The sequence below is a fragment of the Tiliqua scincoides genome, chromosome 1 (genome assembly GCF_035046505.1).
Source record: "Tiliqua scincoides isolate rTilSci1 chromosome 1, rTilSci1.hap2, whole genome shotgun sequence".
NCBI lineage: Eukaryota > Metazoa > Chordata > Lepidosauria > Squamata > Scincidae > Tiliqua > Tiliqua scincoides.
In genome coordinates this window covers 228757089-228972091 of record NC_089821.1, presented here as the reverse complement: position 1 = coordinate 228972091, position 215003 = coordinate 228757089, and the positions used below count along the sequence as shown (strand labels likewise).

General features: G+C 43.8%; 1 protein-coding gene and 2 pseudogenes across 3 annotated transcripts; 2 read left to right on the top strand and 1 right to left on the bottom strand.

Annotated features, from left to right (window-relative positions):
* Positions 1-14959: 14959 nt before the first annotated feature.
* On the bottom strand, positions 14960-183772 carry SLC35F3 (solute carrier family 35 member F3). 3 transcript variants are annotated; one of them, XM_066611447.1, is made up of 9 exons: positions 183720-183772; positions 182722-182951; positions 153541-153545; positions 62672-62988; positions 29937-30156; positions 24420-24545; positions 19136-19325; positions 17919-18008; positions 14960-15611 (listed from the first exon to the last, which is right to left on the bottom strand). In XM_066611447.1, exons 1-9 carry the CDS (start codon positions 183770-183772, stop codon positions 15367-15369), a joined length of 1476 nt encoding a protein of 491 aa, XP_066467544.1. In that variant the 3' UTR covers positions 14960-15366. The 3 variants fall into 3 exon arrangements, with proteins under 3 accessions (XP_066467544.1, XP_066467543.1, XP_066467545.1); XM_066611446.1 differs by lacking the exon at positions 153541-153545 and having other exon boundaries at positions 62672-62996; XM_066611448.1 differs by lacking the exons at positions 153541-153545; positions 182722-182951; positions 183720-183772 and adding an exon at positions 85901-86126 and having other exon boundaries at positions 62672-62996.
* Positions 77429-77548, top strand: LOC136637036 (5S ribosomal RNA; annotated as a pseudogene).
* Positions 183773-186466: 2694 nt separating the features above from the next.
* LOC136637527 (5S ribosomal RNA) lies at positions 186467-186583 on the top strand (annotated as a pseudogene).
* Positions 186584-215003: the final 28420 nt, after the last annotated feature.

Here is a 215003-nt window from a genome sequence, read left to right as displayed (position 1 = left end):
CGCCCAGCTCCAGGTTTGCAGTTGCCTTCATTAAGCTGACCTGTCAATCAGGCCACAGGCCCATCAAGTCCCGCTTCCTGCATCTCACAGTGGCCCACCAGATGCCCCAGGGAGCATCCAAGACCTACATGCTGATGCCCTCCCTTGCCTCTGAGGGAGCCACCTCTAGCATCAGGAGGCTTGGCATCTGTGATGGACTTTTCCTCCAGAAAAGTGTCCAGTCCCCTCTTAAAGGCCTCCAGGTCAGATGCCATCACTACATCCTGTGGCAGGGAGTTCCACAGGCTAATTACATGCCATCACTTCTAGTGATCACATTGGCATCACTTTTGGACATCATCTTTCCAGTTTGTTCTATCAGTTATCCGTATAGATATAAGTACATCGTACATAAAAAATTAAGGAAAAGAACAACCAAATAGCACCGCGGGCATGTAGGCTTTGGATCCTTGTACTGTCAAATATTGAATAGTAATAGTATCTAAATATATTGTTGATCAAACAGAGAGTGCTTAAAATAGTCATGCTAAAATATTTCACCAGTGGCACAATTATGATTTAAATACAAGCCTAGGAGTGGGTGTGTGCGTGCGCGCGTACATTTATACACACACAAATACAAACACACATGGAAAGTGGCTGTACATCAGCACCTGAGTTTTGAGGATATTTCTTATCAGAAAATATCAGACATTTTCAATTGCGTTTTGTAATTGATTATGGTTGAAAACGTTAGCAGCAGACACGTTCCTGTCATGCACTAACATGCACTAATAATTGTACCATCAATGAAATTCACCAGTATTTATCTTCATTTTTTTTTGAAGTATTTGTTTATGCATTCAGTTAATTTTTGGACTGGTCTTGTGAGAAATTAAAGCAGAATGACAAAAATTGACAAGAATTACAGCCATGAACACTTATTTTAAACAGTATCTACAAATATTGAAATAACAGCATTAAAACCAATGAACAGTTACAAAGTCAGGAAGGCTTTACTGAATAAAAGTGTTTTTAGCTTCTTGGGGGAGTTTCAAGGCAATGGGGCTGCTGCTGAGAAGGTCGAGACTGACACTTTGAATTTGGCCCACAGGCAAATTGGTAAGCAATGTAAATAAGGGCACAATCCTAACCCCTTATGTCAGTGCTTTCCAGCACTGACATAAGGGCCATGAAGGTCTGAGGTAAGGGAACAAATGTTCCCTTATGATGAGGAGGCATCTGTGAGTGATACTCAATTGCAGGATGCAGCACATGTCCCTTGGGCACCACTATGCCAGTGCTGGAAAGCACTGACATAAGGGGTTAGGATTGTGCCCTTTTTTTGTATTGGCAACCTTCAGTCTCGAAAGACTATGGTATCACACTCTGAAAGGTGGTTCTGGCACAGCGTCTAGTGTGGCTGAAAAGGCCAATCCGGGAGTGACAATCCTTTCCACACCGGGAGCAAGTGCAGTCTGTCCCTGGTCTGTCTCCCTGGCTATGGGCCTTCCTTCTTTGCCTCTTAGCCTCAGACTGTTGGCAAAGTGTCTCTTCAAACTGGGAAAGGCCATGCTGCACAGCCTGCCTCCAAGCGGGCCGCTCAGAGGCCAGGTTTTCCCACTTGTTGAGGTCCATCCCTAAGGCCTTCAGCTCCCTCTTGCAGATGTCCTTGTATCACAGCTGTGGTCTACCTGTAGGGCGCTTTCCTTGCACGAGTTCTCCATAGAGGAGATCCTTTGGGATCCGGCCATCATCCATTCTCACGACATGACCGAGCCAACGCAGGCGTCTCTGTTTCAGCAGTGAATACATGCTAGGGATTCCAGCACGTTCCAGGACTGTGTTGTTTGGAACTTTGTCCTGCCAGGTGATGCCGAGGATGCGTCGGAGGCAGCGCATGTGGAAAGCGCTCAGTTTCCTCTCCTGTTGTGAGCGAAGAGTCCATGACTCGCGGCAGTACAGAAGTGTACTCAGGACGCAAGCTCTGTAGACCTGGATCTTGGTATGTTCCGACAGCTTCTTGTTGGACCAGACTCTCTTTGTGAGTCTGGAAAACGTGGTAGCTGCTTTACCGATGCGCTTGTTTAGCTCGGTATCGAGAGAAAGAGTGTCGGAGATCGTTGAGCCAAGGTACACAAAGTCATGGACAACCTCCAGTTCATGCTCAGAGATTGTAATGCAGGGAGGTGAGTCCACATCCTGAACCATGACCTGTGTTTTCTTCAGGCCTGTGTTTTGTCAGTCCAAAATCTTGGCAGGGCTTGCTAAAACGATCCATGAGCTGCTGGAGATCTTTGGCAGAGTGGGTAGTGACAGCTGCATCGTCGGCAAAGAGGAAGTCACGCAGACATTTCAGCTGGACTTTGGATTTTGCTCTCAGTCTGGAGAGGTTGAAGAGCTTTCCGTCTGATCTGGTCCGGAGATAGATGCCTTCTGTTGCAGTTCCAAAGGCCTGCTTCAGCAGGACAGCGAAGAAAATCCCAAACAAGGTTGGCGCAAGAACACAGCCCTGCTTCACTCCGCTTCGGATGTCAAAAGGGTCTGATGTGGAGCCATTGAAGACAACAGTGCCCTTCATGTCCTAGGATTGTGCCCTAAATGGTACAAAATGATACAGTTTGGGGTTATGTTTCCATCTACTTGCCCATACTATTAATCTGATTGGGCAGGTGTTCTGGACCAACTGAAGCTTCCAAACTATTTTTAAGGACAATCCCACTTTCAGTGCCAAACCATAGTCTAGCCCAGCCATTTTCATCCACTGTGCCATGGCACACTGGTGTGCATTGAATGGTCTGCTGGTGTGCCTTGGGAGTTTGGGGGAGGGTCATTTATTAATAGGGCCATTGGGGGATGTGAGCCCCCCACCAACAACATGGTGTGCCTTGTCCATTGTCAAAAGACTGATGGTGTGCCTTGACAATTTTAATACCGTCAGAGCCTTGAGACAAAAAAGGTTGAAAATCACTGGTCTAGTCTGTATGTGATAAGTGCAAGGATGACAGTGATAGGTCTAGTTTCTTAATCTTGAGCTATTTTGAATCGTGAGGCTCAAGATTTTATTTAAGCTACGAAACCAATCTGTAAATTTGGAAGAGTGAGACCCAGTTGCCATTTGTTTATCCTTACTGCTGTTATCAGAAACTACTTGTATGGTAGCTGTGGAATGTCTAGTCCCACTGCCGGACCTAGAGCGGGGCAATCCGGGCCGGAGCGCTGACCCTCTGGAAGGTGGCTCCACCAGCCTCACCCCCTCCCCACCCTTTTGTCCTTTTCTTAAAGGAGAAGAGTTCTTAAAGGAGAAGAGTTCATGTTCTCTGCTGGAAAAGCATCGAAATGCTGAATGCTCACAGGCCCTCTAGGCACCCCCTGCACTGTTCTCCTCTCCTTCAGCCTTCACCAATCCCAGGATGCCCAGGGCGAGGGGCATGCTGGGAAATGTAGTCCTTGGGGTGAGGCTGCACATGGAGAGACAGGAGGGAAAGAAGCGCTGGTTGTGTGAGGTGGATGAGGGAGGGAGGCTGTACAGAACAGGGGATTGTTCCACAGGCACTCAAGACTCTCCACTGACTATCAGCCAAGCAGCTGACCTGCTTCTGCAGCCCTACCCCCCTCAGCCAATTCCTGTCTACTCAGAAGTAAGCCCCATTGTGTTCAATGGGTCTTACTCACAGGTAACTACATAGAGCTGAGGTATTCAATCTGTGCGTGGGGCCTCCCTAGGGAGGTGTGGCTAGCTCCCAGAGGTGTCATGAGGCATCTGGGGGAGAGAGGTGGCTGTAGCTACTCAGCTCAGCGGCACATGCTGCCTCTCTACTTGCTGCTTTTCTGTGACTGTGAATGAGGTGGGTGGGGCAGTGGGAGGTGAGGAGGGCGTGGTGGGAGAGAAGGCTGGCTGGGCAGCAGAGGAGGTGCTGCATCTCATCAGCACAGGGCAAGCTCCTGGCAGGCTTCAAACTGGGAGGCAAGCCTGACATAGAGAGAGAGAGAGAGAGAGAGAGAGAGAGAGAGAGAAACCAACCAACCAACCAACCAACCAACCAACCAACCGTGCCCAGCTCAGGGCTTTCCTCAGCTTGGGAAGGAGAGAGCCCAGCCTTCTCTTAGTGTCCAAATGCCCCAACCTGCATTCCTCCATCTTGCCTGGGGGAAACAGGGGTGGCATCTGCATGTTGGGATGTATGTGTGTGAGCAGCCCCCATCTACTTTGGAGGTGAGTTGTAATCTTGCTGGGTGCTGCTGCAGTCCTAGTTGCACTTTCCTGGGAGTAAGCCCCATTGACTCAAATGGGACTTACTTCTGAGTAGACCTACATAGGCTTGGGGGTCTGTGTCAGCTTAACCAAGGATCTTCACCTTTTTCTTTTTCCTTCCCCTTCAAAAAAGAAAAAAAAGCCACTCTTGATGGCTTTGCCTCCAAAAATTGATTAAAAAATAATACCCATTCTTTTTCAGCCATCCCGCTTTTTCCTCCTGCCTCGGGGACGGGGGATGGGAGGGGATGGGACTTCCCATGTTGGCTGCTATTGTAAGACAAAAGGCACAATCCTAGCTAGGTCTATTCAGAAGTAAATAGTATTGTGTTCAATGGGATTTACTCCCAGGAAAGTGAGGTTAGGATTGCAACCAAACAGCCTCTGGGTCTCCGTTTGCAATTAGCAGATACACACAAAACAAAGTCTTCCCCTCCCCCAGCAAATTCATCACATCTCTTCCCCCCTTTCCAAAACCCTTCAGGTGTGCTGCTAACAAACTCAGGGCACAATCCTAACCTGGTCTACTCAGAAGTAAGTCCTATTTTGTTCAGTGGGGCTTACTCTCAGGTAAGTGGTTAGGATTGACTCAGAGTGCTGGCAGCTGTTTTTTTTCCTATTGTATAATTATAACACCTTAATCTCCATTTTGGGGGTAACTGAGGTGTTGTTTCCAAATAAATGTGTTCAGGATTATGATTTATGGGCAACTTCTTACATTGCATTTTAAAGATCCAGAACACTTTAGGATGCAGTTATCTCAGAGAATGCTTTTGATCAGATATTTTCAGAGTTCATAATGCTACTTAAGACAGAACTGTATGTGTGGGAGATGTGCCAAGACTGTAAAATATTCACGATCCTGTGACAACTGTGGGCCCAATCCTATCCAGTTTTCCAATGCCAGTGCAGCTATGCCAGTGGGGCATGCACTACATCCTATGGTGGGAAGGCAGACCCAGAGGCCTCCTCAAGGTATGGGAACATTTGTTCCCTTACCTCGAGGCTGCATTGCAGCTGCACCGGTGGAGAAAAGTTGGATAGGATTGGGCCCTAAGGCTGCAATCCTAGCCTTACTTTCTTGGGAGTAGGACCAATTGAACACAATAGGACTTACTTCTGAGTAGACTTGCTTAGGCTTGTGCCCTAACAAAGTAATGTGGCACAAGTTTTTGTAAGCTAAAGTTATTTCATCTACCATTTTTACGCTATCTTCTATAATACAGTAATAATAATAAATTTAATTAATTAAATCATGGGGGGGGGGGTGTGCCAAAATGTTAGTTTGCCCCGAGTGATAGGTGGGCTAGGTACGCCACTGTCTACTCCAACACTAGTTTGGGTTGTGTTGCATCTTGTCCCTGAAATTAGTTTATCCAATTAAGATAAGAGTTGAGAGTTGTGGGTAGCACAATGTGAATGATGGGAAAGCTCCTGTTACATGAACAGTCTCTTATCCAGGCCTGGGTTAACTAGCCTTCATTTCTCACTGAAGTACTAGGCTCTGCAAGAGCCTGTCTCAGACTTTCTGGATAGTACATCAGGCTTCTCATGGTGTGTGTGAATGAATTAGCTTCCAAATTAACAACTGAGATGCAAAGCAGATAGTTCTTCAAGCTTAAGAGGTTACCTCTCTCTGATCTGTAGAATAATCAGGGATGGGCACTTGAGTCCTGAAGACTTGAGTTGTGAAAACACGTTTCCTGCAACTCATGTCAACTCAAGTTACATGTGTCACTGACTCGGGTCCTGACTCGCAACTCAGACTTGGAAAAGAGTCATAACTTGTATAGATTCAAAAAGCGAAACTTTGCAGTTTTTGCACAAAAACCTTGCAGTTTTTGTGTCCAGGACTTGGTTTTATGTCTCTGTTGCTTACTATTTTTTTTGCTACTTCCATGTCGCCCCAAAAGACCTTGTGGGTGATCAGAAAGCCAGTATTCAGACCACTGTTAGCAGCAGACATGTTGGGAGGAGGGAGGCTTAACGAGACTGGGGGGAGGAGCCAGAAGAAAGTGGGGAAAGCCTGGGGGAGGAGGGCTCTCTTGTCCATGTTGGAAGTAACAGATGATTGGTTGGCCCAATGAATGGTCTGATTTTTTTTCTCTGAATGATAGGAGAGAAGGAGGAGTCCAAAGGATGAGAGAAGGGGTTCTTGCAATAGGAAAAAATGCCTGGATAGCCCAGGGAGGGGGCAAAGGAGGTAGGGAAAGCAGGGGAAGGTGTTTCCTTTCTGTTGAAGAGGAGGAAGGAAGCCCTGTTGACAGCAGTGGGACTTCTGAGTAGAGCTGCAAAGGATTTGGTTTTAAGCCTCTCAGCTGCTGTGAGTTAGCTTCCCTCCAGCCTGCCCCCTCATGCTGTACATCTCCTCCTGCCTTGCCAAACTTGGATGCCTCCCTGTTGGCCCATGGTGTGCTGCTTGGTGCGCCTTCTGAAGGAAGAATTGGGAGTTGTGATGTGAATGGGGGGGGGGTTGTTGCTGGTGTTCATAAGGAACCAATTGCTTTCTGCACTGCTACACTTACATAACAGTAGTGCTTTTGTTTACATCAGTGAAATGAAAATGGTGGTTGAAGTGAAGGATTTCAACACATTGCTAACAGCAGATGTGATGGAAACATCAGGGCAGTGTTACATGAGAACTCCAACAAACATAAACATACACACAAGCACCTCCATTTTTCCTGTGGAGATGCACCTGACTCGCGACTTGACTCACTTCTCAAAAAGACTTGAATTCAAGTCAAGACTAAAAAAAGGTTCAGGGCAAGTTGCAATGACCACCCCATCATGACTTGCAATTGAGTCGAATCAAGGAGGCAGAGACTCATGAGGTGATTTGGCACAGTTACTCTGATACATCGCTGATAAATGTGAGAATTCTTCACAGATCAGACTGAGCATGGTTATGGGGTAGGAGGCAGGAGGAAAGCTTGGTTCATTTGCTAGAATGATCTGCTTGCAGACATCTTGGTGGTATAGTTTTCTCCTACTTTGCTTATAGCATTGTGGATGAGATTATGTGGTTAAAACGTGGCGGAAATGGGGGAATCTATTGATCCTAACCGGAGTCAAAATACCTTCATGTCCTTTTGGCAAGGTTTCAAAACTAATTGACTGATGTCTTGCGTGATCTCAGATTTTGTATTCGTAAGAATGGTAGCAGTTGTTTTATAAAACAGCAAGCTGCAAACTGCAGGCACCTGTTTTCTGCTGGTGCACAAGAAGAACTAACTCTCGTTTCTATGGGAACCAAGGAGCTGCAGTTTTGATTTTGATGGCATTTATTTAAGGTTTGAACTTGTAAAGTACCAAGCTCTTACAGTTCTCTCAGCCCCTCAAGAAATACTTGCAGGTCTGTGGCATGTTTGAACTCCTAAGACAAACTTTTCTGTTATGTGTTTTCACTGGTGGTTGTGTATTTGATTTTGCTAGCTTTCATGGTTTTTGCGTATGTGATTTTTTTGTTTACAGGAAAAGGAAAAAAAATGTTTAACAATTTCTTGTCTGTGGGGCTTAAGCCTGAGGGAACCCTACTGATATATACAAATTGAAAAAAATACATGGTTATAATATGGGAACATCTCCAGCCAGTTCTTATTTTGCAAGAGGACATCTATGAAGGAATTACTTTTCTGATCTCTGCTCACTGTAAGAGGTTTCCAAGGCATCTGCTCACAAATAAGGTATCCAGTCATGGTTTCCTTCTAAGTAAGCATTTCTCAGCGTTTGTCCCCTATTGTACCATGTCACATGGTCCACTTATTGGAAATACTACCAGAAGTAACTGATGATATCATCACCAGTTACTTCCGGATTGGGAGACCAGATGCAATGCGACAAATACCAGTAAAAGGCTCAGGGTGGACAGGAGGGCTTTTTCGAGCACATGAAAAGTGCACTGCATGCTGAGCTGAGCCTCCTACTGCTACTTATCGCATTGCATTGCTGGTCTCGCTTCCAGGTGGTGGGGGTCTGGAGATCCTGTGAGTACCACCGGACACCACCTCAAGTACCACCGGTGGTACAAATACCACTGGTTGAGAAACACTGTTCTAAGTAAAACAGCATATCTCTGTTTCCTTCGCTGTGCTGTATATTCTGATGTAAATCCCACCTAATTGTCAAAATAGGCCCAATGATTGGTCTAGAAGCACTTAAATCTTTTGTCAATGGTATCACTGAGAAGGAATGAACCCCATCAGTTTTTGGCAAGGAGACCACAGGGAGCCCATAACTTGCTCTGAATGTTCTAAAAGAGAGAGACGTGGGAATCTATATATTGATATGATGTTACTTTCAGTTTGTATGCATTCGAGAAGACATCCCTGCATTCAGTTTTTTTATTTCCAGTTTTACCATTTTGCATTATTGTTCACGTGAACCATGAAAAATATATGCAAAGAACAAAGATTTCAAGACAGTGATGGTAGAATTTACCTTGGATAAAGCACCCACCTAATATTTCCTCTTTCATGTAATTGCATGTAAAGTTCCCTAACAATGTGGATAGTGATGACATTAAGGAGTTTGAATACAATGCTAAAAATATAAAATCTTTCTCTCTCCTCCTTCCCTGGCAATTGGTGTTTCTATGGCCATTGTGAGGGAGGAAGAGACGCAATCTAAGCCTAATGAGCTGCCTGCAGATGGAGGGGGCAATGATATTTCTTCATCTTGCTGGCTTCTCTTGCCCCTCCTTCAATTAACTAATCAATCAATTAATATTGTGGTTGTTTTTCTGGAAGGGATCTCGGAGGCCAAGTTGTCTAATATCCTGCTCAGTGCAGGTAACTATTGCATCATCAGATGGGTATTCAGCCTCCGCTTGAAAGCTTCCAACAAGGGAGAGACCACTTCTGCACAAGGCAGACTTTCAGTGCAGGACAGCTGTTACACTTAGGGCTCAATCCTATCCAATTTTCCACTGCTGGTGCACTTGTGCCAGTGGGGTTTGCACTGTATCCTGTGGTGGAGGGGCATTAACTGGGGCCTTCTTAAGGTATGGGAACATGGGTTCCCTGATTACAGGGTTGCATTGTGGCTATACCAGAGCTGGAAAGTTGGATAGGATTGGGCCTTTAGGCAGTTCTTCCTCAATTCTAGCCTATCAACCCAGTCCTAACCTGCCCTGGCCTGCAGTGTATCCAGTGCAGGATTGGAGGTGACTGTGGTGCAACTCGGAGCAAGGGGATATTTTTCCCCTTAGCCCAAGTGCTGCGCCAGCCAGTTCAGTGGGGCTACTCAAATCTGTGCCAGTCACCTACACCAGCGGCCAGCCACCACACCTCCACTGCAGCTTGCTCTGGCATGGGAAGGCAGGCATATGTTCTTGCACTAGTCTCCCTGACTTGAAAGGAGGCACAGATGTGCCTTATGGCATGTTTGTGACACTCCCTGGCTGGCATAAGGGACTTGCGCAGGCCCAGCATGATCTTTCGATTGCGTTCTAAGAGCACAATCCTAACCAATTTTCCAGCACAGGCATAGCTCTTCCAGTGGGGCATGTGCTGCATCCTGCAGTTGGGGGGCAGTCACAGAAGCCTCCTCAAGGTAAGGCAATGTTTGTTCCCTTACCTCAGAGTTGCATTGCCTTTACCTTGGTGCTGGAAAGTTGGCTAGGATTGCACCCTAAGTGTCCTTTCCTGTAGTTTCAAGCCATTGGTTGTAATCCTGTCCTCAGGAGTCACAGAGAGAATGTCTTCCCCTTCTTCTGTGTGGCGGCTCATTAGATACCTGAGGACAGCTGAGAACATTTTGCAAAATGTTGTGGATCTAAGGAAATTCATTCCTGACAGAACAGCATGCAGTCTGAAGCCCCACATTTGGAAAAGGGCATACTAATTTTGAATGCAGCAACTCAAAAAGCCACCTGGAGTGTTGTTTTCAGTCAAAAGGTGGTACATGCATTTTAATTAAAGTAAACAGACTTTTTATCAAACGTTTTAGAGCGTGATTTAGCTTTCAAGGAAAGTGAGCAAACTTCTTTTGACTTTTAATTGATATGTTTTGTTTAGCATTAGAACCTTCCAGCTGAGTGCAGCCTTTTTGTGTCTCTGATGCAGCTCTGAAGCCTATTTTGGGAAGAGAGCCTGTTGAATTGCAGTCTTCATGCTGTGAATGTTCTTCAGAGAATGAACTTCCTTAGACCCCAAATGTCTCATAACATGTTGTTTTACCAAATTCCCGTTGCAAGCCTCGACTATAAAACTTATGTCCACTTTAAGCTAATTAGCTTCCCTTCTTTCCCCAACAACAGCCCTAGTTTTGCGCTGCAGCACTGCTGAACCTCACCACCAGGGTGGCTTGCCTATTCAACCTGCAGAGGTCCTCCTTCCTCCCCTCTCCCGCCAGCAGCTTCTCCGGCCACCACAGCAACACATTGGTTCTCAACAGCTCTTGGGAGTGGCAGCCACACACTAGTCTCCAACATCTCCAGCAGTCTCTGTTCCAACAGTCTCCATTTAGTCTGTCAGTTAGTTCATCAGTCACTTAACCAGTCCGTCCATTGGTCAGTCCTCTTTTCTCCAAGCCCCTTCCTTCTGATACCTCAGTCTCTCTAAGCTCCTTCCTTCTGCCCCCACAAAACTCACCCTCTTCCAGGTACTGCTTTTATCTCTGTCTCATTGAGGGATCTTGCACATTTCCACGACACATGTATTAAGTGTAAAGCCACTTTGGGTCTCCTCAGGGAGAAAGGTGAGATAAAAATAATATAAATAAATAAATAAAAGGGTTTATCCCAGGGCAAGGGGACAAAGATCCCCTTACTTCAGGGAAATCTCCATCAGCCAAAAATCCCTTGTGGGATGCAGCATACCCTGTGCCAGCGCTGCTGCCTTGCCACACGGGGATTTAGGTAGAATTGTGCTGTTAACCTTTCTTTCTTTTTTTTTTAAAAATATTTTATTTATTTATTATAGATACAGGACAGGAAATGGGTTATACTTAGGTCAGGTACAACACAGGTTACACATGAGGGTATTGGCCCTAGATTCCAACATGCATCATTCAGTTAACAAAAAAACAACATAATCATCAGTACAAAGGCTATCATATTTATCAATATAAAAAATTAAATTTAGCGAAACACTCAATATTGTTTAACTACAATTATCTATCTAATCATAAAAAAAACTTCCAATATTTTCTTACTCTATCTAAATCTCTCTTTCATTCTTTCTGTTATAACTTCCATTTCTGCTATTTCAAAAATTTTATCTATTAAATTTTCTCTAGTTGGCACATCTGTAGATTTCCATTTTTGCGCAAATATTCTTGCTGCTGTAACAATATGTACAATAAGGTGTTTCTTACATTGGTCTTTAATTTCTGATGTCACATTTAAGAGGAATATTTCTGGTTTGAATGGTAATACACAATGTAATATCTCTTGTAACAATTTATGTATCATTTTCCAGTATTTCTTTGCTTTTTCACATGTCCACCACATATGATAAAAGGTTCCTTCAACCTCTTTACATTTCCAACACTTATTTGATAACCCAGAATACATTTTTGCTAATTTCTCTGGTGTTAAATACCATCTATAAAACATTTTATATAAATTCTCTTTAAAAGACACTGCTTTAGTTATCTTAATATTTATAATCCAAATTTGGTTCCAGTCGTCCAGCGATATACCGTATTTATCAGCGTATAACACGCACAGGCGTATAACACGCATCTTCATTTTAAGAGGGAAATTTCAGGAAAAAAATAAGGGTAGCTCAGAACTTTTTTTTATTAATATTATTACCACATATAAGGTAAATAATGTAAAAGGACAGTAAAAGCAACTGTTTTAACAAAAGAAACTTGGATATTTTGTTTTTACAAAAGTTTACTCAGAAATCACTATCTGGGAAACCAAGAAACTCTTCATCTTCACTGCTATCTTCAAAATCGCAATGAACACTGCTGCTTTCACTGCTACTATCTTCATAAATCAGCTCATCTTCTTCACCATCCAAAGCATTACTTATGCCACCTCACCTCAATCCCTCCCCCTCCCCTCCCCAAAGAAAGGGTCTCCACTTACCATATTCATCAGCTGCCAGCGGCTGTGATAATATGCGGCGGGCGCAGCGCTGACATCATGTCACGACGCTGCGCCGCCGCTAGGCACTATTGGGAACGGGATCCCTTAAAGAGGATTCCGTTCCCTGGACATCGGCGTATAACACGCATACATCATTTGCCCCCTATTTTCAGGGGGAAAAAGTGCGTGTTATACGCCGATAAATACGGTATTATATCCAAAAATTTTTGCCCAACGCACCATTGCATCTTTAACTGTCTCATCCACCATTCTTATCTCCAGGAGAAAATTGTACATTTTTCTTATATACTTCTCCTCATCAATCAAAAATATTTTATCAAAAGTTATATCTTCTTCATAAAGACCTATTTTTTGGTCCTCTCGTAATCTTGTTCTTATTTGCATTTCATTCCACCAGTCCAGCTTTATTCCTTTCCCTTCTAACTCAGATTTACTTAGGATCTCTCCTTTAATATTCAGCAGCTCGCTGTATGTTTTATTTTGGTCTTTTTTAATCCAGTTCGGATTAGTTGCTATTTCAAGCGGTTTTATCCATCTAGGTAATTTAGAATATATCTTATATTTGATGATAATGATGATGAAAATGATACTTAAAAATATAAAAGACAATGATATAGAGTGATTAAAAGAATTTGGACTATAGATAACAAGCAAAGTAAAATATCTAGGAATTATAATTACCAAAAAGACAAGTACATTAATGGAAGACAATTATATTAAATTAATGAAAGAAATAAAAAAGGATTTGGAGAAATATAATAAACTGCAACTATCTCTAATGGGAAGAATAGCTTTATTGAAAATGAAAATATTACCAAAATTAATGTTTTTGTTCCAGACTATCCCAATTATTTTGAAGATATTTTTTTTTTAAGAAATGAACAAAATTACTACAAAATTTGTCTGGCAAGGTAAAAAACTGGAAAGTTGGTTAGGATTGGTCTGTAAGTTTCTAAATAAATGCATTACTAAAGTTATACATATCTTATGGTTTCTTTTTTTGGTTCTTAGAAGTGCTGAAAAATCTAAATCCAAGTTCACCTTTTTCCCTCTAGTCTAGACCTTTTTGGTGTTGGCACCTGAGCAGCTGCAGTGAAGAACCCTAGAGTGGGATGGGAGGCATTCAGCAGGCAAAATTATATGAGAAACTTCTCACTATAAAGAAAATTTGGGGCAAATTTTACTAACTCGTGAGAAAGTCAATCCTTCTCAGTTCCCCTGACCCTTGATATTTTCCACATCACCATACTGTGTGCCAATCCAAAACATTCCCTCCAGCATCCAGAATTATACATTGGTCTTATGCAAGATCTCGACAGAATCAGTTCATGGATCAAGTATGTGCCAGGATCACAAAGCAAGAGCTTTCTATCTCTCTCATTTTGTCATTGCAGTATAACTAACATGTTTCTAAGTAAAAATACCACTCTTGTTCTTAACAAAAAGTAGGAAGGCAAAAACAAGCCACTGACTCGGTATCATTTTCAATGGTTTTATTAATTAGTTTTGTCAAGCATATAATTGAATCTGAAATTGATTCAATAAAAAGTTGAAAGTGAATGCCACCCCCATTTGACACACAAAAATGCCATGGAAACAGCAGTACCATTGGGTTATGGCAACATTTCAAAATAACATTTTAACTTTTGTATGCAGCAATGTAAACTTCAAAAATAGTAAACTATAACCTTTGTCTATTTCTTTGTACATATCACATGGTCTATCACAGATAGAAATTCAATGGCAAACCTACATTGTTGAAGTAAACAACTTGGTGTTTCCAAGTTTTATAAAAAGTCTTAAATTTTATGTAAATATCTTGCATGTCCTTTTTTAAAAAAACTCACAGCAATGGAATAAAAGTGGCAATTCTCTTAGTCCCTTAGTTCTCTTAGTCTATTCTCAGCATTGTACACATCATAACTTTGTGTTCCTCTGTAAGTGGCTGTTAGCTTCATTGTTAGTTTTGAAGCAAGGTTCCTATGCCCAGGGCTCCCTCATTCACACAAGCACAGGTCAGGTAAATCTGTGTAAACCTGTGTAAGTGGGAAGTGAATTGGGCCACAGTACGAGGCCTTGTAGTCCTCCCTCTCCTGCCACTCTGGTGTTCAACACTCCCATTAATCAGTGGCTTGAAGCAGGCACTCATTGATTTCTTTGGGAGTTTCAAGAGCACTGTGTCTGCAGAACAAACTCTTCAAGTTGTAAAGACCAGCAAAAGCAACTTGCAGCATGACCTACTTCTACACAGATAAAAGACTAGAATTCTGTAGAAGGCACTGTATTTTCCCTTGCATGAGATTGTGTGGATTGCAGTCATGCAGTTAAAGACAATTTGGTGCACAATCCCACGAGAACTTTTTCTGCGTGAGCTCTACTGAAATGAACAGGAGTTGTGCAAGAACATCTTATAGGAGGAAGAGCTCTTGAATCACTACTATTTATTTCAATTGGACTTTCATCAGAGAAAGTCCTGGCTGATGGGGCACTGGTGTACTCTGGACTGCTTTCCTCCTCTTACATTAGTGCAAAACTTAACTATTTATCCCTCTTTTGCTCTGGCACCAAGTGCACATATTTGCAAAGCAATTCCCTCCCCCCCACCCCTTTTCCTACCCCCATGAAAGATTTGCTTTTGGTTTATTTATGTTAAGAGTACAGCTCTGGTAAAAAATAAGCTTATGACATAGCATAGCATCTCTCTTTCTATATATATCTATATATATATTTGTAAATCACAGTGTGCAATGTGTCATTCAGTATTTACTATTCAAAACTTATGCTCTGCTTCTCAAGATGCTTATCATTAAACAATATATGCAAAGATAATTTATACATTACATTCATTTAAAAAGAGTTTTGATTTTGCCTTTTTAAAGAAGTTCTCTCGAGTGAAAGATCTGATGTGAAACAGTGCAAGCAATCTGGACATGCTGAAACTTGATGCCTCGGATTCTATTATTATCAAAACTGTACATCTATGTACACTATAGTGAACGTATGTGCTTTGCAAGAAAAGACCTGTGAATTATAGCAAACAATGTTGATAGCTTCCATAAAAATAGCAGAATTAATGAGAGAATGATGACATGGAAGGACGTGTTCTTCTGCTTTTATTTTGTAACCCTGAAACAATGTCTCCATTTCCTTCTGGAATTTCTTCTTTCTTTCGTTCTTTGAGGCGACTGATGAGTTTTATTAACCATTCATCCCACTCTTCTGGTAAAAGCAGCAGAAGGAAGCCCAAGCCAATGATGACAATGGCAATTACACGGACACTGTTGAAGTCAATGTTACTCGAATAGTGATCAACAACTGCATGAAACATTGAACGTTGTCATTAAAGTGTAGAAGGCATCAAAGAAGCATTATACACACTCTGCAGAATACTGCATGCTTAACAGCAATTCAGGCTCAGAACCTAAAGCTCTACATAAGCAACCAAATACCACTGAATTCCATATATGCTCAGATCATAGACCCAGATCCAAAGAGCAGGTTTAGGCACACCCAATGGTTTGCACAAGCTCACTGGGATTTTTTTACTTGTTTTCTTTGTAGTTATTCCCAACAACATCTCTTTGGAGTAAGTTGGTTGATTGGTTTTTGTTCAAGGTTGCTCTGATTGGTCATATTTGATGGGTCAGGGGGGAATAGGTGATATTGTCATGAGGTGTGCATCCAACTGGATCTGCCACCTGATGCTGTCCCTGACCTGCTGCCCCCCCCCAAACCCCTAGGAAAAAGAGAAAAAAAGAAGATTCCTACTTCGTTCCTTCCTGCGCAACCCATTTTGACAACACAGGAAAATTCCCAGCATGTCCCACAGTTTTTGTTTTATTTAAAAGGAAGGAGTGAGATGATGGGGTAGGGAGGTGGATCATCATTGCCGAGACCTGAAGAAACCCTGTGGGCAGCAGAAATCTGCTTACCTATCCCTGACTTTGCTGCTTCCTTGTAGTCCCTTTTATGTTTAAGGGAACCACGTGAAAGAACAAATCCGAGGTAGGGAAAGAGAAATGGATCGCTGCTGCCTGCATGGTTTTTTGTGGGACACACGCACCCCTACCCATTCCCCATGCTCCTTCCTTGCATGGTCCCTTTAAGCTTAAGTGACTCTGTTTGGGGTGGGCTGGAGGAAGGTAGTGGCAAACTTGGGGTGAAGGGGCAGCCAGAGCCTGCTAACTCCCCCTCCATTCTGTATAAGCCAATTGTTTGTGTCATGGATAGGCTGGCTTTGTATAGCTTGGAACTCTTGTCCCAGTCCTTGGAACATATTTGCTCTCCGAGTACATTGGTATAGTGCTCTTGTCCTTTGTTTGCATATCCCACTGGTATCTACTGCAAAAAGGGTTTATGACAGGGCCTGAGTGCAGATGATTTTGCTTGTGGGCAAAGTGCTGGATTAGATTATTTTTGGGTTGTATAATATCTGTGTTTCTATAAAAGAGAACTGGAATGTTGCTTTATACAATTTAGTCCTGCTAACTAAAGCCTAATTTTGAAGGATTTTTGGATAGAGATTGACCAACATACTAAGGAGCTATGTCTCATCTCACTTACGCAACCTCTAGCAATTTAGCATTATAGTTCATAAGGTGTTAAGTGCAGGAACACTGTACAAACAAGATAGTCATCAGATGCCAAATCTAAGAGTACTCCTGAGTAGGACTTGACAGCCATTAGTCACTGATGCCAGGCATTAAGATGCTTTTCCCTTATAGATTTTTTCTCAGGCAGTTGTGACCATTCTCTTCAGAAGGTAAGAAAACAGGCTGCTACTGTCAAGTGAAATGACTGTCATTTGGCATGCAAAAGCAGAAGAGGCATAATGGGATGTATGTCAATGAAAAGCTTTAAACAAATATTTGTTTGGCATATCGTTTGTGAACATTAACTGCTCGGTAGTGTAGTGTCCTATATAGCTAATGTGATGTTCAGGGCTGGTGCCAGGCCCTTGTAATGAGGGAGGGTCCCTTGTGCGGAGCACATCAGTGCTGCCCACCAAGACAGGAGTTTCAGGGATTAACCATGTGAGTCCTAAGTAGACTCTCAGCCCGTCCTAAGTGAGTCCTAAGTGGACTCTCAGCCAGTGCTGGCCAACCTTTGTCATTGCCCATAGTGATTTGGTGCTGTATAGCTGCTTATGCCTCCCGTTCAAACTACTTAGCTGGTGCACAGTACAGTAAGTAGCTCAGGTCTTTTGCTGAGAATTAGCTGGACCTACATTTTGGATAATCAGCAATAAAGTATTTTAATATTGTAAGTTTAAACCTTCACTTTCACTCCCTGCTTGGTGCCCAATCCACTGAGAACTTCTCTTGTGCAAGCTGCATTAAATAAACATGAAAAAGCCCAGTATTATGTCCGTAGAGAATTAGACACCAGTACTTGAACATTTATTTTGAAACTCAATTTTTTGCTGCAATAGTTTAAAGAGCAATTTGATTAACTACACACAGGTAGAGGAACAGCAATGAATATATTGCTGCAACACACGTCTTTATTATTTGAAATGCAAATATGTTTTCTACAATTAATCTTTGGTGGTGCTTTGCTGATAAATTATGCATTGTTTTGTATGTACATGTAATTTGAATAAAAGATTACAAGAATTCTTACCGGCATTTACAGGTACACTTAGTACGATTCCAAGAGATATCAAGGTAGGATAGGTAATAGCAATCCCAAAATTTAATAATATATTGAATGCTGAAATAAGAAAAAAAACAACTATTTCATTTGAGAGTTAGCATTGTTAGAAAACTAATCTTGTTTTTTCATGCTGTTTTAACCAGTTCACTCTAAATAAGTTCTGTTTAGATCAGTGGGAATATTTGCTAGAATACAGTATTAATATCAGAGCTTTGAAGACATCGAGAGGAGGTTGCCTGTGCCATACATGAAGTGCCATTGATATCCTCTAGATCAGCTATTTTCAACCACTGTACCATGGCACACTGGTGTGCCATGAATAGTCCCCAGGTGTGCCGTGGGAATTTGGGAGAGGGTCATTTATCAATAGGACCATTGGGGGATGTGAGCCCCCATTGACAGCACAGTGTGCCTTGTCAATTGTCAAAAAGCTGATGGTGTGCCTTGACCATTTTAGTGCCTTACCAGTGTGCCACAAGATGAAAAAGGTTGAAAATCACTGCTCTAGATTATGCTCATGTGCCCTTATACAGGGGTTCTTTATGTGCATAGGATTGCCACTCTGCTCACACAACTGTGAGTGCAAGAGGCACCCCATTCACTTCAGTGGAAGGTGGAAATGGAAATACTCTCTTGCAGGCCCAGTGACATTTTTAGAGAAAGCAATACTACACAAGCATCCTGCACCTGAACAGTATAGCTAGTGAGCTGGCCACAGGGGGTGTGAGGGATTTCCCTCTTATTTTTGTATAAATGTTCCCTTACCCTGAGGGGCCCTCTGGAGGTTGAAATTCCCCTACAGGATTCAGCAGGTTCTGTATTGCCACTGCTCCATTGCTATGCAGGGAGTTAATTAGGATTGGACTGTAATCCAACTACAACTATAGGATAAGCTTTGATGGCAGATATAGCATGCAAATGGCAAACATTCTACAATGATCCACTTTCTATTGGACAAGGTTTTTTAAAAAAATAATATCTCTATGTTGGTAAAGGATACATCCTGTTAAGGTTGATGAATATGTTATTAATTTCTTGTATGAACAGAAATTATTTCAGAACTTGTAAAATTAATTGTAATTATTTTTGTTTGTGAAAAAGGTTACCCAACAAAATTGTCTGTAGTAGCCAATAGGAACCTCTTCTATTGCTGAGAGTGTTAGCTGTACAAAGCATGTACTTACTCAATAATAGGACTGAAAAGCCACAAATGCTTCCCCAAGGAATGGCATCAAAACTCCAGTATTCAGCGTTGGTAAAGTAAAGGATGACAGGAATACAGGTAACAAAAAGGATATTGAAGACAGCTAACATGGACAAAAATAAGGCAGCTTCTCCAAATTTAGCACTGCCCAGGAGAAGCTTAAACAAAACCTGTAGCACAAGAAGAGAAACAAATTGAAAAGCAAGTGTTCTTTTTAAATGTGTTAAAAGCCCTTAAAAGCATTCAATTTCCAATTACTTATTTTCCCTACACTACCAGTCCAAAGAAGGTATCTGGCTTATGCCACAGACAAAGATGAACATGTAAGAGTGTGCCTTAATCAGACCTTTCATTCTTTATATTTTTAATAGTCACAATGAACAAAATAATTGAAAGTAGAAAAAGGTGCTGTGATGTCCTTTACCTGCGCATCATTGTAAGAAGAAGTACAGTTGTGCATCCTAATTTTGAATTTCAAAATATCATTTCAATTATTTGTATATCCTTAATCAACCCAGAGTTTATACTATGAATTTTGTCCATCAAAAACCAATGGCTGTTTGACCATCTCACAGTAACTGTTCCATTATAGCCCAACAGTTTATCCAAATACATGGAATGGTAATCAAACTGTTTTAAGACAGTAAATGTTATTTATAATATTTCATACATAGCCTAGCTAATCTGCTATGTGGAATAATGCTAATGGTTTATTTTATTTTTGTTCTGCTTATTACCAAGTTTTTGCAAGAATTTAATTTTCTGATGCAGTTATCAGAGTTTAAATCCATTCTAGCAAGCTCCCTGGGAAGTATGGGATGCATCTTTCAAGCTGCTTAGGCATTGTATTCCCTCTCATGTTATTCCATTTCAGTTACTTATTCAAATGTACAATTCATTAAGGGTGACAATTCAAAGCATCCAAAGACAACCCCAAGCATGACTTCTGATTAAATGTTCTTAAAAAAGGTGCACGAAAGATCAATTGTCTCTACATTCTTCTAAAAAACTTAAAAGTTTTCCCAAGTGCCTTTGTGGATGTGCCTCAACCAAGCATAGCTATGAATTGTGTGCTAGATATGATGTTAATTCTGTTTAATCATGGTGTAGTTCTGTAATGCAACATGCCTCCTGCAGTGGGAAATGGAGCTGAAGAAAGACCTGGCATACTCCACAGATAGCTACTGATGTGGTGGCAACACCTTTGCTCAAGATTACTGAAGTCCATTGCAAATGGTATAATTGTAACTGCCAATTCTCAGCCTCAGGCTTTGTCAGCATTCTGAGTTTAATACTGAGGATGGTTGTGGGAGGTGAGTCACCCACCAATTGATATGCAGCACTGATTCTGAAATCATGGAAATAAATGTTGCTGCTAGTAGAAGATGTACTTTCTGTAGCATGTTGCTCCAAAGAGGAATAAACATGTTATGACTCCAATAGCAATATTGCTGACTTCATTTTCCTCAGTAGGTGATAACAGAACTGATCCTGAGCCCTGCATGCCCGTGTGCACTGTCACAAATGTGCCATAAGGCTCGTTTGTGAGCCCTTAGTGTGGGCCCAGTGCTGGAGTTAGCCCAGTGCAAGCCCGTGGCAGGCCAGCTCTGATGCTGGGCCCTCGTTCCATCCCCTGGCAGTCACCCAGACCACTGGGTGGTGGAGTGGGGGCATGGGGGAGGTGGGGAGAGGGGCAGGGCAGGGAGGAGAGGTGGTGGATAGGGGTGGGAGGGGGCAGGACCAGTGAAGCTCAACTCCACCAGATCCTCAGCCCTGTGTTGGGTCATGTGGCCTGACACAAGACTCTTCAATTCTGTGCCAGCTCCAGAACTGCTGCAGAATTGAGTAGCCCCATTGCAGGGCTACATCCCTTACTTGGGGGAAGGGGATGGCAGTGGCTGCCCAGAGCACACAGTATCCCACAGTAGCCATTTTGGCACCGCAGCAGCCCTGTGCTCCAGGCAGCTAAGTATTGGGCTGCCCAGGTCCAATTCTATCCAACTTTCCAGCACTGATACAGCTATGCTAATAATAACAACAACAACAACAACAACAACTTTATTTTTACCCCGCCTTTCTCCCCGAAGGGACTCAAGGTGGCTTACAACAGGTTAAAACAGATTAAAAACATAATTTAAATGGAGTGTGCATTATGCACTGGAGTGTGCATAATGGAGTGTGCACTGCATCCAGTGGTGGGGGGGGCAGGCTGGAGGCCTCCTCAAGGTAAGAGAACATTTGTTCCTTTACCTTGGGGCTCCACTGTGGCTGCATCATTACTAGAAAGATTGGGCCCTTAGTGCTATAATGCAGCACCTTCAATGGGAATAAAAGATACCTCAGGGATGATATGAAGGTATTTAGCTGCAGACCCTGTTCTGGCTATTCCACCATAATTATCTTTATAGTCCCTGGCTTGCCATCTGAACTAGCAAGGAACAGCACAGGCCTCAGGACAGTTCCTGCATGGGGTGGGAGTGACAGATGTGCTGAATCGGTGTACCCAACACATGAGAAACTTTTCATCAGGAAGCTGCTGAGTTAGGGAACTGCCTGCAACAGTGAACTGCTGGTGCAGTAGTTGTATGGTGCCACCCTGTCCTTAGAATCATATAATATTGGTGTCACAAGTGACCAGTCTGGGAGAGGGGTGGGACCGCCACCAGATCCTATCCTCACTGTTGAGCTGCAAAGCCCAACGTGAAGGTTCTCTCATCTGTGCCTGCAAAATAGCTGTCACCGGCATGAGAAGCCCCATTGCGGGGCCCAGGACTTTCCTTGGGGGTAGGGGACTTTTTTCCCCTTCCCCTAAGGAGACTTCTTCCCAGCACCCAATATTTTGGCACTGCTGTTCCTCCAGGCAGCTCAGGATTGGGCTGTCTGTCAAGTATAATATGTTTCAAAGCAAGAATAAGTGGCAGAAGAAAACACTCTGTATAGTTTTAGTGGGGCATGGCTTTGGGGGAAACCATAATGAATTCCTGAACTTCCAAGATTTACGACTACAACACATACCAGAAATGGCTAGTTGCTCTCAGTGAGGTTGCTGATGGTTCTTGTTCTGTCTGCTGGCTTCTATCATTCTGTTTTGCTAGTTTTCTACATTCAATATCAGCAGTTTCCCCTTCTTGACACTCCACTGCTATTTTATTCTCCTGATAGCATTCTGATTTAACTCAAAGGAATGTCATGGAGTAGTCAGAACAGCAACAGAGGCATTTCTGTACACAGAAGTAGAATTTATACTTTATGTTCATTGTGCTGGCTCTGTTATAGACTAGAAGGTTTTTAATTAATTTGAATTCCAGTTGCTCTTCTCCCAACACCCCCGGGCAACCTGTCTGGTGGTGGTTTCAGTGAAAGAAGGCAGGCAGTAAAAACATGGGCAATGAAAAGAGGACATGCCTGTCAAATGCAGAAAGGGCTACAATAAATGATTTAACCACCAGCTGGTGGCAGACATTTCTTTCCCATTGCACCCAGATGGAAATGCCTGGTGTATGTGCTATATTTATGCCCGTCTTTGATTATAAACACAGTGGGAGACCCACCCTCTTCTGGGCAAACCAGGACTGAGTAGATTTTGAGGAAGTTTATTAATCATTTTGTATACCTTGTACACTCAACTCTGGACAAATAAAGTTAATTAAATTCTCTGAGGTATAAGCAAATGTAGCCTGGTAAATTAGCGTTATCATTACACTGCAGATTTCTTTAATGCTTGTATGTCATGATGGTGTAAAATGGAAGGGGAACCAATTTATTGGCTTCATTCCATTATAAGGCAATTAGGTAGTATCACTGTCATTTTTTATTTCTTCTATTTTCTTTTCAGTTTTTACAAATTAATTTTTACCCCTTATGATTGAGTCATTCCTAAAAAGATGACTGCAGTATGTGTTACAAACACAAAAACCCCAGAAGGTAACTTATAAGAATCCCCAAAACCAACGGTTCCCAAACTTTTTTTTCCTTTTTGAATGGCAGCTCCCTTGACCTACTGGGCCACTGGCCATAGCTCCCCATTAGGGTCACCTATAGGGTGGTGGGTTTTTCACAAGGATTCTGCTGCTCCTCTGGCTAGTTTCAGCTGCTCCCTGGGGAGCCACAGTTCACAGTTTGGGAACCACTGCCCAAAACTAATATTTAGAAATGTTTCTGCATAGTGGATGGACTGATCTTTAAACATCAAGAATGTTCAGTTACCCTAGCTCAGGGGTGTCCAAACGTTTTGGCAGGAGGGCCACATCATTTCTCTGACACTGTGTCGAGGGCCGGGGGGGGGGGGGAATTACATTTCAAATTTGAATAAATTTACATAAATGAATAAATCAGAGATTGAACTTATATGAATGAAAGATGGTCTTGCAATAACTCAAGGCCTATAAAAGGCCTTGCACAAAGCAAGGCCAGTCTTTCCTTTGCTGCCACATCACAGATGTGAAACAGCAAGCAGTGGAAGGAACCCTCATCCCACAGCTCATGTGAGACGTTAGCAGTTGGCCGTTACGCTGAGAGTAGTTGCATCAGGCCAGCGTGGGATCCAGCGAATTTCCGGAGGGCCAGCGGCTCATTGGAGATTGGGGACTCCCTGAGGGCTGGATTGGGAGTTCCTGAGGGCCACAAGTGGCCCCAGGGCTAGGGTTTGGGACCCCTGCCCTTGCTGAATGGAAAGCAGTGACAAAGACCCCTCAGTCATCTTTCATTACCTCGCTCTCCTCCAGCAGAGGAGAAGGAGCAATATGTGATTTTCTGGATTCTAAGCAATAGCTAAGGAAAGTTCCTTCTTTGCTCATTTTTCCTCTTTCCTGTCACCAGAAATGGAGTGCATTTATATACACCCAGTACTGATCATGAGTTGGTGACAAAGAAGTCCTCTCTAACTGCCTTTTACATCTTTCACAGGCAACTGGTAGCAAAAGCTTTTCTAGAACAGCAACCCATACTATTTCACAGCTGGAAGATTAATGCAGAGTCTGGGTCTTCCGGCTGTGGTCACTATGATGTTGGGGTACATGGTGTCTGAACACCCTTACACCAGGGTGTAAGGGAAGGGGTGTCAAGCACAGCTGCACCTGCATGGAAGAGTCATTTTGAGAAAACAAAGTCAGAGCATACAGACTTGAAATTTGTACTGGAGAAACTGATTTGAAGAAGGGGCTTGAACACATGAAAACAGTCCAGTACCTAACAGAAACATGGAAGGAACAATGACGTTAACACATAAGGGTGGCCTGGCCTCGATTGCCTGAGGAGGCAGTTACCTTGTAGAGAGCTGATGTTGAGGCAGATCCCACAACAAGTGCTATTCCAATAACTGAATGACTGTGGAATCCATCAGCGTAAGTCATCATGACTATCCCTGCAATAGCAAGTATAGCAGCCACAATCTGTTGGGATACACAGAAGCAAAGTCTTAGTCTTTGAAACCCAAGAGAAATACTGTACTTCAGGCCGATTTTAACAAAGAACACATTGTTTGTACTTTTGTAAGACTGCAATACGTATTAAGGACTGCTATACAGTAATAACTGGTCTTGGGAAAATGTACAGCCCTACTTTGACAAACAAGACACACATGTCAGTAGAGACCTGTAAGAAAATAACAGAAGCTCTGCAGGATTAGCTCAGCATCCTGTTTATCAGGATGAAGTCCTCAGCTAGATTAGCTCAGAAGTCCCTAAGTAGGATATGTAGGCAAATACAGGGGGTCCTTCTTATCCAAGGGTAACAGAGACCAACAACTCAACTCTATTAGCAACCTGTGCTTAGTGGGGATTCTTTTCCCCTAAGAAATAATTGGATAGGGCAGTCCCTGACAAAGACTGGAAGTCACACAATATGCATATTTCAGAAAAGAAGTGAAAATGTTGAAGATTTGTTGCAAGATTGCAGTAAGTTGAAGTATATTCTCTATGTATAATCTATTCTACAGCATGCTTAACTGGCTAGCTGTGGAAATATTGGCTCCATTAACAAAATCAGCACAGTCAGAATCATAAGAACACATTTCTGCACATGTGTACCATATCCTATTGGGTTTAGAATATTATAGTGTATTTATTTTAACTACACTGTTTGCAGGCAGGCACTGAGAAATACGGCATTTGGGACAGGCAGTGAAAAATGGAAGTTTCCATATTTCTTGTGAAATCTATTTTATTCTTGGGGAAGCATCCTGGAGAACCAAACCTCAGCTGCAGAGCACACGATTTGCATACAGAATGCTCCAGGTTTGGTATACAGGTTTGGTATTCTTGCATGCAGAATGTTCCTGACATGTTCTGTTCTATTAAAAGCACCTTTAAGTAGCAGGCTTGGAATAAACACTCAGCCTGAGTTCCTGGAGACCTAGTGCCAGTCACAATAGAAAATCATGGGGGCAGCAATCCTATACATAGTTACCTGGGAGTAAGTCCAATTGAAATAAATGAGACTTGTTTCTGAGTAAACATGCCAAGGATTGCGCTGGAATATTCTAGACCAGTGCTTCCCAAACTTCTACAAGGAAGTTGGGAGCACCAAAAGTGTGTGCGGGGAGGGGCTACGGCAGCAATGCAATCCCCAGGATTGCGCTGCGCTGCTGCGGGGAGGGGGGGATTTTTAAAAACATACCTAAGGGAGTGCTGGCTTCTGGAGAGTGTGGGGAACCCCACAAGGGCTTTGCAGGGCTCTCCACATCTCCAAAACAGTAAAAAAAAAATGTGATTGAAAACCATTTCTGGTTTTTGATTGTGTTTTTTAATGTTCTGGAAGCTTGTGGAGGCCTGCAGAGGCGTCACACCTTGGAGTTTGTCCCTTATTAAGTTGGAAAAAGAAACCTCCTGCCCTGGCAGCAGCACGATCACACTGCTGCCTCTCCCCCCCCCTCCTCACACCTTAAAGGGGCAGGGGACAAGTGCAGCCCACCAGTTTTGGAACCACTGTTTTAGACCATAGGTCCAACTGAGTTTTATGCAGATTTTATGTTCGTTTGTTGAAGATACAGACACTGTTTTACCAAAATAATGTCAACATGTCATAATTAAACACACTACCCAATCCATGTCCTGCTTGAATTTTGAGCGTGCTTGTGGAATGTGAGAACAAAGTGCTTCTCTCTATACTCACTAAAAATCAGCACAAATTGTACCACTGACTCAGGGAAGGCTGAATCAAAACTGTCTTCAGGAGAATAAAATAAGAGTGCAATCAATTGCTTTTGGGATCATGATTCCTGCTGACATCAATGATAGTTGCTTCCAAGAAATGTGGATCGCAGCTCTAATATCTTTTAAAGAAGTGGCACTTCCTCCAACGCAAGCACTTTGCCAGTGAAGGAAAGGAGAATATGCCTCTCTATTTTCATTCAGCAAAAGAGAGACAGTTCTTCAGGAGACAGCTTGACCCAAGTCTGTGGCTGGTCCTCTCAACGGAGCACAGAGCATCCCCATGAAATGTGACCTTATTTGTCAGACTGCTTCTTTCCTCTGCAGCCACAAGCTGTCAATGGCAGGCAGACAGTGCTTGGCACACATTGATTTTTAAGATATAGTGTTGAGCTGTTTTTCCTTACAAGGGACTATTTGAGAACAGTATTCACCACTTATTTTCTGACAGTTCAGCTTCTGCCTAGTTAACATTAGTAGAAGAAAAGTAATGTACAAACTAAAATGCATGGATACATCCTTGTTACCACTTTCTTACATACTTTTCAACCAGGGCTACTTCACAGTATGGGAACCAGTACTTGACCGTGTAGCTTATTCTGCATCCATGTGAAGTGCCCATTGCCCCACTGCCATGGGGATCATGCAGCACTGCTCTGCCTCCCACTGCAACAGAGGATAACTAGGGCAGCAACATGTTGGCAGTAGCTGTGTAGTGGCTTGAACCCTGCCCATCACAAGAGGGCAGGTTGGGCACAGAGTGGAAGAGAGACCAGAAGGCAACAGTAACTGGAGAGGCCTCTCCCTTACTGTAGCAATGACCGTGTGGTGAGATACCGACTTATAGCACTTTTGGGCTGCTCTCTTGTGCTAAGGTGTATGTATGAAAGATAAAGCTTGTTTCAAAAGTGCTTGTATTTGTTTTTCAAATCAAGTGATGGCCATGAAGGAGAGTAGATTTTATACTATAATCACATTTTCAGCTTGCCTACATTTCTTGTGCTATCGGTGAACAAATACAATTATTTATTTAAATATTTATAGCCTACATTCTATATGAAGCATAAATTATGGTCCAATCCTATCCAGTTTTCCAGTGCCAGTACAGCCATGCCTATGGGGCGTGCACTGCATTCTGTGGTGGGGAGGCAGTCACAGAGGCCTCCTCAAAGTATGGGAACATTTGTTCCCTTACCTCGAGGCTGCATTGCGGCTGCACCGGTGCTGGAAAGTTAGATAGGATTGGGCCCTTAGTGCTCCACTCACTATTTTTTCCATTCCCAACTTTTGGGAATGACTTTTCATATTTTAATCTGTGTAGAAATGTTTCTTTACCCACTATTGATAGGTTTAATAACTGACTCCTTATCAGTAGTGTTACCAGGGGAGGCAAAGCGCTAAGTTTTTCAGGGCACCTCAATGCACCCTGTAGGCTGCCCCACCCATCGGAGCCAGTCCCTGCCATTAGAATAACGTGGAGGAGATGCCCCAGCATTGCTCTCACTGCCAGGTATGTCTCTAATGGCAAGGGGGAGGTGCAGCTTACAGGGCGTATTGAGGTGCCCTGCAAAACTTAGCATTTTCCACCCCCCTCTCACTAGGAAAACTATTGCTCCTTATCTCTAGGCACTAGGGAAACTAACAAGATTGGGAGCTGAGCCTTGTCAGTTGCACCAGTCCCTTTAATTTGAACTTATAGCCTATAAGTCACAGGGCATAAGTGAAACTGGTAAGGCATTCCCCTCACTTTGTCAGTATCACCAGAGAGAAGTTAGAGAAGGAAATAGCAGTGAGACAGGTAGGCAGATAATGCATAAAGGCCAGTACACAGTGTCCTGACTCTCACCAACCATATGCTTATGAAATTGCATTTAGTTGCAGGATAGTATGATCTGGGTTATGCAAGTGGGGAGTATTTTCTCCCATACTACATAGATACATCTAAAGAAGGAAAAGTACAATTTGCGAAAAGATGCATTAGCTGCAGCTGAGAAAGGCCTCCAAATACTGTAATCATAATGAACACCTGAAATAACCTGAATAACCTGAATAACACCTGAAAATGCATGTGTGATTTTGGCCTTAAACAGGAAAGGTGCAAAAATTGATGTTAGTCAAAAATTGAAGGAAATTCTGAGAATTTATAGCCCCAAATCAGTGGGACTAATATTGCAAGGACTGTAACTATCTAAGGGCCCAATTTTATGCCTGTCTACTCAGAAGTAAGTCCCATTATATCAGTGGGGCTTACTCTGAGGTAAGTGTGGCTAGGATTGCAACCTAAATCCATTGATAGCAGTTCTCAAATGACAAGACATTAAAGATCATCATAATGGATCTCATCAAATGTCCTATTCATGCAGGCTCACCTTTCATTACTTTTCCTTTGAGTAGTTCCTTTCCTAGTTTTTGACCCTATAGGGAGGTGTTACATAAAGGTCAACTAGAACTGGGCAGAGAAGTTTGCAGTATTGATCTATTGTTGTTGTTGTAACAATATTATACCATCTTTCATCCATATGACACTGAGGATGATACCGCTGTTCACATTATGTAGGTTCAACTGCACAGACTTAGCATACTTCCAAGCTATGATTTTATTTAATTGTATGAGACCCTTAAATATAATGTTGAATTAATGAATTGTGGAACTATATAAATTGGAAGAGTTAAGGATACTGTGCTGAACACTGAAGATAGGAAGTAATTACTCAATTTTCCAGTTTCTTCCTTGGGTCATTTAATTGTCCTAACCTTACACCTGGCTGCACTTACTGGATTTCCTAACAGAAAAAGCATTAGCTGTCATGCAAATTAAATCAACCTCAGGCTGCAATCCTAACCACACTTTCCTGAGAGTATGCCCCATTGAACAAAATAGGACTTACTTCTGAGTAGACCTGGTTAGGATTGTGCCCTTAGTTCTATACCCACCAATAAGAGAACTGTCCCACTGATTAACCAAAGCTAAAGCCTACTCCTTAAAACCATTAGATTTCACATTCCTCACTGATTTATTTTTTCCAAAAGCAGGAAAGGCATTTTTCCAAAGGCATTATTTGCATAGGCCCTGTGTTGACAGAATTGTAAATAAATGGCTGCCAAGCATGCTGAGGGGTTGGAACTACCTAGGACCCCTGCAGATGTTTATTTGTACCAATGAAAACCACTTGCTCATGGCTTTAGTACAAGCTAGGGTTGAGATACACCTGGCAGGGACTGCAATACTATGGAATCTATTAAAATATGCCTGTAGATAGTGAGGTCTAACAGGCTGAATGCTTAAATTTTGGCTTGTCTAGCAGGTTTCCCTTTATGAAAAATGCCCGTACATTTTCAAACTGGGTATAAAAATAAATACACATAGAGGATATGCATTAGACCTCCTCCATATTCTGCATCTTTTAGGCAGTGATGAATTAACTAGTTTTATAAGGAAGAGCGCCAAGGCAAAGCCAAAAGAATGGTATTCAGCAGTAATTTTGTTTTGGGAAGAGCATTCAAAGTCTTGGAAGAGCTTCTTTGATGCATCAAAAGCAATCTGTTATAGTGACATTTTTCCAATATGGAAACCACTGAAAATATTAAAACAAAAGATGGACTGTGGAGGAAGAATGATCAATTATCACTTACCCTCACTCCCATGAACCTGTCCCTAAGAACGATCCATGAAAGCAAGAACACAAAAGCTTTGTTGCAGCAGAACAACACGGAGACATCCGTAGTGTTTATATTCTTTATTGCATGTAAGTACAGGTAGTTTGTGAGTGTCCAAAGAACACCAAAAGGTGCTGCCTTGGTAAAAAATGCCTTCAAAGTCAAGCCGTTTTCTCCAAAAAATTGACAGCACTCCCTAAAACAAGAAAAAAGAGATTATTAGACTCCACAGCAGACAGATTTTATTAGGAAGATTCCATGTTCATTTAATAGCCCAGATGTTTTTCACTGTCCTTCCAACCTCATGGTTGGGAGATAGCTTAGAAATCACTCTAAGTATTTTAAAAGGGAAATCCCTCAGAGCCTGATAAAGAACACACACCCCACTGGACCGCCAGCTAAGGGGAGGAGTGTGATATAAAGATGTGTGAAGAAACAGCAGGATGGCCATTTGGAACAGAGTAAACCAGAGGCAGGGCAAGAGAGTCAGGAGTTGGTTGTAGGCACCTAGTGGTGCAGGGCCTTTTTAGGGGGATTTAATGTAGGGTAGTGAATGAGCTGCTTGGTAGGAGTTTGTGCTGTTTGCATGTTCTACTTTTCAGTAAAGAAATGTTATAAAAGCACTTTGTCTGGAGCTGGCCTTGAAGAAGGCTTAGAAGTTCAAGGTGGTGCAGAATGCCACTCTTGGTTATTAGCAGAAGTTAAGTTTATGGAGCCTATAATAACCCCAATTTTATGTCAATTTGCTTCTGTGCCCAACTGAAGGTGCTGGTCTTAACCTTTAAAGTACAGCTGAGCACTGCTTTGTGATGCTCCAACCAGCAATGGGCTGCATATGCAATGCCTCCAGGCTGGTCCCTGCACACACACCCCCCCAAGCCTCTGAAGTTGAGGGTAGCTCTGCTCCCCTCGCTTCCAGACGCTTTTCTGAGCCTCGCAGGACGTGCGCTGCCTCTGCGAAGCTCTGAAAAGCCTCCGGAGGCAAGGGGAGCAGAGCTCCCCTCGGCTTCGAAGGCTTTGTATAGCGTCAAGCCTTGCTTGACGACAGGGGTGCTAGTCCCTGTTGCTTAGCAATGCACGCCTGTACTAGCTGGCCTGGGCCCAGGGTATCTGCAGTGTCGTGAATATGTACATGTTAGGCCTTCGTTAGCATGTGGAGCCTGAACCAAACTAAGTCAGTAACGGAGAAGTTGCTAGCAATTCCCAGCTGCAAGAATGTGAGTAAACAAACACAAAGATTGTTGTCTCTCCTTTGCTGGACAGAAAGGACAGACAACAAGAATTACAACTCATTGGAATGTAGCACCTTTGCAGACAGAAGGGCAAAGCCTTATCAAGCTGATGAAGTGCAGCTGTAGATCTCCAGTTGGGAGGGGTAAGAACTAGGAGGACTAGCAACCAGACCCACTTCGAGAAGGTTCTGTCCTCAGAAGTTTCTGATTGGACAGTCTAAATAAGTATGAAGTCACCTCAGTACTATTAGCATAAGAAGTATAATAATGAGTGCCCGGGGTGTGTGTGTGTGTGTGTTGGGAGAGAGTTTTTGGGTGCAACATTCTGCATGCGTGTGAGCTCCATTGTCCAACATGGGCATCTGGCCTCACAGGTAGCCTGGAGCTAAAAGATCTATTTTGACCCAGCTGACCCAGGTGAAAGATAGGGATTAATAGAGATAGCCAGCTAGCTTTGTTATTTTATTGCTGATATGTTTCCTAGATGTTTATGCCTCTAGCATTTGCTGCCTTATGTAACCTTATGTATTTAATAAACTAAAACCTCTTTTACCAAGTTGTTTCATTGTCTGTTGGGGACAAAGTTTCAGAATCCTGCCTAGCCGTTCAGCAAGCTACCAAGTGCTCATTGAGGTCTAGTAACTTGAGGACTGAAGCTTTAATTGGAGAAAGCGCTCAGTGCCTGCAAGGGATAGAATTAAGCCTAGAGGGTCTCAGTGTCCCTGGACTGAGGCACTGACACATACAGGGTGGTGGCAGTACTAATGGACAGGGGGCCTTGAAGGCTTTAGGGTTCGAGAACCAAGAACTCTGAGCACCCCAAACCCCCCCCCCAAGTTTGCGACATGCAGGACTACCTCACACCATATGGCCTACTCAGATTATTTGGAGCTGCCCTGTTTTGGTCACAACATTCTCCCTGAGGGTGGGGCTTTGCACGACTTCTCCAGGCACTGGGAAAGGCTCCAAGCTTTCCATGATATTGGGAGGAGGCATGGCACAGCCTGCATCACACTGCCCTTGAGCAGAACGTCACAACATTCTGCTCAAGGGCAGGGCTTTGTGTGCCTTCTCCCAGCATCAGAAAAGGCTCCTAGCCTTCCCCGAAGTTGGAAGGAGGCACGGCCCAGCCTGCAGCACCCCATCTTTGAGGGGATATGTCAGGCTCCACTCTAGGTACACCTCTGGCCTTGAATGATTATTGTTTCTCAGATCTGAAGAAAACCTGAATTTTTGTTTGTAAGTTTTGCAGAACCTGAACTGGAACTAGGTAATAAAACAGTCATGTTATTGGATTAGACCAGGGGTCTCTAAACCCTGGCCTGGGGGCCAGATGCGGCCCACGGCAAGCCTCTTTCTGGCCTGCAGCCAACCTCTTGTCCCTAAAAACCTCTGGCCCACTCAACAGAACGTGACCAGAACTGTGCTCTGATTGTGTCTGGAGGGTGTTCTGAGGGCCAGAGAGGTTGAATGAATGAGCACATTCATTCATTTATTCAGTCATCTAAGTTCCATCTCTAATTTATTTATTTAAATTTTATATTTAAATTTTTTTTCTGGCCCTCCACACCATGCCAGATATTTGATGCGGCCCTCTGGCCAAAAAGCTTTGAGACCCTTGGATTAGACCAGTAGTTCCCAACCTTTAGGAGCCTGCGGACCACTGAGGCAAAAATTGGAATCATCATGGACTACATGCAACCCACACCCACTTCACACAAAAAATTAAATTTGCAATAATTAGAAATTTATTAAATTTATTATTTATAAAGAAGATTTGTAGGTTACTGCTTTTGTTTCTGGCTGTGGGCAGTCCATTCTTTGTCCTCTCTGATGGTCTGTGGGGGAGTGATTGCTCTGCGAGATGTCTGAAGTGATCCAAGGTGATTATTTTTCTCCTGAGACCTCACACACCACTTCTCAGGTTCTCACAGACCACAGGTGGTCTGGAGACCATGGGTTGGAAACCAATGGATTAGGCAGAGGGTAGGATTTAAGATGACACTCCAAATGCCCACCTCTGCAAATTTCATACTAGAAGCATCAGTAATGCATTAAACAAACTTGGAAGAACTTTAATATTAAGGGATATTAAGCAGCAATTAAAAAAAACACCATGATAAATTCCCAACGATATTCTAAGATGCAACAAATGATTAAACAAACTAAGGACAGTCTTAAATTAATCTGAAAGAGGGTCTCATTGTTCCCCCCACTTCAATTCATCATCTGTAGGTGAATGCAGTCCAATTAGACGTGTGGTTAAGACACCTGAAATAAGCCTCCTTCAAATAAACTGCATTTAATATTGCATGACTGTACAGTGGATTCAAAAGAATGGCAGGAAAACTAATTTTATGACTGAAAAGAACATAAAAAGTCATAGCCTGAATTCTTGCAAGAATCAAAGGTCCCCAGGCTCTAATACTTCAGAATATAGGTCAAATTCTGTTTGAGGTGAAATTCTTAACTGTACGAGTAGATCACCAAAGACATGGGACCCACTTATTCATGCACTTTTAGCATACCATATTTGGTGTGTTCTGTGAAATACAATTTTAGTGTTTTTCTTATACTGAACTGATGCCGAATGACTTTGCAATAGTTTTAGAATATAGTTGAAAAAGAGTACTAGCAAAGTGAACTCAGATGTGAAGTGCTCAGAGGTGAAGTGTATGGTTATAGAGTTGCATAACTGAAGCCAAACACCACCTCTTCTTGCTCAGTAATGAGGGCTTTGCACTGGAATGACTAATGATGTAGGACAAAAGTAATGGAAAGCAGTCTGGTGCCAGCACTGGGGGGGGGGCAGGATTTCTAAACCCAATAGTAAAATAAATAATTGCCCCATGTCTAGAAATGCCAGGAGTGCCTCAGAAGGGCAGCAGGAAAGTTGCCAAAGAGCTCCAAAGAGGAAAAGCAAAGCCTTCCACACTGAGAAGTAGGAGGAATTTACTGCAGTGCAGGCAGGGTGCCAACATCATAGTAATAATATGCAGTAACCAGTCCAGTCATCCAAACAGCAGAATATTCAAGGGAATCTAACCAGCAATCCCCTTTTTAAGAGCGCCATTCCCTAGAGAGTACTTACTAGAGATCTTCCCAGAAGATTTTTTTTAAAACCCAAACCCTAGATTTCCCCCCCCTCCCCCCAGCATGCTTGCCACATCAAATATCAGCACTGGGTATGGGAAAGGTAAGAGACAAAATAACCTTCCTGTGGATATGGCCATAGTTGCTCTTGCTTTTGTTTTTAAATCAAGGGGGAGATGTGCTGAAAGACTGGAGAAGTCAGAGAAAACAGAAACCAAGAGTCGCAGAACGGTGAGCCAAGCACTAAGGCATGGAGAGTCAGTTTGCTTTTAGCCCACTTCACACAATGTTCAATCAATCCCCATCACAACTAATATACTAGCTATGTGTGTTGGGGGGCGGGGTACATTTTCCAAGCAACAGAATACAGTATTATGGTTTGACTGCCACAACTGAAACACTCCCTTTAAAGAAAAAAAAACCTGAGTGACAAGAAAAAATCCTCATTCGTTTCCAAATGTTGTTGCTGTCCAACTAACCCTTTGTTCACTGGGATTTCTACTGCCAGTGTTTATTCCATTCAAGGTGTGTTCTGTTTAGAACAGATAATTGATTTCAAGTCTAGTCTGGCATCTATGCTTTACAATTCCCTCCCACAGGATGCCTTCCTAGCCTTTTTGCTCTTTCGATTCAATTCTATGCTGGACTCCACTAGTGGGGTCAGGCATGCACACTGTTGCAAATGTGTCAAAAGGCATGTTGTGGCAGTGCAGAGGACCCAAGCAGTGGCTGAAAGGCCTGCACTGGCCTGCCAAGGCTAGTCAGAGGCCAGCAACTGCCAGAACAGGTAGATGATCTGCTAGTGGGTGGAGGGGTGGGGAGAGGTGTTAAAAGGGCAGGGGAGGCAGGGAGGGGGCTGATTAGAACCAGGAAGGGGACAGGAACAGTGGGGGAGGCCTCTCCCATGACCTATTCCCCCTCCTGAGCCTTTTCCCCCAACATGGGGCAACTTGGATTTGTGCCAGGGATTTGTGCCACTAGCCCCATAGAGGCTGCCAGGGCTTTACCACAGGTAAGGAGACAAATGTCCCACACTGGCTATAGCAGAGGCTTCACTTGCCCCTCAGCATTGCAAGACTTTCATTAGGATAGGGCTGCCTGTGTTTTGGAAACAAGTGAAGACCACCCTTTTCAAGCGGACCTCTGAGCTGAATTGATTACTGCATAACGGCACTTTTTGATTTTTGCTGCTGTTCTGTGATGCATTTTATTGTTTTAAAGAAAATGGTGTGCCATATGTGGCTTTGACTAAAAAAGGCAAATAAATTTTGCAGCAAAATAAATATAGCTAATTCCAGCACCATCTGCAGATGCATCATCACATCACCGCACAAAGCTATGCTGTATCACAGAAATTGAAGGGTAGAGAGAATGTCAAGAGGACAACTCCGAAAGACCATCCTAAGGGCGTTCTGGCAGTACAGCAGTAAGGATTTGAAACCAGCACGTCACATAGTAGACAGGCCTGACCTAATTACCTTGGGTTGGATGAGTATGCTGACTCACCATACTCTGTTTATCACCAGGGCTTCAATGAGAAAAAGAATACAGTAAACCAAGCAGCAATGCATGCAATGCAATGCATAACTCTTGGGTCAGATAAAAGGTAAGATAGATGGGAATGAAATGCTCCAAGACTTCCTTTCTATAGATCATTAATTCAAAACTATAGCATTTATTGAAACAAATCAGATTTTTAAGATCATACTACACAATATGTGAGAGACCCATGATAGACTTTTCTGAAGTATTAATGCAGTAATTAATACAGTATAGTTAATGAAGTATTAATGCAGTAAGTATTAATGCAAAGACTAAGCCGCAAATTAGGACTTTCTCAGTTTAGATCTCATCCTTGCCATTTGCTCTCAGCAGAAATATGGAGATTATAATATCGAGGGCCCATTCCTGTCCAACTTTCTAGGGCTGATGCAGCTATGCCAATGGGATATACACTGCATCTTGCAGTGGGGGACAGTCACAGAGGCTTCCTCAAGGTAAGGAAACATTTGTTCCCTTACTTTGGGGCTAAAGGCAGCTGCATCTGCAGCTAGAAAGATGGATTGGACCCTGACTTAAGTACAGTGCAATCCTATCTTGCTCTGGAACAGGCAGACCAGGAGGCCTGCACTGTATTCAGCAAATATTGGGACCAGAAGTGGCTCAGCTGGAGGAAAGGGGAAATTCTTCCCCTTATCCCTGGGTAAGCCACCACAGCCCCAATAGGTCTCCTTGAACTTGTGCCACCTCAGGAAGTGGCATAAGTCCAAGGAGAACAGAATAGCTTGCGGTCACTCCGTGCTGCTTGGAATAGGGTTGGGATCTGGCATAACAGCTGGGTCCCAGTCCCACCTCCTGCTCCCTGTCCTCCCGTCCCCGGGGACCACCCTTCCCCCACCCTGAAACACCTCCCTCCCACCTCCTCCCTGCCCTCCCCAGACACCTGCGTCAGCCAAGCTCAGCTGACACAACCCTCCCTTCCCAAGTTGGCGTGGAGACTGGATGCCACCTCCACAGGTCGACACATATCCCTGCACCAGCCCAGCCCACTCCTGAGGCCCTCCTGGGCCAGTGCAAGAGACTTGTGCCAGCCTAGGGCACAGTCAGGATTGCACCCTTAATTGTGTTTGGATCTGGTAAACGCAGACAGCTTACTCCCACTGTCCAAAGTCTCACAGCTTGGCACAGTTCCCAGGGAGTGCGTTCAGCAGCCTTGCTGGAAACTTGCTTCGAGGACAGAAACACAGCACAGACAGCAGGGTCCTTCACCAAACGTGTATTTACATCACGTTCAGCTCAGGCATTCAGCGTTGGTCCCACACAGGGAGCCTGAGCTACTCACTGACACACAGCAACAAAGTACTCCACAAACAACCCCCCCCACCAGTGTCTGCTTTGGCTTTTATACAAAGGCTGGCCAATGGGTGCCTGTTTCAGGGTAGGCTTGGGCCCCACCCATTTCCACCTGTGTCTGTAGTCACTCTGCAGGCAATCAGCTAGCACCTGCTGAGTGACTCAGCACTCCTTGCCTGTAGCAGGCTTTTGCTGCCTCTGCTGGGGCCAAACTTTACACAGGCCTCCTGTGTCAAACCCAGGGGCACCCTCCAGCAACTCCCAGCCAAGGGATTGGGCACAAACCTTGACAAATTGTTGGGGTTACATCAAAGAATTCATGTTAAATGTTTTGCACTGCTCAAAAAGCACTATACAAATGCTAACTTTTACCAGTATCCTTAGGGATGGACCTCAACAAGTGGGAAACCCTGGCCTCTGAGCGGCCCGCTTGGAGGCAGGCTGTGCAGCATGGCCTTTCCCAGTTTGAAGAGACACTTTGCCAACAGTCTGAGGCTAAGAGGCAAAGAAGGAAGGCCCATAGCCAGGGAGACAGACCAGGGACAGACTGCACTTGCTTCCGGTGTGGAAGGGATTGTCACTCCCGGATTGGCCTTTTCAGCCACACTAGACGCTGTGCCAGAACCACCTTTCAGAGCGCGATACCATAGTCTTTCGAGACTGAAGGTTGCCAATACAAATACAAATACCAGTATTTTCACCTTCATAGCTAATAACAACTTCAAGGAGTTCTGGACTGGAGCCACAGCATGGAGTGAAAGGAGTAAACCACCTCCACTGTGCTATGGCCATATTCCAAATCAGATTCTCTTGCAGCTGCTTATAAGAAAACATGTCAGGAGATCCTATCATGCATATCCAGTGTAATATAGACTTTGGCCCTTATATTGGCAAGACAGAGTCAGTGGTGTGCCTATACTATCACTCCACTGATGAATAATTGCTGCTAGGCAAAGGATAAAAGTGTTCCACAAATGCACACCTAATCATGGAGATGATCCAAAAATATGGTCTCCCAAACCCCATCAAAACCTAACCCTTTGCTCCTATGGGCATCATTATAGAATCTTTCCATCTGAACCACAGGAAGAAGCTGCTTTTTCCCCTCTTTCCATTTCTGAAATAGAAATAGTTGATATACATTTCCAGAAAGTTCAACAGACATTTTAGAGCACAGTCCTCGATTCTGTGCCTTACTGACACCCCACAACTGCAAAACAGCACACTGTCTTGCTCTCCAAGAGAAAGGATTCATTTTGTTATGGGAAGGAGTTATAGCTCAATGGTTGAACACACATTTTCATGCAGGTTCAATCCCTGGCATTTCCAGGTAGGGCTGAAGAGATCCCTGCCCAAACCCTGGAGAGGGGTTACCAGTCACTGTAGACAATACTGACTCAGATGGATTGAGAGTCTGACTCAGTACGAAGCACTTTCATATGTTCATATGAATTGCAAGAGCAGCTTTGGTTGTTTTAGTCAGATGACCAAATTTCAAACTATCAAGTGTGCCCTCAGCACCACAGCATTAGCTATTAAGAAGATCAGTGCATATGTATTCAAATGCTTTAAACTACAAGATGATAAGAAGTTCATATCAAGTTCATATCAAGGAAGTTGCTATAAGTAAGTGTAACATCTGTGCTGTAAATATAGATTTGGCCACTTCTATAGACACTGATAGATTTGGACACTTCAATAAGTGATTTTGACCAGAATATTCACAACTATAACATGCATTTGAAAAGCAAAAAATCATTCTGAGAACACATATACAAGATTAAATGACATTAAGTCATAGGAGGAAAACAGATCCCCTTTCTTATTGGGGTAGGGGAGAACGTTACTTCTTGATGGGTAAATGATCTATATTTGGATGACCCATGAGCTGAACCCAACAGAATGCAATAACTTTATTTGGGTCCCAATAGGCAAGATGCTAGAATACATCTGGCTAAGAATGGCTTCTTTTACATTGGCAAAAGGCTATTGGAAATGTCTCTTCTTTTGTGTGCATATATGTGTGATTGCATGTACACACAAAGCATCAAGTTCTTGTCAATTTCTAACCCCAGATTTGTCAAAATAAGAAATCAAAGCTCTCCAACCAGCTCTGCAGCAACTCCTAAGCTAAGTTTCTGAACTGGAGTTTTCTCAAGCAAACCAGTGTAGTTCCAGTAAAAACGTTTTCCAAGTGTCAGTTGTGCTGAAATCCAGAAAGCTGCACTTCAGACGATATTAACTCATGCTGGTTGCTGTAGTTCTGATAGAGTCAGGATAATCAGGAATGACACATTCTAAATCAGGAATTATGGCGCACCCTGCTCCTCCACTGGTCTCCCAGGCTGCTTAGTCATCCCTCCCCCACAGCTCCATCAGCAGTGCTGCATGCTATAGACTAGCGCAGTGGTATTCAAACTGGGGTGTCGTGACGCCCCAGCCTGTGGGTGCAGCCAGGAGACAGGGGGGAAGGCAGCAGCGCGAGGTCACAGGATCGCGCCGCTCAGGGGGGCTACAGGGGCTTGGGTGCACTTGCCCAAGCCTTCTGCAGTCTCCTGGGGGTGTGGGGAGCCCTGCACAACCTTCGGCAGGGCTTCCCAGGTCAGGAAAAGGGAAAGCAGAGCTTTCCCTTCTGACGGGGCTGCAGGGACTGGGATGCACTCACCAGTCCCTGCAGCAGCCGTCCCTGTGTGCGGGGAGCCCTGAGCGAGTGCCCGCAGGGCTCCCCAGGTCAGGGAAAGGGAGAATGGGGCGATTGTGCTCCGCTTCCGCTTTTGCCTTCCCCCTGCTGCCTCCCCCCCCCCCACAAAGACTTACTGCGGGTTTCAAACTCCCAGAGAATTTGAAAACCACAGGACTAGCGGGAAATAGGATTGGGCTGCCCATTTTGTGAAGTAATAATTGCTCTGCTGCACTTTGCTGGTTCATTTTTCTAAACTGTATGCAAAGAACAGGCCATCTCTGAAATTACTGTCTTGGAGATATACTGGCGTTTTATGGATCTATGCATCTTCCAATTTGTACTGGAAGCCAGACTGATCTGAATGTACTGAAATCAATTCTTTGTTCTAACAGAGTACTCCAGAAATGAAAGAAATACTGGCAGTAGAAATCTCAGTGAACAATGCAAAGGGTGAGGTGAACAACGTTTGGCAATAAATGATAATTTGGGGGGTCTTTTATGTCCTTGTCTGGTAATTCCCTCTCCCTTCCAGTTGCTGCTGCCATTTGGAGATGGACACCAACACAGAATACAATCTTCCCTCTTCTCAATGGTCAAAAATGAATTCCAGTAGTCATAAAAAAGCTGATGTACTTGAACACAGAGACAACATCCAGGGGCCTCTTCAATCCCCTTTAATGGATGAAGCTTGAGGCACTGCCACATTTGTCTCTGTTCCTATGACTCACTGCATGACATTTTAACAGGTCAGTCTGCTTCACGTTATGTATAGCTGCCTTGCTCTGATATACATGGATATCAGTGGTTCCCAAACTTTTTTGACTTGCAATTCCCTTGACTTACTAGGCCATTGGCTGTGGCTCTCCATTAGGGCTACAATCCTATACATTGCATAGGATGGTGGGCTTTTCACGACGATTCTGTGGCTCCTCTGGCTGGTTTTCGTGGCTCCCCAGGGAACCGAGGCTCACAGTTTGGGAACCATTGATGCAAATTCCACTAAATTTTGTATGAGAGATAAATATAATCATTTCTCCCCTGTAACTTACCTCCTGTTCTATCTTCTGGTTTCAGTCTCTCACTGCTGTACAGTGAAACATTTTACTGATGTCCTTCTAGTGATCTGTAGGTGAAATCCCATGGCAAAACTGCATAGGGATATAACCAAAAAACCCAAGCAGCTGCAATGTTAACCCTATGTAGATATGCAGCTCTTGTTTATTTTTTATACATTTAGTTCTAGCAGGTATAAGCCAGACATTGGCAAACACTGGGTTTTTCCATGCAATGATATCACTAAGGTTTACAGTCATACGGCTGAGATTCTTTCTGGAGAGGATGAAGATGATACTGACAGACAAAATAAATAGATGGTAAATTGCATGACCTCCCAAAAGGAATTTAAATCAGCAAGCCACCACATGTGGCTGGGCAGGACTTCTTAGGCTGCAGTTCTATCTACCCTTAACTGGGAGTAAGCTCCACTGATTATAATGAGACTTTCTTCTGAGTAGATGTGCACAGGATTGGGTTCTTAGATGAATAAGGGGGCACATCTAGGCAAAAAGGCATTTTTCTAATCAGGTATATTCCAATATATTTGCTGCCTATACAGATCGATCTTGTCCCCTCCATACTGCAGTAGTCTCTTTTTTTAAGTTCAATTTTATACCACCTGCCAATGGACCATTCCAGATTTATTTGGGAGTTTGACCCTAGGCAGTCTTTTAGATAATATTTTAGAAAGGTTTCCTGAAAACTCCCATTTAGCAAAGCATTTGCTGGCTGTGTTAAACATTAGCTTCTGGAAGGCATTTAAAAGTGTGGTTATCAGCAAATCCATTAGTTAATGCTTTAGACCATGGTCTGAATGTACGAATCAGTAGTGTATGAGTGACCTGCTCTAATATCGCTCTAATATGGGCTTGGGTAGACAAATGTTGTGGAGCTCAATCCTATGCATGTCTACTCAGAAGTAAGTCCCATTATAGTCAATGAGGCTTACTCCCAGGTAAGTGTGGCTAGGACTGCAGCCTTGGTCATCTGCTGTTGGCTTAGCTGCTCTATTGTTACGCTGGGCCTAGGGAGCCTTGAGGAAGTAGAACTGGGCAGAGGCTTAATCAAACTGCCCCCTCCCCATGAGTCCCCCTCCCTTAGCATGCTCTCTTCCTTTGGGAGACACATCTCTTGCCTTCTTGCTCTCCAGCTGTTTTCCTTTGGTGCAGAGTGGGAGAGCTGGTGGGTGGGTGGGCGGGTGGATGAGTGAGCAAGCAGGTGGCAGAAATGTTCTTATTGAATCTCTTGCTTTCAGATTGTGAGCCCTTTTGGGACAGGGAGCCATTAGATATTTGATTTTCTCTGTAAACCGCTTTGTGAACTTTTTGTTGAAAAGCGGTATATAAATACTGTCGTTGTCGTTGTCGTTGTTGTTCTTGCTTATTCTCTCAAGAGTCACTGGATGATCAAGGAGTGAGAACAATGGTGAGGAGGAGGAGCAGCACCCATGACCAGCTTGTTCATCTACCCCTTCACTCGGTCAGAGCCAGTGAAAAGGCAGAATGACCCAGTGGCTCTGCACTTTTGCCTCCTCATCCCTATTGCCCTTGCTCGCTTACCTTAGGGGCATGAGCAATTTGATTAACAGGAGGGGAGTGGTTCTTAAGCCACTCTTCCTTCTCCCTAGCTGGGTGGAGGTCTTCACAGCCACTGACTCCAGATGGGCTTTGGTGCCAGGCTTCCCTTGTCAAGGCCTTGGCACCTCAGTCCCCTTCATCATGAGCTGATAGTGCACTTTTAAGCCCTGCCACTCCAGTGCTCATTCCACTGCCCCCACCTCTGCCCATCTCTCTTGAGTGTGCCACTCTAACCACTATTGTTGCCATGGTGATTTCCAGACTACCTGGAAATCACATAGGGAAGACCAGTGTGGCTCCTGCCACTCCATTTGTTGGCACTGGCCAAGCTGCACCCTGTCCTGATGCCAATGTGGTAAGCCTCCATGGGAATGGGAAAGTCTGTCCCCAGACAGCTGTACCCCCTTTTTTCCTTTTATGGACCACCTTTTTTCTTCCCTCTTTTCCATGGCAACTGCTTAGATCTAACTCTGAATTAGCAGTTGGGATGGTTAAGAGGTATTGCCTAGATAAGCATTTCTCAAATTGTAGGTCACAATCCAATTTTTGGTGGGTCGCATGTTTGCTGAGCCGGAGTGCTGCATAGTAAAATGGCAGACGACCTGGAAGTTGCTTCTGGATTGTGCACATGTGTGCACTCCATGCATCAGTGGCTGCATTGCACCGCATTTCCCAAATAATATAGTGGGTTGCCAAGGAGTTTGGGAACCCTTGGCTTAGATGGATAAGGGAGCACTTAAGAGAAGACTAAAGAGACATGCTCAATTATTTATTAAAACTGTGCAAGAAAAACATAGCCTGGACTATCTATTTAGAACAACTTAGTCATCACTGAATCAAAATATGAGACCTACACCCAAATCCTAACCAACTTTCCAGCATAGGCATAGCTGTGCCAGTGGGATGTGTGCTGCATCCTGCAGTTGGGTGGCACTCAAAGAGGTCTCCTCAAAGGAAGGGAACATTTGTTCTCTTGCTTCGGAGCTGCATTGCCCTTATGTTGGTGCTGGAAAGTGAGTTAGGATTGTGCCCACAGTGATAGATTACCAGATGTAAGGAACTGCTATATATAACTGGAGATCCCAGAATGAAAATTCAGGTGATTGAGTAGAAACTTGGTAGTCATTTATGTTCTGAAATGTCTGAATTCTTCAACTAAAATAAAAAAAAAAACCCAAAAGACACATAATTTTTTATTCTTAGAGTTAATGCCTCTAATTTATTCTCACTTTCCCCAGACCTTTGAAAAACAGTCTGTTAAATGTTTACTAAAACATAATTTGAAAAACAGAAACGCTACAAGAGGCTGATATCAGAAGTCTTTGGACTGCTTTTAATTTCACTTGATTCATGTCAAAGTCCATCATTAGCAGTTTTAAGTCTCTCATGTTTATTTAACACAAACCATAACAGCATGCCAAGAGATGACAGCAAAAGATTCCTTATGCTGAAATAAATTGGTTAGTCTTTAAGTTGCTATAAGATTCTTTGCTGTTTTTGCTGTAGCAAACTTGCATAGCTACTCCATTTGGAAGGATTTGAACTGACTCATTTTGTGATACAATATCTGCACTTTATGCTGTTAGTGATATTTGCCATGCTTCTTCTTCTTATTATTATTGCAACATCAATGACATGTTGATTTGCATAGAGTGAATGACAGGTCTCTGTCCTAACAGGCTTACAATCTACTGACAGAGGTGGGAGAGTGAACGGAGGCAAGAGAAAACAAGAAGTATATGCAATTTTTTTCATCTATACTTACCGTACTTACAGCCTCATCCTATCGTGCTTACTGCTTGCGCTCTAGCCTTGCTGCTGGCTCTGGGTGTTATAAAAAGTGCTGTAGGGCACTCCTGCACTGGTGGTAAGGCTGCAGAGCCTGCGCTGACATATCAGGAGAGCGCCAGCCAGTATCACTGCAGCAAGGCTTTTCGGGGCAGGGGGGGGGAGATGGAACTGGGCGGAGGGAGGGCAGACCTGAGGGAAGATCAGGCCCGGGAGGGGGGCAGAGACAATGGCAGAAGCTGCTACTGAATCCTAAACTGCCTCCTGAGCCACAGAGACTGACACAGTAGTAGGCATGGATCCAAGCAGACCCATCAGGGCCTCCATTTCGGCACCACTGCTCCTCCAAGTTCTGGGAAAGGATAGGATTGGGCCTTTAGCTTAGTTACAGTAGGAAATGGAGATTAAGGCATGATGCCAAAGGCTTCACAAAAAAAGATGTGTTTTAAGAAGGGATTTTAAGGGAAGTAAGAAATACTTGATCTTGACTTGGTATTGCTAGAAATGCTTTAAAACTACCTTCTTTATCTACCTCATAAGCATCACAAATAGTGCCCAAAATTTAAGTGAAAACATGCCTCAGAATAAGGAACATACATACTGTTGTTTTTTTTTTAACCAGTAAGCCACATTGATTTCCTTTGGCAGAAGAATCGGGTTAGACATAATTTTAATCTAGTGATAACACTAGCATTTTTTATTGGCCCTGGGTCATAATACGAATTTGATCAGTTTCTAATAGTTGATATTCAAATGGAGCAGCATACCCCCTCCCCTGACATTTTTCTTCAGCTCTGAATGGTAAACAAGGTTCCTTGTGTGGGGTATTGTGCGTGGCCAGCTGTTTTGCAGGTGGATGCATAGATGTTTACTGTTGACCTCTTATGCTCAATGATACTCTTGTTCATTGCTGTGAGACATACTCTGTGAGACATACTCTTGTTCATTGCTGTGAGACATACATAAATTGTTCAAAATGGACATGTAATATTCAGAACAACCCCTTTTGTCCAAATAAATAATAATGCTTTACATTTCCATTTCAAAAATTAAATGTATGAAGCAACATTTGTCATATGACTGTCCTCACACACTTACAACAAATTATATTATCTTCCTAAAACCCTGTGAGTGAAAAAAACTGCAACTCTGAGATCCTGTTTCACGTGCACTACATTTTTCTGCAACTGGACACAGACAGATGGGACTGTCAGGAATTGTGGTTTCTTCACAACCAAGAATCTTTGGATCTACTGGATCTTTGCCAAGCAAGCTGATCATTGCCCTTCTGACTGATGACCCCTGATTAATCAACCATTCAAACATTATTTTCTCTGCAAGTTTATTAAACACCCCCCCCTTCTATTCCCTGTTCCCACTTGTGTGACTGGGGAGGTTTTCCCAAGTTCTCTCTGCTCTGATGCAGCAGATGGTGAGTCTCATGTGATTATTTTGCAAACGTGTGTGGTTGTTACCCATCCTAAACTAAAATTCTGCTCTTTAGTCCTAACTGAGTTTGGGATTCTCCCAAACTACTGGACACCATGGCACATTACAGTGAATTTTTGGTACCTGCTCCTTCTACTTTTGTTATTTTTGTCCCATGTATTCCTACTCCATCTCCTAATCATAGTGTCCCTCTCCTACCTAGTTTGGAGGGGAGGGGATATTTTCCAAGTGGTTGGCCATCATGAGTACTAGGGTGGATTCCCATATGTTCCCCTCTCATCTTTGTGTGCCTTTTGCACCTCATTCCTATCTATTTCATACCCCTTCTGCAGGATATGCATCAGATTTTAGAATAGGGGTGTCCAAAGCTTTTGGCAGGAGGGCCACATCAGCTCTCCGACACTATGTCAGGGGCCGGGGAAAAAAGAATTAATTTACATTTAAAATTTGAATAAATTTACATAAGTTTACATAAGTGAATATATTAAAGATGAACTTATATGAATGAATGAAGGTCTTGCAATAGCTCAAAGCCTATACAAAGCCTTGCACATAGCAAGGCTGGCCTTTTTTTTGCTGCCGCTACTGCATCACAGACATGAAAAAGCAAGCAGTGGAGGGAGCCCTCATCCCACAGCTCACGCGAGAGGTCAAACAGTTGCCCTCACACTGAGAGCAGTTGCGTCGGGCCACTGCGGGCTCCAACAAATCTGCAGAGGCTCATTGGAGACTGGGGTTTCCCTGAGGGACGCATTGAGAGGCCTCAAGGGCCACAAGTAGCCCCAGGGCCGGGGTTTGGGCACTCCTGTTCTAGAAGCATGTAGTATCTTAAAAACCCAGAGATTTGTTGTGACATATAAATGACTTTATGGACTAGACCAGCATTTCTCAACGTTTCTCTCCCACTGTACCACTTTGCATAATTCACCTATTAGAAGTACCACTGGAAGTAACTGGCAGTGATGTAATAGCCAGTTACGTCTGGACTGGTAAGCCAGAACCAAGGTGACAAATACTGGTAAGAGGCTCAAGGTAGATGGAAAGGCTTTTTTGAGAGTGTGAAAAGCGCATCTTGGAGCTCTTCCTGCCAAGATGAATCTGCTACTGTTGCTTGCCTCCCTGCTAAGCAGTGGGGATCTGGGGGTCCCATGCATCCCACTGAACACCACCTCTAGTACCTCTGGTTGAAAAACAGTGGACTAGATTAGAGCTTAGTTCACCAGATATGGCCCATGAGAACATATGCTACAAACCTTCAAGATGCCAGAAGATTCTTTTTTTTTTTAAGTAATAGCATGAATACATTTCCTTCATTCCTCTCCTGCTTTTTGCATAGTTCTCTTCCTATTTGTTATGCAGCACAAGCCAATACTGTCATTCATACCAACTCTCACTCTCTTTCTTAGATGCATTTGTGCTGTTGGTTGCTTAGGCATATCCCGCACAGTTTACACAACCAAAACCAAACCAAGATCTTCTTGGTCTTGGTCTTCAATAACAGCTATATCAGTGGTGACAAACATAAAGCCTGCAAGCCAGATGCAGCCCTGAAAGCTGTTTATCCAGCCCCCACCCGCTAGCTGCCCTTTCAGCAGCGCCACTACTGCCAAGGCTCTGGGAGGGAGAGTCAAAGGCAAGGAAAGCTATGGGATAAGGGAAAGACCAAGAGGGGTGAGAGAGTGAGATGTAGCAAAGGTGCTGGGAAAGCCCAATTATCATACGGGCTGCCCTTTCAGCAGTGCCGCTTCTGCCAAGGTTATCACTTCACATACCACCTTTAAGCTACTGAAGTGCTAAGTGATGGTTCAGCAGAAATGGCATTGCTGAAAGGCCAGCCTGCATGATAATTGGGCTCTCCCAACATGATGATTGGGCTCTCTCATATTTTGAGAAAATGACTGAGATTTGTACATTTTCTCTTCTGTCATTTGCAGCAAATGAGTTCCTAGGTGAGAACAAAGTGTTCATTTCTGGCTGTCATCTGCTTAATGACATCACTACCTGCTTAATGATGTCAGTTCTGGCCCTCAGCAGATCCCATGATTGCTATCCAGACCATTATATCAGGGGTGCCCAAACCCCAGCCCTGGGGCCACATGCAGCCCTCAAGGCATCTCAATGCAGCCCTCAGGAGCCCCCAGTCTCCAATGAGCCTCTAGCCCTCCGGAGATTTGTTGGAGCCTGCACTGGCCCGACACAGCTGCTTTCAGCGTGAGGGCGACTATTTGACCTCTTGTGTAAGCTGTGGAATGAGGGCTTCCTCCACTACTTGCTGTTTCACATCTGTGATGTAGTAGCGGCAGCAAAGGAAAGGCCAGCCTTGCTTTGTGCAAGGCCTTTTATAGCCCCTGAGCTATTGCAAGACCTTCATTCATTCATATAAGTTCCACCTCTAGTATATTAATTTATGTAAACTTCTGTAAATTTATTCAAATTTTAAATGTAAATTAATTCTTTTTTTCCCTGGCCCCTGACACAGTGTGAGAGAGATGATGTGGCCCTCCTGCCAAAAACTTTGGACACCCCTGCATTATATGAAACAAACTTGACAACCCAATCTATAACATACCATCCAAAAAGTTGCAGGAGTCAAATGCGTGCCCTGGTTGCTAAAATTACTTTTAAATTAAAATGCAATTTAAGTGACTGCTTCTCTGGAAAGCATGTTCTGGCAGTAGAGTATGCTTTGTGGCAGTCACAAAATGCAACATGCCATTCTGTGCAGGTACGCCACCACCATAATCAGTGAGCTGCCATACACCAGCAGCCACTGGAGAAACCCTGCCACGAATACGTTGGTGTGTGTGGAAGGGGTTGCTAGATGGGGAGGAGAAAGGGAGGAATGGGGCAGAGACCAGGTAGGGAAGGGGAGTGAGCTGAGGTTGTGAAGATTGGCAGATTGGATATCTGTATTGGCAGCAGCTGCTCTGCAGATATCCTGTCCTCCTTCATGGCCTTGATCTCGCAACCCAAGTCCACTTGGACATGTACCAGCAAAATAGCTGGCACAGAACTGAGCAGACCCATTGTAGCACCAGAGGTTTCCCCTGGAGCAAGGGAACAAATATTTTCTTATCTCTGGGATTTGAAACTTGCCAACAGGGTGCAGCATGTGCCCCACTGGTGCTGCTGCATCAGGGCCAGGGGAGCTTGGTAGAACTGGGTTGCCCTGTGCCTTTGTGATTTTTAAAAAAATATATGTAATATTGTCCTTGCATTTAAACAGGTCATTCAAAAGATGGTCAGAGACAATATTTAATTATAGTGTAACAATTACTTCTCATGTGGTTGTTTCATTCACTGCAGTGTACACGAGAAGAACCATGATAGGCCAGCATAGAGCAGCAAGCTAAGCCGGTTTAGCATCCACTATGTAGCCTATATCTAGATTTCCATACCCTGGACAGGGGAAAAGCCAGGAAGACAGCACAATGCCCATTTCAAGACAAGAACGAAGTACTTTGTTAAAAGTTGTGGATATTTTTAATAGAAAGATTTTAAGTAATACTTCTGAACATTTATAACATACACAAAAAATTGTACGACTTAGAACTTTTAAAGTTACAGCACTCACATTTGCATTAGAAGTGACTTCTATTTAAATATAGCTAATATATCTCTTCTATAACTATATTTATCATCTATACTACTAAGTTTCTATATTAATCTATTACTATTATACCCAATAATTCTACCCTTCTCTGTATTTATCACCTACTTTTTCTATCCTATATTATATGCCATGATTTCCTATGCCTTAGTTATCCCACCAGTATCCAGTAACCCTTAGGATCAGAGTTTTCCTTCTCTCAGATGAGCTGCCTTCCCAGGCTAAAGAAAACGCACTATAGCAAATCAATTTAAAAAACAAAGTTTCTTTGCTCTGGTGATTTAAAAACAGCCTTGATGACCTTTGTAATGCACACAGAGGCAATCATTCTCTCTCCAGGTGCTTAGGCTTCACTAAGAGGCAGCAATCCCTCCCTTCACCAGGAGCACCAGCAAGGGGGAAAGAATGGAGAAGGTGATAATCGCTGCCATTTAGCCTTCTTTCAGGTGCTCAGGGGAAGGGAGGAGTGAAGCCTGCAGAGAGAATGATTGATAGATTGTCAGCTGGCTGCCCTCTCTGGCATTATTACGTACTTTACCCAGGCTTCGCACACTGGAGAGAACACTCTGTTCCAGAACCACCATTCAGAGCGCGATACCATAGTCTTCCGAGACTGAAGGATGCCAACATGGCAATACCCTTAGTCAAAGGTTTCTCCAAAAATTATCACTGTGAGTAGAATGAAAAGTGAGAGAATTCAAATAATAGCACATAAGTTTTAGCCCCTGTTAAGAGTTTATAACGCAAAAAAGCAAATATTGCACAAGGTCAAAATAAAATATAATAAATATTTTATCAAACTCCAATAAAACCGAAAGTAATATATTATATGGTACATAACATACCATATTCCATGACATTACTGAATAGCTAGTTTACAAAAAATTAGAGCCCTTTGTGGCAGGGGCTCTGCAGATTAAAATGCATGCAGTGCTAGACAGGGTTCTGTTTTGGAAACCTAGGCAGTGTTGCTTGCTTTCTCAAGTACTAGAGCTGTTCAGCAGTCATTTTTCCAAATGCAGATTCTTTATAATAACAGGTGGTTCTGCTATGCTGATCATGTGAATCCTGCTAGAGAACACAGCAAGATCCCTGCAGAAACTGCTTGCTTAATTTTACTTTTGTTCTCCCAATTGTGAAGTCCTCTGTTGCAGAGGCACTATAGTTTTTTGAGTACAGAGAGACTGGGGCATGAATATTATGGCGGTAACATTCAGTGTGTACAAATATGCAGGGGATATGTGCAGTATAGATCATGCACCCCGGCAGTTGCAACTCTGCTGACTGCATTAATAATTTGATCTGTCTTTTGCTCCAAGTATGCAAAGTGCTCATCTTTCACTTCTGCATATTTCTCCTGCTGTTTCTTTCTGTATTTGAGGATAGAAAGGTAGCTCAGGATATGCCTTCTGTGTTTAGTCTCCCTCCTCTGTGGTCAGTATTCTGAAACAAAAGAAAATATAAGGTAAATGTAACTTCATCCTCATCCAAATAGGCAGCAAATGGGCAGGAGAAACAAGTTGAATGGTGGCAATCACACCATCAGTTGGATGTACGTTAGCCAGCCCTCTAAAGGTGGGGGAGGAACGGGTATCCTAGGCTGTCCAAGAGAAATGCAGTGGATGACTTAACAAATAAGATGGGGTATAAACACACCAATAAGGAGGAGGAAGGCTGCACCTTATTCTGCTTCAGTTTCCTTTTCTCTTCAGATTTCTGCCTCTCACTCTAGTGGACATGACAGCAGGGAGAACAGCATGTTCTGAAAGGAAAGACAGGGAAAGAAATAAAAAATTCAAGTAGTACCTGGACACCTCAGATTCATGGTATTTGCTTGCTTTAGCACCAGCTGGATGGTAGCCTGATTGCCATAAGGAATGTGGGTGTGGGAGAAAGAATAGAGACCTAGAATTCTATTAATGACTTACCTAGACATAAAGCTTAAGTTTCTCACTTCAGTTACAGCCACAGTTTCTTCAGATTCTTGTGACTGATTATGAAGTGTCAGCAGTGGTCTCTGTGACTTCTGAAAGGAAAGACAAAGGAAGAACCCCAGAACTTTAAGCTACCTGATCAGCTAGCTTAAAATCTACTTTTCTCCTACTCAAAAGTATGGAGTGTCAAAGGGAAAAGGAATGTGTAGGGTGTCCAAACGTTTTGGCAGGAGGGCCACATCATCTCTCTGACACTGTGTCCAGGGGCCGAATTAATTTACATTTCAAATTTGAATAAATTTACATAAATGAATATACTAGAGATGGAACTTATATGAATGAATGAAGGTCTTACAGTTGCTCAAGGCCTATAAAAGGCCTTGCACAAAGCAAGGTCAGCCTTTCCTTCACTGCCACTGCTGCATCACAGATGTGAAACAGCAAGTAGTGGAGGGAGCCCTTGTCCCACAGCTCAGGTGAGAAGTCAAACAGTCGTCCTCTTGCTGACAGCAGTTGCGTTGGGCCAGCACAGGCTCCAAAAAGTCTCTGGAGGGCCAGAGACTCATTGGAGACTGGGGGCTCCCTGAGGGCCTGATTGAGAGCCCCTGAGGGCCACAAGTGGCCCCCGGGCCGGGGTTTGGGCACCCCTGGTGTAGGCTGTTGATGCAAACAGGAGGACTGCTGGGTCGAGTCTTATCAATACCCCCTACCATTGGGGAGCCTGCTTGCTTGCCTGAAGAGGTTAGGGAAGGAGGCAGAGAAAGAGGGTGGTGGTTCTGGGCTTAATGTGAATGGGCAGATGGGTAGCCAACAGGATCAGCCCAGCTAAATCACATCAATCCCTCTGCCAGTAGGAAGTCAGCCTCCTGTCTTAAGGTAAATGTGTGATTGTCTTACAGTATCAAAACTGCAGGGAAAAGATTCAAAACTATAGAAATGGGTATCCCTACGGGACCCAAACCACTAAACATTGTACCAGGGGAGAAAAGGATGAATAAGAAACTGTATCTGACTCACTTAAACTGCAGGAAAAAGGTAGAATTAGGGGTGAAAGAACATAATGCTTTAAGTGGAGTGTGGGGAAATCTAAAGAACTCACCCATTAGGAGTTTTGGCTTCCTTGCCTTTTCTTTTTCCTTCTCTCTTTTGCTTCACCTTGTACAACAGAAGATGATGGGTGCCTATGCACACTGCGCATGTGACAAATAAAATGTGCTAGAAAGTGAAACCCAGCACAAATCTCACAAGGCACCATACACATGTGTGAAGCTCCCCCAACATTATGAACTAGAAGAGACCTTTCAGAAGTAACCAAGGCTTTCTCCAAGAGTTCTCTAAGAAAGCTCAGAAAGAAGCTAGTTATGAACTGAAATGAGGCAAGTCCATGGACCACTAATTTTATGCACTCTCAAAGGGCCAGTTCTCTCTCTTGCAAAGTGAAAACATGAATGTTAAATGTAAACCACCATTCCAATCGGTACATGACCCCATTGAACAAACAACACACTCTATAGCCACAAATACAAGTGCCAAGAACCTGATAAACAGCACCTGTCACACAACTCCGTCCTAGTCATAGCCTTATTGTGTAAACATACACAGTGATCTCAGGTACAGTAAAATGTAAGCATCTTTTCATCTCCTGTTTTTTATGACTTTCTAGGGTAAAGCTTATTTTAAAGTCTTCTAATTTGGTTTTGAGCATTCTATATTATAAATGTACTCATATTTCCAAGATGTCTTCACTATTAAATGTCAAACAACCCAATCCTAACCTAACCTACTTTACAGCACAGATGCAGCTGTGCCAACAGGGCGCATGCTGGGTTCTGTGGTGGGGGGAAGTCACAGAGGTCTCCTCAAGGTAAAGAAACATTTGTTCCCTTACTAATGGGCTGCATTGTGACTGCCTTGGTGCTAGACAGTTGGTTAGGACTGGGTTGCAAGTCAACAACACTTTTAGAATGATGTACAGGTAAGACCTTGGTATCCACTGATTTGACTCACCACTGAGGTCCACCTTTAAATGCCTTGAAACAAGAGAAAAAAGCACCAAAATCCAATTTCCTACCTTCACGCTGTTAAATAACATACTTTCATTCCATAAAATTCCATTATTCACCCCATCTAGTGGCTGAAGGTGGTATAGTGTCTGTACTAGTGACTTTCAACCTTTTTTCATCTGATGGTACACTGACAAGGTGCTAAAATTGTCAAGGCACACCATGTTCTTTTTTGACAATTTTGACAAGGCACACTGCTCTGCTGGTGGGGGGCTCACAAACCTCAATGGCCCTACTAATAAATGACTCTCCCCCAAACTCCCGTGGTACACATGTGGACCATTTGTTGCATACCAATGTGCCGCAGCACTCTGGTTGAAAATAGCTGGACTATACCAATGCATTCTGGAGTGACAGTAGAGGAGCAAAAAACCTTGAAGTGGTCTTGAAAGCTATTTTTCCACTGATTTTGCATCCACTGATTTTATTTTTTTTTAAATCCACTGGGGGTTCCAGAATGAAACCCCTGTGGATAACAAGGCACAACCTATTTGCAATAGCATTTTTCCCCCAAGGCCTTTATTCAATGGACAAAATAATAAATCTCTTATTAGCCCTTCTCAGAACTTTACATCGGCACTTCATACCACTCAACAATAATTTATTAGCATCAATTAATGCAATTCATCACACTGCTGAAAGTCACAGATAATAGGAGGACGTTTATGAATGTTGCTAATGACCTCTGAATCACACTGTTGGGCTTGACGCAATCTTTGTAATTGCTTGATTAGCCCACTCGTTCATTATGCCCTGTTTGGGTACATGGAAAGCTCAGTGACATCGTATCTGATTCCTAAATAAACAGCCGAAACCTATGGGTGCCTTCCACTGACAGAATGAGCATTCTGTCAGTGGAAGGCCGACCCTGCTGATGCTGTGGATGCAGTGACAATGCACACACTGGGGCTACCATAATAAAACACTGATTACAATGCATACATGCAATCAGAGAACCTAGCCACCACCGAAGGAGATAAGTTGGCAGTGGGGGGTGGATCAAGGCTAAGAGAGGGAGGTGGGGATTAGGGCTGCTGGGAGGCATGTCAGGGGAGGTCATAGGGTGGTTATTGTTGCAACAAGCACCACTTGATCACTGATTATTAAATCAGAATACCATAGAAAACTGAAGCTGAAGAAATTAAATTGCACAGCTTTAAACACCAACTTTAAACACTGTAAAACAATAATACAGAAGATAGAACAAGATGTACTCTGGATAAGAAAACTATGATTATTCTAAATCGGTAGCAGAATTGACAGTACAAAACAGGAAGGAAGTTTGCAATAGGACATCTGGAAGCAACAACTGGACAAATTGGCAACAAAAGACTAAACTACTTGATTACTTGCTAATCATATACCGTACTCAGCTCAAGAGGAAACGGTAAGCATTCTATTTTGGACAAATTTCTAAGGCCTGTTAGAAAGAGACATGAAATGGGGACCCAGTTAGATGTATGACAGCAGAGAACGTCTAGTATTTCTGTGCAATTATAGATACAGTCACATTAACACTTACATAAATTCAAATTATTACTCATGTAAATCAGGGCAAATTTGGGTTATCAGTGAAATTGCCAGTAATGATGAAGAAACTGAAAGGAGGCAACATCTCTGTAAAAATAAGCTGCCTTGAGTTTTAGGAAAGGAGGGGTATGTACAAACAAGCAAACAAACAAAAACGTCAATTGATGAATTATTTTGGTAAAGTTGATGAGGAGCAAAAATGCAAGATAATATATGTTTTAAATAACCTTCAGGAACTTTGGAAATAGCCTCCAGTAATCTTCCAGATACAGTGCCTATCTCCAAAACAGTGTCACAGTTTATAAACTGGGATGTTTTTTAAAGGAAAAAACTACAAGTATGAAAGAAAAACTGTTGGAAATCTTTCCTTAAATGTTTTGTGGTTTATTAAATAGTTTGGTTATACTCAGTTCTCTCCCAGCAAAGAGAGACACACAAGCAACGTCAATCAGTGGAATCCCAATGAAAAATGAGGATGGAGAACAGTGATGCCAGCATTTGTAGACTTAGAACATTTAAAATCAATGACAAGAAACTGATCCAAAGCCACATCTTCCCAGTGATGACTTCAACAGATTCCATTGTCTACCATGAATCATGGTCAGCAGACTGATAACAGTAAATGGATCTGAGATAACAGGAAATGGATCTGACAAGTATGAAGAACTGGTGAATCATGTACGAGTACAATAATTCTTCAAACCTAATTCTGAATCTGTAGTCTAATAGGTTCTGGCATAGAGTTGAGGATCGCTGCAGTTTTGATCATTACATCCCATCCATTCTGGTCTTATTACACAAAATAAAAGGGTCAGACAATAGCAGTTGCCTACAAGCTCTATAAACTTAAATCCTCCTTCAAATTTAACCAGCAACCTTTCCAAATTTTGCCTTAATCTCAATTTTTTTAAAAGATTATGTAATTAAAATATATAGTTTAAGATTTATTTAAATTTAAATCAATTATATATTATATATATTTAGATATAATAACTTGATTTTAAAATTATTTAGATTCAAATTAAATATTTAAAAATTCAAAATTTAATATAATTTTAAAATTTTTTGATGTTAGAATTAACAAAATTTTTTAGCAAATACCTTTCAAAGTCAATTTTTTAATTCAGCGTATGTGTGCGCGCGCACCACTTTTTCTATGTAAGTACTGCCCCATCCTTCATTTACATTCTTTCAGCAAGTGCATGTCTTAAAACCTATCTAGTGATATGTGTAGTTCTGCTCTATGCTTGCCTGACTCAACAAGGAAGAGGGTTCCTACATTTTATTTAGGTGAAAGAAAGACAATGTTGATAAGCATAGATTCTCCTATTGTTGTAGTTACTTGCCTAAAATGATTTGTTTTATTCACATATTAAAAATATGTTTAAAAAGATAGTGTTTGGCATTAAATCTGGTGACATAGTTCTGGATCCTTATGAATACAAAATTTTCGGGATATAAAAGAACCAACTGGAAGGGGAATAGGAAAGAGAAGGATGTATAGAAAGTTGGGGACCTTGGTTGCCATTCAGGTTACAGTGGAGGTATAGGAATACAAGCCAGGACTGCACTAAAAGTGAAATGCAGTCTGCAAGGTCACCTCACTAAAGTGGCACCAACTCAAAAGGGGGTGAAGCAGGACTGTATTCTGGCCCCACTTCTTTTTAATTTCTATATTAATTCGATGGTTGACCATCTACAAAATCCTGACTTCCATCCCCCTAAAATAGACACAGTTATTCTTTCTAGAACACCTACTGGCCTTAAAAGAGCCATGAACTCTCTGAATGTGTATTGCAAGGAAAATCAACTGGTGATAAATTATAGTAAAACTAAGATCTTGGCCTTTTCCAGGAAACCAAAAATTCAGTGTTGGAAGATTGATGACCATAAAATAGACAATGTGTCCCACTTTAAATATTTGGGGGTGGTATTCCATACAAATAGTTTAAGGAAAGTGCATGGAGAATATGTAGCGTTAAGCGGCCAGCAAACCTCTTCTGCTATTCTCCAATTTATGCGAAGTAAAGGAGCCCAGTATCTGCCAGCAGCCCTTAAATTGTCTGAGGCAAATGTGATGGCCCAATTATTGTATGGAGAGCAGTGGGGACCTTTTCCCAACATCACGATAATGGAACATGTCCAGTCTAAGTTTATTAGGGCAGCCATTAGTGTATCCAGTACTGTCTTGAACACCTTCTTACGACTGGAATCAGGCCTGATTAGGATAGAGGCCCTTATTTGGACAGCCATTTGCTCCTACTAGATCCCTTTCAGGGAGAAGGGCGGGATACAAATAAAGTTTATTATTAATAAATTTATTATTACTGGTTAAGACTGCACCTATACCCATTAGGGCTTGCCCCCCTAATTCTCCAAGATGAGTATAAATCCAGGTGGATTAAAGGGTTGGAACGAAAAATTTCCTCTCTGGGATTTTCCATGCTACTTTTGTTTGACATGGGACTGGCTCAGACGGGAGTTAAGATCAAGCAACGGATATAGAGCAGGTTTGCCCAAACCCCGGCCCTGGGGCCACTTGCGGCCCTGGAGGCCTCTCAATGCGGTCCTCAGGAAGCCCCCAGTCTCCAATGAGCCTCTGGCCCTCTGGAGATTTGTTGGAGCCCACACTGGCCCAACACAATTGCTCTCAGCGTGAGGGCGACTGTTTGACCTCTCGCATGAGCTGTGGGATGAGGGCTCCCTCCACTGCTTGTTGTTTCATGTCTGTGATGCAGTAGCAGCAGCAAAGGAAAGGCCAGCCTTGCTTTGTGTAAGGCCTTTTATAGGCCTTGAGCTATTGCAAGACCTTCATTCATTCATATAAGTTCATCTTTAATATATTCATTTATGTAAACTTATGTAAATTTATTCAAAGTTAAGATCAAGCAGTGGATCTTTGATATAGAGCGTCAGGAAGACCTTAATAATGTCAGAAAGTTTTGCATCAAGGAGGAGCTCAGATATATAGCTGCCCCAGCTCCCTACCTTTTCCAGTTGGAAATCCCAAGCCACAGAAGGGCGTTTACATTGGGGCGGTGTGATAGTCTGCCCTCAGCTGTAGTGGAAGGACGCATTCAGAAGGTCCCATTTTTAGAGCGACTGTGTCCTTGTGGGGCAAACCAGAAACCACTAGTCATGTTTTGCTGGACTGCATTTTCTATCAGGATATATGGTTATCCCTTATCTCCCCACTGTTAGAAGAGTTCACCAAATGCCCGATTCAAGATTATAGACATTTTCTTCTATCAGACACAAATCCAAAGGTAATAAGGAAGGTGGCTAAATTTTTTAGCCGCTGCAGTTAGCATCAGGAGGAAGAGAGTGGATTGTGATCGGCCAGGCTGTTCATAGAGGAGCATTTATATTCTGAACAAGCTTTTAATTTAATATGGACTAGAAGACTTTCAGAAGTACCTTCTTCAGTAGCTACTGTACTCAGTATTGTTATTTTTTATGCTGTTCGGTGACCGTAATAAAATTAAACTAACTACAAGCCAGGACTCTAAATGCCAGGGATGGGAAAACGCAGTGTGGGTTAACTTGAGTTGAGTCGCTGAGTCATTGTCCCCCAAAACCTGAAAAAAGTCATAATGGGGCACTTTTTGAGTCTCGGAGTCATCCTTTAGTAAGTAATGAATTTGAGTTGAGTTACCCCCCCCCCCCACACACCTTTAAAAAGCCTGTCATGGAAAAAATGGGGCTGCTGCCGGGGAGTGTGTGTGTCAGAGTTCTCTTTACTCACTCCCCTGATGTTCCCGCCCATCAGCAAACAGGGTGGGAGGAACAGCAAGAGAGCAGGGATGGAAGCAGCAAGAGGGAGGAGGTCACACGCAGCAGCTGGGAGGCTTACCCTGATCCTTGGCAGCCCTACTCAGAAGTACCCTCACTGCAGTTGGTCATTAAATGAGGCTCCCACCAACCATGCTGGCTCCTCCTCCTGCCCTCCCTCAGCCTATGGAAATGTGAGAATGCCCATCCTTTGTAAAATGATCATCCTTTCCCTTCTTCCTATCAGAGATAGGAAAAAGAGAGCCCAGTTCTGCCTCCCCACTCCTGCTCACATTAACCCTTTCCTGCCTCCTGGGTGGAACTCTCTGCTGCTTGCCGATCAGAATGCTGGCCCCATAAGGTTTTCATGCCGCAGAAACAGTAACCAAGCACCCCCCCCCGACACATGCACCTCGAGTCAGCACACGTGGAGACAAGTGCCGAGTCAGGGGGCCCTGACGCAAGTCTTTTTCAGAGTCTTCCACGGTCGTGACTCATGAGTTGCAGAGTCACCCAAAATCATACATTTTCGCAACTCAAGTCCAAGTCACTGACTCAAGTTCCCAATACTGCTAAACACTCGCATGAGCCTGTTCTATAGATAAATAAGCAGAGATAAGCCATTCTTAAAGTACTGTCTCTCCCTTTATCAGTGTCACGCCAGTTGTGGTCAAGCCCTACGTCGGATACATATATAGTGAGAGCTTGTATTCAAAATTCTGAACCTGGAAAGCAGGGCTTTCACTGCAGTTACTCCTAAGCTTTGGAACAGCTTACCCATATTTGATTATGGGCGCAATCCTAATCAGGTCTACTCAGAAGTAAGTCCTATTTTGTTCAATGGGGCTTACTCTCAGGATAGTGTGGTTAGGATTGTAGCCTATGTTGCATAAGGATTGAGAGAAATTTGGGAAGGATGAAAAGCATTTAGTTGATTTTGGAGTATATTTGACAATAATGGTTTTATTTTATTATGTTGTTTTTAAATATTTCATGCTGCTATGAATGTTGTAAAAGTCAACAACAATATTTAATTTTTAATTAGCCAGGAGAACCGATGCATACTGAAGTCTGACCAGATGTCAACTAGACATACTACTCCCACCCCCTAAAAAGGGGCATTCCTGGGAATACAAAGATATTTCAAAATCACCATAAAAGCCAAAACACAGCCCAATTCTTTTTCTCCTTGCTGCTGATGCAGCAAAACCAAAATGGCTACCGCTGCATCCTGGGGTGGGTGGGGGGTCAGTTGCAAAGGTCTCCTCTCGTAAGGGAACATTTGTTCCCTTCTCTGGAAGTAAGCCTCTACAGCTTGGAGGGAAGGGGTCTTCTTGGACCTGCACGAGTAAAATTGCATGCACATGTGTGTGTGTGGGCCTGTGCTGTGTGATCAGGTCCAGAAAAGGAGCTAGGATTTGGCAGCTGCCAAACCTACCCCCTTCCCAGACCCGATCTTCCCGCCCCCATTCCTACCTTGTTCCACCCTCCCCCACACCATTTCTCTCTTCCTCCACCCTGTCCAAATTCCTCTGCCATCCTACCTGCCTTGGCAGGTGGCTAGCGATCCTCTGGTGCATGAGGGGAGGGTCTGGTCTTCCTGCCAGCACTCCAGCAGCACTCCAGAGTTTGCACACTGCGGGACATATTTACGACTGCTGTAAGGAAGTCACCACTAGCAGAAAGTATGTTCCACTGGCGGAAGGCCCAATTAGGATTAGGCTGTTAAAGGACTACTATTGTCCTTAAGAATTCACCAATTCTAGGAGAATACCAATTAAAAGGCATTTTCATTTCATTTCATAGTCCATTTGTTTTCCTTACATAGTCCCTATTCCTTAGTGTCTTGAATCCTTAGTCACTGAGCTCACAATACAAAACAGTTGTGATATATTTTTGTAGGGTTTAAAAATACACATAGAATCTTCATAGCAAATCCTGTTAAGCAACTGCAGTGGGACACATTACTTTTAGTAACTCAATGGAGGGCTAGCGCGTCCATGACGCAAATGATGCAGTTCATCAAGCACCAAAGGGAGCATATACCTAACTCTGCCATCACCTACCTCCAGCCTGTTGCAGACTGAGCTGCAGTGACCTGCTTCCCACTCACTAAAAGTGAGCTGGAAATGGATCACTTGCTTCCCTATCCAATCACCCTGCTCCTTTCTCATGTGGTCCCTTTAACTTAAAGAGACTGCACAAGAAAGAGACAAGAGCAGGGTAGCAACTGCTTACCTAGTTCTTTCCTTGCAGTCCTTTTAAATAAAATTGTGGGACATGCTGGAAGTTCCCCGCATGACCTGTACTTTCAGTTTATTCAAAAAGGATAACACAGGGTAGAGCAAGGTAAGTGGCTGCTCTGTTTTATTTCTGGACTTTTTGAGGAGCTGTGGCAGCATCAGGTGGTGGATCCAGATGGGCCATTCCTGCCTCATGGCTTCCATTTTATACAAATGCCAATATGGCACCAACACCCAGATTACCCAAGAGGCAATCACAGAACGTTCTGACACCCCATTCAGAAAAATGAACTCTAATCCAGGTTATAGAGCTCAAATAAGAATTCTATGAAAACGTCATGAAGTAAGTCTGTTACCAAAAGGGCTGTTTTGTTTAGGGGAATTATTACACTGCCCCAAGGCAAAAGGGGATTTTCACGTAACAAGTCATGAAGATCTGATACTGTGAGGAGTGGGGCACATGTGTTCTTATGTTCTTACATGCTGTAGGCCTCAGAGCATGAATCAAATGCAACTCTATCTTGATAGACCAAATAATAGTTTTTGTTATATGCAAAGGAAAGAATAAAAAGTTTCAGTTTGTTGCAAACCATATTATCCACGATCATAAATAAGTAAGTTCTTGTTTCCTGAAAGCTTCACGCATTCCACCTCCCTGACCTTACTTGAGAATAAATCCCCAATCTTTTGAATCTAATATATGTCTCAGGGTATGCCAAATAGGAAAGAACTGCTCTGCAAGGCACCCAAGTATGAGTTACCAAAGCTAGTCCCAGGTTTCTGGATGAAGACTTACATCAACATCAATATGAACACAATCCTCAGGCTGCCAAAGTTACCTCTATATCAACTCGAAATGTTCTTGCTTAAATGCTTCTTGCAAAAATTCTTGTTCTCTATATCATACTTTGTGCATTTAGAGATTTGAAAAATGGAAAGACCCAAATGTTTCATGTTAAACAACATGTTTGAAGAAACTCCTTACAGAGAGATTGCACAGAGACCCCATGCAGGGGGCTTATATCGATTCAGACGATTGGTCCATCTAGCTCAGAGTGACTGACAGTGATTCTCCCAGATTTAAGACAGAAATTTTTCTCTGCCCTACACAGAAATTGAACTTGAGACCTTCTGCATTCAAAGCAGCTTCTCTTCCACTGAGCTACAGCCCTCTCCTACGCGACAATGAGAAAAAAGTGACTTTAAAATAATTTTGATGCAAAATCCTATAAAAGAAAAAAGTATTTACATACTTTTGAAACCAGCATTTATGTAATGAGATTTTTCTTTATTTCAGGACTAATGGGGGGGGGATGAACTACACAACAGAGACCCACTCCCTGAGGACGTATTGTTCAAATGGAAAAAAAGATAATGTTAAGAATATTTCAGTAGCTTATATGCCTTTTAACAGTGGAATCCTCACTTAACTCTGAGAGAAAAAGAAGAGGAAATGCCATTAACACATTTGAAGCAATACAGTCACATTATGTTGAACAGCTCCCAGAAACGCCAAGGGAAGGATCCATACTCTAGTGGTCATGTTTGGTAATATGACTCCTCTCTGCTTGCTGCATGGTACCTTCTAAACTGCAGTAATTCTGAGTGCGCATCACTGTCAGACAAGCCTAATTTTTAAAGCAGAACTATTTCTCTTCTCCCCTACCCCTTTCCTTTCCTTTTTCTCTCCTAAGCACTCCCCTTCCCTTCTCAAGTTTTTGACAGATAATCTCATGGTTCTATTTTGGAAAAACACAAAGGAGAAATCTGATAAAACATCAGTGAAGAAAATGTATGACAACACAATTACAAACATGCATCTCCCTTACCTGTATCTTTGCTGTGGAGTTTGTTTTTCAGCTGACTTAAAAACATGTCCAATGTAATACAAAGGAAAGAATAAAAAGTTCCAGTTTGTTGCAAACCATGTCAAAGTGAAGGGTGCATTAAATTCTTTAAAGGTCAGTTTTGCTAGCTGGGTTGAACCTGACCAGGAGGAGCAGACACCGAGCACCACCACCATGCCCCAGAACATTTTCTTGAGTTGCGTCAGAGAAAAAGTCCAACAACATCGGCTCCCTCTTGCACCAGCTTCCATCCCAGCTTGTGCCTGGGCTTCCACTGGGGCTGGAGAATCATGGGAACGCTCATCCCCTGGAAAAAAGAAAAAAAGAAGTGGACATTAATATTAATGGAAAACTTTCTTTACCATTTTACTTTCCAAGCAATGTGTCCTAGAGCACGTATGGTTGTTTACCTAAGTACAAAATGCTGCATATGAAACAGCTTTAAATTAAAACTATTTCTCAATGTCTAAAGAACTTTATCTCTTAGACAGATGGACAAGCAATAGCAGATTATTGCCATGATACCTTGCAAAAATAAAAACTGATTTGTTTCCATAAGAGCTTCAAAGTTCAAGTACTTTTACTTATAATTACTTACAATTCTGTTAATAACAGAATTAACAGATCACTTTGTGCTAAATCCACGTGTCGCTCTCTTGTTACTACATATCTCAATGCACAATGCTGAGAATTTGGTTCTAACATACATTAAAAAGATGTAAGAATTTTAGGCTGGGATAATAATTGAAAACCAGCAGACACAATTAATACAAAGAACTATGAAAGGATGCATATAACTAGTCAATGCTATATGCTTTGTGCTTTAACAATTCTAACATTGTAATATTCCTGTACAAAATAAAAAGGAGAAAATCCTAAAATGTAAATTTAATCGTGAATATAATTTTTTAGAGAAGAAGAATCCCAGAATGTTTTGCAATAGACCAGGGCTCTTCCGATTCTGGCCCACAGGCTGGATCTGGAGCTCTTGCCTAATCCCTCCCTCATGAATTGCATTTACTGTTCCATGGAGGAGCCTCTTGTTGGCTCCGCAGATTTCCCTAATCTCTGCACTTGCCAGCCACTTCCAGGGTCTTTTGCCCCAGCTGGCTTCACGTCTGGATTTCTGGGCATGCATGGCTAGCTGGCACAAAGGTCCAGGGCAATCTGCAGTGTGAATGGGAGGCCCCTAGGCAGAACAGTAACCTCCATCTGTACTGTGGACGGCTTTACCGGAGTGCAGCAGTCTCCAAAGTGGAGACCACTGCAACAGACAGCAGCAATACACTTTGCTGAGAATTGCCTATAACTCAAATTATAACTAGTTCCCTTGGGTGTAGCTGGGTAATATTTTTATCTTTGAAAAGCACTTATGTACATATTTATGAGTTTATTATGCCCATTTAGAGCCACAAGGAAATACCACTGTTCTTAAAAGTAGCTGCATACCAATCACAAAATGGGGAATTCATACATTTGTTAAATATAACCCTTCCATGCGCTCTCTTAAGCCAAGTGTTAAATACACTAACAAAGGTGTTTGCACTGCAGAAATACTGCGAAACACAATACTGCAAGTATCACCTTACTATGAAAATGATCTCACTTATCATGGGTTGAATTTCAAAGAATGCTCTTCTTATCTCATGCTGTAAGCACATGCCGCACATTTCGATTAGTAGTATGTGACTTCTCCAGAATGCCTTCATTTGAACTGGCTGCCATTAAAGCTGCCCTCTCCACCCTATAGTGTGAACAGCAATTGTTCTCTGTTTCTAATAAAATGCACTGAGATGTGGCATAAACACACTCCTGTTAACTCAAAGATATTCATGGATTTTCAGAATTTGCCATCATACCTATGCATGCCAACTGTCTGGTCCAAGGGTGTCAAACATAAGTTGGTGCCTTCTCAGTAGTGGCACCAACGCTATGGAACTCCCTTCCCCTTGACTTAAGAATGGCTCCCTCTCTTGAGACCTTTCAGCAAGGCCTGAAGACCCTTCTGTTTAAACAGGCCTTCTGAGTTCTCGGCCTTTTAACATCTTTTTAACATCTTTTAATATTTTTTACAGGCCTGATTCTTTTATGACTTGCTGCTGCTCTATGCTCTTTTTATCTATTTTTTTTACTCTGACTGCTGTTTTTTATGATGTGTTAATATGTTTTTATTTGTTTTTAAATTGTTTTTAATATGTTGTAAGCCGCCTTGAGTCCCTTCGGGGAGAAAGGCGGGGTAAAAATAAAGTTATTATTATTATTATTATTATTATTATTATTATTATTATAAAGCCCGTGGGCTGCATGTGGACTCCAGAAGCAATTTTTCTGGACTTTGTTATAATTGGGCTCTTCCAGCTTGATAACTGGGAACTCTCATATCTTGAAAATATGAACAAGATTTGCACAATTTCCCTTCTGTCATTTGTAGTTAATGGTTTATTTGTGAGAACAAAATGTTTATTTCTGGTCATCATCTGCTTAATGATGTCACTTTCATCTTAATGATATTACTTCTGCCCTCAGTAGGCTCCATGAATGCTAACTTTGACCCTCTGTGTGAAATGAGGGTGACATCCCTGGTCTAGCCTAAGGCCTCTGTGACATTAGAGAAACTGAGCCAATGACTGATACATGGCCTGACACATCTGGGACCTCCATCTAAGCAGCTGACTCACTTGCAAGAGTAACTCAGATCAGCCAATAGCATCAAGAGAGGTGAGCAAGTAAAGGCAATAGAGACAAAAGGAAAGAGGGAAGCAGATAACGCAGGACCATGCAGAAGGAAGTTCAACAATATTCATTGCCCATTGTACTGATAAAGCAGGGGTGCCCAAACCCCGGCCCTGGGGCTACTTGCGGACCTCATGGACTCCCAATGCGGCCCTCAGGGAGGCCCCAGTCTCAAATGAACCTTGGCCCCCCTGGAAACTTGCTGGAGCCCGCACTGGCCCGATGCAACTGCTCTCAGCATGAGGGTGCCCTCTCACGTGAGCTGTGGGATGAGGGCTCCCTCCAGGAAAGGCCAGCCTTGCTTTGTGCAAGGCCTTTTATAGGCCTTGAGCTACTGCAAGACCTTCATTCATTCATATAAGTTCATCTTTAATCATTTATGTAAAAGTATGTAAATTTATTCAAATTTTAAATGTGAATTAATTCTTTTTTTCCCTGGCACCCCCAACACAGTGTCAGAGAGATGATGTGGCCCTCCTGCCAAAAACTGTGAACACCCCTGTGATAAAGGAAAGCCTATAGCTCAATGATTGACATGTGCTTCACATGCAGAAGGTCCCACATTCAATGTCTGGCATCTCAGCCCAGTGAGGGCTGAGAAAAACCTTTGTCTGAATCCCTACAGAACTGTTTCCAGACAGTGTAGACAATATCAAGCTAGAGAAACAAACGACCTGACTCACTCTAAAGCTGCTTCATATGTTCAGATACATTTGTATAGGCGCTTAGCTAGTATTTGACTTGTCTGTACCTACTGACAGCTAGCTTATACGCATGTACAATAAGATAAAAACAGAATTTGCCTGCAATTATGTTTCCCTGAAAGTCATACAGTGAGTTCTCTTTATATGTGAATTTGCTTTTCACTAACTCACTCGTCTGGGAGGAGCAGAACTGCCACCTACCTCTTGTTATTTGAGACTTGTTATTCGTGAATACTATCTCATTGTATGTGGGGTGGTGGGGGCTCAGCACAACTACAAGTAGTCAGTTGGGTGGAGGTGAGAGAGATTGTGGGAGTAGGAGGAGAAGAAACTGTGGCCTCCTCATGAACAGAAGGCAGTGATGGGTGATGGGATGTGATAGACGGTTTGGCACAATGAGAGGATGCGGGGACAAAGGAGCGAATAAGCAGCCCATCCTGGGGCATTCCGTGTATAAATGCTTTTATGCAAATGCCCGAAGTCTACGAGCAAAGGTGGGAGAACTGGAATGTCTGGTGACAAGGGAAAATATTGACATAGTGGGCATAACGGAAACCTGGTGGAATGCGGAGAATCAGTGGGATACCGCAATCCCGGGCTATAAACCCTACAGGAGGGACAGGCAGGGGCGTGTTGGAGGTGGGGTGGCCCTTTATGTTAAGGAAGGGATAGAATCCAGCAAAGTAGAGATTGAAGGTGGGTCCGACTCCACCGTAGAATCTCTGTGGGTTAAATTACCAGGCTTGTGCAGCGATGTAATACTGGGGGCGTGCTATCGTCCTCCAGACCAGAAATCTGATGGGGACCTTGAAATGAGGAAACAGATCAGGGAGGTGACAAGGAAGGACAGGGTTGTAATCATGGGGGACTTCAATTATCCTCATATTGACTGGGTCAATTTGTGTTCTGGTCACGATAAGGAAACCGGATTTCTTGACGTGCTAAATGACTGTGGCTTAGATCAGCTAGTCACGGAGCCCACCAGAGGACAGGTGACTCTGGATTTAATTTTGTGCGGTACGCAGGACCTGGTTAGAGATGTAAACGTTACTGAGCCATTGGGGAACAGTGATCATGCTGCGATCCGTTTTGATGTGCACGTTGGGGGAAGAATACCAGGCAAATCTCTAACAAAAACCCTTGACTTCCGACGGGCGGACTTCCCTCAAATGAGGAGGCTGGTTAGAAGGAGGTTGAAAGGGAGGGTAAAAAGAGTCCAGTCTCTCCAGAGTGCATGGAGGCTGCTTAAAACAACAGTAATAGAGGCCCAGCAGAGGTGTATACCGCAAAGAAAGAAGGGTTCCACTAAATCCAGGAGAGTGCCCGCATGGCTAACCAGCCAAGTTAGAGAGGCTGTGAAGGGCAAGGAAGCTTCCTTCCGTAAATGGAAGTCTTGCCCTAATGAAGAGAATAAAAAGGAACATAAACTGTGGCAAAAGAAATGTAAGAAGGTGATAGGGGAGGCCAAGCGAGACTATGAGGAACGCATGGCCAGCAACATTAAGGGGAATAATAAAAGCTTCTTCAAATATGTTAGAAGCAGGAAACCCGCCAGAGAAGCGGTTGGCCCTCTGGATGGTGAGGGAGGGAAAGGGGAGATAAAAGGAGACTTAGAGATGGCAGAGAAATTAAATGAGTTCTTTGCATCTGTCTTCACGGCAGAAGACCTCGGGCAGATACCGCTGCCCGAACGGCCCCTCCTAACCGAGGAGTTAAGTCAGATAGAGGTTAAAAGAGAAGATGTTTCAGACCTCATTGATAAATTAAAGATCAATAAGTCACCGGGCCCTGATGGCATACACCCAAGGGTTATTAAGGAATTGAAGAATGAAGTTGCAGATCTCTTGACTAAGGTATGCAACTTGTCCCTCAAAACGGCTACGGTACCAGAAGATTGGAGGATAGCAAATGTCACGCCTATTTTTAAAAAGGGAAAGAGGGGGGACCCGGGAAACTATAGGCCGGTCAGCCTAACATCCATACCGGGTAAGATGGTGGAATGCCTCATCAAAGATAGGATCTCAAAACACATAGACGAACAGGCCTTGCTGAGGGAGAGTCAGCATGGCTTCTGTAAGGGTAAGTCTTGCCTCACAAACCTTATAGAATTCTTTGAAAAGGTCAACAGGCATGTGGATGCGGGAGAACCCGTGGACATTATATATCTGGACTTTCAGAAGGCGTTTGACACGGTCCCTCACCAAAGGCTACTGAAAAAACTCCACAGTCAGGGAATTAGAGGACAGGTCCTCTCGTGGATTGAGAACTGGTTGGAGGCCAGGAAGCAGAGAGTGGGTGTCAATGGGCAATTTTCACAATGGAGAGAGGTGAAAAGCGGTGTGCCCCAAGGATCTGTCCTGGGACCGGTGCTTTTCAACCTCTTCATAAATGACCTGGAGACAGGGTTGAGCAGTGAAGTGGCTAAGTTTGCAGACGACACCAAACTTTTCCGAGTGGTAAAGACCAGAAGTGATTGTGAGGAGCTCCAGAAGGATCTCTCCAGACTGGCAGAATGGGCAGCAAAATGGCAGATGCGCTTCAATGTCAGTAAGTGTAAAGTCATGCACATTGGGCAAAAAATCAAAACTTTAGATATAGGCTGATGGGTTCTGAGCTGTCTGTGACAGATCAGGAGAGAGATCTTGGGGTGGTGGTGGACAGGTCGATGAAAGTGTAGACCCAATGTGCGGCGGCAGTGAAGAAGGCCAATTCTATGCTTGGGATCATTAGGAAGGGTATTGAGAACAAAACGGCTAATATTATAATGCCGTTGTACAAATCGATGGTAAGGCCACACCTGGAGTATTGTGTCCAGTTCTGGTCGCCGCATCTCAAAAAAGACATAGTGGAAATGGAAAAGGTGCAAAAGAGAGCGACTAAGCTGATTACGGGGCTGGGGCACCTTCCTTATGAGGAAAGGCTACGGCGTTTGGGCCTCTTCAGCCTAGAAAAGAGACGCCTGAGGGGGGACATGATTGAGACATACAAAATTATGCAGGGGATGGACAGAGTGGATAGGGAGATGCTCTTTACACTCTCACATAATACCAGAACCAGGGGACATCCACTAAAATTGAGTGTTGGGCGGGTTAGGACAGACAAAAGAAAATATTTCTTTACTCAGCGCGTGGTCAGTCTGTGGAACTCCTTGCCACAGGATGTGGTGCTGGCGTCTAGCCTAGACGCCTTTAAAAGGGGATTGGACAAGTTTCTGGAGGAAAAATCCATTATGGGGTACAAGCCATGATGTGTATGCGCAACCTCCTGATTTTAGGAATGGGTTAAGTCAGAATGCCAGATGTAGGGGAGAGCACCAGGATGAGGTCTCTTGTTATCTGGTGTGCTCCCTGGGGCATTTGGTGGGCCGCTGTGAGATACAGGAAGCTGGACTAGATGGGCCTATGGCCTGATCCAGTGGGGCTGTTCTTATGTTCTTATGTTCAGTACTGGCGCTGTGCAGGGGGGAGAGAAAGTCACACCTATACAGTACATGACTGATGGTGGAGGGGTTGCATCCAGCCAATTACAGGTGTGCGCCACTTAATGATGGGGATATGTTCTCCGATCCCTGATGTTATGCAATTAGGTTATTTGAACATTCAGTCCAATCGATTGCCTTTGTTGTGTAAACATAGCTGGCTGCACAGGCTACTGGAGATAGATTGTCTCTTTTTTGCATTAAGAGCCTCTCTGTTGTGTAAACAGATACTCTGCAGCAGGCTACGGGAGACACAATTGCCTCATTAAGAGCATCTTTATTGTGCCTTGACCACCGTCATATATGCGGTCCGTTGTTAAGCAAATAGTTGTTAAGCCATGCACGCCTGCATACTACTTATTATTTAGAAAGTTGTTTGGACTCGGTCAATTTTCCACATCAGATGGGCACTGGTATTGGCCCATGGAGAATAGTCAGGATCATTTGCATCCACTTCCAGACATGCCCCACTAGCTCGGGCACGCCAGCTGACTCAGGGACTCTTCACAACACTGGGATGAGAGGCCAATGATGAGAAGTCTCTGGAAGGCCACCTAAGAGCTGCTCCAGAGCTGGAGCAAGCCCAGAGAAGAAGTCAAGAAACAGGTGCAGGAGGAGGAAGGGTGAAGCAACTCCCCCCCCAACTGCTGAACTCTGAGGTCTCATTGTTGGGCCAGCAACCCTCAACAAGTCACGGGATAGCCAGAACAGAGAAGGAAGCATAAGATGTTGGAGATGTTGAGGAGCCCTCGCTATCACCCAGTCCCACAGATTTCAAGCTAAGATTCAAGTTCACAGAGTGTATGGTGGTCCCCTGGAACCTAACTCCATTTTCCCCATACGCTGAATGATTCAGTATCCACTAGATTCAGTATACACCAGGAACCTGACTCTAGTGAATAATAAGAACTGACTGTATCTATTATGTTATCGGAGTATGAGCTTGAAACTGTGTTTCATTCTTCACAAACCCCCTCTATTATTGGTGCCATGCCTAGCCCACAGTTCAATGCATATATCCCAAATACTCATATCTCAAACCTCACCTTTACCCACAAAGGTTTGTAGTTGTAGTTGGCAACCTTCAGTCTCGAAAGACTATGGTATCGCGCTCTGGATGGTGGTTCTGGCACAGCATCTAGTGTGGCTGAAAAGGCCAATTCGGGAGTGACAATCCCTTCCACACCGGGAGCAAGTGTAGTGTGTCCCTGGTCTGTCTCCCTGGCTATGGGCCTTCCTTCTTTGCCTCAGACTGTTGGCCAAGTGTCTCTTCAAACTGGGAAAGGCCATACTGCACAGCCTGCCTCCAAGCGGGCCGCTCAGAGGCCAGGGTTTCCCACCTGTTGAGGTCCACTCCTAAGGCCTTCAGATCCCTCTTGCAGATGTCCTTGTATCGCAGCTGTGGTCTACCTGTAGGGCGCTTTCCTTGCACGAGTTCTCCATAGAGGAGATCCTTTGGGATCCGGCCATCATCCACTCTCACAACGTGACCAAGCCAACGCAGGCATGGCTGGTTTATACAGACAGGCCACAAAGATTTATACTGTCCCAAAGATGATAGTGTTGTAGTCAGAACACTTCCTAAAGTTTCCCACTGGGGATATTTATGTGAACAGAACAGTCTCCTTGCATGCTCAGAAATGACCACAAATTCTCAATATTTGACAGAGAAAAATAAATTTATGAGCAAGGGCTTTATAGTTTTAGAAATTATTCAGCCCTGAATCAAGAAAGGAAGATGCATTCAAACACCTCTACAAACTGGGCAAATGACAGTTTTTTTTAAAAAAAAGTTATTCTTATATTTAGCAGAGGAATAGTAACTGTCCTCGTCTTAGAATAGCATCTTTTTCAGTAGCATATTAAGCACCTGTACAGTGACCCTATGACATGTTGTGTATTGCATTTTTCTCCCATTGCAATGCCACAGGTTTTGATATAGTGCCCCCAGCAGGAGCTAATCACTATATGCAGTCACAGCTATTAGCAGTGGTAGTCCTGTGGCAGCTGGAACCAAGGCCCAATCAATAGGGGACATTACTTGTAGTAAGCAAAGGAACTGACATACCAATGGCTGCTAGAGATACAAGAAAGTTGTACCTATATCATGTACATGCTTCTGGGCACTGTGAAATTGCACAATTCTGTCAAGGTAAGGTTTTGGAAGAACTAACCAAGGTTGCCTGGAATCAATGTACCCTTCAAACAGATATTCTGTTAAAGCAGAGAAAGTATCAATAATTTGATTGATAATGGAAACAAACACATCCAGGGTTAGATGAAAGTTACACCCCTTGTAGTATATTTTGCACCTGTAGATTGTAAAGATCACCATAAGAAAATTAATTGTAATAACACAGAGATGTCTTATCCCACAATAGATTTTGAGGCTCTTCCCCAATGTAGATACTGTGTTTTTTTAATCACAGAGGCAATGTACATCATTAGAGTTGTTTTGACAAAGTCTGTAGGATCACCACTGGATGAAGATGGTGTAAGCAAATTGAAAAGAATCACAGCAAGAGCCTGAGATCCTGCGCAGAATCATGCAAAATAAACTACATTGAATAAGCCAGGCTTAACAGCAGCATAATTATTTTGTTACTTAATAACTTGAAGGAAAAAATTGATTATAAGACAGAATTATGCATACAGAAAAGAAAGAAAGGCGTTCCTAAGCAAGAACCCAAGGGGTAGGAGCGGGGCCTCACTAACAGCCCAAGCCTAACCAGCTTTCCAGCACTGATGTAGCTGCAATGCAGCCTTAAGGTAAGGGACCAAACATTCTTTTACCTTGAGGAGGCCTCTGTGACTGCCCCCCACATGGCAGGATGCAGCGCATGCCCTATTAACATGGCTGCATCAACTGCTGGAAGTTAGGATTGGGCTGATTGGGCTGAAAGGTGGGCTGATCGCTTGCAGCCCAAGGCCTGCGAGATGGGGAAGCATCATCACGTCTTGGGATAGGTCCAAAGGCAAACTCTCCCTCACAGGCAGGGAGATTCTGTAGACTCTGACCTCAGCCTTCCTCCAGGAACAACTAGGCTGGGTCTTGAGGTATCCCAATCGACCATTTCCAGGCATCAGGCCTCCACCTGAAGAGTCCAGAGCCAAAACTGTGGGGATGTCAGGAGTGATGTAACCCTGCAGGGAGGCCTGCCAAGCTCCTGCCCACTGTTTTGGTTTCGGTTACTGCCTTTTGTGGATTTCTTTGTTCCTCTGTTGGATTCAAACACAAACAATAAATCCCTTCTGTGTAGTGCACCCTTTCCCTCCTCTTCTCCCGTGTGTGGCCTGTGCAAAAGCTCTTTGATGTAGAGCTATCCCCTTGGAGGGAGGTAGAGGTAGTGACATGAAGTAAACTGAAAGGGCAGAGCCAAGACTAGAATCTAAATGGGCCTACAGCCAGCAAGTAGGGAAATAAATTTCCCTGGTTAGAAAGCTCTTATTTAAGCATCATAGGTAGAAGAATGCCTTTTACAACAAATGGAAGCTCTGATTCATCTGTTCATAGAGGCATTTCTAATGAGCATTTCACAGTGTGCCTGAGCAGATGCTACAGGCTCAAATGGGCTGATTACAAAACTAATGAAGTACAAATGAGGTTTAAAAATAAGAACAAATTTCTCTTTGCAAAATATAAAGCAAATAGTCAATGTAATAGTCATTTCTATGTTATTAATTCTTTGTTATATGGAATATTTTGCTTTGGCTTCTTAATTATACAGCTGGTCTTCTTTATCCATTGGTTTGTTACCTGGCGGGAATAACAGCAGTGGAAGGACCCACAGAGAACCTTTCATATGTGACCAGAAGCTTGTTCCAGTCATGTCCAGGAGGCTTTCTGAGGCCTCCCTGGAGGCATCAGAAGGGCAATTCCAGTTTTCACCAAAACCAGATGTGCCCATCTGATGCTTTCGGGGGGGGAGGGGGGGCTCAGAACAGCTCTGGTCACAACTAGAACAAGATTACAGTAGCATGAGGAGACCCTATTGGACCACAACTCACATATATAATTATGTTTCTGTTTTGTGAAAGAAATAAAATTATCCCTAAAACCTTACATATTGACTTTAATTCTTACATGCCATTGGTAATTCTCATTACCAATAGCCATCCTTTAGCAGGTGGCAGCTACCAATCAGAAGGTCTTATATTTCTTGTAGTTATTTACCATAGTAAGCCACAAATCTCTACAGGGGGGCATCATTAGCAAAACAGCCAGGAGAAAACTGCAGGTGTTAAAGTCCCAATCCTATCCAACCCCCAACACGGCAATGCACCAGTGACAGCATGGCTTCCGCAGCATCCTGCGGTGGAATTTTGTCTGGAACTGAAATTTGAAATTTAGAGGTCTCGTTGACAGACAAGGACACTTGTCCTCTTGTCCTGGGGTAAGCCCCAGCAGCCACTATGGGTCAACTTGGTCCTGTGCCAGACAGATCACTGGAACAAGTCTGCTTTGACCAAGGAAGGCGGATCAGGCCGGAGAAGAGGGAGCTGCGATTCAGTATATACTGCAGTTGATTCCACCCCCTCCCAGGCCTGATCCTCCCTCCTCCCTGCCCCATCACCACCCCATTCCACCCACCCCCTCTCCTGTTCTGCACACCCCTTGCCCTGTTCAACCCCTTCTCTTCCTCCTGCCACATCCCTGCTCTGTCTCACTTCCTCTGACAGGTCTTCTTAGATTCGTTGGCGCATTCTGGCCATGTGTGCTGCTGGAGCATGCTTTAGGGCTGCTTTACAGCAGCCAGCACTAGCAGAACACAGGTGCAGCCAGCAGGGAAACCCAATAGCATCTGGCTATTAGCAAAATAAATGCTGTTATAATTTCTTATAATAGGTAGATATCTATTTTATTTTATTTAATTAAGAGATTGTGCCGCCTTTCCCCAATGGTGCTCTGACAGATACAGTGGGCACCCACAGATCTGATTCAACACAGGCGCCAAGCCCACATCTGGAGGGCCTCAAGAAGCTCTCAGAACTGACAAGAATTGCCTTCCAGTTGTGTCCAGGAGAAGTTCTGAGGCACGGGGATGTCATGCATGGCTTCCCTGTGCCTCAGAAGCCTTCAGGACACTTTGGAGAGGCACATCCGGTTTTTTGCCAAACCAGAGGTGCCTCTCCAAAGCATCTGGGAAGTCTTCTGAGGCATGAGGAGGTTGCATGCGATCTCTCCATACCTCACAAGGTCTTTCAGACACTTCAGAGAGGCATTTCCAGTTGCAAGTGTGCCCCCCCCCCGATTTAATTATACACTGAATTCAGTATCTGCAAGGGATCCAGGAATGGATCCTCCAGGGATGCCAACTGCCCACTGCATTCTGTCTAATGTGAGAGTAAATACTACCTGCAGTAATGGCTGTCTGCTTCCAATAATTCTCTTGCTCTTTAAGGGTCACATTATGTGCTTCCATCCATTACAATTCCAACCAGCCAACTGGGGGGTGATTCCAGTCAGGTCCACGATGCATGAAGGGACAGGTTCACTCTTCCTCCCACACCATTTTAAAGGGGAAAACCGCCTCCCTGAAGCAGCAAGTTGGAATCCCAGAAGGCAGAAATGTGGCTTATGAGAAGCATTGACAGAAATGAAGAGGCAGGCAGGGAAAAGTTTAAGCACCCCACTTCGTCACTCTAAACTGCCACCCTCCCGAAGGAGCTTTCCTGAAAGGCTAAACAGACCATAGGGCTTGGTTACATACATTTGTGTGAAACATGTAGTTACAGGTAGAATAAAAATTTTGATTAGAAAGATAATATCATCCTCAGACAATACTATAACTATAATCAGGCATTATCTAGATCTCTTTCAGTCTGGCTTTAGGCATGGCTCATGGATACAGGCTTGGTCATCCTGGTGATGACCTGAGCCAGAGACTGGACAGAGGGAGTGCATCCTTGTTGGTCCTGCTAGACAGCTTGCTGACTTTCAACACCATCAGCTATGATGTCCTACTGGGGCAGATGGCAGGGTTCGGGCTGGGTGGCACTGTTTTGCAGTGGTTCTGCTCCTTCTTGGCAAACAGGTCCCAGAAAGTGATGCTGACAGATGTCTGTTCAGCACCTTGGTCACTGGTGGGTGGGTGCCTTATTCCCCATGCTGTTTAACATCTACCCAAAATGGCTAGGAATGGCTATCCAAGGATTTGGAATGTGATGGCACCCAGACAAATCTCTCCTTTCCACCTGGGGGGCTGTTGAAAGAGCACTGCCTTAAAGTAGCTAGGAGCGATGCAGATGCTAGATCATCACCCTGTTCTGAATAGGGTTCTACATCTTTTGCAAGAGCGGTTGCACAACCTGGGAGTCCTCCTGGATCCACAGCTGCTCCTGGATTGGCAGGTGATAGCTGTGGCAAGATGTTTTTACCCAACTTCGGCTGATGTGCCAGTGGCAGTTACTTGAGTAGGTCAGACCTGACCACAGCGGTCAATGTCTTGCTGACATCTGAGCTGGAGCCCAATTCTATGTACGTCTACTCAGAAGTAAATCCCATTATAGTCTATGGGGCTTAATCCCTTGAAGATAGTCCAGAAACGTCACAAAGCAGAACTCAGTGGCCCCTATGGTCACCAGGCCTCAACAATTATTCTGCTGCACTGCTGCTCCGGCAACTAAGCCAGTCTGCTTCTGGACCCAATTCAAGGTGCTGGTTTTGGTCTCTAAAGCCCTCTACAGCTTAGGACTGGAGTACCTGAGGGACCGCCTTCTCCAATTCAGTCTGGCCCACTCCCTGAGATTGTCAGAGGGCACCATCTTACATTTCCCACCTCCAACAGAAGTGAGGGAGTGGTAACAAGGACATTCTCAGCTGTGGCACCACAGTCATGGAACACCCTTGTGAACTACAAACTGCCTTCTCCCTTGAAGCAGTCTGGCAGGGGCTAAATTTTTTTTTCCAGGTGGCACTTGCATATTGCTGGTTTGCTGTGGGAATTTTCCTGCTGATTTTTTGACATTTTATGTCCGCTTTTATTGCCATCTTTCAAGGCTGTCTTTTACTTTTTATTATCATATATTGTCGCTTCTTCTGTGTACCATTATGTTGCTTTATGCTCCGATATTTTATAATGTTATGTATTGCTGACGTTTTTATGACTGTTTGTACCGCTGCCTTTCGCTTTCTTTTTTTAGTTTTATTGCTGCATTGTTTTTACATTAATGGTTTTTATGTTAGCTGCCTTGGGTGCCCACTGTAGTGGAGGAAAAGTGGGGTAAAAAAACCCAGGCATATTAAATAAACAAAAAAACAAATAGTCCTTGACAATCATACAGTGTCTAATTAGTGCTATAGCAATTAGTTCTTATGAATTTACAATTATCTTATTATCCAAGATAATCAAGTAGCCATTGTGTGTTTATCAAGGGGTACTGTTGTTTCAGGTAACATTCATGCTCTCCAAATTAGAACTAAAAATACTGAGGATGAAAGCCTTTTTCAGACAGAGACTCCTCCACACTTATACAGCATCCCAAAGTGTGCTGGCAAGCCCAACCCCTCACAGCTCTGTAGCCCTGCTCCCCCCCCCCCGCTTTCCTATTTTTCTATGACCAGCGTCCTAATACTGGGGAACAACCCTCCTTGTGGACAGTGTTTGGCATGCGAACAAACGCTCTTCATGGAGAGGGTGGGGACAAGGCAATTCCTGACAACAATGAAGGTGGGGCTTGTTGGCACTCTGGGAGCCTAATCCTATGGGCTTGAGTAACAAGCATACTGCTTGTACTGTCCCAGGTTAGGAGGTGGAACAGGGAAGCCTTGTCTGCCATATCCTATGCCCAGGCTTCAAAATAGCTTCTGCAGGCTTCAGTAGCCCCAGAAGCAACTGTTACCCTGCACATGCCTGATCTCGTCTGATCTCGGAAGCTAAGCAGGGTCAGGCCTGGTTAGTACTTGGATGGGAGACCGCCTGGGAATACCGGGTGCTGTAGGCTTATACCATAGTCTTTCGAGACTGAAGGTTGCCAAACAGTAGCCCCATTGCTGGGGCCGGGGCTTCACTCAGGGTAGGGGAATTAATGTCCCCTTCCCCTGAGGAGACCTCCAGCAGTCTCCCTGGCCCTGCTGGAAACAGCTGTGGTCATTTCAGTGCCACTGAGCCTGGCACTGCCAGGGAGGATAGGATTGGGCTGTAATAGGCACTCTGCATACATGGAGAGACTCTGGGTTTCAAGAATGTTTGCACAGGTCTAAAGACTACAGCATTTTGTTCTTAATTGGGTTAAATAAAATGTAGCTCGTAGTCTCTGCAAAGCAGTCCATAAATATGAATATTATAAATACTATTTTCAGGATGCAGGAAAATGGCAAAAAAGATATTAACTGAAGAAAGGAATAACTGGATGGCATTCGGGTTAGCAAACAGGGACATTGCAATGAACTCCATTCTTCAAGATGAAGATGAAAAGCAGTCATAAAACTGAAACAGCACTTTGAAGAGGTTATAAGATTAAACAGAAAAGAAGCAGACTATATTTGGCATGACTGTCTCAAGTGCAACAAAAAAGTTATCAATTTAAAGGTAACAAGAAAATCATAGGAAGGAATTCCTCAGTACCCACTTCAGTGTTGTGGGGAGGGGGAGTTTTCATTTTAAATTCAATAAATTAAAATTCCTTGTGGGAATTAGTCCACTTAACAGTTGAACACCCCAATCCACTCCCTGTGCTGACAACATAGCGCCCACTGTATCCCATGGGGGCATTATGGCCTCTGGAGGTATCCTCAGTGGAATAATTGTTCCCTTCCCCAAGGTTAAGCCCTCACTACTGCCATGTGTCAACTCAGACCTGTGCCAGCAACATTACTGGTGCAAGCCCACATTTACCCATAAAGGCAGATCGGGCCAATGAAGGGGGTTACGATTTGGCAAACACTGCTGCAGCTGAACCTGCCCTCTTCCCAGGTCCAATCCACCCAGACCTTCTACTCCATCTACACCCTTGCCTCCCTCCCAAGTCCTGCACAGGTTTACCTACCACCGGGCATCCTTGAATTGAGCCTTAAATTGTACATCTTGAAACAAAAACACAATTGCTACCTCAGTAGGGACAACACAGAGTCTCCCAAACTTCCTTTCATTTCTTATTTTGCCCTATCAAGTATCAAGGACTTTCAGATAAGTCCACAGTTGGGAATGGCAGATAATTTCACAAAATGTGGTTTTCTGAGCCACTGCTGACCCAATTCCTATAGTCAGGTGGGTAATAAAATTAATTTCCATAAGAACTAATCTAATATATTGATAGGTAGATAAAGATTTCAAGGCTGAACAACAAACTGGCAGACTTGATTAACACTTCCATGTGATGGATGAGCTAAAGAGATGCTGAGGGCGTTTCTGTTACCATAAGTTCATTTACGTTCAATGTTACTTCTAAAGTCCCTAAGAAGGGATATCCGAAACAAAAGAAATTTATATTTCGTAAGATTTGTCTCTGATCACAGCAAGGGTATTTGCTGTACTTTTAAATGCTTGTTTGGTTCAAAGCAAGCAGGTCAAACATCAATTTCAATTAAAGTTGGAATTTTATAGTACACAAAAAGTCCATTTTATAATGCTACTATATTTGAAAGCTATTGAAGGATAACAATCCTGACTCAAGAATCTAAAACCTGTTTATTGATTGGTTTGTAAGCTGGTTTGTGAATCTGGATGGGTAAAAGAAACACAATAAAAATATTCTAAATCAGGGATGCCCAAACCCCAGCCCAGGGTTCACTTGCAGCCCTTGGGGACTCCCCCAGTCCATGGGGAGCCCCCAGTGTCCAATGAGCCTCTGGCCTCTGGAGACTTGCTGGAGCCCGTGCTTGCCCCTATGCAACTGCTCTCAGCGTGAGGGTGACTGTTTAACCGCTTGCGTGAACTGTGGGACGAGGGCTTGCTCCACTGCTTGCTGTTTCATGTGTGTGATGCAGCAGCAAAGGAAAGGCCGGCCATGCTTTGCACAAGGCCTTTTATAGGCTTTGAGCTATTGCAAGACCTTCATTCATTCATATAAGTTCCATCTCTAATATATTCATTTATGTACATTTATGTAAATTTGAAAGGTAAATTAATTCTTTTTTCCCAGCCCCCAACACAGTGTCAGAGAGATGATGAAGCCCTCCTGTCAAAAAGTTTGGACACCCCTGTTCTACATAAACAAACCAGGTATTCAAGATCATTTAAAGCAGGGGTGCTCAACATGTCGATCGCGATCTACCAGTCCATCGCGAGGCAAAATGAGTCGATGGCGGAGCCCTTAGTCTATTCTAGTCTATAGACCAAGGGCTCCGCGATCGACTCATTTTGCCTTTAGCTGCTACAGGGTTGGGCTTGACTTTGCAGGACAGCCCTCACTAATCGATTGCAGAGCTCTAGCTAGACCGCTCCCAACCGGGCCACGTGGGAGCGGCGAGGTTGCTTCGGGGGCAGCAGGCAGGCTGCGGATTTCTGCCCTTCACATCACCAGCTCGGGCTCTTGCGAAGGCTCAGCTTCAGGCGCGCTTCTTCACCGATGACACGAGGTACGTGTGGGAAGGAGCCTGGCTGGGCTGCAGTGCTAGCCACTTACACGGGAGTAAGCCCTGTTGGCTCTAATGGGGCTTTCTTCTGAGTAGACATGCCTAGGATGGGGCTCTGAGGCTGCAAGCTTGTCCACACTTTCCTGGGAGGAAGCCCCACTGGCTCTAACGGGGCTTACTTCTGAGTAGACATGCATAGGATGGGGCTCTGGCTTCATGGAACTAAAATTGAGCCACATATTCAATTCAGTCCCAATGGAACTGCGAGGTTGTTTTGTACCATCACTTCACACTTCCCTGGAGGTGAATCTTTTGAACACAGATTTACTTCTGAGTAAACATGCAGAAAACTGTACTGTTAATTGCTTTTTTCCCCCTATAACTTTTTCTTTGTATCCCCCTGTGCATCTGTCTGCTAAATGCAGACACTTTATGCATCTGATAAAATGGGCTTTGGAGCCCAATCCCATGCATGTCTACTCAGAAGTACATCTCATTATAATCAATGGGACTTGCTCCTAGGAAAGTATGGATAGGATTGCAGCCCTACAACACAGTCCTATGCTTGTTCTACCCTGAATTAAATTCCATTATAGGCAATGGTGCTTACTCCCAGGTAAATGTGCATAGGATCAATCCTATGCCTGTCTACTCAGAAGTAAGTCCCATTATAGTCAATGGTTCTTACACCCAGACTACACCCAGGTAGTGGAGCTAAACAAGGGTTAGGCTTGACTTTGCAGGGAAGGCTGCAGAACTTCGGTTGTGCCTTGGAGAACCTGAGGAGCGTCTCCAGAAGGGCTCAGGAGCAGCCCAGGACTGTCTGGAGGAGTTGCTTGGGGCCACTCAGAAGTGCTGATGCAGGGTGGTGGCAGCGTCCGGCTGGGGAAGTTCAGCAGCATTTGAGATATGCAGGTGCCCAAGGCTGTGGTCCTCTCCTCACTTACCCAGGAGTAAGCCCCATTGACTAGCATGGGACTTACTTCTGAGGAGACAGGCTTAGGCTTGGGCACACAAGCTGCAATCCTCTCCACATTTACCCGGGAGTAAGTTCCATTGACTAGCATGGAGCTTGCTTCTGAGGGGACATGTAAAAGATTGGTCTCTAAAGCAGGGGTGCTCAAACTTTCAACTTTAGGGATGCTAGACCTTCAACAAGTGTATAGAAGAGAGAATTTCAGCAGGTGCAACTTGTCATCCCACAGATGACAAGCTGCACCTGCTGAAATTCTCTCCTACACAATTTTAAAGGTCCAGGATCCCTAAAGTTGAAAGTTTGAGCACACCTGCTCTAAAGCTCCTATCCACACTTACTGGAGAGTAGTCCCCATTGACTAGCATGGGACTTACTTCTGAGTAGACACCATAGGGTTGGGCTCTGAGGTTGCAGTTCTGTCCACATTTACACAGGAGTAAGCCCCACTGACTATAATGGGATTTAAAAAAAAACTCTGGTAGATCTCCGGGCCTTGCTGGGTTTCAAAGCAGTTCTTGAGCCCAAAAAGTGTGAGCACCCCTGATTTAAAGAAATCTCAGAAAAAGGAAAACAGCAGAAGCAAAAACTACAGCAACAAAAAAGTAATCCTTTTTAGTGACTACATTAGTTTGGAACTTGGTAGTGATGATAACAGATAAGAGAGAAGATGAGATTTATAGACTATACTAACCTTTTGTTAGTGATTTCTAAAGCAATTACTGTTTTTCTACAATATGTCTGAGAACCAGAAAGTTTCTTCAGAAGTTTATCAGAGTTCTTCAGTATCAATAGTGACATACTGATTTTCCTCTGCAATGCACAGCAATGGGAAAGTGCTGGATGTATTTCTAGGGTGCACTCTGAACAGAGCATGCAGCCTAGAGTATGTTTATAATGATCAATAATGCTCAGTAGATCCTCAGCAGATGAACTAATATGTAAATCTTCTACCCAAGGTAGAGGATTCAAAAACTAATGATCTACAGAGATTCAAAGCAGGAATGACTCAAGATAGGTTAGCATTAGAAAAGGCACCTGTCTCATCAACCTATGATTCATAAAATGAGGGGCGGGGGGAGAGCATGTGTATACCATCTTTAGACAGCTATTTCATTCCCATCCTCATAAAATTTTTATTATTATTGCTATACTGCTTTTTCAACAAAAAGTAATTCAAAAAGCAGTTTACAAACAAATCAATAAATGGGTTCCCAGTACTCAAATGCTCACAGTTTAAAAGAGATGTAGAAGATGCACCAGCATCAGCCACTGGAAAAGGTGACTTGTTGGGGTGAAAAGGGATAGTTGCTCTCCTCCTGTTTAATATAAGAGGACATCACTTTGAAAGGTATCTCTTTGCCCAGTCAGCAGGGGTTGATGGAAGGATACTGAGCCCAAGTTTCACACAAACTATAAAAAGTACACTGTGTGCTGGAGATGTAGGAAGATGTACAAAGGTTCCGTTTGCTGCCACACATGTATGCATGTATGAAGTGACTGTACAAGTCTTACAGGTTCAGTCAGTGCATGTGACTGAAATAATCTGTGCATGTGACACAATAATTTGAAACTGCAGTCACATATTAGAAAGAGCATAAAATTCTTCTCTCCTTTCAGGGAAATCTAGCTACTATACAAGCAGAGAGAAGGAAATGCTGGAAGGCATTAAGGTAATGCATATCAATGAAAGACTTTCTGGTAGGTGATGCATTCTCTTGGGCTCCAGTAGCTGCAATTCCTCCACACTGGATTGATTTTATTGTGGTGTTGGGAGGAGTAACCAGTGAAGCAGATGTTAACTTTCTGGGTCATCCCTACTACAGAAGCCTCAATAATTCCATTGTAGCATGCCTGCAAAACAGGACTACAGGAGACACAAGAGGATTTGGGGTGGGGGAGAAGGGAAAGCACTTAGCAAAATAGCTTCCAAGGGAGTAACCATATAGCTGTAGAAACGACAAAGAACCTGTGGCTCCTTGAAGATTAACAAAGGACGCAATCCTAACCCCTTATGTCATTGCTTTCCGGCACTGACATAAGGGCAATGCAGCTCTGAGGTAAGGGAACAAACATTCCCTTACTTTGAGGAGGATTCCAAGAGTGACACCCAACTGCAGGATGCAGCACCTATCCCATTGGTACAGCTATGCCAGTGCTGGAAAGTACTGACATAAGGGGTTAGGATTGCGTCCAAAGTTATATTAAGACTGGATATCATCACAAGATGGGGGCTCAGTCATGATGTGGATTCTTTATCATATTACAGAGTTAACTGACCATCTTCTAGCAATGCTATCACTAACTGTGAATTTTCCTATGCTAATCTTACATCCTATTAAGTTTATTACAAGATTAGCCTTGTTTCATTTCTTCTTGCAAATTCATTCTGCTGCTTTAAAAAAAATAAATCTGTTCCTATGTGTTGTGTGGATCCACACACCACACACACATCACTGCCTACTAGGGAGTTCACCAAGCATCTGATGAAATGGACAGTAATCCACAAACATTTATGTTGAAACAAATTGGTTAGTCTTTAAGGTGACACAGGCCTCTTGGATGTTTTAGCAAAATAATTTGCTGTGGTGAAGCAGGAGAAAATATATAAAACCCATCTACAAGGTTTTTTTACATCTTGAAGTACACTGTTGTGCAGCTAACATCCTCTGAGCATTGAATGATTCTTCCAAGGAAAAATAAAATAAAATCTGTACATACGCCAAAACAGAGTAGCGCAAACATAAAAGTGTTGGGTTTTGGTCATTTTGATCCTTTGAGAATTGCCATATGGTATCTGGATCCCACTAAAGCTCGCACACATACAAAAAAGCCACAATAGGATACAATTTAACACAATGGAAGACCACACATTTCTGGTCTAGGCTGGCCACTAAAGAAAGGTCAGTAGGGCATTCTCTATTTTTCTTATAATCCATTATCTGTTATGCTCCAGAATGAAGCTTGAAACTCCCCAGAAATCAGAAGTTTCAATAATAAGAGACAAAGCCTGAATCTACCTCTTTCCCAGTGCAATCTCAAGCATATTTATCCAGAAGGATCACTGGGTTCAATGACGCTTACTTTCAGGAAAGTGTGCACAGGCATACAGCCTAATGGATATTTTTAAATCTGCTCTCTCCACTCTATTCTAATGTATTTTCCAATCAAAGAAAGAAATGTTGTCTTTTGCACACTCCAGCTATGCAACACATGCACTTTGTAAAGCTACCACATGTCTATCTGTGCTGTTGTGCCTTCTCACACAGCTTTTCTTTCACCTTTGTTTAATTCTCTCATTGCCTTGACTATCTCATATTTTCTTTTGTTCATTGTTGAACCTCCTTTGTTTCCTGTCTATTCTCTCCCCTGCGCCTACATTAGCCCTACTCTTCCAACCTCACAACCTGTCTTCCTCCTTTTGGACCTCATCACATTTCTTCTCTCCTTCTAATCCCAATGATTCATGTTACATATTAAGAAACACTTCTTAAGTATAGAAGTTGTTCATGAATTAAATAGCACAGCCATGAATACTGCAAACCCCCAGCTCTCAAGAAAAGCTAGGAAAGGCACATTTTGGGGTTTAAAAAGTTTTTTCCTCCCAAAGACAATGAGTTGGGTAATTGAATGGAGCAACTGGGAGTAAGCCCCACTGAATTGAGTGGGACTGACTTCTGAGCAGACATGCAAAGGATCGGGCTGTGAGTCCCTTACACCACCACAATGACACTGTACAACTGCACACTTACTTGGGAGTAAGAGCTTCACTGAATGCAGTGGAGCTTATTTCTGGGGAAGTGCGTGCCTGGAAGAGAGGGCTGTCTTCAGCTTTTCTCTGCCCCCTCGAGCCCAAGTTTTCCTCTTCCTCCCTCCCCTTCCAGGGACACAGTCTCCACTTTCGTCTCCTTCCTCACCTCTCTTTTCCCTCTCTCCACCTTGGCCCAGGGTCTCAGACAGACGTCCACGCTTCCAGAGGCTTCTGAGAAGGCGGCAGCACCACCAGCCTCTCCACCCGGGGCTTCCTTTCGAGCTACTTCCGACTCGCCCGCACCTGCACCTGCACCTCCCCAGGCAGTACTGACTGTGCAAGCCTAGGCATGCCTACTCAGAAGTCAGTTCCACCGTCTTCAATGGGGTTTACTCCCAGGCAAGTGTGTGGAGGATTGCAGCCTGACTGGCACCCAGCCGTCGGTCTTTCCCGGATGCCCAGACTCCCCACCTTCACCCGAACGGGGCTGCGTGGCCTCAGCGGGAGGAAGAAGCATCTTTCGAGACTGCTGCAGGCCCAGCCGCGCAGAAGCCCGGAGTCTCGCCGCTGGCTCAGCCCACCAGCCGTCGAGGCAACCCCTGGCCGGGGAGTCTCTTTCCTGGCACCAGAGCATCCCTGGACTGCTCCCTGAAGTCTCGCCACCCCCCGCCCAGGTGATTTCGCCCCCGAAGGGGTCTCCCCAGCCCCCCAAGGAGCGCGCTACCCCAGTGCAGCAAGTTCACACGCCCTCTTCTCGCAGCCCGCAGACAAGTTCTTCGGACGGGAGGGCGGGGGTCCCTTCCTCCCAGGCGGGTGCACAGCGAGGAAGGTGACATTCAGCCCAGCAGCAGCAGTGCCCGCATTGGCGGGCGGGCGGGCGGGCGCTGCCTTGCAGGGAGCCCAGCCAGGCATGCCAGCCAGCCAGCATCACCCCCTCCTCCTTCCAGAGGGCGGGAGCCACTGCAGCAGGCAGTCCCTTGCACCGCAGTGTGAGGCGAGGGATACCACTGCAGCCCCCACGCGGGGCGCCCACCGGGCACCAGCGTGCAGCCTTACCTTCCACTTTGGTGAGAGTCAGCACCGGGCTGTTGCACGCGCTGAGCGGGGCTACCCTGGCCGAGTGTTTCTTCATGGTGAGCCCTTCTGCCAGCAAGAGCCCTTCCGCCGCTCGCCTACATCCTGAGGCCGGGGGCGGCCCAGCGCCCAGCTCCCCTTCCTTCCCCGGCCACTGCCAGCCCGGCGCACCGCTGCGGCTGCCGCCACCTCTTCGCCTGCACGCTCTCCTCGCCTTGCTGCAAACAAAACGTCACCAGCAAATCCACTCCCCCTCGCCCCGCCGCCATTGGCGCCCTGCTCTGCCACACCACCGAGGGAAGCGTGTTCCCCACACCCCCGGTGTTCCCCCAAGTCCCCGGCAGAGCCTCCTTCCCCCCCAGGCCCTACGGAAGGGAAGATCCCCAGCAGAGAGTTAGAGCACAATCCTATGCTCCGCTACTCAGAAGGAAGTCCCATTATCTTCAGTGGGGCTTACTCCTAGGATTGCAGCCACAGCCAGCAGTCCAAAAAACCCTTCTGTCTAGCAGACCTTTGCAATCCGTCTTGGGGGTGTGAGGTTTATCAAGAAAAACCAGACTGCCTATACTGTCTGTGCACTCCTAGGCAGGTCTACTCAGAAGGAAGCCCCACTGAGTTGGATGGGACTTGCTCCCAGGTAAGAGGGCACAGCATTGCAGTCTGTGAGCCCAATCCTATGCTTGTCTATTCAGAAGTAAGTAAATCCCATTGTTTTCAGTGGGGCTTACTCTCAGGAAAGTGTGCATAGGACAGGATTGCAGCTTCAGTTCATTTCACAAGCTGAACTTTAAGAGGACAATTCAGATTTTTAAAAAACATTAAAAAAAAGATTTTTTTTTTTAAAAAACTAACAGGTCTCCTGCAGCTATTTTGAGTCTCTAAATGATCCATAACCCTGACATCACAAAAAGATGTTACAGCTCAAAAAGATTGATAGATATAAAATAACTTTAATTTGTTTCAAATTTAGTGCAGTTTAGAACAGGGTTACTTTTATGTCACAGGAATCAAAATTGTGCAGCAACATGGTAATGAATGTTGAACTTCATTAGTCTCTCAAAGCAGATGTGTAGGTATTGTGAATCTAGTTGTTTCTTTGCTTCTACTAAGCAGAAAAAGAGAAAAGGATAAACTCCTTAAGCCTCAGAATGGTGTTACAGCTTTACTGCTTCATGTAGTATGTCATGTCGAAACCTGCTACCTTGGTACTAAACAGGGGGATGAGTTAAGATTTCAGTTGCCTGCTTGCATTTTATTCCCTGCTCAGCGATGAACTGGATGAAATCAATCTGTAAAAGATAAATTAAGCAACCAATTCTTTGTACTTGAAGCATACTGTATTAGAGGGGTTGTAAAACCCCTCGATTACATGTAAAAATGGACTAGTTGAAGAAGTAATGTAAGAAGTAAAATTCATGTAAAATAAATAATAATAATAATAATAATAATAATAAAACTTTATTTTTATCCCGCCCTTCTCCCTAACGGGACCCCTAAAAATGGACTAGTTGAGGAAGAACGGGATTATCTAAAGGGCTGCATTTTTATTCTCTCCACCCAAACAATATTGAATATTTCAGTTGTTGGTTGACAGCTTCATTTTGTAGTAAATGCCACAAAGAAAGAACAGAACAGAATGGTGAGTTACAGCCACATTTTTTCTTTTGGAATGGAGTTTAAGCCAGTGATTCCCAACCTGTGGTCTAGGGACCACAGGTGGTTTGTGAGACCCTGAGAAGTGGTCCACAAGGTCTCAGGAAAAAAAAAAAGATGATCACCTTTGATCACTTCCGGTCTTTTGCCAAGTAAGTGCTCCCCCACAGACCACTGAAGTGTCAGCTGTGGCTGAATGTGGTCCATTCTCCCCCCCCCTCTGGTGGTCCAGTGCTTGCTGATGTGCCAGGTGTGGGAGGGTCCATTCTCCCCATGGACCACCAGAGAGGGCGGAAAATGGACCCCGCAGCTGGCATTTCCAGTGTCTCACTTAGCACTCCCCCATGGGCTACCAAATTGAATCATATTTTTTGAGTGGTGGGGATGGAAGGAGGCATGTGGTCCACACACCAATTCCACTGTTTGCCTCAGTAGTCCTCGGGTTCCTAAAGGTTGGACTCCTAAAGGCAGGCTCCTAAAGGTTGGTTCCACTGGTTTAAGCAATAAATGCAGTCACTCAAATTCTAAAAAAAAATTCTAGATCACCTAAAAAACAAGGTTCTGTACAAAAAAAAAAAGAACCACAGCTTTACTCACAAGATTACAAAGACTGGTAAATAAAGACAAAGGGAAAGAAGAAGCAAGAGGCAGAATGAGAAGCTGAATGAGAGGCAGGGCTATTGGTTAACCAGATAAAATGTTCTTGTTTTCATATGTTTGAAGATGTTCTTGAATAGCAGGAGGGACTGAATATACGCATACAGGGAAGGATAAATTTAAAGAATATGGGGTCCCCAATGAAAACAAGACAGAAGTTTTCTCTAAGAAACTAAGGGTGCAATCCTAACCAACTTTCCAGCACTGGCATAGCTGTGCCAGTGGGGCACTTGCTGCATTCTGCAGTTGGGGGCAGTCATGGAGGCTTCCTCAAGGTAAGGCAATGTTTGTTCCCTTACCTCAAAGTTGCATTGCTCTTACCTCAGTGCTGGAAAGTTGGTTAGGATTTTTTTTTAGTTGGCAACCTTCAGTCTCGAAAGACTATGGTATCGCGCTCTGAATGGTGGTCCTGGAACAGTGTCTAGTGAGGCTGAAAAGGCCGATTCGGGAGTGACAATCCCTTCCACACCGGGAGCAAGTGCAGTCTGTCCCTGGTCTGTCTCCCTGGCTATGGGCCTTCCTTCTTTGCCTCTTTGCCTCACTCTGTTGACCAAGTGTCTCTTCAAACTGGGAAAGGCCATGCTGCACAGCCTGGCCAGGGTTTCCCACCTGTTGAGGTCCACTCCTAAGGCCTTCAGATCCCTCTTGCAGATGTCCTTGTATCGCAGCTGTGGTCTACCTGTAGGGCACTTTCCTTGCATGAGTTCTCCATAGAGGAGATCCTTTGGGATCCGGCCATCATCCATTCTCACGACATGACCGAGCCAACGCAGGCGTCTCTGTTTCAGCAGTGCATACATGCTAGGGATTCCAGCTCGTTCCAGGACCGTGTTGTTTGGACTTTGTCCTGCCAGGTGATGCCGAGGATGCATTGGAGGCAGCGCATGTGGAAAGCGTTCAGTTTCCTCTCCTGTTGTGAGCGAAGTGTCCTAAAGTGTCCTAAACTCACCCTAAAGTGTATTGCACCCTAAATAACTAATCAAAGGGGTTAGATTACACATGCTACATACAAATATGTGCAAAGAACCCCAACTTTTTTTTTTTTAACTTAAGGAAGGTTAAAATTTTGAGGGGCAGCAAATATGTAGCCTGCTGGCTATTCTTTGCTCAGAATTATCCTACTTAAACCAAGTATAAAAGTCCATGCATATTATCCAAATATATATTTTATGGGAATAATCTTATGGGGCAGAGCAGTGAGGTAATAATTTTGAATAAAAAATGCCTGGCAGAAGTTAAATATCTTTTTGCTCCTTCGGTCAAAACTGCAGCTTCCAGAAACTGATTGGGGGGGGGGGGGAGGAAAGAGAAGAGGTTTCATGACACACATTTCAACAAGCACATTTCAACAAGCACTTGCCCATAACTACAAGTACTATTAACACAGGCACTCCTCCACTGAAATCAATGGGAACGCTTTCATGTAAAGCTAGCAAAGGTAATCTGCATAGTTGGTGCTCTTCCAGTTTATATATATTCATTTTTTGGGTAGGCACAGTCATTACTGTTATTTGTTAACTTCTTAAAAGTGTCTGGCTTATCTATGAAAGCAGTAAAAGTGGTCACTTGTGTTTGCACAACTAATTTCAAAGTATACTGCTTTCATTCCAAAATAAACTAAGCTTCAAGCAGTTAAATTAATCTATACTAGAGGAAAGAAAGGTGGTTTTTTAAAAAAAAAATATGAACCTTGTTTATGAGATCAGATATTCAAAATTAGCAATTAAATTAAAAATCTAGTTGAATCAACATAGTTATCACTTTGGACCCAACTCTGAGGTGACAACACAAAAAGAGGAAAAACAAATTTCACACACTGCTATGTGAACCTCCTACTAATTGGTCAAAGAGGCACCTTTTAAAGTGGTGTCCTCTTATATTTAGCAGGGGGAGAGAAACTGTTCCTCTTCACTCCAGCATGACATCTTTTCCAATGGCTGTTGCTGGTGTCTCTTCTGCATCTCTTTTTAGATTGCAAGCCCTATGGGAACAGGGAACCATTTATTGATGGATTTTGTTATGTGAACTGCTCTGTAAACTACTTTTTGTTGAAAAGAGGTCGTCATATTAATAATGATATCCAGTCCATACCACTGTTTCACATTATTATTATTAATTATAATAATACTAATACTAGCATCACAAATTTACATTAAGACAGGAGTAACACTCGGTCAACACACAGCCCTTTCACATATACCTGTTGCAATCAGGGCACTGTTTCTCAGCCACCCACAACTGCATTGTGTGTGCATGCACACACATGCATACTATTAATAATACAACTACATGGGCATGGTCAATTGTGTGGGTCTTTCCCATGTAATTGCTGTCCCACTGAGAAGGAGAGTGCAAACCAAAGAAAGATCAATGAAACATTGTCTGAAATTGTGTATGCATTAATGGTAGCTTAAGACCAATATATTTTTGTCATATTTAAAGAACATGCAAGTAAAGTGCATATAAGGAAGCAATGCTACATAACTGCTTCATGGAGAAGCGGATGTACATATTGAGGATGCAATCCTACGCATGTCTTCCTGAAAGTAATTCCTGTTAAACCTAGGACCCAATCGTATTCCCTGCCAGCCCACAGCACCCAGTGCTACTAAAGAAGCGTGCTATGAGAAAAACCTGATGAGCTAGGGAGAAGTCAGTAAATTTTTTTCTTACAGCCCAATCCTATCCAGGGTTTGTGATGGCGAATTGCTTTGTTACCAACAGGGAGGTAAGTAAGAAAAGTGCAAAATGACAATAGGGCTTTCACACTGCAGGCAGGGGATTATGGTTTGCATAGAATTGGGTTGCCAATTACATAAAATATTACAGTGGAAATAAAGACCTGGGAAAGAGACAGAAAAGATAATCCTAAAGCTTTGCTCTTGGAACAGAACAGTTTTAAACACGTTATAGAAGTATTTTATTTGAAATCAATTTTATTCTTTTCACATCAGTTAACTCCTATATAAGGAATTGCTGAGCGCCAGCTCCTGTTAAAGAGCTGGCTGTTTGCCTCTGTTCCTGCTTCAAGCACCTGTCTGTCCCCCTTGTGGCTGAAGATTTCAAAACAGCAGCAGAAAAACTAAACCTTCACAAATAACAAGACAATGAAGACGAGGCACAGCAGGCATGCCAGAAAGGCTGGCGTTAGTCTGAAAAGAAAATGTTATGGTTAATTTTTTCCTGTTTTGCCACTGCCTTTAATTGGTTTTGCAGATATTTGTAGAGCTTCAAACAGTCCCTTGTAAAAGGGAAAACTAGTTTTCATCAGCTCTGCTGGCAGAATGGCAGAATTCTGGCTGCTGGAGGTTTCCTTAAGGTAAGAGGACATTTGTTCCCTTGCCTAGGGTAAGAGCTTTATGGGGCATTATGGTGCTTTTGTGACAGCACAAGGGCCTGATGTGCAAGTGAAGCACATGCTCTGCCAATGTGCCTCACAATTAGGATTGGGGCCCAATTCTTGTTATTCAACTCAGATACGGCATCAGTGTACAGCCAGATACAGGAAAGTCAAACATAAGGCCCACAGGCCAGATGCAGCCCCCTGGAAGCTTTTTATTCAGCATCCCATTATAAATGGACTTTTCCAGAGCCGCTCTTTCAGCAGCACTGCTTCTGCTGAGGCTCTGCAAAGGAGAGACAGAAGGAGGTGTCAGAAAGCAAGGAATGCTACAGGGGAAAAAGCACACTGTAAGGGTTGAGAGAGGGAGATGCTGCCAAGGTGTTGGAAGAGCCCTGTTACCACGTGGGCTGCCTTTCAATAGTGCCGCTTCTGCTGAGGCATCGCTTCACAGACCACCTCTCAGCTGCTGAGTCGTGAAGTGACACTGTGTCAAAAGTGGCAATGGTGAAAGGGCAGACCATGTGATAATAATAAAATATTATATGTTTAATAGTATACCACATTTCAACAGAAATGTCTAAACTTCAAAAAAAAAATGTCATAAAAGGGCTCACAATCTCAAAAAGATGCAGAAAAAAACACCAGCAAACAGCCACTGGAAAAGATGGCATGCTGGGGTGAAGAGGGTCAACCCTGCTAAATACAAGAGAACCACCATTTTAAAAAGTGCCTCTTTGCCCACTTGGCAGGGTGCATACAGTGAGCTCTATGTCATTAGTAGGTCTTCAGAATCCCCTTTGTCCCAAACCCCTGAGCTACCTTGGAAACTTCAGGGGGAATGGCAAAAACAGACTGTGATTATTTGGCTTTTGGTCTTATGCACTGCATAACAAAACAGGCTTTGGCAATCACTGTCCATTTCTTCATCTTTCATTCAGGTGCAGTCATCAGATGCAGGCCATAGAACATGAAAGCTTATACTGAAATACATTGGCTAGTCTTTAAAATGTGATAAGTCTCTTTGTTGCTTAAACCTAAGAATACCACTTCACATCAGGGGCGGATCCAGTGTCTGTGTTGGGGGGGGGGCATGAGCGCTCCAGAGCCCAGGTCAACTAGGCAGGTAGGCCTGGGCTCCCAGTTGAATTTTGGCCTCTGTGGCCAAGGTTTGCTAGCTGGGTAGACCTGGGCTCCAGCCCAGAATTGGAGCCCAGATCCACCTGCAGGGTAGACCCAGGTTCTCATTCCAACTGCCCTCTGGAGCTGCCTCTTCCAGGCAGGTAGACCTGAATTCCTGGCTGGGCACAATCTAGTCACCAATGCCCTGCCCAGTGGGCATTTCCCTTGCACCCAACTTCACTCCCCATCAGAGGGTGCCCTTCTCCACTGGAGCAACAGTGGGGGTGGCCCATGCAACCATGCCCACCCCCGGATCTGCCCCTGCGTCACATGAATTGTGAATCAGGCTGTAAGTCAATGTGGGCATAATCATTAGAATGTACTATGATGATAATGAATATTTATATACTGATTTTCAGGGGGGAAAAGTTTATATAGCAGTTTAAAGAGCAAATAAAATAACTAAATGGCTCCGTATCCCAAAAGTTCACAGTTTTGGGACAGTTCACAGTTTTAAAAAGTTGCAGAAGTAACACCAACAACCACCACTAGCAAAGAGACAGTTCTGGAGTGAAGAGCGACAATTGCTAAATATAAGAGGAGCACGTGCTCCCCCTGCTAAAATAGCAAAAATTATAACTTAGCACGGAAGTTAGGAGGAACTTAGCACGTGCTACATGTGACAACAATGCACAAAATATTCAAGGAGACCATTTGGCTTTAGAAAGCCCCCAAACACCATGTAACAATTTTGTAATCAGAGCTCTTTTAATATGCAGTGTTTGCTATAAAGGAGGAGGTACTTTCTGAGACACATAGGAAAAGCAATGTGTTTTGAACTGAGGCACATGATTTTGGTAATAGGTTCAGAAAGACTCTTCAAGTCAAACCAATCACTAGGCTCCAACAGCAGATCCCATGTTTCCGACCACTCCAGAAGATATTCCAGCTTCCATGTATCCAGCTTATTTCCCCTTCCTCCAGCTGCCAGTGGCTCTTATTCGAGTACTAACATACATCTTTTACTCCTTCTCCAAGGAAGGAGGACACATGGCTTCCCTGCCAATACCTTTCCGTCCCTGCCCTCAACTACTTTTGTTCTCATGCCACAGCCTTCCATACACATATATGTATACAAAGTTTGCATTTGACCAACACCAAAATCTTCAGGCTTCAGTACGCCCAGGCTGCAAAACCAATATACACACTGGAATAACAGTACAATAAGGTGGTTGAGAAATATTAATCACACATACAGTATGATTGTTGCTTTGCCAGCTCGGAGCATGAGTCAGTAAGAAACATTAACAGCTGTGTTAGTTTTGCTTGAATGCTTCCTGAATACCTTAGACAACATGATTTTACAATACTGACTTAAAAATTTATATGTGGCCTTCTTAAAATTGTACATTGGCAAAACAGTCAACATAATACAGAGCCAGATTGCAAAACCAATTACCTGCAATACATTATATAAACTATCGTGCTAGGAAAATGCACAGATTTATACAGCAGTAGAAGCAAGACCTTCTAGTCTGAACTGAAGCTATAAAACTAAGCACCACAATCAACTGAAAATTCAGCTCAGCTTTTCCCAACTATGGAAACTGGCCTGCCATATTAAACTTCTGGCAAATCACTGTTCCCAGCACTGATAGAATGAGGGAACAATCCTAACCAGGTCTACTCAGAAATAAGTCCTATTTTGTTCAATGGGGCTTACTCTCAGGAAAGTGTAGTTAGGGTGAGTGAGTGAGTGAGTGAGTGAGTGAGTGAGTGAGAATTTATACTCAGTGTTAAATGCCTGAGTGAGAATTTATACTCAGTGTTCCTCTTAAGCCATGTGGCTATGCAGCTCAAAACTGAGCTCTGCACAGCTCAGAACTCATTGATCTGGAAGTCAACAATTAGATATGATGTAATTGCTGAGCCTTCAAAGATGCCGTCGTGCACCTATAGAAGAATTCCATGCGGTGGTGAGAAAAGCAAGGGGGAACACTGTTTATACCATGTGCCAACAGCTCAAAATGAATAGAGAACCAGGTCAACAGGTAGAAAATGATAATGTTCACAAAATTGGCATCTTTTATGGAAGGTTCATGTGAAGGAAGGCAAGTTTTGCTAGGTTTAAAAAAAATTCTGGGATAACACATTTTGTGCTCAAAAAATGAGTTTCTAGTAATAGTAAAGGGTCTATGATATCTTACCCTGTGAGATATCTGTGATATTTAAGACTGTGATAACTTAAAACAAAATTACCTATCTGGGCTTTGCAATGATGGAACTCATGTTCCACCAGAACAAGGCCCATGCTGCTGGTACAGCAGCTACAGTGGCAGTGCATGGGATGAGGCCACCTGCGAAAACAGCTGGCAGCCCCAAGTGCGCACCATTGTAGCACCCAGCCCCTGCCAGTGCAGGTAAGTTGGGAGCATATTCCAGGGAAGGATTGGGCAAGGATTGGAGCCAGATGGGGAACTGGGGGAGCAGGCTGGGGCAGATAAAAGCAGCAGCAGCACAGATATCTTATGCTCCCAGCCTCATCATGCTCCCCCGGACCCACTTGGATTTATGCCAACGAAAGAGCTGGTGCAGATTTGAGTAGACCTATGGGGACCATGGCATGGCTGAGTAGGTAAAAAGCTTTTTATTTCAACCTGATCTCCAGTTGCCTGTAGCATGCAGTGGATGCTGCAACAGCAGCACTGCACACTATGGGTCAACCTAGGATAAGACTGGGCTGTGAGTCACCAACAGTCCTGACCTTGTGAATAGCCCTTCTTTCTCTAGTTTACACAACTACATAGTAAATATAACTGTGAGTAGAGGAACGTTAGTTTTGGCTAGTCTTGAAAGCCCGCCATTACAGGTAGAGTTACAATTTGTGCCTGCAATTCCACCCTACTATGAATGCCCTGTCTTCCCCCCTGTATTTTGCCTATCTTTCTGTATTTTTGACAGTTCTTCCGAGAAGTAGAAGCTGCTGTGCAGGTCTTGGAGCAGAAAAGGCTGCTGGGGCTTCCTTCTGCAAGCAGCCTCTGTCCTTTGTCTCTTCAAAACTCCATTACTAGCAAGTACTTGTCTTTGTGGAGTGAGGTCCTTCTTTCTGTCTGGAATCTCTCCTCCAGGATTGGCAGGCATCTGCCACTGGGTAGCTGAACTTGTCAATCTAGGTTAAGGGGGTGGAATGGCGTGACCAGTGACTGACTTCTACAATCAGATAACTTGATGACATCATCCACCAAAGTTATTAGTCTAGAGACACAATCCCAACCAGGTCTATTCAGAAGTAAATCCTATTTTCTTCAATGGGGCTTTCCCTCAGGAAAGTGTGGTTAGGATTGCAGCCCAAATACACTGGAAATGTGTTGGGTCTGACATGGCTACTTAATGCTGGTAAAAGGAGGCATATCCACTTTATTCTTCCATAAGTATAGGGGACTGGGATTCCTTGGACTAATGCAAGTTGCTAGTGGTAAGAACCATTTCTAGTCTGACTGCAACCAGGGAATTTGTTTTGCTTTGTCTGCTCTTTTTCCTCCCAGCCTGTCAAATTCCCCATGTTCAATATAGCCCCCTTGGGCTGAGTTGTCTGAGTAGCATCCAAGCTCCATCCGCTGGGCATGACTGTTTCTGGCATCCATTTGATCAAACCTTTTCATTGTGCTTTCCATTCAAGCTCAGGAATTTTCCACCAGCATGCTTGTATTTTACTACCTACTCCCCCCTCCTTTTGGTTTAATTCCATTTCTTTTTGGACTCTGAATAAACCAATTACATTTTGATCCTTTGTCTGCCTATTCCATGTGGACTGTCCTGTCTCTTTGCCCTATAGACACTACTATGGGTTTGATTTTAATAAGAACCCCTGGGTTTCAGGGAGGTTCCCCAAAAAGCTCCCCTCTGCCTGGTCTCTCTAGTATGGGATGGTGGCAGATTAAACAAATTACAAAGATTTTGCAGGTGGGCAAATATTGGCTACTAAGCACTACTCTCCTTGGTCATCCTGGCTTCTTAAGGGAATCTCTTCCCATTTTTCCTGATACATGCCTTTCCTAGCATACACAGAGGGTGCACAATGCCTTGTTCACACATTATACATGCCCATAAGTTTGCGTACCCAAAAAGGATTGAGACAGTTCATTTGTGCCAAAGTGTGTTGTGTAAACTGGTGACATGGTTGAATATTTATGGATGGGTATAGATATCTTGAGTTGTATCCAAAGAACTGCATGACTAGTACCACTTTCTCAAAAGAGAGCTGGATTTGTGCTTCCTGAACATTAGCCCCCAAAACTGTATGGGAAACTTCTTTTGAAAGTTACAAATCCGTTTTTAATACGGAAGGGATGCACCTTCCAAAAGGAAGAAGTTCAAGATTCTGCTGGCCATGGCCAAACCCTTAGGTATGACTGTGTAGTTTTTTTTTCATACAAACGCTTGACAGTAAGGGTAAATTTGTGTGTATATAGCATAGTCTGGTGTGCTTGTTATTTTTATAGTGGCCTGTTGGGATGCAAAAGGGAGAGGAACCACAGTAGAGCATCAGGGAGATTAAGACTTTGCCTCTGCTCTGCTTGTGACTGCACCATCCATGTGCTATTTTAATGAGAAAAAAGTTTCCATTAGTTCTCAATGCAAGTTTTTTTTGTTCTTTAAAATTGGGTGAGGTGGAGTGGAATTGCAAGAAGGTGTGGAGTCACAGTACAGCAAAATCCTAAAGCCTGTCATCTCTTCTGCCACCATTTTGTGCCCTTACAGGCCACTATTTTTTTTTAAAGAACACATTCACTGAACCATGTTACATGTGTAACATAGAACTAAGATTGCCACATGGAATGGGATTTTAAATGGAAATAGAAACTGTTTCTGAATATGTTTTTGTTAAGATAAAGGGGCGGAACTACTATTTCTAAATTCAGATCAAAAACTATGTGATTTGTGCATGCTGGTTTCACCACAGGGTAAAACACACACAGCCTAACGATGCTAGAATAAGAGCAGAGAGACTTGTGGAGAGTTCCCTGTCAGAACAATACCAGGCTTGGACTAACTTCTAGGATTAGTTCTTTGTAATAGCCTGTGATCTTGATCTTCCCAGTCTTGATCTTCCCAGCATCAAGATCACACGCAGTTATCATGGTGCTGCCTGCGACACTGACCACTCCCTGGTGTGCAGCAGAGTGAAACTGCAAACAAAGCGACTGTATCACACGAAAAAGGAAGGAAGACCTCGCATTGATACCAGCAAGACCCGGGATCAGAGAAAAGTGGAGGAATTTGCACAAGCGCTTGAGGAATCTCTTCCAGGCCCGGCCGACGCAAACGCATCCAACAGATGGGAACATTTCAAGAATACCGTTTACAACACCGCCTTGTCCATATTCGGCAAGAAGACCAACAAGGCGACAGACTGGTTTGAAGCCCACTCTGAGGAGTTGACACCAGTCATTGAGGAAAAGAGGAGAGCTCAAGCAGCATACAAGGTCTGTCCCAGTGAGCGCAACCTGCAGGTCCTCCGAACTGCTCGCAGCGAAGTCCAACAGACTGCCAGGAGATGTGCTAACGACTACTGGCTCCAGCTCTGTTCCGAGATACAGATAGCAGCTGACACGGGCAACATCAAGGGGATGTATGATGGTATCAAGCAGGCCCTAGGTCCAACACAGAGGAAAATTGCCCCTCTGAAGTCTGCCACAGGCGAGGTCATCCAGGATCGGGCGCAGCAGATGGAACGCTGGGTGCAGCACTACTCTGAGCTATATTCCAGAGAAAATGTAGTCACCGAAGAAGCACTGAACAACATTGAGTGCCTGCCTGTACTGGAAGAGCTTGACAGCGAACCAACCCTAGAAGAACTTCACGTGGCCCTGGACTCCCTTGCCTTTGGCAAGGCACCTGGAAAAGACAGCATCCCTGCTGAAGTCCTAAAATGCTGCAAAGAGATCATTGTCACTGAGCTGCATGAAATCCTCTGTCTCTGCTGGAGAGAAGGTGGAGTACCTCAAGACATGAGGGATGCAAACATCATCACGCTGTACAAGAACAAAGGTGACAGGGGTGACTGCAACAACTACCGCGGCATCTCTCTCCTTAGCGTTGTAGGAAAGCTGTTTGCCCGAGTTGTACTAAAGAGGCTCCAGGTACTTGCAGAGAGCGTCTATCCAGAATCGCAGTGTGGATTCCGAGCCAACAGGTCCACCACTGATATGGTATTCTCCCTTAGACAACTGCAGGAGAAATGCAGGGAACAACGACAGCCACTCTTTATAGCCTTCATAGATCTCACAAAGGCTTTCGACCTGGTCAGCAGAGACGGCCTCTTCAAGATTCTCCCCAAGATCGGATGTCCACCCAGGCTCCTCAGCATCATCAGATCCTTCCACAAGGACATGAAGGGCACTGTTGTCTTCGATGGCTCCACATCAGACCCTTTTGACATCCGAAGCGGAGTGAAGCAGGGCTGTGTTCTTGCACCAACCTTGTTTGGGATTTTCTTCGCTGTCCTGCTGAAGCAGGCATTTGGAACTGCAACAGAAGGCATCTATCTCCGGACCAGATCAGACGGAAAGCTCTTCAACCTCTCCAGACTGAGAGCAAAATCCAAAGTCCAGCTGAAATGTCTGCGTGACTTCCTCTTTGCCGACGATGCAGCTGTCACTACCCACTCTGCCAAAGATCTCCAGCAGCTCATGGATTGTTTTAGCAAGGCCTGCCAAGATTTTGGACTGACAATCAGCCTGAAGAAAACACAGGTCATGGTTCAGGATGTGGACTCACCTCCCTGCATTACAATCTCTGAGCATGAACTGGAGGTTGTCCATGACTTTGTGTACCTTGGCTCAACGATCTCCGACACTCATTCTCTCGATGCCGAGCTAAACAGGCGCATTGGTAAAGCAGCTACCACGTTTTCCAGACTCACAAAGAGAGTCTGGTCCAACAAGAAGCTGACGGAACATACCAAAATCCAGGTCTACAGAGCTTGCGTCCTGAGTACACTTCTGTACTGCAGCGAGTCATGGACTCTTCGCCCACAACAGGAGAGGAAACTGAGCGCTTTCCACATGCGCTGCCTCCGACGCATCCTCGGCATCACCTGGCAGGACAAAGTTCCAAACAACACAGTCCTGGAACGTGCTGGAATCCCTAGCATGTATTCACTGCTGAAACAGAGACGCCTGCGTTGGCTCGGTCATGTCGTGAGAATGGATGATGGCCGGATCCCAAAGGATCTCCTCTATGGAGAACTCGTGCAAGGAAAGCGCCCTACAGGTAGACCACAGCTGCGATACAAGGACATCTGCAAGAGGGATCTGAAGGCCTTAGGGATGGACCTCAACAAGTGGGAAACCCTGGCCTCTGAGCGGCCCGCTTGGAGGCAGGCTGTGCAGCATGGCCTTTCCCAGTTTGAAGAGACACTTTGCCAACAGTCTGAGGCTAAGAGGCAAAGAAGGAAGGCCCATAGCCAGGGAGACAGACCAGGGACAGACTGCACTTGCTCCCGGTGTGGAAGGGATTGTCACTCCCGGATTGGCCTTTTCAGCCACACTAGACGCTGTGCCAGAACCACCTTTCAGAGCGCGATACCATAGTCTTTCGAGACTGAAGGTTGCCAATACAATACACAATAGCCTGTGACAAGGTATGGTGCATGGCTTTATCAACAGGTGAATATAAGTCTCATTTCTGAAGGGGGAAAAAAAGAGTGAACCAGTGAAGGCAACAGATTGCTGGAGGCCCTGGAGCAAAGCCACTCCCCCAGTCCCCCATGTCATCCTCCTCTGCACTGAGCCCCCCTCCCCATGGTATCTCTACCTGTTTCAAATGATGTATTGGGCACTACCACTGCCTTTGAGAGTCCAGAGTGGTGGGTCTTCTGTCAGTGCCCTTCCTAGCCAACCCTATGAACATAAGAACATAAGAACATAAGAACAGCCCCACTGGATCAGGCCATAGGCCCATCTAGTCCAGCTTCCTGTATCTCACAGCGGCCCACCAAATGCCCCAGGGAGCACACCAGATAACAAGAGACCTCGTCCTGGTGCTCTCCCCTACATCTGGCATTCTGACTTAACCCATTCCTAAAATCAGGAGGTTGTGCATACACATCATGGCTTGTACCCCATAATGGATTTTTCCTCCAGAAACTCGTCCAATCCCCTTTTAAAGGCGTCTAGGCTAGACGCCAGCACCACATCCTGTGGCAAGGAGTTCCACAGACTGACCACGCGCTGAGTAAAGAAATATTTTCTTTTGTCTGTCCTAACCCGCCCAACACTCAATTTTAGTGGATGTCCCCTGGTTCTGGTATTATGTGAGAGTGTAAAGAGCATCTCCCTATCCACTCTGTCCTTCCCCTGCATAATTTTGTATGTCTCAATCATGTCCCCCCTCAAGCGTCTCTTTTCTAGGCTGAAGAGGCCCAAACGCCGTAGCCTTTCCTCATAAGGAAGGTGCCCCAGCCCCGTAATCAGCTTAGTCGCTCTCTTTTGCACCTTTTCCATTTCCACTATGTCTTTTTTGAGATGCGGCGACCAGAACTGGACACAATACTCCAGGTGTGGCCTTACCATCGATTTGTACAACGGCATTATAATATTAGCCGTTTTGTTCTCAATACCCTTCCTAATGATCCCAAGCATAGAATTGGCCTTCTTCACTGCCGCCGCACATTGGGTCGACACTTTCATCGACCTGTCCACCACCACCCCAAGATCTCTCTCCTGATCTGTCACAGACAGCTCAGAACCCATCAGCCTATATCTAAAGTTTTGATTTTTTGCCCCAATGTGCATGACTTTACACTTACTGACATTGAAGCGCATCTGCCATTTTGCTGCCCATTCTGCCAGTCTGGAGAGATCCTTCTGGAGCTCCTCACAATCACTTCTGGTCTTTACCACTCGGAAAAGTTTGGTGTCATCTGCAAACTTTGCCACTTCACTGCTCAACCCTGTCTCCAGGTCATTTATGAAGAGGTTGAAAAGCACCGGTCCCAGGACAGATCCTTGGGGCACACCGCTTTTCACCTCTCTCCATTGTGAAAATTGCCCATTGACACCCACTCTCTGCTTCCTGGCCTCCAACCAGTTCTCAATCCACGAGAGGACCTGTCCTCTAATTCCCTGACTGTGGAGTTTTTTCAGTAGCCTTTGGTGAGGGACCGTGTCAAATGCCTTCTGAAAGTCCAGATATATAATGTCCACGGGTTCTCCCGCATCCACATGCCTGTTGACCTTTTCAAAGAATTCTATAAGGTTTGTGAGGCAAGACTTACCCTTACAGAAGCCATGCTGACTCTCCCTCAGCAAGGCCTGTTCGTCTATGTGTTTTGAGATCCTATCTTTGATGAGGCATTCCACCATCTTACCCGGTATGGATGTTAGGCTGACCGGCCTATAGTTTCCCGGGTCCCCCCTCTTTCCCTTTTTAAAAATAGGCGTGACATTTGCTATCCTCCAATCTTCTGGTACCGTGGCCGTTTTGAGGGACAAGTTGCATACCTTAGTCAAGAGATCTGCAACTTCATTCTTCAATTCCTTAATAACCCTTGGGTGTATGCCATCAGGGCCCGGTGACTTATTGATCTTTAATTTATCAATGAGGTCTGAAACATCTTCTCTTTTAACCTCTATCTGACTTAACTCCTCGGTCAGGAGGGGCCGTTCGGGCAGCGGTATCTGCCCAAGGTCTTCTGCCGTGAAGACAGATGCAAAGAACTCATTTAATTTCTCTGCCATCTCTAAGTCTCCTTTTATCTCCCCTTTCCCTCCCTCACCATCCAGAGGGCCAACCGCTTCTCTGGCGGGTTTCCTGCTTCTAACATATTTGAAGAAGCTTTTATTATTCCCCTTAATGTTGCTGGCCATGCGTTCCTCATAGTCTCGCTTGGCCTCCCCTATCACCTTCTTACATTTCTTTTGCCACAGTTTATGTTCCTTTTTATTCTCTTCATTAGGGCAAGACTTCCATTTACGGAAGGAAGCTTCCTTGCCCTTCACAGCCTCTCTAACTTGGCTGGTTAGCCATGCGGGCACTCTCCTGGATTTAGTGGAACCCTTCTTTCTTTGCGGTATACACCTCTGCTGGGCCTCTATTACTGTTGTTTTAAGCAGCCTCCATGCACTCTGGAGAGACTGGACTCTTTTTACCCTCCCTTTCAACCTCCTTCTAACCAGCCTCCTCATTTGAGGCCAAAACACTCTCATTTAGTCATTAATTCAGAGTGCAGTCTTTATTGCAAGCAGGGCCAGCTTTAAGCCAATTGGATCATTTGCTCCCACACCTAAGGGGCCCTGCCTTAGAGTAATATACTTGAGTATGCAATTTTATATTAAAATGTGCTTAGATCAATTTGGTTAATTTGCATGCGCTTTTTAAGTGCAAATTTTGATTGCTGTCCATTCTACCATAGAGAAATAAAATCCACAATACATTTTATTTATATCTCTGAGATTCTACAGACCTTGGCTGTGAACCTGTAACCTCACAAAAAATATTTCCAATTGGACCCTGCAGTTTAAGGCCAGCCCTGTTTGCTAGAGGTTCTTGATTCAGCAAAAGAAACAATTCAAATATTTTGTAAAGTTATTGCAGTTGGGTTGAGGAAAACAAATGAAAATGCATATCTTTGTTTTATAGAAACATCATGCAATGTTTGTAGTATATTATGTATGCTTATAACCTGTTTTTCAGATATTGCCGCATTCCACTTGGAAAGGCAGAACTGTGCTCTCTTTAGAAGCATGTGCTCTCCCAATCCACATTTGCTGAGATAACATAGGAGAGAAAGCACTAGCAGGGAAGAATCATTAGCTGGCAGGAGAGAGAGAGAGAGAGATGCATGGAAACATCAGTGGGCATAAAAAGAACTAAGCAAGTGTGTCGTCGTCCCCCCCCCCCCCCCCAAAAAAAAGAGGTTGCTTTTGCTCCAGGTAAGCTTACTTTTGAACTTGTGGCCAGAGGAAAAATATTTTTAAATGGCCTAGGTAGAATTTGCAGAGAACTGGTAGATGGGAGAAAAGTAAAGGAACACGTCCTGCTCATCAGTTTATCCCTGCAAATGCTACCAGTCTCAATCAAAAGATTGAGAAACCTTTGTTTTCCATGTAATGTCTAGTACTACCCTAAGGTAACTACCATCAGACTTTGATGAGATTTGTAGTTGTTCATAGAAACATCTGAAAGAGAAGTTCACAAGATTCCTTTTTTTCCTTCCAAGTCAAATCATAGCAGGCACTCAGCAGTCAAAATTCTAATGAAAAGCAATTTAAGTCACATGCTATTATGTTGTATAATACATATTACACAATCATAAATGTTACCAGTTAATAAGTACACTTTTATTCTTTTTTTAACTCATTAAATGTTTGCTTTCAGATTCTTCCATCATGACAGAATTCTAGAATGATATCTCACAATCAAATGCAGAACTGCAAATGTCCAAATGTTTTCAGCAGGTCAAGAACAAACAAACCACCAGATAACATATCTGAGAAGCCATTCTGAAGCTTGATTGCAGTGAGAGCTTAGGGCCAAATCCTACCCAATTTTCCAGCACCAGTGCAGCCACGCCAGTGGGCATGCACTGCATCCTGCAGTGAGGGGGCAATCATGGAGATCTCCTCCAGGTAAGGAAATGTTTGTTCCCTTTCCTCAAGGCTGCAGTATGGCTGCACAGGCACTGGAAAGTTGGATAGGATTGGACCCTTAGAAAGCGCAAGAGCTAACAGTCAGGATGAGGACTGCACTAGGAAGGGAAACACCTGGAGAAATGGGCATTCTGTGAGATTGCTCATGGAATAATACTTGTAAAAATCTCATTGAAAAACTGATTTATGTTTAATCTGCCTGTGTAAACTGCTTTGAGTCTACAGGTAGAGCCTATTTATCCGCGTTAGTTTCATTCCATGACTCGGCTGTATTGTGTGAGTCCACAGAGTTATAGTCCATATAGGCTTCAGCCTGACACTTCCGGTTGGAAGGAAACTAAGGCAGCTGTTCTCAATTCCCTCCCCTTCGTACTCAGCCCTCCTGTTGCCAGCTGTCCTGCTTCTTTCACAGTTGGAATGGTGAGCTTGCTTGGGAAGCCTCTGTGTCCCAGGCGGCCTCCCAACAGCGCTGCAGGTTCTTCTCCTCCTCACTGCTGCTGCTCCTGCAACCCTCCCAACCACCATCATGGAAACTCCTCTGCCCCAGAGCATTCTGGAACTTGTAGTCTGGCTCTCTGCTCACCCTCACCTGTCTCTCCAAGGCTTCCCAAGAGCCTGCATGGGGGGGGGGGGAAGGAATTCGGCAAACATTCCCTGGGTTTTTTAAAGCAATCCCCTCTCCTCCCTCTCCTGAGCCCTCCCCATTGCCAGCTGTCCCACTTCTTTCACAGGTGGGATGCTGAGCTTTTCAGAGTCCAGCCCTATGCATTTCTACTTGGAAGTAAGCCCCATTCCAGTCAGTGGGGCTCACTCCCAGGAAAGTGTGGAGAGTATTGGGCTGTAAATCACATGCTTTACTTGGTGATAGCCTGCACCATCTGGGGGGGCGGAATTCGGCAAACATTCCCTAGGTTCTTTAAAGCAATCCCCTCTGTTGCTACTGCACCTGCCCCTGTGTGTGTGTGTGTGTGAGAGAGAGAGAGAGAGAGAGAGAACACGAACACCTTGCTGTACGTGTTCTGGCTACAGAGGTATTTTGTCCCCTCTTCAGCATTGGCTGGCTCAGGGGCTCCAGGAATGTTACTGTTCCTTTGCAAGGGGAACCTCTTTCAGGGCTCCAGGGCTATTTCTCTGCCTGGGTGTGGCTGAGCCTTTTTGCAGTGTTTTGGGCTGCCTGGAAACGGAGTGAGACACCAGAGCAGGGCAAAGGAGGCAAAAGAGTTTGTGACATTCAGTACCCCACCCCACTTTCAAAAAGTGTATAACATCTGACAGGATGATGAGTGAATGAGAAGTAGGAACAGCCATGGATGAAGGTGAGCAATCAATGGAAAAGGGAATGCGATTGCTTTGTCACTTAACTTACCCTGTACTGAAGACTTGCAGAGAAGTTCATTAGGAGTGTATCATTGATCCTCTTAAAAGAACTTCAGAGTAATTAATGAATTCATTATTTGACAAATAGCTTAATTATAAAGATTAATTGACTAACTATAGCACCCATTTATAAAGGTCATTCTTTAGAGAGAGAAAGTTAACAAAATAGCTGACTAGAACTGTTTGCCCAGCTTAATTGATCATCTGAAACACCTGATCCTATATGGAATCACCAAATAATATTACCTACATTAGAGATTACGGGTGCATTACTTCGACTTTAACTGCATTCTGACATTCTACCTGCCCAATCCTACTACCTGTACCTGCCATGTTATAGCTTTCACATACACCAATGGAGGCTATGCTGCATGCTATGAAGCAGGGCTGAGAAATCAGACAGCCTACAGAAGGTAAGCAACAAAATTGCTTACTTACCACCACCACCAGTAGGCTGCCCAATTGCGTATGGATTTCCTCGAACCTATGCCAGCTATGTAGCTGGCACAAGTACTAGGACAGAAGTGACAGAGTGGGGCAGGCAGAAAAATGGGGGATAAGATCCTGTGTGTGTGACTGCCACCAGATCCACCCCCCCTCGACACCCCCAGGTCACTCCCCCAACATGCCTTATCACTCTTCCTCCCTGCCCATGGCCTGTCCCCGCTGCCAACTTACCAGTGCCTGCGGAGCCTCCTGGAACTGCTGCCATGCACACCACACCCCTTGATATTTGCAGCAGCAGCCTGGTAATATGCAACAATGGTTTTGCACTGCCATAAAGGACCTTGTGCTGCTGGAACACTTGTTCTGACAGTGCAAGACCCTCGTACAGGGGTGTACTCATTTCATACAGCAAGCCGAATATCATTCCTGATGCCTGCTGAGGGCTGGAAGTGATGATGTCATTTGTCAGGAAGTGATATCATTAAACAGGTCAAAACCAGAAATAAGCACACTGCTGTTGTGTAGAAACTCTGCAGAATCCCTATATGTTTTCTCCTTTGTGACTGATATCAATTTGGACTGGGACTGTAATCCAGAAGGAAAGGATTGACAGCTCAATCCTATTCAACTTTCCAGTGTAGGTGCAGCTGCAATGCAGCCCAGAAGAAAGGGACTACCAAACTGGACTGTATTTTTTATAAACATTCCCTTAGTGATTCCCAACCCACGGTCTGCAGACCACAGGTGATCCATGAAACCCTGAGAAGTGGTCCATGAAGTCTCAGAGAAAAAAGATGATCACCTTTGATAACTTCCACTGTCTTTCCAAGTGAGCACTTTCCCATGGACCACTGAAAAGTCAGCAGTGACTGTGGGTAGTCCATTCTCCGCCCTCTCTAGTGGCCCATGTGGGAGCGTGTGTCAAGTGCCAGCTGTGGGAGGGACCATTTTCTACACTCTCTTGTAGTCCATGGGGGAGTGCTCACTCAGCAAGATACTTTCCCACTGACCACCAGAGAAGGCAGAGAATGGACCCCCACACCTGGCCCTCCTAGTGTCTTGCCAAACACTCCCCCACGGACTACTAAACTGGACTGTATTTTTTGTATGGTGGTGATGGTGGAGGAGGGGTTGCATGTGGTCCATGACAATTCCAATGTTTGCCTCAGTGATCTGCAGGCTCCTAAAGGTTAGGAACCACTGCCTTACCTGGAACAGGCCACCATGATTGCTCCCTGTCCCAGGATGCAGTGCATGCCCCATTGGCACAGCTGCACCAGAGCCGAAAAGTTGGATAGGTTGGGGCCCTAAATCTCTCCCCCCGCCCACACACATACATCACATGAGCGCACACACACACACACACAGACTACTGTGGCTGGGGGTTTGCATATATCTGCTGTTCCATCATTTGTGGCTATCAGTAGTGTGGATTAGTCCAGGTTTCATAACACTGCTTGTTTATTCTCTTGTAGCTACTGACCAATTAATGGTTATTGTTGAGGTTTATTTTGAGGCCATTTTGAAAATCATAATGAACAATATGATCTAGGGCTTCTTTATGCCTAAACAGTGAACCTCACTGCAAAGTGGATGGTATAGCTGTGCACTGCAATAGGTATCTGTAATATTTCGATGACTGCTTTACAGAATGGTTTCTCTGAACTATAAGTGGTAATTATGCACAATAGGTTTGAAATTAAGTTTCCAGTTACCACAACCAATGATAAAAAGTTATATAGTTGCATTTTAGTAATGTCAGGTAAAGATTGAAGGAAGAATGTTTCAACTTTGCTTAGTAAATGCAATTCTCACAAACCCACATAAAATTTCACTTGTCAAGCAGATCCTTTCAGCTCAGGATAACATCAGAAGCAATATTATTCATCTCACTGGGAGTTTCATAGTGTTTAATAACATAATTCTTATAGGCTGTATTGCTATTTGTTTCCAAACAGTATAATTTCAGCACAATATGGCAAGTAAATCCCAGATCATTATTTATTTATAGACCAACTGATTTTAAACTTCAAAATTAAGATTAAAAATGTGATATGATTTGCTCCTGCTTGTGAACACAAGTTATGACCTCTCTTCAATAATATGTAATTGGCCTATGACATGCGAAATTTGTGTGTACTGTACATTACTCAGAACCGTTTCACAGCTCCATAAAAAGAGACAGGCAGGCTTGCAAAGCATAGGTTCATAAGATACTCAACTTCCAACCTCCTAAGTTTCTCTTTTTTTAATGAAAGGACACATACAGCCCAATTCTATGCATGTCTACTCAGAAATGATTGTGGCCATAGACAGGCCATGACCTCAGGTAGTTCAGAATGTGTACCCGTACATCAAACCTGGATGTCAGATGCTGCCAAATAAAAATGATTCATTGCTAGAAAGAAGCAAATGAATAATTGTATCCATGTTTGCCATCATCTTACATCTCTATTTGCAGTACACAAGTCAGCTTTCAGGTTGCACATTGAAACAATATTCTTGAGCTTGAAGAGAGCAAATAATCAATGCACAATACTTTGGTTAGAAAATAAAAACTGCAGAGCACACACAACACAAGTGCATGGCCTTCAAAGTTTTTCTAAGGTACAAAATAAAAACATTTCTTACATTTTAAAAACACAGTAGGAAAAAGTACATGCTTAGAAAACATGTTCCTGTGGTGCCATCTTGTGTTCAAAAGTAACATGCCAATTTACCAAGCATATTCCTCAGACTACCTTTTTGGCAGCAAGTTTATTCAACCTTGGAGACAAAGGTATGCACTGCACATTTATAAGTTTTTTGGGCCTTCCAGGCAAAGGTTTTTCAGGTATCATTCTAGCTCAGTGATTTTCAACCAGTGTGCCATGAGTGGTCCACAGGTGTGCCATGGGAGTTAGGTGAATTTATTTATTTATTTATTTAATATCATTTATTAGTAGGGCCATTGAGGGATGTGAAGCAGCATGGTGTGCCTTGTCAATTGTCAAAAGGTTGATAGTGTGTGTGCCTTGATAGTTCTAGTACCTTGAGATGTGCCCTGAGATGAAAAAGGTTGAAAATCGCTGTTCCAGCTGATGATGCACCAAGGTTTGCTTTGTATGATACTTAAAAAGAAAAAAAAAACTAGTTTCCTGGACACAAAATACCGACTTCTTATATGAGCTGAAAAGAGTACACATTCGTTTGAACTGCTGTTTTCATTGGCAAAACACACAGTTGGGGAACTGATTTTCCTTTCGTGATAGCCACTTTGATGTATTTTGCAGTTATATACATGCATCATATACAACTATGATATCCCCTGGGGATCCGCTGGGGGCTGGGGACAAGAATAGGCCCTCAGTTTGGATGTACTTGTCATAAGAGGTGACTTAACAGCCACCGGGTAGATGAGGCTCGTCAGCCTGGGAAGGCAGCTCATCTGAGAGAAGGAAAACCCTGATCCCAAACCTCCACTGCCTTGTGGCTACATCCAGTTATGGAAAAGGCTTCAGGAGAAACCTCAAGGCAAAATCCAGAGCCGGAGTCCCTGAGGCAGTTTGCGGCTGCATACAGTCATGCTCTGGCAACTCCTGAGACACCGCTGGAACCAACCATATTGGCTTCTGCCTTTCCATGGACCATTTCAGCGACGTGGAGAGGGAGAATTTGCCGCATGGGTAACAAGTCTATCCTCCATATTTACATTACCCAGGCTTCGTGTACTGAAGAGGACGCTCTGTTCCAGAGCACCATTCAGAGTGTGATACCATAGTCTTCTGAGACTGAAGGATGCCAACAAATACAACTAATGCAAGCAGGAGCAGAGTATAGTTGAACTGGGGGGGGGGTGAAACTCCAGGAGTTCTCTTACATCAGAAAAAGTGAGGAGTAAGCAGGCATGCTCAGGCAGTGATGTAGCTAGCGAGGGATGGGGGGGGCGGTCCGCCCCAGGTACCAGCCTTGGGGGGGTGACACCACAAATGAGCCAACGTCGCTAACATTACAAAAATGCCCAATCTCGTCTGATCTTGGAAGCTAAGCAGGGTCAGGCCTGGTTAGTACTTGGATGGGAGACCGCCTGGGAATACTGGGTGCTGTAGGCTTATACCATAGTCTTTCGAGACTGAAGGTTGCCAACCATCATTCTATATACCATTGGATGCGGAATTTCCAACAGAATGCAATGGAAAAACCAGATTTGAAATATCACCTTTCCTTCAAAAGTTATGGCCAAAAACCCGGAAACAAAAAAAATGCATGGAGCCCTATGGGATGTGAAATCGAGCCATATCGCGTGTTTACTCGCAAGTAGGCGAACGTGCCTTAGTCCATCAGAAAGGGCAGGCTGAGAGGAATCCAATGACGTGAGAATGGTTCCTATCCAATGAAAGCAGCCTCCAAAAAACATCCAAGAAGGAAGTCCCTCCCTCCAAGCAGACGAATGTATTCAGCCCTATGGAAAGTGAAAGTGAGAGGAGGGGCCAGCCAGCAGCCAAACACTTGTGCCTTTCTTGAGCTCCTAAAAGGCACTCTGTTTTTTCCCCAGAAACTGTGAATCCAAGGTGACCCGGGAATATTTGTCAGGAGAAACACATTCCTCCATGTGATGGCATGATTCCTGAAGAGATAAGCCCCGCCAGGGGGGCTTTCCCAGGAGATTTCGCTGTCTGGCAGCAATGGTGAATAATTCATGCTGAATCAAGTTGAAGGCCCCAGAAGGGAAAGACGCTGAAAGACTTAAGTAAGTATTATTCTGTTTGTGTATGCCTGGCGTGAACTGAGTAATTGATTGCCTGATCTGGTTCTTTTTTGCCGTGAAAAGAAGAGGAGGGGGGAGGCTTCCCCCCTCAGCTATTTATCGGTGTGAAGAGAAATCACAGAAGAGATTTGCCAAGCTCGTTATGGATATATGAAAGTATAATCACAACTTTATAACTGAACTTCGGTGGATTATAAATTAACTGTCTTTGGATAAAGTTTGTGCATTGGAGCGTTTATTGCCTTGGTTTGATACTATTGTTTGGGATTGCCAGAAAGAGTGATTGGATGTTTTGAGATTCTTGCGAACAGAGGAGTGTGGTTGCCAAGGCTACAACTATAAAAAAGATAAGAGAACAGAAACAAAAACAGTGCACCAGTGACATCTAGTGGATTTAAAAAGACATTGCAAGAACTAGATTTGTGTCTATAAGTGGATCAAGGAAGATAATACACTGAGGACATCTAGTGGTCTTAAAGAGCATTGCAAACAAAAGATATCTGAGTTTCAAAGGAAGGAAGAACGAAGATGGCGGGTAAGCAAGTTCAAAGTTTGCCAGCGTTGGAGATTGGATTTGGAAAATTAGTACAAGAGGAAGCGAAAGGGAAAGATTGGAAACAGACTATGCGGCGAGCCTCCTGAGAGACAGAAAGAAGGGCCCATTAGGCACAGCTGAGGGACTAGCCTGCTGGGGGTGGAGCCTGCAAGCCTGCTGGGGGCTGATTGACAGATTGCTCTCCTGCTCCTCATTGCCAAGTATCTTATTTCACTGCTGGGCTTGCCAGAAGTGCGAGCCGAAGGGCAAGAGTCAAAGGGCTCTTTGCCCATGACTCTTAGCCCAGGGGCTCAAGCTACTCCCCCCCCCCGGTCTCCTGCAAAGCTTCCAAGCTTATCAGCAGCTGTCACCGGAGTTTTGCCTATCAGTTCACATCTGAGACCTAGTAATTTCTAACCCAGCCTTTGGATAAGCTTCACAACAACATATTTTAGTGATTTAGTCACTCAGCCTTAACTGGAAAGAATATGGCTAAAAGAAAGAAAAGACAGTGAAGAATAAGTGACTCCCCAAGTGTTTCCAGCAAGGCACCAAAACAACTTTGCTTGGAGGAGGTTCTAGTGGGAATGAAGTCAGTGGTGGAGAACCAGAACTCTAAATCTATCTCCACTAACAGGTACGCCTGTTTGGGCTCTGAGTCTGTGACTGAGGGAGCTAGCGAAAAAAGTTCAATAGATGAGGCCCCTGAAACCAATAACGTCATCCAGGTGCCGCAAACAAACTCCCCTAAGATGGGACTACCAAAGGAGGGAACAAATGACATAACGGCAGACCACAGACATTCACCATCTGGAATGAAAGATGAGCCTAGTAACTCGTCCTTCTTATCACTGCTGGGTGAACACTGCATAGCTTCCGGCATGCTAATTAATGCTGTATTCAAAAACTTCGTCAAATCTCCTGCCAGCTCGAATCACTACAGGACCGCTTTAATACAATAGATTGTTTCATGAAAACTTCATGCTCCCCAAAGCAGACTCAATAAGAAACTGAGAATGACTCTTTAAGACCCTATCTATCCTGCAAGCGATAAAGCAACAGAGACTACTCATGGTAGTAGTTTAACTTCAAATTCATGCTGTTTTCAACCTAAACAAGTTATCATGGAAATAGGGGACTCTCTAATTAACAGGAACAGATGGAATAATCATTGTGCGGTAATTTCTTCCCTGAGAAAATTACTTCGGATTGAGCCCTTAAAAGTAGATCTGGAAAAGGTCTACTGGCTCACTGATATACCTTACAAGAAAAGAGTGCATTTAACATTTACATTCCCTACAATCTCTCTGACTTTATTAAGGATGCGGAAATTCCTGACTTCTTTACGAATAAGTCCAAGGCGGGTGTTTGCAAAGAACAGCTATACTCCCCCATATCTCCTTAAATGGAAACAAGCATCTCCACCTACTAATTTGGCTCCTTCCCAAACTCCTGCTAACCCTGTGAACTTTACCCAGACGCCTGAGAAGCTTCCACAAGTTTCTTGCAGTAGTGAGCAAAAAAAACAGCATTGCAATCCAGAAAGAGATCGAAATAATAGTGAACTGGATGGCCTTGACCCAGCACCTACGAAATAGCTTGGACAACCAGATCAACCCCACAGATCTGACGGACAATAGGCCTACAACTAAGGAAGCAAGGAGCTACTCTACCTCTGCTTCAAACATTTTAGCAAGCTGTGAGTCATCACAAAACAACCCTCCAGTGAGGCCGACAGGCAAAGGGACACCAAATAGAACTAACCTCAACAATCTAGCCTCTGATTGTTTTTCTGAGCGTGGACCAGCTCCTAGAGACACTATTGAAGCCTTCTTGTTAAACCTTGACCTGGAGGAGGAGGAAATAATCAATGGAGCGGTGAATGCCACAAAAAATCTTCCCCATTCTGAACAACAGAGGGTTTTAAATGTGTTGGAGAAGGACAGTCCCCTTCCAAAGTGGATGTGGAGTGATCGCGCTCCGCCTCCACTAAAGCAGAAGTGGAGCATGATCACTTCGCATTTACTTTCACTGCTGTGGGGAGCCCTGCCAGAAGTCGTGCTGGGCTCCCCACAGCCTGGGGAGGCTGCAGGAGGCTTGGGTAAGTGCACTCAAGCCTCTGCAGCCCCCCTGGGCAGCGCGATCCTGGGGATCACGCTGCTGCCTCCTCCCTGCCTCCAGGCTGCCCCCGCCCCTTAAGGGGGCAGAGGCCAAGGCTCACAGACTGGGGCATCGCGACGCCCCAGTTTGAAAAGCCCTGGCTTATGCAGAAATATTCACTGCATTTATTTTCTGGCCATTATTATTATTCATTTCATGTCATGACTATTACTATCAGTCTCACCTACCTCACAGGGTTGTTGTGAGGACAAAATAAGGTGAGTAACCATGTACATCACCCTGAGCTGCTTAGAGGAAGGGTGGTATTGAAATGTAAATCAATCAATTAATTAATAATAGAATTAATAATTAATTAATAATAATAAATAATTACATGATTAATTCATATGGGGTGACAAAAATTTATGGGCTCTGGATGTCAAATGACCTAGCTACGCCTCTGTGCTCAGGTGCTGCCTTTTTCACAGGTTTCTTGAAGCACAAGCCAGTTATTGCTTTTCTACTTGCATTCACATACTGAACTGCAATGCCTTCCACACCACAGTAGATATAACATGATTAGGGGACACATTAAACTGATCCTCCCCTTTCCATCTCCATTTCTCATCACATCTGGCTGCACATCCTTGGTTCTGCTCTTGTGATGGCATTGACAGCTGTAAGCAGCCAGTGCCTGTTGCAAAAGGTCCCTCAACAGCACATCACTTGGTGCTTTGCCAGCATAGCTGGTGGGAAGGCCTGCACCTTCCCACCTGCACTGTCATTTGTTCCCCTGATCGCCGGAAAAGGTAAGATGATGGCAGAGACAGGAGGGGGTGGCAGGAGGACAGAAGGAATGAGTAGAATGGAGGCAGGGAGGGGATGAAACGGGTGGGAGAGGGAGGGGCGGATTGAGTCCCAGGAGGAAGTGGCATCAGCAACAATGGTGCCAAAAATATCCTAACCGCTTTCCCAGAACCGTATCTGCAGCACAGGTCAACATGGACTTGTGACAGCAAGATAACTGGCACAGCTATGAGTAGAACCCTCTGCAATGCAAAGGCTAACGTCTGGGTAAGGGAACAGGGGAAACCTCTGTAACTACCCACACACACCACAGGATGCAATGGTTGCCATTTTGGCACTGTTGAATCAACAGGGGCAGAAGGGATAGGGTAGGACTGGGTTGTAAATATAGCGTGACAATCATAGACTAATTGCCTAATCAGAACATACCTAAAACTACCAAGTCTGACCATACACTAACAAACATAATGCAAAAGCTTTCACAAGAACTCTGGTTGATCCAGTAGCTTCTTATGCAGTCATAGGCATCAGCATGGATTAAAGAAAGAACATGCCCTTTTAAACCTGGACAGCTTTCATAGCAGTAAGCAGTATACTTTCAGTTTTTTTAACCTGGTAACATCACAAATGTAGGACACTTATGAAGAACCTTCAGGGCTAGTTCACTGAAGTTAGAGCAATTACTCAGGGAACTGCAGATGTGACCTTATTTCATCTCCAAAATACAGCAAATTGCTTTTTGCATGCATTGTTCTGATTGCCACATAAAATATTCAAAGAAAATGATCAGCTCAGAGTCTATACCACAAGTTTTTAATAATGGTGGTAACATTTCATCTATAATAACTCTTACCTGTCTACTTGAAAGAATTTAAAAAGGATTGGCAGATTAACAGATCATGGAATATAATAATAAGTTTCAGGAATAGGAGAAATGGTGGGAGCTAATTTAATTTGCTGTATAGGGAAGGGGCTAATTTGATGAGATAAGAAGGGAAGAAATGAATGAAAGGACTTCAGGCTTTTGCATTTCCAGTTAAAAAGATCCCGCAAAGCTGAAAAAATACTCCTGTGTGAACCCTTGAAGCAGGCACTACTGGGCTAAAGTAGCCAATAAATGCAAGACAGATCTTCACTTCTTACATCACTGTATTTAATTAAACAGTTTTATGTGAAGTCCAGTGTGTGGTAACAGCGACAAAAATTCATAATCCATCAAAAGCTTTTACAAGTTCTATAGATGTAATTCAAACATGTGCTTTGTAGTACATTACAGCTCATCTATGTCATCTGACTGAAGAATATATAACATTAGTAGTGTTATGTTCATTTTTATAAATTTGATTTCCAATTTACTGCTCCATGGTAGTTCAATAACATCTACAAACTATCTTACATTCATGGTGTTTGTTAATGCTCAGTAATTTGTTGAATGTGAGGCATCTAATAGCACACTTTTTTATACTTTTTAATTTTATTAAAAACAAATACAAAAACTTAAAAGTAAAGACATTGCAAGTTGTGTGGCAAGTGTGGAGATCTTGAACTACATTTCTTTGTTCTACTACAAAATCATACAAAAAATTAATTATCAAATCTTAAACAGTCTACACTTATTAAAGAGTACATTTTCCACACAAAATGAAAAATGAGAAAAACATAAAACTCCCCTATCAAATCCATAGGTTATTTGGCCCATTTTCCCCTCGATGTGCAGGAAGTCCATGAATGGTTTCCAATTGTCCATAAAAGTTTTTACTGACTTGTCTTTAAGAAGAATTTTAAGTTTATCTATTGTCCATCAAAACCTCCTCCTCCTGACACTGGTCCTGTTGCACATCTTCTGATCGTCACTCTTATCCTCCTAAGTCCTCCTTCTTTAAATTTCTGCATAAAATCTCTTGCCTTTTGAACCATATCCAGCCGGTAGATTCTTTGCTGAAATCTGAAAATAACACCCTCTAACTTTCCCCATCTAAACATAATCTTCCTCTTTTTCAGCTCTTCTGGCAGAAATACATAATCCTTCATCTTCTGTAAAATTCTAAGAGGGATCTCCTTTAAGACTATAACACATATTCCTTCAATCTGCAGACTTGTTTCTGCATGTTGCTGTAACACCATATCTCTCAGTTTCTTCTTAGTAAAATGGACCAGAATATCTCTAGCAGCTTTATGTAGTGTAGCAAATTCTGTGTTGGCTCTATAAACCTGGTCAACTTCTGAGTTAATGATTTGTTCATCTGTTTGCAAATACCGAGCTAGAACCTATACCATTCGCTTTCTCAAATCTTCTCCAGCTTCTCTGAAATTCTCTGGTATGGCTCTGAATCTCAATATTTTTTCTTCATTAGCTTGTTCCATCAGAGATATCATATCTAATGTTTTCTCTTGTTCTGAACTCAGGACTTCCATTCTAAAATCAATGACACTGATTCTGTTCTGCATCTCCTGTGTCTTTTATTTGATATGTTTGACAGATTCTTCCAGCTGAGCCATATCTTGTCTCAATTCCAATCTCAGGTTTTTAAGCTCTTGTTCAACTGAGTCTATTTTTGATTCACTTCTAACCTGAAACTGCTGAAAAAAGTGTTCCAAAAATTCCACACTAAGTTCATCTTCAGAATCTGTGTTGGTAATCTTGGCTGTTTTGGTTGTTCTTTTGCTTGCTCTATAGCATTGGCTCTTCTCCGTGTTGTGATATTGATAGTCTCCCAGTTATAAGAGCTTACATTGAAATATGAGTGGAGTTCTATATATCTCTCATAAGAAACAAAAAATTCCAAGTATAGTTCCAGTTTTACCAGCAGATGTCACTTTCAGTCCAATTCGAACAATTCGAAAACTGTGATTTTAAAATGGAGTTCTTCCGTTCTAAAGTTCATTTGCTCAGAATTTGTAAGCTGTGACGTATCACATAGAAATAAAATATAAACATCCCAGATATCGTAATCACTAAAGTCAATAAAAAGTCATTAATTAGTAGAAAAACTTCCACTTGGAAACCATTTGGCTGTTAGAAGCTTTCAAAACACATCTCTTTGTTACTACGCTTGCTGCGCACACTCCTCAGATTCCATTCCTTCCAACCGTAGTACGTAAAACCGTAGTAAGTAGTAAGTAAAAACCGTAAGTAAAACTTTCATCCAGTTCTCAGTTCTTTCAAATTCCTTTATTTGGTAGTCTTGAAAGTTCAAACAACTTCTATAAATATTGCAGTACTTCTCCACAACTTGCCAAAAGCAAAAGTAATAAATTTCGAGGGAACGGTCAGGCTTTGTGTCACCACTGAAGACCCGAGCTGGATGTCTCTCCTCTTTTCTGTTGCTCAAACTAAAGAGGGGTCTCCCCAGCCTTCGCCAGAAATACCCCCCAAAAGGAGCAACTTCTGAAGAGTTGTAGTTAAATCTCTTGTTATCCCTTTAATCCAGGAAAGTCCTCCGCTAACACAGTGTTGACTCTAACACAGTCGTCCTTCCCGTTAGGGAAGTCCTAACAGCAGCCAGGTTTAAGTCTCCTGGTGCTTTCCCAAGCTGGAAAGTTCAGTCTGCTATGTTGACTCCCCCACGTGACCCCCATCTAATAGCACAATCTTATGCCTGTGTACTCTGGTAATAAGTTCCACTGTACAGTAGGTCTCTCGCATACATAAGGATTCAATTCCAGAAAAGCTTACATAAGTCCATTTTTACAATAATGGAATCAGTCTGCCTTCCTTCCTTCACATGGGCTCTCAAACAAAAGAGAAACGCAGAGTGTGCTGGGATTGCTCCTGTTCCTTGAACCAATTCTACAGATACCTTCACGTAACATTATCTGCCCAGTGCCTACGGCACCCTGTGGTCTGTGGGGATATTAACTTCTACTACATAATAAGAATGAAAAGATCCAAAGGATCTTGCAACAAAAGGCCAATGTAATTAAACTGTACAATTTCTCACAGGGGTAAAAAGTGAGAGTTTGCACTAATACTTTGAACAATAATTTAACTTCAGCAGGAAGGTCAACATGAGAATGGGGATATTTGATTATTACCTCCAGATTTCCCTGTTTTTCAGTCCATGTCAGTCATATTGCTGCTGCCCTCCTTTATTGTTTGTTCATGAGGAACAGCTTGATGTTAAGTCTTTTTAAAGAACACCTGAATGCCTAATGAAATAGTACAGTCCTGTGTCAAGGCTTCCTCCTTCCCTCCGCTACATAAATTGTGCTGATGATCTTTAGTTTTAAGAAAGTCTGCTCTAGGAATAACCACTACCTATTTTGTATTTATGTAAGCACTTTCCTAGGGGCTCAAAGCCCTGTTGTCAGTCATTCTGACTCTGAAAAGCAAACCACTGTCATGGACCCTCTATTATAAAGGTCAGGCCGATGCTGAGGAACAATGGCTTGCCTAAGGCCACCTAGTGATTGCATGACTAAGCTGAAATCTGAAACAAGAACTTCCTAGCTCCCAGCTCAAGAATTGCATCAAGAAATTGCACTAGGACAGAGACGAAATTAGAGTCATTTCCATTGTGTAGCAGGCAACAGTGAGGATTGGGATTCAGAAGATAAGAAATTTGGACAGACAAGAACTGGGAAAAAATTAGTTTTGAAAGTGGTAATACTTGGGGAGACTCAACTATAGGTGTCAGTAATAATCCGTCTGAGGACCCAATACTATCCAATTTTCCAGACTGTATGCAGCAATGCCAACGGGGCTTATAGCTGCATCCTGCTATGGAGGGGCGCCAGTCATGGAGCCCTCCTCAATGTAAGAGAACATTATCTCAGAGCTGCATTGCAGCTGTACCGACAATGGAAAATTAGATAGGATTGGGCCCTGAATTATATAAAATCCTGGATCATCCCTTGTGTTTTAAAGGTCGTCACACGGTTACGGGCTTAGCCCAAAGGTTCGCAATGGCACCCCCTGTGTGATGCCACCCCTCTCCACACTCACCAAGTGCAATAGAGCCTTGTGTGACACCAACCAGGAAAGTGTTCTGAAGATTCCCCGTTGTCCGATAGCGTCAGGAGTTTCAGTAAGGCTTCCCGCATGGTCCTGGCTCAGCACCTGGCGCATCTGCCCTGTTCGCCCAGCACTAGGTTCACCACAGGCCTCACATAGAAACAATTGGTAGAAAGAGTTTGGGGGGCACGCATGAAGATTTAAATACTACTAATAATATTGCCCTGAGTGGCTTCACCAATGCAAGCTACATGTATGTCCACTCCTAAAGAAATTCTTGATTGTTTTTCATTGAAAGTGGACCTTGAAAGTGTGTTCATTTATAGTAGTGCTTCCTTATTTTTTATTTATATAGTCCTTCAGGCCTTTTTGATCACCTGCTCCATCCCCGCCTGAGGGAAGTGCCTAGGGAATCTAAGACCACCACCATATCTACCTCTCATCCTGTGAAGGGCCCCAAGTTTGAACTAACAAGGGGGGGGAACATAATCTATGCTAGCCTCAAAGCTGTAGCACTGGAAGATTACCAGATCCTGCCATGCCCACCCAGAGGGTGGGCAAAATGGGGTAAGGGATAGGTGGATTGGGGGCAATAGGGACAGATGGTGGGAAGAGCTCTGCCAATATCCTGACTTCCATTTTGTCTCTGACAAGCCCTCTTTGCTTTCAAACATGTACCAGCTAAATAACTGGCACAGTCAACAACAACAACAACAGTATTTATATACCGCTTTTCAACAAAAAGTTCACAAAGCGGTTTACAGAGAAAATCAAATATCTAATGGCTCCCTGTCCCAAAAGGGCTCACAGTCTAAAAAGATGCAACACCAGCAGACAGCCACTAGAAAAGACACTGCTGGAGTGAGGTGGGCCAGTTACTCTCCCTCTGCTAGATAAAAGAGGAGCACCCACTTGAAAAAGTGCCTCTTACCCAGTTAGCAGGGGTTAACCCAGTTAGCAGGGTTAACAGTCTTGAGTAAACCCATTGGCAGTAGAGGGAGGGTAAGGAAAACATCCTTTCACGTCCTTCTCCACACACACATGGTCTCTGGCCTGCAGGTTGCAGTGGAGCCCAGGCTGGTACTACTGCGCCCTGTGGGTGGCATTTAGTTAGGACTGAGCTGTAATATTAATTCAATTTAAATGTCTAAATAGATCATTCTCCTTCTTAAGCTAAGCTGTAGTAAAATTATCTTGTATGCATTCAGATCAAAGGAAATCAAGGATTAAATACATTATTTTAAGTAACATTTAATATTTTTCTTACCTACACCAAACCTATGGTGTACAATAGTGGAAACTCTCTGCCATCATGGAGATCGTTTTGAAAATAAGCAGAAAGTGTGGACATCATTTTATGTGTCATGGGATGCAAACTTAATGCCATTGCATTCAATGGAATTTTTACCGCTAGAATGTAATTGGTTTGGACTGCACCAAAAGACTCCAGAGAAATATCCTGCCAAATCAGCACAAAAGACACTGAAGAAATATCATCTAAAATACCATGTTAAAGCTCCAGTAACATCTCTGATGAAGAACAAGAATGACAATTTTTTTCTGAAAACTCTTTTCAGATTTATAAGTTAGAGCATCACTCACAGCCTATTGAAAAGGGCATTCCATTTTTGACACATATAAACCATGTCATGTAAAGCAGCTTAGCTGTACTCTAGTCAGAGGTCTCTTTCTACAGCCTCATGGGATGCTCCAACAGACCTGGCAACAGAGGAGAAAAAAGATAAAGAGGGAATAGACTGCTTAGAATTGCACTACCATGTCTCAGGTAGCAAACTTTGAACAAAGGATTGTAGCTTGGGGGACAAGACTGGGCTCTTAGGCTGCAATCGTATACACATTTTCCTGAAAGTAAGCCCCATATAATACAATGGGACAGTCTACTGCATACATTCTGAAAATGTATGTGTTGGGTAATAAACCAAAACTGTGGTTTAAAATAGAGGGGGATGGAGCCATAGCAGGGAATAAGATAATTTGGAATCTGGAAGAAGCAGAGAGTTTTCAGAGCTGTTTTTGCCCGTAACATTGAGAGGGGGTTGGTTGGAAAGCAAAAATAGGCTTTACTTAGAAGAACAGAATGGCAGACAAGAACTTTTACCAGTTCTACAGTATGCAGCTGTGCCAAAAATGAGTGTACTTCATGCTATCGTGGGTAGGGGGTCTAACTGAAGACAAATGGAAGTTTAAAAAAAACATTTTTACTTACCTCCATGTAAGCCTTTGGGCCACTTATGGGTCTCCTTGACAAACATTACCTATTCTGGTGGCATATATCCAAGGAGAAAAAAAGGGATGGAGAAGTTTCAAAAAGAGGGGATAAGATCCTGCACATGCAATTGTTGTTAGATCCACCCCTCCCCTCTCTCTCCCACTCCCACCCCCCCTTCCTCTCTTGAAATACTCTGTCCCTCCATGGCCCCTCCTGCTGCTGACTTACTGGCACTGGGGGATCCAGGAGGGCTGCTGTTTTGCTGCCAACACCACTTGCCATTTCTGGCAGCAGGTAGGTAGCGCATAACAGTGCATCACATTTTGCAATGCCATAAATCAGACTGTGCTGCTGGAACATGAGTTCTGGCAGTGCAGCCCAATGATAAGATTGGACCATAAGCCTGTTGGGGGTATTTGGGAGCATTACCATCATTTTTAATGTATTTATATAGTATAAAGCATAGCGTAACCCAACTGTTACCCTGCAGATGCCCAATCTTGTCTGATCTCAGAAGCTAAGTAGGGTCAGGCCTGGTTAGTACTTGGAAACAGTACTTGAGGAAACAGATCAGGGAGGTGACAAGGAGGGACAGGGTTGTAATCATGGGGGACTTCAATTATCCTCATATTGACTGGGTCAATTTGTGTTCTGGTCACGATAAGGAAACCGGATTTCTTGACGTGCTAAATGACTGTGGCTTAGATCAGCTAGTCACGGAGCCCACCAGAGGACAGGTGACTCTGGATTTAATTTTGTGTGGTACGCAGGACCTGGTTAGAGATGTAAACGTTACTGAGCCATTGGGGAACAGTGATCATGCTGCGATCCGTTTTGACGTGCACGTTGGGGGAAGAATACCAGGCAAATCTCTAACAAAAACCCTTGACTTCCGACGGGCGGACTTCCCTCAAATGAGGAGGCTGGTTAGAAGGAGGTTGAAAGGGAGGGTAAAAAGAGTCCAGTCTCTCCAGAGTGCATGGAGGCTGCTTAAAACAACAGTAATAGAGGCCCAGCAGAGGTGTATACCGCAAAGAAAGAAGGGTTCCACTAAATCCAGGAGAGTGCCCGCATGGCTAACCAGCCAAGTTAGAGAGGCTGTGAAGGGCAAGGAAGCTTCCTTCCATAAATGGAAGTCTTGCCCTAATGAAGAGAATAAAAAGGAACATAAACTGTGGCAAAAGAAATGTAAGAAGGTGATAGGGGAGGCCAAGCGAGACTATGAGGAACGCATGGCCAGCAACATTAAGGGGAATAATAAAAGCTTCTTCAAATATGTTAGAAGCAGGAAACCCGCCAGAGAAGCGGTTGGCCCTCTGGATGGTGAGGGAGGGAAAGGGGAGATAAAAGGAGACTTAGAGATGGCAGAGAAATTAAATGAGTTCTTTGCATCTGTCTTCACGGCAGAAGACCTCGGGCAGATACCGCTACCCGAACGGCCCCTCCTAACCGAGGAGTTAAGTCAGATAGAGGTTAAAAGAGAAGATGTTTCAGACCTCATTGATAAATTAAAGATCAATAAGTCACCGGGCCCTGATGGCATACACCCAAGGGTTATTAAGGAATTGAAGAATGAAGTTGCAGATCTCTTGACTAAGGTATGCAACTTGTCCCTCAAAACGGCCACAGTGCCAGAAGATTGGAGGATAGCAAATGTCACGCCTATTTTTAAAAAGGGAAAGAGGGGGGACCTGGGAAACTATAGGCCGGTCAGCCTAACATCCATACCGGGTAAGATGGTGGAATGCCTCATCAAAGATAGGATCTCAAAACACATAGACGAACAGGCCTTGCTGAGGGAGAGTCAGCATGGCTTCTGTAAGGGTAAGTCTTGCCTCACAAACCTTATAGAATTCTTTGAAAAGGTCAACAGGCATGTGGATGCGGGAGAACCCGTGGACATTATATATCTGGACTTTCAGAAGGCGTTTGACACGGTCCCTCACCAAAGGCTACTGAAAAAACTCCACAGTCAGGGAATTAGAGGACAGGTCCTCTCGTGGATTGAGAACTGGTTGGAGGCCAGGAAGCAGAGAGTGGGTGTCAATGGGCAATTTTCACAATGGAGAGAGGTGAAAAGCGGTGTGCCCCAAGGATCTGTCCTGGGACCGGTGCTTTTCAACCTCTTCATAAATGACCTGGAGACAGGGTTGAGCAGTGAAGTGGCTAAGTTTGCAGACGACACCAAACTTTTCCGAGTGGTAAAGACCAGAAGTGATTGTGAGGAGCTCCAGAAGGATCTGTCCAGACTGGCAGAATGGGCAGCAAAATGGCAGATGCGCTTCAATGTCAGTAAGTGTAAAGTCATGCACATTGGGGCAAAAAATCAAAACTTTAGATATAGGCTGATGGGTTCTGAGCTGTCTGTGACAGATCAGGAGAGAGATCTTGGGGTGGTGGTGGACAGGTCGATGAAAGTGTCGACCCAATGTGCGGTGGCAGTGAAGAAGGCCAATTCTATGCTTGGGATCATTAGGAAGGGTATTGAGAACAAAACGGTTAGTATTATAATGCCGTTGTACAAATCGATGGTAAGGCCACACCTGGAGTATTGTGTCCAGTTCTGGTCGCCGCATCTCAAAAAAGACATAGTGGAAATGGAAAAGGTGCAAAAGAGAGCGACTAAGATGATTACGGGGCTGGGGCACCTTCCTTATGAGGAAAGGCTACGGCGTTTGGGCCTCTTCAGCCTAGAAAAGAGACGCCTGAGGGGGGACATGATTGAGACATACAAAATTATGCAGAGGATGGACAGAGTGGATAGGGAGATGCTCTTTACACTCTCACATAATACCAGAACCAGGGGACATCCACTAAAATTGAGTGTTGGGCGGGTTAGGACAGACAAAAGAAAATATTTCTTTACTCAGCGCGTGGTCGGTCTGTGGAACTCCTTGCCACAGGATGTTGTGCTGGCGTCTAGCCTAGACGCCTTTAAAAGGGGATTGGACGAGTTTCTAGAGGAAAAATCCATTATGGGGTACAAGCCATGATGTGTATGCGCAACCTCCTGATTTTAGGAATGGGTTAAGTCAGAATGCCAGATGTAGGGGAGAGCACCAGGATGAGGTCTCTTGTTATCTGGTGTGCTCCCTGGGGCATTTGGTGGGCCGCTGTGAGATACAGGAAGCTGGACTAGATGGGCCTACGGCCTGATCCAGTGGGGCTGTTCTTATGTTCTTATGGATGGGAGACTGCCTGGGAATACTGGGTGCTGTAGGCTCATACCATAGTCTTTCGAGACTGAAGGTTGTCAACCAACCAACCAACCTAAACTGTTCTTTGTTTTTTTTTAAAAGGCATAACAACAACAGCAACCTCTATTTTAAATTACAAGTAATAGAAGGTGCTTCACCTTCCAAGTTCTTTTAAAGTTCGATTCCCCCACTTAGGGCCATCCCATCAATAATGAGAATGATGCAGCTCCTGTCAAGGAGCAAGTTGAAGGGAGCAGCAAGATGGCATCAAGTAAAGTCCAGGTAGTGCAGTCCCTGTATGTCCCTATATGAAAAGCAAAGGCTGGTTGTGGAGAGCTATGTGTTTTCTCTTTATTGCTTTCTTGCTATTTCCAAATTTCAGAGAAGAGGAGGCTTGCGGCTCCTCACTTTTTTGTTATGCTACCCAGAGTTCTTGGGGTGAGGGAAGTGGGATAAAAATTAGAAATTTGAAGAATATATATGAAGTGCTTTGAGTACTTAGTGAAAGCAAGGGTAATTAAATTAAATGCTTCTGTTCCCAAAGAGACCACAGTACCAAGAGGAGGACGTTTGTATGCGTAGAAAGAACAGGAAAGCAACAGCAAGGGCCAACTAGAGACCAAACTAAAACAAAAGCAGAAGTACAACAGAGCAGTGCTTGTGTAGACATACTGCTGCCAATGGGAATGAAAGAAAGAGACTCACAACTGCACAGAGCTGCACTTCTTTTTCTTCCAGCCAGCACCAGTGAGTCACAAGCTTGGCTCCAAAAAGAAATGATCTTTGATGAGTCATAAGGCTTTACCTGTTGTACTACAGACGAGGTCACCAGCAGCAACACAAACCATTACCTAAAGCAGATTACTGTGCAACTGAGACTAGCAGATTAAACAGCAAAGCATAAAATTCTATCCAACATGCTGCTGCTGGCTGATCAATGCTTACTACTAATGAAGAGATAAATATTCTAGCAGCCCAAAGTGTAGCAAAGGAAATACTGTGTATATTTATGAGAGGCTACTTGTGACTAGAGGGTATTCTAGGACACAGTGGCATTGACTGTAGTATACAAGCTTTCGAGAATCTCAGCTGGAGTTAACATTGCCTTTAAGACTCTCATTAAAATTAGATTAAAGCCTGGTGAAGTTGCTCCAGCCAAGTAGAGAATTCACTCTCCTTCCTAACCAAACAGTACTATTGATCCCTGAAGTAACACACTCACTTCTAGCTATCTGGTGGTGATTGTAAGAGGGCAGGAAATCTCCACCCTGACATGCAATGGGGGGTGGGGGGTGACATCAAACATCATGCAGGTGCTGAGTGGTCCAGGGTGGTTGCTGGTAACTGCTAAACTGGGACAAATTTACAACAAAAAATATTTTAAGCTGAACAAGCAACTTTTACTGAACAAAAAATATTTTATATTATCAGAAAGCATGTTAGACCTATCACTACAGCAAATGACATGAAGAAATTATTAGCTTCATTTGTGGTATGACCGACAAAGAAAAAGGTTAGGCACGCTATTTGTGAAGTATACTTTTGGTGCTATTTGTGGCTTTTAATTTACAATTGGTCTCCAAGATTACATTTTAAAAATACCTTCTTAAACTTTAAACTGGAATGTACTGTACAGAGAAGTAAATAAAGATGCATTTATTTTCTATTAGTAAGCACCAGTGGAATTGCTAGGGGGTGCGGTGCGGGCCGCACCAGATGATGTGCACGGGGGGGGACGTGCTAAAATCGTGGTGGTTAGAAGTAACCCCATCATATTATATACCATTGGATGTGGATGTTCGAGCGGAATGCATTGCAAAAAACCTGAGTGAAATATCTCCTTTCTATCAAAAGTTATGGCCAAAAAACTGGACAACAAAAATGCATGGATCCCTATGGAAAGTGAAAGTGAGCTATATCGTGCGTTTACTCAGAAGTTCCAGGTGCAGGGCCAGCTAGGCAGGCGGAGATCAGGGGTCTCAATGCGTGGATGAGATGGTGGCGTAGGGAGGAGGGGTTTAGATTCGTTAGGCACTGGGGAACGTTTTGGGACAAGCGGGGCCTGTACAAGAGGGACGGGCTTCACTTGAACCAGAATGGAACCAGACTGCTGGCGCATAACATTAAAAAGGTGGCAGAGCAGCTTTTAAACTGATCCCTGGGGGAAGGCCGACAGGAGCCGAGGGGCATCCGGTTCGGGACTCCTCATCCCTATGGGACGAGGATGGGGAGGTTAGAGAACAACAAGGTAAAGGCAGAGTAGGAGAAGAAATTGGGAATGGTAGCATGATGGGATGTGATAGACGGTTTGGCACAGTGAGAGGATTCAGGGACAAAGGAGCTAATAAGCAGCCCATCCTGGGGCATTCCATGTACAAATGCTTTTATGCCAATGCCCGAAGTCTCCGAGCAAAGATGGGAGAACTGGAATGTCTGGTGACAAAGTAAAACATTGACATAGCGGGCATAACGGAAACCTGGTGGAATGTGGAAAATCAGTGGGATACCGCAATCCTAGGCTATAAACTCTACAAGAGGGACGGGGGGGGCGAGTTGGAGGTGGGGTGGCCATTTACGTTAAGGAAGGATAGAATCCAGCAAAGTAGAGATTGAAGGCGGGTCCGACTCCACCATAGAATCTCTGTGTGTTAAATTATCAGGCCTGAGGAGCGATATAATACTGGGGGCTTACTATTGTCCTCCAGACCAGAAACCGGAAGAGGACCTTGAAATGAGGAAACAGATCAGGGAGGTGACAAAGAGGGACAGGGTTGTAATCATGGGGGACTTCAATTATCCTCATATAGACTGAGTCAATTTGTGTTCTGGTCAGGAAAAGGAGACTCAATTCCTTGACATGCTAAATGACTGTGCCTTAAGGCAACTAGTCATGGAGCCCACCAGAGGACAGGTGACTCTGGATTTAATATTGTGCAGTACTCAGAACCTGGTTAGAGATGTCAATATTACTGAGCCATTGGGGAACAGTGATCATACTGCAATCGGTTTCGACATGCACGTTGGGGGAAGAATACCGGGCAAATCTCTCACAAAAACCCTTCACTTCCGACGAGCAGACTTCCCTCAAATGAGGAGGCTGGTTAGAAGGAGGTTGAAAGGGAAGGTACTTCACGGTAGAATACCTCGGGCAGATACTGCTGTTTACAAATGTTTTTGTTTTAAACTAATAATTTGTTCTATAGTCTATTGTTCTATAGTCTTATGTGTTTTGAGATTCTATCTTTGATGAGGCATTCCACCATCTTACCCAGTATAGATGTTAGGCTGACCGGCCTATAGTTTCCCAGGCCCCCCCGCTTTCCCTTTTTAAAGATAGGCGTGACATTTGCTATCCTCCAATCTTCTGGCACCGTGGCCGTTTTGAGGGGCAAGTTGCATATTTTAGTCAAGAGTTCTATAGCATAGCATAGCATAAATGCATTCTATATGACCCTGTATCACAGGTGCAAATTTTTAGGAGAGGGAGCAGTGGAATTTTCTTTCTGCTTCAAGTGCCACTTTAGCTGAAGCCTGGAGTGAACTTCCGCTCCTTGGAATAGAGAATATTTAACCCCAGGTGTGTTTTTTGGCCTAAAAAAGAAGAGGCACTTCCAGTTTGAAGCATGCCTTTATTGCATGCATTTGCAATGTGCATGGCATTAGTGAGCCATACACAGCACATAACAAATAGCACTGAAATATTTTAAATTAAAAGATACTTTGTCCAGGCCTGCCATGTTCTTCAAAGCTCCAGAGACATTAGATATGGACTGCAGCAAAAATTCAGAGATTATAGAGGTCTTTTTGGATGAAGGAATAAAGTGTTGCTTTTTGTCTTGTTTGTTTCGAATGCTTTCCGGAAGACTTTATGCATAAATCCCTACTCTAAATATTTATTTCACTTTTTAAATATAAAATCCCTACTAGCATTTTGCTGGATTTTAGTTGCGTTTTTTTAAAACTTATATCTGATCTAATTCCTTTTATGTTTTTCATGATTACTATTTCTAGGTACAATATTGATGCCTTTGCATCAGTATTTTGACTGCATCTGTTACCTATTAAAATAACCACAAAATCATAGGTGGCGGTCCATGAGAAGCAAAATCCCCAATCCAAAGTACAGTAGTATATTGCTTATATTAGAACCAATCAAAAGTAACCAAGTATTAGGCAGCAAATGTTTTCAAGCCTACAGGAATCTTCATCATGCCAGACGGAAAGGAAAAGAATAAGAGAAAATGGGGGAAGTTGTTCCTCCACCAATATTCTGCAGTTTGTAAATAAAAAGAATTAAATTTAGGAGGTTTTTTAAATGAAGATTTAGATCAGTTTCGGAAAGTTTCCATACACACACAGGCCTGCTTGGAAAAGGAAAAATGACAGTATCCCCATGTTTTGGAAACACAAATTCCAGAAATGTATTCAGTCAAGTCTCTAGCACTAACCTGAAACTCAGATGTTCCTTCCAAGGCAGGGAAAAACAGAGAATCAAGGTAGAGTTTATATTCTCAATACAGAACATAAATGCAAAGTATTTCTCTAGGTTGCAAGTCAATAATTGTGCACACATGCTTAATAAACAAGTGAATAACAATGCTAACATAACTTACTACTTTCCCTATATATAAGTAGTGCTCCCAAGCACAGATGAACTCAGAGAGATGTCAAGAGTTAGCCAGTGTAAGCACTGTATAAGCCAGTGTAAGTACTTCTCACATCCATAAGAAGACCAACCAGGTGAGGCCAAGACCACAGCCCAGTACTGGTGGCAGCAGTAGAGCCAATGCACCGCTGGGGAGGGGGTGTGAAGGTGTGCCATATCAGACCCAGTGTAGAGCTTTGCCTAAGGGCCCCTATAAACCTGGCTCCTGCACTGGATGCAAAAAAGAAGGGAATTAAATACCAGGAGAGGTTTCTTACGTACTGGGAGATTTCTGACAAAAACAGGAAAATTGTGGGTTACAAAAACACATCTCCTCCAGAAATATAGGTCTGGTATTCAAAGGGGAAACAGGCCTGACCAAACAGGATGAATGTTCTCTGAGCCCAGTTTCTCCCTCTACATTAAGCTACGAAGTGAACTATGTTGTTTGCTGTTTGAAAGACAAAGGGTTGCCCTTCCCTTTGGGCAGCCTGAGGCAGCAATTTTCAACTGGCATGCTGCAACATGCTGGCGTGCCACAAAAGATCCACAGATGTGCTGCAGGAGTTTAGAGCACAGTGGCTGAAAGTCACTGGAAAACTTTTCCACATTATGTGGCTATAATTTTAGGGCAACTGGCAGACAATTAATTACTACAGACAGTTGTCCTAGACACAGAGCCTCAGAGTCACCCAGAAGCTGTAAGTGACATCACAGGAGGGTGGAGAGAGGGCAGACGGGAGGCGTGCTGGGGAGGTGGGGGTGGAGAAAGGGCGGACGGGAGGTATGCCGGGGGGGAGGGAGTGGGGAGGCAAGAGGTGGGTCCAGTGGAGCTCAGCTCCACTGGATCCTGACTGTTCATGTAGGGCTTGGCGCCCTACACGAACACCTTTACTTTACCATCAACCTTTTGTTCGGCGGTAAAGTGTGTAGCCCCATTGTGGGGCTGCTTCCCTTACCCGGGAGAAGGGGACAAAAGTCCCCTTCTCCCAAGGTGCCGCCCACGGCAGGCTGAGGAGTGCAGGATGTAGCAGCAGCCATTCTTGGTGCCGCTGCAGCCGTGCGCCCAGGGCAGCTCTGGATTGGGCTGTCCGAGGAGAGACTGAAGAGACATCAGAAAGAGCAAAAGGATGAGATGTGACGAAGGACAGATTATCAGTAAATTCTCTCTTTGACAGATACAGCTCTAATGACAGTTTTGATGTTTTCCCCTTTCTAATAGTCTACACAAAGCTTTAAGAGAAGGGGTGGTCAACCAAAACAATAGATGCATTTTGAAAAAGAAAAAAAAAGCAAATCAATCAAAGGTGGTGACAGTTTCAAGCAGAAATTACATAAAGCAGTGGCTCTCGAACTTTTCCAACTCGCACCTCCCCTGATCCTTGTAGCCATTGGCCACAGCTCCCCATTACAAGACCTCACCTCAGTTACCCCCAAAATGGGGACGAAGGTGTTATAATTATACACTAGAAACAAGGCTGCCAGCACTCTGAGGCTGCAATCCTAACCACACTTACCTGAGAGTCAGCCCCATTGAACAAAATAGGACTTACTTCTGAGTACACCTGGTTAGGATTGTGCCCTGAGTTTGTTAGCAGCACATCTGGAGGGTTTTGGAAAGGGAGGAAGTGATGAATTTGCTGGGGGAGGGGAAGACTTTGTTTTGTGTGTATCTGCTAATTGCAAACTGATGCAAACTGAGACCTAGAGACTGTTTGGCTGGAATCCTAACCCCACTTTCCTGGGAGTAAGTCCCATTGAACACAACAACAACAACAACAACAACAACAGGTATTTATATACCGACTTTCTTGGTCTTTATTCAAGACTTTATTCAAGGCGGTTTACAAAGACAAGCCTATTTAAATCCCTTATTAAATAGGGATTTTTACAATTGAAAGAAGGTTCTTTCTTTCAAGAACCACTACATTCAGGTGTTTCATTCCAATCTGGCTTCACATTCTGGCCTCTATCCTCCCACGCTCAGAGCAGATGGAACAGCTCAGCTGCAGCTTGCCAGCTGCTTCAAGGTCGCACGGTGCCGGTGGCCTCGAACTGGCGACCTTGTGGATGTTATCTTCAGGCAGACGGAGGCTCTACCCTCTAGACCAGACCTCCTGCCCAATAGGACAGAGGACTTACAATAGGACTTACTTACAATAGGACTTACTTCTGAGTAGACCTAGCTAGGATTGTGCCTTTTGTCTTAAAATAGCAGCCAACAGAGCCCCCTCCCCCCCCCAAAAGGAGGCAGGAGGAAAAAGGGGAATGGCTAAAAAGGAATGGGGATTTTTATTTTTAATCAATCTTTGGAAACAAAGCCATCAAGAGTGGCTTTTTTTCTTTTTTGAAGGGGGAGGAAAAAGAGAAAGGTGAGGATCCTTGTTTAAGCTGGCACAGACCCCAAGCCTATGAAGGTCTACTCAGAAGTAAGCCCTATTTGCATCAATGGGACTTACTCCAAGGAAAGTGTGGAAAGGATTGCAACCACACCCAGCAAGATTACAACTCACCCCAAAGTAGATGGGGGCTGCTCACACACATACACCCCAACATGCAGATGCCACCCGTTCCCCCCAGGCAAGATGGAGGGATGCAGGCTGGGGCATTTGGACACCCCCTCCCACTAGGAGCAGGCTGGCTCCTTCCTTCCCAAGCAGAGGAAAGCACTGCACTGCCTGTACTTACTGTAAAGCCTGCCAGGAGCTTGCCCTGTACTGATAAGATGCAGCACCTCCGCACTCTTCTCTCCTCCAGCCTTGATCAATCCCAGGATGCCCAGGGCGAGGGGCACACTGGGAAATGTAGTCCTTGGGGTGAGGTTGCACATGGAGAGAGCTCCATGCTGAGATGCGGCACCTCTGCCTGCCCAGCCAGCCTTCTCTCTCACCTCCCATGTTTCACATGCCCTCCCAGCCTCACACTGCCCCACCCACCTCATTCACAGCTGCAGAAAAGCAGCAAGTCCGCAGGCAGCATGTGCAGCTCAGCAGAGCAGAGCAACCCAGCCTCTCACCCCGAGATGCCTGGCGACACTCCTGGAGGCTAGCCACACCTCACTAGTGAGGCGGGATGCACAGATTGAATACCTCAGACATAAAGGTTCAAAGCATCTTTGCCAATATCCAAGGCTGGCAAATAATTCCAACACAAGTAGGTTCAGGTGTATCTGACATGAAAGGATCTATTTTTAGCTTACACTGTAAAGTGACTAAATATTCCTTTCATGTCACCAAGTAACTCTGTAGAAGAAATTCAAACTGAAAGCAGCAGTTAACCTATGTGAAACTAATCATAGATTTTAAAATGTGACTGATCAAGTCATAGATTTTTAAATATCAGATATTGTTTTCTTTTTAAATAGGCTTCCTTACATCATTTTGGATAAGGCAAGAGTGAGCAAACCGGTAGGTAAACAGACAAACAGGTCTATGCACCTAAGAGAGGTTCAAAGTCCCTAAACCAAATACAGTAAGAGTGAACAAAGGAAAGCAATACAGGGAGAAAGTGGCATTCATTTATTTACAAACTCAGAGAGAGAGAGAGAGAGAGAGAGAGAGAGAGAGAGAGAGAGAGATCAGGGTGTAAGAGTTATTCCATGCTATATTGCAGTTTATTTAAAATTATACAATATTTATTTTAAAATTATACAACATAGAGGATTTTTCCTGTAGGAAGTGTTGAAAATATCAAACTATTAAGTCCATTGCGTTGTTAAAGGCACTTGTATTATTCTACGTTGTCTTGTAGATTCCAATATATTCCTATTTTCCTCTTGTTAACCACAGACAGACAGACAGACAGACAGACAGACAGACAGACAGCAAAATAGTTCAAATGTACCTGGCTATAAATGGCTTAATTCCAATAAAATGAAAGATCTTGTGACATCTTAAGGTCAAGAATATTAATTCGTGCACTTTGTAGATTTTAGCCTCTGGTGTGCCGTGGGAGTTTAGCAGATCAGTGGCGGACCTGATGGGGCAAATGCTCCAGACATGGAAACTTGCGCACCTTTAGGACCCTGCAAAAGCCTCTCTGAGGCTACCGACGCTGTCGGAAACTGTGCTTCTGATTTGCTAGAAGCACAGTTTAAAGTGTTTGGAAAGCTTCAGGAGGTTTCCCCAACACGTCCTGGAGTTGCGTGAGGCTCTAGGAAGTGGGGGGCAGTGGCATCCTGAGGGGAGGTGCCATCATGAACCTTTGCCTCAGGGCATGGGGTTGGGGAGGTCTGCTACTGTAGCTGATGGTCATTTATTAGTAGGGCCACTGGGAGACGTGAGCCCCCCCCCCCACTAGCAGTGCGGTATTCCTTGTCCATTGTCTAAAAAGGGATGGCATGCCTTGACAATTTTAGCATCTTGTCAGTGTGTCCTGAGATAAAACAGGTTGAAAATTGCTGGTCTATAACATGATTTCAAGTCAGAGGTGAAAAACATTTGTACTAAGGCAGAACATTATTTTTGCATACATCCACTAAATAGAGGCTTTCATAGGAAAACTGGATTCTATTTCTTAAAAAAAATAGTTCTAAAGAAAAACTCCTGATGGTACACATAGTGCCAAGGTATTAGCCAGTGAATAATGATGACTGCAAAAGCCTTGAGCCATGCATAACTCTTACCCATCTTTGAATACACAGAATATAGTCACTACTCTTTCACAAGATTTTGTTTCTGTAGTAACACAAGCAATGTAAATCTCAGTCAGAAACTCACTCAATGCCAGGATAATCCAACTTCCAGCATTATAATAAGACGTGCAGAGATTGACCAAAGGCAAACACTGAGATGTATAGGCCAATCCTATGAGTTGTTCAGCAAACAAGTACATAGAAATGGGTGCAGTGACCACTACACCAGCATAACATTACAATCTGCGGCACTGCTCATGAAATTGTGTGCTAATTTTTCATGCTTTCCTGCTATGATGATGACTGAAACACTACTCATGCAAATCAGAACTGGGTGGAAAGGAGTTACAGTAGAAGTAGTCTGGGATAAGCAACCTATGAAGAATCCTACAAACATCTTGGTAACTCTCTCTCTCTCTCTCTCTCTCTCTCTCTCTCTGTGTGTGTTGAGACTGCAGACAGCATATAAAAACAGACAAGACCCATCGCTACATTAATGTGTTGCAACCCAGCTACGCACATCTAGAGAAACAGGGTACTCATTTATAATCTTCGCTTATTACTATGATTTGTTTCTCCATAAATGTATGTTTGCATTAACAGTAAATAATTTGGATGAAAGAATCAGAATATCAAATATGGTTTAATGTGACTGTCAACATTTTTAAGCACCACTTCCACCATTAAAAGCCTTAGCTAAAAAGCAGACTTGTGTTTGCATTTTCCACTGTAGTTGCCAGGCAACTACAAGTCTTTGAAACATTTAAATGTAGAAAATAATTTTGTTGGAGTCATTATAATTTTTATCATGCTGAAGGCCTGACTCATAAGTAAACATATATAGGATTGTACTGCACAATTACCAGAATTTGAAAACGTCAAAGGTACCATTCTCTGATGCTTTGAAACAGCCACTAACAAACAGTTCAAGGAATACCATGCATGCCACTCTGAACTTCTTGGAGAAAGGTGGAATACAAATCTAATGAATCAGTTTTTCTGGGGTAGAAGATGACATTTATTACCAGTGTGCAAACTTCTTGTTTCTGTAAAAAGAAAAGCTTAGCTAAGGAACAATGTTGATCCAGCTGCATCTCACAAATCCACCTCCCAGTCCACATGCTTCTACCTCAGAGTCTGCGTTTATGCAATATAGTCCAATCATATCCCGCTACATGGGTCAGGCAGGGACCAGGCAGCAACAGAGAGGTAAGTAAAAGTTTTCTACCTACCTGCTCTGCTCCTGTCTTGCCTACTTGGCAATGGGCCTACTTGGATCTGTGACAGCTCTTGGGCTGACATAAGTCCCAGTGGGTCCAACGGGACATGTTGAACTTGGGCTTAGGATGTTGGTGCAACCACTGCCACAGATATCAATCCCCAGTCTGCCCTTGACATGTCCTGGTCACATCCTGGGCTGGTCCTGATCCTGCCCTGAAATTCCCCTGGAATGCCCTTTCCACGAATTTACCTGCCTCAGTGGGGACTCTGGAGGTCATTGGTAGATGCTGGAGGGGCTGCCATCCAAAGGGTGCTGGACTTTGTGCCATTGCAGTGACTGCGTGCCAGAAGTCCAGGGCCTTGTGCTGACACAGCTCGAGTTTCTACAAGGCAAGGCTCAGACAGGCTGATCCAAATGTGTTGAATTAGGGATGCCCTTTATGAAAAAAGTCATATAGTTTCTGTGCATCCAGCAAAAATCTGCTAACATTGCAGCATTCTATTTTCCTTTGTATCGTTGTTGCTATTATAACATCCCACTGAAATCTGTATGAAACAGAAACAGTCGATTTACTTGGAAATTTGAGCTAGGAGTATTTTAACTGTGATTTTCATGTTCAGTGACCAAAAATGTATAAAGAATGGCTAACTCTGTTTTTGTGTAAAAATAAAAAAAAGTTAAAATTTGTTGAACAGTGTTACAGGTCAGGATCTCGACATAGACCTTTGCAACTCCCAATTTTGTTTGGCCACTGAACTGGAGGATGACAAGGAATGTGATAATAAAAAACAGCTCTTCCAATTCCATGGCATTGTAATTAGTAATTAGTAATGTCTTGTGTTGTGTATAGCCTTTTTAAGGGAAAAGCACAGAAGTTTCAGGCTGCTAGGCCTTGCAAGGAACTAGAAGAAATCACTTCATCTTTGCAGTAAAGGTCCGTCTGAGCGGTTGAGCAGTATGATCTTCTCAGAGGCCTGAACAGTACCAGGCTCAAATGACCAGAAACAACAGACAATCTTCAGGTGTCAAATACAGCACAAGTTACTTTACCAATCAAATTTTTTCTGCTCTGGGCCTTCAAATTGTCTGTACTTCTTGTACTTTCTTGCCCCTGTGCAGAAGTAAGTGACATGATGAGATAATGAAGAAACATAAAATTCATTCTTCATTGTAGTGTACTCTTAATGGTGCTTGGCTATGGGAGATGTAGTTATGGGGAGTGTCATGATGAGGGCCTGCACTTCAAAATCCAACACTACAGCACTATTGCCCACCTATAGTAACAAACAAGAGCCACATCTGCCACCTGCTCTATGTTGTAGCATGTGCACAGGCACTGGGCTTAGCTTTAGTATTTGGCAAACAACCGCAGGCACACCTGCTTGTTCAGAGCACACTCTAGAAGCCTTGAAATATGCTGAGTGTCTAAGCCCAGTGCAGTAAACAACAGGAGGTCATTATCTAAGAATGTGTGTGGTTAGCTAGAGTCCCAGCTAGTTGTAACTAGAAGCTTATCAGTATTGCTTCATGTGTTTAAAAGTTAATAAAAGGCTTGGAGGAAACTAAGTAAGGATCGTTCTCACTCTCACTCAATCTCGGTCCGTCCTGCTTCCGTCTTCCTCCCCAGCATCTATACTTTGAAACCGGTCTGCGTCTCATTCATTGCTCTGACTCCTTGCTGTTCCAGTTCTAACTCTCAAACCCCTTCAGTGCTTCTGCACTCCCTCAAGCAACAAGGCCTTAAGCCTTGGGTGCTTCCCAAAGCAGAATAGCACTGCTACATCTGTTCCAAAAGAATCAACAGAGGGCAGCAGTACACTGGAGATGAAACAAGGGAGCCAATCCTACCTAAATCAGCAATGCCACACCACTGGCATGGCTACCACCTGTGTACTGCAGGGGATTTTTGGCTGCTGGAAGACTCCTCAGGTAAGGGGACATTACACCTCTGCTGATCTCACACCTTCCCAGGACTGAACCGCCCGCCTCCCTGCCCTGTCACCACCATTTTTCCCACCCCTCCATCATTACACATACCCAAGTCTTGTTCAGTCCCTCTCTGCCTCCCTCCAACCCCCTGTGTGGACTTAAATGCTCCAGTGGATCTCCATGGTTTGCCAGCATGTGGGAGGCCACTCCGGTCTCCCTGCCAGCAGGCCCACTGTGTACGTTGGTGGAGGCTGTTTTGAAACTGCCATAAAGCAGTCTCTGCTGACTCAATACTAGTTATGCTGGCAGAGGAGGGGTATAGGATTGGGCCATCAGTGTTTCCAGACAGTGGGGCATATGAGGAGGCAACAACATCTGTAGCAGTATACCTAGTTCACTGAATGGCACTTTTCTTAGGATCTCCTACAACCTGGAGGCAATCTTGATAGGCACTGTGTACTAATGGACAACCTGGGCTTGCTTCTGAACCAAAGTTTGTCCTTTGTATCTACAAAACCAGGAAGTACGAATTCCCCACAAAGTGATTCTACGAGTGCTTTTATCATCCTTTCTTTCATCTCTCTCCTGTGCCTCCTTGTTTCCTTCCTCCCACACAGCTGTGGTAACCTCTTCTAACCTTGGAAAGTCACAGCATGAAGTAACAAATCAGTAAGTCTCTACAGCAGGACGGAGGTCACAGAGGTAAGCCATCAGTCTTGATTAAGGGGGAAACATCATTATTCATTAAATTTAATGGGATAGAAAAAACAAAGCAAGCATTAGGTATTTGCAAGTAGTGTTTAAGGAACCTGTTCTCTCCCCCCCCCCCACCCCTTGATGCCTGATCTGCTAAGGTCTTCAGTGCCCTTGGCTAACTTCTTTTGTGCTGGGCTCAGGCTACTTGGGTTTTTTAAGAATATTCTCAGATTCTACCCCACTATTAAACAGCTGCATAAGAAGCTACTTACAAATGTACATATACACATGCACATAAGCAGTTCCAAACTGTAATTTAAAAGTGCACATTTACACTTTTGCAGTGTGACAAAAGTGCAACTCAAAAGCACAGTTGATTCAACAGTTGTACCGCAGTGGATCTAATAGCTGCGTGTTGTGTAAAGGCTGTATCAACCCATCAGGAGCTGATCAGGATGCTCCTGCCTCACCTCCTGGTCCACTTACATAAACAGTTGTTTTTGTTGTTTGAGATCTTAATTCAGTTCAATCTTGACAAGTCCGTCTCATTTTCCAAAGACAGGGGGAGTGAAAGTACAGTCATTTAGCATGTCCATATCAAGGCAAAATTTGACTTTGATGAAACTGCTGTAACGTGCCTTGAGTCAGGCTATAAATATAATAAAACTGTTGTGAAAAAGCATGAATTTAAAATGAGAAGCAATAACAATTTCTAAAATGATCTGCACACAGGTTCAGAAAGTATTCTCTTTTGTTAGCTTCTAAGGGCAGCTCCATACATTATGAATGCTACAGGAATCACCAGTGTTTCCTACAGGAAAATACATATAGTTTAGAAGTCATACAGTGGCATTTCTAGGGGGAGTCCATAAGTACAAGTGACCCCAGGCAGTATGGTTGGAAGGGCATTGCCATCACCCCAGCTGGGCTGCCCAAGGGCCGCCTGCACATGCTGCCTCCTACCTAGAGATATTCCAAGGATCGGAGAGACCGTGTGTGGCCTTCCTGGCCCTCAGAAGGCCTTCTAAAGCCTCCAGAGGGCCTTTAAACATCACTTCCAGTTTTTTTATGAAAACCAGAAGTGACATTTGAAGGCCCTCTGAGGGCCAGGAAGACTGCGAGGTGCCACTCCAGCCTTCAGAATGTCTCTGGGGAGAAGCAATGGGCAGGGGGAGGGGGGGAGAACGGCACCTCCAGGTGGGGGTTTACACTTCTGGAGGTCTGCCCCTGGGCGCCACAGTGGTCAGGAACGCTACTGATGCCATATACCAGTGGTTCTCAAACTCTCCCAGAGAGTTTGAGAGCCACTAAGTTCTTGCATGGGTGGCAGGGGGGAGGCAGCAGGGGTGGGGGAAGGCAGTGACACGATCCCCAGGATCATGCCGCTCAGGGGAGGCGGAGTGCGATTGCTCCGCATCTACTTTCACTGCTGCGGAGAGCCCAGCTGCAGGTCGCGCCGGGCTCCCTGCACCCCTGGAAGGCTGCAGGGGCTTGGGTACATGTACCCAAGTCCCTGAAGCCTCCCTGAGCGGCACGATCCTGGGGATCGCGCCACTGCCTCTTCCCTGTCTCCAGGCTGCCCCTGCCCCTTAAGGGGGCAGGGGCCAGGGCCCGCAGGCTGGAGTGTCGCAACGCCTCAGTTTGAAAAGCCCTGCCATATACATATAACTTTAAAATACCAAGTACATATGACCAGGAACCTTGACTGTACATGCATGAATGACACCTGAACTCTAACAGCAATGAACGTGTAGGATTTCCTTAATTGTAAATCATCTCAAATAAGGTAGCATTAGGATTGTTCACACTATGGAAATAATCTATGACAATCTTGGAAAGCTGGAAGATTTATTTATTTACAGTTTTTCATAAAATTCCAGAAGCCTTAGGTGTGTTACAGCACATTTGAGAACACAATAATAGCCAACTGAAAATGAGTCTTAAAGTCATCAGCAAAATAATAATAAAAATCAATTCAACCAGTTTCCAGATCTCTAGCAAAAACCAGGCTCATCAAGAGTTTCATTAAACCCAGATTTGAATACTGAACTGTGCTACATCCAGATCTTCTCTTTCCATCTGTAATTTTGGAAAGTTGATTTTTATTATGCTTGCCCTCAGACATGTCATATTCAAATGCCAAATATTCAAAACAATAACCACAAATGAAGCGATGCACTGAACAAAGCAAAAAACAAACCCAAAGTCAGAAGAGAAGCACAAAACTGCACTGCAGTTATGAAGGGCAGGGCAGAGGGATGTTACAGCTTGTTCGATCAGGATGCAGGCAACAACTGAGGAAAGCAAGAAGAGTCTCGAGCAGATGCTCCAATGTCTGCACATTCCTATTTAAGATGTATTATTGTCACTCAGGATGAAAGCAGATGTTATGAGAAAGTGTAGTCTTGCCCTGTGTTTTGCTTGTAGGTTTTTTGTTTTGTAAATCTTATGTCAAAGGGCTTGAATCAGGGAAACAGCATGGCGGGGTGAAGCACTTTAGCACTTTGCCTTTGTGATTCCAAACCTGAATGCATTGCCTCCTTGCTATTTTTATTGGAAAGAAACCTTCCCCTGGAAATCAATGGAAGGGTTTTGTTTTTTCCCCCTCCAACTTCAAATAGCATGTAGGGGACACACAATTAGAATGTGAACAGTGGGACAAAGTGTAAAAGCACCATACAGTAGTTTCAGCTTTCTACAACCCCCCTTCCATATGCAATTTACAAAGAAAAAAATCCAGGAGCATTTTATGCATTAATCATAATGTATACTCTGGTCCTTAGACAGTACTTTCTTGCAGACAATGGCATGAAAACCAAAGCTATGATATGCCTCACTGAAAAACAAATTAAAAAAAACACTGTCTTAATTTTGAATTCCTCAATGGAAGTTTGTTTCTTCCAAAAGAAATCTCTCACTGGCAAGTCTAGTTTGGGAATAGAGGAAGATAAGAAATCCAAAGAACTGAGTAAATAGGATTTGTCTACTATTACTATATGATACTACTTTATTACGAGAATGAGTCATGTTGTCTTGTTCCATACAACACCATTATGCTTTTGCTGTACTAAGGATTTTTAAAAAAAGAGGAATAAGAAGTACCGGATAAACCTAGAATGCATGTAACCGTAGTCACCTAGGCAACCAAAAGAAAAAGAACAAATAAGTGAAGTGGGCAGGTAGCAGAAATTAAATAACTCTTTTTAAATTCCTTACTGCAGTGGTACTGGTATTTATTGTCACAGTCAAAGACCAGCAAAAAAACCAACACACCATACTGCCCTACAACAGGCGGAATTTAAAGTTTCAACATTAAAATACATTCAACATTAAAATGCAACATTAAAATACAATAAAATAGCCATCATAGTATTACGAACAAATAAGAAGGAGTAGCAATTAAAATTTCCTCTCATTATTAATAATGCCCATCTGGGTTTTGTAAGCAGCAGCCAAAAAACTTTCAGTTGGTCTTAAAAGCTGAGAATTAGCACCTGAAAGAAGTTTCTTGGCCATTTCTGTTTGTGACAAGCCCAAGAATTTTCTGCTCAGGGGAATAATAAACTTATCTCGGATTCCCTGATAAAATGGGCAAGAGAACATGACATGTTCAAGTGTCTCAACCTCCCCTGAACCACAGGGACACAGTCTTTCGGATATGGGGATCTTTCTGAAACAGCCCTCAACAAATGTCAAAGGAAGAGCTCTCCACCTAGTTAGGAAGAAAGCTCTCCTCTGCCCAGGAAGCTCTAATAATGAAAGATAAGTGGCGGGGCAGCTATATATCATGTTCAGAGGCAAGAAAATCTGGACATCTGCTGACATCTTCTTGTTGTTCAATGTCCCTCAGTCTCTGTTTTATAATCTCTCTTGCCTGAACCAAATCTATTGCCAGAACAATCTCTGGTGAAAACCCCAAGCATCTCAGCTTCATGTGTACCGCCTTGAGCCAGGTAGATTGAAAATTATCAATTAAAACCAAACAAGTTAGGCCTTGGGTCTTAAAATTTAGATTGAACCACGAATAAATGGATGCTCAGGCAATCCTAGCCTTGACCTTTAACAGGCCGGAATCAAGACGTAAGCTTGCATTAGACACATAGCTAGACACTTGAAATATAGATCTTAAAAATTTGGATTGGACAAGTGAGACAAAGGAAGAAGGGGAGGGGCCAAGAATTGTTCCATACAAAAGTTGGGGCAAGATCTTTGCAAGATATAATCCAATTGCTGCTGGAATATAACGGCCACCTTTAACATGAAAGAACTTGGTTATTGCACTTGCAGACTTCTGGCCAGCTGCAGCCACAGATTTGTGGTGAGCGGTTCTAGTTCCAGTGGAGTGCAGCATTACACCCAGATATTTATAGGAACTGACCTGCTCTATCTTATGGCCATTAATACTCCAGAGCCTGCAGTTAGGTCTCTTGCCAAAGGATATAATCTCGGTTTTCTGGTAATTAATGACCAGCTGGTTTTCTTCACAGAAAAGACTAAAACTATTAAGGGTCCTTCTAAATCCCACTGGGGTCCTTGAAAGGATAACTGTATCGTCCGCGTACAGTAGGACAGGTATCTTACGATTAGCTAACGCTGGAGGATGGAAGTCGGGAGAGCTCAAGTGATCCACCAAGCCATTTATACAGAAGTTAAATAAAAGGGGGGCAAGAACACAACCCTGCTTTACACCCTTATAAGTTGGAATAGCATTTGAGAGATTTCCATACCTGGAACATCTCACCTTAAGTGATGTGTTGGCCTTACTGCAGTGTCATTGTGAAGATACAACCAATTTGGGGCACACACCAACTTTGTTTACCAGGAAGGATATCTTAATAGAGGACACTGCTACAGAAAAATACAAAGGACTAACAGCCCAATCCGGAGTTGCGGGGGCTGCAGCAGCACCAAGAATGGTTGCCACCGCATCTTGTGTGCTTCAAGCAGCCACAGGCAGCACCTTGGGAGAAGCTGCAATGGGGCTACTCAATTCACAGCCAACAAACAGGTCGGCGGTGAATCAAGTGCCTCTGTGTCGGGCGGTGAGCCCAACAGAGGTCCCGCCTCCCTCCCCACTCCCTCCCCCTGCCACACCTCCCACTGCCCTCTCCCCACCTCTTGCCTCCCCAGAACGCCTCCTCCCCACCCTCCCCGGAACGCCTTCTCCCCATCTTACCCCACACCCCATGTGACTGCCAAGGGGCTGAGGTCAGGTGCCGACCTGGCAAGAGCCAGCACTGGGCTACCACCAGCATTTGAAAGGCATTAGGGCTTGTAAATGTGCCTTATGGCATGTTTATGGCCTAATGGCATGTTTGCGACAGTGCGCACCAGTGGTTGGGCTCTTAAGTTCTTCACACTACCACTAGCTGCTACCATTTTTGTACTTCAGAGCTCCCTTTACAAGTACACTGAGCAAGTTCTTTGTAATACATTTTAACGCCCAGATATTTCTTGCTTGTGTTGCTTTATAAGCCTCTCTCTTTCTCTGCAAATAAAAATTACAACTTGAGTGATAGCTATATTCAATTTGCTCCTTCTTCAAACATGAGTCACTTCGACCATGTATTTGGCAGCCCAACTCAGTGTTCAGTTTCCTCATTTTTTCCTTAAGTTTCATTATTTTCATACTTGCTACATAAAACTCATCACACTGTAAAAGCTGAGGCACATTTATAGTGCTCAGAGCACAAAGTACACTTCACCACGCCCAGGCACTAATTTTGTCATGGTGCACTGCAGTGGAACTCCCCAGTCCTGGGACTGGCACAAAGGTCCGTGATGGCACCCCCCATGGGATGTCATCAGCCCCCCCCACAAAAAGCCACCCCCCCACTCACCTGAGGCTCACGGAGCCTTGTGCAACCTCCAACCCTTCTTAGGGAAGCCTCTGTGAGGTTCCCCGACACTTCAAACTGTGCTTCTGGAAAACTGGAAGCACAGTTTCCGGCCCCCTCAGAGAGGCACCTGCAAGGTCCTAGCAGTTCACGCCTGGGGCTTTTGCCCCACTGGACCGTATGACAGGTCGGCAACTGCTGATGCAACTCCTAGGAAACATATTAAGGGCCGAATTCTATCCAGCATAGGAGCAATGGCTCCCAAAGGATATCGCTAGATCCTCTGCAGGATCCAGGCAGGCTGGCAGTCTCCTCAGGGGAAGGGGACATTTGTTCCCTACCTTATTATCCTTAATAAACTCAAGTAATTTTATTCTCTGAGCAACACTTTGAGGCTTTGCCTCATCTTTTGGAACTGCAGACCATTTTACCCTCATAGGCCACAGGTGCAGCCTTTAGAAAACATCCAGATCATGACAACTTGTGGTTTCCATTTGGTAATACCATGAACAATCTCTCTTTTGCCCTCTCTTACTCACTTGCACACATACATACACATCCATTTCACCCCCAGAACAGACACACATAATAACATAGCCCATTCACAAGTAAGTCTAAGATTTAAAAAAAAAAAAAAAGCTTTTCACTGCTCAACTTCAAACCCATCTACCAATTTTGACAAAAAAGGAAGTCAGCATAGCAATAAATTGGTGCAATCAGGCTATACTGATATAATTTGAAGACTTGCTGTTGATTAATGCAGCATGGACTGCATTCACAGCCATCATAAAACACATAAAGAAAGTCTCATAATAGCTAATGCCATGGAAATAAGAACCATGCGGATCATGTTTCTCCCAGTAAAGAGTAAAGAACATAGTACAACTCCACTTCTTTAATTTATGAAAAAGAGATGCTGTCCACTTCCTCCAATGGTGGGATGCCTATATCAAAAAGAGGTGGGGAAAGGCACGCTGGGTTCCATCTGGTGCCCAAGGACTACTCCATAAACAGACCTACTGTTGGAAAGGGGTTTTATTTTCAAGCATGGTGTACAAGAATGTCCGCCTGACATGTCGTGTGACCCTGTTAGCCCCCTCATTACCCTCACTGGGGTATCGTTCCTATGTTGCTTATAATCAGGGAGTTGGGGCTGCCAAGGAGAAAAAGTTGTGCCCACCAGGGAACCCCTCTCAGGGTGGCGGTGGTCAGCCCCTGGGATCAGGGATTGGGGAAGCAGCCCTCAGCCCCTTCCAAGTTCAGGGAGTCTATGGTCCTGGTCCTTCAAGTGAAATCATTCCTACCTTTCTTCCCACCTCTCCTCTGCTGCTCCTTTCTCTCTCGCAGGGCTGACTCTCCTTTTCTCCTCTTGGGCTCTTCATCCCCCTAATCCGGTTCTGGCTCCACTTGCTCTCCTTTACCATCCTCCCCTTCCCTCACCCACACATTACTCCTTCCACCTCACATTTCATCATCTGTTACTCCTCTCTATCCTATTTCCCCCTTCTTTGCTCAAGCCTTCATTGCTTGCCTCCTCCTTTCCCCCCGTCTCTGCATGTTTCCCAATCCACCCTCTTCTAACTCTATTCCTTCCTGATTAGCTTCCCCAGCCAGCTGCCTCCTGCTGTTGCTGGTTCTGAGAACCCAGGAACGTTGTAATCCTTGGGCACCACAGATCCACTCTGCCAGCAAGGCTTGTGTGAACCAAGCTCCTCTCCCAAAAGGCCTGGAATGCCACAAGAGGGAAGTAGTGAAATTGTGTCATGAGAGATTAAAGAGTAATGCGTACATAATTTGGGAGTGCTAGTTCAATATTCTTCATATTTTTCAGCACAAATTGTTACTATTCAGATTTTCTTGCGATTTCCACAACTCTGTAAGTAAAGATCTCAATGGAATACATCTAAACTTGATGGAAACTCTACACTTCTGTCTCACCACAGGAGCAATAGTTCTTTTTGGATACAAAGGTAACAAACATTCCAGTGGGTGAAGAACTTTTATTCATTAGAGTGAAATATGAACAGCACTGTGTTTACTGCAACAAGCAGTCAATAAAATACAAACACGATGAGCAATCCTTATAACCTTCTGGGTTGCTCTAGGACACCCCACTGTACTGCAACAGACTTACTCCAATGGCCATTCGGGTGTGTGATGCCTGACCCACAACTTAAGCTTGCACCAAGGTGTACTCCTGAAAAAAATCTTGAAGTGCTTGAAAGACTCTGCAACTATGCTTACTACTAATTAGACTACTAATTAGGTGTCTACGTTGAATGATGTTTATAAATTTATTGGCTGGAGAAGGCATGCTCATTTAGTTCTCAGACCCTCGTGCCTCCCATCTCCAGGTGTCTGGCCTTGAAATGGTACCTAGTGCTTTCCAAAATAAGAAAAGCAGGGGCAAACCCTTCCAGCTGCCCAGTCATTGCAATGGATCATCAACATGATTTATGCACCCAATTAAGGGCTAAACAATGCTCTAAAAAAGTTTTTTCAAATTAATAAGAATCTACTCCACTCTTCTACAGGCTTCTATCCCCTGAAGGGTCCAAAAAGATTGAAAGAGGCATGCGGTACACCACCAGCAACTCTAAATACAATGGTTCTTTCGCACTTTGCAAATACAACTTGATGCCGTTTACTTCGCAAACTTGAAAACTTCATGGAGCCTGAGTTCAAATCTAACTCACTGAAAATCTGATGAAAAACTGTCACTGTGCCAAGGTTCAGTGCAAATGTACATAAATGGCTTGACTTTCCTGGACAAAAAGACCACTTTTTCCTTTAAGCTGTGTCATGTCCTTGACCAGACATCAACACGCACATCATAGATTTTCTGAGAAGCAATCACTCTCACTCACTACTTTACATGTTATTTTTAAGCTTTTCTGTGTTCAAAAAGCAGATTGTGAAGTGGCGGAAAGGACTGCTGTTTGGCAAACATTCCACTTCTTTCACACAAACATTGTACTGTAGGTAGAGAGTTCACGAAATGCAGCCAAGATTTGAGAGAACAGTTCCGCGTGATGTTGACTACACTGCTTATGTGACAAAATCTATTTGAGAGCAATTACAGAAACATTTTCAGTGACTGCTTCATAATTATAGCATTGGATTTGTGTAGAAGTTCTTTTAAAGTCAAATTTAGACCAGTTTTCTCCAGGGTTGAAAGAGCTTACTCTTTGGCTAACTTCTAGAAACCAAGGTAAGTGGAACTGTGAAGTTTTCCCTTAAGGTGACTGAACATTGTTGTTGTTTTTTTTTCCTATATTTTAATTTCCAGTGGGAAAGAACTGCAGTGGAAAAAGCCTGATTTGCTGGCTTCATGCTATAAAAGAGTCAGGCTCAAAACTGTCAACAGAGGAATTAAATACACCCCTCTTGAAATCAAACAGTAGTGGGATGTGGTGAGTCTGGGAGATGAGGCAATCTGTTCCCTCTGAGCGAATCTGAGTGAACTGAGATTCATCAGGCAAAATTGTAAAGATACGAGATGTTTATTAAATATCAAAAGCCACAGAATAGCAAAAGGAATGGAAAGATATAAAGATAAAAAAACAAGGTATTGATAGTCCAGCAAAAAAAGAAAAAGGGGGGAGCAACCAATGACATTACTAAAGAGTGTGGACCGCACCAGGTTACACCATGGGAGGGTGACACCCAAATGACTGCCTATAAAATTTCTGGGTTCAAACAAGTAATTTCACCCACCTGAGAACATGAAGGCCAAAAACAATAGGAAGGCAGAGGGCTAATCACTCTCCATTCCAAGGCTCTTGGGACAAATGAGGCTTGTCACCGAGGAATGGCCCATCCTCACCCTGAAGGTCACCTGCGCACAGTGGTGCCAGGGCCACACTGGGTGACACCAACCCTAGTAATGCCACTGGGGGCAGCAAAGGTCAGCAAGTATGTTGAAATACAAGTGGCAAATAAAACAAAACCTGACACAACTTCTCTGGGTACTTCCTCTACCCTACATATTCTTGCTCTTCCAAGAGTTGCTCCCTTGATTCTTCCTCATCAGGTGGGTAAGCCCTTTTGAACCATCAAAGACTCCCAACAGGATCTGGACAAATGCACAAAGGGGTGCGTATGACCCCTGCATTTTATAGCCTGTGGAAGTCAACCAGATTTCACCTGTCTGACTGGGTTACCTGAGCCCCTGAACGTCCCACTCCTGAAGATCAGTTGACTTTATAGTCCAATGACCTGGCTCAAAGCCAAATTTTTTCCTTACCAGTCAGTTGAGAAAGGAGAAGGACGCTAACAACAAAGAGCAACTACTGTATCTGGATGACTGAGAAGTCCTTTAGCATGTGGAGACAACACAAAGGGATAATCAGGCAAAAAATGGGAGGGGGCAGGAATCACAGCCTATGATTCAAAGGTTTTCACCATACCACCTCTACAATGTTGTCTGATTGATAAACAGTTGGTAGTACAACAGATCCCTAATGATTGAGATTTTGTATTGACTTGCACTGTGCAATTTATGTCTTGATATTATGGTAGGTTGCTATCAAACTCAAATTTCAAAGATGAAATTAACAAAAGGAAAAGAATAAGACACACTACATATTAGATTACAGAAACATTTTTTAAAAAACAGTTCTCACTGTGGTGCAGTTGTCCCACTGATTTCCAGAAAACTTAAGCACACCTAACATTTTTAAAATTGTGCCAAGGATGATTAATAATAAAAGTGTCTTGTAGAATGCAATTTTTTCTTGGTATCTTGAGGAAAACGAGACTGGTTTGGAATACACAAGTCCTCAGAACAGAGGAGGACATACATCATATGATTACTATTTATAGTAGCAGAGTACATCATCAAGCACAAAAGTTTTTTGGGTAGTGAGAGAGTACTTTGTTCCTTTAATAAGAAGCTAATATAGTCATATTTTCTGTGCTTCCTATATTCCAATTTTACTACATAACATGATTGGCATAGAAGGCCATAAACTACAAACCTTAAGAGAAAAAACTCCTCTACAACACTGGTTCTCAAACATTTAGCACTGGGACCCACTTTTTAGAATGAGAATCTGTCAGGACCCATCAGAAGTGATGTCATGACCGGAAGTGAAATAATCAAGCAGGAACATTTTTAACAATCCTAGGCTGCAATCCTACCCACACTTACCCAAGAGTCCCATTTACTATCATTGTTACAAGCATATCCATAGTAGGCTGTTAAAAGTACAGTTCCCCAAATGCAGTCACATAACACGGCAGCCTCAAGTCTAATATATTAAAAATAAAATACTGAAATGAATGGGGACCCACCTGAAACAGGCTTACGACCCACCTAGTGGGTCCCGACCTACAGTTTCAGAAGCACTGCTCTACAAAATCACTGTGAGTAAAATACCAGCCCCAAATATAATTTAGTACTAGGGACAATGAAAACCTCTTTAAATATATCAGAGGCAGAAAGCCACCAGATGACAAAAGGCATGATGGGATTACTGAAGGGGAACAAGGAGATAGCAGAGAAGCTAAACAAATTATTTGCATTAGACCTCATTGTGTAAGATTCTGGATAGATACCACCCCTAAATTGCTTATTTTTTTCAGGGATGACATCTGAAGAATGAAGTTAAATGATGGATATAAGATATTAAGTTCTAGGTCTAAGACAAATTAAACATTAACAAGCTACCAGATCTAATCAGCATACACCCAATAATTCTTAAAGAGTTCAAACAATATCGCTAATACAAAACAAAAATACAAAATGGATGGTGTTCACAACAAAACAAAGTAAGGTGTGTGGTCTCTCATGAATCTGAATCAGAGCCAGTTCTATTTTACTTGTTCACACATGATCTGGAGTCGGGGGTGAACACAGAGGTAGGCAAGTTTGCAGATGCCTGCAAAGGAGTCCTGGCAAGTCAGGTTGCGCAGAATGGTGCAGGGAGGGATGAGGGAGAGATTAGGACAGGGAGAGTGTGTGTGAAAGCCAGAAATGGTGCAGTACTGGTGGTAGCAGTGCTGCTAATAGCCTACCCCTGGCCTCTTCCTGTCTTCCTAGGCCCACTTAGATTTTTGCAAAATCAGTGGCACAGGTCCAAACTGATCCCAGTGGGGCATCAAGGGCTTACAGCCAGGCACAACAATAAATGTTCTTATCTAGAGAAGACCTCAGGAACTCCCCCCCCCCCCACGCAAGTGGCAGTGCACCCTCTGGTGGAATGGCTGCATTGGCAGGGGGAGTTAGAATTGGGCTACTAGTTGAGCTAGTCATGATTAAATCCCACTGAAATCAACAGGATTCAACCTGTTTTTGGTTGTATAGTAGACGACCATGGTAAATATGAAAGCTCACAATTCACCCTGTCTGCCTGCTTGGTGAAGCCTGAAGTTCAGGCAAACTTCACCAGTTGTCTGTCTGCTCCTTTAGCAAGGCCTGAGCTTCAGCATTCACACTTTGCCTATCCATTTAGCAAGGCTTGAGAATGGTAGACACTCATTGGCTGTTTAGTGTTATGCCTAGTTAGCTCACTGCATACCATAGGAGCTCAATTCTTTACCACCTCCCCGTACAGTTGCGCCAAAAACCAGCAGAGGGGTAGAACAAGAGGCTTTGGAGGGGAAAGGGGAATCTTCCCTGGCAGTAGGTACATTTCTCCCAGAAATGCCAATGTCACTTTGGATTTCACCAGTAGATTAGAAACTGCACAGGTGTGCTCCACAACAGTCTGTCTGTTGCTGTCCAGAATCGCCAGTAGGCTGAAGGGATGTTGTTGCAAGCGTTTGTCTAAACAACATTCCTGTCCCATATATATGCTTTCTTTTCTCTACAGTATTTTCTGTATATTAACTCCCTCTTGCTTTTGTATATCAATAAATCTCTTACCAACATACATGGTGCTCTATGGATAGCCAAGGCTATACTTGGTTATCCCCCAAATCTAAGAAAAGCAGAGTCTAGCTGGACCAGCCTCTGGATTTCATGACACAACCCACTGTAAAGAGCTCCAAAAAAGAATATAAAATTAAGTGCATAGGAACAGAATGACAAATGAGATTCACACAAAGAGAACAAATGAAACGAGTGTTGCACATCTGGACAAAAACTGCCAAATGTTGATGGCATGTTCTGTGTTAGGGATTATTAGGAAAGGGACTGAAGATAAAATGGCTAGTATCATACTGTCCTTATATAAATAAGGTCCCATTTGGAATACAATGTATAGTTCTGTCACATCAGGGTAGGGGAGTCACAGAGCTAGAAAAGGCACAGAAAAGGACAACCAAAATTATCAAGGGGTTTGAGCATCTTTCCAATGTGCAAAAGCTGAAGCACTTGGGGTTTTTTTGTTTAGGAAAAAAAACTTTGGGTGAAGGGCCATAATACAGCTTCATAAAATTATGAATGATATGAAGGAAGTGGATAGAAATAGTGTTTTCTTCCTCTCATAAATCTAGAACTCATAGTTGCCCACGGAAATTAATTAGCAAGTAAATTTAGGACCAATGATAGGAGGTGCTTCTTTACACAAGGAATGGAATTAACTGCCATGAGATGCAGTGATGGCTACTGGCCTTAAAAGAGGATTCAAAATATTTCTGAAGGAAAGGTTTATCAACAGGTATTGCCCATGACAGCTAAATAAATGCATAACACAAAATTCAATAAAATCATGAATGGAATCTCTAGGTTCTGGTACAGAATACCAGTTACTGGAAGTCAAATGGGGGGGGGGGGAGAGATGTTGTTGTAATCATGCCCTTATTGTAGAGGAAGCGGAACAGGATGCTGGAGAGAATGGACTCTCTCACAGTCCTTATGCGCCTTTGATTTATTTATTAAAATGTTATCTCCTGGATCTTATTGAAAGATAACCAAAGTGGCTAACAAGTAAAACAATTAAGCATTTTTTAAAAAACCAAACAAATAAGAAAAGTGACAAAAGCAATATAGCAATAAAGCAGTAAAGAAACATAACAAACAATTTAACAAATGCTTACCAGGAGAAACTCACAATAGAAAAATGAGCAAAAGTGGCAACCGGCAATAACAGGGCTGGCTAAATGAAAGCAGATTTAATTTAACCTAAGGGCCTTCCAAAACAGTCAGGTTTCAGCCTGGTGCCTCAAAATGTACAGTTCTGGAGCCTTTCTTGAGAGGGTATCTGAAAAAGTTGGTGCCACGACTGAAAAGGCAACAAACAGCATTTATTTAATTTTTTTTATATTAATTTTTACTAAATTCTTCAAATGCCTGGTCCATATATAAAACGAATATTAAGTTTTCAGGAAAAAGGATTGTATAATTATTACAGATAATCCTTAATGTCTGAAATAAATTATCAGCTACTGTTGTGCCCTACTCCCTATTTGAATGGAACTGAAAGCAGAGCTTGCATCCGCAAAATGAGCGAGCTTAAAGGCTAGACATTTAATATCCTGCTACTTCACTGGGAGGAAGTATTTTCATTTGGCTACCTCTTGGAATTCAGGGTGAGTTAAGGACAAAAAGGGTGTTACAGCCAACTGGGTTAATGACATTGCGTGTTCATACAGGCCTCAGTGATCTAAAATAAACTCTTTCTCAAGCATGCATCCCAAACAACATGGAAAAGAATTGATGTTTTCAGTCTCTTCCAAGACAGCTTGTGCTTGACAGCAGGGAGCATGGGATTCAAAATACAAGCTGATAATCTTGCATTTCATTCAGTAAAAAAGACTTGATAATTAGCAACATTCTGCCTGTTTAAAAAGAAATTAGACTAACATTTTACGTTGCCCTCTTCTCTGGCTGTACTTACTGTGTCCTCTTGAAATATTTTTTCAAGACTAAAGGGACTTTCAAACACACATTATTTCAAAAACACATTATTTCTATAAAACAAGCTTTCAATTTAAGAAATAATGGCACTCAAGCTATATTAAAAAGGAGGTTCATAACCTAAAGGTTGGTTGGTGCATATGTCACAATAAGAACTGATCACCAAAGAAATACCCGGTATCTTTCAAAAATAGCCTTTGGAAATGCACTGGCAACATGAGCCTCTCCTTCTCCCTGTGCTGAATGCAAACATTGTTTAACTGAGCTAAGATATCACTCTGTGTTACTAGCAGCATCCTCTCTTCTTCCTCAGTGAATGGACCAATCCTATCCTTCCCCCCACTGATGCATCTGCATCGAAAAGGTGCACCCTCTATCCAGCGGGGTGGAGTGGGAGGATTCAGTGGGGAAAGGGGATTTAAAACCCCTTTTCCCTCTGTGAGCCTCCTGACCCACAATGGGTCTCCTTGGTCCTGCACTGGATCTTGCGACTTTACTGGTGCAATTCCAAAGAGAGAAAGGGGACAGAAAAGGCTGCTGCCAGAGGGGATAAGATCCAACATGTACCATTCCCACCAGATCCACACCCTCCTGCAGCCTCCCTGCCCTGTTCCTCCCCTCTCCCCACCCAGTTTCACCCCTCCCTACCCCTGTTCCCCCCTCTCCCACCCCCTCCCGCCTCTCCCGCTGGCTTACCTGCTCCAACAGGCAGTGGCCCAGTGATACACACAAAAAGGCACCAGCCTTCCCACCAGAGCTTTGGCTGTGTACTATTTGGCGTGCTGCCAGAGCATGCTGCATGGCTGCTTTCAGCAGCCAGTGCTGACAGAATGCTAGTTCTGTCAGCACAAAGAGCCAGTAGAATTGGTCAGTAAATCTGTCTAGACCTCAGTCTCCTCTAGGACCAAATCAGTGTTGTAGTGCTAAACCAGAAGTAAAGGTACCAAAACAAAGAAACAGTCTGGAAAGGGTGGCATTCCAGGGTTTGAAGTGTGGTGTCTGTTCTGACCTGAGGTTCCACAGCCATCAGGGTATACTTCATCTTGTATTTGCACTAACAACTATCAGTGCCAACCCCATGTGACGTGCAGGTGTTTTGCACACTAACCTGACTCTGATCTGTAAATGATAATTGAATCACTACAATTCTTTCATATTTAGTTTCTCTTTTCAAAGGCAAACTACCACTTCAGCCTAATTTCCACCTTTAAAATGACATAGGTAGAAATAGTGAATCTAGCTTTCTCCATTCATCCAAGTCCTGACTGGGGTCAGCCAGTGGCGTAGGTAGGTCATTTAACACCTGGGGCCCATAAATTTTTGTCACCCCCATATTATTTAATTAATTAAACGTATTTTTATACCACCTTTCCTCTAAGGAGCTCAGGGTGGTGCCCATGCTTCCCCCCCTTATTTTGTCCACCCAACAACATTGTGAGGTAGGTGAGACTAAGAGATAGTAATAGTCATGACATGGAATGAATATTAATAACAGCCAGAAAATAAATGCAGTGAATATTTCCCCACAAGCAATGGATGAAATTCTGCATCAAATGGTATACAACATGATGGTATTATTCCTAAAAGCCACCATTTCCACAACTTTGGTCACTAAGGTGTCACCCCCTCCCCCCCAGATATCTCATTGACCTGTTTTGAGTTAAGGCAGTGGTTCTCAAACATTTAGCACCAGGACCCACTTTTTAGAATGACAATCTGTCTGGGACCCACCAGAAGTGATGTCATGGCTGGAAGTGACATCATCAAGCAAAATAAATAATTATAAATAATTAAATTAAGGAAAAACAAATAATTAAATAATGGGAAGCCAGCCCTGTTCTACCAAGTGAATTATCTCTGTAGCGTGCCTGCAATAACACCCCCCCACACACACACAAATAAATCATTGAGGTTTTCAGCCCTCCCCAATGCCCACCTTACCAGCTCAAGCCTGTTTTATTCTTTTAGGGGGAGGTGCTGCTTTCTGAAGCATTTGTTTAGCTCCCCTTTCATCAGATCAGGACCATGGTGCTAGCCTCGTATTCCCCTGCGCCCGACTTGACCAGGGGCCAATGCATGTTTACTTACTAATGAGTAAACACAGCCATGTGAATTAGTTTCGCTTTCCATAGGGCTCAATACATTCGTAAGCTTAGAAGGAGGGACCTCCTTCTCTGGTGTTTTTTGGGGGCTGAGTTCATTGGATCAGGACCATTCTGATGTAATTGAGTTCCTCTCGGCCTGCCCTTTCCAAAGGACTAAGGCAAGTTGGTCTACTCATGTGTAAAAGCTTGATATGGCTCAGATTCACTTTCCATAGGGCTCCATGCATTTTTTATTTTCTGGTTTTTGGTCATAACTTTTGATAGAAAGGAGATATTTCACTCTGGTTTTATTCATTGCATTCTGCTGGAAATTCCGCATCCAACAGTATATAGCATGATGGCATTATTCCTAATCACCACAATGTTAGCGATTTTGATCACTTGTGGTGTCACCCCCCCCCCCAAGGCTGGTACCTAAGGCGGACTGCCCCCAACCCTCGCTAGCTGCACCATTGGGGTCACCTCCCCCAGTCAGCCAGTACTTATAAAAAGGAGGGGCTTACATTAGGAAGCATGCTAAAAATGCATGCATTTGCCCGTTCAAGGGAAACTGGAAGTGGTTTTTCTTTTCCGCCTTTCCTAGCCATTCTGAATCTCGCAGAGGCAGTGGGTTAACATGCGCTGCCTCTCTGGGGTTCAGAAAGTGTCTGGGTGGGGCCGAGTCTGTCTTAAGACTCAAATCTGTGGATACAGATACAGCCTCAAATCTGAGGCTCCACATGTATTTTTAAGAGTAGTTGCTCTGGAAAAATTCAAAGTGAATATTTTCAGGTTATTTTTAGGTCAAAGTGGATATTTTTAAGTCCATGATGATGGAAACACTAAAACAATAATTAGCACTGTAATTTCTCTCCCCCCCCTTTTTGTTACATACCTATAGCTTTTGATTTCACTGGCAACAGAGCTAAGTTAGAGGTTAAAGGATTTTTATTGAGATATTTGGTATGCATTACTGCAATATTTAATCTAGGCTATCAGGAGATGGAAAAAATGATGGTTCAGAAGAATGTGGTTTGAATCCCTTTTTACCTGTTTTAAATTTTCCTGAATATATCCCAAATTATATAATGTTGGATTTTTTTAAAACAATCTTGAAATGCACACACTAGTTTTTCTACACCCATGGTGTCCCACCTCTTTTGTGTGTTACAACAAAAGCTGGCCTGACTTGTTAACATGAAATTCAATTCATATACAGGTCCAGCCTTGTTATACATGGATTTTTTATGCACGAATTTGACTCAACATGAATGGCCACTGCAAATGAGAAGGAATGTGCTCATCCCTGGAGAAGGGGAAAATGCACCCCTTTAAAATCAGTTTAAAAAACGGAACAGTCCTTTAACAACAGCCTCCTTAATATGAGAGAGAGAGAGAGAGAGAGAGAGAGAGAGAGAGAGAGAGAGAGGGAAGCTAGCTGACAATCCATCAATCCTTCTCTCTCCAGGCGACCCCTCCCTTCCCTCTGAGCATGTGAAAGAAAGGTGATCACTTTGCATTGGTGAAGGGAGGGACTAAGTGAAGCACCTTTGTAAGCGCTTGGAGGAGGACTGATTGATGGATTGTCTTCTTAATTACTTTTATCTTACATCACAAAGGTCAGCAAGGCTGTTTTTCAATCACCAGAGCAAAGAAACTTTGTTTTTTTAAATTGATTTGCTATAGTGCATTTTTTGCCAACCACATGAGTGTTTGGAATGGAACCCACGTGAATAATGAGGCTCAACCTGTAATCTGCATTTTTGTTCAACACAAGAAAACTAGCTTGATTTTGACCTAGGAATCAAGAATCAACCTAGGAATTTAAGAGTTGGTGATTATGCTATAAATACAATCCACTATAACTCAGAAGAATGAAGGACATTTCTACTGAAACCAGAAGTTATATAAAAGTTTGCTATAAATGTTACAACTCAGGGACATGATGGATACTGTTTCTGAAAATATAAGTTGTACAAAAGTCTTCTATTGAAGAATTTGACAAGTTGGTTCTTATAATTCTAAAGATATACATTTGCAACAGAAAGTATCTATGATTGTCTCCATTTCTGGGGAGCTGGTTGCTCTGAATAAAAAGCTAGCCAAGCTTTTTAAATTATACTGTAAAATCTCTTTGTGCTTTCACATCATTTCCATAAGAAGGAAAATCTGAAGTCAGGTAATGCTGTTCACCTCCCCTTCTGCCCAACTTGGTACATTTCACACCACAGTAAACCACCACTAAGGCTGAAATTCTATATACACTTTCCTGGGAGCAAACTCTGCTGGACACAATGAAATTTACTTCTGAGTAGACATACATAGATTAGCAGTGTAAAAAGTGGAAATTCTTATAATCTTTTGCACAGTATTGATCTTCATTATAGATTTTTGTCAATGCTATAGATATCTTTACACAAGCTTTTGTCTTTATAGGTGGTACAATACTGCATAGTAATATAGAAGTCATCCTAATACTATCAAAAAGCAATAATCTTAAATAGTTAACACCCTATACCTAAACAAAGGAATGGCAACTCTGCTATTCCTGGAGGTTTTGTTTTTAACATGATATAATGTGGGATATTCCTGGAGGCCCTCTTAAAAATTCCAAGATTGCTCTCAGTAGTCACCTGGAGTTTGAGGCTGATTCCTGGTGACACCAGGTCAGTCCTGAAGAGCTGGCTACTCTACCTATACATAGTGTGCAAGTCAAGGGACTCTGTTGATACAGGGTCATGAAAGCCACTTATGTTAATGAACCAAATGTCAATACTATGTTTATGGGTGTTTATAGTTAAATTAGTTTAAAACAAATTATTGGTTTATATGTTTAGGAAATAGGGAAAAGTGTTTATATGTTTAGCAATGCTTATATGTTCAGTACCAAAAAGCATTATTCCTGGTCTCTGAAACTGCAAACAGAGACAGGCTGTAAATTAGTAAAGGAATGTTTCTTGGTAAACTGTCAAGGACATCAGATAAAGTGAACACTTCATGGAAAAGGGAGTATAAGAAGCTGGAATTTCCATCTGTCAGGCTAATTGGTAGTATGATAAATGAAACTAAACTGAACAGATGAAACCCATGGCAAGAAAAAGCTTTTTGGATTTTTTAAATCTGTTATTTTATTAGTTCCCTTTTAAATCAAAAATACAGTCTGGATATACATATGTTGAGCACTAAGAGAAGTATTTAAAGGGTACTAACCAGAGTTTCATGTCAAAAAGATCACAATGCTTGTTAATAGCTATTACTTAAAAGTGTAAATTGATGTTAGTAGCAATGTATGGTAGTTTAAAGTGAATTTTTAGCTGTCAGAATAGTTAGATCAAAGCATGAAATACACAGAAAGGGGAAAACTATTAAAGAGGCTTAAAGCCACAAGTTTGAAAATTGTAATTCAGATGCAATCTTGGCAGAAGTAATCTGTCTCGCAGACAGCTCACAGATACGGAATATGGGAGCTGTATCCCTGTAACCTTGAGGAGGCAGATGTTTGGCAAAGTTAATTAAGAGAGTCTAACAAGGACTCCTCACAAGATAAGAACTCTGTATATCTCTGTAGACTCAAAGTGACAGATTTAGATACTTCTAATTGGAACTAGGGAGGTACAACTCAAAGAGAGATTAGACTACAACTCAGAGATTTACAACATACAGGGAGTAGCCAGGAAGCAGAGTAAAACTTATCTCTTGGCACCAAGAGGCAATAAAACTAAAGGTTATACACAGGTTAGAGAGATAGCACTAACATTTTAATGAGGAAAACTAGCAGCATTAGATAAAGAGGCCTTGGCAAGGACAATTTATCTTGTTTGGTAGACAGAAGATAACAGAAATAACATTCCAGAAAAGGTCCCCTGATCAGCAAAACATAATGAGAGCCTCTAAGCTGACACAGAGGGAAATGAGATTTGTTTTAAATAAGAAAAGAGTTCTAAAAGAGAATCCTTTTGTACAATAAGAGTTTAGTTTGTCCTGTATTAAATATAAGTTTATACCACTATATAGAGAATCACACATAGAATAGAGGGAAGACCGAAGGCTTAGTTTAAACAGAGGTTGATAGAAAGCCCACAGTGATTGATGAGACCAGACAGAAAGAATTTTAGAAAGATAACACTAGTGGCTCTGTCAGGACAGAGATAAGCACAAGACATACCAAAAGCCAGTAAATGAGTAAAGATTGCCATCTAGTGGTTCTTGGAAACAAAGTTTTCTATGTCTCAAATGTACATTTTGCCTTTTTTGGAGTCTGTAACTTGAAATCAACCAATCAAATGCTTGTAAAGTTATCTCTAGCCAACCCAAAGAAAGCCCCCATTTCTGATGTCACACACCAGACAATGAGAAATGTAAGACTCCTCAAACAAAGGAGCTAGAATCGAATATAAGTGAGAGGCTCACACTGGAAAAGTGCTCTCTCCGAGGGCTCTGGGAGCTCCCACATGGCTCTCATTGCTCTCTTCGCTTTGGACAGGAGTCCCTGAGAAGCCTGTTGCTGGCAACGAAATAAAGCTTGCAGACAATCACCACTCTTGCTTACTGAGTTTGCTTTGAACTTTGTTTTTGACCTTGCAACACTGTCTTCCTCTGCTGTGGACTATTTAAAAAACAGTGCACATGAAATGACTGCCAATATTCTCCATAGCACGCCGTGGACTAAGTTACACATCTCTGAATACAGCAAAATCAAAATATAGTTACACAATGGTTCTCAAACTTTTTAGCACTAGGACCCACTTTTGAAAGCAGTGTTCTTCAGTGTTCTTAAAGCAGTGTTCTTGGGGTCGGGACCCCAATGGGGTCACAAAGTCTCAGTTGTGGGGTCACGGCAGCATGCAGGAATGAAAAAGGTTGAAGGCCACTGGACTCGAGCACCACCAGGTAAAGGGGGAGACATCTGGTGTACCCATTCAGGTACCAGGATACTGTGTCCCAGTCCTGCTCAGGTTTTCAGCTTTTGTACTAAAATAGCTTTCACCAGTGGTACCTTTTTCTGCTCTAACAAGAATATCTGGCTACAGTGAACAGCGCTGGAAGGGCATAAAGGGGGTGGGGAGAGGGCAGTGATGGGGGTGGAAATGGACAGATAGTGTCCTGGGAGGGTGACAGGATCAATGGTGGATCTCCAGTATCATGTTTTATTTGTTTGTTTGTTGAGATCATGGCATGAAAATGATTGAAAACCACTGTTTTAGAGTGACACTATCAGGACCCACCAGACGTGATGTCATGGCCAGAAGTGACATCATCAGGCAGGAAAATGTGTAACACCACCTATATGACAAAATCAAATCAACTAAATTAAAAGTTTACAGTTATCATAAGTTTAAAAAATTATTTAAAATAAAAAAGAATCCTCCTAACCCTTCTAAGCAGTTGCTGATCTGTTTAAAAAAAAAAATTCCCCAAACATCCCAAAGGCTGAAATCCTATCCACACTTATCAGGGAGTGAGCCCCATTGACTATCATTGTTAAAAGCATAAACATAGTAGCCCGTTAAAAGCATAGATCTCTAACACTTCCCCAAATGCAATTACATATTATAGTAGCATCAAGTCTAATATATTACAAAAAAAATGCACATTGAAATGGGGACCCAACAGAAATTGGCTCACAACCTACCTAGTGGGTCCCGATCCACAATTTGAGAAACACTGCAGTAACATACAGAAGCTGCAATTGACAGAGCTACTTTAGGGAAACTGAAGGACTTCTGGGTATAATATTTGGTGCGACAAACTTTGTAAAATGATGCCAAAGGAGACTAAAGTGTGGAACAAACATTACCAATCACTGCCTGCAACTCTTATTAAAAATGCTCAAAATGACTGCTAGGCTAACCTATGTTTCAAATATCTGCTGTCAGATAGGAGAATGACTATCCTCCATACACCCACTCGGAGAATATTTTCTGTTGACATGATGTAGTCACAGCATATAAAACTTCCTCAGATGTCTGACTAGCATTTCCAAGGTATAACATGATACAATCTGTATTGCTCACAGCAAAAGGCTGCCAGTCTAAAAATAAAATAAACAAATTTAAAAACACAACATTTTGTGCTGCCACAGTTTTGTTTGGCATCTTGAGCCTGTCCTTGTCAGCATCTGCTGTAAGTACTGGAATTTTTTGATGCAAGATAGGATCTCTTCAGTTTTTACTTTTGAAGGTCTGATATATACACGAACCAGGGTATGTTTTCCTAGTCAGTGTTTTCCCATAAATGAATTGGCATATTTATGGATATCCCAACATGATTGCCAACTTATCTTTATTCTGTCTGAGAACAATTCTGCTGGGTAATTGATTTTCAAACAAATGAAATGGGAGACTTTCTGCAGCAATACAGCAAAAGCCTATCCATGTCTACTCAGATGTAGCCCCATTGTGTTCAATGGGATGTAGCCCCATTGTGTTCAATGGGGCTTACGTCTAGGAAAATGTGTTTAGGATTGCAGCCTTATGGCCCCATCCTAACTTTCCAGCACTGATGCAGCCACAGTGCAGCCCAGAGGTAAGGGAACAAACATTCCCCTTAACTTGAAGAGGCCTCAGTGACTACCACCACCTAGCACTACAGGGTACAGAGAACACCCCATTCATGCAGCAAACACAGCTGCACCAATGCAGGAAAGGTGGATAGAATTGGGTTAATCTTACAGAACTGCAGCTCCAAGGGCAGCAGCACCCACAACAGGATCTCTGGGATGACTTCAAAGGACAGGCAGATTCATATTTCTTCATCTTTAACTCTTGAGTCAAAGTATAATCCTATCTGGTCTCTGCCAGGCATATCCACAAGAACCACTGGGCTGATTCACTCTGTAGTTCCACTGCCTTGACTACTGCCTTCGGTTTTTGTCTATCCCTTTGAAAATTTGTTCTCCAGTACCACTGAAATCTTTCAAGGTGCATTAATTACAGGCGGTAGCTGTGGATTTATCTGTAAGTATTATTCTGCTAAGTAACATATGCCTTGAAAACACATCTTTCAAACTGTACTGGTATCCCCTTGACCTTCTGGGTCTGTTTCTCTGAAATTAACTCTTGGTCAAAAATAAAAACAGAAAAGCAACATAATAATATTGCAATCTCAGAAGGGTACAGCCATCACACTGATGACATGATCCCTACCTGCCGGAAACATGATCTCAACTTTTAAAACTTGCAATGGATGCCCACCTGTTACCAACTATTTCAGATCAACTGTGGATGCCTTGTGGAAAGAAACAAGTATTGCTGTTAGCTGTTTTCTGTCAGCTTAAGAAATGAGAGCTTTCTAAGGTGAAAAGGTGAGGAAGAAAGTTTTAAAAAATGTGCATGGACTTTTCTATCACACTTATTTGTTTGTATTTTTCCTCAAAAACTGAAGTAAAAATGTTACATGTGTTCTTAAAAAAGGGATGCTGAACTTAAAATTCTTCACTGCTGGGACTACAGAAAAAAAGCCTAAATTTACGCCTAGACAGGGAAAGGAAACTGTGTAGAAGGCAGCAGCTGTGCACAGTTGACCAGACTTTTTCCACCTTGGCAATGAAGTAGCAATTAGGATGGGAAACAGAAATCAGTCAATTCTTCATGGGGGCCATGACTACAAAGTGTTCTCACACATATACAAAAACCTATCCAAAAAATTAAGAGCCAAGCTGTATGCGATGGAGGAGATCAGCGATTTCATCTTCCAACTTTGCAACACTAGACATGGGGATATCCCATTTTGACTGGAGCAAAGGTATTTGGTTGGGGGGGGGGTAACCCATGTTTTCTTGAGCTAAATCTACTACTGAAGTCCTATAACTATGCAACAGAGAAGGATGCAGTTGTCTACATTTTTCCCTGGCAGAGTAGCATTTAGATCAGGAAAATGATGTGGGAGGAAAGCACTGCTGTTTTGATCAAGACTGGAGTACCTACTCCATAATTGCTTTAAGGTTACAATGAAACACTGGGAGATCCACTTGTGGATTTCTCATGTCAGATATGGTTTTGCTCTACATCACATGACTTGTATTAATATTAATGGCAAATGATACAATGGAGTGATATTGATATACTGAGTAGATCAGGGGTGCCCAAACCCCAGCCCCGGGGCCACTTGTGGCCCTTGGGGACTCCCAATCCGGCCCGCGGGGAGCCCCCAGTCTCCAATTAGCCTCTGGCCCTTTGGATACTTGCTGGAGCCCATGCTGGCCCGACACAGCTGCTCTCAGCATGTGGGTGACTGTTCAACCACTTACGTGAAGTGTGGGACAAAGGCTCCCTCCACTGCTTGCTGTTTCATATCTGTGATGCAGCAGCAGGAGGAAAGGTCAGCCTTGCGTTGTACGAGGTCTTTCATAGGCCTTGAGCTACTGCAAGACCTTCATTCATTCATATAAATTCCATCTCTAATAAATTCATTTATGTACATTTATCCAAATTTGAAATGTAAATTCTTTTTTTTTTCCTGGCCCTCCACACAGTGTCAAAGAGATGACGTGGTCCTCCTGCCAAAATGTTTGGATACCCCTGGAGTAAATATATTGACGGGCTTTTTAACTTCATGCCTCAATTTAAAAACATTAAGATTGCTGTATCATCAAAACTTGTATCAGGACATTTGGGCCCAAGTCAGGTGTAATAACAAACCATGTTATTGTATGACAGAATTTTGATTCAAACTGTGGTTAATAACTGATCTTATTATCACTGACAATAAAAAGCTCATTCAGCAGTTTTGTGTCAATACAACTGAACTATGTTTCTCACATTAACTTGGCAAAGTGGGAAGCCTATGATGTCTGTTGCCCCACACAAGCCTCCAAGGGCCTAGAGGGGCTCAGGCATCACAAGGCCAGTGGCAACATTGTTGCTCAGCACCAGAAATTGAAGGGAGAGTGGCTGCCACACAGCTGGTGGCCACCTAGGCAAGGGAGAGGCAACAGCAAGGTGAGAAGGTTTAAAGGTGGGGCAGGGCAGAACAGGGCGAGAGCAGGATGAACAAGGAAGCGGAGAGTAAAAGACACGCAGACAAGGAAAGGTATAAGATCAATACAGGCAGAGGTGATGAAAAGAAAGGAGGTAGGAGAAACAGTAAGGAAGAGGGGAAACCCAGTAGAGAACTAAGGAACAATGTGAAAAGGCAGAAGGAATGAGACTAAGAAAAGGGGCTGCATAAAGAAACAAGATGAGAGGGAGGAGGTGATGGAGAACAAGCTGGTCTCCCTCAGCCCCAGGAACATTAGGCCAGGTCAAACCTCCACAGGCACAGTACATACCAGCGACAGGCCCCGCCTTAGTGGGGGGGGGAATGAGAGAGCTGCTTGGGGAGTCCAGACAAGCACCAGATGAATCCTCTCAGGTAAGCCTGCCCAAGCAGCACCCCACTGCGTGCCATAAGGCGTGTTTGCAGCTACTTGTGAGCCAAGCGAAAGAGGGGGGACCCAGGAAACTATAGCCGGTCAGCCTAACATCTATACCAGGTAAGATGGTGGAATGCCTCATCAAAGATAGGATCTCAAAACACATAGACGAACAGGCCTTGCTGAGGGAGAATCAGCATGGCTTCTGTAAGGGTAAGTCTTGCCTCACGAACCTTATAGAATTCTTTGAAAAGGTCAACAGGCATGTGGTTGCGGGAGAACCTGTGGACATTATATATCTGGACTTTCAGAAGGCGTTTGACACGGTCCCTCACCAAAGTCTACTGAAAAAACTCCACAGTCAGGGAATTAGAGGACAGGTCATCTCAAGGATTGAGAACTGGTTGAAGGCCAGGAAACAGAGAGTGGGTGTCAATGGGCAATTTTCACAATGGAGAGAGGTGAAAAGCGGTGTGCCCCAAGGATCTGTCCTGGGACCGGTGCTTTTCAACCTCTTCATAAATGACCTGGAGACAGGGTTGAGCAGTGAGGTTGCAAAGTTTGCAGACGACACAAAACTTTTCCGAGTGGTGAAGACCAGAAGTGATTGTGAGGAGCTCCAGAAGGATCTCTCCAGACTGGCAGAATGGGCAGCAAAATGGCAGATGCGCTTCAGTGTAAAGTCATGCACATTGGGGCAAAAAATCAAAACTTTAGATATAGGCTGATGGGTTCTGAGTTGTCTGTGACAGATCAGGAGCGAGATCTTGGGGTGGTGATGGACAGGTCGATGAAAGTGTCGACCCAATGTGCGGCGGCAGTGAAGAAGGCCAATTCTATGCTTGGGATCATTAGGAAGGGTATTGAGAACAAAACGGCTAGTATTAGAATGCCGTTGTACAAATCGATGGTAAGGCCACACCTGGAGTATTGTGTCCAGTTCTGGTCGCCGCATCTCAAAAAAGACATAGTGGAAATGGAAAAGGTGCAAAAGAGAGCGACTAAGATGATTACGGGGCTGGGACACCTTCCTTATGAGGAAAGGCTACGGCGTTTGGGCCTCTTCAGCCTAGAAAAGAGACGCTTGAGGGGGGACATGATTGAGACATACAAAATTATGCAGGGGATGGACAGAGTGGATAGGGAGATGCTCTTTACACTCTCACATAACACCAGAACCAGGGAACATCCACTAAAATTGAGTGTTGGGAGAGTTAGAACAGACAAAAGAAATTTCTTTACTCAGCGTGTGGTCGGTCTGTGAAACTTCTTGCCGCAGGATATGGTGATGGCGTCTAGCCTGGACACCTTTAAAAGGGGATTGGACAAGTTTCTGGAGGAAAAATCCATTACAGGGTACAAGCCATGATGTGTATGCGCAACCTCCTGATTTTAGAAATGGGCTATGTCAGAATGCCAGATGCAAGGGAGGGCACCAGGATGAGGTCTCTTGTTATCTGGTGTGCTCCCTGGGGCATTTGGTGGGCCACTGTGAGATACAGGAAGCTGGACTAGATGGGCCATGGCCTGATCCAGTGGGGCTGTTCTTATGTTCTTAACAGTGCCGGATGGCCAATGCCACAACCTGTTCCAGCTCTGGCTGGCACAGATTAGGTTGCGCCGGGCAGCACAGGGGGTGGGAGAGGGTGGTGGGAGGACGTTACTCAGGGTACTGAGAAATGTATCCCCTTACCCCGAGGAGACCTCCAGCCACCTCCTGAACTGCATTAAATAGCAGTGCTAGCCATGCGGCCCACTGCATCAGTGCACTTTGGAATTGGGCTGTGAGTTAATCTCCATTCTGATCTAACTCTGAATGCTGTATGGACCATACTGCACTGTACATTACTGATACAATAGAGATGGAAGAATTGCACAAACACCATACTTGCTCGCTTTTTGAATTTAATCTACAACATCCGTCTTCCTCATTGGATGTTGGCAGTGAACACCTCCTCCAACATCTGTGTTTACCCTTGAGTTCCTCATTCCCCAATAAACAGTCATGGACTCATAATTGATTGGTATTAGCCTGTTTAATATTTAATGCTTATACTAATGTTTTCATTAAATTTAGTTTGCCGCCTCTATTTAATAAACAGTTTGTAAAGTAAAAAGAAACCATTGTTTGTTCACTGAAACCAAGCCAGGAGGCCTGCACTGTATCCAGCACAAGATAGGGACCCAAAGTGGCGCAGCCGGAGGTAAGGGGAAACTCTTCCCCTTATCCCCAGGTAAGCCACCGCACCCCAATGGGTCTCCTCGGACTTGCGCCACCTCTGGAGGTGGCATAAGGAAAACGGAGCGACTTGCAGCCACTCCGCACTGTTCAGGAATGGGGACTAGGATCTGGCATATCTGCGGATTCCCAGCCCTGCCTACCACTCTCCACCCACCTGCCCCCGGGACCACACTCCCCCCCGCCCCGGATGCCTCCCTCCCGCCTCCTCCTTGCCTCTTCCCCAGAGCCTTGCATCACCTGAGCTCAGCAGATGAAAGGATCCCCTGGGAAGTTGGTGTGGATTCAGCCTCCACATCCCTGCGCTGGCCCAGCCAACTCCCAAGGAGGTGCAATGTGCCTTATGGCACATTTGCGACCCCCTTGGGCTGGTGCAAGGGACTTGCGCTGGCCCAGGGCACTCCTAATTGCGCCCTGTAACAATGACCTCAGAAATAACACGTGTTATTTTTCCTGTTTTGTATAGATAGATGGATGTACCAATAGATGGAGCTGAATGATGGTCCAATAAGGTATTCCCTTTTATAAAGAAAGTGTCTACAGATAGGCCCAGTGTAGCTTAGGCCTCACTGGGCTGGTGCAAGGTACCTGCACTGGCCCAGGGCACTCCTCATTGCGCCCTGTAACAATGACCTCAGAAATAACACGTTATTTTTCCCGTTTTGTACAGTTAGATGGATGTACCGATAGATGGAGCTGAATTATGGTCCAATAAGGTCTTATAAAGAAAGTTTCTACAGATAGGCCCAGTGTAGCTTAGGCCTCACTGAGATAGGAAAGTAGCACTTTTCTTCCATTTTCAGAGCTCTGTACACCACTCCTAAAAGCAAAATCGAAATTATTACGTGGTGAATGTAGCCAGATAAAAGGAAAGTTATCTCACACATCCATTAAAAGATGTAGATAATTCTACATTCAGAACTCTTCTGTGACAAAGTTCAAGATATCTTTAAGGTATTCAGGATAGGAGTAATTGGTTACAGTTCCCTTAGGAACAAGTGTTCAATGGATAGCACAGGTAGAAAGAGACAGCAAATAAACAGGCATATAGCATGCTAAAAGATGCAAATCAGAATCCTAATTTGCCTTAGAATTCATTCTAATTCTACTGCACTGACACTTATTTATATTTTCTCTTGGATACAGATGAGTCAAGAGGAAGATTCTAGCAACCCAATTCTATACTCCAGATTTGCCAGTGTATCCCTATATACGCTGGTGCAAGGACAGCTCACTGATACAGAAGTTGGACAAAACACTTGGTACAATGCTGGGAAAAAGCCATGCCCACATTGCTCAGATGTCACTTGGATGCCAGCAGAATTCCACTGGGGGAGAGGTCAAAACAGGGGAGATACTGGGATGTAACAAGGGAGGATGTGGAAGAGATGAGGGTAAGTCAATACATGCAATATCCTAACCCTCCTTCACATAACAGACATGCCCTGATTCTGAAAAAAAAAACAAAAAAACACTACACTAATGACAGAGCTGACATAGGTAGGAGTAACCCTATAAGGAACAGTGGGTTTATAGTGGGTTGCATCTTGAAATCCAGCCATGATGACTATATGCAACCTACAGGTTTTACAGATAGCCTCTCTCTGAATGCCAGAGGAAAGGAAGTGTCAACAGAATACAGATAACATTGTCTTGAGTGCTCCCTGAGGCATCTGGTGTGCCACAGTGAGACACAGGAAGCTGAAACAGATGGGCCCTTGGCTATAGTCCAGCAGGGTTTGTGAAAGCTAGAAGCTAACTTAAGCAGCTTTCCTTTAATCTTAAAAGACTCTCTGCTTCAGATGGAAATCCTAAACACACTTAGGGCGCAATCGTAACCTGCACTGGAGCAGGCAAGCCAGGGGGCTTGCACTGCATCCAACACGGGTTACTGGCCAGCATCGGCTCAGCCAGAGGCAAGGGGAAGCTCTTCCCCTTACGCCTGGGTAAGGGCTGTTGGCCCCAATGGGTCTCCTTGGACCTGTGCCTGCTCTGGAGGTGGCACAAGTCTGCAGAGAGCGAAGTGGCTTGAAGCCACTCTGTTCTCCCCGGGGACAGGGGTTGGGATCCGGCATAACCGCCGGATCCCAGCCCCGTCCCCAGCTCCCCGCGCCCGCACACCCAGGGCCGCCCATTGTCTGCCCTCCTCCTGTCTAGAAACACCCCCCTCCTGCCTCCTCCCTGCCCCCTCACACTTACCTTCACCACTTGTGTCAGCGTGGGTGCACTGGCAAAAGTGGCAGGGAGGAAGCTGCCATGGAGGCTTCTGCCAGCCTCCATGCGTCAGCGCATCTGGATGCACTGATGCAGCTTTCTCCCATGGAGGTGCAAACGTGCTCTATGGCACGTTTGCAACCCTCCAGGGGCTCCTATGCCAACATAACGGCTGGGTAGGATGGCACCCTTAGGGCAGCAACAATGCAAACCATGGGAACAAATGTTCTTTTACCTTAAGGAGGGTTCCATGACTGCACCCCCCCCCAACTCAGGATGCAGCACACAGCCTCACTCATACCAGCATTGCAGTCGTCTTCATTCTGTGATCTTTTGTCCAGCTGCTTGTAGACCTAAGTCATTACACTCATTATGGCTGCTTCTCTACAGCTTTTTATGAAGAGAAAAGATTAACTATAGAACTAAGTCTCCTGCTGAAAAACCTCTTCAGGCATTCCAAAACACTGATATTACCGCGAAGTTCTAATATAATTACCCAACTCAATATTTCATATAAAAACTGCAATCACATCTATTTCTCCTTAGAAGTTGTTAAGACCAAACATTTTGGAGTCAATTATAATAAAGTAGAAAATTTAAAATAATATTTAAAACTAACATTTTCATACCAAAAAGTTACAACAGAAAAACTATCCAATTAGGGATAATTACAGTAATTATTCCAATAAGCAACCAAAAGAGTCCCTTTAGCAACAGCTCATCATTATTCCCAGTTTCATACCAGACAATCAACCCAGTTAGGTCATCTGTTTCCACTACTGAGAGCATTTTCCTCAATCATTCCAAAATTTGCAATGAACCATTAGATTTCCACCATTTTGCAATAACAAATCTTCACAGCAACAGATTTTCAATATGGAGACTCAACAGAATCTCCATATTGCAGTTTAACAAAATCATTAAGGGATCCCATCTCAATCTAATTCTTATTATTAACAACTTGATAATCTTTTCCCCCCAAAAAACTGAAGCTGATCAGAAACTGCAAAAGAAAAGAGATAAAGTCAAATTCTTAGGCGATGCAATTAATTAGAAAGATTTTTTAAAAAAACTTTTTTAAAAATAATAATATACCATGTTTTATGTCTCCATTCACAGATAGAATAAGAAAACAAAAAAACAAATGTATAACCTGGAAAATTTTAATGTGACTTTTGTGTCTGTAAGCACTCTCCTTTATGGTTACCAGCAGTTTGGGTGGGGCAAAACTTAGTGCACCGCCCCCCTCTAGCAACGCCTCTGCTTGATACTATCCAGATGTGAGGGAGAAGAAATAGAAAATTCCAGTTCAAGATAACTCCAGACCAGGTGATGGAAGGTGAGACTACAGGTGGGGTCCTGAGGATAGAGCCTGGCTCATGTGAAGACCAAACAGCTCTCTACCAGAGATAAATGGTGGAACACAGAGGGGGGCTTCTTCTCCTGCATCCTCTGCTTCTGCATTATCTGTGCACTTCTTTCATCAAGCAAAAGGCTTTAAAGCAGGGGTGCTCATTATGTCGATCGCGAGCTACCAGTCGATTGCAGGCTTCTCTCCCGTCCACACATCCCTAGGAGTGAGCCCCTGGCAGGTTTGTGAGCCCAGGGAGCGAGCCCAGGGAGTGAGTCCAGGGAGCCCAGGGAGTGAGCACCTGGCAGGCTCTTCCCTGGGAGAGGAGCCGATGGCAGGCTTTTCTCCCGTCCACGCATCCCTGGGAGTGAGCCCCATTGACTCTACTGGGGCTGACTTACCTTTCCCCTGTTTTTGCACTGGTATGTATGGAGATCTGCCCCCCCCCCCACTTCCATCTGTTGGTTCTGTGTGCAAGGGGTTTTGCACTGGTCTTGCTGTGATATCTATACAGAGATCTTCCCTCCCTCACACCTTTCCCCTGTTTTTGCACTGGTCTGTATAGAGATCTGCTCCCCTCCCCCCTTGTATTGGAATCGAGGAAGATCTGGTGAGGAGGTAGATGTGGTGTCAGCAGTGGCCCCTTTAAGGGTAAGGCCTGGGCATCCAGCAGAGTGTGCTGCACAGCTGCAGCCACTTGAAGGCAATAGGGCCCTCAGGGATATAAGAGCACCTGAGGCAGGAAGGGCTCCACTTATTTATGTGAGTCAGCCTTTTCCTACATGAAGATCATTAAGTCCAAGTACCGTTCCACCATGACTGATGAACATTTGGAAGTGTGCTTGAGGCTGGCTGTCAGCAGCTACTGTCCTGACTATGCATCCTTGGCTGATTCACTTCAGTGCAAGTCATCAAAGTAAACTCAATTACAAAAAATGTTTATAGTTAATTATGTTGTGTTGTGCAATATTGGTTCATGCGGTTATGCAAGGTACACCAACATACAATGTACACATAAATGTTATATGTTATGATGGTGCGAACATTGTAAAAAAACTCTGGTAGATCTCCGGGCCTTGCTGGGTTTCAAAGTAGCTCTCCAGCCAAAAGAGTGTGAGCACCCCTGCTTTAAAGGCTGGCCTTGAGAGTGGGACCTTGCGATAATGTGCGTGTATTAGGGACCAGGAAGTCATATAGAGCTATTATTCTAACATGATATAAAGAGGTTTCTGTGATTGGATTTTGCCAGCTGGAGCTGTCTATTGCTGAGAGAGGAATAAGATTCTTCTACAGAGGTAGGGATTTGGAAAGCCTGATCACCTTCCTTCTTGCAAGTAGGCCACTTCTGGCCTGGGCTTAGCTTTTGGTCTCTGACTTAGCACATCAAAATAACATAAGAACATAAGAACAGCCCCACTGGATCAGGCCATAGGCCCATCTAGTCCAGCTTCCTGTATCTCACAGCGGCTCACCAAATGCCCCAGGGAGCACACCAGATAACAAGAGACCTAATCCTGGTGCCCTCCCCTGCATCTGGCATTCTGACATAACCCATTTCTAAAATCAGGAGGTTGCGCATACACATCATGGCTTGTACCCCATAATGAATTTTTCCTCCAGAAACTTGTCCAATCCCCTTTTAAAGGCGTCTAGGCTAGACGCCAGCACCACATCCTGTGGCAAGGAGTTCCACAGACCGACCACACGCTGAGTAAAGAAATATTTTCTTTTGTCTGTCCTAACCCGCCCAACACTCAATTTTAGTGGATGTCCCCGGGTTCTGGTATTATGTGAGAGTGTAAAGAACATCTCCCTATCCACTCTGTCCATTCCCTGCATAATTTTGTATGTCTCAATCATGTCCCCCCTCAAGTGACTCTTTTCTAGGCTGAAGAGGCCCAAACGCCGTAGCCTTTCCTCATAAGGAAGGTGCCCCAGCCCCGTAATCATCTTAGTCGCTCTCTTTTGCACCTTTTCCATTTCCACTATGTCTTTTTTGAGATGCGGCAACCAGAACTGGACACAATACTCCAGGTATGGCCTTACCATAGATTTGTACAACGGCATTCTAATACTAGCCGTTTTGTTCTCAATACCCTTCCTAATGATCCCAAGCATAGAATTGGCCTTCTTCACTGCTGCCGCACATTGGGTCGACACTTTCATCAACCTGTCCACCACCACCCCAAGATCTCTCTCCTGATCTGTCACAGACAGCTCAGAACCCATCAGCCTATATCTAAAGTTTTGATTTTTTGCCCCAATGTGCATGACTTTACACTTACTGACATTGAAACGCATCTGCCATTTTGCTGCCCATTCTGCCAGTCTGGAGAGATCCTTCTGGAGCTCGTCACAATCACTTCTGGTCTTTACCACTCGGAAAAGTTTGGTGTCATCTGCAAACTTAGCCACTTCACTGCTCAACCCTGTCTCCAGGTCATTTATGAAGAGATTGAAAAGCACCGGTCCCAGGACAGATCCTTTGGGCACACCGCTTTTCACCTCTCTCCATTGTGAGAGAGATCAGAGATAACATCAGATAACATCAGATAACATCAGAGATACAGTCATGCATGCATCTCAGGACACTTCGTTTGGCCCATAAGGACTCATAACTGCCCTCATGAAGATCTTTGTACATTGAGGAGCCACTAGCTTGATCCAGCTCCCCTTTTGCCCTTTTCATCCCAAGATTGTTTTGGCTTCTGGAAGCAAATCACAAAAAAACAAAACTGCACTAAACTGAATCTGCTGAAACAAGGAAGTGTAATGTTCATTTCTGGGCTCAAATCAAAGTGCTAGTTTTGACTTTTAAAGCTTTTTACTGCTCAAGATCAGGGTATTTGAGGGATTGTCTCCTTCCATATAATCCTACCTGTACTCTCAGGTCATCAGAGGGGGCCCTTCTGACTGTGCCACCATCAGCAGAGGTGAGGGGAATGACGGCTAGAAACAGGGCCTTCTCAGTGGTGGCTCCTTGTTTGTGGAATTCTATCCCAGGAATTAAGAACAGCTCCCCCTTTGGCAACCTTTCAGCAAGGCCTCAAGACCTTTTTATTTAGGAAGGCTTTTGACTGACATTATGGGCTGGTGTTTTTAATGAGATGTAATTTTAATAGTTTTATGTGACCCTGGGGTCTGTTTTATTTTGGGGTCTGTTTTATGTTTAACTTTTTAATATTGTTGTAATTTAATTAGTATTGGATTTTATTTTATAAGCCACCCTGGGTGCCCTTGGGTGTGGGAGAAAGGTGGGATGTAAATTCTTCAAATAAACAAGTAAATAATTGGAATAGCACTCTCTTCTAGAAGACATTAAGCAGGACATACACCACTAAACCAGCATTTGATTCTTCTTTTTTATCTCTTAGATAAAGAGATCTTTATCTCTTAGATAAAGATAAACCTTCTTGTGGAAGGTTGGGGAATGAATACGTTTTTAGCAAGTCAATTAATTCATCTCAAGGGAAATGTGAAAAAGGGTGAAAGGCCAACTTGTAATCAGGACAACAAGAGGAGTAATAGGGATGGTTAAACTATAGGGACCAAGTTGAGCACCTCTGTACAAACACTGCAGTACCCCTCTGGAATCATTAAAACAGCTCTTCCTTATCCTTGACAGTTCAATTACTAAATCTCAATGAATAGAATATGCTATAATAGATTTTTCACCCTCTGTGCTGTACCCTGCCCACAACAGTCTTTATTGTGCAATATTTGGTGTAATTAGAACCAAATGTTCTAATTTGGTATGTATGGTATGGGAAAAGTCCAAAGATATGCTGTTTTAATCAGACTAAAAACTCAATTTAATGGCTACAAAATGATTAAATAAGCCTTAGAGATGGTTCGTTGGGAACACTGAACTTCCTTTTTCAATTCCTAGTTTTAAAAAATGAATTGGCTTTGAGCATTGCTTCACTTTCAACAGACTATGTGATGTCTGCACAAAATCAAAATTTTATGGATTTATCAAATTCATTATTAATTGTTTTCACACGTCCCCCTTTTGGAACAAAGAACAGAAAGATGTGAAATTCAACTCATGCCATAGTTCAAAAGTTTTAAAGGGGGAGAGGTTTTAGACCATAAAGCTGCAGTTTTCAAACTCTCAGGGAGTTTGAAGACCACAGTAAGTCCTTGTAGGGGAGGGAAGGGAGAAAGAGGGGGCGGGGGAAGGCAGCAAGGCGATCCCCAGGATTGCGTCACTAAGGGGGGCTGCACTAAGGGATGCCCTGCACAAGCATCTGCAGGGCTCCCCAGCCTGCTAAAACTGAAAGCGGAGCAATCGCGTTCCACTTCTGGTTTTGTGGAAGAAGTGGAGTGCAATCGCTCCACTTTCACTTTTAGAAGGCTGCAGATGCTTGCGCAGGGCTCCCCGCACCCCAGGAAGGCTGCTGCAGGGACTGGTGAGTGCATCCCAGTCCCTGCAGCCCCCCCCTTAGTAATCCTGGGAATCGTGTCGCTGCCTTCCTCCTGCCACCGCCCCTTAAGGGGCAGAGGCCAGGGCCCTCAGGCTGTGGCGTCATGATGCCCCAGTTAGACTAGCTCTGCTATAAAGGGTAAAATGTATTACCGCATGCTATAACATCCACGCCACTGTATGATCTATGGCAGTGATTTTCAACCACTGTACCGTGGCTCATTGCTGTGCCATGGATGGTCTGCAGGTGTGCCGTGGGAGTTTGAGGAGGGTAATTTATTAGTAAATGGGGGGTCGTTTATTAGCAATTGGGGGACGTAAGCCCCCTACCAGTAGCATGATGTGCTTTGTCAATGATAAAAAAACTGACGGTGTGTCATGACCATTTTAGTGCCATGAGATAAAAAGGTTGAAAAAATTGCTGAGCTATGGCTATGATTCAACATTCTGCATGGTGACTTATGTATGCAGAAGTTTCTCATATCACCCATTTGTAATGCCTCTGCCAGGTCAGAACACTCCAGGCTACTGCATGGCAACTCAAGGCCCTCTACTGTTCCTTTTGGACCATTCAATCTCCCATCATCCCCCGTCACCAACACAGGCAAGTCACACTGAGGAGCAAATATTAAATTTATATGCGAAGGCTCAGATTACCAGTTCTTTGTGGAAAGCATTGGAAGCCAGTGGTCAATGATAGTGACCATGCAACATTAAGCAACAAGTGAGGGAAAACAGCAGGTGGTCTCCTTTTCTCTGCCTTCACAGACGCCCTATTTCCTAGCCTTTGCACCCTCACCTTATTGTAAACAGAATTCATGCCATAACATTGGACCTGCAAGTGCCATGCCTCATGCTAAATAAGTATTTGCTTTGCAAAACAAGCTTGAGGACTGGACCATTAATACAGCTAAGCAAAATTTTTATGACACACTCAAAGAGATACTGAAATGAGGGTGTTTTTTTAAGGTTTTTATGGGCTAAACCAGTTGAGTAATTTTCTGGGGAAAAAATGATAGATCTTTAATGGAAAAGGAGGTACCTGTGTTTTTCCCGCTATCTGAAAGGTCTTCAATGACTCAGCAGTGCATTCAGTAGCATATCAAAATGTTAGCTTTTCTGCTTCTGCACACCCTGAAAGATCAGAAACAACTGGCATGCAGGTGACTTTCTAACAGGTGGGGGATGAAGAATCATACTATTTGGCTCCCAGTCCCAGGTGCTACAAGAACCTAGCATATTACTTGGCCCTCTTGTATAGGTTATTATCAAGTTGTTTTAACCAATTACTAACTTGAATAAAAAGTTGCTTTAGAGTGGAATAAATTCTGCTCAAACACTTTCATAAGCAAATACCGTGGTGCCTACAAGTTATTAATGTGTAATTACATTAACAATGTTTCATCATTTTCTGATTAACTTGCTTGGACAGCTTAACAAATGAATGTACTGTACTGAGTATATGTAAAATAGAAAAAATGCTGAAGTGACATAAAATAGGTATTAAACACAAGCTTTATCATGTAATCATTATTAGTTTAGCACCACAATTTTGAACATTTTAAGCTGAAGTCTAATTTCAATTAGTCCTACCTCCAAATAAATATATGCAGGATTGTAGTGCTGCACATAGCATATCAATTTATTTCTAAGGGTACATTTACTTTGACAAGAAAAGGCTTACTTTCTTTCATGTGTTACATTAAGCCAGTACTTGGTACTGAAAGTATGGAATTTTCACTCTTTGGCCCTTACCCTTGAGTGACTATTAAGGTGACAAAATATAGTATTTTTTAAACCCAGTAAAAGTGTGATGGATGCTAAAAGCAAATGGCTTAGAGATCCATATAAACAACAGTCACATAGGTTGCCACTCAAGCTCACAAACAGAATTCATTAGAGCCCCCAAGCCAATGTCAAAAGAAACTGACAGTTTAATATGCCACATTTATATCCTTTCTGATTTATAAATCTGATCCCATCCCAATGGTTCAAAACAGGCCACTCAGTGGTTGCTCACATATGCCCTGCTCCATAATGCCATCTGCTCCCAAATCATTTCATTCCTCTAAAACAGACTTCCTTTATATTCTGCCCCACCCATTTTGAAACAGGATGTCCTTGTATAGCAGAAAAGGAAACAACTTTGCTTTACCACTGCTAATTTGTGCCCCACAATTACAGATTGCAATTAAGTGTGTTAAGGTTAAAGTGATGTTGTATGGTCCCTGGTTTGTCCCAATGTGAGCAGGTTGCAAGAAAAACAGCAAATACAGCAGAGTACTTTCAGCAGATGTATTGAGCAAGGGATATCACAGGTAGAATAGCCAGTAAACAGTCCAAGAGTCAACACGAAGAGCAGTCAGTCCAAGTATAACAAATCCAAATCGGTTTCCAATAATACACAGTCAAAGTTTCAGTCCATAAGTCAGTAATAACATATACATACAGTATCCAGCCTCCTCAGTCACTGGCAGCAGTTCCTCAGTTATCTCCAACAACTCCCCTACTGCTGCACTGGAAGCTCCAGCAGACTAATCTTATGTAGTCAGCTTCGCCAATCAGTGCTGGCTTGGTCACACCCAGGGTGTGTCAGTCCCAGGTGCCTGCTGATTCTGCTGACTCAGCAATCTACACCTGCTCCCTGAACCAACTTGTAAGCTGTGGTTCTGCTTCCCTCAGAACACAAAGTTAACATTGTGGAGGTCATTTTTTCCATTGGTTCCAAAGGTCATCTAAAATTCTCATATATGGAGTTGTTTCAAATGTTCTAACTTCAAATGTTCTAAGTCTTCTTATCAATAGCCAGAGCAATACCCTGATATTTTCACATGGTCTTGATGTAATTTTCCAAATACTGACACAGTGAAGAAAAATATACAAAATTAAACATGGCACACAGTTAAATATCTTGATATCAACAATTTCTCTCAAAAATGATTTCTGAAACAGACAGGGGCAAACGGATAAAAAAGAGACACATGATGTATTCCAACAATATGGTTCAACATGTGCAAACAACTGGATTCCAATATTTGAAAACTAGTCCAGAAACTGCTAGTTCTTTGGGCCTTCATGACATCAGATCAACAGGATAAATTACATTCCATCTAAAATAGATTTTACTATTGGTGTGGAGAATTCACATTGCACATTACATTGGCTTTCAAAGACACAATTTAAATCCCAGCAAAAAGGTTATAATAGAGCCACAGACATGACCTTTCCTATTTCCGTCAGGTTATCCACGGCAGCTCTACATGAGGTCAATTGGACTATTAGTCATCATGTCAGAAAGAGCATTAATATCCCGCTCAGAAGCTGGCTTTCCGACAAGGTCCAATCCTGCAGAAACACCAATAAAGATATTGCTCCTAACAGGTAATATGACTATTCATAAGACTAGGTACTATTCATTTTAAGGGCTAACAGAACAAAGCCTGTGAGGCAGGAACTACTACAGAAGAAGAAGCAAGCTAGTTTTTGCTAACAAAACAAAAAGTACCAACACGTGCACAAGAACATATATTCTCTCTGGCATCTTTTAGTAAGATTGTAATGAACTGCAGATGTTTTATGAACAACTGTAAACCCTTGCACAGCGTGCATTGAACATCTTTCTTTTATTACTATAAAGTGTCTTTGCTGTCACAGAGGTCAGCACATCAGAAAATTTATTAATTAACATGCAGCTTCATGAAAACTGCATCTTTGTCTCAAAGGAGTGCTGCATCCAAAAACTGTAGTCCTTTGAATGTTCCTCCCCCCACAGTGCAAAGTTATGATACCAAAAGTGAGAGTAGGGCCATACAAGAACAGAGTTAGACTTGAGCACATAAGCAATCATCCTCTTAAATGAATGTCAAAGTCAAATTTATTTGAACCTCAAGGTTCAGTAACTTTTGAATCATTACAGGGAAGTATAGAATGCATGGAATACAAATAAAATATTTGGCAGCAGAAGTATTTCAGGCTTCTAATGGCACTTTCACTTGTGACTTCAAGAACCCATTTCTTTGACTAGTGTGACAGCTTTTCTTGAAGTTGTGGATATCACTGTAAGCTCTAACAGAAAATAGCACATTTAAACTTGAAATAAATACATTTTTCTCTATTAAACAACTGTATCTTTTATGCCTACCTGGTTTTTAGAGCATGACTAAAGAGAACTCACAATATACAAATTGAAATGAAATATCTTTTTCAGGATAGAGTTTTCAGGATAGAATATAGGGCCTCAATCAAAAAGACTATAGGCTCAATCCTATGAGGACACCATATTGACATTGCACAGATGGGAGAGAGAGGAAGGAAGACAGTAGAGCCTTAGTCATGTCCTGCTGCATGTAGCCAGCCCAGCCGCAACACTGGCATGTCTCATGAATAGGACTGAGCCTTATATTCCATGCAATGCTATAGACATGAATAATACCATCATGTTATATATCATTGGAAAGGTAACTTATGCAGAATGCAATGAAACCACATTGGAATATCTTCATTCTGTCAAAGGTATGACCAATTAACCAATTGGTTGACCAGAAAATTAAAACACAACTGCCACATGGGAAAAAAGTAGATTTTCTTAACTCAAAACTGACCTATGAGACTGATGGTTCTGAGAGTCTATGAGATGTCTTTATGATACAGCACAGAACCAATAAGGTGTTAATATGAGTTAGCTCTCATTTCCATGTATCAAAATATAGTTATCCCTGCTAACTAGGTAAAGAGGCACTTTTTCAAGTGGTGGTCCTCTTATATTTAGCAAGGAAGAAAATAACCATCCCTCTTCACTCCAGCACAGTGTCTCTAACCAATAAAACTCACACTTTTTATTTATTTACTTAATTAAATTAGATTTTTGTCTTGTTGGGAAGTCTACAAAATCTTCTTTGACCCCAGGTAGCACATAGCTATCTTAGCAGATAACCCTTAGCTATACCACTGGCTGAGTGGAAGCAGCAGAGCAAGTGGGTGGTGAGCTGCTAGGGAGAGGAGGCGGGTTTCCCCCAATTTTCATTGGATGTGACATCATTTCCGGTTGCGGCATCACTTCTGGGGCACCATTTTGAGCTCGGCACCAGATTACATGATCATTAGCTACACCACTGGCCAGTGGTTCCAACTAGTAAAAACTGGAAACTTCAGAATGCTTCAGGATGTTCCTGTTCTAACCAATCAGAACATGAAGCTCCAAAGCACTTTCAAAGATTCTAGTTCTAACTAGTTAGAACACAAAAGCACTGGGAGTTTAGGTATAGTGCTTTCTAGTCATAATTAGAATCTCTGAAGGTGCTCCAGATCTTCATGTGTGAACTAATTGGAACTGGAAACTCCCAACAGGGTCAAGAGATTCACATTTTTCCTAGCTGAGACAAGTTCTGGTGCATTTCCCATTCTCTCTCTCTCTCTCTCTCTCTCTCTCTCACACACACACACACACACACACACTTTGGTACATGAAAGCTATACTGACTGACTGATTGACCAACTCTATTGAAATCCCCCCAGCGATGCAGTCACACCAGCAGTGCATGCTGCATCCTGCAGGGGGAGACCTCGAGGTCTTTTCTGGATAAGGGGACATTTGTTCCCTTGCTTGGGGGTAAGCTCTTACTGTCCTACTGGTTTTACTGGGACCTACACCAACCCAGAAGGGGGATAGCATATTGGTGGTGACATTGCTGTCAATATAGCCCCTTTCCCTGTACTGATTCATCCCCTTCCCCATCCCACTGTCCTCCCCATTCCACCCACTCTCATGTTTCTTCCCACCCCTTGCGCTGACTTATTGGCTCTGCAGGTCATCAATAGGCTGCTGGCATGTGGCTACAGCCATTCACCACTTGCAGCAGTGACTCAGCTGCACTAAATGGTGTGTTGTCTTTTGTCACAGCCATAATGGATCTTGTGCTGCTAGTACACTAGCTCCTGCAGTGCGAGGCCTTCATTGGACAGGACGATTAGTGTATTTATATCTTTCAACTTTACATCAAAATGCTCATAGTAGCTAACAACTAAAACATAAATACCACAAAACCAAATTACTTATCAAAAATATAGTCAGTAAATGCCACTGCAGACACACAGGTCTTATGTATTCCCATTGTTCTAATCTAGAAAAACACAGTGGGGAAATATTTGCATGTCCGTGCTAACTGATGTTTCCAAAGGGGGCATATAAACTTTTTGTTTGGCGATACAGTTGCTGCATTCGTGTTTGCGGACTGCAATTTCACTTATTTTAATGTTGTTTCGTTGCAGCTGCTATTTGTTTTATACAGAATGGTAGGTGTTTTTCATTTCCCATTCATCATCCAGACCAGGGTCTTACCTGGTTCACTTTTTTTCTGCTTTTTTAAAAAAAACAATTTAAAGTTGAGAAGGAGCAGCAGAGCACTTGGGGGTAGCTGCCACCGGAAGTCACTACCTAAAGGAACAGCGATGCTCATTTCCAATTTAAGAAAAAAGACAGTGCTACAAGATTGCCTCATCCCATAAATGAATGGGATCCCAAACAGAATGAACCGTTTATAATTCAGGGTCTGTCTATATTCATCTCAAAACAAATAGATCAAAATGGTGTGATTATTTTATTCATTCATTAAAAAAACAACACAAACCCATAGTTTCCAGATGCTTTTCATGGGGTAACCACACAGCATTTGGTAGTCAATCTTTAATATTCCAAAAACATGGGCAATAGTTGTCAGATCTCTAGCTACCTCACTAGGAGAAGACAAAGTTTAGTCCTGGTTACTGCTTCCACTTGCTAGAAATCCAAACGAATTCAGAGCCCTAAAAAACCCTAGACTGCATACCTGTTCAACAAAAGGCAGGCAGATCTTATCAATGCTGAGCAATTTCCCAGAGACCTCAACTATCACCATGCCTACATTTTCTATATTCAGTTACAATCCATATCTAGTTCATTATAGATGCCATGTGCTGCTCAAGGAGGAACTGCTCCTGGATCTTGGTAGAAAACAAAGCTAGCTATCATAATCAGCATACTAATTACACTTCACTCCAAAGCTCTCCCAGTGACTTTATGCAGATACCATGGTAGAGCCTTCTGGCACTTCGTAGGCCAGTTCTCAACAGGGCTCCACAAGTTTTTACCTAGATATTTAATTTGAATGAAAACCTGAATGAATATTTCTGAATTTGTATGGATGAACTCTTGCACAAGGAAGTTGGGCAATTACTGAATACATAGCAAATGCATAACATCTAGGTTCACCTCCTGGATACATGGCTTCTTCTGAACTAGTCTTAGAACCAGTCGAAAATAGGAGCAAAACATTCTCGCTTCTGAATGAGCATGATGTCACCATTTAGATAAACAAAATCTGACAGATGTGTTCAGCATCTCCTACATTAGCATCAAGACTGAAAACCCTCTGTCTTGCATGCTGAGTGTGATAAATTATCCTTATGGTGACCATCAAAGCTCTGAAGTATCAGAGAAATGTTCTTCTCAAACTTTGGAAATTTGCAAACATGATTAATGACCAATGTAGTTTTAGAGACTCAGTAACTGATGCATAGTACATATTTTACTAGTGTTTTTAAAAAATAGTGTTATTAAAGAAATAAGAATTAAATATTGTAGTTCATCAATACAAATTTAACTAGCCTCTGAGCACGACCATTTAATTTATTTATTTTAAAACATTTGTATTTTGCATTTCTCCTTGTTTCCAAGGCACCAAGTTTCACAGATAAGCCTGATCATTCTGTTTCACTCATGGTATTAAAACAAGAAAAGAGCTATATTTTAGTATTAAAATTAATGTAATTAACACAGAAGCACTAAGACTTCACTTTTACTTAGAGTAATACAATGCGTATTATATCCATGTGGCAAAAGATGAAAGCAATTCATTAAATCACTCAATTGTAAGACATTTCCTGAATGAAATGGTGATCAAAGATCAATTCCAAATATTAGAAAGCAAACTTCAATCACCATTTAATGAAACAGCTTTCCAAAAAAAAGAAAGCCGTATGCCACAATGACCTTTTGCAAAGTTTACATTTAATCCAAGCTTCAGGACTAAGCTGAAATCCTTTTCCTGATTATGAAGAATATGTTTATATAATAATCACCATCATTTTTTTTCCTAAATAGGCAGAAAGTTCAGCAGATTGAGCCTTGTACGCATTTGCATTTAAAGCCTCATGTTACCACAGCCTTCTCAAAACAGTGCAGAAACGTGCACAGAAAGAGGACACTTTTTTTTCACCAGTCAGCTATCAATCTCACATGAATAGGAGTAGCAACAGGAGTAATTGGTTACAGAGAATCTTGGGAAAGGAGTAGAGGCAAATGAGCCAAAGGTGAGCTCTGATCCACTTGGATAATACACACCACCAGAAAATTCAATGCACAAGGTTAATTCCAGAGTACAACCAAAGCCTTTTCCTGCATCCTCCTGGGAGTTTAAGAGGAGGGGTTCCTGCTTCTGACAGAAAGTTAAGGGCAGGTATGGAGAGGATGCTCTCTCTCCATATGCCAAGGAGAAAGGGATAAACAAGGGACTTACTTTTGTAGCTGGCAGCCCAGGGCTGATAGCCATAATACCCCGTAATCCGCAGAATCCTTTCCTCGATGGAAGTGAGCCCTATGGAGGCACTGGTGAGGTCTTCCACAGATCGGGACCACTTGAAATCCTCTTTAATCGCCTCATCCACCACGAGGTATTTGAGCTGCCGGAGTTGAGGGCTGATGTCTGACAGCCTCCTGGGGCTGACATCCGGAGATCTCCTCATGCCGCTAGGAAAAGGCAAGGCAAAGAAGGGTTTCAGAAAGGCAAACACGCTTGGGAGCATCGCAGGTATTAAGAACGTCAGAAAAGCACACACACACACACACACACACACACACACACACACACACAAGGCATGGGCTGCTGGAAGGGATCTGAGGAGGGCACTCAACACAAAGGAAAGCATCACTTTAGCAGATGATCTAACAGCCCAAGCCCATGCATGCCTACTCAGAAGTAAGTCCCACTATAGTCACTGGGGCTTACTCCCAGGTAAGTGTGGATTGCAGCCTTAGAGCCTACAAGACACATCCGCGCTCACGCAGAGGAAATTCATCTCTGAGGCTCCAATCTGTCCACACTTTCCGGGGAGTAAGCCCCATTGACTATAGTGGGGCTTACTTCTGAGTAGACAAGCCGAGGCTTGGGCAGTTTAAAGCCCGCCAGGAATGCCCTTAAGGGGAGGGGGAAAGAGTGAGACCTCCACCTTCGCTCCTCGGCAGCTACAAGAAACGCTCCAGGAGCAGAACTTCGGGGCTTCCCCAGCAGAAACATCTCCCCAACGCTCCCTCCCAAGAACCAGGGAAAGGGGAGGCGAGGAGGGGCGGCAAACTTTGCTCGCGGTGGCCCCGGGGAGGGCAGGAGCAGCCCACGAGGGGCACAAGCCGGGCAAGCAGCGCTGCTGCCGCCGCCGCCGCCGGGAGCAGGTGCCCTTTGGCTTCCTCCCGCGGCGCTAAGCCAAGCCGAGGCTTCCCCACCCCCTTCCCCGCACTCACATCGCAACGGTCTTGCCCTTGGCCGTGCCGCTGGGAAACTCTCGTATCCCCATAGGGAAGAGCAGCGAGGAGGGAGTGGGGGCTCCCAGGCTTCAGGGAAGGTGCAGCCGCGCCGGGCTGGCAGGGAGCGCGAGCAGCGCTGTGCGGGGGGAGGCGAGGACGAAGGGGGTGCAGGGCTTGGAGCGCCGACCTCGGAGTGGCCGGAGAGCTGCTGCTGCATGAGAGTCGTCGGCGTCTCGTCCTCCGCGCAGGCGAGGCGTTGGCTCCTGGCTGCAACCTGCTGTCTCTGCCGCTGCTGCTGCTGGCGTCTGGAGCAGCGGAGGAGGAGGGAAACGCTGGTCACCCCCTCGAGGCAGGCAGGCAGGCAGGCAGCCGCTCACTTGCCCACTCTCTCCAAGTGCCGTCCTTTCTCTGCCTCTCCTCCGGTAGGGGGAGCCCGCGCGTGCTCTCCGGAGCTCTCCTCTCCTGCCTGTGCAGTGGGTGCGGCAGCCGACAGGGGGCGCCTGGTGGGCAGCTCCTGCCCCCCGCCTGTCATGGGCGGGCAGCACAGCCAGTAGCTCTCTGCCAGGACCAAACACCGGTGAGGACTGGCTTTTCCTGTCACTTGGGCTGCAATCCTAACCACACTTTGCTGGGAGTAAGTCCCACTGAACTCCATAGGACTTACTTCTGAGTAGACCTACAGAGGACTGTGTTTTTTTAAATGGAAAGCATTTCTTGGTTTATTTCTTATTGGCATAATGTTCTTTCAAGCCCCTTGTGAACGCTCCCACCAACATTTAGGACCACTGAATTTGGCCACCTGATTGCCCTTTACAAAATGTCTCCCTGCTCGCTGGCTCAGGGCTGGCCCATCAGGAGGTCTACTGAAGCGGGCGCTTCAGGCAGCAAAATGTGTTCCCCCTTTCTGTGCCACTGCCACAGCCCCACTGTAGCTCTCATGGTAGTGCAGCAGCATCTCTGGAAACCTAGTGGTGATAGCATGTGACGTCACCGACTTCCAGGTAGCAGACTGAGCTCTGAGCTACGTGGCCACACCGCTTTCAGGGAACATTGCACGCATCCAGGGATATGGTGGGTGGTGAGGCAGAGCCTCCCCGCCAGAGTCCTTCAAAAAGTGTTGCCGCTGTGTGAGATGCCCAGGGACCCCCAACCTACATGCAGAATGTGATCCTGGACCCCAGATCCTGTGGAGCGTGTGGGTTGTGGGTGCTTGGGTGCCTCACATGGAAGTAGAGCTTTTCGAAGGACTCTGGTGGGGAGGCTCTGTCTCACCTACCTCCCTACCCACCACACGTCCCTGCACACATCCCCATCTGCTTACTTGCCTCTACTACCTATCCTTCTCTTTCTAATGCTCATTCAATTTTCCTTGAACTGGAAAATGAAGAAGACAGAGAAGAAGAAGACATGTAGAGGAGGGGGAGAGTCCTGAGCTAGAACACAGGAGAGTGTGAATAACAGAGGCTGGCACATCATTGGGTAAGGGGGGCAGTATCTGGCATAGCACCTCAAGGGATCTTGAGCCAGCACTACTTGGGCTCCAATGCGAACAAGAGAGAAAGAGCTTCAAAATGAGAGTCTAAGGAGGGCTCTTCTTACCAGGCTTTTGAAGGTTTGGATTGGAGATGAAATCTCCTTCCCCTGACCTTGGGCTCTCTCCAGTGTTTCAGTGACTTGACACATGATGAAATGAAAGCTAGAGGCAGCCCTACCTTTAGGCAAGGTGAAGCAGCTGCCTTGCACTCCTGGGAGTGCCGTTAAAAGGTACAGAAGGAACTGGAGATGGATCTCTCCCACTGAAATGAATGAGGAGTAGATGGTTGTCCCGTGGACTGTGCTCCATGTTTAATTAGCCCAGGTATAGGCCTAGCAGGTATAGGCCTTTTGGACTTTCTCCCTCAAGCATCTAAACAGTTTTTGCAGGCTCTGAATAAAATCTAGAAAATTGCGTGTGCCTTAGAGGACCTCAAACCTGTCATGTTCAGAGCCATTCTGCACAATATGCAGAAGCAAAGCCAAGTTTCCTGCTGAAGATATGTGCAGTAGAGAGTGCTGCAGCCAATCATGTCTCTCTGGCTAGTGTGCAGAATGAAACACCTGTTTTCTGCTCTCACACTTTCCTGTTTTGGGTGCACACTTAAAATGTAATGTGTGAAGTGGACTCTCTGCAAAGCAAGAAGTGTTAGTCAAATAGATCCTTTAAGGCTGCTTGTCTCTCATAAGTTCTGTTTGCTCAATAGCAGTGCAGTCCCCAGGGCCCTGTCTTGATTTATGTCCCTTACTGCTTTTGGGGTCAGTAGCAAGAGACAGATTTAAAACTTGGTGGGGGCAGCAGTGGCATCACTAGGGTTCATGTCACCCAGTGCGGGAGGACAGCGCGTCACCTCCATGCAGTGGGCGGGGCAACACTCCAGGTGGTGGACATGTTGATCTACCATCACCCCGCCTCCACTTGTTTTTTGGCTGTACTTTTTGATAGAGTAAAGATATTTCAACGCAGTTTGTTTTATTGCATTCTGCATGAAATTACACATTGATTGATATATAACATGATGGTATTATTTTTGCAAACTGTGATTTTAGTGATTTTGGTCACTAGTGGTGTCACCTCCCCCCAGGGTGTCAACTAACACCTTAATGGAGCAGTTCTCAAACTTTTAGCACTGCCACCCACTTTTCAGAATGACAGTCTGTCCAGGACCCATCATAAAGCAAATTAAAAAAAATAATTATAAATAAATTAAAGCAGCAACTGTTACCCTGCACATGTCCGATCTCGTCTGATCTTGGAAGCTAAGCAGGGTCAGGCCTGGTTAGTACTTGGATGGGAGACCGCCTGGGAATACCTGGTGCTGTAGGCTTATACCATAGTCTTTTGAAACTGAAGGTTGCCAACCAAAGTAAAATAAATACATAAGGGGGAAAGCCAGCCCTGTTCTACCAAGTGAATTTTCTCTGTAGCCTGCCTGCAATAACACTCCCAAAAAAAAGAATCAGTAAGATTTTCACCCCTACCCAGTACCCAGTTCAATTTAAGTTCTTATATTTCATGCATATCACTATCAGGACCCACCTGGCTTTACAAGTCTGAGAGCCCAACCCTATGCCTGTCTACTCAGAAGTAAGTCCCATTATAGTCAGTGGGGCTTACTCCCAGGAAAGTGTGGATAGAATTGCAGCCTAAAACAGAAAAAAAAAAATTCACCTTACCCTGTCAAGCCTATGTTTCATTCTCTTTATGGGGGGGGGGCTGCCTTCTGGGGCATTTGTTGAGCTCCGGTTGCATCAAATCAGGACCATTCTGGTGGCCTCACGTTTCCCTTTGCCTGACCTGTCCAGGAGCCAAGGCATATTTGCTTATTTGTGAGTAAACGTGACCATGTGGCTTAGTTCGCTTTCCATAGGGCTCAATACATTCACCAGCTTGGAGGGAGGGACATCCTTCTTGGGTGTTTTTTGGGGGCTACATTCATTGGATCAGGACCATTCTGGTGTTGTTGGATTCCTCTCAGCCTGCCCTTTCAGACGGACTAAGGCACGTTCATCTACATGTGAGTAAACATGCTATATGGCTCGGTTTCACTTTCCATTGGACTCCATGCATTTTTTTGTTTTCTAGTTTTTTGCCAATAACGTTTGATAGAAAGGAGATATTTCACTCTCGTTTTTTGCATTGCATTCAGCTGGAAACTCCACATCCAACAGTATATAACATGATGGTATTACTCCTAACCACCACAATTTTAACACGTCACCCTCCCAGTGTGCGTCACCCCTCCTTGCGCGTCACCCCATACCCTCCTAGCGATGCCACTGGGGGGCAGGAAAGCTCACAGTAACCTTTTTGTATGAGGGGGGGGAGAGAGAGTTCTCTGAATTGAGAATAATCCTGAAGTGTCATTCTTCAGGCCCACCTATATGTACAGCAACCTCTGGAATTCTGTTTCAGCAATATTCTAAAATTTGGACTGAAGCAGAAGCAAGTGGAAAAGCTGCTGAGCATGAGGTCAGTTTGCCCTTCTCCCATCCTAGTATTGTGGTTCTCTCAGCAATCATGCTATATTGGTGAGAGCAACAGAAGTGAGTGATTTGCTAGTATCTAAAAGTCCAAACTATAGTACTTGAAATGCATAATTTCTCTCTCTCTCTCTCTCTCTCTCTCTCTCTCTCTCTCTCTCTCTCTCTCTCTGTGTGTGTTTTCTATTAAAATAGCAGCTCCAGTGAAGGCTATCAGGATTACAACATGGGCACATAGGAAGAGGAATTCTTTATCTCCAGCAAAAATTCTTCCAAAGCTGTCATTTACTCTGGTAGAGAAGTTGTGGAGTGAATAAGAGCTGGGTCATTTGATAATTATGAATCTAACGATAATATCTAGCTGGAGAAAGAAACCTAAATGGCTAAACTTGGACCAGTATGCTGAATCTCTCAGTAGTGTTTTGTTTTGATGTATGCAAAATAAGTATACAAAATTAAAGAATAACATTAACACATTGGACACATAAGGCAATACAAAAGTGTATAAGCTTGGTGACCTGGTATCTTCAAGGCAACAAGGAAGTTATGCCCTTCGTTATGCAGGTACTGGATCAACCATCTTTTCTGAATGGAGTAGCACTCCTTTGGTCTTCTAGCAGGTGCTTAAGACTATTTTTTTTAATTTGAATTGCCTTTGCTCCTTTAAGATTTTGATCTGCTGCCTTCTGCTGTTTGTTCATTTTTGTTGATTGTTTACATTTATGATGCTGTTGTTTTTAATATTGATTGTTAACTGCATCTGGTGTTTTGTTTAAAAGGGAAAGGTGGGATATAAGTGTTTTAATTAGTCTCTCTCTCTCTCTCTTTAGTATGTGTGTACATACATAAGCATATACTATACATAATATATATTGTTAATATATACTTGTTGACTGTGCTGCCTGTTTTACAATATTTTCATCATCACTCATTGTGACTTGTCAGCATTTTCTCAGGATGTAAGCATGAATCCACCAAAGAAACCAATCAACCTTAACATGGTTTGGGATTACAGCAGTGGCAACACAAATGAGCTTCTGCATGCAGAAAATGCAAAAACATTGTTTTTACATATTTTTTTACTCCTGATACACAACAAAATGCACAGGCTGCCATGGTGCCATCTAAAGCACACTTGGGCAAATTTAAACAAATTTAAATTTAAACTTGGGTAATTTAAACAAATGATTTTTTTTCCAAGTAAGCATGAGTTTTTCAGCTATGTGATCCATCCATACCATCATCTCCTTACTGAGTTATGCCATAAACACTACTCATCATATCAAGCTGCCTTTTACTGAGTAAGACCAGTGTCTGTGTTGCCTATAAGCCACTCTCTTTAAACCTTCAAGAAGAGTCTTTCACAGCTACCTGAGACCTTTTCATTGAAGGAGGTGTGTACTGACTGAAGTCCCAATCCTATCCAATTTTCTAGCACTGGTGCAGCCATGCCAATGGGGCGTGCACTGCATGCTGTGGGGGGGAAGCAGTCATAGAGGTCTCCTCAAGGTATGGGAACATTTGTTCCCTTACTGCAAGGCTGCATTGTGGCTGCACTGGTGAAGGAAAGTTGGATAGGATTGGGCCCTGAATCTGGTATCTTGTGCATGCAAAGCAGGTGCTCTGTCACCCCAACCAACCTCAGCAACTTTTGATGTGTGCAGACAACTTATTTTCAAGGTCTTAATAAAATCTACTAATTTCACTGACAGTTTAACCCAATGCTATTTACTGACAATCGATTGAATTACTAATTTCATGGACAATCGCTTCAAAGCAATAAATGTTACTGATTGCCATTGTATTTACTGGCAGCAATATTGTTCTGCCAACCTGACCCGGAATTCTTGAGGGGGTAAGTTCTACTGTTCTAATGGCTTGGACATCATCTAAGGCAAACTATGTGTGGTTTTCAAATGTTCTGTATAAACTCAAGAGCTCATTGTACAATGCCTATGCCTGAATTTTTATGAACCAGAAGATCAGTCTTTCTCAGCTGATGAGCATTTCCTCTCTTTGTCCTCTCCACATTCAATTTGCTTTTCTACTGATTGGCTAAAGCCCCAATAAAACAATATCATAACACCTTTTCTTTCAGGCAAGTATTTGTAACCAGTGATGACACCAGGTGCGTATCAATTGAAGTTAGAAAGCATCTATTGGCTCACCATAAGACTTATGACTCATCATAAGAGGAATCTGTGCATTGCACACAGATTAGAAGGCTCTCAGTTTGGATTCTGGCTTGGATTCTGGCTATCACCAAAACTCAGGCTGGTGCAGGTTCCTTGATGTTGCAGCATTGCCCTTGACTACCTGATGTCAGTTATGGGCTAGATGAGAATGAATATATTGAAATATTATCTATACAAGGTGCAGTTGTTCATAGTGGGTAGTCCTAAAGTTGCAGGAGTAGTAGGACAAACATGTCCTGGACAGGGTTGTACTCCACATTTGATGCTTTGGTGAATTCCTGGATCCAGGTCTCCTCCTGGATTTAAAGATGGAGGCTATAAACAAGAGGGTACTCTATCAAATTTGGCTGATCATAATGAGTCTACCATAATGAGGAATGAAAAAAGTTGTGGTCCTTCCTGCAAAACAGAGACCAAGGCTTTAATCCTACCACCCAGCAATATTGCTGGATGCAGCCATGCCAAAAAGGTACATGCTGAATCCTATGGTAGGAACAGGAATCAAACAGTCTGCAGGAGATAAGTAAAAAATTTCAGATAGGCTGCCTGTTTGCTAGTGGGTCACCATGGATTTATGCTACCTATTTCATTGCTTAGTTCACCATATTTGAGTGCTTAGTCTACAGGCTGAGCCTCATTATTCGCGTGGGTTCCGTTCCAAGCACTCATGTGGATGGCAAAAAAATGAACTACAGCAAATCAATTTAAAAAACAAAGTTTCTTTGCCCCAGTGATATAAAAACAGCCTTGCTGACCTTTGTGATGTAAGATAAGAGTCATTAAGGAGACAATCATCAATCAGTCCTCCTCCAAGGGTTTAGAAAGGCGCTTCACTCAGCCCCTCCCTTCACCAATGCAAAGTGATCACCTTTCTTTCACTTGCTCAGGGGGAAGGAAGGGATGTGCTGGAGAGAGAAAGACTGATGGATTGTCAGCCAGCTGCCCCCCCCCTTTCTCATTAGGGAGGTTATTGTTAAAGCTATTGAAAAAACTGTTCAGTTTTTAAAATTTATTTTAAAGGGATGCATTTTTCCCCTTCTCCAGGGATCAGCACATTCCTTCTCATTTGCAGGGGCCATTTGTGTTGAGTCAAATCCATGTATAAAAAATCAGTGTACAAATAGGCTGGACCTGTATTTAGGTGAGTTATAACTTTTATTTGAAGCAAGATTTTAACCTCCAACTTAAAAATTCAAATAAATAACCATGTGATGTTTACTGCTGATAATCTTACTGACTTATTTTGCCTTTTTTTTCTTGGACTGTGACTGCTTTCTAAATCTTGTTTTTAGATTTTGTTCTCTGCTTTGAGAAGTGCTTTGAGTTGGAAAATGGAATAAAATCCTCAAAATAACTAACGGCCCAATCCTATCCTTACCTCTCCCACTGATGCAGCTGTGCTGCCAGAGCATACTTTGTATCTTATGGGAGGGGCAGTGCTGGAGGTGTACTCTGGGTGAGGGAACATTTGTCCCCTTTTCTGGAGGGATGGGTCTACTTGGACTTGCACCCAGCTACAGCTGGTGTAAGTCGGAGTGGACCTGTGAAGGCAGATCGGAACTGGGAAGAGACCCAATCTGCTCTCCTCTCTGCCCTATCACCACCCCATTCCACCATCCATCTGCCCCTTTCCACCCTTCTCCACCCCCTCCAACCCCCTGTGTCCACTTATTGGGAATAGCAGGTATTCCCAGTCTGCTGGTGCATGGATCTCATCATTTGCAACAGTAGCCAGGACTCATGCTCCTGCGTATGTCTGCAACAGCCAGAAAGTGCATTAACAAAAAGGTAGAGAACTCTCAGTCACAGTAATTCTTTCCAGTCCACATCAAGAATTCTGCCTACATTTGAACTGGCAGAAGTTTGCACATGGCTAGCAATAGATCTTTTTGCCTAAGCAATGGTTTTTGTGTTTTGTACCCTTCTTTCACTAATACTGTTCTCCTGCAGACTAATTTGATATCTTCCAAGAAATCCATATGGGGGAAGTGCGGGAAATGAATTGAACAGAGATATTTATTGACATTTCGTAACAAGGCAGTCACTTCCACTTAATTATCCTGGAAGTCTATTGAAGCAAATTCTTGATTCATTAGAAAGCTCCTAAGTTTTGCTTTCCAGGAGTACCACATCCTAGAATTCTTAGAAGTGGTATTTTAAGCGCATTGAATCTGCTGCTTGCTAAATCTAACCTTTTGTGGGCTCTGAACAGATACTGCAGTCGCTCCATTCTTTGATGGAGTGAGCAGAGCGATATTGATTTTTTTTTATTTTTTTAGAATAACAGGTGTCTGAAATATATGAATATTGCTGAGAAGGTCCTTATCATACAAGTGCAGGTGTACATGTCAAAACAGCTTAATCTTTCCATTTATTATTATGGTTTCTCCATAGTTTGCTTCCCTTCTTACTGGTAGGGTTCACATTCCGGGGGGAAAAATTGAGAGGCAAGACTTTTCTCAGAATTTCCATGTAGGAAAGCTGTACCTTTAATACAACTGTGCACATTACAAAACCTCTGTCAGAAATAAAAACCAGCAATCCTGCTCTACACTTATGAGGCATTATTGTACAATATTACATAATCTATCTGCTTTAAAGTGTTTGTTAATCTCAAAGCCTTGGCAAATGCTAGACAGATAAGGTTTGGTCTTCTTGTAATTGCTCTGAAATTCTTCCTTCTGAGATCCAAAAGTCTGTTTATTCTGAAAAAAATATTAATGGTATGAAGCTGTTAACAGAACATTTTGTTTTGTAGAAAATTATATCTTTCCTTCACTTGATTATTAAAACACAAGAATTAAACACATTGACAGGATCATTCATTTTTCAGTTAATTTTGGCACTTGATTAAACTTCCTCACTAAAATTATCTGTGATGGATCCTCTTGCCTGTTGAACAAACAAAAATAGTAGGATGCTTCATTTATATGCTTGGCACTAAAACTGGATTGGCACAGCATATTCTAGTTCTGCCAAAGGGCACAGGCTGTGGAAATTCAGGAAGCTTTGAATCATGTTTGCTAAAGTTGAGTCAGGAGCAAATGACTAGAAGACCTTTATTCTAAAGTGTCCTGAAGTATTTTCCCCCATAGATCCTGAAGATGCTTATCTGGTCAATCAAAAGAAGCAGAAGCAAGTTATTATTTTGGTTATTATTACTCTCTTGCTGAAAGACTTTGAGTGTACTTTCTGACCCCATTTATATCCAAATGCAAATGATAAAAGTAAAAAGAAACACAATCATATATTCTTATGCAAAGCAATGTAAGTCTCTCTCTCTCTCTCTCTCTCTCTCTCTCTCTCACACACACACACACACACACACACACACACACACACACAAAGGCTGCCTTAGGGCACAATCCTATCCCTACCAGCCCAGACCATGAATTGCCACTCCCAGAGAAATCACTGGATGCTGTGGGGGGGACACACCAGATGGCCCAGAAGAGGTAAGTAAAAAGACTACCTGGCCTCCAATGGATCTCCTTGGATCTATCCCAGCTCTTTTGCTGGTATAAGGAGACTCCTGGAGGCAGATCTGGAACAAGAAGTGGGACTAGGGTCTCTGTGCATGGCTGCTGTTGTGATCCTCCACCTCCTGGTCTGGCCAGCTCCCTGTCCCAAACTGCCCTGATCCTCCCCCAATCTCCCCCACTGCCAGCTTACTTGCAACAGTGGGGGATGAAGGAGGTTTAGGAGGCCACCATTGCCCTATATGCAGCCTTTAACCATTTGCCCTGGCAGCTGTGAACCACCAAATGGCAGGGTGGGTTTCTGGGACTGATAAATCACAGGATCCTTCAGCATAAGCCCTGAATGGGATTGGGCTGTCAATGTTTTTAAAAGCTATATATGCTAACTCTAATTGTTACAGTTAATGCAAAAATGAAAACTGGGTTGATCTTCCAGTTACTATCTCCATATATATGAGAGATGCTTCCTCCTAGGGGACATCAGGGCTGATTCACATATCATTTGATTTCTCATGACCTAATTATTCAAGATTTGGACCCAATTCTGTAAAATTCACCATGCAGGGGTCATGATGGAGGGGGGAGTCACAACTGAATGGCAGAGCACATGGTTTGCATGCAGAAGGTCTTGGGTTCAATTCTGGGCATCCCTAGAGGCTTGAAAAGACCCCCGTTAGTCAGTATGTGAAGACAGTACTGTACTGAGTTAGATCAGAACTAGATGAACCTGACTTGGTAGGAAGCAACTTCCTATGGAGGACATAGTTTGGCAGTGCAATCATGCTAACAAGTGTCACATTCTGGCACTGATGTGCAATGGATAAAAGATGAACCACTGGGAAGCAGCATCGGTCAGTGTGGCTGCACAATCGCTGATGTTATTTCTTCCACGAGGATGCTTTATCTGGGTGGTTTTCAGCATCTGAACCACACCCCGATGACTTGTAAATGAAAGTGTAAACCAACTCTATTCTAAAGTAATGTGAAGTGAAATGAAATGCAAGTCTTCACTTATTATTAATTAATTATTAACAGTATTTATATACCTAAAAGTTCACAAAGCGGTTTACAGAGAAAAATCAAATAACTAAATGGCTCCCTGTCCCAAAAGGGCTCACAATCTAAAAAGATGCAGATGAATACCAGCAGACAGCCACTAGAACAGACAGTGCTGGGGTGAGGTGGGCCAGTTACTCTTATTGCTTATTGCTGTGTTTATCAAGTGATGAACATGAATATCGACCATTCATTACACAACACCTGTCTCTGGGGTATCCTTACCTGCCATCCTCTTGTAAATACAGTGATTGACCCTTTTTCCATGTGGGTTCCTCAGTGCAGTTCCTTCAAACGTGCACTTCTCTTCCTCTCCCAACCCATTTAATAAGGAAACTGCTTAGACCAGTGGTTCTCAAAACTTTTAGCGCCAGAATCCACATTTTAGAATGAGAATCTGTTGGGACCCACCGGAAGTGATGTCATGACCAGAAGTGACATCATCAAGCAGGAAAATGTTTTAACAATCCTAGGCTGCAATCCTACCCAGGCGTAAGTCCCATTTACTATCATTGTTAAAAGTATATACATAGTACTCTGTTAAAAGTACAGATCTGTCACATTTCTCCAAATGCAAGTCACATACAATGGTAGCATCAAGTCTAATATATTAAAATTAAAATATTGAAATTAATTGGGACCCACTTGAAATTGGCTCAAGACCCCCCCTAGTGGATCCCAAACACTGGCTTAGACAATATACACAGTCCCATCCAACTCAGTGTTTGTGCATTGTGCATAGTGTAAATACATTGTGCACTGTGCATAGGCAACACTATGATTGCCTACAAATGCATTGTGGAGTAAATATTCTGCATAACCAGCACATTTTTACAGATCTCAGCACTTTCATACAAGCCAAATATGAGTTTCTGTGTTTGGCTTCTTGATTAAATTGTGTGATCCGAGCCTTCAATAAACATAGGACACATAATAAATCATACATAACATAACCTATTTTCCAGTATCTCTACTATCAACACTGAATTCTTCAGTGTTGTGTGGAATGAGAGCAGGAAGAATAAAGCATTGCTTTTGGAAGGCTAAAGAGGAAAGATTTACCTGGAATTAAAATAAGAATGTTTTGTCTGTGTCTTGCCTGCTGGTTTGCTTCTGATGACTCCACTTAACAACAGGACCTACTGTATTAGCTGACACAGAGATGAATCAGATTTGTGCATTTACTGCATTTTTAGACCATAGTGGAAAATATCTAAAGTATGCTGAGGAGTTGCAAGCTGCCAAGTGTATGACTCCATGGTTTGCTCCTATGTGGTCACAGCCATGCATCTATCCATATTGTATTCTGTTTTCAGCAGCAGAAAATGGTGTTCAGACAGCAAACATAATTGCTGTGTAACATGAATCAGCCACGAATGCTAGTTGCATATAATATTTAGATAAAACTATTGCATCTGGCTATCGGAAACCCACAGCACAAACTTATATGTCTCTACTCAAAAATAAGTCCTACTGAATTCAATGGGACTTAGAGCCCAAACCTAGTTGGCACGCGCACTGGCACAACACATGCTGCACTGGTGCTAGCCATCGCAAAAGTGCTATAAAGCACTTTGCAATGGCGTAGCAGTTGCCAGCACTGGCATGGAGGCTTGTGCCTGACTGCAGGTGCCAGCAAAGAGCAGCACACACCTGTTGCAGTGAGTTCTGTGCTGAAAAACACAGATGGCGGCTTTTATGTGGTTGCTTTTGTGTTATAGCTATTTCATATCTTAATTTGCTCTGGTATCATTTTAAATTGTTTCTGATGGGTTTATTCAAATGTTTTTATCTATTGTATGTTAATTTTTTGTTGCACACCACTATGAGCACTGAAAAAGCAGAATAAAAATCTTTTAAATGAATTAACAATTTATGGCAGGAAGGTGTTAAAAAGTCTTGTGGTCCCATCTGATCCCCTACCAGCCCAGATAACAGAGCGTGTGCTACATGCTGTGTGTGTGTGGGGGGGGGGGGGCAGGGTGGAACCAGATGGCCCAGGAGAGGTAAATAAAAATCTTTTTTACTTACTTCTTTGTTGGTCACCTAATCTCCAGTGGGTCTCCTCAGCTCTTTAACTGGCATAGGTCCAAGGAGACTCCTGGGGGCAGGTCTAGGCTGGGAAGGGTGGGATAGGATCTCACCATCTATGGCTGCCACTGAGATCCTCTCCCTCCTGCCCCTGAACCACCCTCTGGCCCTGCCTGCTCCTTATCCCAATTCACCTACAATCCTCTCCCAAACCACTCCCATTGCTGACTTACTGGTGACAACAGGGTATGGAAGAGGTTCAGTAGGTGCTTTCACGCATGTGTGACCTCTGGCCATTTGTCCTGGAGACTGCAGCCTGCTAAACAGCAGAGTGGCTTTACCACTGTTGGTCGAGGACTTACACTGATGTGGATCACCCTGGATAGGATTAGGCTGTTGGAAGGGACTGACATGATCGTGGAGTCAAACCCCCTGCCAATGCAGGCTGTCCACATTTACATCGCCAATAAATGACTATCCAGCCTCTGCTTAATGACAATAGAAAGCCTACCACCTTCTGAGGCAGGCTGTTTCACTGCTGAAGAGCTTGTACCATAAGTAAATTCTTCCTAACATTTTATCAGAATCTCCCTTGTTATAATGAAACCCATTTGTCCTGGCCCTACCCTCTGGAGCAACCAAGAACAAATTGAGTCCACCTTCCACATGACAGCCCCTCAAAATACTTAGGATGCAATCCTAACCCCTTATGTCAGTGCTTTCCAGCACTGGCATAGTGGTGCCAATGGGACATGTGCTGCATCCTGCAGTTGGGTGTCACTCACGGAGGCCTCCTCAAAGTCAGGGAATGTTTGTTCCCTTCTCTCAGAGCTGCATTGCCCTTATGTCAGTGCTGGAAAGCACTGACATAAGGGGTTAGGACTGCTCCCTTGTTAGTTATTATATACTCTCTTACCCATCTCTTCTCCAAACTAAACATGCCCATCTTCTTCAACCTGTCTTGATAGGACATGGTCTCCAGCCTGCTCACTATACTAGGTGCCTTCCTCTAGGCAGGGTGGGCACCCCTGCTCTAGACCCTTTCCAGTCAATATCCCTTTTAAACTGTGGTGACTAGAGCTGGACACACTATTCCAAGTGAACAAAGACCAAAGCACAATACAGAATCTCTTAATTTTGAGTAATTACTATCTGCAGGTGAATAAGTATAATTCTTTTTAAAAGAGGTAGGCTAAAGTAGCAGGATATGTTACACCACAATATTCTATATCCGATCCTGTTTTATGTCTGATCCTGTTTTATTTCATCCAGCTGCAAAATACTTCAGTGATTAACAAGACCAATACATCTGACCACTTATCCATTTATTATAATAATCATAATAATAATAAATATGTACAAAACACACCAAAATGTTCCCCAATGTCATCGAGGCACTTGGAACAATTTCAAAAAGTTTTGTGAATTATTTTAAATAATTGCCACTTACTGAAATAACATAATCAGATCTGCAAAAAAAAAAAAAAAAAAAAAAAAAAATGCTGATTGTAGAAACATTGTACAGACTGCACAGATATCTAGTTGATACAAGTCTCAGCTTGAGACCTAGGTATCAACTACTTAACACCAGTCAATGATATTTTCAAACCTCTATCTTTGACTGTGTTTCATGTAGTTTGGAATTTTAATAATAAATATACATTTATTAACTTAGCTATGTAAACTACTTGGTGAGTTACTTTTTTTGTTGAAAAGTGGTCTATAAATATTATCAATAGCGCAATATTCCCAATATATTATTATATATTATGATTAACCACAATCCTAATAAAACTCCATGTCTTATCCAAGATGAGAGACCATGTCCTAATACGAATTTCTCAGGTTACATAAAAGAAGATAGTAAAGAGAATTCAGAAAACAGCACATTTTAAAATTGGTCCTATACTGACACTGCAGCAAGCACAACAGGAATCGTAGTCTGTTGCTTTTATATTGTCTTGTGCCATACCAAAGAAGACCAGTAAGTGGCAAAGTGCAGTGACTCTGCTGGAAATGAAACCATGGGGCTGCTGCTGACCTATGAGCTGCACATGCTTTAATAGTACGAGTATTTAATAGTCCTTTCCTACTGCTTCTCTCTTCTGGTAATGACTCAACAGGGCAATTTCAGTATTGGTTATTGCTGCATTAACTGGACTTATACAGCATGTTTTGTGTATGGTGGAAATATAACCTCTCTCATAAATGAAATCTGCTACTACTGCCCTCATTATCCCTTTGTAGCTGGAAATAAATACTATGTTTTTGCAGATGGCTCCCCATATAATAGTGAAAATGAACGTAAATAAGAGAAAGTTGTTTAATATTCAGAATTTGGTGGTATGTTTTGGTGTGGCAAAGAAAAGGAAAGGGTAAAATGCTACTTGTCTGGCAGCTACAACCATCACACGGTGAGTTTTTCTATTCTTGATGACAACTAATTAGATGAGTATTTCATAACGACTACCAAGCATTTTAGTAGGAAAGCAGAGCAAAGGCTTTCATTTTGTTCTGGGATGTTGGAAGCCAACCCTCCACAGCTTTGAGAGATGGGTTTGTTCTTTGAGGGCACAGCATAACATCCTACAACCCCCAAATACAGCAATACAATCAAAACTTCCTTCAATTTTCCACCTATCTGAATGTGCATTCAGATTGAATTTATTGATATTGTCATGGTGGGGCAGCGCAATCCTAACTTGCGCTGGAACAGGCAGGCCTGCACTGTATCCAGTGCAAGTTTCAGGCTGTCTGAGGCTCAGCCTGAGGCAAGGGGAAACATTTCCTCTTACCACAGTGAGAGCCACAGCAACCCCAATGAGGCTACTTGGATCTGTGCTGCTGAAATCAGGGGCGCAAATCTGAGCAGCCTGGGGCTAGGATCCATTATTATTATTATTATTATTATTATTATTATTATTATTATTATTATTATTATTATTAACTTTATTTTTACCCCACCTTTCTCAAAAACATAATTTAAAAACAGATAAAAGCATATTAACAACACATCATAAAAACAGTAGTCAGATAAAAAAAGTAGTCAGGTAAAAGAGCATACAGCAGCAAATTATAAAAGGATCAGGCCTGTAACCAGGTGTTAAAAAGGTATTAAAAGGTGTTAAAAAGATGTTAAAAAGGCCAGAAACTCAGAAGGCTTGTCTAAACAGAAGAGTCTTCAGGCCTCGCTGAAATGTTTCAAAAGAGGGAGCAGTTCTTAAGTCAAGGGGAAGGGAATTCCATAGTGTTGGTGCCACTACTGAGAAGGCCCTATTTCTTGCCGCCGCCCCACATACCTCCCTAGGTGCCGGCACTTGTAAAAAGGCCTTCTCTGATGACCTAAGAGGACGAGCTGGATTGTATGGGAGTAGGCGATCTCTAAGATACCCTGACCCAGAGCAGTATAGGGCTTTAAAGGTCAAAACCAGCATCTTGAATTGGGCCGGAAATGAATGGGCAGCCAGTGCAGCTGCTGGAGAAGTGGACTGACAGACTCAAACTGCCTACCTCCAGTAACTACATGGGCTGCCGCATTCTGCACTAGTTGCAGTTTCTGAACTGTCTTCAAGGGTTGCCCCACATAGAGCGTGTTACAATAATCTAACCTTGATGTCACCGTGGCATGGATCACTGTGGCCAGGTCTGCACGATCCAGGTACGGCCGCAGCTGGCGCACCAGCTGAAACTGAGCAAAGGCCCCCCTAGCCACAGCCACCACTTGGGAATCCAGGAGCAGCTGCAAGTCCAGGTTGACCCCCAAGCTGCGGACCTGCTCCTTCAGGGGAAGTGCAACCCCATTCAGTGCTAGCCGATACTCCAGCACCTGCATCAAGGATTTCCGAACCAGGAGAGCCTCTGTCTTATCCAGAATTAATGTCAGCTTGTTAGCCCGCATCCAGATCCTCACTGCTTCCAGACAGCGCTCCAGGACCTCAACCGCCACCCTGGAGTCTGGAGCAAAGGAGAGATAGTGCTGGGTGTCATCAGCATATCAATGGCACCCCAATCCAAATCGCCGGATGACCTCTCCCAGTGGTTTCATGTAGATGTTAAATAGCATGGGGGACAGTATTGAACCCTGTGGCACCCCACACCTCAAGGGCCAGGGTGTCGAACAGGCATCCCAGCACCACCATCTGAGATTGATCCTCCAAGTAGGAGCGGAACCACCGCAAAACAGTGCCTCCAACTCCCAACTCGGCCAATCGGCCCAGAAGGATACCATGGTTGATGGTATCAAAAGCTGCTGAGAGGTCCAGCAGGACCAACAGGGATGCACTCCCCCTGTCCAGTCCCCAGTGTAGGTCATCCACAGAGGCGACCAAGGCGGTTTCCATCCCAAAGCCCGGCCTGAAACCAGACTGAAAAGGATCCAGATAATCCGCTTCATCCAAGACCCTCTGGAGTGGAGACGCCACCACCCGCTCAATTACCTTGCCTAGAAATGGGATGTTGGAGACTGGTCGGTAGTTGTCTAATACAGTGGATTCCAGGGAGGGCCTCTTCAGGAGGGGCTGAACCACTGCCCGTTTCAAAGCATGTGGTAACGTCCCCTCCATCAAGGAAGAGTTGACCACACTCCCTGTCCACTCAGCCAGTCCACCCCAGGTAGCTCTTATCAGCCAAGCTGGGCAAGGGTCAAGCAGGCAGGCAGATGGCCTCACATTCCAAAGGAGTCTGTCCACATCCTCAGGCTGTATAAGCTGAAAAGAATCCCACAACACCGGACAAACAGTTGCCAAGGGGATATCGTCAGACATTGTCAATGTGGCATCCAAGTCGTGATGAATACGATCAATTTTATCTGCAAAATGTTGTGCAAATACATCACTGCAGCTGACTGTGTGTTCCTCCTGGTCTACTGGAGGGGCCTGATGGAGGAGGCCTCGTACCACACGGAACAGCTCTGCCAGACAGTTCTCAGCAGATGCAGTGGTAGCAGAGAAGAAAGATCTTTTCGCTGCTACCACCGCCACGGAATAGGCTCTGTAATGAGCTCTACTCCGTGTCCAATTGGATTCATCACACGTTTTCTGCCACCGTCGCTCTAGACACTTGCCCTGCCACTTCATTATTCACAGCTCCTCAGTAAACCAAGGAGCTGCTATGAGTTTGCGACATGGCAGAGGTCACTCTGGAGCAATCTCACCCACTGTCCTGGTCATTTCCCCATTCCAGAGGTCAACCAGGGCCTCAGATGAGATGCCAGTCTTGGCAGTGGGAAATTCTCCCAGAGCCCTCAGGAAACCTTCAGGATCCATTAGCCTCTGGGGGTGGATCATAGAATGTGGTCCCCCGCCTCTGCAAAGGTAAGAAGCCGCAACAAGCCTAAACATTTCCAGGAAGTGATCTGTCCATGACAACGGAGTGATCTTAATCTCCTCTACATCCAGATCACTACCTCCTTGCCCAGCTGTAAACACCAGGTCCAGCATGTGTCCTGCTGTATGTGTTGGGGCCAAGATCTTCTGGGACAGGCCTATGGTTGTCATGGCAGCCATGAAATCCTGAGCTGCACCTGCTGCAGGGGCCTCGGCATGAACATTGAAGTCCCCCAGCACTAGTAGGTGGAGAGACTCCAATGCTACCCCCGAGATCACCCCAGTCAGCTCAGTCAAGGAGACTGTTGGGCAGCAGGGCAGGTGGTACACCAACAGAATCCCAATCCTGTCCGGCCGTCTCAACACAACATACAGGCACTTGAACCCAGCAAACTGTTGAACAGGGCACCTGGTAAGGGAGATGGACTCTCAATAGACCACTGCAACTCCCCCTCCAGCATAAGTGATGGATCCTGGCCCTGCCTCCCTCTCCCCACTCACCCGCCCTCCCCCACCCCAAAACATCTCCCTCCCACCTCCTCTCCACCCTCCCCACACACCCTCAGACACCTGCGCCAGCCTAGCTCGGCTGATGCAAACTCACCCATCCCCGAGGTCCATGTCAGCATGGGGAGGCCAGCACACATCTGTGTACTGGTCTATCTCCCCGAAGAATGGTACAAAAGTACTTTATGGCACTTTTGTGACATTCTTCTGCCAGTGCAAGGGAGTTGCACCAGCCAAATGGGCACTTAGGATTGCGCCCTAAGTGGCTCACACTTTCAATAGGCTCACATTGAAACTTAGCTTTTTGCTTTAGGTCGAACTAAAATGCAAAGATTCCCAAGTAAATTCAGGTGCAGGACTAGGAATTTTACAAACTATGCATGGATCAGACATTTGAATAAAAGGCATATGGTGGTTAGTGTCAGGCTAGGACAGTGGTTCCCAACCTTTAGGAGCTCAGGGACCACTAAGGTAAAATTTTGAGAAGCTGGGGACCACATGCAACCCCCCCCACCCTCACACACAAAAAATACAATTAAATTTGTAATAAATAAGAAGATTATTTAATAATTAATGTGATGGTTGTGCTTGCATTTGCTTCACTAGCTGTGAAAGTCTTGGGTTTACATGGAATACATGGAACACAAAATAATTTCCCCCCCAACTCAGAGGTTTTCACACCCACCCAATTCAATCCAGTCTCTTTTCCCCCATGCCAGACCACATTATGCACAGCCCTTGCCTCTTTTAAGTGTGGAAAAACACCTCAAAAAGGGAGAGGGTAAGCACAAGGGGATAATAGACAAGTCATGCAAGGTAGTTAAATGAGCCAACAAAAAGCACACACATCCCTCCACAGTTCCTTTTGTTACACAGCCCTGGCCCTGCTCCCCCCACTTGTGAGTCCAGAGTCCTTAGGAAAGTGTTCAACACAATTTAGGCAGGTTGGTCCTGAAGGAGAAGCACCAGCTCAGAGCGACATCTTAGAATGGCTGCTGCATGTCTCAGGAAGAAATGCCCTTTTGGTGTGCACTGCAAGGTCTTTAGGGGGGAAAAATGCCTCTCTTCACTTCCTGTTCTAATTGCTGTCATGTTCTAGCTGTGGACTACTTTGGTTGGAGCTAAGAGAGTGTGAGCAAGCCTATAAGTAGGCTGCAGTCACAAAACAACAGCTGCCTACTCTGCCATTAGTTTGTGGAACTCCTTGCCCCAAGATGTGGTGATGGTGTCTAGACTAGATGCCTTTAAAAGGGGACTGGATAAATTTCCGGAGAAGTTCATTACAGCCACAGTGTGACCTACAGCCCCATTCTAGGCATGTCTACTCAGAAGTAAGTCCCATTATAGTCATTGGGGCTTACTCCAAGGTAAGTATGCATAGGATTGCAATCTGAGGAAACAGGGGAACTGGCCAAGTGTGGGGTGGGGGTGGGCTCCCCATGGACAAAGCTGCTGCTGCTCTCTGAGGAGGAAGAGTCAGGGGTTACACCTGCTGTACTTGGCTATGGTGGTTCCTGTTCTGCAACTTCAGGGATTGCTTCTCCCCAGGTGGGCAGCTTGCAGTAAGACAGCAGAGGTGCTGCCTGTTTCCCTCTCCAAAAGGGGTGCCAAAACCTGGTTACCCGGATCCCTTGCTCCACCCCTAGGTGTTAGAAGAGCACATCCAGGGGGCCCAATCCTGCCAACTGGGGAGGGGGTACCAGGGCTGGGGGTTGAGCATACTGTTTCTCCCCTCTCCTGCTGCCACACTGCCTCCAACTCCTTTCCTCTCTGTTCCCAGGCCAGCTGGAGTCTGCACTCCCAGGGAAATCACATCCAGAGAAACCCACTCCCAGAGAAAACCCCCCCCCCCGCCAGCCAATCAGCCAGCCAGTGATGCCTTTGGGAGCCTGTTCCTCCTCCTCCTCATTACTCCCATTCCTCCCCTCAACAGGCCCCCCACCTCCTCCTCCGGCGGCCCCCCGCCCACCCACCCACTAGACTTCCCAGGCTGGCTGCAGTCCTGATTTGACTCCTGAAAAACCAGGCTGAGAGGGCTCACCTGAAGGCACAGGGTCAAGGAATGGAGGCAGCAGGCTGGAGGTAGCAGGTGGCAGGACACCTCTCCTCTGCATGCAGCTGAGCCAGGAGGCTGCACAAACACGCACACCTTACAAGGTGCCTGCGCTTCACTTTTTCGCTTGTCTGGGCACTCACAGACAAGGAGGGATGGGAAGTGGAGTGGGGAGGCAGGAGACGGAGAAAGGCTATGCTCTGATTGGCTCTGAGCTGCTCTGATTGACTGCTGGTGCTGCAGAGGCTTTTTTCCTTCCTGGAAGGGCGTTTTTTTTTCTTTTTTCACCAGAGAGGTCGCGGACCACCTGGGAGGGCGCTGTGGACCACCAGTGGTTCATGGACCATGGGTTGGGAACCCTAGGGCTAGGACCACCGAAATTTGAGTTCAAATCCTCTCTTAGCCCTGAAGCTCACTGGGTTACCTCGGGCTTGCCACTTTCTCTCGACTTTTCCTATCTTGCAGGTTTGTTGTAAGGATAAAATGCATACTGAGAATGAACCAAGTATGCCACTGAACTTTTAGGAAGAAAAGCAAGAGAAAAATGTAATGACTAGAATAGCCAGCCGTTCTTCCTGATTCCCCCCCCCCTTTTTTGTGTTAACTTCTTTGGGTACAATCTAGCAGAGCATTTGCACTTAGGATTATTGCCCAGTGTTTCTGAAACCCTTTTGAGCTCAACTGATCTTACTTTCCAGAACTGATCTTACTTTCTTACCTTCCTGCTAATATGGTGTCAACCTGCGTGCATGCAAGCTATTATTGTACATGAGGGATGGGCAAAGGGATATTAAATATTCTAAAAGAATATTGCTAAAACTGTTTCCCTGTTTCCCTAAACCTCATCATTCTCCTGGGATCTCTAAAGAGTGATCCAAGTCCCACTCCTTAGCCCAGTGCTGGAGCACATAAAACAACAGCTGCGGATTTCTCCCAGTAACCCCACGTTTACACCCCCTCAAGTAACTGCCTTGTTGCCCAATCACCTTTGCTCTTCAGTGGATGTCCTTTAGGTTAACTTCCTCGTCTTAGTCCAAAAAATCACAAGATTGTTTGACTAAAGTAATTATTTAAAATGCAGAAGGAGGTCACCTATTCATATGGCCTCACTGCTGAATATAAAAAAAGTGCTCCAGAATGTAAATTCGATCCTAGTCTGAGTGGAAGTGAAAGGGTTGAACAAAGCTTATTCTATAAAATTCAGCAAGAGCAACGACATCAGATTGCTAGCCTGAGCCCCAGAGCAACTTACTGTCATATTCTTTTGCTGTAGACAACGTTAGTGCCTGAGATGTTTTCTTCCTAGGCTCCTTATATTAGCGACTAGGACTCAGGAAAGGGAATTTGGGAGGATTCTATGGTGGGAAGAAGGCGGCGTCACATGAGCCCTTCACAAATTTGAGAGATAGGAAGTGGTTCTAAGGGAGTACCAGGAGGCAATACCTTCAAAATTGACCTCAGTTGACTATCTCCCAAAATAAACTTTCAGAAGTAAGCCATGCTCTGTTCAAAGCAGGGCCCATGAGAGAGCGTGTGGAGAAGGCCTGCCAAGATTTTGGACTGACAATCAGCCTGAAGAAAACACAGGTCATGGTTCAGGATGTGGACTTACCTCCCTGCATTACAATCTCTGCGCATGAACTGGAGGTTGTCCATGACTTTGTGTACCTTGGCTCAACGATCTCCGACACTCTTTCTCTCGATACCGAGCTAAACAAACGCATCGGTAAAGCAGCTACCACGTTTTCCAGACTCACAAAGAGAGTCTGGTCCAACAAGAAGCTGACGGAACATACCAAGATCCAGGTCTACAGAGCTTGCGTCCTGAGTACACTTCTGTACTGCAGCGAGTCATGGACTCTTCACTCACAACAGGAGAGGAAACTGAATGCTTTCCACATGCGCTGCCTCCGACGTATTCTCAGCATCACCTGGCAGGACAAAGTTTCAAACAACACAGTCCTGGAATGTGCTGGAATCCCTAACATGTATGCACTACTGAAACAGAGACGCCTGCGTTGGCTTGGTCATGTCGTGAGAATGGATGATGGCCGGATCCCAAAGGATCTCCTCTATGGAGAACTCGTGGAAGGAAAGCGCCCTACAGGTAGACCACAGCTGCGATACAAGGACATCTGCAAGAGGGATCTGAAGGCCTTAGGGATGGACCTCAACAAGTGGGAAACCCTGGCCTCTGAGCGGCCCGCTTGGAGGCAGGCTGTGCAGCATGGCCTTTCCCAGTTTGAAGAGACACTTGGCCGACAGTCTGAGGCTAAGAGGCAAAGAAGGAAGGCCCATAGCCAGGGAGACAGACCAGGGACAGACTGCACTTGCTCCCAGTGTGGAAGGGATTGTCACTCCCGAATCGGCCTTTTCAGCCACACTAGACGCTGTTCCAGAATCACCTTTCAGAGCGCGATACCATAGTCTTTCGAGACTGAAGGTTGCCAACTACTACTGGGCCCAGGGTCAAAAAGGGAGCCAAAGGAGGGGAGATGGACATTTCCTGGGATCTCAGAAAATGTTTGCATGTATTGTGTGAAGACTAGCATTCACATTTTGGGCAAGCCTACATACTTTTATATATTGAAATTCATAGAAGTTATGATCCGAAAGGAATTTTGTACCCCAAAAGAATCTTTGTACCCCCCCAAGGGGTCCAAAAGAAACATCATAACCCCTAATAAATTTAGGGGTTTAGGGGCTCTCCCTCTCAGGGGCCCTGGCTCAAAGGTCTTTTATGTCACACCTCATGTCTTTCATGATAGAATGCTACTGGGGTTAAGGACATGCCAGCTGTTATGTTTCCAAGGGCCATTTATAGCTTTTATTTACTCCTGTGTCCCTGGAGGATCATTTTGTAACCTGACCCAGCAAGTCTTAGTTGATTAGTATAATCTCCGTAACTGGACTTCTTCCTTTGTCTTGAAAGTTACAGCAGGTCCAAGACCAGAGGATACAGCGCAGCCGACTTGATGGGTTCCAAGAATCACAACTATCTCTGCTGACAAGCCTCTACACTAGAGAGTCTACACCTGATCACAGAACCATGAGTCCTCCCCCACTTGACTCTCTAGGGACGGATGTTGTGTTTGCTTGAATTTTATGGAAGCACTTTGTTGCCATTGAAGAACTTGCCATTTTTACCCTGTTGAAGGTTTTCTAAAAACACATTGGGCAACAACACACAATTCCTCTTGACACCTTTTTTTTTTCTTTTTGCTTGCTGACACAGTATGAAACACTTCAATATGTTCAGTGGGCAGATTTAGGGCCGAACTACACTTGCACTTCATTGTGCAATGTTGCTGGATGGGAGTGGGGGTAGCTTTCTGTTCAAATAGCAACAGGGCTGTGAAAAGTGAACAACCATGGCACGGAGGTAGGGGAGCATTAGTATCTTAACTCTGTAACTGAACTGACCCTGATCATGGACCTCCTTGCCCCAGCTGCAGGCTATGTGTAGGTTAAAAAAAACTAATTCCATTAGTTTTTAATGGAAGTTTCTTTTCTTTTCTTTTAAGGAAGACAAAACACTGGGGGGTATGATTAGGATCAAAACAACAATAGGGGAAAATGCACCATACCTCCCCTACAAGGTTTCATCACATTTTTCATACCCCTTCATTGTTAGAAAATAGAGCTAACTCTCCCATCCAATGTTATTACACAACTAGGAACGTGTCTCAATTACCTTACACACTCACACATGAGTGAAGAGAGAAGGATGTTGTTACCACTGGCCCATGCTGCCAATGAGATTCCCATGTGCCTCTGTTACCTGGAGCGAGCTGTTTGCTAACCTGGGCGCAATTTATCGAAAAGGGGAGGGCACTTAGAAATCACGTTCATTTCAGGAGAGCTTGATTAACTATTCTATTGAACTCAGTGGGGCTTGAAAGTGTTTCATTTTTGCTTGTGCCCTTGTAATTTGCTGGTGAAACTACAAGGGGAGATACTGAGAGGAGCACAAGGCATCCCATGACAAGAGCATGAAGAACTGTTAAGAATATAGAAGAGAGATGTTGTTTATAATTAGGACTGACAGTGGCTCATACCTTTAGAGCAGATTTTGAAAAGCCCAAATCAGTTGGAATAAATGTGTCTTAAAATATTCATGCACCAATGAATAATCTAGTCACACTGTGTCTAATATACAATTCACAAAACAAGGAAACCACATAGGTATTGTAACAGTCATTCTGCCTTTTTAAAGCCAGGCAGTGCAGATAATAGCTTCTTAAATAAACAATGAATGATGATAAATTACCAGCCTCGGCCGTGCATTTTGGAAACTAGGAAACAGCACAACATTAAATCGCCCTTCAGTTTAAGATCCGGAACCTGGAGACATGTAGCTTAATAACGGTTCTGAACAGACACTGCCTCTGGCCCTTTTCATATCTGAGTTGGTGAGATTTGCACTCTGGTAAATTAAGATACTTTAAAAGAGAATTAAAATCTGACTTCACATTGGATTTTCTCTCTTATTCTCAGTATGAACAATAACTCAGATGATAATTCACCTGACATTACCATTTTCTTTTAGCTGGTGGCACTGGAAGACTTCACATCTGAAAATGTGGGGCAGCTCATGAACAAGAATATCATTGCAAAACAATAACATAAACTTAAGCAAGGCTGCTTCTACATTAGGGCCTTTTAGTATTCCTGAGGCATTGTTTTTCAGCAATCAACTGGAAATTAAAATGGAGGCTCCGCATGACACTGGTTATTCTGCTATATTATCTGGCTATGTCCATCTGTGAAGTTCCTTCCTCCTGCTATGAACAGCAAACTTCTGTTCTGTAAATGTCCCCTGCAAAAGTCACCTTGCAGCTCCTGCCTCATAAACTGCTTCCTGTTCAGTGCAGCCAATACATTACTGATGAATTGCTTCTTTATTAGGGCTGGCCTGGACTCTCCAGGAATCTGCATCAATCTCTAGGTGACTGCTGAAAACAGTTCCGGAGATTTTCACAGAACCTTCAGGAATTACGTTACATCATTCTGAGGGAGAAAAATTTCCATGAACAACTTCAGTCAGAGTTGACAACTGTGACCAAAACTGCTGTGTCCAAAACAACTGTGTCCAAAGTTATTGGGGGAAGGGCAGAGATGGAGAGAGGAGACAGGGCCAGGGGGTAGGAGGATCAGGTCCAGGAGGGGGGCTAGACCAGTGGCATTGGCATGCAGTGTATCATATTCCCCTTCCCACGCCTGGAATTCTGACACATTTCCATTTGGATTTGCACTGGTCCAAGCAGACCCATTGCTGCAGCTGGGGCTTCCCCCAGGGCAAGGAGACAAATGTCCCCTTATTTGCCTGAGGGGGTGGGGGACATGATTGAGACATACAAAATCATGCAGGGGTTGGACAGAGTGGATAGAGACGCTCTTTTCCTTCTCACATAACACCAGAACTAAGGGACATCCACAAAAGTTGAGTGTTGGGAGAGTTAGGATAGACAGCAGAAAATATTTCTTTACCCAGCGTGTAATTAGTTTGTGGAACTCCTTGCCACAGGATGTAGTGATGGCATCTTGCCTGGATGCCTTTAAGAGGGGATTGTACAAATTTCTGGAGGAAAAGTTCATTATAGGTTACAAGTCATGGTAGGTATGTGCAAGGTAGAGGTAGGCTGCCTCTGATTGCCAGATGCAGGGGAGAGCACCAGGATGCAGGTTGTGTCTGTTGTCTTGTGTGCTCCCTGGGGCATTTGGTGGGCCACTGTGAGATACAGGAAGCTGGACTAGATGGGCCCTTGGCCTGATCCAGCGGGGCTCTTCTTATGTTCTTATGTTCTTATTCCCTTTCATTAGTCCGTTCATGTTCCGGGGGGGGGGGGGAGTGCAGGGGGAAGTCTTTAATTACTGGTTTCATTACTTATTTTTCTTTTTAAATTGTAACTTGTAAGTGATTTGGAACTCTATCGTCCGAAACAGGTTTCACACTGAGATACTCGAATTCAGAGAGCTTAGTGTACACACAATGGGATCATTATAAAAGTGAGTATCCATATTCATTGTTCTAGTTACATTTAAAACAATGCAGTAAAACAAAATGGTTCCCCCACTATCAGCTATTAATAATCTCAATGTCCTCCGAATATATCTAAGCTCCTGGTTATGGCACACCATCATATGTTAGAAGCTTTTTTTGTAAAATACAGGACACTCTTTCTGTTGTCACTAAATGGAAAGGGAAATCAGTTCTAATTGGCAGTTCTCACTCAGGCATGCTTGTGGCATAATCTGTTTAGACACAGACAATATTAGCAACATCTGTAGAATTTGCCTACTTACTTTTTTCTATCTTCTTTAAATCCTCCTTACCTACTGACACAAGCAGACCTACAGCAATAACCACGTTAGCAGTATCTCAGTCCAGGCAGCCCAAGATATGACATCCAATGGCAGAGCACAGTCTGACGACCTGTATCTCTCTCTTTCCTTGCCACGTACATGAAGTAGGTTAAAGATATGCCTGAGTAGGGCTTTCTATAAGAATTGAATGAATTTATGCTATGTATCCAATTCCACACAAGCTGCATAGCGTATGGAGGAATTTGCACAGTACAGCATGCCTTCTTGCTCTCAGTTCTATCATACGTGAGTTGCTGTGTGGGATCATTATAACTTTCTTTCCATTTTGGCTTTAAAGAGCCTAACTAGAAATGAGATAAGTAGTTACCACGTGGATATAGCCCACATTTTGGATTTTCTAGGGCAAAGGTCATACCTTGTTTGACCCTCCTGAAGCACTGAGCAGCAGTTCACAGTGATGCCTGGGACACCCCCTTTTATTCACAGCAATTTGCACTTACCTAGTACTATAGTTCAAGTTCCTTATATACATCGGGCTGGATTCTAAATTATCACGACTTGAGTGGACAAAGTGCCTCCATTCACAGAAGAGCTCATGAAAGAGGTCCTTTCATGGGTTCAAAGCTCCTTCTGCAACTGGAAAGGGCCCTGTTCCCACTGCAAATGGAAATGGAGTGGTGAGTTAGGATTCAACTCATGATTCATCATAATCCATACAACAATCCTGTAAAATAGATCAGCATTATTCTCCCCTAATTGTAGATGTGAGGCTGAAGCTGAGGCCATGTGGTACCACCATCATATAGGCCATGGGTTCATGTAGAGGGAAGATCTGAATTGGGAGACTCCCTGATCTATACCTTAGGGCAGTGGTTCTCAAACTGTGGGTCGGGACCCACTTGGTGGGTCACGATCCAATTTCTGGTGGGTCGCGAGAAGCTGACGGCAGCCATCTCGGAAGATGGCAAAAGACCTAGGCGGCGCCATTTTGGAAGTGGGCAAAGCCTGGGCGTCGCCATTTTAAGCTTCCCATTGAGACGTAACTAAGAGCGGCTTGCACATGTGCAAAGAAAGCAGTGTGCCACTTTTCCCTGGTAAGCGTGCTGCTGCCTTCCAGCTGGATCTCCCTCTGCACTTGCAGGCTTCCCTCAGGGGGGCCAATCGCGGAGTGCAGGCTTGGATTGCAGGCAAAGAAGGACTGGGAGAGACGTGGACGAGCCAGCCAGGCTTCTCACCACCAACCTTTATCAGCTTGGCTGCCTTGACGGGATGGGCTGCCTTGGGGTTGAAAGACAGAGCAGCTCCCCCCTCCCCCCGCAGCTGGACTGGGCTGGAGAGCGTAGGTGGAGACCTGAACACAGGGCTTTGGTGAGTAGAGGCAGACCTGCGTGATCTCCCCTCTTGTGAGCCTGCCTTGAAAGCAGCATCACCGTCGCGACCACCCCACTGCCGTTCTTGTCCTCTGCATCACAACCTCTCTCCCTCTCTGAAATCGCCTGGAAGCCGCAATCCTTTCCTGCCCTGGCTAGCACTTCCTCTGTTTATATCTTTGCTGGGGTGAGAGGGGGAACCCTGGTTGCCTGGCTGCCAAGAGCGCAGCCGGGGAGGGGGAAGCCTGGCATGTGGGGGGGGGGGAACATCCAGGGAGAGTGCTGCTCCCCCAGCCGCTTCTCTGATGTGCACCCTTCCCCTCTTCTTACTTCTCTCTTAGGCTGCAATTCTGTCTACTCTTACTTGGGACTAAGCCCCATTGCCAATAATGGGGGTCAATTCTGAGTAGATGTGCTTGGGCTTGGGGGAGATGAGGGGAAGTGTCCCTGCTTATCTTCCTTCTGAGGGAGATACTACTTTTTTATTTCCAAAAACTCAAGCCACTTCTTGTATTGAGGTGCATGAGTAGGGTGCACTTGTTTCTGACTAATGCTGTGCACAGTATCAATAGCCACATCAATGTTTGTTAGTTTCGAGCGCAATACAAGAAGTAGCTTGAGATTTTGTAAATAAAGACAGAAATAAAAACAGTAGTAAATGAATATACAAATATTTTGTTCCAGATGTTTTATTTTTTGCTTGATAGCAATGGTAGCGAGGGCAGGGAGAATTGGAAGAAGCCTCTGAGCTGGAAAACTGTCTCTTGTCATTTACAGTTTGAGTTTCTAGGTAGGAACTTCCTGCCTGGAAATCTCTTCTGGCTCTGACACCACAGTGATGTCACTTCCTGTTTGATGATGTCATTTCTAGCTATGACATCACTTCCAGGTTGCTGACATCACTTCCAGTGACCCCAGACAGATTGTCATTCTCAGAAGTGGGTCCCGGGCTAAAAAGGTTGAGAACCACTGCCTTAGGGCATAATCCAGACCTTGGGATAGGCTAGTGCATGCTACCTATGTCAGCCCTGGCATGTTGCAAATATGCCATAAGGCATTTTTGTGCCACCAAGTGAGGAAGGAGGCCAGTGCACAACTCAAGCCTCTTGGGGCTGGTCCCCTCTGGAGGCCAACCCAAGCCCCTTGGGGCCAGTGCAACAGGTAGAACCATGCTGGCTGAGGCAGGCCGGCACGGGGCTTGGAGAAGGTAGGGTGGAGGGTGAACAGTGGGTGGGTCCATGGATGGGCCGTGGCTGAGCAGGGGATGGGGCCAGGATCCGGCACTTGTGCTGGATCCTAACCCCAGTCCCAAGTGACCTAGAGCAGCTCCGGGCTGCTCGGCTCTGTGCCACCAAATTAGGTGGCAAAGTTCTGAGTAGCCCCATTGGAGCTGCTGCAGCGTTACCTGGGGGTAAGGGGAATGAATTCCCCTTACCCTGCGCTGAACCGCGGGCAGCTCCAACCCTGCTCTGGTTGTTGCATGATTCAGCCTGCTTGCTTGATGGCAGGTTAGGATTGGGCTGCCCATCTCTTAGGCACAACTGAAATAGAGTTAGACAATTCTAACTCTGTGAAGACAGAGGCAGCACTAGGGTTTGCATCATCCTGTGTGAGAGCTCACTGCATCACCCCCATGATGGACACCCTCCCATACCAGCCCATACAGAATAAATTACAAGATCATACGCACAGTCTTAATGCAGTGGAATCACTAGGGTTGGTGTCATCCCTATTAACTTTATTTAAATATACAACAGTACAAGTCACTCATCAAATCAGTAGACAACAAAAAACCAGTGGCCAACATGAAGACACTCATACAACTGAAAAAGAGATTTAATATGAGATCTGACACATGGAAATGAGAGCTGACTTATACTAAGATTTCATTGGTTCCTTGATGTCATAACAACACCTCATTGCCTCTTAGATCATTCAGTTTCGTTTGTTAGTTTGAGTCAAGAAAGTCCATTTCTTTTATATAAAGCAGCTGTGTTTTCCTTTTTTGGTTATTTGGCCATATTGTTTGAGAGAATACAGATATGTAAACACAGTAAATTGCATTCTGTATGAAATTCCGCATAGAATGATATAAAACATGATGATATTATTCAAAATACCAAGATGTCACAATTTTGGCCAGTAGTGGTGTCACCCCCCACCCCCGAGTGTGTCACCCAGTGTGGTCCACACCCCCACCCCCTCTAGCGATGACACTGTGTAGATGCACAGAAAAAACAGTTTTCTGACTTGTCCCTAACAGTCACCCCACCACTTTTCTTGGTACCAAAATAAGATTTCCTTCAGTTTCTGTTACTTGTCAAAGTGTACAGGTAAAGAACTTCAATAGTCTAATAATGACAAAAAGGCAGAAGTGTTCATTTTTCAAGCACCAATTTTATTCTTTGTTATACAATTCCTGCATGCTTTACAGTTTTAAATCAAATGTTCGTTAAACATACATTAGTTCTGAAACAAACAAAGTTGAACATTTACCAGGGTAATCAAAACCATCTGGCAGCCTGATGCTCCATGCCAAAAACAGGACAACAGATTTTGTAAGGGAGAGTACTATCAAGCATTCTTCTCTTACCATCAAAGAAGAAGCTGCATTATTTTATGCTGCAGTTGCTCTCTCTATCAGACAGTCTTAACAAGAAGTTCTCAGGTTTGAAAATTAGTTCTCAAGTCATCCTGGGGCATTTCCAGGCATTGCGCTTTTATCTGTGGACAGAAAAATTCTCCTTGCTACCAGGGCTAACCACAGGGAAAGGTATCACAGTCCCTACATCATGGAAAGGATGGGGCTAGGCAGCCCCTGGGAGCTGGCTGGGTTGTTTTTCCTTTTCACTGTAGGAGTCATGTGCAAAATAGTGGAGAGGGTGAGCACACAGTCTTCCATTTAAAGGAGTCTTCAGTTAA

Bases quoted from the DNA above. Each gene is read 5' to 3' on its own strand.
- SLC35F3 (XM_066611446.1), bottom strand. From the start codon at position 183,772: ATGGGGATACGAGAGTTTCCCAGCGGCACGGCCAAGGGCAAGACCGTT. The intron at 24,546-29,936 runs GTAAGTGATAAT...GTATCCCAACAG, and splicing joins ACAGGTTCATGGGAGTGAGG to ATTGTGGCTGCTATACTTGC. The intron at 19,326-24,419 runs GTAACTGCCTCC...CTTGTGCTACAG, and splicing joins CAACATCAGCTCTCTACAAG to GTTTTGTTTAAGCTTCTCCT.